At 35.4% G+C, this 288,358-nt stretch overlaps 4 protein-coding genes and 4 non-coding genes across 16 annotated transcripts in view; 4 read left to right on the forward strand and 4 right to left on the reverse strand.

The window, feature by feature from the left end:
- Nucleotides 1-4,646: 4,646 nt before the first annotated feature.
- Nucleotides 4,647-7,306, forward strand: LOC120421333 (protocadherin Fat 4-like). The gene is made up of 3 exons (XM_039584503.2): nucleotides 4,647-4,792; nucleotides 4,849-7,026; nucleotides 7,085-7,306. The coding sequence occupies exons 1-3, from the start codon at nucleotides 4,735-4,737 to the stop codon at nucleotides 7,261-7,263; spliced, it is 2,415 nt and encodes an 804-aa protein (XP_039440437.1). The 5' UTR covers nucleotides 4,647-4,734; the 3' UTR covers nucleotides 7,264-7,306.
- LOC120421332 (uncharacterized) lies at nucleotides 7,274-18,830 on the reverse strand. The gene is made up of 7 exons (XM_039584502.2): nucleotides 18,521-18,830; nucleotides 13,554-13,963; nucleotides 13,311-13,499; nucleotides 9,202-13,216; nucleotides 8,042-9,149; nucleotides 7,629-7,987; nucleotides 7,274-7,572 (listed from the first exon to the last, which is right to left on the reverse strand). The coding sequence occupies exons 1-7, from the start codon at nucleotides 18,627-18,629 to the stop codon at nucleotides 7,352-7,354; spliced, it is 6,411 nt and encodes a 2,136-aa protein (XP_039440436.1). The 5' UTR covers nucleotides 18,630-18,830; the 3' UTR covers nucleotides 7,274-7,351.
- Nucleotides 18,831-26,035: 7,205 nt separating this feature from the next.
- LOC120421337 (protein GDAP2 homolog) lies at nucleotides 26,036-176,635 on the reverse strand. 8 transcript variants are annotated; one of them, XM_039584511.2, is made up of 15 exons: nucleotides 176,096-176,635; nucleotides 110,634-110,712; nucleotides 110,316-110,497; nucleotides 105,929-106,071; nucleotides 105,733-105,865; nucleotides 105,524-105,633; nucleotides 105,216-105,461; nucleotides 94,051-94,175; nucleotides 88,470-88,567; nucleotides 76,071-76,094; nucleotides 37,067-37,222; nucleotides 30,424-30,577; nucleotides 30,221-30,360; nucleotides 26,220-26,418; nucleotides 26,036-26,146 (listed from the first exon to the last, which is right to left on the reverse strand). In XM_039584511.2, the coding sequence occupies exons 2-15, from the start codon at nucleotides 110,706-110,708 to the stop codon at nucleotides 26,090-26,092; spliced, it is 1,842 nt and encodes a 613-aa protein (XP_039440445.1). In that variant the 5' UTR covers nucleotides 110,709-110,712; nucleotides 176,096-176,635; the 3' UTR covers nucleotides 26,036-26,089. The 8 variants fall into 8 exon arrangements, with proteins under 8 accessions (XP_039440445.1, XP_039440444.1, XP_039440446.1 ...); XM_039584510.2 differs by having other exon boundaries at nucleotides 110,316-110,500; XM_039584512.2 differs by lacking the exon at nucleotides 76,071-76,094 and having other exon boundaries at nucleotides 110,316-110,500.
- An 8,191-nt stretch (nucleotides 176,636-184,826) lies between these two features.
- Trnae-cuc (transfer RNA glutamic acid (anticodon CUC)) lies at nucleotides 184,827-184,898 on the forward strand. The gene has a single exon. It is a non-coding gene; the product is annotated as a tRNA-Glu (tRNA).
- A 121-nt stretch (nucleotides 184,899-185,019) lies between these two features.
- On the reverse strand, nucleotides 185,020-185,091 carry Trnae-cuc (transfer RNA glutamic acid (anticodon CUC)). The gene has a single exon. It is a non-coding gene; the product is annotated as a tRNA-Glu (tRNA).
- A 253-nt stretch (nucleotides 185,092-185,344) lies between these two features.
- On the forward strand, nucleotides 185,345-185,416 carry Trnae-cuc (transfer RNA glutamic acid (anticodon CUC)). Its single transcript has one exon. It is a non-coding gene; the product is annotated as a tRNA-Glu (tRNA).
- Nucleotides 185,417-191,276: 5,860 nt separating this feature from the next.
- Trnam-cau (transfer RNA methionine (anticodon CAU)) lies at nucleotides 191,277-191,349 on the forward strand. The gene has a single exon. It is a non-coding gene; the product is annotated as a tRNA-Met (tRNA).
- A 5,047-nt stretch (nucleotides 191,350-196,396) lies between these two features.
- LOC120421328 (terminal nucleotidyltransferase 5C) overlaps nucleotides 196,397-288,358 on the reverse strand; it is a 158,322-nt gene continuing 66,360 nt past the window's right edge. For both annotated transcript variants that reach the window (XM_039584495.2, XM_039584496.2), the window contains one exon: nucleotides 196,397-203,472. In XM_039584495.2, the coding sequence (XP_039440429.1) occupies nucleotides 201,547-203,472 (1,926 nt within the window). In that variant the 3' untranslated portion in view covers nucleotides 196,397-201,546. The remainder of the gene's footprint in view (nucleotides 203,473-288,358) is intronic.

Consider the following 288,358-nt stretch of genomic DNA (forward strand, 5'->3'; position numbering starts at 1 on the left):
AAAAACTAAAAACTAAAAACTAAAAACTAAAAACTAAAAACTAAAAACTAAAAACTAAAAACTAAAGCATAAGCATACCCAAGTAACCACAAGCACTAAATTGAAGTATTAATTCAGTACTAAATCAGCACTGGAATGTTTTGAAGTAGTAAATAAGCTTTGCGAATGCTTCAAAGTACCAAAACTTTGCAGCATTACAACTGGCATTAAATCACCATTTACGACCTTGAAAATGTGCTTCAAAGCATTTGATGTTTATCAACAAAGTAACCCATCGATACGGGAAACATTTCAACCAGGCACGCTCTTATTGACTTTAATCCTTCTCCCGTCATACCGTTCTAGTAAGCGTGCGGGCTAAGGCGCAGTTCCCCCAGTGTGCATCAGTTTCATTTTTGCGTGAACTGGGTTCAATTCCCGCTGATTGATTGAAGTGTTTTTTTTTGTTTTTTTTTTTTACAGCAAAACTGCAGCCCGTAATGAGGTCAAATTTTTCAATACATATTCCCATAGCACAAAGGACATTATCTAAAATTCTCTGGTAAATTGAATGACTTTTCTCACAAGCAAAAAGCTGCTTTCCGGAAGTCTGATACACTTTGTGAAATTTTGCCAACCGTGGACCAAGCACTCCTCGGAAAAAGCAGTTCCCGTTAGCCGTTAGCCAGTGCTTGTCCCTTTTAACCCGTAATTAATTGTACTGCACTTGACTGGCTGGCCGCAATTTGCTGAGTGATAATCGATAATTTCCGTCCAACGAAATCACAACGGAAGCTCGAAACAGCAGAAAGAAAGTCTTATTAATGTTCGATGCATCAACCACATCGATTAAAACTTTCAAAACAAACACCCATTTCAGAATACATCAGTTGGCTGGCGCGCATCCTGGAGATCGACGAGAAAAATGCAAGAATAACATCAAAGTGTCACTTTCACACATGAAACAGGAACAGGAAAAAAAAATAAAGGAGGCCCACCACCAAGTGTGAGTGGAGCAGCTGTTCTTTTTTTTTCCCCAGCCTTGACGTCGATAAAGCAGTTTGTTTTTGTTCGAGCATTCGGCGAAGCATTAAATCGGCATCACTGTGCGCCACTTGAAATATTTCTCAAGGGAAAAGTGCTGATTAAATGTTTTGAAGCATTATTTGCTGGTATTAAATGCCAATATAATGCTGATTTAATGCTGCTATTTAGTGCTTCGCGGTTACTTGGGTAAGCATAGGTGCCCACCCGCAGTTGCTACTCCGTTATTGACCAGGACCTCCAGAAGTTACATCCACGAGCCGTGGAAGATAAGTGGGTGCTATCTTTCCTTGCTTCGCAACTTCTCAAAGGCCCCTATCATGCTGATCAATACCGGCGCCGGCCACGACCAGTGGTAGGGTCACGGGGAAGTGGATGGGAATGTTAGTCCGATACTTGAGTGATAGAGACCGCCCAATCGACTGCTTCTCCGACAAAGTATCACAAGAGTTTTGAGGGGGTTAGTAGATGGGTATGAGGTCAGGATTCACGAGTGGCAGTGATGTGACCATGAGCATTTTGTTTATCGGTTGAAATTTTTTAAATCTTAGGCAGCCGGCTGCGGAAAGATAGATAATTGATTATTTAAAATGGTTTATTTATATCGTACGCGTGCCAGCCGAGCAGTAATGCTATGGGCTGGACTTATCAGTATATTTTTACTGTTTTTACAATTTAGATAACGCGAGCAAATTTCAAAAATAGTAAATGAATGACGCTTTACTCTTCACAAAATCGATAGTTTGATGAGTTAATACTAAAACTGAAAGTTAGAATAACTTTTTACGATCATTTACGACTAAAATTATCGCGAAAAAAACCGGACTGTGCGTCCCAAGAAGCACTGCACTTATGAAGGCATTATTCAATTATTATGACCAATCACCCCATGCACACAAACAGCGACACAAAAGAGACAAAAATTATCGCGAGAAAATAGGACTGCGCGTCCCAAGAAGCACTGCACTTATCAAAAACTAAAAACTAAAAACTAAAAACTAAAAACTAAAAACTAAAAACTAAAAACTAAAAACTAAAAACTAAAAACTAAAAACTAAAAACTAAACACTAAAAACTAAAAACTAAAAACTAAAAACTAAAAACTAAAAACTAAAAACTAAAAACTAAAAACTAAAAACTAAAAACTAAAAACTAAAAACTAAAAACTAAAAACTAAAAACTAAAAACTAAAAACTAAAAACTAAAAACTAAAAACTAAAAACTAAAAACTAAAAACTAAAAACTAAAAACTAAAAACTAAAAACTAAAAACTAAAAACTAAAAACTAAAAACTAAAAACTAAAAACTAAAAACTAAAAACTAAAAACTAAAAACTAAAAACTAAAAACTAAAAACTAAAAACTAAAAACTAAAAACTAAAAACTAAAAACTAAAAACTAAAAACTAAAAAACTAAAAACTAAAAACTAAAAACTAAAAACTAAAAACTAAAAACTAAAAACTAAAAACTAAAAACTAAAAACTAAAAACTAAAAACTAAAAACTAAAAACTAAAAACTAAAAACTAAAAACTAAAAACTAAAAACTAAAAACTAAAAACTAAAAACTAAAAACTAAAAACTAAAAACTAAAAACTAAAAACTAAAAACTAAAAACTAAAAACCAAAAACTAAAAACTAAAAACTAAAAACTAAAAACTAAAAACTAAAAACTAAAAACTAAAAACTAAAAACTAAAAACTAAAAACTAAAAACTAAAAACTAAAAACTAAAAACTAAAAACTAAAAACTAAAAACTAAAAACTAAAAACTAAAAACTAAAAACTAAAAACTAAAAACTAAAAACTAAAAACTAAAAACTAAAAACTAAAAACTAAAAACTAAAAACTAAAAACTAAAAACTAAAAACTAAAAACTAAAAACTAAAAACTAAAAACTAAAAACTAAAAACTAAAAACTAAAAACTAAAAACTAAAAACTAAAAACTAAAAACTAAAAACTAAAAACTAAAAACTAAAAACTAAAAACTAAAAACTAAAAACTAAAAACTAAAAACTAAAAACTAAAAACTAAAAACTAAAAACTAAAAACTAAAAACTAAAAACTAAAAACTAAAAACTAAAAACTAAAAACTAAAAACTAAAAACTAAAAACTAAAAACTAAAAACTAAACACTAAAAACGAAAAACTAAAAACTAAAAACTAAAAACTAAACACTAAAAACTAAAAACTAAACACTAAAAACTAAAAACTAAAAACTAAAAACTAAAAACTAAAAACTAAAAACTAAAAACTAAAAACTAAAAACTAAAAACTAAAAACTAAAAACTAAAAACTAAAAACTAAAAACTAAAAACTAAAAACTAAAAACTAAAAACTAAAAACTAAAAACTAAAAACTAAAAACTAAAAAACTAAAAACTAAAAACTAAAAACTAAAAACTAAAAACTAAAAACTAAAAACTAAAAACTAAAAACTAAAAACTAAAAACTAAAAACTAAAAACTAAAAACTAAAAACTAAAAACTAAAAACTAAAAACTAAAAACTAAAAACTAAAAACTAAAAACTAAAAACTAAAAACTAAAAACTAAAAACTAAAAACTAAAAACTAAAAACTAAAAACTAAAAACTAAAAACTAAAAACTAAAAACTAAAAACTAAAAACTAAAAACTAAAAACTAAAAACTAAAAACTAAAAACTAAAAACTAAAAACTAAAAACTAAAAACTAAAAACTAAAAACTAAAAACTAAAACTAAAAACTAAAAACTAAAAACTAAAAACTAAAAACTAAAAACTAAAAACTAAAAACTAAAAACTAAAAACTAAAAACTAAAAACTAAAAACTAAAAACTAAAAACTAAAAACTAAAAACTAAAAACTAAAAACTAAAAACTAAAAACTAAAAACTAAAAACTAAAAACTAAAAACTAAAAACTAAAAACTAAAATCATTCGTAGGCAAAAGAAGACGATTTTATAACAGTATTTTTCTACAAATATTCACCGCTCAACAACGACCCTAAACCTTGACTGATTTGATTCAAAATTTCGGCGTTGTCGTGCTATCTTGTCGCACGTTGCTTATCGACGTTACGAGAAGAGCCGTGTCAATGTTTGACCTTGAATAAACAAAAATAAGAGCGCGCAATGTAAACAATAACAAACACGTTTTGTTTGGGTGACCATTCTGTTTATAGTTCTGAAGATTGGTTGAGTAAGGTTGCTGGAGTCCCGAGTTATAATTAAAAATGTTTACGGTAGTCGGGCATTTACTTGTGTCAAACGCGTTCTGACTTGAAATCTCTTTGACCAGTTGTCGCTCTTGCAGCAATTTTCAGGCTGTGTCAAGTTAGCACGACAGGATTGAAACTTCTTGCATATGAAGAGCGGCAAGAATACATGGAGGTTTTTATTTAATATCTCAGGATTGCAATTGAATTTTGGGCAAGATTTGTTTATTTGATTTACTCACCAAATTAAGGGATCTTTTCGCAATTCATCCCTTTTATGGTGCAATTGAATAGTTTTGCTTCCCAAAAACTGCGACATACTGCAGCCATTCATGCCGGTGATATCGCTCTTCAAGTACCGAATAACATGCTCCAAGATAAGACTCAAGTGTTTTAGTGTGATCTTTGTTTATCGCAGCACACTTTCACCACTAATCGATCTGTTTTCCATTTAGTATTCAGCCAGATTCGATTCGACTCAGAGGTTTGTTTGGGCAATTTGGTTGAAAGTGACGTAGCTATGAACTATTTGAAACAACTTGTTTTATTCATTGCGATTGCTGCAGCTTCAGCTCAAGGTTTGATCTCTTATCTTTAATAATTTTGAAAATTATTCAGAACAAATTTATTTTAGACTGTCAATCGCCAACGTACAACTTCAGAACGCACTCCAACTTGGACACCAAGCTGGAGCTTGGTATGCAAGAGGGCGTTGAGGTGGGAAGATACGCTGTAACAAACACCAAGTCCGCCACAACCTCCAACGAGTACCTGGAGGTTACCGTAGACAATGACCAGCTTGTGTTCACCGTGAAGAAGCAGTTTGAAGAGTACGAAAAAAACGAGCATGGACTAAAGTTTGCAATGGTCATCCAGTTTAACTGCAATTCGGGAACCATTTCCGGAACGTACTACCAGGATATCATGGAGGTCAACAAGTATACACCGGAGTTCTCGCTTGGCGTGTACGAGGCTACGGTTCCGCTGCCATTGCCGAAAAACTTTGATTTGACTCCCTTTTTGGACGGTTCGAAGGGGATTACGGCGACTGATTATGATCTGTCCAGGAATACGGTTGAGTTCAAGTTGGCTCCAAATGACTACCTGCAGGTTGAATCGCTTCCCGTTGAGGGTAGTGCTAAGCAGTTCAAGGCAGTGCTGAAGTTGAAGGAGCAGATTCTGAAGCTACCCGGTGACATTGAACTGGAGTTGGAGGGAACGGATCAAGGTGATCCTGCTAGAACGGGACGTTCCAGGGTAGTGATCAAACCTGATCTGACAATAGAGTACAACGATCCTCCTGCGTTCAAGAGAACATTCTTCCAGGAGGACTACAACCCTGAGCTGGGGAATTCCTTTGTGGTTGAGCTTGTACCGGGAACGGCTCATGCAGATGTTCGGTACGAACTGGTCGGCGATGATGCACGGTACTTTGCGTTGAGTGTTGTCGCAGATAAGACTGCGGCAACAGTCCGTTTGGAGAAGCAATCACATCCTGCTGGGAAGTACTTTCTGAGTGTTGTCGTACAAGCGAAACGGTCGGAACTGCAAACGGCAGAGTGTGTCATTCTTGTTGACTTGAAAGAGCCGCATGAGTTGGGAACAACAGTTGAGCAGGTTTTAAGTACTTTGCATTTGGAAGAAAGGCGGACTCATGAGGAAGTATTCCCTGCAAAGGTTAGGGATTGCTCCTATGAGATTGTTTCCCAGGTTCCGAACAAATCCGAGAGTATCTTCAGCGTGGATGAGACCACCGGATGGGTAGTATCGTCCAAGTTTGATCGCGAAGATCCTGATCTCTTTGCAGACGTGGAGGAACCTCAGTTCCACATAGTTCTTCAACTGAATTGTGCAAATGATTCTCCTAAAGTCTCTAAAAACTACAGCCTGGATGACATTCCCTACGCAACGGACATCACCCACCTCCGGATTCTAGTGGATGACATCAACGACAATGCACCGGTGTTCCAGCATCCCAAAAACCGCGATCGAGTGTTTGCCTTCCCAGATCCCACCATTGCCGAACGGCTGATGATCAACAGTTTGATGCGCGTATCCGCTACCGACCTGGATGCCGGCTTGAACGCCGAGATTCGATTCCGGCTGGACTCGAACGAGTGCTTCGACATCCACCCCAAAAGCGGCGTCATCTACCCCACGGGGAATTGCTTCGAGGACAGAAATCCGGTGATTTTGACGATCTTTGCTACCGATCGCGATGGCGACGCGGATGGGAACGTTTCCCGGATGATGATTCGAGTGGTGCAAGCTATGATGTATCAGATCATAGTTTTGCATCCTATGAATGTTACGTTGGAGACCCTGGGAGAGTTTGTTCAAATGTTGGAAGCGAAAAGTGGGTTAAGAATTGTCATTTTTGATAACGCGATCATGCGTCGTGAGTTGTACGAGACTCAACCACTGGAAGTTGCCATTACAGTTGCTGCTGTGGCCTTCAACAGTGCTGGAGAACTGATCTCCACAGGAGACTTCATCAATGCTTTGGGAGAAACATCGAGTTTCTACGTGAAGACGCTGAGCGAACTCCTCAATTGCGATCTCTACCCGGAAAGTGCTTGCTCGGTGTATCCGTACATTGTGGTCATGTCGGTGTTCATCGTGCTCTTCGTCGCCTCGTTGGCTTTGGTAGCATACTTCTACTTCAAGCTACGACAATATTCTGTACCTGCCGAATCCCTTCAAACCGAACCTAGTCTCAAGTCCGAGGAGATTCTTGTCGATAATCCGGTGCTAGGGACCTTTTCAACCCCACCAACGGAAAGGAGAGATATTGCTGGGGCAACTGAAGACTGTATGTAAAAGTAATGATTGAGCGTTAGCTAATGCTTATACAAGTTTCTTGCTTTCAGACTCATCGGACAGCATTTCTCGTCGCAACCGTCTAGTTCGAAATCTTTCCGACCTCATGATCATCGACGAAAGTGAGGAAAGTCATAGACGAGATTCAGTTCCGGAAGTTTCCACCAGTCCTCAACGAAGGAAGTCCATCCGATTCAACGAAGAAGTGGAAAGGATTGAAACGCTGTAAAGTTTGTTTTTGTGTATAAAAAAGTGTATTCTCTGTACAACTACCCAACTGTGCATAAATAAATATTTTCCTCGTCCCAAAACCCCCTTCAGAATCGTTCGTTGTAGCTCGAATCGTTGTCTGCGCCGGGATGATGATGCTCCACGACCTCTATTCGCTCGACCAGCTCGTTGAACTTGACGTTTCGGGACTCCGTCGATGGAGGCTCCTCGAGCGTTACCCTCGAGGAGACGGACCCGTACTCGTCCACGCTGTCCAGCTTGGCGTTCAGCGAGTCCGCTAGCGTTGAGAAGCGGGAGTCTTCGGATTCTGGAAGGGAGTTGGTTATGATTGCGAGATTTGGTGGGAAATTGCTGTAAGTTTACCTTGATCGGTGATCCCGGCAATCTGGATTGATATTTTTCGGTCTTGCTGAGGACTGTCGTCGATCTTCTTGGCGCCTAGCGTTGGTGGAGATGGTGGAGGGGAGATGTCAAAGTCATTCTCTAGCTGGACTACGTCGGAGGGGTTCGCCGAGGTGGTGTTCAGTGGTCGTACGAAGCGGATGTACAGGAACACGGCTAGTCCGGCGCTGACCAAAAACAGTGCCCCAAGGACGGAGGCCGCTACTATAAGTCCTACCATGGTTGATTCCTCACTACATTGAGCGCTTTGGGATCCTAAGCAGCCGTTGCTGAAGGTATCCGTGGTGACATCTACTGGTAACGCTGAAGATCGGATGATTCTAAAAGCAAAAAAGATGTTGTAGGTCAGTGGGTTCTATGAGGTATCAACCTACCGTTGAATGGTATCCGAGTCTTGAAGCTCGTTGTTACTGTTGAGCGCGTAAACCACTAGACGACGAACAGAGTCTTCTGTAGACGCTCTAGCCTTTGAATCTCCTTGTGTATCATCCGAAGGAACTATAGCCTGAACCAGCGTTTGAATCCGAATCCTATCAGCGTTATTATTGATCTGATTCAGCAATCCCGCTTCATCCGCCCCTCCCGCTATGCTCATCATAACCATGTTGTCCTCTTCCAATCTATGGACGCTTATTTCCATACTAGAGCTCCTACCATCATCAGCTCCATCGCGATCAGTAGCTCGCACAACGACCGTCACCATCGAACTCGCCTTCATGGCATTCCTCAACGGGTAGATTCGTCCCGACTCCGCATCAATACCAAAGTCCTCATTCTCGCCAACACTGAACCTCACCTTAGCATTCAACCCCTCATCAACGTCCGTAGCCACGACCGTGATCAACTCCGGAAGCAGCATTCCGGCAGCGATCGCCGGAGCCGGGAATCCAAAGTGCAACCCCTGTACCGAAGGATACACAAACCCAGGACTGTTATCATTAACATCCTCCACGATCACGTTCAGCACGGTCACGTCCCGCGCGTAGTTCAGATCACCGGTCTCGATCAGAGATCGCCGCGTCCGAGTCACTTGATCCGGGCAAGCGAGTCGCAGTCGTAGCTGGAACTGCGGCACGAGCATGTCACCGAAGAGCGCGATGTTTTCGCGATCGAACGCCCGAGCCGTCAACCAGTGCGTTGTGGGATCGATCGAGAAGTAACCTTGGTCCAGCAACAGCGGGCTCTCACCGATCAACTCGTACTCGCACTCGCCGAGCTGCGAGGGGAAGATGTTTGGATGGGGGGATTCTTCCTGCAGGGATTGGATGACTAGGGATCGTTCGACGGTTGGGGTTTTAGGCGATCCTGGTTCGGCAGGACATTCAAGATCTTGGGTTACGTCTAGGAGGACGTCAACCGTTGACTGCTTTCCAGCTTGTGAGTTTAAGGCCGTGACTTGAAATTGGTAGTTGATGGGATAGAGAGGTTGTTCAATTCTCAAAATTCCGTCGGTGGAGAAGGATAACCGTTCTTTGAGGTAAGCTGAAAATACATTAGTTAGTATCGTATAAAGAGGTTGTACGACATGTCATACCATCTTCAATGTTTGATTGATGCTTCAAAACGATCGATGGATCCCCCGTTGAAGCCTTGACCACTCCAACCATTCCAGTTTGATCGGATTTCAGGAAGAAACGATAGTTCCCATACGGGAATACGGGGACGTCATTCTGCGGCTGTCCGGTCGAGCAGTCACGACAGTCTGTACATTCCACGATCGGAGGTTTTGGATCAATGCACGTTCCATCGTCTGGTAGTGAAACCAGCAGGAAACAAACGCTGCTAAGTTGATTCGTACTCTTTGCTCGTATAGTGAGATGAAGACTACGTAATCCCTGCAGATCTTCGCTAGTGATTTCCTTAGTCAGTTCGACACTAACTTCTCGCTGGTTCTGTGTGATGCGAAGTAGGTTACTGCTGGACTCGATCACTTCAACCACAACGTCTGCTGAATAGGTAGCATCAGAAACGCGTATTGGTTCCACCAAACTCAGCCGAAGATCAGTTCCGATAGCTCCGTTGTAATTGAGCTTCTCAAACAAAGGCGTTACTTCTGGATCCCGTTTCAAATTCACGACAACATCCGTTTTCACAGTAGAACTTCCAGGATTTGATACTGCTACACTGAAGCGAAGATAGCTCTTATCCTTCAAGTCATCTTCCGTAACTTCTTCCTTCAGTGCGATCTCCACTTCATTTCCGTTGACTTTCGCCTCAAACATCCCATGATCATTATCCACCAAGGTCAACGAAAACCCAGGAAGTAAACTACCTGCTTCAAACTCGATCAGTCCTCCTGCCGGAAACTTTACCTCAGTTGATCCCACCTCCAAACTTCCCTGGAAGTTGGAGCTCGTAAACTTGGGAGCAACAATCACTTCACGTACAATATCCAAAACCACGAATGCAGTCGCCGGATCACTTCCGGGATTCGTTGCCTGTATCCGGAACTTGAAAAATTCTCGATCCTCAATAGAATCCCAAGGGATGCTAACCCCAGCCCTTATCCTAATCACAACCTTCGATTGCTCAATCGCCACATCAAACCACCCGGAATCGCCCTGATCGGCGCCCACCGCGGTGTTCTCCCCGGCGGTTCCCGCCACGAAAGTAACATCTCCGATCTGCACCGCGGTCGAACCTTCCTGGATCGAACCGCTGTAAATCGCCTCCCCAAACACCGGCGTAATGATCTGCTCAACGTGCGCACTGACCAGCACCGTCGCCGAGTCCGCCGCCCCGAACTCGTTGTTCGCCTCGATCTGGAAGCTAAACAGATCGCGACCTTCGATCGCTTCCGCGGTCACCGATTCTTTGAGAGCAACCTTGAATTTGTCCTCCTCGCGGGTTATCTGGAACAGGTCGTGATCGTTTTCGACCACCCGGAAGGTTAGCGTTGCGGTGATCGTGTCCGGCTGCAGAGTGATCACGTCGGTTGCGGCGAACGTAACGTCGCGGCTTGGTTGGAGTGAGCCGCGGTAGAAGGTTTTCGTGAAGCGAGGGGTTGGGATGTCCCGATTTTCGACGTTCAGAATGATCGTGCAGGATGAGGTGGGCGCTGCGGGGTTGGTTGCTTGCAGTGAAAAGGTTAGGTATGGGAGGAAACGGATTTGGTTCCAGTTGGTTGTGGTTCGAAGGGATATCTGGATGTCCTTTTCAGCTGATAGGGATACTTCGAGTAGGTTGGAGTTGGTGCCAGTTAGTGAAAAGGTAGCACCGTCCAGTAAGGTGTTTTGGACGAATTCAATGGTGTCAGCTGAGAAGTCTGCTATAGCGATACCTTCCTTTAGAACTCCAGCGAAAGAGGTCTTCGCGAATACGATCTGAACAGGACGGATTATGTGGACAACTAAAGCAGCGGACGTTGTTGTGCTTCCCGGATTCATCGCTTGCACTACGAAGTTGATCTGTGATTTGTCCTTGAGTTGATCGACGGTGACAGCGTCCTTCAAAACAAATTTTAGACTGCCATCTTCCTGCACTTGATGTTCAACTAAAGCAGCATCCTCTCCAGCAACAGTGTAGAGAACTGCAGCAGTTGCTGTACCAACCTTCAACGCAACAGTCTCACCGAAAATGATGTCTTTCGATCCCTCAGTGATCGTTCCTCCGTAGGAAGCCTGCGTAAACTCCGGAACAACGATCACCTCACGCTCGATATCGACCACGATCGTGGCAAATCCAGATCCAACGCCCGGGTTCTCAACTTCTAGAACAAACTCAAACCTTTCGTACCCCTCGATATCTGCCGGGAGCAACGCTTTCTTCAAAGCCACTGTCAGCTCAAGTCCAGCCAGCTCAACCTCAAACAGATCCGAGTTGTTCAAGTGAACCAGCACCTCCAACCCTTCCGCTTCCGTGCCCGCTACCAATCGAATCGCTTCAAACGGTACCAGCCCAAGGTTCGTCCCGATGGTTGATTTGTACAGCGGTTTCTCAAATTTGGGCAGCTTGACTTCCGCTTTCTGGATAAACACAACCACCGGAACGGTTGCTACCAAGTTCCCTCTGGTGGCTTGCACGTTGAAGCGCAGGTTGTTCCGGTTTGCGACGTCCCCGTCGGGATTCGCAAGGGTGATCTGCAGCTCGTTTGAAGGGAGTTTCGCGATTTTGAAGAATTCGGCGTCGTTGTCAACCAGTGTGAACGCGATCGAATCGTCGTAGGTTTCCGGCGTCAGCTTCAGCTTCAGCTCTTGCAGCACGTTGCTGCTGTCAATGAGGCCTTCGTAGAGGAGTTGCTCAAACTGGGGCGTTGGAATGCGGTTGACCTCGACCAGGATGAAGCAGTGAGCCGTTGGGGACTTTGGATTGGTGGCTTCTACGATGAGGGAGAAGTGCGATTGGTACGGGATTGGTACACCATTTTTGAGAGCTACTGTGAACTCGTTGGGGTTTGCGGTTGCTTTGAGTTCGAATAGATCGTTGGTGTCAACCAACTTTACATCAGTGTCGTCTTTGAAGGTATCTGGGTTTACAGTCACTTTTATCTCTGACAAAGAGTTTGTCATCTCATTCAGTTGACCTTGAAGCAGACTGTTTGCAAACTTTGGAGTAACAATCGTTTGTCGAACGATCTTCACGACAGCTATAGTTTCAGCTACTATTTCTTGCTCGATAGAAGCACTAATCCTTACTAGAAGGTACGATTTTCCAGCCAGTGTTTCCTCGGTAATGTCCTTCGGAGCGAACGTAATCCTGTCTACTTCCTTTGATATCGTGAATAGGCTTGTGTCCCCACCGTAAGTAATGGTGGATTCACGCAGAGATTCAGGAATTGGAACGACTAGAGCATCCAGGACTCCCTCCTCTGTCACAGCTCCCTCGTAGTACAATTGTAAGAATCTTGGAACAATCTCATCCTTTACCACGTCCAATACCACGTAAGCAAGTCCTGCTTGTTCAACCCCAGCGTTCCTAGCTTCAATCACAAAGTGGAAGTAGAGCCTTTCCTTCAGCACTTCTTCTGTCAGAGCCACCGTTACGCTCAAGTGAATCCCGTTGTCTCCGGATGTTGCCGTAAAGTACCGTGCATCTTCGCCACTCAACGCTAGCGCAACTTCTCCTACTACACTCTCCGCCACCAGTTTGATCGCCGTCGGCAGCGTAACCACATAACCCGGACCAACCGCCCCTCCGTAAACCGTTTTCTCAAAAACCGGAACCAACTTAACTTCCGGTTCGATCTCCACCACCACTGCAGTCCGACCATCCGTGTCGGCATTCGTCCTCGATGCGATCACGATCGCGCTAGCGAACTGCTTCGACTCCGGAATCACCACATCAGGACGGAGCGCTAGGGAGGCACCGCTGCGGTCGTCCTTCGGCGTGACCGCGAACCATTGCGCATCGTCACCGCTCAGCTGGAATGTGACGGAGTTGTCGAAGGTGTCCGCCTTTAGGGCGAGCTCGATGGGAGGGAATTGCTCGCCGCGTTTGTAGGTTGCCTTGTACAGGGTGTCCTGGAACTGGGGAGGTTCGGTGTAGATCACTGTGGGATCGCCGGAGAACTTCAGCTTGGCATTGCCGGTTTTGGGAGGGTCGCCTTCGTCCTGGGAGGGAGACACTTGAGTTAATGGAAGATGTTCAAACATTTTTTTAAAAACAGACCTAGACCTCTACTTAAACAATCACAAAAAGTCTTACCGTTCCAGTGATATCAATGGTCAATCCCTCCTCGATTCTTGTCAAGGTAGCCTTCGTCCTCAACCTGGCTATGTACTCTTTCTGTGATGCTGACGCGATTGATTCCACCTCAAAGTACTCGTTTGCTGATAGCGCAAACGTGATTTTATTCTTCGTCAAATCGTAATCGTAAGCAACGACACCCTTTCCCTAAAACAATATCAATAGTCAGTTAAAGTTAACTTCCAATTCAAGTCTCATTACCCCATCGATGTACTGCATCAGATCGAACGCCCTCGGCAACGGAAGCGGAAGCACAATCTCGTACTCTGGAAGACTGAAAGTTGGTGTGTACAGATTCTCCTCCCTGAGAGGGACCTGATACCGGATGTTTCGCGATCCAGTCGTACAGACGAACGCAAACAGGCTGAGCAACGTCTGGCTGGTCTCTTTGGTGGCGTAATCCCGGAACGACTCGGTCGTGCTGATGGTCAGCTTGCCACCGTCGTAAGCGGCCGAAATGTACAGGACGGCGCCATCAAGGGCCGTCACCTGGACACTTTTGACGTTTTGCACTTCGTGGGAGGCAATTTCCTTGGCGATGTCCAGAATGGAAACGCCTCCCACATGGACCACAGTAGCACGGTTGAAGTCAAAAGTCTCGGAGTAGCAATCTGGAATAGTAATTAGCTTAATTAGATGGTGAAATACAAATGAGATATTTCAATAATCTGATAGATTTCTTTATAAGCAACAGCAAATTTTTAAACCCACAATTTTTAAATTTAACAAAAAAAAGATTTCAACATAAAATTCCACTTTTCTTTCTTACTTTCATTAAATCAATAGGCTTTTCCACTGTGCAAAGCATGACTCAAAATTTTAATTTATCTGATTGCACCCCATTGCTTCCCATCATCGTATCAAATTGATTCAATGAACAACGCCATTCGAGTTGTTTTGTGGGCTCCCAAGATAAGGAAGAAATCCGGACCGGCGGCCGCATTCTCTTTCAAGTGCTGCAAAGAACACCACTCGTTGACCAGTGAACAACTCACTCGATGACTGTTTCCCGTCAAGCGGGCTCGATAAGGATCTAATCGAGAATGGTCACTGGAGAGTTTTTGCGCGAAAATTGCTTGTTTTGTGTCATGAAATTGGTTTTTGGGTTTGATGAAGTGTTTGGGAAAGGAATTTATTCAGCAATTTTTGAATTCAAATAAAAAAACGAGATAAAAACAATAAATTGTGCAAAAATAATTTCTCTGATATCATGTTCCAAACAAATTTTTAATAAAAAAAAGATTGATCACTCCCAAAAAGTTATGAAAACTTAAAAAAAAAATTGCATGAAAATCCTGTAAAACTATTAAATCATTTAAAAAAATCAAGCAATTTTTCAACATAATTTCTGACATTAACCTAGAATAAATAAATACCCCTTGGAACTAGCAATTAATGAAGAGAATTTATGTCAAGACGGGCAGCAACCTTACTATTCTAAATTCTTTTGAAACTCAATTTTAAACCTCTATGATCGTATAAAATGTCATTGTGCTCAGAAAAATAAGTACTATCGTTATGTATAATTAAAACAGCATTTAACTAACTAACTAACGGAAGAACCTTTTTTGACAGGTCGTTTTTATGGGATTCCAGTTATTTCATCGAAATAAAGATTTAAAAAAATACATATCGTAAATAGTTCTTTCAATTTAACTTAAGACTTCAGAGCCAATTTAGCATTTGTGCAATTGTTTGACACTTCGGACAACTTTAACTTTTACTGCGGAAAGGCTATAAAATCACTCGAAAAATGAACTTCTTAAAACGAGCTCCTAGACCCACCTTCACGTATGCATATCAACTCAGAATCAAAAACTGAACAAATGTCTGTGTGTGTGTGTGTACCGAAATATGCTCACTCAATTATCCCAGCACTGTAGTGCACTGGCTGAACCAATTTTAATCGTTCTAATCGTGTTGGTCTCATTCGATCTGTCACGGGGTCCCATAAGTCCTTATTAAAAATTATGAAGTTTAGTAAAGTACTTCAAAACTGCTAAAACCATTTTGAAAAAAAAGATCATTTTGAAGAATGATCAAGTTTTTGCTCACGATTTTGTCTTCACCAGAACCATCTTTATATCAGATATTAGGATTTAAGATTCCTCTAGTTTCATCATTCCCTTAAACTCCATACAATTTTGGCAGTTGTCCATACAAAAAGGCTATTGAGCAATTTCAACCCAAAAAAAATATGTTTTATGTACTTTTTTCTCGACCCTCTCCGATTTCAATGAAACTTTTTAGACATGTTATCCTAGGCCTATATAAGCCAGTGAATATGGAGCCAGTTACACTCGATAATGACATTTGAGAAGGGCGTAAGTGTTTTAAATATTTTTGTATTTCGTAATTTAAATATTTCTGTATCTCTAAGCCGTTGCATCGTATCAAAAAGTGGTCAAAGACAAACTTGTAGGAAATTTGACGGGCTTTCCGAAAAAAATACACTGAAAGAAAAAAACACGCCACTTCTATGAGATTTTCCGATTTTTAAGTTTAAAGTCAATTTTGAAAGTGAGCCCACGATTTTTTTTCATTCAAAATTTTTGTGAAAATAGCCTAAGATGTTACAAAAAGACTCACGAAAAATGCAGGATGGAGCAACTCACCTAAAAAAATACAAAAATCATTTACTGAAACTGTTTTTTTTTCAAAAGTGCTCCAAACATCAATGTTTTTGAAAACCGAACACGAGAGTCGATTTTCCAGACAATTTTACATAAAAGTCCTCATATTGACCATTGTCCTAAGTCCAGTCCTTGTGAAGTTACAGCGATTTTACAAATAAGAAAGTTGAAAAATAGGGTTTTTGATGGTTTTTGGCCATTTCTATATGACAGACTTGAATTTTCAGTCTCGAAAATATTTTTACCGGAAAGCTCGTCCAATTTCCCATAAGTTTGTCTTTGACAACATTTCAATTGGATGTATGGGCTTACAGATATAAGCTAATTACATTGCTTATAACTTAAACATAATATTTTTTCAGTGTAGTATATAGTAACCTGGATAGTAAATCATCATAAAAAAACGAGTTATTTTGAAAAGTTGTCAAAGACAAATAAATATTCAAAAATCTATATCTTGAGACCGGAGAACCAGTTTTGAGATTTTTTTTTCTTTTTTAATGTAAAAAAAAATAACCATACAACATTTTACGATGAATTAACTATAGTCCCCTTAGAACGAGCTGTCAAGTAGGAGGCTTTCTGTCAAGAAGGGCAGCGAAGTATTTTTTTGAAATTGGATTAAAAAACCATTTTAAATCCTAAAGCTCTTAAGAAGCACTTCTTGAAAGCTCTTTGAGTGCACTTAATGGTTCTTATCCTAAATCTCTGGGAATGGTCTTATCTGAGATCTGCTGGGAATCTACTATGCGAAATGCCAAACAAGTTTTTTTAAAAGAGGAGCGGATGCATGTCTGGTTGTAGACTTAAGACTTCTCACTGTGCACGATGTCAAATTATGTGAAAAACTTTTAAAATGCAAATTTGTTTTAACAACTAATCATGAAGGGGTTACATACATGTAAATCGACAAAAATATCAAAGGTTGGTATGAGCACAAATTTAAACTTCTTTAAAATCTATTTTCAGGATATTGAAACATACATTTTCATCTGTTAACAAAATAAATTTGAACACATTTGGTTGCATCGTTGCTGACATAAAGCTATTTGAAGTTAGTAGTTTCAAAAATTGGGTGCCACGATATCTCAACACTGGCTTGACCAAATCGGCTCAAAATTTTGTTGAAGACTCGTTAAACCGGTCCTGTGTGCATGACGAAGGCTGATTTTCAAAAACTTAATTTTAAAAAAAGATAAAAATAGTTTTTCATATAAAAAGTACGATAGTTTTTGATTTTTATATTTTTTTTTAAAGCAAAATTTCAAAATCGGGCTTCGTCATGCACACGGGATATGTCTTGGGAGTCTTCAGCCCAAATTGCCAATTTGGTCCATCTCATCTCGAGATATCGTGGCCGTAAATCATCATAGTGTTTAGAGATAAACGTTCACAAAGTTTGACAGTTCGCTTTGCGGGCAAAATTGTGAACTTAAATCATCTCTTACTCATTTTAGTCACGAAATATCTTCATAAAACTTTTTAGTGGATTCAGTGAATTTTCTGTTACATGATTTTTTTGACATGTATGTATCCAAGTTAAGTATAACAAATATAAAAATGTAAAATTAACAGCTATAAAACAACATTTTGTGCAATTTATTTTTCTGGTATGAAAAGTCCGACCGTCTGAAAGTCCGTTCTCGCGATACAGATTATTGATTATTTTAATAACCTATTTGTATAGACAGCTCGTCAGCTGTGTGCTATCTTGTGACAACGATCATTTAGTACTATTCGAGAAAATCGATTGTCAAAGTTTGATGATAAATATTTTCAAAACTATGAATGGTAGAGCCAAACTTTTTGAAGCAATCGGTTCGTATACTATCGCTTAACAAACGCTCCAAGTTTCAACTAATTTGGTTACACCAGTTAAAAATACAGTAAATTATGTAATTAAAAATCTGAAAAGCACGTGTCACAAGTGTGTTTCGAAAGTAAAATTGTACTACGTGTCACAAGTGTGCACAGTATTCCCATACAAACTAAAATAGACATAAATCAAAAGTTTAACCGACTTTATCAGTATATTTTCAAAAACAAAAGATTGCATTGCCTTCAGAAAATGTGTATCAACATAAATTTGTGAAAAACAAGAAATTTTTCCCGCATTTTCCAACAACATGTATGACGTGTCACAAGTGTGCACGATCATTTTGATGATAAATTGGTCTATGTCACAAGTGTGTATTGCGATATCCGGGGAACGGAAGCGAGTTTCCAAAATCGGGTTAAAGCATCTTGTAGTGTTTGTTAATTATAGCGAAACGTCATCATTAACTCATTTTCGACCAAAATGGTCTATGTCACAAGATAGCACACAGCTGACGAGCTGTCAAAATTGTATGGAACTGATGTTGCAAAATGTCTTCTCCGGTACACACAAATTTTCATCCAAATTAAAAAGTGCAAAAATTTAATTTGTAAAAAATTGTTCATTCTTGGGATAATTGCTCATTTACGAGAAATTGAAACAAGTCATTCATGACATTGTATAAAATCACGAATACGGCTCTCAATACAAAAACTTACCTTGCGCGCATGTATAATCCACAGCAAACAACAATAATCCAATCAAAACCATCCATTTTCGTCTGGTTCGCCACATCCGGGTCTGCCCGATAAGATTAAACTTTTGCATTCTGGTGTATCTTACTGTATTTTTTAAACTGCCACTTTCCCGATATCACATTCTCAATCACTGCCGATTATCACAGCCAATAGACTAATTGTCTTCTATTCCACTCAAAAAACAAGGAGTAATTTTCACCCTCCAACGGCTTGAAGGCTTCCGTTCCGTTAAACCGTCCAACTCCCGTGCCACGCAAAGACTAAACTCGAGTGGCAATCAGGCGGACCCAATAGGGTGGAATCGATTACGAATCTCTCGGCTATCAATATCGGAACGTTTGTATTGTTCTGTTTTTAGTGCACCTGCGATAAGAGCTATCTTTGTCCACCACACGCCAACCATTTTTTGTGACGGGCCACCACAGAATCATATTGCAACGTGAAATTTATCGTATTTTTTCTCTAAAGGTGATACATTGTAATTAAATTAATGGTCTTATCAAATATAAAAAAAGATCTCTCAATGATGGTAAATGTTTCCTGGAATGTCTTGGAATCTGAATCGATTTTTTTTCTTCATAAAGTAAAAGTAATTATCGATTTGAGACATTTTGCAGGGAAAAAAAAAGTTTCGGTCTATTTGTGTTGTCAAAGATGTTGGTACCGTAAACTGGGGTCAATCGGGACACATGGGGCGAATTGGGACAGCAGTTTTAACCATGTTGTAGCACAATATTTTGATTTTTCTGGTTGGTTTCGGTTAGAACAGACTCAGGCCAACAAAATGTGTACATCCATTTCCAAATTTAAAAGCTTTAAGTGCTCTAGAAACTGCTGTCCCTATTCAGACTGTAGTCCCGATTCACCCCAGATTACGGTATGTCATAAAATGTAATATCTGTCATGATACAACACAATTTTGGATAGCACTGTTGGCTTGATGAAACATGCTTGTGTCGTTGTCATCCACCCCGTCGAAAATGTTTGTCGTTGAACATAGATTTTGTATTATCGACAAGTTAGGCAATGTTGGCAAAGGGTTCTATATTTTAGAAATCAACAATAAAACAATAAAATTAAATAGTGTCTTTAAACTTCAGAATTCTAGGTGTATCCAAATTTAAGTGATTTTTGAAATTTTGATGTGATGGATTTTTTTCAGAGTATGATTTAAATACAATCCTCGACTATCCGAAGTCTCGAATATTTGATTATCCGTTTGGATTATCCGAATTTTGATAACCCAAAGGTTTTTATGGACTTCGGATAATCGAAACATGAAAACCGAGTTGATTTACGGATGCCACGAAATTTCTAGATTGGATGGACACTACCACAAACAAACTTGCACTTTTTCGTGTTTGACAGTTTGCCAAACTCGCAAACAAGGCAAAATGTATGCAGGCTGACATTTGTACAAACAAATCTAGGCAAACTGTCAAAAAGTGCGAGTTTGTTTGTTTGTTTGCCGTAGTGTAATAGCTCCTTCATGCTGCTAAGTGCCATCGCATTAAGAGAGGATCAAACCGTATTCAGCTGTGAACTAGTCGAAATGGTAACCACTCGATACCGTTCAACTTACTCCAACAAAAGATTGAAGATCTGACAACCCTATCAAAAGTTATAAGTACTTAGTGTTTTCAAGACACTTTTTTGAGGCCTGATCCTAGATATTTTGATAAAAATAAGTGTTATTTATACGCTGTGTAGTGTATTCACTTTATGAATGTGAGGAAGGCACCAACCACTTAAAGGTGGATTAAGTAACGTTTTTACTAACATTTCCTATATTTTAACTAAAAAGAAGTATGCAGTAATTTTTCTAGTATCATAGACTATGCCTCTACGCATTTTTTACCATTCAAATGATAATGGTGTCATTTTATAGCAGAAAATGTGGAAAATAAGCAAAAAATTGAAAAGGTGACTGTAACAACATAAAAAAATTAGATATGCAAAATGTAATGATAGGAGGTGGTAGAATAGGCCAAATACTACCAAAAACAAACATAAACTAAACAAGATAAATGCAAATTAACATACTAAAAATGAAACAGGAAAAACATAAAACAAGAGAAGTTAAGTTTTTCGTATAACAAAAGTTGCTCAAAATGACCTCCTAAATACGGGAAAATAAAAAATTTCGAAAAAAAAATTGGGCTGTAGAGGGTTAAGCAATACAGATATCAAACTACAAGGTTATTGTTACGGAAAATTAAGATCTAAATTTATATCAACTATTCTCGTGGGCTTAAAACACTAAAATGTTGAAATTTCTGCAACCATTATTTACAAAAAAAAAACCGATTTAATCCCACCTGGGGTGAGAAAGAGCCTTTCTTACTAAAGAATATAACAATGGTAGAACTTCTTTCAATTAATAACATCGACTTTGTTTATTTATAACGTCAGCACAAAAGAAAGTCTTATGATGAAAGCAATGAATTATGATGGTATTATGAGTATTATGAATGATATGATTTCCAAAATAAATAAAAAACGCAATTTTCACCAAAAGAATATGTTAAATCGTACAATATGTTTGTACGTTTCTAATCAAACAAGCGATTATGACAAACGCGATCATAGCAAGCTTCCCAACAACGCACACCGCGGTTTTGGTTTTCTAGTTTCGGTACAAGCCCTTTTGTGTGACTGTGTTGGTGTTTTGGTTCATCGTACCAGCGCACCAAGACAAGCAAAACCGAGGTACAAGTGAACCGCGTGTGCCGCACGGTGCAGGGAAGCTAGCCATTCAGCTTCTACGAGAGTGACAGAGTCAGAGATAGCCATTTTTAACAACCGCACCACTACACACTCAATCGCGAGAACCTTAGGAAGAAAGCCATTGGAGTCGCCAGCATTGAACACTTTGAAAACGATACAAACGATGAAAAGCTTAGAAAGCTCCTATTATCCTATCCAATGAACCCTGTTAAATAAACTTACGAAATCACGAAAAAATGAAGTCTACATTTAGGCGGTTTTAGGAGCGCACGGGAAACAAAATGATTGTAGCCGGATGAATGTCCTATGTCACAAAGGTTTTTGCATAAACATTGGACAGTTATGCAAAAACGGACAGGGCAAAAGAAACCGAAAAGCTACGATATCTTACATATTGAAGGAAACATCGGTAAAAACACAAAATATATTTCATTTCATTTCATTTTATTAGGTTGCTTTAACAATTACATTGGTGCAGTTGTTATCCTGAGCTGAGATATGGACTACCTTTCAACAGCTGATTTGTTCAAAATGGGGAGAGAGTTTACTGGTACTAAGGAGAACGAATTAGACAGAGAAGGAAAAAAATTGCAAAAATAACCTTCGAAATAGCTAATAGATGTGGGATAGTTAGAGGAAAGGTCACAAAATATATGCGCCAACATTCTCGCGCCAGTATTCGAAGCTCAACTTGACAACTTGTCGACTTGGCGACAATGCGTCAAAAATCGATGCAGTGTGATTTTTTGTCGATTTTTCCGATTAAAATTCATGCTGAATCGACATATTTATGAAGATGGAAATGACGTCCTGCCTTAAAGTAAAACCTATACCTTTCTTTAGTAAGAAAGGCAAAAAGTAAATCGTTGTAAAAATTGATCGGGATTGCCGATCGATGTCGAATTAGTTTCAGATGCTCACTCATGGTCTGTACTATGAATGTAGCAAGAAATTTCGAATAAAATCAGAAATGAAAAATGTTGGCGAAGGTCACCAGGTGGGCTTTTACCTTTTTTTAGAGATTTTTTTTCTTATGGTAGGTCAGTCAAACGGCTCTAACTCCAGAACCATATTATGAATCTGGATGAAAATTTGGGAGGTTGTAGGGCTCGAAAAATGCAATTTTTGAGATAAATAAAAGATATGAAAATGAAAAAATTTTACCATATTTTCATTTGAAAACTGTGTATTTTGTTGAAAAGTCTGGCCGCATCCGAAAACAGATGGATATTTCGAAATTTGCGCGGCAACTCGCCCAGGTTCAGCACACTAGCTTTCATCTGCATTTAGAAGAATCGAAATCGGATATATGGGAGCTGAGAACGGCGCGACACAAAATTTTGCAAAATTTTACCGCGTACGAACATCACTTGACCTCCACGGAATTTATTTTCTCAAAATTCGAGGGTTGGAGATAGACGAGCTCTGTCTAGGTGAATCGATAGAGCGTCAAAAATCGATGCAGTGTGATTTTTTATCGATTTTTCCGATTAAAATTCATGCTGAATCGACATATTTACGAGGATGGAAATGACGTCCTGCCTTAAAGTAAAACCTATACCTTTCTTTAGTAAGAAAGGCAAAAAACATTGAAAATAGCATAAAAACTATATTGTAAGATTTGTTCAAAATAATAATATTTAAAGTTTGCAAAAAAATATAAGTTCTCAAAAAACTTCAGGACTTCAGATGGCTTTCGGATATTCGGATTTCAACAAACAACACCGCACTTTGCTTCGTTTCAAAAAATGTACCAACAAGTTTTAATGTTTTTTTTCTGTCTGTTTTCATTTTATTTTTGTTTTTTTTTGTTCTGCGCATCGAAATAAATTAAACCTCTATTAAAAACTTAAATACTTTCACATTTTGCCGCTGTGCCTAAGTGTGTGTGTGTGTTATCATGCATTTTTCCTGCCTTGTTTAATTTTCCACTACCTAAATCTTCTTCTTGGCTTGGCATTTCGCTAACGTAATTGTTTAACAATAGTTTACAACGGTGTGTGTGTTTTTGTTTATGAATTGTATTGTTTGCACACCTTCTTTTGCTGGTGTATGCTTTTCCAAGTGTAAAGTTATCTTTTTCTTTGTGTTTTCCCATTTTAGTTGGACTTTAAAGTGTGAATGATTAGTTTTGTATAGTTTTGCTTGATTAAAACAAGTAAAATATGCTTTGCTTACAGTTAACGAATAATCTCCACTAAAAGTTAAAACGAGTCTTTTCAAGATAACACATGTAGATGCTAGTTAATGTTTCTTTTTTCAAGGAGAATTTTCTGCAACTTTGTTATTGTATTGTGTTGAGTAACAAGAAAATATGCATTGAGAAGTTAGAATTTCGGTTCGTTAAAGTTTTGCACGACTTGCGGCACACATCTAGAAAAGTCTTACCCAAAACAGAATCAACTGGCTCCAGAAAGACGAATTGGGCTTTTTGTTTCGCTAGGAGTAGAGTCCCCTGCCTTGTCTTTGGAAAAAGGGGTTCGCTAAAGTACGCTTAAGATGTAGTCATTTAGATATCGAACAACACTCGATTTCAGAACATACCCTAAAGAACAAAACTATAACTATGTGTTTTGTTATACAAGTTCTTTTTTTCTTTGTTGTGTGTGTAACAGAAACAATTATCGCAATTTTTGATTATATTTTTCACTCAACTCTACATAATTCAACGATTCTCCGCATCCCGCTTACCGCACTCTGCACTGCGCCTACAGCTTTAACAACAAACTTACTGAATGGCTTCGTCTAAAAATGGCTTCTTTTCAAGAAATTGCTTCGTAATTTTAGTGATTTTTCTTTTGTTTTGTTTTAAACGGTACACGACTTGCTTGTTTAAAGTTGAATTCTCCGCAAACGTTTGGGCTCCTCCGTTTCGGGGGACTTCATGCTCTCGGCATCGGATTTGTCTAGGACATACTTGTTTTATTTATTTGGTTTCTCATATTTTGTTGTTACTTTTTCTTTTGTTTGTTTCATAAGCGCTGGGAAAGCTGTGAGGGTGGTGTCTGTTTGTTTGTTTTGTTTCTGATTCGACTAGGGTTAAGCTTCTTCTTCTTGTTCTACAAAAAGCCGCATAGCAGCAAAAATATCTATGATTTTCTTCTCTTTGTTTTGCATCTGTTGGTTTTGCTGTGTTTGTATTGAATGTTTTCTGAATATTTCGATTGGGGTTCGTCTTTTGCTCTAAATAACACACTACTCTGACTCGCTTTCAGTTAAAGTTTTTATTTTTGCTGGCTACTTCTTTGTAATACTCGTCTGTTTACCTTCACGAGAGCAAATCTCTACCAAAATGCATTTTTGTATGTTTTCATGATTTAACTGACCATTGGACCGTCAAATACTCGTCAACTGACATTTCCGAAATATCAAGCGAATGACAGTACTGAACTATTTTACATTGATAGACAAATTTACCAGAAGAATGGCAATTGTTGACAGTCAATAGAATGACAATAGTTCACTGTCAACAGAATGACAACAGTTGACTGTCAACAAAATGACAGCATTTGACTGTCAACAGGATGGCAATAGCTGAATGTCAACAGAATGACAATAGCTGACTGTCAATAAGATGTCAATTGCTGACTGTCAACAGAATGACAATTGTTCACTGTCACCAGAATGACGATAGTTCACTGTCAAGATTGACAATAGTTGACTGTCAATAGAATGACAATAGTTCACTGTCAACAGAATGCCAACATTTGACTGTCAACAGAATGAAAATAATTGACTGTCAACAGAATGTCAATAGCTGACTGTCAACAGAATGAAAATAATTGACTGTCAACAGTATGACAATAGTTGACTGTCAATAGAACTAAAATAATTGACTGTCAACAGAAAGATGATAGTTGACTGTCAAAAGAATGACAATAATTGACTGTCAGTCAACAGAATACTTGTTAACTGTCAACTAAGTGACAGTTGAGAACTGTCAGTTGTTGGAAATTTGTGTACTGTCAATCATCAGAATAGTGAAATTGGCTTCTCAGCAGTTGTCTGTCAATTGATTGGTAGTTCAGACTGTCAACGTTTGCCAACATACATTTGTCAACAGGTTGAAAACAAAACATTTCAGATTTGAAATACATTTTCGTAGAATTTCGCCTCAATTTTTCCGTGTTTTTCCACCTCTTACCAACCTGCTTCGCGTTCTAGCAACTAGTACTGTGTTAAATGTTTTGTGTTGTTGTATATATGTACTTGTTTTAACTTGTTTAAGTCTCGATAAAACGTTTGTTTTGTTTAGCTAACTTAACTTCTCCCTCGAACTTCTTCCACCATTCGCGCGCCGACTTTCACTATGTTAATATTTTATACTTACCTTATATATACTCTCCTTGCTCTCTCTTTTTTTTCTCACCTCAGTTTAAATAAGTTTAGACGTGATTTTTTTTTGTTTTCATTTTACTTCTTGCAGTTTGTTATTAGATTAACGATTCTCTTTGTTAGGTTGTGTGTGTTTCTGTTGTTGTTTTTTTTTCTCAACGGTGGAAAGGAAGCAAAAGGTTTTCATCTTGTTTCGTTTAGAACAGTAAAGTTTCATTGTTGTTGTTATTTGTTATAACATTACACACTACGATGAAGAAAGACGTCGAAACGTTTAGAATTTTTTTGCGACGAAGAATGAGTGTAAATTTTTGCAGCTTGATGGAACGAGAGGGTTGAACGTAATGCAATGAACACCTATCACGATCGATTTGGGAGGAGGAAATTTTCCGAGTGTAAACGAATGTATAGGGGAGGAGTGTCGGCTGTTACGGACAGCCCCCGGGGATTGCCAGCTGCGGACTTCCCTTAGGACGCCGGCGACGACGTGTTGGTGACGGGTTGGAAGTAGTGAATGCCGTTCGTCTAAAATAAACAAAAAAAAAAGTGCTTAGTGTTGCACGAAATGTTTCATTCAATAAGAAAAGTGTCTTCTTACCGCCATATCGTACTCGGTGATGTAGGCGGGAATCTCGAGCTGGTCCTTGGCGATGGCCGAGTAAAGATGCTCGACGCCGGGCAGCGAGTGGACCTTCGTCTTGATGGCCGGCGCCATGAACGTCGTGAACCACCAGGTCATCATCTTGGTCCAGAAGGTGGGGTGGACGATGTAGAATGCCTTCAGGTTTTTCTTGTATCTGGAATAGAGTGAGGAAAGAAAAGACAATCATTAAAAAAGATACTTTTTTGCAGAATGTTTTAAATATGAAATATTAGAATAACAATGAGAAATCCCTAAAGTCCAAACAAATCAACACTTCAGCTATTCGATTTGTAGATTTAAGAGATCTAGAAATTTTAAATCCAAGATGGCGGCCAAAATGGCGTCGCATTGAGAAAATGCATTTGCCAATTTTAAGGCAATCAACCATTCAAATTTGTTTAAAATAGGGTCGCAGCATTATAATTCGATTCGATTATCTGAAGTCTTGTACAAAAATTCGAATAATCGAACTTCAGATAGTCGAAACTTTGGAAAATTGAGGCTTTGGATAGTCAAGTCTAGAGAAGAATACAGGAATAAATAGAAGAAAAATGCCCATAATTTAAATTCATTTTTTATTTACAAAAGGTGAAATTGAAAAAACCGATTTATATAGTATAAATTATTTTAATATGTTTAAGAAGGCAGGAAATTAAAACTTTTGAGTCAAACAGCAATATAAACATATTTCACAGAGTAAGGCCATAGTAAATATTTTTCATAGTTTTTTTTAGTGCCAACCAAGCATTAATATTTCAATGGAAGACGGCTCGGCACCGTTCGTCCAATTTTATTGTTAAAAAAGAAACTTTTGCAAATTTTTTCAATTTTTTCGAAAAAAATACAGCTTTCAAAATATATTTGAAAAGGTTGAAAAAATCCATATTTAAGGACTTTACAAACATTAGGCTAGATTTTAATCAGCATTTTCCAAACTATGAGGGAATTTGCTGAACTCTATCTTAAACGCCATTCGTTTGAAAAACATTGGGTCAAATATCGCAACTTTTGATAATTGCAAAATTATGGGTCATTCCAGGTCAACTGGGTACACTTTTGGACTCGACCTTCACCGGTTTGGACCAAACTTGGAGGGAACGTTCATCTATCGATAGTTATCAGAAATCCCATGTTTGGAGCTGATTTTACCATCCCTCAATTTTCGGCACCGCCCTCCTTTTTGGCGATTTTCTAAAAAACTTGTTTGTCTTTTAATCATAACATTGCAACTATCTGAGCAAAAGACTTTCTACAGGTTGCACTTTAAACTTTAACCCTTAAATGCCCCCTAATATTAAATTTTAACGTTTTAAGATTACAAACTCACTGATAAAATGTTTGAATTTGCGCAGCACTCGGAAGTACATGATGTACTTTTCAACAAAAAGGGTGAAATCCCGCATAGTTTGGTTTTTACATGTGAGAAACTTATTTCGGATTTGAATGTATAGGACAGAGTGCTGCGCAAAATCGAACTTTTTGCAGTAAAATCGCTGTTTCTCATCAATAGTTCATTTAAGTTTGAGGTTTACATTAATTATTTTGTAAAATTGTCCGATGAACATGATAGTGATAAAATAAAAAAATAAAAATATAAGGAATTGGTCAAAAGTGAATTTCTACACTTAAAACGTTAAAATATTATGTTAGGGGGCATTTTTGAGGGTTAAAATTTTATTTTTATTGAATTCCTTGAACAATTTTCTATAAAATGCAACCTGTAGAAAGTCTTTTGCTCTAATTGTTGTTTTCTTTGAGGAGGTATTTACATTATTAAAAAATCGTACTTATTTTTTTTTTACTTAAATAAAAAGTTTTGGTTAAAAGACCACATTTCATTGCCAAAATAATGTCTTGGGCAACATTGGTCAACATTTTTTCATAGTCCTAGCGATATTTAGCAAAACAAAAAAATAATGACATATTGGGTTATGGACACATAGAAAAAAATCGAACAAATTATTGATATCCTGAGAGGGGTATAAAAATAATTATTGAATCAACTTTAAATGTTTAACTTTTTATAGAAGTTTTTATACAAAAACTACATTCCATGGCCAAAATAATGACCCTGATAAAATTAATCAAAATTTCACGATTGATCTAGGCATGTTCTACCATGTGTTTAGCAAAATAAAAATAATACCAAATCACTAGAATTTTACTTTTCGTAAAATCTTACATTTTTGAAAACTAATGATTGAAGAACAACTTGTGTAAAATTCATTTTAAATCGTTTTTTTTTTTATTCAAATGTTGAGGCAATGGCATGTTATATAAATTTTATATTTTTTTATTTTTTCACCTGCCCGAGTGGAATTTTTTTTTCTTGACAGATTGTTTGCTATCAATCTATTTATTGTTTAAAAAAAACTAACTACCGAATTACCGTAATTTTAAATTGCTTGCTTAATCACAAAAAATATAAAAAAAATGCTATTTACCTCGAAAAAACATAACTGAAACATTAAAGCAATGATTTATAATATAAAAGAAATATTTAACAAATGATTTTCAAATTCAAAGGGGTCACGAATTTTTGAAATGTTTTTTTTTCCCAAATAAAATAATTACCATTCTAGATTATTGCAGATTCGAAAAGTACTTTAAATTTCCCATAAAATTGCAATTCGAAAAAAAAATAAACTATTTTCGTAACTTATTCGATTAAATAATTAGTTTATGCAATAAGTTGCAAAAAGAAGATTTTTTCAGCACGAGTCGTACAAAATACGACGACTGCTGTAAAAATCAAGTTTTGCAACGAGTTCCATACAACGTTTTTTGCATATCCGAAAAACACCCTTTGAATGAAATTGAAAATCAAAAGTTTACATATTTAGTCAATCCTCCGTTTAACACTGGAACGCCCAACGCATGTCCAACTTACACAGACGTCCAAGCCTCCCAAAAAAGGTGGAACGGTAACTTCAACTCGTTGGTTCTCGGGCATAACTCAACCAATCGGGACGATTCTTGTTTCCAGTGATTTATAAGAATGTCTAGATGATCCTAAAATTTTGCAAAACTTGATTTGAACAAATCTGTAATTTCTGCGACCGAAAACATCGTTCCACCTTTTTTAAAACGACTGCCTCTGCGGAATTTTTGGCAATTTTTTTCTACGCGCGAAAAAAAAAATTTGGAACGATGTTTTTGATCGCAAAAATTACAGATTTGATCAAATTAAGTTTTGCAAAGTTCTAGAATCATCTAGACATCCTAACAAATCACTGGAAAGAAGAATCATCTTGATTGGTTGAGTTATGCCCGAGAACCAGCGAGTTGAAGTTACCGTTCTAACTTTGATGGTGCCTTGGGCGTTGGAATGTTAAATAAAAACAATGTTGAGAAATATTACTTTTAAAAGCAATTCTGAAAAGTTCAACTTTTCAGCATCCATTTCAGTGCTACAAAAGTAGAACTTTTGCATTTGTTTTGAAAAGTGTTTCCATTCGATTCTACTATTTCTGGAGAAAAGTAGGCTGTTTGAAAATGACAGGAAAAGTAAGTATTTTAACGACTGAATTACAATAATACTTTTTTTTTTGAATTTTGAAAACGCCGCCAAATAGGGCTTCCAATTTTACGTAAAAGTCCTTTTACGAATGTTCAAAAAAGGAAGGGGTCGTACCGCCCTCCATCCCGAGATATAAAAAATTGGACCCTGAAATCGTGATCTGGGACTAAAATTACCTCTTTAGGCAAAGTTTCACGCAAATCAAAAAGGGTTCGGGGCAACTGATGTGTGAGTTAGCGGAGAATGACCCAAAATCAAAAGTCGGAGTCGGCATCCGTTCAATTTTAATATTTTTGCATGGGAATTGTTGTTGGATTGAAGTCGGCAAAGTCGGTATTTTTTGGAGAGTTGAATTTGGAGTCGCATCAAAACCTACCCGACTCCGAAGCCTTGCATAATATCTAGAAACAGTAACAACTAAATCTTCTGCACTTACTTGTACGGCAGTATGCTGTACACGTCCTTCAGCCACTGCAGCGAGGGATAGTTGTTGGAGCCGGTGAGGGTGTGGAAATAGGCGATCACGTAGTCTCCCTTCACGATCGGATCGAGCAGGTATATCAGGTAGAGCAGGGCCTAGAAATGCGGGATTGATTTGTTAAATGATAAAATTTAAACAAGAAAATAATGTAGAAGTACCTTCTCCAGATCGATATTATGGGCGGGGAACCATTTGCCACAGAACACGATCACGGGTCGTCCCAGCCGGTCCACGCCACTCTGGTACAGACACCCGATGCCGGACACCTCCGACAGGTCCTCGGTCTTGGCACGACGCAACAGTCGCTCATATCTGGAAGAAAGTGGAAATTGTGGGTGCGATTAGTTTGAGTTGGTCTTGATGGGGGGTTTTCAACTAAGAGGTTTGAGGTTTGACAAGGAGTTTGAGGAAAAGGAAATGATAATTTGATATTTCTATTTGATATAGTGTTGAACCTGTCCGACACTTAAAATTAACGTTATTCATTCCAATCAAAAGTTGTCACGTCACTTTGCAGCACAATTTGTGCTGATTCATCCGGATGTTATTTCGGAAGCCATTCCGCATCAAATTATACAACCACTAAACGACACCCACCCCTCCGTCACTTAAACCTAATCACCACCCACCGAGACGTGAGTTGTGGTGGTGGTCACAGTTCGCAGACCAGAAATGGCTAGATTTTGCTGACAACTTTAAACACTTAAGTTGGGTTGTTGTTGAAGGGCTGGGGTTCCCCCTACCCCACATGTGACACCGGATCGGACCGGACCGGGACAGTTCCCAATATCGGTCACAATGGGTGATTACTGGTTTATGAGGCTGGCGAACAAGTAGAGGTTAGGAATCTTTGAAAATGATTTTTAAATTGCTGCGTAATTGGTCGCTGCATAAATGCAACAGTTTCTGGAACTGAGAGCTGAACTCGCGTTCTGTAAACAATATTTATGTCTTTTAGTTACGGGTGATGTTGATTCCAAGAAAATACCGACAAAAAATTAAATCAAATTTACTTTCGAAAAACAAATGTTTAAAAAGGTACTGAAAGGTTGATGATTGCACGCTCATTCTGATTCACGTTTTCGTTCACGTTGTTATAGATTTCTTATCAGGCACGTGAATAGTGGTGAAGTGATTCATATTATCCCGACCTAAATACATCCGTGTATGAACTGTAACGTGTTCAAGATGTTGCACAATTGATAAACAGTAAAATTGCATCGATAAATTTATTTTGTTGGAAATTGATCATATCCATTTGATCATTTCTGACTTTGCAACCTTGACATTAACGTCCATCGTACGTACGTACTCTTTCTGAAAAATTACCAAAGTAATTTGCCATGTAAATTTCCGAAACGGTTTATGGCCCCCTTCCGGTCATTAGTTTGTACTTTGGTGAAAAGGTTATCGCTGTAAAGTTTCGACCATCTTGCCCCCGCAACCAAGCTGGACAAAGGCGTACCGTAGAATTTATAATGAAGCTAATCTGCCAGTTTCCATACGGAAGGTTTTGCTGATGCCTTTCATTAACTACACTAGCCAGAGATAATCACTCTCCACCCCCAAACAGAACAGTGGCTTCTTGGGAAAGGCCAACATTTCTGCATGCAGATGACGAAGGTCCGATAGTTCCACCCAAAAGGCTTAACCCTTGAAGCAGTAATTTACATTTTTTAGCAAATTCTCACACATGAGCAGCTAATTTAGTTTTACACCCATCAGCGGCAGCCATTGCCACAAGTGTTGTGTTGCTGGGAGGAAACGTTTGAATTTTCCTCACCAGTGGACTTCCGGTGCCCGGAAGGTGTGCCGAGGTACTATCCGGCAAGCGTGGTGGGGGTGTTGTGGTGAGTTATATGGAATCACAGAAAGGAAAAGAAACAGGGTACGTGGAGAGCGACCCTTCCTGGTGCCAGCTCGAATGCATAATTTAGAGGCAACACCGCACTCGGCAATCCACTAAAGTGTAGCGAAAGGACACTGAAATAATTTCACTTTTGTGTAACTTGTTTAATTTCCCATATGTATCAGTTGTAGGACTCATAGATATTTCAAATTAACAACTACATTAGAATATGACATTTCGCTTTACAGCATGGTTGGGGGGGAGGGTACTTTTCCCCTGTAGATTCAGAACTTTATTGTGGTTTGAACACACACCCCATGCTCAAACTCAATCCAATTCAACGAATCATCTCTGCGGTAAACTTTACGCAGTAGGCCTGGCCGGTTTAACGTTTTGTGATTAGTTGCAATGGTACACAACAAATGTTAATAAATGACAAGAAGAGGCTAGGCGTAATCTAACCTAAGGCACTCTCCAGGATCCCTTCGAAAGATTGGCTGCGCTAGGGTTTGATTAGATTAGATTAGATTAGATTAAAAACAAACATGTAGGGAATTGGACGGGCTCTCAAAAAAAATACACTGAAAGGAAAAACACGCCACTTTCTTGAGATTTTTCGATTTTTAAGCTCAATGTCAAATTTTAAGGTTAGTCAAGATTTTTTTTTTAAGTTTGAAACATTTCTGGAGATGCTATAAAAAGACTCACGAAAAATGCAGGATGGTTTGTCTCTTATAAAAAAATATATCATATTTCTTTAAAGTGGTCGTAACGTCAAAATTATGATGAACCGAATTGGGAATCGATTCTCCAGACAATTTTACGTAAAAGGCTCCAATTTCCCATAAGTTTTTCTTTGACCACTTTTCATGTTTTTTGAAAATATTGAAACCTTTAAATAATCTGTTTTTCATTCTATTTTTCAACAGAAATATTAATAGTGAAAACTGACGAATCGGATGGTTTTAGGACCAAATCCATATCCTGCCAAACAAATGAGATATTCGCCTATATAGTGGACCAAAATTACCCAATATTTGGTGAACATTGATTAGTGTGGAGTTGAGTTATAAGCTCTTAAGAAGAAAAACAAATTACAATTGAAATTAGGCCGTTGCTAATATTTTTCGAAGTTTATTTTTTCAGGCGTGAAAAAAATTATCAATTCTTGGATTTTTTAAAACTAATGATTGCAAAACAACTGGGCAGATGTGAAATGCATTTTAATACATTTTTTTAAATTGTTAATACTATGGCTTTAAAAAAAATCGCACCCCCTCGACCCCCTTGCGACCCCTTGGCCAAAGTCATAAACGTTTAAAAATGTTTGCAACGGCTTTTAGGATTTTTAGAAAAAAGTTGTGGTTTGCTTGTTTTCAAATAAATTATCGAAATTTAACAAAACAAATTGGAAGAGCTATTTTGTAGATTTTGGCATCGACTACACAGCAAAAAAAAATGATAATATTACATCTGGGAAGGGGTACATCTTTTATCAAAAAAAGTGTAATTTTACCTCTGAAAATTGAGGTAAAATTACATCATAAAAGAGGTAAACCTTCAAAAATTACATATTTCAAATTTACACAATATTTTACTGTGTAGTTTATATAAATTTAAAACCATCTGTGTAATTCTCGCTGAAAAGTTTCCGGAAACTGATGCAATTTTAAAGCTTTGGTGTCTTCTGAAGTGTTGTTACAAACACTGAATAAAAAATCTAAGAGATATATTTCTTTAAACTTGAGATATTTATGTCTGAAAATCATCACCCTACATCACCCAAACTTAATTCGAAAATTGTCCAACTTATTGGCACAGTTACTTATTTTTACCTAAAGAATCGAGCCAGGGGCTAGATCTCTTAAGATTTTCAAAAAAAACTTTTTATTTTTGTCACCCTAATCTAGATCTGCCCTTAGAGTTGAATCCAAAAGCAAAATATAGATTTTTGGTCGTATTTTGGCTTTCAATGAAATTTATAATTATTTTAGACTGGACACCACATTTGCTACTTACGTGTTCACAAGTTCTGCAAAAGTTCTTGAAGATAGGCAAAGCATGGAAGTCGGGACCACAGTAGAATCAAACACACTTCAAGTTCTCTTCAAAATACAAAATTTTATCCAGCCTCGGTCCAATCTGCTATGCTGTAGCTTTCTTGAAGAGCTATTTTAGAACTCCTTAAGCATTTTGCTGCTTGGTCAATTTTCTCTTGGAAATCATACATTTTCAAATAAAAAACTAGAAATGATAACATAGAAATCCCTCTCAAATGCAACCTCTTGCATGAAATTTGAATTGCGTTATTTGAGTTTCTAAATTTCATCATTTCTGCCTTACCTCTTTTGACCAATAAGGCAAACATACTTTTTCGAAAAAGAAATCCAGAATTGCGAGATAAATTGTTGGTGTTTTTGTCAAAGTGGCTTGAATTGGCATGTCCAACAACTTTAAATTTTCTGAAACATCATAGTCGCAAATCATCAGTATTTTTCAACCAAGCAAAAAGTTGCCTCATCTCATTTGCAACAACTCTGCTGAAGACACCGAAGCTTCAAAAGTTAACCAGCTTTCGGAAAAAAACAATTTCAACTAAATTATTTTTTTATAAAAAAAATATTAAATCTTTGCTTTATTTAATCGAATCTCAATGTGTTGTGGTGTGTTGGAGAGGAAAAAAAAGTAGAATTTCATAATCGCTTTAAACATCCTGTTCTTTACTAATCTATTGGCAGAAAAACACAACTTTTCAAGAAAAAATATTCAAAAACATTTATTGAATTGCGCCCAAATCTAGTTTTTTGTATCGAACCAATCTAATTTTCCGTGTGTTTTTCTTTTCAATGCAAATTCAACTTTAAACTCAAGGTTTTTAAAAAAGGTCCTTTCAGCTATTGTGTTTCATATGTTTATACTGCCCATGTTCGCATAAATGTCCCATATGCAAAAACAGCAAGCTGAGAAAAGCGCATTTAAAGTTTGTCCCACACATAAGGATACGTGTTAAGTTATCGCGAAAAAACTGGATTTCCTCCTAGTTTCTAGAACAAAGTACTGGATGTTATAGGCTTTTCTGAAAGATCACACGATTTTGAACCAAACTGCATCATTAACTCAAAAGCGATGAAAATGCATATGGGACATTTATGCGATCAGGGGCAATATAGGACCTTAAAAAAAACTCTAGAACTGCAATATAAAAATAACTAAATGCATTCAAGTGCGAAATCACATGTTTTGCTTCTTTCCGTGCATCTTTTGGTGTTTTTGCTAGCAAGTTTATCGGAGTAAAATCTTATCCCATGCAAGAATTTGTATTATTCAACCAAGGGTAGCGCCAGGCAAGTTTGACCAAGGTTGCACGTGTGCCCTTGGTTGGGCGAGCACACCACAAGCATTTCCCCGTGGCCAGCTTCCAGCTGTGCCATTGTGGAAAATGTGCTCGCTGGAAGAAATATTGTGCTCTCTTGGTTGTTTTATAATCAGTCATTATTTGACTAAAGTTTTAATTTAATATTTCATGACTTTTTTTTTTGATAAGGTCCTATAAACAAATGTAAACATTGAGCGTATCCCTTTCACACTTTATGTCAAAGTCCATCGGAGTAAGCGGGATACACTCAATGTTTACATTTGTTTATAGGACCTTATCAAAAAAAAGTCAAGATTTGAAGCCTTAAAAAATGATTTACTCGATAAGATTAAATTGAAAATCTCCTTTACAAAAATGCAAATGTTTCAACATTGTATTTAATTAATTAAAAAAGGGATTTTAAAGAGTTCACTCGTTATCCTTTTCCACCCCCATCTTAACGATAATTAAATCTGGCAACACTGCAAAGAAGGGGTCAAGTAACGATGGGTAGAGGTTCCCCAGAATAAAACCCTGTCCAGAGGAATCGTGTTTCATCTTCTTTTGTTGGTTACCTACCCAGGTGCAACCACAGAGAAGTGAGAAGAATCATGATGCTGGTGTAAAGAAAAATAAGGGTCACCAACGAGAGGGTGCTTGCGAGAGAGAGAGAGGATAGTTTTTCTTGTGGAAATTAGAATGGACGTTGTTTGTTTTTATTTTTACATCACACCACCGCCACCCTTGTTACACAAGTGTCATCATGCTGGAACGTGGCTCGGTCACGGTGTTGGGACAAGTGCACTTGCCAGCGAGGAGCTTGGTGTTGTAACTTGCTGACATTATTGATTGCCAACATTAACTACATGAAAAAATACTTTTTTTTATGGTATGACAAATGAGTTGGAACAAATGTCTGTTTGTAGGTTAATACAATCGCAAAGCAGCGATTTTATCTTTATTTCTAATTTTCTTTTTAATTTAAATGAAAATTAATCCTCAGCAAAGTAGAATTGTCTTATTTGTTGCAGAAAGATTTAAAAAAATATAAAATTTTAGTTTCATCCAGAATTTAGAGTGCACCGTCAAAATAAGTGCACTTTTTTCCATGGAACCTCTAAAAATGGGTAAATTTACATTTTTGATGAGTAACTTTACTTATTTCATGTAAATTGAGGTACATCGAAAGAGGGGTGAGAAATTCAAATACACATAATATTTCAACTTTCCAGAAATATTTATTTTTACTGTGCTTGGCACAGACCAGTGACAGAGAGAGCTTAAAATTGTGAAAGTTTAAAGCAATTGTATTTGGTTTGTATTCAGCTTGGGGTTCCAAGTCACGCAATGTAAAATGTGTTATTAAATGAAAAGACAACGTCAAAAAGTGCTGAAAAGTACACAAAAAAGTTCTAAAGTGAATAGAAAATATCGGAAGCTACAATTCCACATGTTGTGTTTTTGACATCAAGAAAAAAAAACAAAAATCAAACCAAATCAGAAAATTCTTCAAAAAAAAACCGAAGTGCAACATCACGACAAAGACTAAAACTCAGAGAAACCGAAGAAGAAAAAAAAAACTCCGGAAAATACTAACAGGTTTTCCTTCTGCCAGTCCGGATCGTCGAGCGAGGAGCTATAGTGCTTCATGAGCTCCACGTACGTGAAGGACCCATCCAGGATGCGGGTCCGCTTGCCGATGTGCGTCGCCAGGACGTGCCCGATCGCGTCCGGACAGTACGTTTCGGTGGTTCTGGAGAAAAAACGTGTGAGAGAAAAGATACACACACCAAAAAGGGAAAAAGGGGGCAATGAGATGAAGAGTTGAGAGAAGAGAGAAGAAGAAGAAGAGAAAAAAGTGGAGAACAAAAAACGGAGAATACCAAGGGTAAAACAGAAGATTCTTCCCAACACATTAATACAAATTTCAAAAATTCTACTACAAATAACATGCTGATCAAATTTCATTCCAAATGATAACAAAAACAGAAAACGCAAATGGTTTTTCATGGCAATCAAACTAAAGCATCAGAACTACAATTAGCCTAACACGTGCATCGGTGTTCTACGTTCTATATATCTACCAAAGAAGGGAGGGAGGGCAGAAGACGGACACGTGTGCTGCAATGAACGCTAACACAAAAATAAACACAACAATCAGATAAAACAAACTGGTCAAGTTCACGAGTTTCACTCGAGTGGTTTCGTTTTGTTCTATTAACTTCGGTTATAGGAACCACTGGTGTGGGTTTAGTATAGATAAGTTTTAATCAACATATTTTATTATTTAAATGTATTTAGTTCTATCAAACTTAAAAATTTACTGTTAAAATATTATAAAATACTGAAAGTTCTATGCTATATAAATTTGAGTTATGAATGTAATATTCTTAATTTAATATTATTACTTGTTTATAACAACATTCAGGTACACCTTTCAAAATTGTTGTTCGTTCGTTTTTTATAGGTTTAATTAAATTTTTTTCCACCTACAAAAAAACGTTTTTTTTTGTATAATTTTTTGCAATTAATTATTCTTAAGAATGTTGCAAATGATGTTCAATGATTTTGTTCTCCCCCCCCCCCTCCCTCCACCGGGAGGAGCCGAAGGATAAAAACTTTGAAATATTTAAGTTAGCAATAAATTTTTAAGTTGAAACATACAAAAACTACCGTTTTTTCTAATTACAACTTATATCATACACAGAAAAAAAAATCATGGTAATATTACATCTCGGTAGGGGTACATCTATTATGTCAGAAAAAATGTGTAATTTTACCACTATTCTGGTGTAATGTCGCGCATCATAAAAGAGGTAATATTCAACCTTCCAAATTTACAAAAAATTTTGCTGTGTATTTTGCAACATAAAACGACGCTTAATTTTTTCGTACATTCTAACTCGCTTCATTTTTTTTCATAATAAGCGATTGGGTATTGAACGACGCAAAATTTCATATAAATTTTTACTGGATTGAATTTTTAAGAAATAAATTTTCAAATTTTTCACAAGATTTCATTCTTTTTGAAAATTATCAGTTTTTAATAATATAAAATTTATGTTGAACCAAATTTCACTAGATATGAGATTTAAAAATAAACCTAGAATTACACAAAATACAGCAGATGTTGCCTGATAATGAGTATCAGGTCTTTGATGTTACAAACAATACAATTTTGAATATTGAATGCGTTGTTTGAATAATAAAAATTAAAAAAAATCCCTTTAAAAAAAATCCAACTTATTTTTAGGAGTTATGAGTTATCGGCAGTTACCGAAAAAACTAATCGCCGATAGATTTATCGTATTTCGATAACAATCACACCAGCTTTACCGCCGGACGATTAAATTATCCACGATAATTATCAAGGGTCCTGATTTTCGGTTTAAAGCTCAGAATTCACTAACTCATCGCCAAACGAATCTTTGCCGAATGGAGGGCGTCGTAACCCTTCGCGAGCGAACACGACTCGCTAGCTGCCAGCGTCTTGGTCAATCGCTTCACACAGCGATACAAATACATATTTCGTGAATTGCTTTGCCTACTCCGTTCGTCGACCCGAGTCAAAAACGAATCAGATAGGAGAGAATCTCACAAAATACCAGCGCTGCACTCTTTTGCCCAAGTAACATTTTTAAACCAACTAGCCACCACCAAGTTTTATTAAGGTTTTATTGTAGCATCTTGATTGCTTAATAGTTTTATTTGGGCATTCACCGCAACCAACAAGCAAGAGCTAATTAATAGGTTCTAACAAGGTTTTATGCCTCGGACAGAAAACCCGGTGAAAATAAAAGCCGACTGGCTTTCAATAAGGTTTTATGAAAGTTTTAATAGAGGCTTGAAAACCAGATGGCAATGCCATGCCAAACGGTTTTATCGCATGCTTTGTTAAAACCAAGGGTGTTGTAGCTGTCAAGTGCCATTAGGCATGCAAAAAGCTCACTTAAAACCATAAGCTCCTAATAGAGCATTTATCGCGGCCAAAAAGCAGTGCATAAATATGGCGCTAAACGCGTGCTCTGATTGAATATGATTGACCGCCATCTTGGCAGAAAAAAATGAAAAATCATAAATTTGATGAAAACACACAATTATGATGAATTTGTGACATCGTTAGCATAGCCACAGAAGTTCAAACATAATTTGAACATTTTTTGCAAAGATTTGCAACACAATATTTTTTAACATTAAAAACTATGATTACAAAATAATGATTTTTGATGAAGCGAGTTGATTTTTTTGGCTCTATCTCCCCTACAATCATCAATAAAATTTTAACCGCAGCTGAATTTGAGCCACCAATTTCGAGAAATAAGGTATGAAATTATTTCAATTACCTCCAACATCTATCAGATCATCATCACCATTTTTGACAACCATCTCCATAATTTCATTTGGCACGACGAAGACTTATTTTTTTGCCAGAATAAAATCTGTTTGTCATAAGACGCATGAAGACGTATGAAATGTCATTTTCCCTAACTCCTAACAAGGTTTTAACAAAGGCTTTATCAAGGCTTTAAGGAGGTTGTTAGGATTTCGTTGTAAAGCCTTGAACTCCTATGTGGGTTTTATAAATAGGCCGTAACAACCTTTTGCGGAGGTCCTTTTGGGTTTTAAGTGAGGTTTATCGGGGTTCTGGGGAGGCTGTTACGACTTGGTGGTTTTAATGTTGGTTTTGGCTGATAGGTTTTATAGCGGTTGTGACAGCTTTGATAAAGCTTAAAATGTTACTTGGGTGGCCTGCACTGTCACATTTTGTCGTAAATAAGAATTTGGCATGGTGGAAATTGCTATCAAATGTGTCTTTGATGTTGTCCTAACAACAACATTTCAAAATATTGTTGATAACATTGATTTTTAGCAATTTCTTAAATGATCAAAGCAACGCCTATCGCAGACTTTTTTAAGTCAGCTTCGAGCGACTTAGCGCAATCACTCTCTTTGAGCCATTCGCTGTACTATCCGATTGGAGTGAGAGGGAGAGCAAAACTCTCTCTTTTTCAGTAGCGATTGGTGTTCAAGAGATAAACGGTCAGAGCAGTTTTGCGTCGCGTTCGATTTGTGCTCTTAGCAATCAGAGCCTTTGATAATTATGTTGGTTAACAACGTCAGTCAAAACTAAATAAATAATTTTAAGTAACAAGGAAATCCACACAAAATCTTCAACAGATTGATTTTCTTCGAGAAGTTCGGTAGCAATTTTCTTTTGCGTGTTTCGCTTCCTCTCTCATTCACGGGCGAAGAAAGTTCGCAAGCGAAAATGATTTTTTGCGATTATTCCATCTCTGGTTCTTTGCTATAATTCAATAATCATCAACAAACACAAATCAAATTGTTCACTCTACTCGAAACTATAGGTGTCCGAAGGCTTGATTGATGAGGCCATTGCAAACCTCTTTTACACCTAAGCTTCCATCCATCCAGGGATTCGTAATGAGCCTAAGGCTCAGCGCCTACTAGCGAATCTACCGAGACAGGACCCAGGGAGACGACCTGGACTGAGCTAACGACCTAACCTCTAGGTTAGACCGGGACTAACATTTACATCCCCGTCTGATAGAAGGCGTGAACAGACAAATCTCGTCTCGAAAAATGCCACCGGGACCTTCTGGGATCGAACCCAGTCCAAATGGGCTATGGTAATAAATTATGGTAATTATTTTAGATTCATGCAACAAAATGTAAAAACAATCTCATTCTGTTAGAAAACAAAAGAAGCTTCACAAAATTCAAAAGCGACTCAGCTCCGATTGAAGCAGAACAAATAACCATCAATTTTAATTAGTACACCTTCCCGGGGGGGCAACACCCAGAACTATTCGCCCAGCTTTTGCATTCGTCAAATTAGCGTAGTGCAAAGTGCTTATTATTGTTTTTATGGCTTTTTATGACTTTTCAGACAGACCGGGAGCTTTCCCACCCCTCACTGGGAAGGAAGGGGGTAATGGGGAGCCATTAAAAGAATCTCCTTTTCCAGGTTGGCGGCAAGTTTTTGCAATTCTTGCTCTCATTCGTTAAACGACACCCCCAGAGCGTTTCGCGAAACGTTTCATTAGTTATGAACGGTCCCCACCTTTTGCTTTTGGGGAGGGATGGGAATGATGAAAAATGACAGTATAAACTTTGGTCTGTGCATATCTAGAAAGGTCTTTGAATAGAAGGAATGCTTCGGATGAATGTTTTGAAAAAAAGGTGTTAAATTTCTGTCATATTTTGAGTTAAAACAGCAATACCAAAATTCTAGAGGAAAAATGATGTTAGCCAATAATTTTAGAATTAATCAAAATAGGGGTCGTTCAAATTCTACGTAGACATTCAAGGGATTGACTTCTGTGCTATGCTGCTTGAATAAAAGTTGAAATTTTTGTGGTCAATTTATTAAGTTTCAAAATTTAAAATTTTGCGTTGCGTAATATTTGAACTACCCCTTACATTATATACGAACAGCTCAAACTTATCCAATCAAAATAAATTTCGTAAAATCGGTCATACCTGCTAGACCGAACAACTCCACTCACCATTATCAAAACACGAACCGCACTTTTACGCTGTTCAGTCACCGGAACAAATGGAAGTGCTAATATAACTGGTTTAGGAAGTGCAAAATAAAAACGAAAACAAAAACAGAGAAACCCAACAACTGTGTGTGTGCTTTTGAATGATTCAACCATCAATCACCTTCAATTCAGTCATCGGTGGTCACGAAATAGTGCATCATTTTTGCTTCACGTGATTGATATTCTGGGCGGTGCAATTTCCTTACGGTTATTGTGATTGTTTGTACTGCAACAATTTCTTGTAAACATTCAGTAGCTCTGTAAAGTTGCACACCGCAAAAGATTTCGATTTTATCACGCGATCGCACCAATGTCTACAAATGTTCAATGTTGAGGACATTGATTGAGGCATCGTCTTCTGCATGCACAACAGATGGAGCGTTCGTGAATTGCCAACTGTCAAACTTTATTTTACTTAAATTTTTGATTTTTGTTTGTATCAAATTTGTGATGATCAATCTTTCCACACCTTTTCTACCAAAATTCTTTGTACGTAATGAGCGAATACGCCACAAAACATCCGTCAACAACAATACTGTTGCAAGTCTATCCTACTCCACAACTGAGTACCCCGGCCGGGTACCTTTGCGAAGCCATTACCATTAGTGGAAGTCACGTCGGTCGGTCCTCCAGAACACGTGGCCTTGACACAAGTGTGTGGCCGAGGCCTGGCCTTGTGCCTTGTGGATTACCCACAGAGAGAAAGCTCGCATGAGGAATGGATCCTTTGCGAAGGGAAGGCAATAACAACGTACGATAAAGGGTGGCCGTTTCAGCTTTTTATAACAGAAAAAATGGAAAAATTGAAGACAAAATTGCAAACTATTAACTTTAATCTTCAATCATTGTACAATGCAGTAAAAAAATCTTTTTTTCCGAGTTTGGACCAAGACACTCTGCGCGACTGCTCATCATAGGAACATCTGTCATTATTTGTTATATCAACCTCCAATTATGCGAAATTGTAACCTCAATTAATGTCTAAAAGAAAAGTAAACCGCAAATTTTAGGTGAATTTGCATATGACCTGAGTTATAATCGACTTTTAGCACATTCAATGAACACATTTAAGAAATATTCAAAAAGAATTTGTACTTAACGGTGCACATCAACCAGAGCTTTTGCACCCAGATTTTTATTACAGTCATTTTAGTATCTTCAAAACTACGGGTACTATCGAAATATTTTTTTATTCATCTCATAAAGTACTGACCACAAAGTAATTTACAACAAAGTTTAACTAATTTTACAATCCCTTTGTTGCAGGATAGGGTCCGTAAGTTTGACAATTTTGGAATAAGACGACAACAACTTCCTTCGTTGCTGTGCACCCTTAAAAGATAACAATTCGAAATGATCGTCCTATTTTTTCACAGGTGCATTATGATCTAAACTGAATTTACCAAAATTTTGTCTAAGAAAGATTAAAGGTTGGACGTTTTGTTGCTAAGCTACAGCGGACAAACAGAAAATTCGAAGTTTTAAAAGTCTCAACCAAAAAGCCCCTCATTTTCTAACGCCAATACCTAAGCTACTGCACCCAAAACTGGGCAGCGCTTGTCCGAGAGAATAATGGCATCGAGTCGAGAGAATAGTGGCACCATTCATGGTCACAGAGAACACAGCTCGAGATTGGCGAGAGAATTATTCTAACGAGGTTCATTTGCAAAAAAAGTTCATCCGTCAAAAAAAAAAAAAAACAAAAGTGTAAACAACGGAAATCGAACCAGAAACCTTTGACATACTAACTCAATGACTTAACTGCCTCGGCCACCACAGCTTGGTAACTAAGGAGTGGTCAGATGTCAATGTATGAGACTTGTTTGGAGATTTATTGTATCAATTAACGAATGAACTCATTTGTTATGGTGGTGTGAGTTGGTAGCATTATTCTCTCGATTTGGCACTGAGCCCTCAATAAATTTTAAGGGAACGATTCTCTCGACTCGGAATTTTGGGTGTAATGGTCCAATTCTCAATTTTAAGTAAAAAAAACATTTGTGAAACTTTCTGATCTATTAAAAAAAAAAAGATTTGGAAATTTTGAAATCAAGACTAACGATTTAAAAGGTCGTTTTATTCAATATTTGACCCTTTTTAGATATCATCTTTAATACCAAAACTTTCAAAATATTTTTATCACAAGCAATCAGAAAATTTCACAAAAATTGTGCAAAATTAACTGTGGCTAAAAAGTTGCGGGTTTTTGTAACCTAAAATATATTGCTTATTGCGAGATAAAATCACGTTTCTCCATCGCTGTGAGTGACAGGACACTATTGCCGCCTTACTACCGCAGTATAAAAATCAGCAAGTTGAACTGAAATTCTGCGTTGATTTGGCTGTCAACCTGGTTTGTTTTGAATATTTTCCAAAAATTCAGCTGAAAACTCAAGGCAACCTTTGACAACGGCCAAAAATTTGTTCTGCGGTTGTCATGCGGCTGTCATGCGACCATTATCTTGCGGTCGTATCACCGCGCGTGAACTCTAATTATTAACGCCCCCAGTAATATCAAAGAATTTAAAAAATGGAATAATACGAATTTTGATATTTTTTTGTTGGTGAGTAAAAGTTTTTTTTATTTTTTTTTACAACTTTGTCTCCAAATCGATCAGAAAATTCCTCCTTTGTATGGAGAGCTGCCAAAATTTCACAAAATTCGAAGAGTGTATCAATGCTGATCCAAAACTGGCAACCCCAGCTACCATTTAACATACCGGAATTACTACAAAAATATCCTGTTGTCATGAAAAATTGCAAAAACTGTCAAAATTATAATGCACCCTTTTTAAATGTTCTTACACAAATTGAAAAAAAAAAATCTAAAAATCATAATTATTTCATAAATTCATAACTTCCGTACCAGATTTTGCATCATTTTAAATACGTATTAAGAATGTCAATGTCTAAAACTAGACAAAATAATTTGGTTATAAACCAGGTCATTTATTCGTAGGAAAGAAGTCATGCTTGTGTTTGCACAGGCTCCTTCTTAGTAGATGTAAACAAAGTGGGATCATTCGAATCTCACGTTACCCATTTTTTCCATCACTTAGATCATAGCCTACAACTTTGCCAAAGACACCAAATCGATCAGAAAATTCCTTTTCAAAATACAAATTTTCGTTTTGTTTGACCAGCCAGAACTTTGTCAAAGTTTCATCCAAATTAATTAAAAAAAAAAAAACAATATGTAGAGGAAATATACCCATTTTAAACCTAATAAGCGGTCGTGTTTGAATGATACTGGATAATCTGGAGTGTGAACATTTCTGTTTATTTTCACATTTATTAAAAGTTTTGCTATTCCTTTTACAAGCATTTAAAACAAATATTTCCCAAATGCATTCTAATTAGTCGAATGCATTATTGGGCCACGCCCATTTTCCTATTTTCAGCTTAGTTCTTTTTTCTTCCAGCGCTCTTTTGGGTCTGCTTAGTGCTGCCAAAATTGATGAAATTCTAAGCGACCTTTCACGAAGAGTAGCATTTATAGAGATTGTTTCCTGGGATCATTGGCTCACTCCAACAGGCGCTGCTGGTGGTGTTGGAGGTCACCCTTTGTTATTTATTTCTCTTCGCTTCTCGCTCGCCTCTCTTCAGCCATCGATTGGAATGGGTCGTCAAATTCAAACGTCAAAAGACTTGGTGCGTTTGTTGTTTTATGGCGTTTGCTAATTATTTACATGTTTCGGGGTAATTTTTCAAGTGAATGACTAACTAATGTTGAAAAGAACATGTTGCCGGTAGTTGGAAGCAATTTCATATCTTAAGCGCTTTGAAAACGTTAGCGCAAATGATCCTTATGAACAAAAGTGCATTAAATTTGATCTTTTTGTCCAGTAAATGGCATAAATTTGCGTGCTTACTTGAGGCGGTGCTGTTGCTGGTATGTTTATAGCCTAAATAGTATTTTTGGAGCTTTAATCGAGCATCAAACTCTTCATAAGATGAAGATAGGTGTTTGATTAGAAAGGGTATATTTCCCCTAAATCCTTCAACAACGCTTTTTTAATGATTGTAAATTTAATCATAAATTTGTTATAATTTGACATTTTTGTGATAAAAACCAAAGGAAAAGCCTGATCCTCAGTTGCGAATCGCAGAATGTTGGATCGGTCACTTTTTCCCCTGTTTACTTTGTTACTTCGATGTCGGACAGGGATCGCATCATCAGATGGTCGATACTCGACTGACATCTGGATCAACTCGATGATTGTTTTCGCAATAGTTTGCGTAAGTTTGATTGTGGATGAGGATGAGAAAAAATTTTTGAACTGTAAAATGCTATTAACGTTAACTCTGAAACACATTAAAGTAAAAGTACTTCAACCACGTGTGCGCATTTTTAACAAGAAAAAAACGCACATTTCCCGCTGATAATAGCACTTCCTGGGCCCTCTAATGATGAGCATTATTGCCAGGACAGGACAGGGGCAAACCCAATCCAACCCGAGCAGGACCCGTGCCATTTTCGTGCCATCGCTACATTAAGGTAATGAAATGACACCTATTAGAGAGAGAGAGCGAGGAAAGGGAAGGCAAAATGTAACAAATAAAAAACAACCAACCCAGGGAGTGGTTTGGGGCAGGTTCTACTCCGGTAAATTTATTGATTCTTGGCCAAGCCCCCCACCTGACCGCGTGAATTTCACCCTCATAAATCTTGCAGAAATGTGCAGTTTCAGCAGAAAGAGGAAAAAGTGTTCACTTTACTTGATTAGTGGGTACGGCGCAACCGGTTTAGCTCGGAGGAGAACTTGGAACCGAGGCGTTTTCAAGATCAAAATTTAATTAGACTGTACGGCGAAGGAGGAGGTCACTCCCCGTTGAAAGAGTGCACCAGATATGGGAAGAAGGTCCAAATGTCGGTCAACGTCGTCGTCCTCCAAGTGTCCAGTGAATAATTTATCGGCCAACTGCCCGAAGGCCTTGTTGCTCACGGACTTTTCAGGACATGACTTGCCATGCCTCTTCGGCAAACAGCAGCGGCAGTGATATAAGAGCTTGAAGACAAACACAAAAAAATATGATCGATCGATGGAAAGCACTTAAAGCGGGAGGTGGTGAGCACACGAGAGAGAGAGAGAGAGAGAGAGAGGGTACAGGACCATGTCCTGTAAAGTGCGCGACGTCTGTCAATTGATGTGACGAAGGATATCCGCGGGAAAGTATCGCTGACTTTTATCCTGTGCTTTGATAAATGGATTTTCGATGTTCGGTGGTTGACTCCGGAGACAGCTGAAATATCATCACGTTAGCTGGTATAGTGCAGAGCTTAACGACTTTGATGACTGGATTTTTATCCCCCATGGGATGAGACCCAAATTTGCCGGACTGTTGGCGGGACTCGTAATTGACAATTAACTTCCCGATTTCCCAGTACGCATCAGAGTGGATTCCCATTTGGAGTATGTCATTTCAAATGGGAAATTCTCACAAAAGTCAGACAATAATGTGTGTCATTTTGTACTAAGTAAAGGAGTAGTTAGTAACACAAACAAATATTTGAAATCTGAAGTTTTTCATGAATGCTTCAAGATTTACCTTGATTCTATTAAAAGGGTTTATTATGTAATTTCAATGTATGTGTAATTTTAATCAATGTAAAAGAACAAATAAGTAAATCTTATCGATGTAATTAAATTATTTAATCTTCTTTTCTTCAACCCTTTCAGGCCTGAATTTTCCAAAAAAATAAATTGTTTTTAGCTAATGATGGGAAATGAATTTTAGGACCAAATGAAAATTATTGGTTAGTTTACTGCCCATCAAGTATTCCGATAAAACGCGTTTTATGTTGGTCGCCAAATCTTCGCCACGGCCATTTCAAAGGGCAATTGGATATTAGCCGTTTGGTTTTTCGCTTCGGCAGCCAGAACTAAACAATATTTTGGTAAAATTTTAGTTTTACGTTGGAACATCCTCTACCACCTGGACCGAAAATCTCGATTTTGCCAAAAGTGGATAATAGCCGTTTATAAAAGATGGGCACTTTAGGAAATTCTATTTTTTGGGTTAATATTATAAAAATGTTCTTTCAGATCAGGCTCTTGCAGAATTAATTTCAAATCGAGTGATATTTATGTCGTTAAGCTCAAAAATAACCCCAAAAATGCGATTTATAAATTTTTAAATCCAAGATGGCGGCTATAATGCCCGTGATGAAATATTAGGAAAATGCATATATTGCGCTAGGATGTAACAAAATTGACTTTTTGGCGGGCATTCAGGGGTTTGTTCCGATGGGCATACTGAGCCCAAATCCCAAATATGAGCTTGATTGGACGTAACAGGAGCTGGCGCTCCGACCTTCAATTTTAAATGGGATTTAACCCGTAAAAAAAGATTTTTTCAAAAATGTCACTTCTTGAGGCATTTTGGCCACCAATGCGTTTACCAAAAACATCACTGGCGTGTAGGCCAGATCCTTGCGCATCTTTTGGTATATATATCATTGAAGTTTGGAGCACCCTGGAGCTCGGTACAGACCTTCAAAGTTTGGCATTTTTTCGAAAAATCGTCCCCGGCAAAAAAAGATATGCGTCGCACCTCGCGACGCCCGAGACGCCATTTGATTTTGCTGTTTTGATGTTTTTGGTAAACGCATTGGTGGCCAAAGTGCCTCAAAAATAGACATTTTTGAAAAAATCTTCTTTTACGGGTTAAATCCCATTTAAAATTGAAGGTCGGAGCGCCAGCTCCTGTTGCGTCCAATCAAGCTCATATTTGGGATTTGGGCTCAGTATGCCCATCGGAACAAACCCCTGAATGCCCGCCAAAAAGTCAATTTTGTTACATCCTAATATTGCGCATTTTGCACTTTACTAAAGTCTTGCGCAATTATTTTCATCACAGTGCCGTTTCATCACATTGATGACGAAAAAACCCGTTGCCAAGGCAGGCTGTTTATGTTTTTATGTTTGTTGCGAAAGTTTCAAAACTAATGGCTCCTCCAGTGCAAAGAGAGTGATTCGGTCCGTGTATTCCCGGAACTGGGAAGATTCAAAGAAGACAATTACGATTGCTTGTTCCGGCTGTGGAAATCGGGTCTTCGGTGCCAGGATGCAGCTTTGTTCGTACCGGGATCTTGGCATACGGCGGTTCTTCGTCTTCTTGCTGGAGGGATGATTGAAAACCATCGGGCGTTGCGCATCCCCAACATCCACTGGTCCGGCCAAGGATTCGGCGCTTCCGAGAGTGGTCCTCTCATGGTGAAAAGCACGGGAATCACGAACCGGATTCACGCTACCCATGCAGATCAATCTGAGATGGACGGGTGCTCGGAGTTTCGCCGTTGAAGAGTTACCCTTCACTACCCTGCAGCTTGTCTTCCAATGCCATTTAGGGCATGTAATATTTTTTTATTAAAATCTCTTAAAAAAATGTTCTTCCAGGTTTTAGCACCAGATGATGCTTAGAATTAGACTGATCATACTGAAAAATATACAGATTTCTTTCGTCCACAAGGCATTGTTTTTTTTTACCCAGAATATTGTTGAATTTAAGGCCAATTCTATACAATTTCATCTACAAAATCTTCATCCAAAATTGACCAGCAATCGTCCGACAAAATCATGGTCTCGAGCCGTGGGAATAATGGTACCGTTTACGGACTCAGTGAACACAGCTCGAAGTGCTCTCGAGCTCATTAGAAAAAAATAACCCGTCAAAAAAACTGAAAAGTTCCAACTACGAGAATCGAGCAAGGAACCTTTAACAGACCATCTCATTGACTTAACTACCTCGGCTACCACAGCTTGGTGACTAGATTTTGGTCAAAAGTCGATGCAATACACTTGTTTAGTGTTGATGGTGTGATGGAAAATCAGTTTGCCAACTGTGATGAAGATTATCCCGCAGCACTCTACTGAGGTGCAAAGTGCGCAAAGTTGACAGTTCTCAGTCCTGCAAAGCAGTGTGATGAAAAAATCTTGGCCTAGCACGATTGACACAAAACTCTAGGAATTGCTGCAAGGATTGTAACAGGAAATCAACCAATCAAAGTTGACTAAAATTCGCGGAACTTAAACTTGATGTTAAAAATGAGAAAATAAAAAGTACGACAAATAAATCTTCAATGTTAGTTATCCGAAGTTCCTAAGAAACCTTGGAATAGTCAAGGTTTCGGATAAACTAGTCTGTTACTGCAGAAGGTTACTGATAAATCCTTTACTTTTATTTTCTTTATTTTTGTGCTGTACATTCGCTAAAGAAATAAGATTTAAAATTTAAAAAAAAAATGTTTTCAAATCAAAATAATTAAGATTTCCAAGACTTGACTTAATCTCAACGAAAATGTTCTAAATCTGAATCTAAAATTAGTTTCAAAGGCACAATAAGATGGCCCGTACATAGCCTCCACCTGTACTTCGCAAAATCTAATCTTTATTTGAAGATTAAATTTTCAAAAATAGGAAACCTATGACTCATAGGTTGTTTTGAAAATTTACTCTAGATTTAAATAAAAAAAGTTATTTTTGTCTATATCATTAGGACCTTGCATAATGAAACAGAAGTTTTTCTCAATAGATCAAGCATTCAGAGATACAAGAACATCATAAAATTAATAAATCTAAAATTTTTGATTGCTTTTGAATGATGATCAGGAAATTTATTTTTTGTTTTTTGTATATTTTTTTTTCTAAGAATACAGAAAAAAACAATAAAATTTTGTTGTAAATAAGATTATTATCAATTAAATTTTCTTATTTTTTTTGTTCAGATAAAAAAATTGAATTTGAAAATGTTGGTTCAAAATAAGTATTCTATTCTTTTCAAAACCGATATAACATCGTCCCCGGGCAGGCGGTAATAACAAAATTCATGCCATTTCAATAACAAATACTGTTAAAATAACAGAAAGTGATATGGAATCTTCTTGAAAAATCTATTTTTGCATAATGGTTTAATAACAGTTTATGTTATCATAACAAAATTTGTTATTGGTCTGATATTGGTTGCAAGCCAAAACAACTTTGGAATAACATTTTTTGTTATGGAAGAATACTGCCAACTGTTATTGGGATGATCGGATTAGTTGTTAAAATAACAAAAAATAATAACAAAGATTTGTTCGAAGAAGAACAAAACATGTTTTTAGTCTGTTATTACAATAACAATCCAATAACAAAAAAATCCTAACGGGGAATAACAAATCTTGTTATAAATCACATAAAATGTTATTGGCCTAGTATTTTCAAATATCAAAAAATGTTATTCCCACGTTATTTCCGTCTGCTCGGGTCAAGCAAATAAAAAAAATGCAACAATTCAAAAAATGTGGTTCATTTGACTTTAAATGTTTTATAAACACTTTCGGAATGAGAAGATAACGCTTATATGTTTTTTTCCCAAACCCTTATAAATATGTCTGTTTTTTAATATTGTCCAATTAACACAATTAACAAACATTAAGTTTAACAATTTTTTTACAATTTTTTTAATTAGTTTTTTAAAGAATTGAGGCCACTGAAAATTATTTTTTAAGTTTTTGGCTTCCACCCTTCAAAGTTTTCCTAAAATATGAAGTGTCAAAAATATTATTGACTAGAATTGAATTTTGTATTGAAAAAAAAAAAAACTATTAAATCGACTATAAACTATAGTTTATATATATATTGACAATACACTGTATACTGCTTCTATATGAATTTTTGATAAAATAAATACTTTCAAATCATCTACAAATTTGGAATTTTTGGGATCCCAGATCGGTAAAAGAAAAAAAATATTTTCATTAATTCATTAAAAAATTTCCATTCATTAATGATAGCATAACTGCATTAAAGTATAATTCATTTTTTGATACCTTTTGCCAAACAAAAATATTTTGGAAATTGCATTGGAAATATCCACGGATGATATTGAAAACCATCCATAAACCACGTGGACACTTTTTTGAAATCTAAGACCCGCCCCCTCCCCCCCTCGTAGACAATTATCATACAAAGCAAGTCCCCCTTAATGTGTCCACGTGGTTTAAAGATGGTCACTTGACATGATGACATGATTTTAAACTCGTTAAAAAAATATTTCTCTTTTCAAAACAAAAATGTTGGGTGAATATTTATAACATTTTTGAAATCATTTATTTGAATTTAAAACACATTTTTATAAGAATAATTTAAGAATCTGTATACAGTAGAGGATATTTAAATATGTTTGGCAAGTTAAGGACTCTGTCATATTTTCATCATATTTGCTGATTTTAACTGCATAATTTTCAAAACTTTTTAAAAGCTTGATCATTTCTCGATTTCTACTAATTCATTCAAGAAGCTGTACTCGATCTTCAAAGTAATTAATTATTAGTAATAAGTATTTGACGAGTCAACATTCAGTGCTCAATGGAAATACATGCTCCTCCTCTACAGCAGATTTGAGCCATTTTTTTCAAATTGAAATGTTATTTTTTTAATTCAAAAATCATGCGCATTGAACTCTTCCAAAGAACAATTACAAAAAGAAAAATCCGGAATCTGTCATCTTTTCAGCACTCAAATGAGTGTAAGAATATACTTTTCAGTACTGTTGTTTTTGACAAAAAATAATAATGTCAAAACGAAATAAAAAATATTTGAAAAATCCTGCAATTCAACTATTATTTCAACAACAACTGGACGTTTGAAGACCATTACAATAACGTTTAAGAGAAAATTTATTCAAGAATCAAATTAACAGCTTCGAGAATAAGTTAACGCTTACTGAGATAAGCTTTACGAGAATTCGTGGAAAGTTTCTCCGTTTCTAAAACCAGCAGGGTCGCTAAAAAATCGTTTCGCGCGATCAATGAGTGAAGATATACACACACAGTAAGCGCCACTGCTCTCAACAAAAACAACGCGTTGCTAGTCCCGCTGTGTAACCAAGAAGGAACTCACACCAAAGCGATCGTTCACAATCATCCACTGGGTGGATCTCACCCGATTCGCGTCGTCAAGGGGTTTGTTTATTTGGGACCGCAACGAATCTTGAATCGCGAGCGGAGAGCGATTTCCAAAAATCGCGACTTGTAACAATCCATGATTGTTACAAGAGACGATTTTGGTGTTTAAGGGCAGGACCACGATTATACAGTTTTATTGAGAATAATTGTATTTAATATTTAATGTTCTCTAGAACGATTAGTTTTAATGTGAACGATTATAATAAATGAATTCAATCGATTACTTATTTCTGGAGTGTGTTAAACTCATTAAAACTGCATGGGCACGTTGGATGCGTTTCCGTTTGTTTTAGCTCAAAGAACGTGTTCGTGTTTGTGTGTTAATGCAGTTGCAGTTGCAGTTAAATTGAAATGCAGTTGCAGTTGCAGTTAAAGGTTGAACAAAGTTGCACAAGCTGTTAACTGCATAAAAATGCGTTATGTGGTGAAGCGCTTTCGACAAGAATTACCTCCCAACAAAAGAGCAACGGGTTTTTTTTTGTACCGTAAACCGGGGTGACTTTGATAGCCGGGGTGACTTTGATAGGTTTGCGATTTTTCCGCAAAATGAAGAACACAATTAAAATACGTACAGAATTGTTCAGAATCATTCTGACCGTGGTAGAAAAGTGTTCAAAGAACCTCAAAAAGAACTTTTCATGAAATTTTGAAAAGTTTAAAAAGTTAGTAAACTAAAATTAAGAAAATGGTGATGAAACTCATTATTTTAAACTTCTCAAAGTGTCATGATTTTCTCAATGAATAAAATAAGTTTGTAAATAATAAATAATAGGTATGTGTTTTTGAAACACAATTAAAAAAAAAACTTCAAATTTATAGGCAATTTCAGTTGAACAAATTTCATGTAAAATGTGAAAACTTGCGATTAGTGCTTCGAATTCAGTATAAAATGCAATATAAATCGATAATTTTATAAACAAAACTAGTTTTTGCAAATTTCAGGCAAAATTCCGACTTTTTAACAAATAAAATTTATATTTATTTTGTTAAAAAGCTTATAAACTTTGTTAACTAAATATAAACATTGATTTTTTTTTCTTAAAAACAATATCAGCAAACTTCAGTAATGGTACATTCAACGTACAAATAAAGTTTAAACATCCTAAATATGATTTAAACAAGAAAAACTCTGACTATCAAAGTCACCCCGGGTTTTTTTATCTAAGAATTTTTAACGTAACTATTTTTCTAATCACTATTGAAAAAACTTTTTTTCCAAAATAGTGCATGGACTTTGTGTGGCCTACCCCAGTACATGTTTTAAAAATAATAATGTTGAGTAAAACCTTACCAGTTGGAAAATATTCCAAAAACAAATTGAAATCCATAATGCTATAACATTTCAGTTTTATTTAACCCTAACCCTGTATTTCTAGTTTTCAAACGATTGGCATTAATGCCAAGTTTCGACTTATTTTAGGGAAATATGAGTATTCCTTCTCAATTACTTCTCTTCGTAAAAAGTAGTTATTGTTTGAAAAACTTTTTTCATTTAGAAATTGCGGGACAAATGTAAGGAATCAGGAAGTAAATGATTCGTTTCATTCTTATAAGATACTGTATACTGTAGGGACCATCGTAGACAATTTCCATACAAATAAAATCTTTTTTGTATGTAGCGGGCGCCAACCCCTCCTAAAGTGTCAACGTGGTTTGTGGATTTGTGGATGGTCCCGAATACAGTATACTGTATTATTACCTCATTCTTGACCAATATACCACAATAGACCATTCACCTGAAAGTCAATCCCCTTAACCCTCTACTGCAATTTTTTTTTTGAAAGAGGTTATTTTGAGCAACTTTTGTTCTACGAAAAACATTACTTCACTTGTTTTATGTTTTTCTTGTTTCCTTTTTTTAGTTTTTTTTAACACTGGAACGCCCAACGCATGCCCAACTTACGCGGACGCCCAAGCCTCCCAGAAAAGGTGGAACGGTAACTTCAACTCGCTGGTTCTCGGGCATTACTCAACCAATCGGGACAATTCTTGTTTCCAGTGATTTGTAAGAATGTCTAGATGAAATTTTGCAGAACTTGATTTGAACAAATCTGTAATTTCTGCGACCGAAAACATCGTTCCACCTTTTTTAAAACGACTGCCTCCGCGGAATTGTTGGCGATTTTTTTTTACATTCGAAAAAAAAAAAGTTGGAACGATGTTTTTGATCGCAAAATATACAGATTTGATCAAATTAAGTTCTGCAAAGTTCTAGAATCATCTAGACATCCTAACAAATCACTGGAAAGAAGAATCATCTTGATTGGTTGAGTTATGCCCGAGAACCATTGAGTTGAAGTTACCGTTCCAACTTTTTTGAAGCCTTGGGCGTTGGAATGTTAATTAGCATTTATCTTGTTTAGTTAATGTTTGTTTTTGATAGTATTTGGCCTATTCAAAAAAAAAACTCTTAAATAATTTGTAAATAAAACCTAAAATACAACTTGAATGTGAGGAAGGCACCAACCACCTTAAGGGTGATTAAGTAACGTTTTTAAATACAATTTTTGAAAAAAAAAATAGTTACAATAATCTGGAAACAATCATAAATATTTTTTTTAAAGTTTAGCGTATTTAGATAATTTGGGTTTATTCTGAAAATCAGTTTTTTTTTTAAATATTTTTATATCTGTTTTAGTACAAAGAGTGATTTTAACTTTGAGTGTAGATTTGCATCAAATGGTCACAACTTTGAACTTCGTATTTTTGATAAATTGATATGTACGATACTGAGAATAGTTTAAATGCCTCTAATTTAACAACAATGTTAGGGTTCAAATATTTGGGAAGGGGATTTTTAAAGATCGTTTTGGAAATCTTTAAAGCAATAAGTTGTTTTTAGTGAAATACATACTGTACCATGCCATGAAATTTGTGAAGAAACTATTAAATAGGGCCATGCAGCTTCAAAGGAGAGGGCTGCACGGACACTTTTTTGATACTCTGTATTTCAAATCACACCACAAATTGTCGTAAAAGAGCCGACTTATATCCGAATATACTGGACTAACTATCCCAAAAGTCGCTGGTTCGAATTAAAGCGCAGGAATTCGGCTTCATCTCCCCGAACCATACTTTCACACTTAGGTGACCCGGGTGTGAAAGTCTGTATCAAAATACAAGATGCTAGCCATTGGTACTATAAGTGGTCATGACCACGAGCCACGAGGCTTGTAGGCTTCCGAAAGGCTAACATGTGCTATAAAATACACCCTGTACACTGAATCCGTTCCTTGGTGCTGTTTAAAAAGTTATCTTTTCTCGCCTTTTTCAAGAATATTGCATAAAAATCGTCAGGTTTTTTTATATGTCCTGTAAACAAGCAAACCAATTTCTTATAGAAGCTTTTAAAAGAAACATTAAAACTCTTGCTAGAATTGCATTGCGTAAGCAAGCAAAAAGAAAACACGTGGCGCGCAAATCACAGTAACCAATGAGGAAATTCGCGCCTACAAGACCACCCCGGCGCTCACTGGGTTCCACCTTCAGTGATTGCTAGGAAAAGCAATCGGTAGCGCTCTCTGTGTGACAGCAAAAGTTGAGTCGCGGGTTGTTACAAGAGACGACTCGAGAGAGTCATGAGGGTTTTCTCTCTCGAGATAAAAAATAAACTTTCAGTCAGAGGTTGTTACGATCGCAGATTGTTACAACCCATGATTGTCGCTGAATCAGCTCTTGTTCGCGCTCCATGCACCCCTGAAAACCAGTTTGGTCGAACGTAACAATTCTCATGTCTGGCGTTTACCGATTTGCGTCAGCGCATTAATGAGCCATCTCATGAGCTAAATGTCACCCACGAAGCGTATTTTAAGAAATGTGATGTGCTAAGCTGTTGATTTGTAATTGCTGTGATGAATTCATTTGACAGACTATTGAAATAATTACAAATTAGATGATTTGAATCTTTTGAGGCACCGTGGTGTAGAGGTAAGCGTGGATGCCTCTCACCCAGTCGGCCTGGGTTCGATCCCAGACGGTCCCGGTGGCATTTTTCGAGACGAGATTTTTCTGATCACGCCTTCCGTCGGAAGGGAAGTAAATATTGGCCCCGGTCTACCCTAGAGGTTAGGTCGTTAGCTCAGTCCAGGTGTAGGAGTCGTCTCCCTGGGTCCTGTCTCGGTGGAGTCGCTGGTAGGCAGTTGGACTAACAATCCAAAGGTCGTCAGTTTGAATCCCGGGGTCGATGGAAGCTAAGGTGTAAAAAGAGGTTTGCAATTGCCTCAACAATCAAGCCTTCGAACACCTAGTTTCGAGTAGGAATCTCGCAATTGAGAACGCCAAGGCAATGCTGTAGAGCGAATAATTTGATTTTTGATTTTGATTTTTGAATCTTTTGAACAACAATAACTTTAATATTTGTTGGTTGGAATCGATCCAATATCCACAAAATTGCATCTTTTAAAAATCAGATTGCAAACATTATTATTTCTACGTGATTTTCGAAGAACCAACCGAGTGCGCCAACAAATGAGGGTTCAAATTATCGATAATTTTCCTTTTTTTTCCCAGCGTCGTCATTTTCCGGAGTCCAACACCACTTTGGGGCAGCATTTGCGAGTATAGACTAAAAATAGCCCAACCGTAATCAATTTTGTCTGGTGGCCCATTTGGCCGGTTGTCCACTTTATACGAGCAGCTCGAGCAGAGGCTAGAACTCGAGCAGAATTCCAAATTTGCCATGCTTTGGGCGGGGGGAGTGTGGGTGGTCCACGAGGGGGAAAAAATGGATTCGATCCACTTGGTTGAGTTACCATCGTTGAGCCAGCTTGTTCTAAGTAGGGAACCTTACGGGAGGTGGAAATTGAACACGAAATTCTTGAAGACATTTCCAATTCAGCTTCCTTCTTCCAAGATCCTCAGCAGAAGCTGCGACGCAATTTCGATCCCCATATCAATTCAATTAGTTGACACTTTTACCGGTTCGATTCGGGCGAAAAACGGCTCTAATGAGTCTGGGCAGGTCCAGATTAGGAGAGGGAGCGCAGATTCCGCAATCGCCAACTAGGGAAAGTTGCTCGCCAAGGGTCTGCCTCTTTGTGTTGATTGCGGTGAGATTGATTGAGCATTCGCCAAGTTTGATTGCGGGGGAAATAAACTTCACACTAATCGGTTCCAAGTAGTGCGTCAATCTAGTAATCGTCGTAAATTTGAGGAAAACATTGGAAAACAGAAACGTGGCGCCCAACTCGAGCGGAACGAATTGCGTTCTAACTAGGTTGTCTGGTTTGAGTCGACAACAGCTCAATCGAGTGGGAAATGTTTTGTTGTTGCCAATATTTGTTCCATATCAAAACAGTTCAAGAGGATCGCCATGAAACACTGTCTGGCAACACTGCCAACAGTTAGACAAAATGAAAATTGATCAAAATATCATGAAATAATCACGAAAAAAATCTTTTCTGTACATATTTTTCGGAAATTTATATTTCTGGCAACACAATTTTATATTAAATTTTATAGAATTTCAATTTCAATTATCCTAAAAACATAACACAAATCTAATTGAAATTTCATGAATTTCAAAGAAAACTTTCTGGCAACACTGCAATCACATAAGAAAACATTTGAAAGTTTCAACAATTTCAACTTTTCCTCAAACCACGTCCACCATCAAATTGTTCAATTTCAGAACTTCAAATATTGCCCGGCAACGACATGAGCCACTTGAGATGAGCTGGACAGAGTTCGGACGAGGAATGCAGCAGCGAAGAAGTGATACTTGTCACTGGCAGCAACAATGGGGCAACACAATCATCATTTCTTGTCCCCACATGGTTGATGTGAGCTGTGAGTGTGTCTGACAAAAATCCGGACGCAATTTGGCAACAACGGACAGTTTTGAATGGGAATGTGACCTTGAATTTACGATTATGATGGGCTTCAAGGGTAGACGTCCCTATTCTTAAGTTAAAAAATAATACTAAAATTACAATTTATTACCGTGAATATTTGACAGAAAATTATACAGAACAAACTCGTGCGCAGAACAAACCACAGTACTTTTCACGTTCTAACAGTGAATTGTAATTTTTTAAACCCTGTCTATCAGTAAATCGCTGAAAAAGTATTCACCTTTCCTCCGCCGTCTCGATGTGAATCTGCTCCTCGGGCAGTTCCGCCGGAATCGTGACCGTGGTGTCGTTCAGATCGATCGATTCCATCGCCACCATTTGTGCCATACTTTAGGGCTATTATTTACTTTCACTTAACACTTAGTTATTGTGCTGCACTTTTGTTTTGCGCTGTATTCTAAACGAAAATCAGGAAAAAAATGAAATTGCTGTTTGCAACACGTGCCACGAAACTGCCTTATCATCACACTGTTTGCCTCATTTAACACACGGTTTCACTTGGTTTTCCTTTCTTCCTTCAAATTTGGTTTTCACCCGCATACACAGACTCTAATCGATTGGTTTCATTTATTCACGTGTGCACCACCCGCCCAGGAAACGTACCGTTACGATCGTAAGCGGGAAAAATCTTGTTTACATATTCGAACACCTTGAATTAACGTGAGCAAACGATAAAGCTTTGTGTGGTTGTTTCAGGTTTCAACACTTTTATAGTGTGTAAGAAATGGTTCATTTTCACAAATGCGCCAATTTATTGATATTGTCTTGTGAAAAGAAAACATTTTCAAACTTTGCTTTATAAGTCTGTGACAAAGTTTTCCGCTTGCACTAATGTGCGTGACAGTCTTCTCAGATGTAATTCTTTGAACAAAAAATAAACTAATGAAAGGTTATGTTATGGTTGATTTGATGTTGGTCCTCCAAACTTCTTTCTGAGCTTAAGTAGAAGTTATCATCGTGTACTCATGAGACTTTGAAACTTTACTATGCTTTGAGCAGGTCATTTCAGCACAGAAAAATGCGTGTCTCAATAACAATATAACAGGGTTTACAAGGGTTTCAACAAAGAACTTTTTTTTTATTTTTTGAGTTAAGCTAAAATATGACTACAAACATGTTCTATAAAGATATATTGGAATCTGTTATCTGTTAGCGGCCAATATTTCCCATATTTTCAAGATTACAATGCATTTTACTATAGGTGGGCAAATAAAGAGCGAACCGCTCTCAAAGCCGGTTCACTGAAAAGAGCGAACGGTCCATGGATCACAAAAAAAAGCCGCGGTTCTTTTTGAAACTACGGTCTTTTGAAAGAACCGTTCCAAGATGTAAATAATTTTAAAAATGTGTCCTATCTTATGCATAATTATTTTTTTTTTTGAATTTACAACAAATTTAAAGTGTTGAAAATATTTTTTTGAGGATTGAAAATAAAATTTCATTTGTTTCAATGCTTATAAATTGATGCCAATTTTGTCAAAACTGTCCCACGGTGTACTTTTCAAGAACTTTAAGAAAATAACGGCAAGTTAAAAATACTATTTACCGACTTTTTGAAAGCTGAATCGACATATTTCGTTGGAGGGGTCTGTTGCAACTTTCTCATCAATATACAATGAAAGACTCTGAATAGCATTTTGTCAATATTTGTACACCACTTAAGAGTATTTGAACCCGTATTTTCAGTTTTCTAGTTTTCTTTAAAATTACTCCAAAAATAATGCTGAATGAATTTCTAAACAAAAAAAACTTTTCACTGCACAACTATTTGTAAAGATCCATTAACACTCAAACGCTCGGGTAGTAATTTGACCCCTATTTTTTTCCTGAAAATCTCATAACTTTTGGTAGAATTGACCAAATTGGATGTTTCCGGTAGCAAAAGATCCAGATTTGTCTATATTTTGAACTGTCAGATGGGGGACAAATATGGTCCACTTCTACCGGAGATATTCCGGATTCCGTTGGGTTACCTCGGCCCTCCTATTTGGGGTTTTGGTCAATAGAACAAAAACCAAAGCACAGAACAATGCCGGAAATTATGGAAAATTCAAGGCATCATTCTAATACATCATCCAGCAAAAATAAGTGACATGGTTGAGTCCTACGGGGCACCGGAACCGGTTCCATTTGGGCACCAATCGACATCAGCTCAGTGAACCGTTTCCGGTTGGAACCTGTTTCGGTGCCCGAAGGTCTTGGCCATGCCATGTATCTATGCAGGATGATGTATTAGAATGATGCCTTGAAGTTTTGCATCATTTCCGGCATTGTTCTGTGCTTTGGTTTTTGTTCTATTGACCAAAACCCCAAATAGGAGGGCCGAGGTACCCCAAAGGAATCCGGAATATCTCTGGTAAATGTGGACCGTATTTGTGCCCCATCTGACAGTTCAAAATATAGACAAATCTGGATCTTTTGCAACCGGAAGCATCAAATTTGGTCAATTCTACCAAAAGTTATGAGATTTTTAAGAAAAAATAGGGGCCAAATGACAACCCGAGCATTTGAGTGTTAAGTGTTATTCGAATATAAATTTGAGCATTTTTAAATGCCTAATTTCACCAAAAAAATTAACTACTAAATAGCCCTGAAGATTATGGAAAAAAAACTCTAACCCGAACAAACTATGACATTTATAGACCTCGATCGATTAGAACAGAATGTAGAAAAAGTTCGCAAATATTTTCTCAAAATAAAATATCAGCATCTGTTTTTTTACGCAATTTTTTAAATTTAATAGCAACCTTCTCCAAAATCCAAGATTTAAGTTTAGGAGCTCTCCATATCTAAAAATTTTACGGTTAAGGTTCAAATATAAATTTTAACTTAGAGATTACCAAGATGTATGGCTTACAATCAAATGTTTTCATTTTAGCTTTTTCAAATAATTCATCCAATGAAAAAAAACAAGCTTTTTCATAAAAAAATTGAAAAAGAGCGAAAGGGCCGTTCAAAAGAGCCACTCTTTTTAATGAGTGAGCGAAGATGAGCGGCTCCTAAAACAGAGCGGTTTTGCCCACCTCTACATTTTACACAAGTACTGTTGTTTTGCCACCAAAATATCCAAACAAAGACGAAATTTTCACGGTACTAAAAAACAACTTTTTCACGGTACTATACATCACAATTTTACTAAATCTAAAAATATTTTTAAATGAGCTCAAACATGCAAAATATAATTATCTACGCAGGGGTTTTCTATGCAGATATGACCTTTTGAAAATATAATCTAAATATCTTTTATTTGACGCCCATTTTCAAAAAATATTTAAGGGTGCACAGCAACCAAAGAAGTTGTTGTCTTCTTTATCCAAAATTGTCAAACTTATGGATTCAATCCTGCAACAAATTGATTGTAAAAAAGTCATACTTTGTTGTAAATTTCTTTGTAGACAGTACATAACGGGATGAATTAAAAAATGTTTCAATAGTTCCCGTAGTTTTGAAGATACTAAAATAAATATAACAAAAATCTTGGTGCAAAAGCTCTGGTTGATAAGATCCTTATTGATCTCAAATATTTTTTTCTTCTTCTAAAACAAAGATGATCAAAGAAAGTGTCTCGATTTAGCTTACGAAATTTTCCAAAAAATGATGTTGATTTATTTTAGAGGGCTAAAAAAGGCATCTTTTGCGCTAGAGTTTAGGACAGTGCAAAATCTGATAATAAAAATAAAAAATGAAATATTCTCAAACTAAATTTTAAAAATCATTTTTAGATGCAAAATCACATTTCTTAATAACCGTTTTGAAGTTATAGGCACATTTTGGTATTTATTCTGAAAAATGTTCAAAATTATGCAATTTAAAAATACTTCAAGATGGAAAAGCACCCTGCAAACAATATTTAAAAAAAAACGCAGATCATTTTATTTTTTTTAATTCATGATTTTGTTAGAGAAACTGATGATTGCTAAGATACAACCTCTTTGAGTTTAAATGTTGTCACTTTGTAGTAATCGTTTTAAGCTTTTTAAAAAGAGTTACATTGGTTCTAAAAAATCAAAATTATTTTTAACATTAAAGGGCAGGATTTTGTTAATTCCTTGGACCGATTATTTAAAACTTTGCCGAAGACACTAAATCGATCAAAAAATCTCTTATCAAGAAACAGATTTTCAAATATTCTCGAACTCATTTTGTAAGACCAGTCCACAAAATTGAATGGAGCCTCGTATGAATAAACTTATGAAACAAAATGACTTCATTTGACAAAGGAAATGCATGGACAGAAATTAAAAAAAATCACGAAAATCTAGATAAATGTTCATATTTAAAAAAAAAACATTATTCTTTGCTTGTTATGCTACAGTACTCTAGACAACGTAATTTTTAGTGAAATAAGCACCAATAAGTAATAATTTGGAAAATCAAGCTGACACATCAATAAAAAAAAGTTGTTTTATAGTTAATATTAATTTTGGGTTTATGTACACGGAGAAAAAAGAGTTCCCAAAATCGTGAACATGCGTTCATGAAAATGGGAACCACGAACAAAGTGTTCAAATTGCATGGTACGTTTTTCAAAAACGTACCATGGGATTTGAACACTTTGTTCGTGGTTCCCATTTTCATGAACGCATGTTCACGATTTTGGGAACTCTTTTTTCTCCGTGTAAAAAAAAAAAATTACGCTGATCATTCAAAAAAGCACACTTAGTAATTACAAAAATTTAAGAAAAAAATTCTCAAGTTTGAGGGATAATTTTTCAAAAATCGGGAACAATCAATATGCCGTCTTGATAGTAATTTACAACAAATTTAAACTGTTTTTACAATCAGATTGTTGCAGGATTCAGTCCGTATGAAGATAACAACTTTTTTGGTTGCTGTGCACCCTTAACGATCAGTTTGCAACTTATTTACGAAGTGCTTGAAATTGTTCATCAAAACATCCTACAAATAATCTAAACTGGAAAAACAATGAAACTTGGTTTTCTTTTAAAGAAAAATGCAAGTTAGTCATCTCAAAATTTTCGGAACTCTCTCAAAATACTTTGGTGGTTATTTGTTAATATCCAGAAAAAAAAGCATCATTTCAGTCGAGACTGCTGTTTTAAGAGACTGGTTTTGGCTATTTTCATGCTATTTTATTTGTAAAGTTGTTTGTATTGCTCAACAAAATTCTGCATTTTAAGATTTCTTCATCAAGTGTAGCAAAACACGCCTCAAATTGTATATTCCATAATTCGATGCCTCTGTGCTCTCTTATGCTAACACACAGGCACAGAAGCATCCAATAGTGGGATGTTATTGTTACAAAAATGTGAGTTTAGCTACAAAAAGCACAGAAAAACACACAAAACAATAATAAAGCCATTATTTTATTGAATTGGTAATGTTTATTCTATAATGCTAATGATTTTAACATTGTAAATATATTATCAAACAAAATTAAAATCTAATTTTCACTATCATGCAAAGAAATCTGCAATATGTGATGCTGAATTTTAGATTCAAAAGATTGCAAAGCCCTGATTCAAAAATTCAAACATGTTTAAAAAGCTTTCTTCAAGAAAACAAGAAAACCATGCAAATGGCAACCCACTCTTTAAAGAGCTCATCATAATTATCAAACATCCAAAAGCCCAAACTCCTCCATAACATCTTGAAAATAATCTCCCGACAACATTTCAATACAGCCTTTTCCACTCCAGCAACTTCAGGTTGGACGCAACATTATTTGCAACTGCCGTGCCGCCATCATTGCCGGCGTGCCCTCCCACAACTCAGGTAGAAGAGGAGCGGCGAAGTCGAAGGAGAGAGCGCCCGTGGAAAAGCTCGGTGGAAAACTCTCACACAAATTGGAAATTATTTTATAAATAGATTTTCGCTTCTCCTCCTGCCGCACTTGGAGGACCCCCAGGAAAACCCCAAATGAGAAAACGAAGAACAAGAAGCACTCTGTTGGCAGCGTCATCGGCATTTTCCTTTCCGTTTTTGTTAAGGTTTTTCGTACACAAAATCACACACAGACACAGCCGCGCACAAAAGTTTTTCCTCTCATCGTCGATTGTTTTCCTTGCTGACTAGAAAATTTCCACGTTTCGTGGCTGGATTAGTTTCCAGAGGGCAATTGATTTTCTTGATTCAATGCATATGAAACACACAGATTTCTAAAGGTCTTCACTGTAAAAGTGTGATTTCATCAGCATTTTCACTAATCAAACCACTTTGCTCACAAATACACTAAAACAGCTGAAATTTGTTGCATTTCTTTAGAAGAACCACAATTCTTCCATCGAAAACAAATCAAATGCACAATTTTCCTCTCAACAAACCTCCAAAAAACGATTTTCAGGTATGTTTCCGAATTGGTCCCGACGGATTGACGTACAGCGAATTTTCCTCCCTCAAAAAGCAAAAACCGAACAAAACTAAAAAAGTCCCGAAAAAACAGCCGCGCGAGAGAGGGAAAAATCCAACCAAACTCTGACAAACTGACTGACTGACGGTCAGTGGCAAAGGCAAAGACACAGCACAGCAAAACGAAACTATTCGAACCGATACTCTGTTGGCTACTGAACGATGGGAGCAAAAACGCGGCCACGAGCTGGGAAAACTGAGCGCTGAGCCGTGAGAAGTGAGAAAGGGCTGTTGCGTCTCTGAGAGCGAAAAAGAGAGAATTTAAGTTGGTGGATTTGTTTTGAAAGAGTATTTATGGTTGAGAGTGGAGAAACTGGACCGGCATTAGGTTGAAACAAGGTGGGTTTAAGATTAGTTTTTATAAGGTTTTTGTTATAACAATTGGAGACTAACTTTTCAAGAGGGCCCAAAACTTTTTTAAACAATTGTGTATCCCTTTCACTCAAATGACAGTTTACATAAGGTGTGAAAGGGACACACTATTGTTTAGTAAAGTTATGTGCCCTAAAGAAATGGCAAGCACGAATTAATAAATTTGTAAACCTCCTCAGTATTTTTTTGAGATTTATAATTTTGAATTTTTTATTCGAATGAAACTTTGTCAATGCATTCCCTGTGGCAAGAGAAGCCAATTTTGCAGGCTGGTTATACAAAATGGGCAACTGTATATTCAAAGTTCTGTATCCACATGGAAAGGATTCCCTGATCGATTTGGTGTCTTTTTATTTGATTTTAATGACCAAAAGTTAAATTCCCAAAAATGCATTTTTTTTTAATTTTGGATTTTTTTATATGTTTTGGAGAACTTACAAAGCATCTTCTGGGATAGAGTATAGAATGGTGCTAAATATGGTACCAAAGATAAACATTTTTGAAGATATGATGAATTTTGAAAATATCAAAAATATTGTCAAACTTTTTTTTTTGTAAACCATTTGAAATACAAAAGCAAATTTTCAACCAAAAGCGACTTTACAGTTGTTTTAAAAAAGTGTACCGTTTTCCATTTACAAGCATTTTATGTGATTTTTTTTAAATATATTTTTTTTGCTATTTAAAAATTAGATAAAAATTCCTACATTTTTTTTCATTATTGGACTTTGTTTATCGGACTGCTAGTTACTGAGATATAGCCTCAGCCTCAGCCTCATATTAAAATGTCAAACTTAAATGTCTTTAGCCCTTTCAAATCGTTGATGTATATTTAAAAAAAAAATACATTATTTTTATTGAAAAAAGCACATATGTTAAATTTTCAAATTATTTAAAAAAAATCTTATTTGAAAAAAATAATTAGCTTGTACTTAATCTTCACGAAGTATTTCAAATTGCCAAAAAAAAGAACATTTTTTCAACATTTCAACAAAATTACTAAACATGCCTTAAACTTGAAACCGATGAACTTTATCAAAAAAAGTGCCAACTTGGTCAATATGGATTTTGAAATTTTGATTAAAATATTTAAGTTTTTTTTAAAGAACCATATTTTAAATAAATTATAGGGTATATGACCCTATTTTGGACCTAGTACCTATTTTGGACCTATTTTTAAGAATCGAAGTAGTTCAGGCTTTTAAAGTACGAATTCACTGAATCCAACCAACAGAAAGTGTAGGCAGGATCGTTTTGTATCTTACCTCTCCCAAAAATGTTAACATTTTTGATTATTTCCGCTTTTTCAGCCACTTTTTCCAACGCCATTCGAACTTCCTTTCATTTTCCTAGCACATCGATTAGGTCCAAAAATTCCGGCCTCGTTGCTTATCAGATTTGGCTCGCGACACCATGATAATTTTTTCTGTTTTGCACTGACACCAAGCAATTTCGTCCGGTTTCCGAGCAATGTAACTGTTGTTTATTTAATTCTTTCTTGTTTTCCGTCACTAAACCATTGAAATAACTATTCTATTATCGAAAATAACTCATTTCAAAATATCTTTTCAAATCAGCCGCGTTGGATCTGTTTTTGGAGCTACTTTGCCGTCGGTTCAAGGCTATCACCAACACATGCATAACAAGGTGTTGCCAGTTTTGTTTATCAATTTATTTCGATATTTCATTGAAATTGATTGAAATTTTTTAATTTAATATTTTGAATTGAATTTCTTTACTGTAATTATTTGAATGAAATCTAAGCTTTAAAAAGCAAATGATTGACAGAAACAATGAAAATATGTTTTTTAAACGAAAAAAATGCAAATTGATGCTAGAGATTTGGATGATTGTTAGGACCGATTGCAAAGTATCCCAAAATTTAAACTGATGTTGATTTATTTTTGTCTTAGCATCATTATCACCAATTTAGCCGCATACATTTTTAATTTTTGCTTAAAAAAATGCAAACTGGCTACCCTGTTGGAATTGAAAGGGAAACGATTGAAAAACCTAAAGGGTCTAGTTCATTAAATCGTCAGCTGTCACCGTGACAGGAGCTGTCAACATCGCTTACGAGTGGTTTTTGAAAATGTCGTATGAATTAAATTTAAAAAAAATCTTGAGTTAGTTTTAAAAAGATCCTAAGCGCTAGTTGTAAACAAATCAATTTTTCGATTAGTTCTCGATCAATTGGCGAATTATAAATAAAAAATGCTTTGAATTATCATCTGCACGTCTTTTAAATGCTCTTTACTGGAAAACAAACAAAATTTGGTTTGGTTCGGAAAAAAATCAAATAAGTGTCGGAGATCGTGATGGCTTTTACGACGTATTGCAAACAAATCAGAGAAATATACATATGGACAATATATTTTTTGTAAGTTTTAACTGATTTTTGCATATTTATCTATATATAATTTTTAAAAATACAGGTATAACTTATTTTTTCACAATTGGCAGCGTTGGTTTATAATAAATTACACTTTTAAATTTTACCGTGTCAATCATGTTAGAAACACAATTAAACCAGCTGGAAAAATAAAAATCTTCGAAAAAAAAATTAGCATAAGAGGTTAATGCGATGTTAACATTATGAATTTTATGATTTGAGACATATAGCCGGGGTGACTTTGATAGGTTTGATATTTTTCCGCAAAATGAAGAGTACAAATTGAATACGTACGGAGTGGCATGGAATCATACTGACCGTGGTAGAGAAGTGCTCAAAGTACCTCATGAAGAACTTTTCATGAAATTTTGAAAAGTTTAAAAAGTTAGTTAACTATAACTAAGAAAATGTTGATAAATAGCATTATTTTCATCTTCTCAACGTGTCATGATTTTTTCAATGAACATGATTTTTAATCGTAAAATGGAATGCATTTTCGGATTCTTCGGACAATCTTCTACTAGGAAAAGGTAAAATAAGTTATATAAATATTATTAAATATTATTTGTTTTTGAAACATAATTTAAAAAAATCTCATAATTTAAAGGCATTTCCAGTAAAACAAATTTCATATAAAATGTGAAAACTTTTGATTCATTCTTTAAATTCAGTTATACATGTAATATAAATCCATAATTTAATAAACAAAACTAGTTTCAACGAATTTCAGGCAAAGTTCTGAATTTTTAACAATATTTCCTAAAATTTATATGTATTATGTTAAAAAGCTTATAAACATAGTTAACTAAGTATTGACATAAATGATTTTCTTAAAAATTATATCAGCAACCTAAGTGATGGTAAGTTCGAAGTAAAAATAATGTTTGAAAACCTCAAATCTGCATTTAACAAGACAAACTATGACTATCAAAGGCACCCTTGAATACCATACCTTGATTTTTTTCAAATATTACATTGTTTTTAAAGTGCAACATGTAGTTAAACTTTTTGTCAAGCAACTGTAAAGTTTAACATGACAGATGAGAAAGTTTCACACCAAGTTACAAGCTGTAATCTCCCTTTAAAATTTCTTGATTGTTTAATAATATTTGAACATAAGCTCTGCGTAAAATTTAGAACCTTTTTTCATTGTAACTTGTTATGTATCTGTGTCATTCATTTAATTTTAAGATAAGGTGTTTTTATTGCGAGTAATAACGGGTTGTCTTTTATGTTCTAATGCTTGAACAATTAGGTCGTAAGAATATGCAAATTGTAAATAGGACAGAGACCTGCTAAAGATGCGTGAGTTTCCATTCAATATGATTAAAACACGTTTTCAAATTCAAATCCATTGTTTCATCATAATTATTTAATTTCTGAAATAAATATTTTCCAAATTATAATCGTGGATAGGCCCTTTGGTTTATCAAACCGAGTTTTTGTAAGTGTGCGTGTTGCCGCCGCACGCCGCAATTCGAGTTGTCCAAATTTCAACCAATCAGAGTGTGGGTCCAAAATAGGTTCAGCGATGTCTCCAAAATACATTCAATAAGTCCAAAAAGCATCCAAAAAATGTTTTACTTGAAATGCTTATTACAATGGAATGGTTAAATTATTTTAAATTTTCAATAGTACACTTTGTTAAGCATAAATTAAGGCACAAAACAATCCTGGAACGAGCCAAATTAGTTAGACCGTTCCTGAGAACTATGCGAAATATGTTGACGCTTTGCATAGTAGGTCCAAAATAGGGCCATATACCCTATCTCCACAATCTTAAACTATAGCCGAAAAGATGACATATATAAATAAAAAAAAAATCGTATTCAAAATACTTTTTGCAATGTATTCGAAATGCAAAAGCTAATGTGACAGATTTTTCACTTCATGTTCATTTGAACAACTTTTTGATGAAAATTGACGAAATTGGAAATAAAAAAAAATACTTTTTCTTAAAGAGAATCTAAATGTAAATCAATTAAAGGACCTGAATTCTACAAATTTTTGACTTAATTGATATCCTCCCTCCCTTTTACCATTGAGAATTGTTAGATTTTTGTCTGCCAGATTTTTCCAGATTTTTGATCGATACTTTGTCAGATTTTTCTAATTTTGACCTGGTAACTCTGCATGGAAGTACTTATATAATTCGAACATTTTTTTTTTGTTTGGCGATTAGGGTGCTATTATCCAAAGTAAAGCGGTCCAAAAAAATGCGTTTTTCGTCAATGTTCGCAAATACCACATTTTAGAGCGCCACGTTTCAAAAGAAAGATTATTAGTTGTGATTTTAACGAACACTATGTTGAGGTCCGAAAAACCTCATATCTGAAAGTATTTTTTCCTGATTCCTTGTAATATTTTTCCTATTACATCCAAAAACTGCGAATATCCATTAACAGGGTGCTGAGGTTTTGATTTTTTTTTAAATAAGACGAATACTGGAAAAAAACTACTTTTTTCACAAAAAACTGCGATAACTATAAAATTCAAGCGATGACCTATACTTTTTTGAGTACCAAAAGTTGCAATTCCCAAAAATTGAGCGCCCAAAAATGTGTAGGTCATCGCTTAAATTTTAAAGTAATCGTAGTTTTTTAAAAGTAGTATTTTCCCGTTTTTCGTAATTTTCTGTTTTCGCGCGCGGCACGTCGAAAAACCTCAGAACCCTGTTAATGGATATAGTTTTTGGATATATTAGTTAAAATATTACAAGGAATCAGGAAAAAATATTTTCAGACTTGAGCTCTTTAATCCCTAAAACTTCAAATCAGGAAATTAAATTTTCATAGGACGTTTTCAAATATTCAACAAGTTTTTTTCGGACCTCAAAATATGTTTCCTTAAAAACCCAACTAATAATCTTTCTTTTGAAATGTGTCGCTCTGAAAATGGTTCAGCCGTTCCGGAGATATGAACTTTTGAAAAAAGTGGTTTCGTGAAAATCGACGAAAATCGCAATTTTTCGTACCACCCAATTTCGGATAGGAGTACCCTAATCGCCAAACAAAAAATACTGTATTTTTTAAATTTGAGCCAAATCGGAGCACTTTTGATTTGGATCCTTCCTGTTTAACGTGTAATGGCTGAATATAATTTTCTATTCAAAATAAAAATATTTAATTTATTTCAACACCAAATATTCCATTTTTTTTCCCATTTTCCGACAACATGAAAATTTAACAACCCAATTGGTGATGCAACAATTGCTCTCAAGAGACATCCCACAGACTCTCAAATCGATCGAGCTCTCACTTTCTCTCAGTTTTCCATCTTCTCCTCTCTCTCCACTCTCCCACCTTCCACCAATCTCACCTGGCGCGGCTCCATAGCCCAGGCCATCTTCATTCACAAGCTCCACCGTTCCGTGTCGTGCCACACAAGAGTTATGCTTTCCATTGTTGCTTCTCACCGCATAAATTATGGGGCCAACCATTCGTTTTTTTTGTGTGTGTATCCTAATGTTCGATTCCATCGTCGGTTTCTCTCCAACCTCCCCTTTTTTGTGGTGACCTTTTCCGATGGAAAACTCCTAGCTTCTTCGGATTAAAGTGAGCTTAAAGGAAATGCAAAGTAGCTTTCTGAGGTTCAGTGGAGAAAATAAGAGAAAAAAAACCTATCAGCATGACTTGAATGACTAACTGACTGACTGACTGATGACGTCAACGTAAAAGGACATACGCACGAAGCGTGGCTGGTCACTAGGGCGTCCAATTTTCCCGGGTTTTGAAATTCCCGGGAAACGGGAAAAATATTTTTGAAATCCCGGGAATTCCCGGGATCCCGGGAAATTTTTGAAGCAGTCATAAAATGTATGTTTTCATAATATTTGATATGTTTTCAAGCTCAATAATAATAAATGGTGACAATCTACACTTCAATCTAAAAAAGGACGACAATTTTTAAATAACTTAAAAGAAATTAAAATTGTTTTTTTTATTTAAAAAAAAGTTCAAATTTAAATTTTCAATGTCATTCAAATTAAATAAGTGTTTTATAAATAAATTTCTTCTATATATTTTAATATATGCCACAACTAGAAAAGCTAGATAAATTTCTTTGAAAATATCTACAAAAACGAGAAGCGACAACAAAACAAGAGTTTTTTTTTGAAAAAAAGGTCCTATAAGCTATTGTCCTTCATATTTAAAAAAAACAGTCAATGCAAAATTTTAGATAACTTTTGAATGTTTTATTTTATATAAAACATATTTTAATAATTCTCTTTAAGTTACTACCGTCAACTAGGGAAAATCAGGAATACAGGCTGAAAAGGTACAGGAGATTTCAGAGCAATACATTTGGAAATCGGTGTACTAAATTTTTTTTTCTGTTCCTGTTTTAACCTTATTTCGTTACTTGCCCCAAAATCCGGAGTTTGATGAAAAATAATTTAAGATGATAATTTTCAATTTTAATATCATAAATATAAATATGATAAATAGTCTTCAAAATTACGTAAAATTAAATAGAAAATATATATTGCGCCAGGCATTTTGCGGATCTATGACTAAATTATAATCAATTTTCCCTTATCAGTCAAATGAAAGCTGATATATGCCGAATACAAATTTTAATGCTTTAAAGTTCGTATCGATTACTATGTATTTTACTGTTCATCTATTTCTACAACAAAATTTGAATTTTCAGACCAAAATTTGATTTTTTTTCAATTTCGGGAATTCCCGGGACAAATTATGAAAATTCCCGGGATTCGGGAATTCCCGGTTTTGGAAAAATCCCGGGATTTTTGTCCCGGGAATTCCCGGGATGGACGCACTACTGGTCACACTGGGCGCCTGCTGACTTTGGACCTGGGGAGAAGGAGCCAGGCACGGGCAAAAGGACGCGTGTCGGGCTGATGTCATCCTTCCATGTGCCAATGATGTGGCATGGTGAGATATCAAGGATATGCGACGAGACGACGCTGTTGCGATAGTCGTAGCGTTTTGTGAGGAAAAGTTTTCACTCTTTTTTTTTAAATTCAGGTAATGTTGAAGACATAACTTTTGTCATTTTCAGATTGAATTATATGAATTAAAAAAGAAGCACTATAAAATGAAGTTTTCAAATGTTGGCTGGAAATTTGAACTTTAAAATTGAATACTCATTCCATCCAATTTTATGATTTCTACTGTTTAAACAAATATTTCAAAACTATTGATAGAAATTTGGTTGCTCACCTCCTACTATTATGACATTTCAGTTAAAAATCATTTTAAGATCTGAGCAATTCTCTACGAAATAGGCCGATTTCGACCATTTGTGGGGGCCATCCCTATGACTAAAGAAGCAATTTTGTGTAATTGGTTCAACCAGCAAAAGTTTGTTATCAGTGAAAAATTTACAGTTTTTAGATAAAAAAAGTGACCATTTCTGAAAATATTTTTTTCAGAAAATCTACTATAAAATTGTCTAAGAGATATTGAAAATTGGACCTCTGGTGCTGAGATATAGCGGCGTAAAGAAAAAGAAATAGGAAAATTGAAGTTTTTAAAGTTTAACCCAAACAACCCTCCATTTTCTTACTCAAAAAATCTTTAAAATAAAAAACTCATTTTGAGAAATTGAGTTTTTGTAATAAAAAATTAATTTAAAAAACGGCAAGATATTTTTCCGTGTACCTATTTTTTGGAACCTCCTTCCTTCAAAAGTTGAAAATTTTCAAATATTTACGCACCTTTTTTATATGGACAGCTGCCAAAATTGTATGGAGACTTGTATGGGTGAGCCAATGACACAAATTTGCTTCTTTGGTCATAGAGAATGTCCCCACAAAGTTTTATCCAAATCAAGAATTAAAAATATAACCCATTTTGGGTTTTGGTAGAGAATTTCTCATCTGTAATTGAACGTCAAGGTGTTGCTAATCCATCATAAGGTGCACGATGGAATTACATATTGATCTCCAAAGAGCAAACTCTTAACTATCAAACCAAATATTCACAATATTTCAGAGATAACTTTTGTTAATTTGCGTTTATTTTGCATTTAACCACGGTTCATTAAATCTTCACCACAAGTTTTTTTAAATGCGCTTGAGGTCTTTTTTTCTTGATTTTCAACCTGACACGCTCCATGCATAACTGCATAACTTTCTTGTTTAAAGCATTTCATGATATTTTTTGCAATATTTTTTTAAACTGGGCTCAAAATTTGGAATTTTAATTTTTAAATTGACCTTAAAGCTATTTCATAAGGGCATTCCAAATTTAATGAAAACATGTTTCATTTGCAAATTTGGTAAATAAAAATTTCAAGCCTTTTTAATTTTTTTAAACAAAAAATATCACAAAATGTTTTGTATATTATCACCTTTCACTACTTTAAAGAAAATAGCCAATGAATTTATGTGTTTTTTTTTTTGTTCAGGTTGTCACAGTCCGAAATTCAGAATTTGTGAATTGCCCATTTTATTCTCAAATTTTTGAAAAAAAAAGATAAACAATACAAATCTTAAGAGGTTGCAATCGATTGTAAAATGTTGATTATTTTGATTTTTGGTTCATATATGACCCAAAATGGTTAAAGACACCTAAAGAAAGGGTTGTTTAAAAATATTATGCTTGTTTGATTTTTAAATAAGATTCTAGGCTTTTTTACCACCCCAAGGAATAAATGTAACAAACAAACAAAATGTGTTCATTATAAAATCATTAAACTTTATAAAGTAAAACATTTTTTTCTAATTTTATTTCTTTCATGCCTTAAGTTTATCCTTTTTGTTGGGACCATCCATAAACCACGTAGACACTTTAGGGGGGGGGGGGGTATGGCGATTGTCCACGCTCCATACAAAAATGTTTTTTTTTGTATGGACAATTGTCCACGAGGGGGGGGGGGGGGGGGTTGAGATTTCCAAAAAAAGTGTCCACGTGGTTTGTGGATGGTCCCGTTATGAAATACTCGATAAAATGTAAAAGAGTCATGCCATAAAATTTATCAAAACTATTGTTAAGCCAATGTTAGCGAGTAAATGTATTAGCGAATCTGAATAAGTTGAAATAAATATCAAAGAATGAGGGAAAAACTAATGATATCATAAATAAAAATTAATTACTCGAAAAGGGTAACATGCAGTTGCGAAAACCTTAATAAATCTCACAAACTTAAACTTCTAAGAAAACTCAAACTACGGAATAATATAAAGCAAAAACAGCTGCGTATAAATCACCTCAAAAGCCAAAAACTTGTCGAAAAAGGGAGAACGAACAAAACAAATTCATTTGCTTAAAAATAAGCAAACACTCTGCTCTGTTATTCAAGACTTGGAGAAAAAAGGGACTCTCGAAGCAAAATAAAACAGGCCACCTTTCGGATTTGATTGGCCGACCAACTCTCTATTAGAAAGTCAAAGCCAGCCGATCCATCACAGTAAAAAAAGTGTAAATTTACTTCTTTTCGTGTAGTTTTACCATAATGTTGAAAAAGTACACAAAAATCGTAAATTTATATACTTTTTGAACCAAAATTATACTTTTTTCTGCACAATATCAAAAAACACAATTTGTATTTTTTTTTTCATAATAATAGAGCAAAAAACTAACATCAAAAAGAGGTAAATTCACACTTTAAAATTTTACACCTTCCCAATTAACACTTTTATTACAGTGTAAAAAGGTGATGGGGGGTAAGCACAGGGTGGGTTAATAATTCAAAGTATTCAAATTTTGGGGAAAACTTTAACTGCCTGCGGGGTCATTTTCGGGATTCTGTGTTTGATTTTATGTTTCTGTTGAATTGGGCAGAGGTTTGAGGTGGAAATTCTGGAAGAAAAATCGAAACAATCTGTGGGCATGCAAGTTTGATCGGCCAAGCAGGGGAAAGTTGCGGGGGTTATTTTCATGAGAGTTTTATGAGCAGAAAGGAGGATTTGACTTTCTAAGTTATGCTGTGTGGATTTGAGGTTGGTAACTTTTGGAATGCGAATGGAAAAAAAACAAACTTAAGTCTAAACTACTGCATTTTGTTGGAAAGAATCAACTGAACTATTCTACTGAGCAAAAATTAATGAAAGAGAGGAAAAATTTGGAAAACTACTCAGGAAAAAAAAGATGAAAATAAGAAAAAGAATTGATTCGGCTCCGGGTACTCACTCGCAATCCACCAGTAATGGTGAACTAAACGGGATTAGAAAATTGGGAAAATTTTGATTAGTGTTTTACTAGAGTTTTGAGAAAATTTCGAAACTTTGATAAATTTTACAATCTAACTAATCTACAGCTCGCAGTTACTAAATCTCTAGCGTGACTCTCGCGTCCACCTGGAACCGGTACTTCGCTAATTACATCGGCTATTTCCCCCCGCTAAAGCCAACATCTAAGCTCGCCCTAATCCACCGAATCAAGCCAAAGTTTGACGCAGCGATTAAGGTCTTAATCAGTGTTCAAACAGATGCTGATAGTACGAGCGAGGCTTTATTACTTTATCATCGCCGGTGCTGAGATGAAACTCTGACAAGATGAAGATCGCGTGATAACATTGCTTTTGTTTGACGTTGTGGGGGGACGGTGGGTTGCAATGATTGGGCTGCTGGTTTATGATGCCCCACTGCGGGTGTAATTTGGTTGTGACTTGATAATGGTCCGTAGGTTGGTGACGAATTGTTTGGGTTGTTGTTAATTTCAAGCATTTGCGCAACAATCAACGCAGTCTGTATGATTCAGGTTAATTGGAGTGAAAAACGGGATTATTTCAAAACAAGTGTTAAAAAACATCAATATTTGTTTTGAGATGTTTTGAACACTGAATGGAAATTGCCTTTGTACTAATTACCCTTTGTTTAAAGGTTGAGGATAGATCAATTGAATGTTAAGGTCATACGCATAGAAATTTCAATTCAAACAAATCACGCCATTTACATGTCTAAATCAGTTTTGTTTTAATTGGTAATAATTGAATTGGAGGTGCAGTTATTGTTATCACTGCAACCTTAAAGCATGCTTGTACTGCAATCATAAAGCATCTTTATTAACAAGAATCGAATAAAACAGTAAATGGCTTCTCGTATTTCGCAATAAAACTCATTTTTTTTGTTAGGTACTTGTCAGTTAAACAAACAGTAACTTGATGCCGACCTAATCGATTTTTTTCATTTTTCCCCTGTTTAAGAGGTCATTTTGAACTACTTTTGGTCTGTTATTGTTTGACTTTTTTCTTGTTTGATTTTTGGTTTTTATATTTGCATTTATCTAATTTAGTAAATGTTCGTTTCCGATAGTTTTTCGCTTATTTTACCACGTCTTATCATTTGCCCTACGTATTGCCTTTTTTAATTGTTTTTTTTCGTTGTAGTTTTTCACGACCGTTACAATTATTTTAGGTTACGTTTCGGCTTTCGGTCACTTGGTAAAATCAAACACCAGTTTGCTTTCTTCTCCGACGTTTCGGTTCATATAGAACCTTTTTCAAGTTGTTTTTTTTCATATTTTATAGAAACTTTTTCAATTTTTTGCTTGTTTTTCACATTTTCTACTATTAGCAATTCCCCACAAAACCTGCATGATTCGAAAAAAATAGTTCCCCGATCGGGCTCAAAATTTGGCTGAGGCTTCCTTGGCTGAAATAATTTAATACGATTTTTTTTGTTTGGCCATTAGGGTGACCTACACCGTATTAGGGTTGTCCAAAAAATGGTAATTTTCGTCAATTTTCGTCGATTTCGTCGAAACAGAAATTTCTGCACCCAAAAATAGGTCATCATTCATCGCTCAAATATTAAAATTATTACAGTTTTTGTAAAAAAAAGTTAGTTTTCCCAATTTCATCATTTTCTCGTTTTTTTGCGCGCGGCGCGTCGAAAAACCCAGTTTTTTTGTTCAAAAAATCTTATTTCGAACTCCTGAAATTGTAACCTTATCATTTCTCGCTTTCTTTTTCAAAAAGTCATATGTACATAGGAAACCCAGGACGCATTGGTTGTTTTGAAAATGTAATCTAGATTTGATATGTTATGTAAAATTTCCCGAGGGATCCAATAAAAATATTTTCAATTTTTTTTTTAACAACCTTTTCAAATGTTAGGCTAGATTTTCGAAACCCAAACAATTTTTTCTTTAAAGCCTATCCTTTCATTTGCGTCCAAGGCAGCTAAAATAGGTTAAAATGGCGCAGAGTTATGAGATTTTGGAATATGTGGTTTTTGCGAAAATCGACGAAAAATGCAATTTTTTGAACCACCCTAACACGGCGTCAGGGTTGCTAAAATATCAAAATATCATCTCTCAGCAACTAATCATGCCTCAAATACAACTGCTCTTCTCTCCTCATTGAAACTCTCAGCGCCGAACATAGCCGAACACGCCCAAGTAACCACAAGCACTAAATTGAAGTATTTATTCAGTACTAAATCAGCACTCGAATGTTTTGAAGTAGTAAATAAGCTTTGCGAATGCCTCAAAGTACCAAGACTTTGCAGCATTACAACTGGCATTTAATCACCATTTACGACCTTGAAAATGTGCTTCAAAGCATTTGATGTTTATCAACAAAGTAACCCATCCATACGGGAAACATTTCAGCCAGGCACGCTTTTATTGACTTTTATCCTTCTCCCGTTATACCGTTCCAATAAGCGTGCAGGCTAAGGCGCATTTCCCCCAGTATGCAATAGTTTTATTTTTGCGTGAACTGGGTTCAATTCCCGCTGACTGAAGTGTTTTTTTGTTTATTTTTTTGTGGAAAACTGCAGCCTGTAATTAAACCAAATTTTTCAAAACATATGCCCATAGCACAAAGGACATTATCAAAAGTTCTCTGGTAAATTGAATGACTTTTCTCGCAAGCAAAAAGCTGCTTTCTGGAAGTCTGATACACTTTGTGAAATTTTGCCAACCGTGGACCAAGCACTCTTCGGAAAAACAGTTTACGTTAGCCGTTAGCCATTACTTGTCCCTATTAACCCCAAGCCTTCTGTAATTGATTGTACTGTACTTGACTGGATGGCCGCAATTTGCTGAGTGACTCGTCAATAATTTTCGTCCAACAAAATGACAACGGGTTTTTCTCATGAACCAGAAACTCGAAACAGCAGAAAGAAAGTCTTCCTTAATGTTCGATGCATCAACCACATCGATTAAAACTTTCAAAACAAACACTCAATTCCGAATACATCAGTTGGCTGGCGCGCATCCTGGAGATCGACGAGAAAAATGCAAGAATAACATCAAAGTGTCACACTCACACATGGAACGCAACAGGAGAAAAAAAACAAAGGAGGCCCACCACCAAGTGTGTGGAGCAGCTAGCTGTCCTTTTTTCCCCCCAGCCTTGACGTCGATAAAGCAGTTTTTTTTTGTTCGAGCTTTCGGTGAGGCATTAAATCGGCATCACTGTGCGCCACTTGAAATATTTCTCAAGGGAAAAGTGCTGATTTAATGTTTTGAAGCATTATTTGCTGGTATTAAATGCCAATATAATGCTGATTTAATGCCGCTATTTAGTGCCTCGCGGTTACTTGGGCGTTTTCGTGTTTACCCACTCGCGATTGACATTTTCCTTTTCTCTCTCATTCCCGCTTCCACGATCATCCTACCGCAACAGTGTTAAGCCACAAAAGCCGCCACAAAACCAATTTTGCAAACGCAGTTTAACGCGACGTCATGTGTGGTCGGCTCCTAATCGCCATCTCGCGTTCTTTCATTGCAGTTTTCGGAGAGATTGAGAGACTGCGCGGAGAGAGCGCATAGTCGAGGAAAAGGGGAGGAGTGATAGAGAGAGAATGACATCGCTGGGAATCACGAGACACAAGAAGAGATCTCACAAGCTATAGTGACGGCCGCTATACACTCGGATATTTTTGGTGCAGAGATAATCACCCGACGGCCAAACAAAAAAAAAGTCTAATTATTTCGACCAAGGAACCCCAAAAAAACATTAAGTCTTATCAGAGAACATATTTTTCGAATCATGCCGTTTTCGTGGGGAATTGCTGCTATAGAATAATAACATTATTATTTCAATTGTAGCAAAAAGCGTAGAGTCAGAGCCTGATAAATTAAAAAAAAATACTGCAATCTTATTTTTTTATAAAAAAAAAATTGAAAATCTTAATAAAATGGCATTTTCAAAAACATTCAAATAGTCACATAAAACAAGTTAAGCTTGTTGTACCACAACAATTTCTTTAATTTTAAGAGTTTTTCTTTCCAACACCCAAAGTTAAAGAACGAAGGAATAGTCCTCACGAAAAGAAACGCGAGGAAAGTGCTATTTTGCGAGAGTATAGTCCTCTCGCGTGTTCATTCGTTCATTGGAACAGTTCATCCTATTGGGTGGCTTATATGGACAAATGACCACAACTTAGTCACCGAACCATGGTGGCCCATACGGCAAAGGCACGGTTCAATATGCCGAAGGTCTTGGGTTCGAGTCTCGGTACCGGTACTTTTTTTTTGATAGATGAACATTTTTTGAAGATGAACCCATGAGTAAAGTACTCTCGGTAATTTCGGGATTTATTCTCTCAGTTCGCACACAGTACCATTTTACTACCGAATCGTGCTCTTTATTCTCTCGTATGCCGATGCCCAGTTCTGGGTGAATGCTTTTTTAAGATCAAAATTGATTTTCATAATTTTAACGTCCTACGTAAGAATTAAAATATCGTTTTGCAAATCTAGCCATTAAAAATAGATTTTGCAACAGATCATGCAAAATTGTTAATTTGTTTTTTTCGGCATCATGATCACTTCAATCAATCTCAATTCTCAAAAATGTTACACCCAAAGTTAAAGAACGAGGGGAAAGTCCTCCCGAAAAGAAACGTGAGGAAAGTACTATTTTGCGTGAGTAAAGACCTCTCGCGTGTTCATTCGTTCATTGACGAGTTCATCCTATTGAGTGGCTTATATGGACAAATGACCACCACTTAGTCACTGAACCATGGTGGCCTATACGGCAAAGGCACGATTCAATAAGCCGAAGGTTTTGGGTTCGAATGTCGGTACCGGTACTTTTTTTTGATAGATGAACTTATTTGGAAAATGAACCCATGAGTAAAGTACTCACGGAAATTTCGGGATTTATCCTCTCCGTCCGCACACAGTACCGTTTTACTACCGAATCGTGCTCTTTATCCTCTCGTATGCCGATGCCCAGTTCTGGGTGTAAAGATTGTTTATTTTAGTTTTACAAAAAATGCGAAAGACAATGCGTAAAAATTCAGAAAAAGAGATAAATTAAAATTCTATTAATTTATATTAAAACTTGAACTGAAAAGTCTATAATAATTAGATTCAAATGGCACATAATTCTGTTATTTTAATATTTTTGAGCTACTTTTGACTTTGCAACTTTAATATTTGAAGAAAGTATTAATGAATAATTGAAACTTACTTTAATCGATGTTCATTATTAAACTCTCTAGTCTTTTTATTTCGTTAAATACTAAATGTTATGTTTATTTCAAAAGTATCACGTAATAATATTTTTTTCAATATGAATTAAGTTTTGGTAAAAAAAAATAATAAGTTTTCAAACAAATTGTTTGAATTTCACTATGATTATAATTATTTGTTTTGAAAAAAATATTTTAAAAATGGGTTTGGTTTAATAAAATTAAACCGTGAAATCTTTATTTTTAAGTTTATGTCCCTCGAATCTGACCAAATCGTGGGGGGGGGGGAGGGCAAAAAAGTTAAAAAAAAATGAAATTACAGGCCACGGTTTCAACATTTGAATGAAAAAAGTGTTTCAAAATAGATTATACACCTGTAAAGTTGTTTGACAATCATAAGTTTCCAATTTTTTTTAAGTATTGACGAAAATTTTATTTTCGTCAGGAAAACACACTTTTTTGCGGTGCTAAACATTGCAATTTCATAAAAGTTCAAAATATTTTTAAACGAGCCCAAATAAGCTAAATATGATTATCAATGCAAAAAAGGCATTTTAGATTGTTTTGAGTTATTTAGACTGCTTTTTCCATTGGAATTTTCCAGTTTTATGATCAAATATGTTTTTGTCCCCCCAATTTTGAAGAAGGGGGCGCATAAGCTTTGAAAAATATTTGCAACGGCCTAAGATATTTAAATAGATTCATTTTGTATTATGGGCAGATCTTTTTTTTTTTTTTTTTTGAAGCATTCAGAACTCACCTTGAACACTTCTGGTGGCAATTTATTTCATGAAAGTGTCAACATGGCTTTTTTTAAGACAACCCCCTCTATTGTCACGATAACTCTAGAGTAAACAGACTTCAATAACGTCATAATGACGTTCAATTCTTTCTTGAACTCAGGTAGATATGTACATCAATCTAAAATTACCTGAAGGGACTTGTTTGAACCAGGACTTCTTTTTTATCAGGAAAACTACATAAAGTGACCAATCGTCGACACGCCTTCACCTCATGACGTCACCAATCGCTCTGTGTGCATGTGTGTGTGTGTGTGCTTCCTTTCCGGTAATGAACGTAATCCGATCCTTTTCTGCTTCCATCAAGCAGGCTCGGAAAACGTATACGTCAAAACACTCAATCAATCCTTTTTCCGTGAGCCTTTCCACAGGGGGAAAAGGATACCGCCCCCAGGATGTACTTAGAATGGCTTTTCCAATGTAGGTGTAATGTATTTGGTGCTTAATTTTGTTTCCAAAACATTTATGTTTTGTTCGAGATTTGGAAACATTACTATACTTGAATTTCTTTTAACAAATAGTAAGACGAAACCGTATCGTTGAACCTTTCCTCGATTTCAAACGTCATTGAAAAACTTCACCTTGATCCAATTCACGTGGAGCCTCGTGCTATAAAAAGTAACCGCAAAGAGCGCTCTATCAATAGCCGGTTCAAGTTAATAATTGAGCGTTTTACCCACAAAAATAACGCCATTGTTAATCACTGGAAGTTTACCAGTAACACGCAATTGAATCGGTCTCGAAGTCGGGGAAAGCCCTCTGACGTCATCGAAGACCTGCACCATTGTGCGTGGAGACGTTCTAATGATCGTCTAATAACCGGTTGAGGCGGTGATGGGTGGTGGACATCCCTATTAAAAAGTCGTTCAACTCGGTTAAAACGTAGAAAGATGGTAATAACCTGGTCACGTGGGACCTTGATTGTTCTTTTTTTTTCTTATCGGGAACACGAAGATTGCTGCTGGGCTTGACCTTACTTTATTGCGTTATTTTTCTGCTTTTGAAAGACGTTATTCAAAGTTTTAAGGTTAGACAAAGAAAAAACTCACAAACTCTAAATTTGACTTGATATTGTTTCAGGAGTAATTAACTCCCACAAAAGGAAAACAAAGTGGCACTGACCTTACAATTTACAAGCCTTGACATAAACCTTCTCGACAAAAAAAATCCCGTGTACAAACACGAGTAATTCGTGATGATAATATGGGTGGAAGTGGATGAAAAAATAACTCAAAAGCAGTTCACCTTGCGAGACATAATCATCAGCGCTTCTGCACAAAATAAGAAAAAGTGAAACATAATAAATCAACGAAGGGAGAGAGAGCAGGGCGTCATCTTGCACGGACAATGGGAAGTGCATGCAAGCAAGCCCATGAATCATATTACACGGCGAATGTGTTTCGTGATACGAAGCAAGGTGTGTGTGTGTGTGTTTGCGGTATCAACTGTCAGGGAATGGATACACACTGGACTGGACAGGTTTATGCGCACTTGAGGAGAACATAATCGGATTGTGGCCAGAGAGATGGTTCAGCGTCCGAAATTGATGAAATTAAATTTAGATGATAATAATTGTAACGCATTCTTTATTACTTTTAAAGATATGCATATTTGAATAAATAATAAAAATAAAAATTATTACAATAATGTATCGTTGCAGGTTAGAACAACGTAGGGCCTCATCCTTACTGTAGGGCAACTCGACTCGATTGTTTAAATTTCAATTGTTGTATGAAATTGTCTGATTCGGAAAAAAATAAGTATTTTTTCTTCAACAAGTACCGTAAACCGGGGTGACATTGATAGCCGGAGTGACTTTGAAAGGTGTTAGAGAAGTGTTCAAAGTACTTCAAGAAGAAGTTTTCATACAATTTTGAAATGTTTAAAAAGTTACTGTACTGTAATTAAGAAAATGTTAATCAATAGCATTATTTTAATATTTTCAAAGTGTCATGATTTTCTCGATGAAAATGATTTCGAATAGGAAAACGGTATGCATTTTCGGATTCTTTGGAAAATTTCTAGAAGAAGGTAAAATAAGTTTGGAAATAATAAATATCATTTATTTTTGAAACACAATTAAAAAAAACTCTCCAAGTTTATGTCATTTTCAGTAGAATCAATTTTATATAAAATGTGAAAACTTTTGATTCGTGCTTCGATATGAATCGATAATTTTATCAACAAAACTAGTTTGGACGATTTTTTAGAAAAATTCTGACTTTTTAACAATTTTACCTATATATTATACGTTGTTTGTTTTCAGGCTTATAAACTGAGTAAACTTAATAAAAACATTGATTTTTTTTTTCTTAAAAACTATACCAGCAACCTTAGTGATGCTAAATTTGAGGTAAAAATTAAATTTGAACACTTTAAATCTGACTTAAACAAGAAAAACTATGACAACCGTCTCCGTGGCTTAATGGTTACGGCTTCTGTCTCCCAAGCAGAAGGTTCAGGGATCAAATCCCGGTCGGTACCTTTGAAATTTGGAATCAGGAATTTGAATATGAATAAAAACTAAAATGAATCAGGTGGGATTCGAACTCACACCTTTGGATTGGTGGTGGTCTGAGACGCTAAGCAGTCGGCCATCAGAAGGTTTACACTCTAGCAGTGAATTGATCCGTAGTGTTGAAACATGTTATTCTCTCCTTCTCATATTATTAAATACGCGCTGATCCCTGATTTGCCTGAGGGGATTGGAAGTCTAAATATAGATCGAGTTTCCTTCAGATGCTTGCTTCTATGTTTAGGCGGGGCCGAACAATGCCCAGCGACCTCGGAATTGGACCGCAAGGAGCTCTGTCATTCTGAAATGGGTCGTTGGAAGCAGCGCGAGGGCTGTCACCACCTAATACCCGGGACTGAGATAAGCTGTATCAGCATTCGGCATATACACAGTCTGATACAAATTATACTTTCCCATAATTTCGCTACCGGTTAGCGGGTATTGGATTGGACCACACACACACACACTTAAACAAGAAAAACTATGACTATCAAAGTCACCCCGGAATAAAAAAAAAATACATTTATTATTTTTTAACAAAATTTAAAAAAAAAACTTTTTTGCAAAAAAAACGTCCATGGACCTAGTGTGGCATACCCCAGTTTATGTTTAAAAAATAATAATGTTGAGAGAAACCTTAACAGTTGTAAAATATTTCGAAAATAAATTATAATCCTATCAAAGTTACCCCGGTTTACGGTACGTCAAGAACTCTTTGTATTCTAAAGTTATTTCGAGTCAATTCCACCCAACATTCTAGAACATTGCATATTTGTTTAACCCACACGCTGACAAAATACAGGCCTAGAATCAAGTCTCCCTACTCTCCTTTATACTAAAAGAACAAAGGACATATGTTTATTAAATATTTTTGATATTATCAGAGGAGTCATGAATAAATATTTAAAAAAAACTTGTGTGAGTTATTTTGATAAAAATCAATTTATCTTTCAAACATTTCCTCAGGTAAATATGTATACAGATATATATATTTCATTTTTTTCATCAGATTTTTCAATTTCATTATATTTTAAGAGCTGTTTATGTTTGCAAAATCGCTAAAACTAAGAAAAAATATTTAAATAAGTTTTACCGAGCTGGTAAGCGTTTGGATGAATGCAGAAATTATTTATTTTCAATTTCCAACAATTTCAAATAACCTTTAAGAAGTTGTGCATGTTTCAAAGTGCACAGTAACTTTTAGAAAATAATTTAAAAAAATACATTTTTGGAAAAATAGGTGATTGATCAAATGTTAATTTTAAATGGATCTGCTCTAGCATTTTCTGCTTGTTTTTTCAATGTATTTCTACCACTTCAATCCAGCTTTCCATTTACTATCGAAAGCCTTCAAAATTCTGACAAAACGTAATTTTCATCGATTTTTTTAAACTCTTACATTTGCGTTACTAAACTGTATTTTTTTGGAAAATGCAATTATATGAAAAATTAAATGTTCTTTCATAATCCGAAATAACCCATTTTAAAATTTCGTGTCTTTTGTAACTTTGCAGGGTTATTTTTTAGAGTGTAACAATGTTATACAAAGTAGTAGAGCTGACAACTAACAAAACAATCCAAGAGGTTTGCTTGTAATGGTGATGGTTACAAGCAAATCCCTTATGTTTTTACATTGCAATTTAGGTATTTTTTTCATAACAACTGTGTAAAACATAGTTACACTCTGAAAAGAAATCCTGCAAAATAACAAAAACATCCAAATAAAAAATAAAAAAATATATTTTTGAAATGGGAAATTACCCTTCTTGGTTGTTGCAGATCCTAAATGTACATTAAATTTCCCATCTAATTACATGTTCAAAAAAATCAGAAGAGTTACAAAAAAAAGCAGAGTTTCTAAATCCAATTTTGTGTTTTTTTTCGGTAAAAATACGTTTAATCCAAATTTTGATTTTTTTTATTTCGAATTCGACATCATTTCAGGATACAAATCATCATCCATCAATTATCAATTTAACGGTCAATTTGAATGATCAGAAACATTTTACACATTTTACCCAGTGCTCACGTCTACAACTAGATGGCACTAGTAGCAATGATTGATTAATTTTTGATTAATTTTTACGTCTGTTTGTTTGTGACTTTATTATGAATTTCGAGTACACAATAAAATTTTGTGTAAAATTTGGAAGGTGTAAAATTTTAAGGTATATTATTACTATAAAAGTGGCAAAACACTAAAATAGTGTTAAATTCACACATTCTTGGAGGTAAAATTACACATTTTTTCAGACTTAAAAGATGTACCCAATCCCAAATGTAATGTTACCATGATTTTTTTTGCTGTGCTGCAAAGTATTGAAAAAAAGATTGTTTTATCGAATGTTGAAAAAGGTGAGGCGTCGAACCACCCTTACGTTACGAAATATCGGAAATGAACCAAAATTAACACATAAGACAAATTGGTACGAAAGTCGAATTGGAGTCAGGACAAAATTTTCCGGTTTCGCCTGAATTAACAGAGTTAGTCCCGCAAAAACAAAACTTCAATCATATAAGAGCAAATGAAACATTTCCTGCCATCATCACCACTCATCTGCGTCCTTGGCAGTGTAATTAAATAAATCGATCCGCGCGAGAAAAGCTCCAGTAGCAGCTACTGTCGACCACATCATAATGCATACATCTGTCATCTATGAGCTCGTATACTTTTGTACAAACAGCCCGACCAGGACATCATCCGGTACTGAGGGGGCATCCTTAAACCACGTGGTCACTTTCAAATGGGCTTGTCTCAATTGTAATAAAATTACAGGAAAATTTCACTAAGTTTTGCCAAATTTTGAGCTACGTAGTTTGTGGACAGCCCCCAAGTGGAGCCCTTTCCAAAAAGGACCGAACAACTTCTCTCTCTATACACTAGAATAGACTATGTGTGTGTGAATGATGTGCAATTGTACTAAACGTCGAGAGCACTTCAGTGCACACACATCATATCGGAGTACACCGGGTAGTTGTCTTTTGTTTGCCATTTTTGGTTTTGTGAGGCTTATGCTGTTATGTTGACCTAATTAAGTCATGAGAACCGGCGGTCGATAAAGTTTGCCGAAGAGGAAGTGTCCCAACGAGGCTTCTCTTTTAATATCAGAAATGAGTATTGCTATGTCAGCGTGCAAACTTTTGTACTGTAAGTTTTGACAGTTACATTCATACCAATTTCAGGCGGAAACATAAAAATAGATTTTTTGTAACAAATTCCTTCAATATTCCTGTTATCAACACGAATTCACACATTCTGACTCACTTTCACTGGTCAGAGCAAACCTAACCTCCAAAGCATGATTCAATCACTTAAGTGACAGGCGATAATTGCAAATAACTCGTTCCCAGAGGAAGCCGCCATGCCGGTTTTGTTTACATGGCGGGGCATAAGAGACTATGGACTAGTAAGTTGGTGGGCTTCTACCGTGGAACAAAAACAGAACATAACTGGTTTTACGCAGGTATAAAGTGTAAACCAAAACAGGGAAGTAGGTAAGTTACAAAGTGGGATTCTGGCTGCGCGTACTAATCTAAATAAATGGCTATGGGTAAAAGGGAGTAATGCGTAATGTAGGCATAACTTGGGTACAACCGGTACTTGGTCGACTGACAGCAGTCTATAGTAAACAAGACTAATTGGAAGGTTCTGGGATTGGGTTTGCTGCTCAAATGTATGCAAAACTTACTTAATGCGGGAAGTATAATGTTGCGTAGCTTTCGCTTTTTGTCTAGCAAAAAGCAATACTCTACGCAGAAGTATATGTTTCAAAAAAAACAAAATCAAAACAAAAAGGGTTCTATCGGATTGAGGTAGAAAAACAGTAAAAGATCCTCCACTTACCTTTCTTGGTGTTCTATTCCTTCCAGACCATCGTCCACGACGCTCTCGTACACCATTCGGGGTCGATCGCCCAACAATCGCTGGCGGTCGAGATCGCCCTGGGGATAGCAAAAAAGTTGATTTTAGACTAAATGTTTTGCTGATAATATCTAAAGATATGATTGCTTTGAAAACGTTTGTAGATTTGACCTAACCTAAGCTACGCTGAGAAAAAAAGCAAGGGACATTTGTTCACAAATAAATTGAATATTTTTTGCTTTTCAACGATTCCAAGTCAAAACACAGAATAAAGATCAAAAGTACTCCGATTTGGCTCAAATTTGGCATGGGAGTTTTGGGCCCAAATAATTAAAACAGATTTTTTTTTGTTTTGCGATTAGTGTTATCAAAAAAAATTATTTTTAACGATTTTTCAAAAAAACACATTTAAGAAACATCATATCTCCGGGATGGCTCAACAAATTTTAGCTCGCCAACCAATTCTAGCTCGCCGCCTTTTAATGAAAAATTCACTTAAAGATCAAATTGAAACTTTGTTTTCTGATTTGAAGGTCTCGGGACAAAAGAGCTCAAAGCTGAAAATAAGTTTCTATGATTTTTTAGGATGTTATAAGTAACATATCCAATCCTTATCCATTAACAGGATTCTGAGATCCCGAGCAGACGGAAATAACGTGTGAATAACATTTTTTGATATTTGAAAATACTAGGCCAATACCATTTTATGTTATTTATAACAAGTTTTGTTATTCGCCGTTATGATTTTTTTGTTATTGGATTGTTATTGTAATAACAAGCTAATAACATGTTTAGTTATTCTTCGAACAAATCTTTGTTATTATTTCTTGTTATTTTAACAACTAATCCGATCATCCCAATAACATTTGGAGGTATTCTTCCATAACAAAAAATGTTATTCCCAAGTTGTTTTGGCTTTCAACCAATATCAGACCAATAACAAATTTTGTTATGATAACATAAACTGTTATAAAACTCTTATGCAATAATGGATTTGGCAAGAATATTTCATAACACTCTTTGTTATTTTAACAATATTTGTTATTGAAATGGCATGAATTTTGTTATTACCGTCTTCCCGGGATACGATCTTTTGAAAAAAAGAATATCAAAACTTTTTTAATTAAACAAAGTGACATATTTCTCCTCCATCACGATGAGTTCCCACTGGGAACTTCCCAGTGCATTTTGCTGGAGACGCATGGTGCTTTCTGAATGTTGAATCGTTTAACTGTTGCAGAGCAAGAGAAATATAAAAAATATATGATTAACTGCTATTTGGGTCTAAATGGAACTTATAGAGCGAGTGGGGAAGGCTCGGTTGCAATTTTTTGAACATGGGACAATTATACGTAGAACGGCCTATGATATTGGCATGAATCGCAAAAAAAAAAACTAACTGAAAACGTTAATTCATCCATTCAAAATCGTATGTAGGATGTTTTTACTAAGTAGTCTTAATTAACAAGCCTTTTAGCCATACATCCTAACCAAAAATCATTATTTTCTGAGTTCAATATCCCACTTTTCATAAGATTTTTCGAGTTCAGGTAGGGGAGAGTGGGGAGACTTGATCCCCGGGGAGACTTGATCCCAAGCCTGTATCTCGTCAGCATGTGGGTAAAACAATTAGCTTTGTTCTAGAAAGTTGTGCGAAATTGACTAAAACTCATTGTAGAAAACAAAGAAAAAAATTTGAAATTGTTTAGATTGAGTTACACACATATTTCTAAAAAGTGCTGCAAAAAACTTCCAAGATATCTTTTTTCTTTGTTTTGATAAGTATAGAAAACACTCAAAAATTATTCAAAAAAATATTTTTTATACATGAATTGTTTGATAAACTTATCAACTCTAAAACCCTTACGCACTTGATGTTAAATTTATCGTCATACTATTTTTACAATCAATTGTTTAAAAAAGTGCGTTTAGGGAGACTTGATCCCTGCATTAATACAATCACTGGAATCAGACTCAAGATTAAATAATTTGGCTGGGTTTTCGTACATAGTTTCCTTTAGTATAGTTGTACATAACTAACTGCAGTTTGAACCATTTTTCAAAAGTTTTGTAAACAAAAATTACCAGCTTTTGTAAACATGCTCAAATTTGGTCTAAAAAAGAAAATTTTAAGTATTTAAATATTTTACATGCTAAACTTGTTATATTTTGAACACAAACGTACAGGTTTAATGTGAAATTGCTGTATCTTATATAAAATTAAAAGTTTGGATGATTAAGAAACATTTTGCTTAAGATTTCTTCAAAATGTTGAAAGGGGGATCAAATTACCCCCAACATTTTGAAAATGCCGGTTTAAAATATTTTTTTAAAACGCTTGGCATTATTCGAAGAGTTTATCTGATGAAATACCTTTATCAGCCAAACATAGTTGAATGTTTAAGCTTTCAATTCATGCAAAAAGATCATAGTTTTGTGAGAAATTGACAGAGTTATGTGCGATACAAAAAAAGGGGATCAAGTCTCCCCACTCTCCCCTACTACAACCATAAAAATTGTTATATGGGTTGAACTGAAAAATTCGTATGAAAAGTGGGATATTGAACTCAGAAAATCATGATTTTTGGTTAGGGTGTAAACGCTGATTCGGCTCAGTCTGGTGTTTTATACTTGATCTGCTCAAGTAAACGTCCAATCGAGCTCAAATTATAACGGAATGCGATTATTCAAATTAGACAAACACTACTGACTTTTTTTTCTGTGCAAGGTTAAGAGAAAAACAATTAAGCCTCCACCATTTTTTAAAGGAACAACAATTCCCCTCGAAGACAGAAAAAATCAAATAATATGTTGTCCGATATATTTAAAATAAAATATAATTCTAGAATAACTGCGTTGTTGACCATATTCCCCGGAACCGGATCTGGGTTGGCCAGTGGCTACCAAAGTATTCTAGAAGACCAGTTTTGAGTTGGTGCTGCAAAATCATGTATTTTAAAAACCATAATTTTAGATTCACAACGAGAAAGTTCTATTTCCACTTCCACAGGTTCAAAATTTCAATGTTTTTCACATTTACTTTCTTTGAAAACTTTTTTTTACGAAACTTCTACTCTTACTATTTCTTAACATTCCAACTCCTAAGGCTCAGAAAAAGTTGGAATGGTAATTTCAACTCGCTGGTTCTCGGGCATAGCTAAACCAATCGGGACGATTCTTTTTTCCAGTGATTTGTAAGGATGTCAAGATGATCCTAGAACTTTGCAGAACTCGATTTGATCAAAACTGTTATATTTGAGACCGAAAACATCGTTCCGCCTTTTTTTTTGCGCATGTAAAAAAATCGCTCAAAATTCCGCGGAGGCAGCGCGTTATAAAAGGTGGAACGATGTTTTCGGTCTCAAATATTACAGATTTGATCAAATCGAGTTCTGCAAAGTTCTAGGATCATCTTGACATCCTTACAAATCACTGGAAAAAAGAATCGTCCCGATTGGTTCAGCTATGCCCGAGAACCATCGAGTTGAAATTACCGTTCCAACTTTTTTGGGAGGTTTGGGCGTCCGTGTAAGTTGGACGTGTTTTGGGCGATCCAGTGTTAAGAAAAGTTCACATGTAAATGTTTGTTTAACTTGGTTTACTACTTTAGCTGAAATGCATTTAAAATTGAGTTTCTGTTCAATGATTCTTTCTAATCTCTGCAATTTATTTTATTTAGTGTTGTACAATTTTAATTTAATTTGAAAATTTCATTTCTCCTATGAAAATTATTAAACTTATATAACTTTTTTTCAAGCAATTGACATTGAGTTCTTTTGATTATGCTAAATATTTTTAGGTAACGTCAACTGGGGCGAATCGGGAAACATGCACTATTTTGATGCCTGTTCTATCTAGAGGTGGGCAAAACAAGAGCGAGCCGCTCAAAAAACTGGAGCATCAAAAAGAGCTAACAAACCATGGCTCACAAAAAAGAGCCACGGTTCTTTCTGTTACTCCGATATTTTGAAAGACTCGTTTGCACACCGTTCCAAGATGGTATGATTTTCGAACTTGTGTCTACTTTTAAGATTTTAAAAATAATTCATTGAATTTCCAACAAATTGCAGCATTTAATTTGTTTGAGCATTGAAAATTTCAATCTTTATAAACTAATGCCAAATTTGTTATAATAATCCCACGGTGTACTTTTTCAAGCTATTTCCATGGGCTATTTCCCGACATATTTTGTGGGAGGTCTATTGCAACATTCTCATCAATGCCAATATTTGAACACCACCACGTAAAGTTTTCAATTTCAGTTTCTTAGTTTTCTTTGAAATTACACCAAATGTGAATGATTTTTTGAACAACATTTTGAAAAAATAAATAAATCCTGTTGGCCGATTAAACTTAAGAATTTATAAATTTTTTATGTTTAATCGTAATGTAGAAAAGAGTTCGTAGAGTATTTTCTCAAAATAAAATATCATCTTTTGTTTAATTTTAGCAGAAATAAACGCAATTTCGTAAAACAATAGCAATTTTCTCCAAATTCCAAGATGTAAGTTTAGATGGGACAGAAAATACCTATATTCAAGCTAATCTTCCCGTCGATAGTATTTTTTAAATATAAAAGTCTAATAAAAAAAAACGATAATGAACGGCTCCTAAAAAAGAGCGGTTTTGCCCACCTCTAGTTCTATCTACTACTAATCAAAAATATCAAAATATTGTGCAGCAACAAGGCCCCAATTCGTCTCATGTCTCCCGTTTCGCCGATTAAACGTTCGTTGATTAAACAACCTTTTCATTTTAGACCTATTTTGAATTTGCTTTTATCTTTGTTCACGGTGTGTTTTGTTGAACGAACTGAAGATAAAAAATAATAATTACCTTTCACATGATGGACATTACCAACTCAGATAGTTTTTATGATGGTACTATTTTGTTAAAACATAAAAATTACGTTAAATTTTGACGATTTTCATCGAAATTATTTTAAACCAATCATTTAAAAAAAACGCTGCAAAACTTTTTCATTAAATGTCAAATATTAATCGAACTAGTTAATTTATGGATATCAGCATGAATGCGCCGATTCTCAGCGACTTTTCTATAGAAATATTCTATAAAATCGGGGGAAAAAACTGGAAAACCCAGAGTTGCTCTACACACCCCGACGAAATATTTTGGTTTACCCCGTAAAGTGTCGGGATAGAGCCCTTCTTTCATGGTGCCAAATATCACACCTAATGATTTTTATCTTATTGTACTCGGAAAAATACACCGTGTGTTAAGAAGAATATTTAAGAGTTTTTTGTACGACACTTTTAAAGTGTACGTTTTAAAATTATTTAGCATTTAGTATTTTCAACAACCGAATGCTCAAGCCTCCAAGTTAGTAGCTTCAACTCGCTGATACTCGGTCAACTCGGGACATTGGTTAGTATTTTGTACGGATCTCCTAATGTGCCTAAAACTTTGCAGAACTTGATTTGATCAATCCTATAATTTTAACTCGTTCCAAATTTTTTTGCGCGTTGAAAATTCTTATGTGTACCTAAAAATAAAAATTATTAAGCAAGCAGTAAATCCCACAAAACCACACAATCTCTCTCACCTGCATATGCGTAAACGAGTGCGTTCCTCCGCCCAGGTGGGACGCCAGGCTCAGATTGATGTTGTTGTACTCCACGTCGGAACCCATCTCCAAATCGTGTGGACTAGTGTCGGAATCGTCGTCAGCTGAAAGTGTAACAACAAACAGAACAATGAGAATTCAATACCAGAACGAGATCAGTGTTTGAGTATGTGTGTGAGAGAGAGATACAAATTAAGTAGCCTACACGAGAATTCAAACGAATCGTTTATCATGATCTTCGAAATCACTTTCACTCAGAGAAGATCAACCGCCCTTCTGGGCGTTCAACTGCTGCTAATCCGAACTCGGCCCCTCAAAAAGATAAATCACTGTCAGAGCAAACAGATGAGCAGCATTTTTGTCTGTGATGAGCTTTGTTGGCTTTGGCAAACTGTGATAAGAGAATTGCACTTTCTGGCCAGCATCCGGCTGAGATTGTTGAGGATCGCGCGCGTAGACACTTGATATATCTCGGCCACTCTCGGTTACTGAACAGCAGACAAAAACAAACTGAAGCGCTGAAGCGGCCGAGAACTTGTACTAGTCGTCATATCCAAGTACGATAAGCTGCCAAATGAGAGAGCCATTTCAACTGGATTGAGAGCGCAAGAGAAAGAGAGTGACTATCGCACGCACCCCATCGACAGCTGATACGATCAGTCGCTTAAAGAAATCGATCAGAGAGATAACACCAAAGTCGATCGCAAGTTCAAAGTACTAGTCGCACGTGACAAATCGAAAAACCGTTTCATCAACCAGCAACAATTCCGGCATTTTGTCAAACCCGGTGACCCGAAGCGATTATTTCAAGTTCATCTTTCAGAACGCGCGATGTCAACGGAATGCTAACTAAGCCACCCAGGAGGGATGTCACATTACGCTACCATCTGGAGTGACACCTATGCCGATGCAACAGGTGGTTTCTAGAGATGGTTGCATGATGGCAGGCGCAACAAAGAAGTGTTAAGAAAGGTTGCGTTGCTGGGAAACATGTTGCGTGACATAATGTGTTTGTAGCAGACACACTTTGTAGAAAAAATATGATCAACATGAAATTATAAAGTTTAATTTTTTTTCAAAGAACATTCCATTTAAAAAATGCAAATCAGTAATTTTCGATGAACTGAAAAAATAAATTTTAAATTAAATTTTAAGATGCAAAATCTATTAGAGTTTCAATTGAGCGTTTTCAAGATGTAATGAAGAATTTAGGAAAATAAATAATTTATTTTTTTACCTTGGCTACACTTTTAATGCGATGGTTTGGGAAAATGTAGTTTAACATGCATCTTGCCCATTTTACTGGATCGAACAGGTCAATTCTTCCCCGGGCTCAAAGAACCGGTCACAGTAGGTCAGAATTGATTGTTTGACTATTTGGACACTGGCAGTAGCCTACTTAGTTCCAGTGACCAATTATATACTGTCTGATCTTGGGAGATCTTAAAACGTCGTATCATGTCAAAAGTGACATTTTTCGTCGATATTTGGCCATAGAGCAATTCCAGCTCAAATCAGGAATTTTTCTGATACTTTTGTACCCGACCCTCTCCGATTTCAATGAAACTTTCTAGACATGTTATCCTAGGCCTATATAAGCCATTTTTGTGTATATGGAGCACATTGCACTCAAAAATAACATTTGAGAAGGGCGTAAGTTATTTAAATATTTTTAAATATTTTGTAATCAAAAAATTACTGTATCTCGAAGCCGTTGCATCGTATCAGGAAGTGTTCGAAGACAAACTTGTAGGAAATTGGACGGGCTTTCTGAAAAAAATACACTGATATAAAAATGCAAGCCACTTCCATGAGATTTTATGATTTTTAAGTTTGAAAATTAAATTTTAGTGTGATTTTTTCGTTAAGTTTTTTTGAGGAAATAGCTTAAAATGTTACAAAAAGACCCACGAAAAATGCAGGATGGTATGTCTTTCCTAAAAAATACAAAAATCATTTACTAAAACAGTTTTTTTTAGAAAAGTGGTCTAAACTTCAAAATTTTCAAAAACCGATTCCCCAGACAATTTTACATAAAAGTCTAAATATTGACCATTATCCTATGTCCAATCCTTGTGAAGATACAGCGGTTTAAAAAATTAAAGCGTTGAAAAAATAGGATTTTTGATGGTTTTTTGCAATTTCAAAATGACAGACTCGATTTTTCAGTCTCGAAATTATTTTTACCGAAAAGCTCGTCCAATTTCCCATTAGTTTGTCTTTTACAGCATTTGAGTTGAATGTATGGGCTTACAGATATATGTTTAATAACATTGATAATAACTGAAAACAGAATATTTTTTTCAGTGTGGTCGAAACCTGGATTGTAAATAAGCTTACGTTAATATTAACCCTCTACAACCCAACCCCGCCTTTAGACGGGCTTCAATTTAAAAAATCGCCAAAAATCTATTTTTCAACCAATTTTTGTTCTTTAAAAAGCATTAGAAAGAAGAACTTTTAAAATTTTAGAAAATTTATGGGTTGGAAGTTTTACTTGTTTTATGTGACTTAGCCAATGTTTTTAAAAATGTAATTTTTTAGGGGTCAATTTTGGCTGTGTTTTTTACTAACATTTCCTATATTTTAAGTAAAAAGAAGTATGCAGTAATTTTTCTAGTGTCCCAGACTATGCCTCTACGCATTTTTTTACAACTCAAATGATAATGGTGCCATTTTATAGCAGAAAGTGTGAAAAACAAGCAAAAAATGAAAAAAGTGACTGTAAAAACATGAAACAATTAGATAGGCAAAATGTAATGATAGGAGGTGAAAGAATAGGCCACAAACTACCAACAATAAACATGAACTAAACAAGATAAATGCAAATTAAAATACTAAAAATGAAACAAGAAAAACATAAAATGAGAGAAGTAAAGTTTTTCGTAGAACAAAAGTTGCTCAAAATGACCTCCTAAAAACGGGAAAAATAAAAAATTTCGAAAAAAAAATTGGGCAGTAGAGGGTTAATCCACCTTTAGGTGGTTCGTGCCTTCCTCTCATTTATAGTGATTCCAACCCCCCTAAAGTGTCCACATGTTTATGGATCTCCCCTTACGTTCGCAGCACCTAAGAGGTCCTTTTAAAAATAAGTGATGAGTAAAAAAACAGACTACCTACAGACCTTTTGTCAAGATTGTACAGACACGGCCTTTGAGGAAAATGGCATCCCTCTACACGGCTTTTTCGTGGCGAACAGACCCGACCAGTTGAGGTTATGTGAATTCAGACCATTTTTTAAACTGCTTGTAATTTAAGATAGGTTAGTCAGATCTTGAAAATTCTTACTCCACCTAAAAGGTCTTCTCATATGCTTTTTAAAAATAAATAACATGTGAGGGTTTCATGAAAAAAACACCCTTTTTACCATAATTTTAATTTATTATGAAAAAGTTTTTTTAACATAACTTTTTAAATACATGACAAAACTGCATGAATTCAAATAGCAACTTAGGGAACGTTAAGACGGATTAAAACCATTCCGGCCAAAATCGGTTGAGCCTGTGACGAGATATTCCAGTGACATTGATTTGGTACACATGTCTACATACAGCCAAACACACAGACATTTGCTCAGCTGGTGATTCTGAGTCGATATGTACAAATGAAGGTAGGTCTGGGAGGTCTAACTAAAAAGTTCATTTTCCGAGTGATTTTATAGCCTTTCCTCTGTAAGGTGAGGAAGGCAAAAATTCTTTTGTGCAAAGTCCATAAGAGAAAAGATGATGACGTTTGTTATACTTAACAAACACTACAAGATGCTTTAACCCGATTTTGGAAACTCGCTTCCGTTTCCCGGATATCGCAATACACACTTGTGACATAGACCAATTTATCATCAAAATGATCGTGCACACTTGTGACACGTCATACATGTTGTTGGAAAATGAAAAAAAAAACTTCTTGTTTTTCACAAATTTATGTTGATACACATTTTCTGAAGGCAATGCAATCTTTTGTTTTTGAAAATATACTGATTAAGTCGGTTAAACTATTGATTTAAGTCAATTTTAGTTTGTATGGAAATTCTTTGCACACCTGTGACACGTAGTACAATTTTACTTTCGAAACACAATTGTGACACGTGCTTTTCAGATTTTTGATTACATAATTTACTGTATCTTTTAACTGGTGTAACCAAATTAGTTGAAACTTGGAGCGTTTGTTAAGCGATAGTATACGAACCGATTGCTTCAAAAAGTTTGGCTCTACCATTCATAGTTTTGAAAATATTTATCATCAAACTTTAAACATCGATTTTCTCAAAAAGTACTAAACGGTCGTTGTCACAAGATAGCACACAGCTGACGAGCTCTCAAAGTCATTCACAAAATGGTTCCTCGAGTTTAATTATTAACATCACAATTATCTTGTCTTTATTACTATATGCTAAACTTAAACTGCTATAAAAAATAAAATCTAACACAATTAACAGCATCAAAGATTATTGAGATTACGTATGGAAAATTTGATCACTCATATCAGTCATTACAATTTGTTTAAAATATTGACCTTTCTTATTTTGCACCACATGCTCCATTGTCAATTCAAAAGCTCTATTCACTGAAACACTTGAGTCATCGAACAAAACGTAAACAAAATCAAAACAATTTCACAAAGACTTCCCTTTGATCACACAAGCCACCACGAACTTGCCGCGAGGTTCTGGGCTGATAAATGGACGTCGCGCGCGAGCTTCAACTGTGCGAACCTCTGCGAACTAACCTTCGTGGCGTTGATGCCCAAACTGATAAATCGGCAGATAAGAAACTCAAACTCTCTCTTTCTGTGCATATCACAGTGACTAAGTGCAAACCACTAGTTGATGGTACGTTACTATTTCAACTGTAACTGTTGTTACAGTTCTTTGCGCTTCTTTTCGTGACACAAAGGGGATATTCTTTATAGTGGTTGTGGGACTGATAATGGGATTCCATTAGCAGGTGAAGGGTTGAATTTGAAAACTAATTTTAAATTAAGAATAACTGATAAGTTAAAAACTTAAACCTTTATAATTTTAGAAGAAAAACAATACATTTATTGTTAATATCAAGAAATCAGAATCAATATCCGAAAACGGATCTGCTATGAATTCACCCCTGATCATAGGGAACTAGTAAATATAATCGATCAATTTATCAAACGTACATACGAAAAGATAAATCAAACGTAAATAGGATGCGATATGCGTGCACTAGCTAGACCCAAATTTTTGGACTTTCGTTAAGGATAAACATTGTCAGAATTGTCAGTTCCCCACAATATTAATTTTCTTATGTATTTTCAACAAAAATTTAAAAAAGTAGAATTAGAATGCAAAAATCTTTAAATGGTTTCCTGATTTTTAAACATCGTGTTTAATAGACCCTCCAAAAAATAAAAAAGGTAGCAGTCAAGTCGACAAATATAATCTCGGGCTGAAATCCAACAATTCGAACTAATATTCACTTATTGAAACGTAGGAAGAGCAAACACCATAGAACTAAATATTAACCAAACGTCAGATAATTACCCGCGTCCTATCGCCCACCTCCTAATCAACCCGGATCCGTCGTTACCCAAAACAAACCGGAACTTACGCTTAAGGCACAGGTCGTAAAACTCGCTCTCTGTGTCACGTTCTGTCATAATTTGCAGCCACGATAAGTAAACTCACTCCACTCCAAAGATAACAAGCAACACACGACGGAGGCCCAATTTCGTCCACTCTTCGTTTGCATAAACCTCAAACAACTAAGGCCGCCCCTCGAGCTAACCTAGACCCCGACCGCTGGATAACGGAAAATTTTCAACAAAACTGACAGTTAAATCAATTGCATCGGATTGCATGCCGGTTGCTCATAACTGAGCATGCAAAATTGCTTATTAAATCAATATCGTGAAGTATTTAGCAAAGACTCGATCCCAATTTGACATAATGGGATTGCATACTTTTAGGTGTCTCACACAAAATTTACTCTTCAAGTTAGGCAGCAGACACTACCAAACTGTTGAAAAAAAAAATACGCCCTTTTGAAAACTGAGGGACCATCCTTGTCTCAAGGTTGGATTTATTTTGGGGGGCGCGTGGCACGCTTGTTTGTTTGTTATTGTTTTGGAAAGGCTCGCGTGACGCAGCATGACGCGCAGCAATCGTTTTCCTCCAATTTCAAATGAGACTAGAATTGATGTCAAACAAAAGGTGCCATCAATCATGTTTACGGGTGCCGTTATGTTGTTATGGTCTCTTGGCGTATTTTTTTAAAAACGTTCCTTGTTATTTATGAAATTACATTAATTTCTAAAATTAAAAAAATTAATCCTAATTTTCTAAATTTTGTAGCAAAAAATATTTCAAAATGCAGCTATCCCTAGTAACATTTTTAAACTAACAGGTTTTATCATGGTTCTGGAAACCCTCATACGGCCTAAATAGGCTTTTATGGCCTACTTAAAACCTAAAATGTTACTAGGGATGCTACTGAGCAATTCTCCAAAATTCTCGAAGGACAACCGATTATATTCTGTAATTTTTGATTTTCCATAATTTGCGTCATGCATTGTTTCTCCATACAAGTTTCCATACAAAATTTACAGCTGTCCAAACAAAAATGCTACCTTAATATTCTATAATCTGTATCTTGAGAACGGAATTTCTGATAAATTTGGTAGCTTCGACAAAGTTGTAGGAACATGTTACGACAATTTGCGAGAAATGGGCTTACTTTTTGAAATAAATCTACCCATATTTAAAGTTTACACTTTCACACAAAAACACGATTTTCGCAAAGACATTTTTGTTTTATGTTTGTATACGTTCAAGAGGATAAAAAATGACCCAGCAATGGAAAAATATGCTGCCAATTTTTGTTTAAAAATCGTCGCCATCGTGCTAACTTGTCGTACGTGCATTTTGGGCCAAATTTAGGTAAGAACGCCATTTTGTGCAGCTCAAAATGCCTCACCTTTTGATCTTCACAGATCCCCAAAATTCGATTTCAATCCTGAGGTATTCAACGAAATCCGAAAAAAAACTCCGTGAATTTTTGTCACTTAACATGTGAAAGTAGTTTCAATCTTGTCGTGCTATCTTGTCACTCCCTGTAAATTTATGTAAGTGCGACAACGGGCCAGAGGGATTTCAGGTCAGAACGCGTTTGACGCACGTACAAGTTAGACTACCGTAAACATTTCTAATCATAACTCGGGACTCCAGCATCCAACTTCAACCAAACTTCGGAACAATGCACAGAATGGTCAGCCAAACAAAACGTGTTTGTTATTGTTTACATTGTGTGGTCTAGTTTTTGTTTATTCAAGGTCAAACATTAAAACGCGTTTTCTCGGAACCTCGAAATGGCGGATGCGACAAGATAGCACGACAGCGTCGAAATGATATTTTTGAAAAACTTATTCAAAAACGTAAAAAAAATCTTTTCGCTTTTAGACGCAAAATTTAATTTGAAGTTAATAATATTTTTTAAATAAAAAAGAAATTTGTGTGAAAAACTTTGGTTATAATTCAAATTTTGCCTAACTTTCAGATTGTGCTATTTGAGTGAGAAACAAAAAAAAAACGTTATGCCTGTTTCTGTTTTCTTTCTTTGGCAACTCGAGATCCAAACTTCAGAGTTTGTTTAGCAAACTTGTAGCATTTTTTTTGAAACTTTTCGAAAAAAATCAGACTTGGGCAAAATTTTCGAAATAAACGAACTTTATGTGGATTTTTAATAAATCTGCCTTTGTATAAAAAAATGAACGTTATTTAGTTTTCAACCGTTATTTTAAATTTTCTGGTACTCCCTTTTTTTAATAACACATCTGTCATTTTTTAAGTTGGTGTCAGTAAACGTTTCAGTTCTGTCAATGTATGATAGTTTTAGGTTCCCTGCTGGGTGCTGAAAAGACAGAATGCGTAACGTGATTTTCGAAAGCTCCCCACTGCTCCCCACTAATACAGCTGCACTACAGCTGTAAACATAACCAAAGTAAAAGGCTATGTTCAAGCTCAAGCGTGACATATTTTTTGCTGCTGAAGTGAATTGTTTTGATACATTTTGGATCTGCTAATATTAAAGTTTTCGCTGAAAAATTAAGTGCTTCGCGCTTTTGTTCTTACTAGACTAAACGATGGGAGGCCAAAAGAGGCTTTTTTTGTTTTCCATGTGATGACAAAACAAAATTAATTATAGATCGATCACAATACTTGCCACTTCTTGGTAGCATTTTGCAAACAGTAAATTGGTTCCGCTTTGACAGTTCTAAATTGAGGCCGCTTTGCGAACCACTATTCTGCACCCAGGTTCCCTGAATATTCTCTAATCGACAGAATTGAATTTTAGTGAATTCCCGACCAATAAATAAAATTGTAAATTTCGGGTAAAATTGTATGGGGAAACGCATGGTACTTGAGACGATTCCGTAGCATTTATACAAGCAGTTTACAATTGTATTTATTGGTAGGAAATTCAATAAAATTTAGTTATGTCGATAAAAGCGTGACGAAACTGAAGCTTTTACTGACATCAACTTCAAAAATGTCGAGTTGTGTAATTGGCAATATTATCAACAATGTTTTGCCCTTGCTAAGTCATAGCTCACATGTTGTGTTTTATCCTCTTACAAATAAATATAAAAAAAATATATGTCGGAAATTATGTTTGTTACGACAGCTGTCAAAAATGTATGGAAACCAGCGATAGGAGAATCTTCATCAAAAGAAAATTTTCGGACGTTCATCAAGGGAAAAAAATCCAAAGAGAACATGTCTCTCTTCTCTCGAACACGAAAGATTTGCAAAAAGAACCTCAAAAAAATTATCATCTGGATTATCCGGCGGAAAATTAATTTCACTACTACACTTATAGATGTAACCTCACACGTCAAACCTTTACCTGTGACTTATCGTAGATGCACAATGTTTGAACAATGAGATTCACAAAACAATCTTCGACTGATTGATTTTCTTTGAAAACATCGGGAGTGATTATATTTTGTGTGTTTCGTCTCCTCTCTCTTTCGCGGATGAAGATTTGAAAGCGACAAAGAAACTTTTGAGATTTTTTCATCCCTGCAGGGCCTTGAAAAAAACTGGAAGGACATAGGGACGGCCTTAAAAAGTTTTTGGCAAATAAAAAACACAAAACACAACATTAAAAAAAAACTGAGATCTGCGAGAGCGGCTCTACTGCGAAAAAAAATACAATATATCTATTAACTCATGAAATATTGGGCCAACGTCGGCACTTGGGCGTTTGATTACATTCTCTAAAGCGTTTTCAACCCAAATCAAGCAATAATTGCGCAAAACAATTCGTTATAATAGTGAGAATTTGAAAACTTGACAGAATTAGGACCGTGTCCTAAACCTGCTAAACGTACGAGAATTTCCTTTTTTCCCTAAAATTTTAAATTTCTAAAATAAACGTTACTTAATCCACTTTAAGGTGGTTGGTGTCTTATTCACATTAATATTGTTTACCTCCAAATGTTCTCTAAATTTAACCTCATATCGTCGCTGTCGTTCTAACTTGTCAACCAAACCACAACTAACTTGTCGCATGTGCAGTTTGGGCCAAATTGAGTTAAGAACGCCATTTTGTGTAGCTCACAATGCCTCATATTTTGACCATCACAGATCCCCATAATTCAATTTCAATCCTGAGATATTCAATAAAAAACCGAAAAAACTCCGTGAATTTTTGTCACTTTTCATATGAAAGAAGTTTCAATCTTGTCGTGCTATCTTGACACACCCTGAAAATTAATGTATGTGCGACAACTGGCCAAAGGAATTTCAGGTCAGAATGCGTTTGACACCGTAAACATTTGTAATAATAACTCGGGACTTCGGAACCAAATTCAACCAAACTTCAGGACAATGCACAGAACGTTCAGCCAAACAAAACGTGTTAGTTATTGTTTACATTGCGTGCTCTCGCTTTTGATTATTCAAGGTCAAATATTTAAGCGCGTTTTTCTCGGAACGTCGAAAAGTGACGTGCGTTAAAAAGGTCTTTCTATTACCTTTATTAAAAATTTATAATGTAAAGGCATTCTTGCCAAAACCACCCTTTTGCAATCTTCCAGACTTAAGCCAAAATCATTCTTTTACCATGACTTTTGGAGTACTTTACTAAACTTCATAGTTTTTAGTGGCGACTTATGTAACCCCAAGACGAAACAGAGACAGAGACAGAAACGGTCATCCAGTGCCGAGAAAATCGAGTGATAATTTTCGGTGCACACTTCTACATTCCTACACACTAGGGTGGTCCAAATCCGGGCTTTCTCTGGGCTACCCCCTGAAATTATAGATTGACCCATCACTAGGCTAAATTCCAAATTTGAGCTTATTCTGATCACGGGAACCCCTCCCTCTCATCGCTTGAAGTTTGTATAGGAACACACTGTAACTGGAAACAAGCATAACATTGCTTTAAACGTAAATGCCAACCAGAACAAGCTGAGTGCCGTTAAGAAGAGCTCTTAGTGCCGATGCATGTCTGGTTTTTACCTGTGGAGGGCGCAATAGGCGTCCATTCTTTATTAATTCTCAGAGGTAGAACCTTCATTAAATATTGAACAACTTTCCCGTAGACACCATATTTTTAGGATTTTTTGCTTAAAAGATATTAGCTTCCGAAACGGACCGTTTTTGCGCAGACGGCTCTAAGGGGCTACCTAGAAACAATTATTTTTAAATGCACGTGCCTGCGCGCTTGCCCTGCCTGCCTGCCTGGCAGTGCGCCTGTTATGTTGCCCCTTTGAGCTGGCTCCGCAAAAAAGGTCCTTTTTGGAAGCTAATAACTTTTTAGCAAAAAATCCCTAAAATATGGTGTCTACGGGAAAGTTGTTCAAAATTTTATGAAGGTTCTACATCTTAAAATTAATAAAGATCGGATGACTACTGCCCCTCCACAGGTAAAAAACTGAAACAGTTGCTTTTCTTAATACATTTTGACGATTTTTCCCATACAAACTTCAAGCGATTAGAGGGAGGTGTTCCCGTGGTCAGAATGACCTCAACTCAGGAATTTAGCCTAGTGATGGGTCAATCTTTGATTTCAGGGGGCAGCAGCTCGTGGCAGCTGGATTTGGACCACCCTTATGTCTTTTGTGTGTCAAAGTGCCATCAATAAGGCATCCATCTCATTTCCACCTACCTTCGATCATGACGGCGTGCTGTGGGTTGTGAATGATGCGGATCTGGCGATCGGCTAGCTGCGGTTCACCATACGCCCCGCCGACGTCCTTCGGCAGCTGCCACAGGGCACTTTGTTCCTCGAGCGGGTCGCGGGGGAAGTACAACGGCGCTAGTACCTCGTAGATGCCGCCGCGCTGCTCATTCGGGTCAAGGCAAACTATCACAATCTCGGCACGGTATTGCTCCAGAAAACGACGGATTGTTCCTAAAACGAGAAATTGTGGTAAGTTCTAACATTGCGAGCATTGAAGTAACTGATGTTCATACTTAGCGCTATGTGTGCAGCAGTGTCTGGTGGGAAATTTCTCTGCACTGAGCTAATATCACATAAAGCAATGGTTCTTAATCCTAGCTCCTTCGCTTTGTACAAAACGTTTCTGAAATAAAAAAAAGTCTTAGTTGTTAAACTGAAGCGTTTTCACAAATAATGAGAAAATGAGCCTAAAAGCCTAATAGTTAAGCCGAAATCAACTCACCGATAACAGGAATGTAGCGTACTCTCGGACGCGGTATGATACTTCTCGCTGTAGATAGGACCAACGGTGTGGATGATGTACTTAGCAGGTAGAAAGAACCCTGGTGTTACGCAAACTTCACCGGTTTTGCATCCTAAAATGACAAAGATTTGTTTTAAATTTATAATTTAAATAAAGTAACTTGTGTAGTACTCACTTCCGACGTCATGCACCACGGCAGAGGTGAGGGCGGTCCCGGCGCGGCCAAAAATCTTCTTCGAAACTCGATTCTTCTCGGTCAGTGTCTCATCGGTGGTATTGGTAATGGCGTCGACGGCCAGCAGCGAAATGTCACCTTCCCTGTAGGCGCGAGGCAATGCAATGAACGAAGGAAAATGGATTAGAGCCGAAAATGGAAAAACAAACAACATTTGAAAGGCTTCCCCTCCCAGGAATGTTGAAAAGGAGGGATGATATCCAATTATAGGCATATTTTGGAAATTGTGACATAAGTTGCACACTTTCTTTTTTGTGTAACTAAATATAATTTGCAAGGAATGCCCATTTTAACCCAAGTCCCCACTGTAGACAGCAATAAGTCACTTCTTCTGAGTACCAGCTCACCAGTGCCAAGTGGACACAATCTCGGTTTGGTCTGGTACCTTCGCGCGACTAAACATGCACCGGTTCAAGTGATAAGTTCTCGATAAAAACAAGCCAACCGTCAGACAACGCTGTGACGCAAAACTGTAGTTGCTCTGGCACGCGCAAGTCCGACATGCTAATGGTTCAATGTGCGTCAATGGCTTAAGAATGGTGTTACGAATGCAATTTCTGATCTACCGTTACAATTGGTGATCATACTTTTACTTTCATCTCGATGAGATCTTTGTTGAAGCTTATTTGTGTTGAAAACAAGCTTATTTTGTCATCACAACTTTATACAGGTCACTCATTTGGCCTTTACAACATCGATAATGAGCAACATTTATTTTCCTCCTGAAAGGTGTGCTGCACTTTAGTGCATAATATACACGCGACACCCTCTCTCTCGCTCGCACACTTGCGTTGATAATCGATAATTCAACTTTTACCCGTGCTCACGTGCAGTGTAAAGATTTAGTGGTTAAAAGATATAGTTATAAATAATCAATAAACATGGGACAGCAATCCATGCCAGATTCGGTTTATAAAAATATATCTTCTAGCCTGAAACACATCTGGAAAATGGCTAGGCAGAGTTGGAAATTAATTATCAGTTTGAAATATTGTTTTTTGGGAGTTGAAGTTACAAATGTTTCATTTTTCAAATGTTGATGAGTAAGAATATCAAAGCAAGTTGAAGGCAAATTGCATTTTTCAATAGACTGCAATCTATGAGTTCACGAAGCAATATAAATCTGCACGACTGTTTTTAATCTTTGGTCACAAATTATAAAAAAATACCATATTCAAAATGCATTAACTTGACAAATTTATAAAGAACAACTTTGCTATGAAATTTTAACACATCTGAAGCATTTTTGACAACTAGGACTATTTTGGAAATTCTGAGACAACATATAAATATCTTTTTCGTGTTTGCTAGTTTGCCAAACTCACAAACTTGTTTGAGGAAAACTCGCAAACAAAGCATAATGGAAGCATGTTGAGTTGCTGACGTTTCTGCTCTGTCAAAAGTGCGAGTTTGTTTGATAATTTGACATAGTCTAATACCTCCTTAACTTTTTTTGCAGTTTTGCATAAAAGTTACCTTTTGTCTCGGAATTTGAAAAATAGTTTCAGCTGTCAAAATGCTTTGTCAAATCGTCGCCATCGTGCTAACTTGTCGTACGTGCATTTTGGGCCAAATTGAGTTAAGAACGCCATTTTGTGCAGCTCACAATGCCTCATCTTTTGACCTTCACAGATCCCCGAAATTCGATTTCAATCCTGAGATATTCAATGAAAACCAAAAAAGCTCCGAAAATTTTTGTCACTCTACATATAAAAGAAGTTTCAATCCTGTCGTGCTATCTTGTCACTCTCTGAAAATTGATGTAAGTGCGACAAAGGGCAAAGGGATTTCAGGTCAGGATGCGTTTGACGCACGTACAAGTTAGACTACCGTAAACATTTTTAATTATAACTCGGGACTCCAGCAACCAACTTCAACCAAACTTCGGGACAATGCACAGAATGGTCAGCCAAACAAAACGTGTTTGTTATTGTTTACATTGCGTGCTTTCGTTTTTGTTTATTCAAGGTCAAACATTGAAACGCGTTTTTCTCGGAACGTCAAAATGGCGGGTGCGACATGATAGCACGACGACGTCGAAATGTCAAATTGCCCTTTTCTCGAGTTGTTCAATACATGCAAATTTTAGGAAAGCCCGCTAAGTCATAACTTATTCTGATTCTTCTCACAATTCAAATTTCAATAAAACACTTAAACAAAATAACTAATACCGTAAACCGGGGTGACATTGATAGGATTTCAATTTTTTTATGGAACATTTTCCAACTAGTAAGGTTTTTCTCAAGATAATTATTTTTAAAACATGTGCTGGGGTAGGCCACACAAAGTTCATGTACTATTTTTGAAAAAAAGTATTTTCAACAGTGTTTATTAAAATTCTTACGTTTAAAATTTTTAGTCATAATGCCGGGGTGACATTGATAGTCATAGTTTTTTTTTTTGTAAAAATCGGGTTTAATGTGTTCAAACTTGAATAAAAAATAAATATCGCCAAATGTACCATCACTAAGGTTGCTTATATAGTTTTTAAGAAAAAAAATCAATGTTTGCATTTAGTCAACTAAGTTTATAAGCTTTTTAACGCAATACATACAAATTTCAGGTAAAATTGTTGAAAAGTCAGAATTTTGCCCACAATTCGATAAAACTAGTTTTGTTTATAAAATTGTTGGCGGGTGACATTGCATGTTATAAGTTAAGGAAAAGCGTGACAAAGGAGGAGAGGGGGGGGGGGGGGTAATTATTGGCTGATTTATCATGACGTACTTTATGGATGAAGCCCAATTATAATTTGTTTGTGATATCAAATCTAGTTTAAATTTTCAAAACAATCTATTAGTTTCCTATGCAGATAAGACATATTGAAAATTTAATCTAGAAATAATACTACCTTATAAGTACACAGAAAAACTTGGTGGTAATATAACTTCAGTGAATGTTGACAGATTTTGTGTCCAAAAATATGTACATGTTGTTTATGTTGAATTTCTTTAAAAAGAGATAATATTCAACAAACCAAATTCTCAACATTCCAAATTTATTTTTTTTGCCGTGTCAAAAAAAATTTATTGGACCTTTTCAAAAATAAACTTTTTATTGTTGCAAAAAAAAAAACAGTTTTCCTCGTTAATCTGGATTATTATTCACATTATGCTAGAGCAGTGTAAACTCTTTTTAAACACTTATGAATAATTATTTATTGATTTTTTTTTTTGCTTTCTCAGTCAAATAAACAAAGTTCAAACGATTTGTTGTTTGAAAATGCCCGAGCCGAAACGGCGAACATTTTCAAACAACAAATCGTTTGAACTTTGTTTATTTGACTGAGAAAGCAAAAAAAAACAACAAATTCTGCATACCAGTCGAAAACAAACAAACGAATGAAAAATTATCTGAGACTTAGGACAGTAAATATTAGTATTGCTTGAAATTTTGATTTTGATTAAACTTTGTGTGAACTTTTTCAAAGTCAAATGACGACATTTTGCGTCATTAGTTCATCCAAACAATATTTGCAGCTGTCAATACAAAAAGCTTTTAATATATTTAAATATCTGTACCTTGAGAATGGATTTTCTGAGCAATTTGATACCTTCGGAAAAGTTTTAAGTATTGCTTAGTATCTGTGTCCCGCCCGTGTGGATCAATCGGACCGCGCACTGGGTTCACAATCCAGAGGTCGCCGGTTCGAATCCCGCGGTGGGCGCTCTAAAATTCTTTGTGTAAATATGGGTATTCGGCGCCGTCGCTCCGTGCCATACTTTCATACACTTAGGAGCCCAGGGCGGCGAAGTTCTTGTAGATAAAAAGGAAGACACTAGTGGTTGGTACTAGCAATGGTGGCCGACAGCTATAAAGTCAACTTCGTTTTTAGTATCTCTTAGAAATATGTATTCTACACTTTTATTTTTGAAACAATTTTGTTCGATTTGATTTTACACCAAATATTATAATTGCTCAAAAATACTAGACAATTTTGTATTTGACAGTGCTGCTAATTTTCAAAAAATAAATATTTTCGTATACTTTTATTTTTTTTAAATATATTTTTAGATCGAAATGTACTTAAAAATTGCGTTTTTCAGAGAAGTAGAAGTCTAACCAACTGAAAACAATCTAAAATGCATTTTTCTGAATTGATAATCATATTTAGCATGATTGGGCTTGTTTAAAAATGTTTAGAATTTTTATGAAATTCCAATAAACAGCACCGCAAAAAAAATATTTTTCGCAAAAAATATTTTTTTTGTCAATACTTAGATATTTTGGAAACTAATGATGGTAAAATAACTGGACTTTTTTCATTAAAATCTTGAAACCATGGCTCGCAATTTAAATTTTTTAACTTTTAAAATCCCAAACTCACCAGATTACGATCCGCTGGTTGATCTGGTCATCCCACGGGAAGGGGCTCGCGTCGTGGCGTGGCCCTTCGGCGCCGCACTGGATGTGGCTGTGGTAGTCGGCTGTTCGGGGACGGCTGGTGGCACTGCTACTGCTGCTGTCCTCCTTGCTGCCCCACGGCGTCAGCTGCTCTACGGCTACGTACTGCTACCGGAAAAAAAGGTGAGGTTATGTGGTTGGGAATGTTAGTATTGCGATTGTTTTGGTGGTTTAAACAAGTTTGAAAGAGCGTTAGCTATAAATGTTTTTTTTGTTTGGGGAACTAGCAAGTTCAAGTTACTTGTGTCAGTGGCTTAGTGATTCCTCCTAGTGACGGTTCGATACTCTCATTGTAGATGTCAGACACTAGTCTCATCGCTCTGTTGTTGATATTGTTGATGATGTTGATGAGTGTGAGTCGTGTTTGAGGTTCGCATTGTGAAGCAGAGAAAGAAATAGACGAGGAAATACGGATGTCATTGAATGTTTAATTTTATTATTTGACGGTATTCCCGCGCGATGTCTCACTGGAAGTACGCAAAAACTTGCGATCTTTGCCATTGATGATCACCTCGTGATTACCGCAATCGTGGATGACGAGCTAACCACTACTACTAATGCTACTGTATTATTTATGAAAGTGCTTAAAGTGGTGGTTTTCTTGTTGCGGCTTAGAAGATAAACAGTTCGTATAAATATTAACACTACTTGCAATGGATTCTCCAAGGCACTGATAGGTCCCGAACCGAATAAGAATCCCATTTGTCCAACTGATTGCCTCTCTCGGATGCTTCCAATGCAAGTATTTGGTGAAGGTGCTAACAGGTTTGTAGATAAGCGTGCATTTCTCTGTTGGATCAACAGTAGTTGGATTTTTACTAGATAATAACACTAATAACCGGAAAAGTAAACTGGAGAAATCTGACTAATTTAATGTTAGCTAACTTGTTGATTGAATACTGTCAAAATAATTGCCTTAAAAACTACAAAGTGTACTTTTCCCAGAGAACTCCTCAACCAGTATGTGCTGTTACTACGAGGCAGGCAATCTCAGTCCGGAATGCAAAATCCCATGGGTGACCTCCCTCATCTGACGTTCATTTGCTGTAGTCCACAACTGCCCCACAACAATATTTCATATTGATGGGATTCACGCGAGTCCGGATTAATACCGGTTCTTGGGAGATGCTGCTTAGAAATGCAAATTGCGGTTATCGCCGGGCCGTAACGCGTTGCATAATTACTCAAGTGTGTGTGTGCAGCGTGAATCGCAAGGTGACAGAAATGTTTATGCATGGGCTTCGAGAGGAGCAGCCCTTTGATGTTGAGAAGCTGGTAAAAGTGGTTTTATTAAGTATGTTTGTAGAATATCTTTAAGAGAATAATTATAAATCAACTAAAAATATAATTTGGCCAATTTTAGTCAACCTTTTGTTCTTATAACTCAATGCCGGCACCCACACTCTAATTAAGCAGAAATTAAGTGACAGTAGCAGAACGACTCGAAACTGTGCCAGGGCAAAGTCACAAAGAACACCGCAAGATCACAAAGAGTACAACCACAGCCTCTTACTACCAGAAGCTACAAAAACAGCCGTCGTCAGTGTTGAGTCTGCAGACTGACTGACTGGCAAATTACATGCCATGCGAAGTTGGTTGGAGTTGTGCTCTCCCGTCACAAGTAAATTTACATCTCAGTAAATTTTAAAACCAACATGAAACTTTTGTCAAGATGTCACGTCGCCAACGAGCTGGGTAATTCCCTTTCAGTCAGTTGAGTTGCCGCTTTTTCTTAACTTCATTTCCGACCTCCTGGCAAATTTGCAGTGCTGTAAAACATAAGTTTATTGCATCGCGTACACCGACTGACTGTGACTGTGCTGTGGTCACCACATTCCAGTCCAGCCGTGGCACGTGGTTGAGATTTGGAGACGCAAATTCAACAGTTGGAATCTTTACTTATTCAATATCTCGGAGTGTTTCCCCACCTCGCCATCGGGGGGCCATACAGATTTAACCTGTTGCCAAGTTTCAAGATTTTTGTTTTGATTCCACCTAATTAAATATGCAGAACACGATGACACCATCCAGCTTTATACGAGAGCTTCATTTGGGCCAGGCACCGTGTGTGAGAGGTAAGTGACACACACATTGCACACACGATCGTCGTGTCATTTGTAAGTCGTTCCCAAGAGGAGATAGTTGTCTTAAATGGCGGAACAAGTATGAATCCGATATGGCACAGAAGCAACAGTTGGACCTGTACGTATTATTGGTTTGAATAAATTAAACCTGTAACCTACCAACGCCATTTTTTCAATTTTACTTCTCTAATTTTACGTTTTTGTTTGTTATTTATTAAATTTTGATATTCATTTATCTTGTTTGGTATTTGTTTTTCATTAGTTGTTTCAGGCCATCTCGAATTATTTCTTTTTGCATATTTGATGTTTTTCATAATTATTCAGGACGTTTTAAAAGTATTTTTCACATTTTAACACATTTTTCATTCGATAGGTTAGTTCCCTCAAATCATATTGAAAGCCTAATGCTAAACTCGAGAGAACAATACCACCAACTCTCATAATCAAAAACAATTCGTTCATCCGTATGCAGAAACGATAAATCTCAAGCAAGCAGCGATGGAAGAATCATCATCAAAAGAAAATCTTTTGACGCTCGAACGAAACGCTCATCAAGAGAAAAACTCGAAAGGGACGTTGGCTCTCTTCTCTCGCGTACGAAAGTTCGGCAATAGGAATCTCTAAAAACATTATCTTAATTATTCGGCGGAACATCTATGTCACTACTACACCCAAAACTGGGCAGCGTCCGAGAGAATAATGGCCTCGAGTCGAGAGAATAGTGGTACAACTCGAGATGGGCGAGAGAATTATTCCCTCGAGGTTCATTTGCAAAAAAAAGTTCATCCGTCAAAACAAAAAAACCAAAAGTGTCAACTACAGGAATCGAACCTTTGATAAACTAACCCAAAGACTTGACTGTCTCGGCTACCACAGCTTGGTTACCAAGGAGTGGTCAGAGTTCGATGTATGACACTTGTTTGGAGATTTATTGTATCAACTAACGTATATGCACATTTGCTATTTTGGTGTGAGTGGGTAGCATAATTCTTTCGATTTTGGCACTGAGCCCTCAATAAATTTTGAGGGAACGATTCTCCTGACTCTGAATTTTGGGTGTATACTTGCAATTGTACACGACGAAAAACGACCTGTCACTTATTTTAGATGGGCAATGTGTGTAAAAATAACGAAATAAATAAATTTAACAGGAAATTTTCCGAAAATTTCAGCCGATTGATTTCTTTCAAGAAGTTCGGGAGCGATTTTCTTTTTCGTGTTTCACCTCCTCTCCCCTTCTGTCTTAGGCGAGGTTGAGAGGATAAGTCTTAGAGAATTTTGAGTGCACAACATTTTTTTTAATAAATTTAGTTCTTAAGGTATTTTCTTGTTATACAAAAATAAAATCTCCCGATAGAAAAATATTAGTGAACATTAAATAAGTTGAAAGCATTTTTAATACGTTTTCTGAGAACATGTTTAAACATGTTTGGACAATTTCTAATTTTTATAGGAAAGTACCACACATTTATACCTAAAACAAATCTATTTCAAACTTAAGCCGATGCAAATATTTTTAAAAGTTTATGTACCTTGCCTTGCATCACTTTTTTTATGTACATACCTTGCCTCTGGCGAAACTCAAGGGAATAGGTGGGATTATTTAAATAACAAGCGATTGTTTCTACATTTCCATGAAATTTTTTTCAATATAAACAGCTACAGTTGTTTTACAATCATTAGTTTATTAAAATCTTATTTTCGACGAATTTTTTTTATTATTTTTTTTTTTGCGAAATTTGTTATGAGAAATATTTCCAAGAATGAGCATTTATTTTTTCAGAAATTGCATTTTAATATTTTTATGATTTCGATGATACTTTGAGACGGCTTCAGCGTTAGTTACGATATTTATGAATGTACCCCAGACCAATTTAGAACAAAATTCTGGCGAATGGGACAGTGATGCCAATGTTTCAAACAAAATCATGATTTATAAAAATGTGGAAAAAAGTCAAAAACGAGGTTTTCTCTACAATAAAAAATAGCGTGGCATTGAATTTCAGCCATTGTCAAATTGTAATAATTTTAATCTGCTAAAAAGCTGTGTTAAATAAGCTATTCACCGTTTTAAATTCTATTTTAAAATGGTTTAAGTAATTGCACATATTTTGTTTGAACTTTTTTTTCGCTATCTGATTTTATTGGGTTAAGTTTGAAAAAAGAAAAATCAGAAATGCCAGATTTGCAAATATTCTTCCATCCATATCTTACAGTGCAGCGGTTCAGGTCGGAAAATTTATTTTCCAAAAAATTGTGGAATTTGTTAGCCTTGTTGTTTTCATAAGAGTTGTTGCAAATGGGAAGGGGCAACTTTTGGATTGGTTGAAAATTAAGGTGGTTCACGATTAGGGTGGTTTTAAAAATCTAACTTTTCCGGAATATTTTTGGTTTTTTTTTGTTTTCTAAAATAGTTGTTGGGCTTGCCAATCCAAGCAACTTTGTCAAAGACACCAAAATTTTATTTCGCAATCTACGCCTTCTACGACACCTTCTATCGAGTCTGAACATTACCTAAACTGACTTCTACAGTAAATTTCATAACAACCTATGAGTCATGGGTTTCCATGCAGATAGGACCTTTTGAAAATTTAATCTAGACATGAAGTGATTTTTTTAATTTCAAAAAAGATTTTTGTTCAAATGCAAATGTGTTGTTCTTTTCTATTAAAAAAACATAAACTTTTCCATTACATGTTTGCATGTTTATAAATAGTCCCACTAACGTTTATCAGCTAATAGTGCCTCATTTTTATCATCTTTCGACCATCACACACTAACAAACCAGCCCCAATTACTGCAGTGCAACCGACTCTCTACCCAACTCAATTTCTGTTGTTCCACTGATATTATTCGATAACAACATGTCACAGCGATTAGTAATCAAAACACACAGCGCCGACGACGAGCCGCACCATAAATCTGGAGCAACATTTGAAAGGGGCGGTACGACATTGCTCTTACGGCCTTTCGTCCCATTTAAACGCGTGTAATGAAAGGCCGTAAGAGCAATGTCGTACCGCCCCTTTCAAATGTTGCTCCAGAAATAAGCCATGTGGGTTAGGGCAATGATACTCCTCCGGCTCCAGTCCGCGAATGCTTGGCTCTAGTTATGTTTGTGACAGCCGAGCTGGAAGTGAGCTGGGCCTCTTTCATAGTGGTTGTAGAATCAAACGGGCCCGATCAAAGTCGAAAACAAAGAAGAAGCTCCGTCATGTTTAGGGTGTGTTCTCACCGGTGGAATACTACCCGTTGCGTTGTTGTAGTAGTAATTGAACTCTGCATTACTAATGCATGAGAAGAGAGTCCGTCATCAGAACCGTGATTGCGTACAGCTGATTCACGATGCGTGTTCCAGCAATCTTCAGCTATCAGTCAAACAAACTGACAAGTCATGAGTTTGCATGCACAAGACACACTAGGAAGACACTAGCCAACACTGGATAACTTAAACAATCAAACTTATCAGTATTAATTACTTTTTCTACTACTCCACCAGTATAGCTCCGGATTCTCCGGAAGTCAACACTAGTTCAAGCACCTCGCACAAAGCTTTACAGTCACGCACGGTTGAACCCACGACGACGACGACCTACGCGAAACCGGGGGATCTACGGGCAAAACCTGAACCGGAATATCCCACAGAGAAGAGACTTCGACTGCAGGTGACGGAATTAAGCACCCGCGACCGTAAGACACAAAAGTACCAAAATACGACGCAGCAAAAAAACGCGATCCAGCCGCGAACCGACGACGTCAACGATGTACTGGCGATTGGTTCATTGGTTGGGGGGGCTTCGCTGACACAATACCAGTGGGTTGAGTCGGTGGAGCTCGGCTCTCCTTCTCTCGTGCACGCGCTCTCCACAAAATGATTGCAGTTAGTCAGCGGCTGTCAGTGGACTCATGCCGCCACCAATATATCGAGAATAGGTCAGCGATACAGCGAGGCGATCTCGTGTAGGAAGTTGTACTGATGTGAGTTAGGGATGGTCACATATAAAAATGAGATCCGAGTTGGATTCAAACCGACGTGTTGAGGATCAACCATCGCTCACTGTACAATTTGCGCTAAAATGGTTTCGAAATAATCAATTTTTTCTAACGGTTTCTACCCTTGATCAACCCTATCCAACAATCATCAACTTGTGACTCAACCTGTGCAGAAACAAACTTATACAAAGACACCGATCTACCGGCGTTCAATACAAACAATCATACAATCCAAAAACTTCGGTTTCGTCAGGTTGTGTTTACAGATAAGTCAGTTTGCCGTACGATCATCGTCAGCTGAGACAAACCCCGCGATGAATGAGCAAAATGTGCTTGTGTGCGTCGCTCGTTGCGATGATCAGCAAAGAATCGCAAAACCGCGTTGCTTCAAGTAGTGTGGGAGAATTGGCAAAGATTGCACTGCGCGGTGCCCGAATAGTGTAAAATGACAAATACAATAAATTCCTTGGCAATTTTGTAAGGTTTTATAGATACAAAGTTATAAGTAAGTAAAAAAAAAGTATTTCTTTGAAAATTTACAAAGGCAGTGCCAACAATAGAGGGATGTTCCAATCTGCACCAAACTTGGAATTTCCATTAACTATCGATAGACAAACTTTAAGTACATAAAGTCCTCAACCCCAGATTTTCTTAAAATTTAAGAGTTCTCGTTTCCAATGCTTTTTGAAGTTTCAGAATTAGTTTATTATTTGTTAATGTTTAGATCGAAACTCGTTTTCATAGAGGCGGAATAATGTTTTATTTAAATATTTTTGTGGAAGCAGAACTTAACATACTTTTAAAGTTACTTTGAGTTGCCAAAGCAAATATCAATTGCTAATTACTTGTTTGGTGATAGAGAAAATAACAATACAGTTTCATCATAAAATTAAATGAAAGCATAAAATTACCCAATCACAGGGGCGCCGACTAGTCCAAAATGTTGGGGGGGCACGGTTGTTTTTGGAAGTGGCGATTAGATGTTAAAGTTTCTTGTGTATCACGAATTTTAATAATTTTATTACGATGTGATACGATTTTTTTCATCCGGAATCCATTTTTAAAAAGATAATTTATCAAAACAAGATTGAGAATGTTAATTGGGGGGAATTTTTTATATGTTTGGAAGGCGAATTCCTTCTCATTGGCATATTCTCACTTATTATCTAGAAGTAACAGTCAATAATAAAAATAAATAATTTAAACTTCAGAAATTTAAAAATACAAATACTCATTTTAAAAACATTCATTTTTCAAATCTGCAACTTAGAAAAAAAATAACAGATACACAAAATTCAATGCTTCAAAATTAAAAAAAAAACGGTATAAAAATTCCAGGGTTAAAAAAACTCATGGCTTGAAAATGATAAGAAATCAAAAGCAGAAATTCAGAAATTTAAGCAATCAGAAATTTAGAAATAACAATAAAATTCAATGTTTTAAAAAAATCGAAAATTTCAAAATTATGATACATCAATTAATTTTTTAAGAATTTAAGAATTTAAGAATTTAAGAATTTAAGAATTTAAGAATTTAAGAATTTAAGAATTTAAGAATTTAAGAATTTAAGAATTTAAGAATTTAAGAATTTAAGAATTTAAGAATTTAAGAATTTAAGAATTTAAGAATTTAAGAATTTAAGAATTTAAGAATTTAAGAATTTAAGAATTTAAGAATTTAAGAATTTAAGAATTTAAGAATTTAAGAATTTAAGAATTTAAGAATTTAAGAATTTAAGAATTTAAGAATTTAAGAATTTAAGAATTTAAGAATTTAAGAATTTAAGAATTTAAGAATTTAAGAATTTAAGAATTTAAGAATTTAAGAATTTAAGAATTTAAGAATTTAAGAATTTAAGAATTCAAGAATTTAAGAATTTAAGAATTTAAGAATTTAAGAATTTAAGAATTTAAGAATTTAAGAATTTAAGAATTTAAGAATTTAAGAATTTAAGAATTTAAGAATTTAAGAATTTAAGAATTTAAGAATTTAAGAATTTAAGAATTTAAGAATTTAAGAATTTAAGAATTTAAGAATTTAAGAATTTAAGAATTTAAGAATTTAAGAATTTAAGAATACGATCAAAAACGTTGTAAAATAGATTCCCATTACTCTATAATGCTGATTTCCTGAAAATTTTCTTTTTTTAGTATTATTTTCTACTCCCTGATCTTTTGGCATATTTTTTGAGGGTGCAGTTAAAATTTCTATAGCCTTTTTATTTTTTTAAATCGATCATAAATTGCAAAAGGCGATACACTTGTGTTTTTTTTAGATTTTAATGTGGAATTGTCTCAGATTATGTTTAAATTTGTCGGTTTCTCAGTAAAGCGGTGCGCTAGTTTTCAAACATTTACTTTTTTTGAATCAATTGTATTTTTCGGCTAAAATTGGTACAGAACGGTTAACGGTTAACAAATGTATTTGAAATCTTTTCAAATCCTTTCTAAAATTACCCAAAAAATTATCGAATTTATCAGCATTTTTGTAAATTTAATGCAGTCAACAAATGACCATTTTGAAAAGTGTTTCAGTTTATACTCGCTAAATCCTGATCTACAATGGCAAATCGCAGAATGCTGCGGTTGAAAACTTGATGATTGTTTTCGTAAGAGTTTGCTTAAGTTTGATTGTAGATGAGGTGCTATGGAAAAAGTACATTGATTTTGTTTTTGGAACAACTTGCACAGATAGAAATATTATTAGCAAATCCGTAAAATCTATGTTGACGACATCTCTCAAATCATATACCGCTGTGCTCTTGTACTACACAGAAAAAAAATGTGAATTTACTCGACACGGAAAAAATGAATCACATGTAAACTCAGTTGATGTAAACTTGAGATTCGACGTAAACGGTTAAATCACACGTAAAATCATGTTCTTACGTATAATTTGTTGCAAATTTACATCAAATTGAATTTAAATTTAAATGTTTAATGACGTGCAAAAGTGTTACATCATAAATGATGTAACATTCGGAAATATTTTTTTGTGTGTAAGCTTACTGATTTTCCTAGAGAGCACAGTGGTATAGATAAAACGTTGTCGATTTAGAAAAAAAAGCATCTAAATCCAGAAAATTGTAAACAATTTTGTTCAAAAAATTTCAGCGATTTCGAAAACAACAAATGTTTTTGAACTATTTTGCGGATTCGCTTACAAGAATTCTATCAGTGTGTACAAACAATGTTCCATTTAAGTTTTAGATATTATTTTCAATTATTTCTGTGATTTTTTTTTATAACTGAAATAAGAATATTTTTCTTCCAAAATTTCTGGGGGGGCACAATGTATGGGCTGCCCCCCCAGCCAAATTTTAGGGGGGGCAAAAAGTGCCGTGCCCCCCCAGAGTCGGCGCCCCTGCCCAATCATAAAAAATACCTAATGAATCGTAAACCGGACTTTGATTGATAGGTTTAATTTTTTTCTGGAACCATATTAAGCTTGGTAGATAAGTGTTCAAAGTTCCTTAAGAATCAGTTTTCAAAAAACTTTGAAAAGTTTGGAAAGTTAGTTAAATATAATCAGGAAAATTCTCAAAGTAATGTTTTTCTCAACAAAAATGAGTTCAAATAGAAAACTTTACTTAATCCACCTTCGGGTGGTTGGTGCCTTCCTCACATTCATAAGGTGAATACACTACACAGCCTCAAAAAAGTGTATAAATAACACTTATTTTTATCAAAATATCTGAGATCCGGCCTAAAAAAAACTGTATTAAAAACATTAAAGTAATTATAACTTTTGATAGGGTTGTCAGATTTTCAATCCTTTGGACTCTCTGGAAAGATCTCTTGATTACCCATCCAACGATAGGTCGGATGGTAGATTCGGACAGCGTTTTCATAAAATATGCGAGATCCGGCCTCTAAAAAGTGTATAAATAACACTTAAGTGGTTATAACTCTTGACAGGTTCATCAGATCTTCAACGTTTTGGGCTCGTTGAAAGGTTTTTTCAATACCCTTTAAAAATGTATAGCATGACGAGTTTTCTTACAAAAACCACCCTTTTTACAATCTTTCGAAGTTTAACTAAAATCGTTTTTTAAGCATAACTTTTAAACTTAAACTTCATAATATTAACTAGGGTCTTTAAAAACCCCAAGACGGATCGAATGAGACCAATACGGTCCAAATCGGTACAGCCAGTCCGGAGATAGTCGTGTGCACATTTTTCGGTGCACGGACTTACAGACATACACACGCACAGACATTTGTTCAGAATTTGATTCTGAGTCGATAGGTATACGTGAAGGTAGGTCTACGAGGTCGAATAAAGAAGTTCACTTTTCGAGTAATTTTATAGCCTTTCCTCATTGAGGTGAGGAAGGCAAAAAGCACTGCATCATCGTATGTGTTGGACAATTTTACACAAAGAACAGTTTAAATTAGTTTTCAAGTAATAAGTTTTAATTGTTATAAAATCCGAATTCAAAAATATTAGGGCGTCCAATTTTCCCGGGTTTTGAATTTCCCGGGAAACGGGAAAAATAATTTTGGAATCCCGGGAATTCCCGGGATCCCGGGAAATTTATGAAGCAGTCATAAAATCTATGTTTTCATTATATTTGTTATGGTTTTCTAGCTTAAATCATAGAATAAGCACAAAACTGTTAATTGATGATAAGCTACACTTCAATCTGAACAAGGATAGCAGTCTTTAGATAGTTTAAAACATATTAAAAAAGTTCTTTGATGTGCTTTGGAATTTAAATTAACCACAATTTTTAATATAATTCTTTTATTTATTTATTTATTTATTCATATAACATGAGCTTAAACAATTTCATTGAAACTGTCTAAAATTACAGCATACTATGTAACACATTGGATAAGTTCACAATTTTATGTTTTATATTTAAAACATATTTTAAATATTATCTTTAAGTCACTACCGACAACTTGGAATAATCGGGACTGCATTCTGAATAGATACAGGAGATTTTAAAGCAATAGATTTGGAAATCGGTGTACCAATTGTTTTTTCTGTTCCTGTTGTAACCGAAATCAATCAAAACAATCAGAACATCATTAAAAAAAATTGCTTGAACAGCTTCGTTATATTTGCCCTGATTTGCTCCAGATGCCGGTTTTTGATGAAAAGTTAAATAATTTAAAGCATTTTGCGGATCTGTAAGCAAAAATTTTTAACAATTTTCCCCAATAAGCCAAATTAATGCTGATATATGCCGAATACAGATTTTAATGCTTTAAAATTCATATAAATTACTAAGTATTCAACTGTTGATCTATTTCCACAACCAAATCTGAATTTCTAGACCAAAATTTGATATGTTGTAAATTTCGGGAATTCCCGGGACAAAATATTAAAAATCCCGGGATTCGGGAATTCCCGGTTTTGGAAAAATCCCGGGATTTTTGTCCCGGGAATTCCCGGGATGGACACACTAAAAAATATCTTCATTTTTATAGGCATTTTGAGTACATCAAGTTGCATAGTAAATTTGGATTTTTTTTAAATTTATGCTACAAAATTGGTTTTAGTGACAAAATTTTTATTATGCAAAAACTTATTTCTAATGATCAAATTTGGAAGTTTTTTACTGAACCTAAAATGAATAAACATTCGATAAACAAATTATTAGTCTAAGTTGCAATCATTCATCAAACAAAGATTTCTCGCTTACTTTTTCAAAAGTTCTTATGTACCTATGAAATCCATGGCGCATTGGATGTTTTGTAATAGTACTCTAGATTTATTTGTGAATTTTTCAAATGAATCATTCAAACTAACCTTACTAATAATCTATTTGTCGTAATAAATTGAATATGCCCTAGGGTGACAAGAAAAATTTAAAATTTTGTAAAATCTGAAGTGATTCCCCCTGCCTGGATTCTTTAGGTAATGATAAATAACTGTGCAAATTTTAAGCCAAATCGGTTAAGGTTAAGAGGTCGCTATAGATTGATGAAGATTATATGAGAAAAATCGCGAAAATGTATGGGAAAACATCACTTCAGGATTTTGGCAGCAAGTGACCTTTTCCCAAATAGTTTTTTTTTTTTCAATTGTGTTTCAAAATTGTTATTATGAAACCGGGGTGACATTAAAAGTCACTGTTTTTCTTACAAATTTAGGCTAATAGTGGGCATATTTGGATATCAATAAAAAAAATCGACATCAGGGATACCCTCTGATTCGATTCTTTAAGCAAAAATAAGTATCTGTGCAAATTTGGGATATAGGAAGTATATGAGAAAATACTTTTTACTAAAAAAATCACCAAAAATCAGGATCATCTCGGATCGTTTCGCACCCTTGGACAAAGTTGTAGGAAATAAAATTTCCTACAAGAATCTTACACTTGGACATTTTTGGCCGAGACCCACGCCATCTGGCAGAAAAATACTAAAACGATGTTTTTCTGCATAATTTTTTGCGATTTTCCCCATATAAACTTCAGCGATAAAAAGCGACCCCTTAACCTTTCCGATTTGGCTCAAAATTTGCACAGATACTTATTTTTGCCTAAGAAATCGAACCAGAGGGTGTCCCTGATGTCGATTTTTTTTATTGTCATCCTTATATGCCCACTATTAGCCTAAAATTTGTAAGAAAAACGGTGAGGTCACCACGGTTTCATAATACCAATTTTGAAACACAATTGAAAAAAAACTATTTGGGAAAAACGTACATGGATTGTGTGGCCTACCGCAGAACATGTTTAAAAATATAAATCTTGAGACAAGTCCTATCGTTCGAATAATATTTGAGAAATAAATTGGAATTTTATTAATGTCATACAGGTTTACGGTAATTTGGCAAAAAATATAATTCATCACTTCTGGCCAAATAACTATTTTTAACTTTGTTATTTTGTAGTTAAGACGTTACCTTATCAAACTTTAGGTAGTTGGTGCCTTCTTTCATTTAATTAAAAAGATTTGTTTTTCAAAGTTCCTACCTTTTAATGTGTCTCTTTTGAAATTTTAGAATTACAAATTAGTCAAATATTTAGTTTTAGTCATTTTGTAATAATATGTTTGCTGTTAAGTCTGTGATACTGAATTCTTAGAGGATAAAATCTAAAATCTGATAAGCCTCCCTCCTCTAAAATTGCTCTTCGTGCCCGCAAACAACAATCACCGTCATGAGCGCCCAACAATCAGCTGCAAGTGGCAAAAGCATCAACATCAGCCCTAAAATACTCAAAGTGGCCAGCATGCTGGAAATAATGGGTCTACAATGCGCGCTTGCACAACGGGACGTGAGACACGTGGTGGTGCAGCTCAGTTCATTACCGGGATGATTGTTCAATGTTCACGGTTCGGGCACCGCCGGAAACCGGACGGCGGTTGTGCTGGGTGGACCTCAACCGGAAGCAGACCACACGTGGGAAACATGAGTTGCGCTTTCGCCCTTTGGCGGCCAAATTGGACACGTGTTGGGCTGCTTATTTTTTTGAGGTTATGTTTAATCAATGTGAACTCACTGAACTGAACTGGACTTTTTTTTTTAATTTGAGTTTCAACTGGTTTGAACATCTACAGATCATAACTATAGGGTGAAGTATCTTCCCAGATAAGTGCTAATCATTTGATTACCAAGTTAGAAACAAAGCTCTCTCGGGAGACCAAGTTGGCTAATTAGCAGCTTAAGCACGAGACTTTCACAAGCCGCATAAGACTGGAAATGTGGGTTTGAACTTTGGGCGGTTCATCCATGTGGATGATATTGCCGTTAAAGGAAGTGGTTAAGTTGGGTGCTATAATTAGGATCACCCCGATGATGACGCAGATACACCTATTCCCATGCGGGCCTTTGAAGCTTTTTCAAGGGCACCCGGCAAGAGCAGTGCTATTTTCGGGCAGAAATTTAGAAATATTAACGCTCATCACACCGGAATGTGCGTGTTGTTAATGGTTCTTCGATGACGTTTTCAATTCCGATGCTCGAAATGCGTTGTGCTGGTAAAAATAAACAGGAAGCACGCACATATCTTTCAGTGAAGAACCGCAAGCACAAAATTCTTTATTTATATTGTCTATACAATCCAAACTCGATTATCCGAAGGCCTTGGCAAAATTTCACTTCGGATAATCGAATCACGAAAAAAATATTTTTTTCGTTGTCTTATTTTTGATTGCTTAGCTTAAGTATGACCCCTAAACTACTCTATAGTGATTAGGAATTTTCAAATCCAAGATGGCGGCCAAAATGACGATGATGAAATATTGAAAAAAAAAATCAGTTTTTAATTTTACAGGCAATCAACCATTCCAATTAGTCTAAAATGGGGTCACAGAACTCGAATTAGATGTTTAAAGTAAGAAAATAAAAAAAAAAACGAAAAAAAAATGTTTTGTTCGTGATTCGATTATTCGAAGTCAAACCTTCGGATAATCGAAACTTCGGAAAATCGAGGCTTCGGATAATCGAGTCTGGACTGTATTGTTTTGAACTTTGGGCGCCCTGTAAACTGTTCCGAATATGAGGGATGACAGTTCTCTGAGATTTCGGTCATTCGATTTTTTTTGTATTTTTTAATCCGACTGAAACTTTTTTGGTGCCTTCGGTATGCCCAAAGAAGCAATTTTGCATCATTAGTTTGTCCATATAATTTTCCATACAAATTTGGCAGCTGTCCATACAAAAATGATGCATGAAAATTCAAAAATCTGTATCTTTTGAAGGAATTTTTTTATCGATTTGGTGTCTTCAGCAAAGTTGTAGGTATGGATACGGACTATACTGGAAAAAAATGATACACGGTAAAACAAATTTGGTGATTTTTTATTTAACTTTTTGTCACTTAAACTTGATTTGCACTCCTCCGTGTACGCACGAGTGCAAGCAGCAGTCAAGTGCTCAGTGCTCCATCGTTTTTTCGAAATTTTACGCCGTATTTACCGGGATTAGCCGCGAGTTTGCTCCTGCAGCATGCCAAGGGCCGGCCGTGGCCGTGGCAGTTCGAGTGCGGCCTCGAAAAACCCGCGAAGTTCGTCTACCGGCCGTGTGCAAAAAGGTAAACAACCCAACGCCGCGTCGTCCGCCATCGCGCCGGGGAGTGTGTGCGCCAAAGGATTCGACCCCAAGTTATTACACGCTAACTACCGCGTCCAGGATCGCAGCCCTATTAGGCTCCGTTCAGCTACTTCCGGCAATCCGTCGACCGATGGCGCTTCAACATCCGCCAACATTCCCACCAGTAACAAGTTCGCGAGACTGAGTGACGAGGAAAGCAACAACAACAACACCGACGGTAGCACTACCGACGACGACGACGACGACGGTCGTACACGGAAGAAAGTGATTTCGCCAAAAAAAGTAATTACTCCAAAGGAACGACGACCACCACCAATTTTCGTTTTGGACACGTTGGCGGACGATGTTGACGAGCAGCTGGAAGGCCTCGTGTACTGCCTCAAAATAGGTAAATCGTCAGTGCAAGTGTTCACGTTTGACCAAAAGAACTTCGACCTGGTTGTGGAGAAATTGAAGCGTAAAAACTTCAAATTCTACACATTCGACCCCGTGCAGAAGACCGCTGTTAAGATCGTCTTGCAGGGGTACCAAGACCGCCCGACCTCCGTCCTCAAGGAGCACCTCTCGGGTGTCGGAATAACGCCGCGAGACATAAAAGTCCTCTCGCGGAAGACAACAGTCACAGGTACACACACACTGTACCTGTTGTACTTCGATCGCGGCACCGTCAAACTTCAAGACCTGCGGCGGACTAAGGCGTTGGACGGGTTTTGGGTAAACTGGCGGTTCTACTCAAAGAACCCGTCGGACGCAGCACAATGCCACCGTTGCCAGAAATTCGGCCACGGCTCGCGGAACTGCAACCTCCCGCCCCGCTGTGTGAAGTGCGGTGAAACACACCTCTCTGAGGCGTGTGCACTGCCGTGCAAGGCGGACCTGGGGGACAAGGCAGAGCAAACCAAGGCGCGCATAAAGTGTGCGAACTGCGGCGGTAACCATACCGGTAATTACCGCGGATGCGTCGCGCGGAAGTCCTACCTCGAGGAGCAGGAAAAGAGGAAGAAGAAAGCAGCAGCGTCCCATCCTCCTCAGCGAAGTACGAGCGCAGCCGTTCCTGCAGCTGGCCAGCGTATGGTTCCAGCGGACAACCCAGCGTTCCCTCCTGGATGGGGGCGGTCGTTTGCGAGCGTGGTCGCTGCCGGTAGCGGCGATGCGACCCAGCAAGGAGTCACCGCGGAAGATCTCTTCACCCTGCCGGAGTTCTTTGCTCTCGCGGGGGAGATGATGACGCGGTTTCGGACCTGCCGTAACAAGGCGGAGCAATTTCTGGCCCTCGGGGAGCTGATGATCAAGCACATCTATAAAGGATAAAAAATTGTGATGTAGTTTTAAGCTTTCTCTATTTCTATCCCCTTTCCCTTGCAATTTTAGTAAGTTTTTTTTTCTTATCTTTTTCTTACTTTCGGTAACCCCTTAACTACAAGCAACAATTGTTCCAAAATGGATTATGATGTAACACACAGCTGAAAGGAACTCCAAAACTCTGTTATGTATTTCAAAAGAACTTATTGTATATTGATAATTCACCAATAAAACCGAATTGAAATTGAAAACTTGATTTGCAAAAAAACACTATTTTTTTTTTCATTTTCTGATATGTTTAAGGAGACATCAAATGCCATCTTTTCAGAAATTTCCAGGTTGTGCAAAAAATCATTGACCGAGTTATAAATTTTTTAATCAATACTGATTTTTTCAAAAAATTGAAATATTGGTCGCAAAAAAATTTCAACTTCATTTTTCGATGTAAAATTGAATTTGCAATCAAAAAGTACTTTAGTGAAATTTTAATAAAGTGCACCGTTTTCAAGTTAAATTCATTTTCAGGTGACTTTTTTGAAAATAGTCGCAGTTTTTCATTTTTTTTTAAACTAGTGCACATGTTTGCCCACTTTTGAAAAAAATATTTTTGAAAAGCTGAGAAAATTCTCTATATTTTGCTTTTATTAATTTTGTTAATACGACCCTTAGTTGCTGAGATATTGCCATGCAAAGGTTTAAAAACATGAAAATTGATGTTTTCCAAGTCTCACCCAAACAACCCACCATTTTCTAATGTCAATATCTCAGCAACTATTGATCCGATTTTCAATGTAAAAATATGAAACATACGTGAAATTTTCCGATTTTTTCGAAAACAATATTTTCAAAAAATTTAAACCAAGAATAACATTTCAAAAGGGTGTAATATTGAATGTTTGGCCCTTTTGAAATGTTATTCTTGATTTAAAAACTTGAAAAATATTTGTTTTGGAAAGATCGGAAAATTTCAGGAATGTTTTCTACTTTTTGATTGCAAATTTGATTTTACATCGAAAAATGATGTTGAAATTTTTTGCGATCAATATTTAGATTTTTTGAAAAAAACATATAAAAAAATCAAAAAATTAAAATGGTGTTTTCTAGCAAATCAAGTTTTAGTGACAAAAAGTTAAATAAAAAATCACCATTTTTTTACCGTGTATCGTTTTTTTCCAATGTAGTCCGTATCCATACCTACAACTTTGCTTTCGATAAAAAAATTCTTTCAAAAGATACAGATTTTTGAATTTTCACATATCATTTTTGTATGGACAGCTGCCAAATTTGTATGGAAAATTATATGGACAAACTAATGATGCAAAATGGCTTCTTTGGGCATACCGAAGGCTCCAAAAAAGTTTCAGCCGGATTGAAAAATACAAAAATTACAATTGAAGAATGAAGACCGTTTTCGTAGAGAATTGCTCACATGTTGAAAATTTAAGTCTTGTTTATCTCCAAGCTTTTGAACTGCTTTGCATGTTTTGTAACCGGAGGCGGTCGGTCGGATCGCATTGGCGTAATTAAACGAATGGCTTAAGCGCCACTCCCAGAGGGAGACCATTCATCATGTGCTGCTTTGCCCAGCTATGAGACCCTGCCACAGGGCGGGTGTATCCTTGATGCCAAAATTTGCGATTGAGAACGATCCGACTCATCCAAGAACTCGGCGGTTAGCCGAGGCGCTACAAACGGAAGAAAAAGATCGCAAACTAAAAAAAATACCTCAGATCTAGAAAACAAAAGATTGTACTTGCCCCGTTCTTATCATCACAGGTAGAAAATCTTCCCAATCAAATTTCCCCAGAACGCTTCAGAAGCCAGAATGGCGGAACCAAACATAAAAACTACCGCGAAAGTCGTGAAAAGATATCCCAGAAAACATCAGAAAAAACTACAAACTTACTCTAGAAACTCAAAAAAAAAACGTATATTCAGGTTCACATAATTCAGCACTACAATTTATTGTTTACAAAAAAATACTTCGGCCTACGAGATTCGATCCAGAGATCTTCTGCATGCTAGACTACCACGGTACCTCGGTACCACTCGAGTTTTCCTGTCTCTCTACCTGTTCATTTGCAGTGCACTGCTTGGCTAGTAGTGTGCGTTGGCTTGGGGGGCGAAATTCATTCGGGGATCGCTATAATATAATTCACTGGGGGGTTTTGCGATCACGCAACATAATATGGGGGTGGCTTATGTTGCCCACTGGGTTGGCGGGAAAAGGGTTGGCCAACGATCGATCATGCGCATGTCGGGGGAAAAAGTTCGTACTTACACTACCATGGTTTTACGTGTGTTGGTTGGCGATCCGGCGATCAGGTGGTGGCGCGCTTACAGCTTCGGCTACGGCGAGATGGTTCCGCCGGCGGCTAACAGCAGACGGGTTGGCACTATCGGCGTGCGTTCGGCATCACTTCCGGTGTGCGGGGGCGCACAGGTGTGCAGCTAGGATGCTGCGATGATAGCGTCGGTTGCGACGACGGCGCGGATGCGCGCGGGAACTTGGCGGTGTACCTAGGCCTCCACGAGGCCGTTCCGGTCCGGTCGGTTGGTGGTCGAGGGTTCGACCGCGGCGTGTGTTGACGGACGCCGCCCAGCTCGTGTGTTGACGGACGAGCTGCTTGGGGGTTCACCCCGGAACTTTGACCCCTTGATGGAGTCCAGAAGCGCTGGGTTGTCGGTTGGAGTGGTCGCTCTGCTACGGATGATGCCGGTTGCCACCTGTGCCGAGAAGATCGCCCAACCAATTCCCCAAAAATTAGCCAACGCACTAGGTAACCACGATTGACTACGTTACCTGGAGTTTCAGGGTTTCAATCTGGTTCGCCACTACCCTACTCCTAACTCTACCTAGCCGCGAGCTCTAGAAATAAAATTGCAGGATTAACCTCTGCCACTGAAACACTTCCACGACTTTAAACTAACTTCCTAGAAAACGATTCCAAAACGGTCCTTCGACCACTCCTGCTTCCTCCACGATCAGGGTAAAAGTGACCGAGTCGAAGTCCTAGAACCCTCAGTAGAGGTGCAATTAGAACAACTTCGGTTCTCTAGAACTCGAGCAACATTACAATTGCAATAATTGCGCGAGTTTAGCCGAAGCATCTCTTAAGAATTTGCAATCTCTGACTGCCGAACTGGAGTGCATCGACCTCCCGTTCGAGTCAAAAAAGTGCTCTTGTCGCAAACTTTAGCATCTGAAGATTCTTCCTTCTTGTGCGGATCTCATAACAGGTCAAGGCAAAGTATTTTGAAAGTCTCCCATAAGGGGTGGCGCTCAACCCATGACATAAGGGAGCGTTCTTTTATTACGTAACGCAAAAAATCGGATTTTAAGACCCCCTCCCCCCCCCTCGTAACAAAATTTCCATACAAATTTTAAAAATTTTGTAAGGAGCGTAACACGGCCTCCGACCCCCCCTCCCCCCTAACTGCGTTACGTAATAAAAGAACGCTCCCTAATTAGGTCGAGGCGTAGCGCGAGAAGATAAGCCAACCATAATTATGGCACGCTAAAATATTGGCGAATTCATCTTTTCTGTCTGCCGTTCTTACGGCAGAGGGTTGTACTGATGGTACTGCTACAGTTTGATTAGCATATACTTAGAAATCGACTTCCACTACACGATATATTAAGTTATAAGCCATAAAGTGAAACATAAAGAGAAGATAAATGCAATAAAAAAGATATCACCATTTTTGTGTTGGTGTGCATTACACAGTCCAACAAGATTTTGTCTCTGAGACGAGTATATGTGTTCCTAGTTGAATTTTGCCTGCTGAATCCGAATCCGGATCCAGAAGTGCTCCAAATGGTCCCAATTTTGAGATACACCCGTTTGAAATGTTAGTTTAGGCCAAAACTAGCTACTTTGTCGATTATTTTACAAAAGAACTATTGAATAAACAACTAAACCAATACATGTATCTTATAGTTCACGTTTTTCCCTTTCTGAAACACCCCTGGTTTTTAAAATTTGATTGTTTCTACGCATATTTAACATAAAAAAATAGGTCAAATTTTGTTTTGTATGAAATTTCGTTTTTTTCCAAAAATAACTGCCTTTTCAAAAATTCATAACTCGGCGGCAGATTTTTGACCATACTTCTCTATGGCTCAAATTTTTTTTTGGGGATTTGAGTTATTGTAAAAAAATGTTAATAAAGAATTCGGCAATTTTTTTTCCGTGTACCTTTTTTTCTCAATAGACCTCATCAATACCTACAACTTTGCCAAAGACGCCAAATTGATCAGAAAATTCACTCAAAAGTGCCAGCTGTTTAAATTTTTACGTACCATATTTGTATGGACAGCTGCCAAAATTGTATGGAGACTTGTATGGGTGAACCAATGGCACAAAATAGCTTTTTTGGTCATAGGGAAGGCCCCCACAAAGTTTGAGCCAAATCAAAAAACATAACAAATAAAAATGGTCGATATCGGCCGATTTCAAAGAGAATTGCTCATAAAATAGATTTTATTTTGAAAAAATCTATTTTTACTCAAAAACTTGACCTTTTCGAAAAAATCTAATGATGGGAATGGATTTAGCGGACAAAAATACATTAAAAATGATCAATTAGAATGACGAGATATCGACATTTAGTCATCTCTGAGTCATACTTTAGCATAAAATAGATTTTTTTTTTGAAAAATCATCGAAAATTCAATTTTTACTCAAAAACCTGACCTTTTTGAAAAAATCTAATGATGGGAATGGATTCAGCAGACAAAATTACATGAAATATGATCAATTAGATTACCGAGACAAACTTATTTAACGTTCTGCAAAGCATTTTTGATTTTTATTATTGATATCCCAGCATAATTTGACTTGCATGCAAGTTGGAAAAACTTGAATGAGAACCAACTGAAAATATAATTTTAAAATGGCTAGAAATATGCGTAGAAACAATCAAATTTTAAAAACCAGGGTGTTTCAGAAAGGGAAAAACGTGAACTATAAGATACATGTATTAGTTGTTTATTCAATAGTTCTTTTGTAAAATAGTCGACAAATTAGCTAATTTTGGCCTAAACTAACATTTCAAACGGGTGTATCTCAAAATTGAGACCATTTGGAGCAATTCTGGACCCGGAATCGGATTCAGCAGGCAAAATTCTACTAGGAACACATATACTCGTCTCAGAGACAAGAAACATTTGATTTTTTGTTGAACTGTGTTATAAGGTGCATCGCTTTCAAGTTCTAGGCAGTTTTTTAAATTTAATAAATATTTTATGAAGAAAAAGCATCACCCCATTAAAAATCGAGAAGCCTAAACCTTTTAAGTTTAATTTTTTTGTTAAAAAAGAGTTTTCTCAGCGTCACCGAAATAGTCGTCATTTTTCAACTTGTCAATACAATGTCTTGGAAAATATTGGTTCAATTTTCAGAATCAAAAATATAAATTTTGCGAAATTTTCTGCTCATTTTTAAACAAATAATTTTGATTTTTCGTCGGTCTTATAATGATTACTGAAAATAAAAATTTGAAAAAAATCAGATTTGTGTTTTTGTGTGTGTAAATCGTCATATAAAAAATCGAAAATTTTAAAATATGTATTACCAAACCAAGAACGAGCCGTTGAATGATTTTCTTAACAAAATTTAAAAAAAAAACTGAAAAGATAAATTAATGAACCACTTGAGTACAAATTTGATTACCTATTTCAAAATGCATAAAATGGAAATTTTGGCTGAAAAACTACTAAGAATACATATCCGAACTCCTCTTGCCCGAATAAACTTTGGCATTTCGATGACTCTGTGCTCACTTGTTGCTCTCTTAATTTGCTTGTATTAGTTAGCATGAGCGAGCACAGAGGCATCGAATCATAGACTTTTTAGATGAAATCAGAATGTAGAAAAGAGTTGGCAGAATATTTTCTCAATATTAAATACCACAATTTGTTTAATTTAAGCAGAAATAAACGCAATTCTGTAAAATTAATAGCAGTTTTCTTTAAAATCCTAGATTGAAGTTTGGGTGCTCTCCCCATTCAATTATTCTAACGTTTATACCTATCATGGTTCTCAAGTAAATCTTCCGCGTTTCGCTTTTTTTCATTAATGTTTAAAAGTCTAATAAAAAAAACATGTTAAATCACACATTTCATTAAAATTGACTTAACAACAAAATTTTGATAAGAGCGAAAGAGTCCATCAAAAGAGCGAAAGAGCCGTTCAAAAGAGCGGGTCTTTTTAAAGAGCGAGCGAAAATAAGCTGCTCCTAAAAACGACCGGGTTTGCCCACCTCTAATATAGGAAATTCAAAATTTTGTAATAAAAAGTAAAATTATAGTTGTTTCACGCACCTTTTTCTGAAAAGTTCTAATCATTTTCTAATTTATTTTCTAGATACAGGTGTTCAAATATGGACATGCCCATTTTTTATTACAGGCCCCCGAAATATTATGGCTTTTTGTATGGAAAATCTAAAGATTCAGAATTACTTCGTTTGACATAGGGATTGCATGGACAATGATTCATCCTAATAATATAATTTTTCCATTTTCTTCCAATTTCATTTTTTTTTTAAATATACTTCGTAAATTCTTTGAACTGTTACGTGAAGTTATTAACATACTTAAAAAAAATAAATTAAAACTTAATTTTAACTTTATAGACAGAAATCTTTCATAACTTGTCGATGTGCAAGTAACAATCTCTCAATCAGCCAATTTGAACACGTCAACTCGATACATGGCAGTTTGATTCATTCTCTTCAGACAACCAAGTGGATTGGATATACTGAGGAAATCCATCGGAAGCAAAACATGTCAATTTGATTAACAGCAACAATTCTAGGAATCCAGAGAGAAAGCCCTTCAATCCCTGCCACAAGTTGCACTGCGTGTACTTAATGACAAGAAGGGGCAGCCCTTTATTGGCTTGCTTTTCAAACTACTATTTGTAGATTGGAATGGGGGCAAAGTCCTTGTCCTTTTGCCTTCAGCTATAATTGAGTGAATACAACGGAGAAATGCATGCAATTGTCTATATTTGATTGTTTTCTTTAAAATGGATTGCCGAAGATGATTGTCAATTTTGAATTTAAATTTTCATTTTTTAGTTTTTTTTTTCAAACCTTGTTTGATAGTTTATACTTCTATATTAACAATCATTCTAATAGAGAAACTACTGCATCAAATATTGGTAATTTTACCCTAAAATACACTTCGAAGCTCAACCATTCATGGACAAGACGGCTAAATGAGCATCGATTCCTTACCACTGACCATGGTTTGCTGTCCTTTTGGTGCAAGAAATTACCGACTGCCTGGAAAGGGACACAATGTGTGGGCAAGTCACAATTGGTCCGGTCAATCGGAAGGATTCTCGTGAAATTACTGCAGTGCATTTTCCACGACAGTTGCATTATTCAGTATCGTTACGAGGGAGCTGAATAAGTTGGCAGTAATTTAAGCTTATTAGAATATTGGCTCTATTTTAGGTTACAAGTTTTATGTTCAAATTTCAAGAAATTCATGGTAAATTGCAAACGGTGATATTAAGTAGCTACACCAAACCAGCGGTCGCATGATTGTGATACATGGCGGCATGAAAGTATATCAGAATCTGCATGAAATCTGTCCTGATGCATTTTTTGCGATATAGGGGAATGACATGTTTGCCCGTTACCAACAATTATCGACATTACCGACGGCTGATTGATTGTATTGCAGAAAAAAATCTTAAAAGAACGAGGATTAAACCATCATCTTCTAGGTTGCTGATCCGACACGCTACCACCGCGCCATGGACGCTTGCTGAATTGTGAGTGACAGAGCGCGAACATATTCTTCTCTCTGGAGTGTGGCTCGGGGACGGGCCAGCATTATATGTGTTGGTGAGAACTGTAGATCGCTGACATGTTTACACGCGGGCAAAATTGAGCTATGAGCTCGCTGCAAAAACTGTTATAAAATTTAACATTTTCTGTAGCAAATCCACTGTTGAGCTATATATTTCCTTTGGGTGTACTTAAGAAGGGTTTTGTGCGATAATCTACGCAGCTAGTAGTGCAGTAAACTTTCCAAGAATTTTGAACTGAAAAATGTTTTTTTCCTTGGAATAATTGCAAAATTCGTTTTTAGAAAGTAGTGCACGTTGCCTTCTAAATAGTGAAAAATCTACTTTTGAAAAGGGTGTCAACTAATGGGGTGCGTTACAACGTGATTCAATTTTGAGGCCAATTCGCAGTTACTTACTGATAGTTTACGCCCCGATAGGCAATGTTGCGTTCGTTCAAAATCGAATGACTGCTTTTTAACATTAGCAGAGACATATTTTTTTTTCTGTGGATGCCAATTAAGGTGATTTTTTTCCGGATGAAATTTGCCAATTGGAGTGGAATTTCTTGGGTATGAATATTTTTTTCTGTTAGGAAGATTTAAAAGCAATTAAAGATCAGAATGATTTGAAATTGTTGATGATTACTAATGTTACTAATTTTAATCGATTTATGTGTAGTAGTGTCATCATTTATGTATTAAAAAATATCCATGACTAGGTTTGATCATGGGTGGCTTCATGCTACTCAAGTGGTTCTCGAAATTTCGACCTGTGAAACAATTCTCTTACAACTTTAATCTTCCAGCCATTGTAATCCCAAAACATAATCAACCAAAACCAATTTCGGCAACACGAGTCACAATTTCCCTGCCACGGGAAACCCCTTGGCAGCCGCCAATCTTTTATTGGAAAATCGTAAACTTTTTTACGACGACCTTCTCCGGCTGCAAAAAAAAACCTCTCAGCACGTCTTCAACATAAAATCGGTTCTACGTGCCCTGGTCAGCTCTCGGCAGCATCGATTGTTGACCGTGTTTCGAACCCCCGCCCACACCTCTTGGGATTGGATCGAGCCCGAAAAAAGGGACCTCCTCGCCACGCTGACATCTGTTTCCGGTGCCGGCAGCCAGCATGCAAATTAATTTCAACTCAATTTCTGGCCTCGCCAAATGTGCCGTATGTGACATGTGTGCCAAATCCCTGGCTCGCACGAAATTTTCCGAGGGGGTTGTCCAAGCTAGGATGATGCTACGGAAAGAAGTGATGAGATTCTGGAAAAGTGAGGTTTGGGCTGCTGCATAAAAGAAGGGGTAAGGCACCACCCACAAATGATGGAGCATTTTTTCCAGGATTTTAGACACCTTCCTCGTTCACCCTCGTAGCAATTTTACAAAGTTCTCTTTAATAGTCTAGTGGATTGTCTTTCATAACCTTAACAAGTCAAGTAAACTCTCCTTTTTAGTTTCGAAAAACATGTTTGAAGATATTTGCAGTTGTGTAAGAGCCCAGCAAAAGTTCGCCATAACCCTAACAATTTTTTTCTACGACCATGGCCACTTGATTTCGTGCCAAATTGACCCGATGAATATCGGTGTCAGCGCGGCGGCCGGTGGCATAGCCCGGACGATTATAAATCACCGTCCGGAAAGCTTTTCGTCTACCCACCCAAAAACGAGAGAAAGAGCAAAATCAACGTGAGGCTCGTCGCAAGCTTAATTATTTATATTTATGGGAATCGTGAGAGGATGTGCCGATGCAGTTTGACCTGCATGTGAAATCTATGAGGCTGCTTTTTGGAAACTAATTGATGAACCATTAAAGTAGAAATGAAAAATAATTTCATAGCAAGAAGTTTCCTAATTTTGGTAAAAAAAGCTTGTAAAGAAAATCTAATAAAAAAAGCTTAAAAATCGCCATAAAATGCTGCAAATTGTCGAAAAACCCCCTTCGTCACGAGAAATCGAAAAGAAGACCTTGGATTTGTGATCATAGGCCAAAATCACCCCTTAAGACAAAGTTTCGCGAAAATTTAAAAGGGGTTGGGCCAACAGCTGTAAAACGCATCCGGTAATGTTGACAGGATTTGTTTTAAAAAAAAATGACAAATATTAGGTCTAAAAATGTGTAAATTTTCAATCATACTTATTGCAGATGAATTGAGGTAAAATTACATAGAAGAAGAGGCAATACAAAACATTAGTTTTATTACTTTTCCACAATCATTTATTTCTTTGTGGATGATTTGTTGAAAGTACGTTTTAAACAAACATCCACTCTTCAATGCTTACATAAATTTAGCTTCATGTATCGACAAAAGTTGCAAAATTCCATAATCTTGCCAACGGAATTTGCAAGAGGCACACACTAAAAAAACATGCAAGTTTATTACATTCAGAAATAAATAGATAGTTATTCGATGTTATACCGCTTTCTAACTTGTATTAAGGTAATTTTTTTTGTACTGTGCACAGCCTTGAATCGCCGAAAAGGGGCTCCCGTTACGCCCAACTCATTGTGAGGAACGGCGCTCCTGGCAGTCCAACCAATCCACCAACCGCTTTCAAAACGTGGAAAATTTGGCTGGCATCTTCTTCAGAGCAGATGGTAAAAAGGTTATTGATAGTGAGAACAAGTTGACAAAAAGACGGTTAAAAACAAATATTTTCTGAAATCAAATATTTTAATAAAGGAACATGTTTGAAAAGACAATAAAAATTTCAAATTTTAAAAAAATAAAAGCTATGAATTTAAATTTGAAAAATCCGTTTTCAGTAATAGCAAAAATGCAAGAAAAAATGTTTTTGAAAAATCATGTGAATGGTTTTTTTTACCATAAATATCATGATGAATTTCCGTTGACATTTCGATATATTTTTTTGTTTCCCTTACAAAAAAACTCATGCAATTTTTTTTTTTGGGAACATTTTTTGAAAACTGTAACTTGTCAGTTCATGGGAAATATCTTTTTATAAATTTTAAATTTTCATTTTTAAATTTGCAGGGTTATTTTCAAGAGTGTTCAAATTTCCTAGAAAAATTGATGAAAACAGTTTCAAAAATATTGATGTGTTAACATAATGCGTTTGCTTGTAACCATCAGGAGTTAGCGCGATTCTTAAAAAAAGTTATCTATATAACAAAAAAAAACATTTTCTATTTTCTACATCAATTTAGATTTTAATGACCTCATTTTAATAAAATTTTAGTGGTTTACCAAATTCATTTTTCGATATTTCATGTGAGCCATTTTGGCAGCTAAAATGAGCTAAAATTGTCCCCAAAAATGGTTTAAAGTGACTATAAATTTTTAAACCGGAGATGGTGGCCAGAATGACGGTGAATAAATGTTGAAATAATGCATTTGGTCAAGTATCAAGAGTTGAGCAAATCGGGAAACAACTTTTGTTAAAAAAAATAATAAGCTGCTTTTTTCGGGGGACATCTAGAATATTTGGAAACGAACCTGATTTTAAATAAATGTGAATCGGAGATTTTTTTTAACTTTCATGAATGCATGAAAATAAACATTTCTTTGTATGTCACTATTGTAAAATTGACTCAAAACACGAATTTAATCAAATTACCACCAGAAAGTAAGAAATTATCACCAGAAAATTAGATTTTAAGGGGTCTTTACACTCAAAAAATTCACTATAAAAAGTGTAAATTTATATGTAAAAACTACCTCATCCAAGGAGTTCTTAGTCTTAAATGGTAGTCCCAGATATCCCCTACAAGCTCCAGTTGATATCTGAATGGAACACTTTTTTATTTGAGTTTGAACATTGTACTACTTTTAACTAAAATGCCAATAACTCTTTGTCCAATTGGGATGTTTTGATGCATTTTCAAAGCCCTTTCAGATGATGTTTGAAATTTAATTGCAGTTGGCCTTAGTTGTAGCCTTTTTGAGACTTTTGATATTTTGCAACCTTTAAACTTTGTGTCCCGATTTCCCCCACTTCCCATTGACCAAGAGTGCTCAGATTGGGACCAGATGCTAGTTATATATATCCAAACAACCTAGACAGATCGGTGAGGTCCACGCAAGATGGGTATGCTCTGCTCATGAACTCGCTCTAAAAAATGTTTGTAACTATGACAAATTTCAATTATAAATCTCAAAATTCGAAATGCACCTAAAAGGGAGATATTGGCACTTTAAAGTATAAATAGCAACGTTTGTAAGCGCAATTAAAAAGTATTCCATCTAGATATCATCTCAATTCGACCTTGAATGTGTAGGAGACATACATCTGGGACTACTATCTGAGACTAAGAATGGTTTGGGCAAGGCTTACAATAAATAGAGGCTTTTTCTATAAGTTAATTTTTCAGGTGAAAATATTTGCTTGTAGGATAAGGGATCACATTTTGTGGAAATAATTTTATCAAATTCGAGTTTCTTAGCCAATTTCACATTAGAATTTTTTTTTATTTTCGTGCATTTATTAAACCCAACAAAATGAAGGTCCCTGGTGACACCTAGTTTGTTTTGGGAACAAACCTGATTTTGAATAAATGTGAATCGGAGCTATTTTTAAATACCATTTTGTTAAGGGTATAAATATAGATTTTAATGAAAAGGCTGTTGTATTTCTTATGGACCTATTTAAAAAAAAACTCTAGAAATGGAAAAAAAAACAGTAGTTTATGCAATAAAGTGCAAAAAGTAGTTTTTTCAGCAGAGTGAGTCGTACATTTATCGTACGCACTACGTGGGGCAAAGGTATTTTTCGCTTATTTTATGTGTAAAACTAATTTTTCATCTAGTTTTCAAAAGGGTTCGTTTTGTACCCCAAATATAGATAATTTTATGGTACACTGAGTTACTTGAACAAAGTTTATATAACTTAAGTTTAATTTTAAGGGTTAATAACAATTCTATTTTTGCATAAGTTTTATTTTTTGATTCGATTATGGCAGAAATACTATTTTTCAATAATTTTGAATCAATACTATCAGAAATAAAAGTTTTTTTTTCCTAATCAAAATGCATGGAAATTTTTTTGCGTACCTTCGCCCCAAAAATTTCTTTTAGGGAAAACAGATGGTAATAAATCAATAATTCTTCGATGATTAGAAAGGTAACTGGCTAGGCTAAACACTTGTTAAATGGTTTCAAAGATTTCGTAAACCTGAAGTTTTGTAAGCCTTATTTAAATATTAGATCAAATTGGTAAAAAAGTGATTTTTCTTAATAACTTACTCAAACGTCATTTTTTTTTTCACTTTATTTAGCGTTTAACGTGTAACAACAAGTCGAAAACCCGAATATGAGCTTTTTAGGTAAAAATTAAGTATCAATTAAAAAGACCGGTGCGTACTATTGCCCCGTACTACTCTATCTGTCTTACCCGAAACCAGTTAAAAATATACGAATATTGTGCAGATGACTATCACCTAATTTTTCGATTAATTTGACAATTCGAGAAAAAAGAGAATGATGTAACAATATAACACAGGCCTGCCCAACGTCCGGCCCGCGGGCCGGATCCGGCCCGTGAAGCCATTTCATCCGGCCCGCGACGGCTTTTCGAAATAGTTCTATGACCGGCCTGTTCATGAAATATTAATTAAATAAATTGATTGTCTGAATAAAAAAAATAACCTGGAAACCAAATTTAACATACACTCAAAAAAAATAGTTCGCGTAAACGTGAACAGCGTTCATGCTAACGGGAACCAGGAAGAAAACTGTTCACTTTCATGGTGCAATGCACTATAAAAGTTGAACAGTTTTCTTCCTGGTTCCCGGTGGCATGAACGCTGTTCACGTTTACGCGAACTCATTTTTTTGAGTGTATTATAAAAACATTCTTCATGTTTTATAGTTTCTATATTGATATTTGTAGCGTGGTCTTTATTAACTGTCAATGTGTGTTTATGTATAAGGTGTGGTAAGTTATTGTGTATCAGTGTATGTGTATATAAATGTTGATTGCTTACGTCACAATATTCTTAAACTGAAAAATGGTGCAAGAAAACAAAATTATCCATTTCGTAAAATTGTGAAATTTATGAAAAAGCTTGGATTGTTTTCTAAAAATGTACAAAAAGACACTAAATTTAGCTTTCTTTCATTTTTAACTGTCTTTACTTCAAACAGAAGCTTTTTTTCTTTTTTTTAAATAAATAGGTAAGCAAAAACTAATGTATTTTTCCAGAACAACTTTTCAGTGATAAAGTGTTCTTTTAAAGCTTAAAAAAGCAAATTATTCATACTGAAAAAAGATCGCTACAAATATTTTAAAAATAATCAAAAATGTCTCAAAATGAGTCAAGAAATTATGGAGCAAAAATATATATTTTGAAAAACTTTCGATTTTGAAAAATAACGAATTAAAAAACGAAATAACGAATGATTAAATATATATTTTTTACACTTTTTAAATTTTGTGTGTGTTTACAACCATTTTTAAATATTTAAATAAAGGTGCACAACAACGTTAAAAGTTTTTTTTGTAAAGGATATTCGAATCCAAATTTCGTTTGAATAAATTTTATCATCTCTCATAAATTGTTTTCTATTGTAGTGTTGAGGAAATCAAACTCAAAAAATGCAACGAGCTTTGAAATTTGTTTGTTTTTTTCATGCAAAAATTATATCAATTCGTCAATCGTCAAAAACAATAACTATACAATTTTAAACAAACAAAAATTAGAATAAGTCAAATAAACACATTTTTTTTGTTTTTCATTCTTAAATTCAAGATATATGAATCTTATTTGCAACACTACTTCTTTTATTTACCTACTTAGAAAGAACCCAATCATTAAAAAAAAAGAAAAAAATGTGTTTACTTTATCAACTTTTATCAATTATTAGTTCCGGCCCACCACTGCTTCAGAAAAATCAGATCTGGCCCGCAGGGCCAAAAGGTTGGGCACCCCTGATATAACATTTTACTCTCAATAAAACACATTGTGTTAAATACCGTCATCAGGGGCGATATTGAGTCATTCAAAAATGCTGAAATTTGTATGACTAAACCTCACCCCCCAAACCCAATGTCACCCTTGATGACGGCAGTGAAAACCCTATTCACTGTACAATTTCAAAAACAACCCCGCATCCTACTATCCCACGGGGGAAGAGAAAGAGAAAGCATCTTGCTTCCTATCATCCCCAAAGCAAACCCCAAACATCCCTCCCGCTAGGGAGAACCTGATGTAATAGGTCTTGTCCTAAATTCATCACATTGTTACAAATCCAACCCCCTCCCACTCCTTCTTCCCACCCAAATTGTGGGTGGGGGTTGCGGCCTCGCCAAGCTCAGAAGTGGTAAGTGGTATATCATTCCACTCACACACAGTTACACTCAGTTGCAGTTTGAATGCTTAATTGGAGTTTTGTTAAAATGTAGATGATTTTCGTGAACAAAGTTTATGTAATAGATAATTGAATAATTTTACAAAAAATAATAAAAGTTTGGTAAAAGACAACTTTTGACATTTTATGTTAAAAGGCAAATAGTTTTGACAGTTATTTTTTTAATATTTGTTGAAAAAATTACATATTAATTTGGCTTTTCTGACAATACTGAGTGTACCACACACACGTAAGGGAACCACGTACGGGAAAACCGCAGAGAGTTTAACCAAATTGGGTCATCGGGATGAGTTTGAACCAAGGGTTGAAGAGGGTGGATGGCGGTTGGATTGTTTTTCCCTCCGTCCCTCTGGGGAGGGTGGTTTTGATGGTTACTGGACTGGGAGTTGAGTGGTGGTAAAGTAGGGATTTTTCCTTGGTTCCTCTATTTTTATACGAGTTTGTTTGTCTGTGGCCAGATTGGGATTCTATTTTGGCGCCACAATGCCACACATCAGAAACTCAACGAGAACAGCTGGGCTGGAAGGTTGTGGTTCTAGTTATGAGGCTTGATATTTGCACACAGAAAAATAATGAATCTGCTAATTCACTGTTCAACAACAGAAGTGAATGTCCTTTTCAACTTGCATGTAAGTTAAAAATTTATGAAAAACAACAGATCAGTCAAAAACATTAATAAATTTCATCAAAATTCCTGAATTTTTATGTTTTTCAGTGTGCTTAACGACTAGCGTGTGTCCTTTTGAAGATTTATGTAAAAAATACCAGAGAAATGTACCTTTTGAAGTTTTTGCGGTTGATTCTATGAATTTCAGTGCCCAAAATTACGGTACCCTTAAATAAAGCACAAGTTGTTTCATTTCCAATACATGTGAGTTGATTTAAATTCAAATATAATAAACATTTTAAAAATATTTCACAACAAAATATTCAACTCAACTGGACTGGAACCCCAAATTCCCACAACCTTCTTTATTGCAAAAGTTCCTCCCCCTAGAGTATTGATTTTCCCCTTCGCTCGAAACCCTCAACAGAGAGACATAAATCACCTGCCAAAAAAATTGTACCGGCCGCAACAAAATATCAACAAATTCATGTTCCTGCGCCAACTCATAAAAATTGCCACCCACATCACCCCCTCTTCCGCACCTCTCTAATCAAACACCAATGCAAAGGGGGGCTCGCCGGCAGCCGCCTTTCGTCCTTAACATTTTGCCAGACGTCCTTGCGTGTTCAACTTCAATGTGAAGCAATTATTTAGATTAGGCAGCAAAAAAAAAAAAAACACACACCGAGTGTTCACGGTTGATGGCTGCTTTGTGGCAGGGTTGCGGGCACGAGTGCCCTTCGAAAGTCACTTTCACTCAAATTTACTGTGAATGGGTTTTTAGAACTCTTTTTTAGGGATGTTTTCCTTTATGCTGCCTTGAGTTAAAATTATTAAGAGAACTGGGCTTTTTTCTCTGATTTATGAAAGTAAAAACGCATAGTGTTCAAAAGATTATTTTGAAACAGTTTTGTCATAAATCACCTTAAGGAGCTATTAGACTATGGCAAACAAAAGAACAAACTCGCATAATTTGTGTTTGAAAGTTTGCCAAACTTGTTTGTTGCAAACTCGCGAACAAAGCCAAATGTATGCAGGCTGACGTTTCTGAAAATAAATGAAACAATCCAAAATGCATAAATTAATAGATTTTTTTAATCCTATTTACTTTCTAAAAATACAAAAACTCACAGAAATGAATAAAAGTCATCATTTACATAATCCAAAAAAACTGCTTATTTTTGAAAGAATTCATTATCGTCATCAGGGGTGACATTGGGTCTGGGGTGAGATTGGGTCATGCACAAATTTGTCTCAACGACCTTCGGCAAAACGTTCCAGTTGCCGAAATGTCCATTTAACGAAACAACTTTAGGCAAAACATGATTTAAACATATGACAGCAATACATTTTTCAACCAACTTAATTTTATTTAAAATAGCTTTCAAGTTATTCAAAGAAACGTTAAACTTTTCAGAAATAATCAGGCTGTTGCTTTGAATTATGGAGAGGCAAAATGTCACTATCCAGGTTTCAATCGGGCTGTCAAATCAGGGTTCCAACCGACCAACAAGACCTTGCAAGCATATGGTCGGAATGAATTTAAAATATTAAAAAAAGGAATTATTAACAAAAAAAGTCAGATAAATGAATATGAATTTATTTAAATTGAATCAAACTATAAAACATGATTGGAAACTTGTTTTTTTTTTAAATCGCAATTTTTCAAATTGTTTCTGACCTTATTCTTGCATGGTCTTGTTGCCAAACTCGTACACTGAAGCTGCCATTACACTATCACAAACAAACAAACAAACTAGACAAGGCACAAACCAAAAACGCTTCACAAACAAACAAACAGTTTGTTTGCCCATTACACTACAGCAAACATTTTTGGCAAACTTTTTGGGGAAATGTTTGGGCAAGCTTACACGCTAATTTTTGATAATCATGTATTTTATAAAAAAAAAAGTTATTTCTTTAAGCATATTAGCATTTTTCTGAAATTTCGGTCATTCGATAATTTTTTGTTCGATTTTTTAATTTAAATCAAGACCAATATTTCAAAAGGCCCAAACATTCAATATTACGCCCTTTTGAATTTTAAAATTGATTTACAAAATTTTAAAATATTGTTTTCGAAAAGATCGGAAATATTGTTTTCATTTAAAATCGGACCATTAGTTGCTGAAGCATCGACATTAGAAAATGATGGGTTGCTAATTGGGTGAGATTCAGAAAACATCAATTTTCCTGTTTTTAAACCTTTGCAAGGCAATATCTCAGCAACTGAGGGTCATATCAATAAAGTTCAAATAAGCAAAATAAAGAGAATTTTCTCTCTTCAAAAATATTTTTTCCAAAAATAGACAAACATGGGCACACAATTAAAAAAATAAATAACTGTGACTATTTTCAAAAAAGTTACCTAAAAATGGCTATAACTTTAAAACTGGGCACTTTATCAAAATTTCAGTACAGTTCTTTTTGGTTGCATTCGATTTTACATCGCAAAATAAAGTTGAAAAATGTTTGCGACCAATATTTCGATTTTTTGAAGAAATCAGTATTGAATCAAAAAATCATAACTCGCTCAGAGATTTTTTGCCCGAATTTTCTGAAAACTTGGCATTTGATGTCCCCTAAAACATAACAGAAAATTCAAAAAATTAAAAATAGTGTTTTTTGCAATTCAAGTTTAAGTGACAAAAAGTGAAATTAGAAATCATCATTTTTTACAGTGTAGTGGTGTCAAGCTGGCCGTGCGGGTTGGGGCGCGGACTTAGTAAGCTAGATATAACTATCGCCAGTTTGATATTTTTCTGGGATCACAGATATTTTTTCCTAGCGTCTGCCAGATGTAAATTTACACATTATTAGAGGTAAAATTAACCACATAAAAGATGTAATTTTAACAAGATTTATGTTACTGTGTTGTCAAATAATTTGTTCAAAGTCAAATAATAATTAACGTTTGGATAACCCACACATTCTTTTTAAGGAGCACTATTTATTCATTATCCTAAACCTACACTTTCATTTGTAACCATAATAGTTACTTCTACCGGTCCGATTAATATTTTCTCCAGAAAACACGGCTCTAAAATATTTAATGAAACAAATCAGGCCTGCTCAACCTTTTTGGCTCAATTTACACATTTTTGATCGAAAAAATAACAATTTTTCATTTTTTAATAATTTTTTGATGAAATCGGTTCACAGATGACCAGTGAACATAACTTTTCCAAAACTTTGGAAAAATATTTATACAAGTCGTTTTTATCTACATTTTACGTCAAAAATCAATCCGGCCCGCGGCTCGGACCAATTTTCACTTAAGACTTACATAAAAACGACTTGGAAAAACATTTTTTCAAACTTTTGTCAAATTTATGTTCACTGGTCATCTGAGCACCGATCCCTTCAAATAGACCATGAAAAAATGGGCAAATGTAATTTTGACGCTCAAAAATGTGAAAACTGAGCCTAAAAGGTTTGGGCAGGTCTGAAATAAACAAAATTTTATTTAAGAGCAACCAAAAATTTACAGTGTAAAAGTTTGAAAAAACAGTTTGTTTGCCTGCAAACTTGTTTGCCAAACTCGCAAACTGTTTGTTAACAAACTTTTCCACAAACAATATGGCGGAGCAGGCAAACTGTCAAACGCCAAAAAGGTGCGTGTCTTGTCTAGTTTGTTTGTGTGTTTGTGATAGTGTAATGGCTTCTTGATTAGACAGCTCGTTTGGAACCTTGAGAGTAAATTTCGTCTTTTCATATCTAGTTGGTGACTTTGGCAATTTTTAAAATAATGTTTTTGGGCCTAAAACTTCGTGAAAAAAACTAAACAATGTGAATGTAAATAAAATACTACAAATAGTAGAAAAATATCAAACATCAAGCGATTTCTAGATTTTTTGTAGAGCAAAAGTTGCTGAAAATTACCTCCTGAAGAATATTTTCTTTGGGTAGAGTGAAAAATTAAACATTACAAGTTTATCTTTTAAGTTTTGGTTGAAATTGTGACATAAAAAATAGTTTTAGTTGATTTCTTAACGTACAAAACTACACACAGACGTGAATCTATAAAAAAATGACAATTTAACGCTTATTTTCATAAAATCTGTTAGATCATCAATTCAATCACTTGAGAAATTTGGTTTTTCAATACATGAAGAATCTTTACAACTTAACCCCATTAACCCCTTTTTGAAGTACATCCGCCTCCGCAAAACCGCTGATCGCACACACACACGGACGCCAGTTTAAAACAGCATCTAGAGGCTGTACTTTGCGCGAAAAAAATACACCCAATGAGGATGCTGATGATGATGGCAATGTGTCCTCATTCGAAAAAGGGTTTGAAAAAACTGCACGAGTTGGCACTTTCGCCTTGCCATGACTTCAGGGAGGTTGACAAGTGGCGCGATAATACATGCAAAAATATGATAAGCGAAAGACTACTTCAAACAAGCGCAGACTAAACTGTAATAACTGCTGACAGCGAAAACGCTGAAGCTCCTCTGCTGCTGCTGATGATGAGGCTGATGTGCCACGGCTCAAGTTCGAGTAACTTTGAGGGAGAGCGGTTTAAGTTGTTTTTTTTTCACAGAAAAACAGAAAAATTGTCACTTTGATCAAACCTTTATTTTAAGGTTACAAAATTTATGATAACCAATGCTCAAAACAAAGCCATCAGTTCAAGAATCCGATGAACTTGTGTTGAAATCTTATTAAATAATTCACAACACCGTACAGTCACATTCTTGTAAAGAAAGGAACTTTTCAGGGAAATCATTTTCTCCAACCTTTCTCTCCAAATCGACCCAGTTCCGGTAATTACTTGTCACATGTTGGGAAACTGCCGTTGGAAGTGCAGCACACACCGGTGTGCTGCTACTTCTACCTAGTACTATCAGCCCTCGGTACCATTTCACGGTCGTCGTCGTCATTACCGTGTCGTGGTAATTTGTGACAAGGAAAATTTATTCCCCACCACCCACCGGTAACGGAACCCATTAGCTGGTTAAGGTCCTTGTCTTGGAATGGTTTGGTGACCTTTGCTTTTTTCTGGGGAAAATTATTGTGGAAATTTAATTAGTTTTGAAGATGAATGATTCAGTTCTCCCACAAATATTATATTTTAAATTTTCAAGAAAATAATGAACATTTAACACCACAAATTTCAGCAAACAGTGTTAAATCAAAATTTTCATAGTTTGAAAAATGGGATAGTCAAACCTAGAAAAAGTCACGACAGGTGAGAAAATTGTCGCGTTCCACCAGAGCTCAAAACTTCCAGACGGCTGCGATGCAATTAGTGGGTTCAACCGAGCAGCGCCTCGGAACTAACCTTTCCTAGATTTGTTGGAGGTTATGAAATGCTTGTTGCTAGTTTGGTCGGGTGATGGGCCAAAAAAGTGAGCAAGTGGGATGACATTGTGCTGGGGGAAAGTCAAAAACTATTGATCAAACTCTGGCTCCAGGTATGCTAGGCTGAGTGCTAAAGGTGAAATTGGATGAATTATGAGTTTGAGGCTGGGAAAAGGAGCATCATAAATTTTGAAAATCGATTATGTTTTGTGAGATATTCATGGACTTGAGATGTCCACTTTTAACCTAATTTCTGACCTTCAATGAAATCTTGATAACCGTGTTTCAAGTCTTTGAGATGAGAGTTTTATTTTATTTTTACAATTGAAATTGTTTGTATTGTTTTCAATATAGGCAGTTCTAAAAAAGCCGTTGTCGTTTGTGTTAGAAAATTTTTGTTCAAGCCATGAATTAGGAAAATTATCGAATTATCGAATTTATCGATTAAAATTGCATTTTGTTTGTTTTGCAAATTGCATTTGCAATTTTTTTTAACCGAAAATGCATAAAAATCTAGAGATTATAGTGAGCTTACCTTCTCCTAGTGGAAAATTGTCCAAAGAATCCGAAAATGCATTCCGTGTTTCGATGCAAAATCTTGTTCGTTGAGAAAACTATGACAATTTGAGAAGAATAAAATAATGCTTTTATTCACTATAGGACCTTATAAAAAAAACTCCATATTTCACTATAGGACCTTATCAAAAAAACAAAAAACTCAATATTTTCTTAATTATAGTTAAGGGACCATCATAAATCACGTAGGCCCTTTTTTAAAATCTCAGAACCCCCCGCTACCCTTGTGGACAATTCCCCCCCCCCCCCCCCCAAAGTGTCCACGTGGTTTATGGATAATGATTGGTCCCTAACTAACTTTTTAAACTACCTTTTTAAAAGTTCTCCTTAAGCTACTTTGAACACTTCCCTCCCACAAAAAAAAAGCAAAGCAATCCACTCTAACGACCTAATTTCTAGGCGTCTGAAGGTTATGTGTGGTGTGACCTCTTTTACGCAAATGGACCGACGTTTTACTTCACCATCCGTTTGAATGCCAGGCCAGGAGGATAACGCTGCAATCGAACCCGCGCTTCACAGCAACATAGGGATCGGCAGCCGAAGCCGCTAACCACCGCGCCACAAGGCCCTCCTTCTCTACCACGGTCAATATGATTCCATACCATTCCGTACGTATATAATTTGTACTCTTCATTTTGCGAAAAAAATCTCACCCCGTTTTACGGTACATTAAAAAAAAAACGTTTCGATTGCAAATTCAATTCAATTCAAAATCAAAAATTAAAAAAAAATATTTTGAGAGGTTAACTATAAGTAAAAAAAAGTTAAATAAAAAACCGGAAATTATTTTTTCCGTGTACAGTGTACACTAGAGTGCCCAGAAAAAATGACCCCCTGCTCCACAAGCGGAAAACGGTTTTTTGGGATATTTTAAGCATCTGTGCAAATTTTGAGCGTAACCCATTGATACCCGAGCCTGAAGTTGGTGAAAAAAATGTTTTTCATACAAAAACGACATTTTTAAATCGCTAATAACTTTTCAGGATCGAGTTTTACAGCTATGGTATGTTCTACAAAGTTGTAGAGCATTAAATTTTCAATGAGAATCTCACTTTTGGGAATATTTGGATAGAAATAGCGCTCCGTGCAGACCAAACAGTAAGGAAATTGTTTTTTTCATACATTTTTTCGATTTTTCTCATACAAACTTCACCCCGAGTATCAATAAGTAAATGTTGACCGATTTTGCTCATATTTGGCTCATAATAGCTGCCCAGAATTCTGGGCACCCTAGTGTACACTCTTGTAGCAATTTTATAACAAAACCATTCAATTTTCAAACAAGAAAAAAGAAATGCTTAAAACTATTCAAATTATTTTGATTATTTTTTTAACTTTGTTATTCAAACCAATAGTTTCTGAGATATCGATATTTGAAATTATAATGCAGTTTGGTTGGCACTCAAAACACTTAGTTTTATTGAGTTAATGAATCTCAGTATTGAAAGACGAATCTTCAATGTTACTATGACGAATTTGTTGGAATCAAGCAAGCTGTGGAGTTAGAGAACCTAATCGTAGTTAACCTAATTGTTAAAGCTTTTCAAATAAATCATTCTTCTTACAACCTCCAACTTGAACAGTCACCTGATTCCACAACTCTAACAGGATTAACATAAAATTTATTAGAAATGATTATTCTTTGGTGAAAATGGGTTATCATGATTTTTTAAATAGAAAAATCTAAATAAATTTTCACAAAATTGAACCTCAAGTGGCTTTAAATCAGAAACTGAACGCACGGATAGAAATCCTGAAAGCAAATCCGGTAACACTGTAATGTTGAATTCGACAACATTTTTCTCGATTTCGCTGCAAATGTTTTCAAAATCGATAACATTGTTGTTCAAAATCGAGAAAAATGTTGACGATTTTGGAAACATTCCCATGTTGTCGAATTCAACAACACAGTGTTACCGGATTTGCTTACAGGATTTCTATTCGTGCACAATATATATTTTTTTTGTTAAGTACTTCGAAAACTTTTCGAATGATGTCATAAGAGGTGTTACTTGAAGTTTGATTTCTAATTCCAAAAAATCATAACTCGGCGGTAAATTTTTGCCCATACTTGAAACGAAGTTGACTGCAGTGGTCCAGATCGCAAAATTAAGTGGAAAACGGATTTTCCGAAAAATGGTGAAATTTTGGAGCTTTGGTGCCTTGAGAAGAGTTGTTGTAAATAAAAAGGGGCAACTTTTGGCTTGGTTGAAAATAAGGGTGGTTCACGATTAGGGTGATTTTGAAAATCTAACTTTTCAGGACTATTTTTGGGATTTTTTTTGTCTTCTAGTTGTTGGGCTTGCCAATCCAAGCAATTTTGTCGAAGACACTAAAATTTTATCTCGTAATTTACGCCTTCTACGACCAAATTTATAGAAAGCATCTGAGCAAACCTTCAAAAATCAGTTTTTTGAATGTGCCAATTCAGGGTTTCAATGTGCTTTAAATGCCAAAAATATTGACCAAATAAGGTCTGCAATCCATTAAATGGGAGAGGAGATGATGAAACTGGAGCGTTTATTGGCATCAACTTCCAAAATGTCAAGTACCACCGAAGGTTTAGTTTATTGAAGGAAAAAACATTTAAAACCATATTCATTATTTCTTCATAAAATAAATTGTTCTTTTTGCTGTAAGAGCTTGTTGGATTAAAGTTTGATGAATTCTTCTACTTGCTTACAACAAATCATGCCCAGAAATTCAATCAAAATGCATTTCTATGCAGTGTACATATTTTTCCACCCCAATTTCCCCTTCATCATCCCAGCTCTATTCACTTCAAAGGAGTCGGGAGTTGTTATTGGAAGCTGTGACACACCCACACCCTATCCTTCTAAACAGAAAGCTCGGTCACCACCCACACCCACACACTAAACTATTGAGGCTAGAGATCTGGCGAATGAATGGCACAAAAAAGACAGAAAGGCAATGGAAAACCAGGTCATGTTTGATCATATGCTGTTTTTACCCGTCGAAATGGGGTGCCACGATAAAGCTTTTTAACTGTTGGTTTTATTTTTTCCAGCTTAAACTTTTTTTTCATTGAAATTTCTCAAATGTTATCAAAGTTTCCTTTTCTCTGCAGTTTCAACGTTGATTTTTACTGCAAATTCTGCAAAAAAATAAAAATGTTGTATCACAATTCAAGAATTTAAATTTTATTTAAAAAGTAAAAACATTAAGTTCAAATCACTAAAGAACACCCCACCTTCACCTGACAAAACTTTCCACTCCCGTGTGGTGCCGTGTAGGAGTACGAAAAAGTGGTTGAATGCCAAAAAAAAGGACTCAATACAGTGAAAGGAAATGAGATGCCGAAAGCTCGAGAGCAAGCGCTCACCGGCGGATTATTATCGTGTATCAAGTCAGTGTCTTGCGAACCTTCGAGGTGAACGGACACTAGAGCTGCGGTATTTTTTACTACCTAAGCTCAGAGTTATTTAAAAAAAAATTCACAGTCTTTTTAAAGACTACCTGAGTTATTTTCCCAAATTCTAAACAGTCTTTTCAAGACTAACCCCACCTGAAATTTTGTTGTATTTTACAAACGAAGCCATCTTTTTAAGAGAACTTTGCTTGCAAAATGCGTCAAAACAAAGGTAAACGCAAATCTTCTGAAGATTTGGTCGTTACGTCGGTGAAGCGTTTGAACGCTAAACCGGCTAACGGAAACAGAAAAAGAAAACAGCCTCATCCGAGGTCTGATTCTGATTCTGAAAGTGAGGTCAATCCTCCAATTCCATTGGCAAACAGTTTCGGTGTTTTATCCGAAACTGTTGACAAGGATCCTTCTCCTTGTACTGAGCCTTCTGCCGTCGAGAAACGAGTAAAGGCTCCGCCAATTGTAGTGACTTCCGTCTCCGATTTGGCCAGCTTTCGAACGCAACTGAAGAATTGCAAGGAAACTTGCAATTTGAAGGTTTCGTTCCAGCTTGGTCGAAGAGGAGAATGTCGCTTGTTGACGGAATCTTTACAAGATCACCAAACTTTTGTTGGTTATTTGAAAAACCACAAACACAATTTTTACACGTATGAGACCAAGAATGCTCGTCCATTCAAGGCGGTCCTGAAAGGTCTCTCCAACGACTTGTCGGTGGATGAGATCAAAAACGAACTTAAGGTGTTACTTGGCTTTGCCCCATCCCAAGTAATACCAATGAAGAAAAAATCAAACGGGAATATTTCTCGCTTTGGTTTGACTTCACAATTTTATCTGATTCATTTCAATAGAAATGAAATCAACAATTTGAAACTTTTGGACAAATTTCAGTTTTTGTTCAATGTACGGGTAAAGTGGGAGCATTTTAAGAAACATGGCGGTAATGGCCAGAATCTGACCCAGTGCCGGCGTTGCCAGGCATTCGGTCACGGTACTGATCATTGCGCCATGGTTCCAAAATGCATGGTTTGCGGGGATTCTTCTCACGACAAGGACAATTGTCCCGTGAATGAAGTCACCCAATTTAAATGTGCAAATTGTGGTGGAAATCACAAATCAAATTTCTGGGATTGCCCCATCAGAAAAAAGGTTTTGGATTCTCGTGCTAAGCATCAGCCGAAATCCAAACCGAAATTTTCTCAAAGTCAGGTTGTACCTGCATCTTTAAATCAAACGTTCGTGCTGTCTCACTCGAACAATGCTAGAAATACCCCTACCGTGGAAAAGTTAGGTAACAGCAATGGCATTTCATATGCCAACGTCGTTTCGGGTTCGGGTTCATCCACGAATTTTAAATCCTCTACCAATTTTCAAATTGGGCAGGTACCTCAAATTTCATTTGAAAATTTTTCTGCTGGCAACGCTTTGGGATCTTCTGATCTCGGCGATGTTACGTTTGAAAAAATGACTTTTTTGCAAAACTCACTGTTTGGTTTGATTCAAACAATGAGTAATGCTACATCCATGATGGAAGCTATCCAGATTGGATTAAAATTTGCGAATGATGTTGTTCTTACCCTGAAGTTTAATCATGGATCTAAGTAATTCCATCAATATTATGAATTTTAATGCTCGCTCTTTAAAAGCGAAAGAAAATGAATTTTTCAACTTTTTACGAGTTCATAACGTGCATGTTGCTGTTATAACCGAAACATTTTTAAAAACTGGCACTTATTTGAAAAGTGATCCAGATTATAAAGTTATAACCAATAACAGAATGAATCGAAATGGCGGTGGAGTTGCAATAGTTATCCACCGTAGTATGACTTATAGCACTTTACGTGACTTTAAGTTAAAAGTTATTGAAAGTTTGGGCATTGAACTTGAAACTTCTTTTGGGAAAATTATGATTGCAGCTGCATATTTACCATTCCAATGCACTGGGGAAAATAAAAATTATTTCAAAGGGGATTTGAATAAACTTACTCGGCATAGATCTCGATTTTTGATCATCGGTGATTTTAATGCCAAACACCAATCTTGGAATAATTCAAAAGTAAATTCCAATGGTAAAATTCTATTCAGAGATTGCACTTCTGGTCTTTATTCGGTTTTATACCCGAATGGGCCAACTTGCTTTTCTTCTGTTAGAAATCCATCAACAATTGATTTGGTTTTGACAAATCAAAGTCAGTATTGTGGTCCTTTAGTGACTCATGCTGATTTTGATTCTGATCACCTTCCAGTAACTTTTTCACTTTCTCATGAAGCAGTTACCAGACCCAATAGTTCTGTGTTTAATTACCACAAAGCTAATTGGGACAGGTATCAGCATCATATTGAGAACAATTTAAATCATGATTTTGTTTTAGAAACCAAAGCTGATATTGATTCAGCCTTGGAATCTTTAACTAATGCAATTTTGGATGCTAGGAATATTGCTATTCCTAAAGTCCAAGTCAAATTTGATTCTCCCATTATTGATGACGATCTTCAGCTTCTGATTCGTCTGAAAAATGTTCGCCGAAGACAGTATCAACGTTCTCGTGATCCTGCACTGAAGCGAATTCAAAAAGATTTGCAAAAGGTTATTGACCACAGATTCACTCTCCTGCGAAATGAAAAGTTCGCAAGAGATGTCGAACAAATTAAACCTTATTCCAAACCTTTTTGGAAACTTTCAAAGGTTCTTAAGAAACCTCAAAAACCAATCCCTTCTTTAAAAGATGGTGATAATATTCTATTAACTAATGGGGAGAAAGCTCAAAAACTTGCTCAGCAGTTTGAGAGTGCTCATAATTTCAACTTAAATGTTCTGAGTCCTATTGAAAATCAAATTTCAATAGAATTTCAGAATATTGTTGAACAACAGTTTTCATCAGATGATGTTTTTAATACGGATCTGAATGAAATAAAATCTATTATCAAAAAAATTAAAAATATGAAAGCCCCTGGTGAGGACGGCATTTTTTACATTTTAATTAAAAAACTACCTGAAGCAACTTTAAGTAGCTTGGTCAAAATTTGCAACAAATGTTTTGATTTGGCATATTTTCCCAGTAGTTGGAAAAATGCCAAAGTAGTTCCGATTTTAAAACCGGATAAAAATCCTGCTGAAGCCTCAAGCTATCGGCCCATTAGTTTGCTTTCATCTATTAGTAAATTATTCGAAAGAATAATTCTTAATAGAATGATGACGCACATTAATGAAAATTCAATATTCGCTGATGAGCAGTTTGGATTTCGCCTTGGGCATTCAACTACTCATCAGTTGTTGAGAGTTTCAAATTTGATTCGAAGCAACAAATCTGAGGGCTATTCTACTGGCGCTGCTCTTCTAGACATAGAAAAAGCATTTGACAGTGTTTGGCATAAAGGTTTGATTGCAAAATTGAAAAGGTTTAATTTTCCGATTTACATCGTGAAAATTATTCAAAATTATTTGACGGATCGTACTCTGCAGGTATGTTATCAGAACAGCAAATCTGATCAACTACCTGTACGTGCTGGCGTCCCTCAAGGAAGCATTTTGGGTCCAATTTTATACAATATTTTTACTTCTGACTTGCCTGATTTGCCCCCAGGATGTCAGAAATCACTTTTTGCTGATGATACAAGCATCTCCGCCAAAGGTAGAAGCCTTCGTGTCATCACAAGAAGATTACAAAAAAGCTTGGATATTTTCAATTCTTATTTGAAAGAATGGAAAATTACTCCAAATGCTGCAAAAACTCAACTTATTATTTTCCCTCACAAACCAAGGGCTGATTTTCTTAAACCAAAAAGTCATCACATTATAAAGATGAATGAGGTAAATTTTAAGTGGGAGGATCAAGTGAAATATCTTGGACTTGCTTTTGACAAAAACCTTACTTACAAGGATCACATTGAAAGTATCCAGGTTAAATGTAACAAATATATTAAATGTTTGTATCCACTTATAAACAGGAATTCTAGACTTTGTCTCAAGAATAAACTGTTAATTTATAAACAAATTTTCAGACCTGCCATGCTTTATGCTGTGCCGATCTGGACAAGCTGTTGCTTAACCAGGAAGAAAAAACTTCAGAGGATTCAGAACAAAATTCTGAAAATGATTCTGAAACTTCCTCCCTGGTTCAGCACCAGTGAACTTCATCAATTAGCCGAAGTTGACACTTTGGATGTTATGTCCAATAAGATAATTGATGCATTTCGACAAAAATCATTGCAGTCTTCAGCTGCATTGATCCGCTCTTTATATAGTTTATAAGTTAGTTTTAAGGTATCCCTTTTCCCTATTGTACATGTAGGACCTCCTACATTTGAAATCACTGAATAGCGAAAGCTACAATATTTCATGAATAAATGAAAGTTGCTAGTATTTAAAATTGAGGTGAAAAGTCATCGATTGTGATTGGACACTCAATAATATTTTAACTGAATGAATGTACATGGAAGAGAAAATCTAAATAAATATAAATTAAAAAAAAAAAAAAAATCGTGTATCAAGTCATTTAAAATTCATAGATGATTACGGTATGTGCTCTTTCTCTCTTCCTCTGTTTGTGTGGTGGATTTGCACAGGTGGAAAATGTGGACATTTTTGATTGAATATGCTCAAAAGTTTTCAATACCTTTGTTGTGAAATTGAGCGTTGAAATGTATTGCCGGCACTTGCCTACTTTACGGCGCTCGACATTTTTCCCACAGTGTCAAGGTTGCATACGTGTAGGCGTACAGTTTATCTTCCTCCGTACACGCTGCCATCTGGTGGGGAGCATTACTGGATATGTCTCTCAAAAGCTGCTGGAAATGGTCTTCGGGGTAGGAGTTTTTTTTTTCTTTTTCAGAGAGCCACTGCTGCGACACATTCGACTTGGCCAGACTGCTTGGAACCGCTCATTGAGCTTCGCTGAAAGATCTACCCCCGAAAAAGCATAATGACGATAACGACCACTGGAAGTGGTGGAAAAGTGACCTGCTTTTCGAGAAAAGTCGGAAGCTGTGCGGTTCTTTTTTTCGCATTCAAGTGCACTTTATCTTCGAGCTTTTGAATTTTGTCGGAGTCCTAAAGCAAAGCGTAGCTATTATGCAAAAATGGTTGCAATCAGCGCAAAAGGTAAAACAAATTCAGACAATCCTGAAATGTTCTACTTAGATTTAGCTCCAAATCCACGATTCGGTTGTCCTTCTGCTAAAGCTGGTTCCACCGATCCATTCAACCCTATCTTTCACAGGGAAAACAAACGAAAACACGACCATATGTGGCTACCCCACTCCAAAAAAAAAAATGGAAATATGCAGATTCACGAAGAAGGTCGCGTTGACTTGTGTGTTAAAAATAAATTCACTCAGGAGGACACAGAACCTCGGGAGGACACACATTCGTCCTGCCCGGTTTCGAATTTCGTTACGATGGTTCTGATGTTCCGGAAAGGGAGTTAGTCAGCCAGTAGTAGTACAAAGCAATATGCTGCCGGCCTTATCAAATTGCATACACAGCTGTCGATGGATTTGTTTTTCGCTCGAATAAGCTCTTGCTCGCTTTGGGATTTCAATCGAAACCGGAGTCAAATTTAGATATTGGTGTATTTTTGTTTGAACATTCGGGAAGGGAACCAGCTGAGATTGAACAGCTTTATTAAACTTTTATTGCGGCCGGGAACCGTGGTGTAGGGGTGAGCGTGGTTGCCTCTCACCAAGTCTGCCTGGTCACGCCTTCCATCAGACGGGGAAGTAAATGTTGGCCCCGGTATAACCTAGAGGTTAGGTCGATAGCTCAGTCCAGCTGTAGGAGTCGTCTCCCTGGGTCCTGTCTCGGTGGAGTCGCTGGTAGGCAGTTGGACTAACAATCCAAAGATCGTCAGTTCGAATCCCGGGGTGGATGGAAGCTTAGGTGTAAAAAGAGGTTTGCAATTAGTTTCGAGTAGGAATCTCGCAATCGAGAACGCCAAGACAATGCTTTAGAGCGAATAATTTGTTTTTTTTTTTATGGTGAAAATGCTGATACCTACAATGGATTCAATTTGAATTCAAGTCTTGATTAGAATGTAAATATTCCGTTCCCATTATTTATACATCCATGACATATATTGTTTTACGGTTAGATCACATTTTTTTATCAAATTAACTTGATTAATTCCGGGTTGGTACGAAATTTCAACGAAAAATCTATTCTATCGTTACAAACACTCCCAAAACGGTGTTATACCCACTCCAAAATGTTTATTTAGCAATTCTATCGTACTATATTGACATTTAGTAGAATTTAAAAGCTTGCAAAATTAAGTTTAGATAAGTTTTCTATAGAATTTCCAGAGTTATATAAACTTTTACACTAAGTAGTTAGTAAACTTTATACTCAATCCCAATCATTTTATTAATCAGTCAAGGATTCCTATTTGGAGTTGGGAGACTGGATTCATGGTGATTTGTCAACAAATAACTTTATTTATGTAAATTTTTCGAAAGGTGTACAAACTTTTTTTGCACCTTTTTCGATTTTTGTAATAGTATTTGTTATATAACTTTTTAAAGAAATCATCTTTCAACATTAATTTGTTTAGATGTTTCTTCACAATATGTGCATTGTGCCCAAAGGGTGTAAATTTTTTTTTTACATACTGTATACTACTTTTTTAATAATTTTATTTTTGTACTCCAAATTTTCTCCTGCTAGCATTTTGAAAGGTTATAATTTTGGCTGAAGCCCAAGGCACGAAGAATGATATCACTTGACATACTTATTTAATAACAGAACTGATTTACGAACTTTGAAGAGATTGGGACATTTCCACTAGAAAACAGATATAATAAAAAAAAACTTTGAAACGTGTACAGCATTTAACCTCACAACTTTTGTTCGAGGTTCATTCATTTTGAGGTTTTTTTTTTTGGGAAAAATTACTTTTTGTGTTTTTTATTATTCTTGTTTAATTTTTAATAATATAATTTGCAATAATCTCGTTTAGCTTATGTAGTAAGTTCATGACGCCCCCCTCCAAAATTGTTCCGAAAAAACAGGAACAAAATTTTTTTTCCGAAAAACTTCAAAATTTTCATCAAAATAGAGGTCTAATTAACTGAAAACACTCTAACATGCATTTTTCTGCATTGATTATAATATTTAGCATGTTTGGGCTTGTTTAAAAATGTTTTGAATTTCTATGAAATTCCAATGTACAGCACCGCAAAAAAAATATTTTTCTCAAAAAATAAAATTTTCCTCAATACTTGGATATTTTGGAAACCAATGGTGGCAAAACAACTTGACAGGTGTATAATGCATTTTAAAACACTTTTTTTTATTAAAATGTTGAAACCATAGCTCGTAATTTCAATTGCTATACTTTTATATTTTTTTGACCCCCCTCCCCCCCTCGACTTTGGTCAGAGTCGAGGGACAAAAACTTCAAACAATATTTGCAACGGCCTTACCGTAATTTTTTGCTGCTTGTTTTTTCTTACATTTTTCACTATAGAATGATTTCACATGTTAAAAATGCATGATAAAAATACTGCTAATGAAAAAGCTAGTCAAAGTAAAAAAATGTTTAGCATTTGCAAAATCACATAAAAATTCTAACTATCAAACCTTATGTTAAAATAATATCAGAGCAGTTCTCTAGGATTTCGATCATTCGATTTTTTTTTTTGTATTTTTTAGTCCGACTGAAACTTTTTTGGTGCCTTCGGTATGCCCAAAGAAGCCATTTTGCATCATTAGTTTGTCCATATAATTTTCCATACAAATTTGGCAGCTGTCCATACAAAAATGATGTATGAAAATTCAAAAATCTGTATCTTTTGAAGGAATTTTTTGATCGATTTGGTGTCTTCGACAAAGTTGTAGGTATGGATACGGACTACACTGGAAAAAAAGTAATACACGGTTAAAAAATTTTAGTGATTTTTTTATTTAACTTTTTATCACTAAAACTTGATTTACAAAAAAACACTATTTTTATTTTTTTTATTTTTTATATGTTTTAGAGGACATAAAATGCCAACTTTTCAGAAATTTCCAGGTTGTGCAAAAAATCATTGACCGAGTTATGAATTTTTTAATCAATACTGATTTTTTCAAAAAATCGAAATTTTGGTCGTAAAAGTTGGGTGTTTTGGGTGAGACTTAGAAAACATCAATTTTCCTGTTTTTAAACCTTTGCATTGCAATATCTCAGCAACTAAAGGTCGTATCAACAAAGTCCAAAGAAGCAGATAGAGAGAATTTTCTCAGCTCTTCAAAAATATTTTTTTCAAAACTGGGCAAACATGTGCACTAATTTTAAAAAATGAAAAATTGCGACTATTTTCAAAAAAACACTCAAATATGGCTATAACTTGAAAACGGTGCACTTTATCAAAATTTCACTTAAGTACTTTTTGATTGCAAATTTGATTTTACATCGAAAAATGAAGTTAACAAATTTTTACGACCAAAATTTAGATTTTTTGAAAAAATCAGTATTGATTAAAAAATTCATAACTCGGTCAATGATTTTTTGCACAACCTGGAAATTTCTGAAAAGTTGGCATTTTATGTCCTCTAAAACATATGAAAAATAAAAAAAAATAAAAATAGTGTTTTTTTGTAAATCAAGTTTTAGTGATAAAAAGTTAAATAAAAAAATCACTAAAAATTTTTAACCGTGTATTATTTTTTTCCAGTGTAGTCCGTATCCATACCTGCAACTTTGCCGAAGACACCAAATCGATCAAAAAATTCCTTCAAAAGATACAGATTTTTGAATTTTCATACATCATTTTTGTATGGACATCTGCCAAATTTGTATGGAAAATTATATGGACAAACTAATGATGCAAAATGGCTTCTTTGGGCATACCGAAGGCACCAAAAAAGTTTCAGTCGGATTAAAAAATACAAAAATTAAAATTGAAGAAAAAAGACCGATTTCGTAGAGAATTGTTCATCAGAGTTTTGGACAATTGTATTTGATGCTCAAAAATTTATTGAAGATTGATTTTTGCTGAAATTTAAGAACGAGGCCTGTCTAGAGGTGGTATATAGTTTTTTTTTTGCAATTCCGGCGTGAAACTACTTACTTTTCCTGTCATTCTTGAACGACGAAATAGCCTACTTTTCTGTACCAAAAATAACATAATCGAATATCAACACTTTTCAAAATAAATGCTGAAAAGTTCTACTTTTCAGCACTGAAATGGGTGCTGAAAAGTTGAACTTTTCAGCACTTGTTTCGAAAAGTAACACTTTTCAACATTTTTTTGATTTAAACGATTTATTGACAAAATACATGAAAATTCGACTTAAAATTTCACTCAATGAGTGTTTTTCGAAATTGCAAAAAATGTTGTAAGGAACTCGTTGCAAAACTTAATTTTTTCAGCACTCGTCGTATTTATCCAACTCGGTGAACCTCGTTGGATAAATGTACGACTCGTGCTGAAAAAATCCTCTTTTTGCAACTTGTTGCATAAACTACTATTTTCATCGCCTGAATCGAAAGACCACAATTGTTTGTTTTGTTTGTGATTTGGAATTGCAAAAAAAAATAACTATGCAACTGGTAGCATTTTGTTGCATAAACTACTATTTTGTCGAATTTGGCTCTGTCCCTAATTTGAGTGAATTTTATTTTCAGTAACATTTACAAATCAAGGTTGAAATTGGAGACCAAATTATTTTAAAAATGTACATTACTGTTCGATAAGATGTAGAACACAAAACCGATAGAATTAGTAAAAAAAGGTGATTCAGATTTATTTCCAAAATTTCCATACAAACTTGATTCAAGTTCTGAGGAAGGAGCGAAACCACGTGGTATATTTTTTTTGCGTTTCTTTTGTTTAATTTGTGGTCCATTTTGCAAGCAGTTGGTTGTCATTGTGCTGATTGAAACTGATTTCCTTTAATTCTGTGGAAAAAGCGAAACCAAGTGGCTTTTTTAATCTAAATTAAGTGTTTTGTGATTTTGGAAGCCCTTTCTATATCATCGTTGACCGGGAGGCAAGGTGTCGTGTTAATTGTGTATTTATTTTCGAATGATGTGTAAAATTTTCACGGTGAAAAAGTCATTTCTATATAATCGTTGAAAGACACGCTGACTTTTCAGGATCGTCGAGTCGTTTCCAACGAGTTCAAAACATTGAAGATCTAGTAACCCTGTCTCGAGTGATGACCACTTAAGTGAAATTTGTGTACTTTTTTATTCCGGATCTAAAAAAATAGATGAAATTTGTGTCTAAACCCATCATATCACCCATTGTTGGTAAAGAGTGAGGAATAAAGTTAGTATTTTCGAATTTTCGCAGTGGCCAAAATCATCCCCTTGGGACAACAATTTATAAACATTGAAGAGGGGTCAGGGCTACTTTTTCCGATTTCTTGATAGTTAAATTAATTGTTCAAAAAATGTAATTTATCTTGATTATCGTTCCACCATTATTTTAATAAATAACTCACAATTACTGCATTTAAAATGCCATGCTATTATGCTTCAATTTTTTCTCCCTTTCCTCTAACGTTCAAAGTGGCATTCAATGTAGGCAGTGAAAGCTTCCTCAAGCCACCACCCCCTCATTCAGTGCCCTCAGAGCGATGCAACCGGTTGATTGTGTTCAGAAGTTCGTTCAGAAACAGCACACAATCAAAGTGACAGGCAATTTAATGATGGCAGCAGCATGTTCCATAACCCTAACTTATTGATTTTTTAAGGTTGACCCCTATCAGATGAAAAATGTGACAATTCATGAAATATAATAACTTTCGAGAAGCACGTGCTGTTGAGGATGTTAACAAATAAAATCAAATATTTTCAATTGCTTAACTGAAAAAATTGTATTCAAAAACATACATGATTTTTTTTACTATAAAATAACAGAACTTCGCAAAATCTAACAGATTCATGAAACGCACAAAACAATATAGAATTCTAAAATCCCACTTTACTAAATCTACCAATATATTGGCGTTTAACCTTTCGCCACTCCATTTAAAATAACCCTTGCAGAAAATTGCGTATGAAACGGCTTCGGGATACGATCACACGTTATTGACCACCACCGTGAGATAGGTTTCACAGATGAAAAAAAAAGATTTACAATTGAACAGCAAATTCTTGAAATGCTTAAAATGGTTTAAAAAATGTTCATTTTATTTTCCACTAACATTCCAGTAACAATTCAAAAAAGATTTTTTTTCCGTGCATAACCCACCTTAAAAGGCCCTTATCAGTGTAAAATGTCCGTTCCTGGCGTACTAAGCCCAATCGAAAGGAGCCGTTAAAAGTGTGTGCGTGTTCGGCCCACATCAAGGATGCGAACATTTCGCATGTGAAGTCCAGTTGAAGGACCTTGGTGGCGGAGGCGGCTTAGGGTCAGGACGGACGGTATTATTGGCCTCATTTCAATAAGGCAATAAAAAAAGGTTTCTTGCCGTCGGTAGGGATATACGCTTTGTGAACAAATTATGCGTAAATTTGTAAGAACTTTGTGCTGGTGAACCCTGGTATGGCCGGCAAGTTCACCACGTGTCCTTGAGTTCAAAGAGGGCCTGGTGCTTGTGACGAACTGGCGGAGGTCATGAATTGCTTTGGGATTTATTTTTTTATTTTTGAAGGAATGTGAATGAATCATCTTGATTTTACAGCGATTCTAAGTCATGCCGCAAGATCAAGATATCAAGTATCAAGTATGATGGGAGTTCCATGACCAAAATAATTACATCCCTATTTTATTATTATTATTTGTTTGGGCTGGTACGAATATTTTTAAAAGTTTTTATTCATTAACATTCATTCATAATTCTGATATGTAATTTATTGACAAATAATATCGGACCGTAAAACGGGGTGACTTTGATAGCCGGGGTGACTTTGATAGGTTTGAGATTTTTCCGCAAAATGAAGAGTACAATTTAAATACGTACGGAATGGTTTAGAATCATACTGACCGTGGTAGAGAAGTGTTCAAAGTACCTCAAAAAGAACTATTCATAAAATTTTGATAAGTTTAAAAAGTTAGTTGACTATAGTTAAGAAAATGTTGATGAAAGTCATTATTTTAAAATTCTCAAAGTGTCATGATTTTCTCAATGAACATGATTTTGAATCGGAAAACGAAATGCATTTTCGGATTCTTTGGACAATTTTTCACTAGGACAAGGTTAAATAAGTTTGTAAATAATAAATAATATGTGTTTTTGAAACACAATTTAAAAAAAAATCTCCAAATTTAAAGGCAATTTCTGTTGAACTAATTTCATGTCAAATGTGAAAACTTGTGATTCGTGCTTCGAATTCTGTATAAAATGCAATATATATTGATAATTTCATAAACAAAACTAGTTTTAACAAATTTCAGGCAAATTCCGACTTTTTAACAATTTTACCTAAAATTTATATGTATTTTGTTAAAAGGCTTATAAACTTAGTTAACTGAATATAAACATTGCTTTTTTTCTTAAAAACTTTATCAGCTACTTTAGTGATGGTACATTTAATGTACAAATAAAGTTTGAACACCTATAATCTGATTTTCACAAGAAAAACTATGACTATCAAAGTCTACCCGGAATTTAAACTATGAATTTTTAACGTAACTATTTTTCTAAACACTATTGAAAAAACTTTTTTTCCAAAATAGTGCATGGACTTTGTGTAGCCTACCCCAGTACATGTTTTAAAAATAATAATCTTGAGAAAAACCTTACCTGTTGGAAAATGTACCAAAAATAAATGGAAAACCTATCAAAGTCACCCCGGTTTACGGTATGTCATACATCACCATGCTTCTCCATCAAAATGAGTTCTCAGTTCGTTTTGCTGGAGACGCATGGTGCTTTATGTTCAATTAATGTACTAAATAGGCTGAAGATTTTTGCAAAATGAAAAATACGAATTAAATACACGAAAAGATATGTAGGCAGTTTTCAAGAATTATTTTTCAAGTATTTTTTGAAAAGATTTAAAAGTTGAAAGTTATCTTATAAACACATTCATGAATAGGATTGTTAAAATTCTCTGATAGTGTCATGTTGTTCTCAAAGAAAATAAGTTTTAATCGGAAAATGGACTGCATCATCGGATTCTTTGAATAATTCTACACAAAACACAGCTAAAATTAGTTTCTAGATTACAATTTTTAATTGTTATCTAAACAGACTTCAAAAATACCTTGTCATTTATATACCTTCTCATTTTATAAAAAAAATATTGTTGTGAGTCAACATACTTTAACAAAATAAATGGAACCCTGGTAAATAGGGGAGTAACATGTAATTCCATCGAACACCTAATGTTGGCATATGAACATTTTAACGTTCAACTACACGCAAAAAAAGTCAATTCTCGAAATTGTGAATCAAGTTCATGAATTTGAGAACCACGAAGGAATATATTCACGTTTATAGTGCAAATGCACCATACACATGAATAAATTCCTTCGTGGTTCTCAATTCACAACACAATTCACGATAACGGGAATTGATTTATTTCTGTGTACGGCTTCTTAAAAGTGTTTTCAACTCAAACCGTCTCGAATAGCTAAGTAGAAAGTGAGGAAGCAGGCTTCTCTGAAAAGCATTGTCAAAGAAATTGTTTAAATGGTAAAAATCTGCGAATTTGATATAAACAGGACCGAATCCTTAACCCCTATTGCATTATTCTTTCTGTGTGAGACCCTCACATTAGTGCAAGTTATAAAAAAAAATCTCACCGAAGTGTGTGTTATAACGATCACTCTAATTGATGTAACAAAGTACGCAACGGGTTTAGTGTAACAGAAAAAAATAAATAAAAAATCAAAAATAAAAACAACTCCCACGTCGACTTTCTCACATTTTTTGTCCCCTCTTGTTCTCTGTTGATAACACAAGGATGCCATTACATCACACTCACACAAATAAGCTGACAAACATTCCCAAAAGAGAAAAGCTCCCCAAACATGTCCTCTCCCATTTTCTCGCTTTAAAGTCTCTCTCGCAGAGTCCTTTCAAGCTTGAGCACATGGTCCACCCGTCGTGCAGTGTGTGTGTTGTCGATCACTTCACCACACTAGGTACTCCACGCGTTTGTGTGGGTGTTATGGGAGGAATGCTGGCACCCACCCAGTCGCAGACGGTGCACAGTGGGTTTGCAAGTGGTAAAAAATAATGCTGTTTTTACTGTCTTTTGAAATTCTGTGAAAGAGCAAATTTTGTCCAAAACTGACTATTTATTTTATTTGGTCTATCCTGTTCAGGTGGCAATTTGAGCAACTTTTTTATGGCAGAATATTTTTATTTATCTAAAGATCGTAGGTTCGAATCCCGAGGAGAATGGAAGCTTAGGTGTAAAAAGAGGTTTGCAATTGCCTCATCAATCAAGCCTTCGGACACCAAAGAAGGAATTCGAGTAGGAATCTTGCAATCGAGAACGCCAAGGCAATGCTGTAGAGCGAACAATTTATTTATTTATTTTACTTATCTTGTATATGTTATTCTTCATTTAGTTTTAACATTTTTGTATGCATTTATCTTATCAAGGTGATGTTTTCATTGATAGTTTTAAGTCTATTCTACAAAATTCAATCATTTATATCTACATTATTTGCTGTCTTTTCCGGTCTTTTTTAAATCGTTCAGTGTTTGTTCCATTTGTTATATGAATTTAAACTACTAGCTTTTAAGTTGTAACAAAATGTTTCCAAAACTAATCTGAGACAATAAAAACAATGAATACTTATTTTGACATAAAAAAGAAAAAAAATCAATCGATTTATTTTAGATTGCTTATTTTATTCAATTCCATGATGTCTTCGGTATTCTTTGTTCATCTTAAAGTACATTATAAAGGTGTAAATTTTTGCTCAGGATACCCCTTAGATCCCACTTTTTGGGTGATAAATTCATCAAATTCGAGTGGCTGAGCCAATTCAACATGCTTTAATAAGTTTATTTTTTATTCATTCATACACTTTATTAAATTATTAATAAAAATTAAAGCCTTTTTTTAAAAAAAGCTCTTTTCTGAGAAATATTACTTAAAAAAAATGTAAAAATGTAAACCTGATGAATATTCATCATAAACTGATGAGTATTCATCATTTCCTAAAGTTATATTACACATTTTTTTGAAACAAAATCTGTCACCATTTCCTGGTGAATATTACCATCATTTTTTTCTGTGTTGTTTAAAATCAAATTAAATTATAATTGTGTCAACAAATTGATTTTAACTGATCTGTGGACCCAAATTTCAAATCTGTAATAAGATTCAAAATACTCTATTTGATTGAAAATGCAGGATTAATCGTTATTCAATTTATTTGGTGTTTACATACAACCGATAGCTCAGCGAACATTGGCATGCGCGTAGATTGACATATCTTTCAATTCCATGATGTTTGATATGTCGGATGATAGGGTTTCTCTTATATTCCGAAAGTGTCCCCAAGGGGCCACCGATAACCGATTCCAGGTTGGCCAGGAAGGCTCAGAGAAAAACGGCTTTACCAATGATGGATATATCTTTCGATTTCATGAAGTTTGATATGCAACATGATGGGTTTTCAACAAAAAAAAATCAAGTTGGCCGTTCATCGGTTACCCGGGAACCGGTTCCAGGTTACCCGGAAGTGGGCACTAATACTCCAGAGTGGTTCTGGCAATCGTGTATTGTGTTTTAAGTAAGTTTATGTATCAATTTCAACTATCATGAGAGAATTGGTATCACATATACGTGAAAAACAGTAAAACATGAACTTTTCGGATGTTCCGGATTTCCGGAACCGGTAGGTCACCTAGCCCTGATATTAATATTTGTGGTCTAAGTACAGGTAAATACCTGCCGAATGCTGTAGCAGTACCATCAGTACAACCCTCTGCCGCAAGAACGGCAGACAGAAAAGATGAATTCGCCAATATTTTAGCGAGCCATAATTATGGTTGGCTTATCTTCTCGCGCTACGCCTCGACCTAATAGGGGGATGGCGTCGCTATTTTTAGACCACATTTTCCACTTTTTCTCATCGAAACCGACTACTTCATCGACTTCATTTTGCTGGGCGAGATAGGACGCCGTCTATTTTTAGACGATGACTCAGCACTTTTCCACTCTTGCGCTTTAAAAAACCAGATGGCAGCACGATGTAATGCCACGTCCCTATTATGTCATGGGTTGAGCGCCACCCCTTATGGGAGACTTTCAAAATACTTTGCCTTGACCTGTTATGAGATCCGCACAAGAAGGAAGAATCTTCAGATGCTAAAGTTTGCGACAAAAGCACTTTTTTGACTCGAACGGGAGGTCGATGCACTCCAGTTCGGCAGTCAGAGATTGCAAATTCTTAAGAGATGCTTCGGCTAAACTCGCACAATAATTGCAATTGTAATGTTGCTCGAGTTCTAGAGAACCGAAGTTGTTCTAATTGCACCTCTACTGAGGGTTCTAGGACTTCGACTCGGTCACTTTTACCCTGATCGTGCAGGAAGCAGGAGTGGTCGAAGGACCGTTTGGAATCGTTTTTTGGAAGTTAGTTTAAAGTCGTGGAAGTGTCTCAGTGGCAGAGGTTAATTCTGCAATTTTATTTTAGATCTCGCGGCTAGTGGTAGAATTAGGAGTAGGGTAGTGGCGAACCAGATTAAAACCCTGAAACTCCAGGTAACGTAGTCAATCTAGGTTACCGAAGTGCGTTGGCTAATTTTTGGGGAATTGGTTGGGCGATCTTCTCGGCACAGGTGGCAACCGGCATCATCCGCAGCAGAGCGGCCACTCCAACCGACAACCCAGCGCTTTTGGACTCCACCAAGGGGTCGAAGTTCCGGGGTGAACCCCCAAGCAGCTCGTCCGTCAACTCAAGAGCTGGGCGGCGTCCGTCAACACACGCCGCGGTCGAACCCTCGACCACCAACCGACCGAACCGGAACGGCCTCGTGGAGCCCTACACGGAAAAGAGTTCTATCCAAAATTTAACAATTCAAATTAGCTGGCTTCAAATTGGTGAAACAGTGATTTTTTTGGTTGAATCAGCTAAAATTACAGTTAAATTTACCAACCTGGGATTGGTGAAATAGCTAACCCTGATTGCTGATTTGCTTTCCAATACTGACAGCCCAAATCAAAATGACAGGAGAGGTTTTACCAAAAATAATGGTGTTTCAGCACAATTTTGCGTAATTTTACCGAAAAATTAGCTGGAACCGGCAGCATGGATTTTTTGACAGGTCATCAGTTCGCGTAGTTTTTTGATGGTTATGTGTGCTGTTTGAGTGCAAGTGCAAGTGCAAAAGGTGATAGAATGTGTTGTGTGAGTGAATAAATCAAAAGCCTGGAAGGTTTTCTGCGGATCGACACCTGAAGGTAAGTTTCAGTAGATAAGGTGAGAAGTTTTTTTGTGTTGAGGGAAAGTGGTTAGAAGTTGAGCCTCTCGTTATTGTTTGCATGATGCGTAGGTAAAAACATGTACTTAACATAAAGTGGGAGCATCCCTAAACCACGTGAACACTTTGGCAGGGGAAAGGGGAGGCTGGCGATTGTCCACAGTATACTTTTTTGTATGGACATCTGTCCACCTGGAGGGGCGGCGGGTACAGAATGTCTAGACATAGATTGGCCAATGTTTGACAGCTCCGAACAAATAGGGTACCTAATGCCTTTTAAGCACATCCATAAATATTGTTAAATATTAATAGAAATGAAGTTAAATTAAGTTCAATTAAGTGAATTAAGTGCAATTAAGTGAAATTAAGTTTAATCAATTTAAGTTTAGTTAAAATAAGTTACATTTGGTAAAATTTAAATAAAAATGTAGAATTCAGTTAAAATCAGTTAAATTGATAAAATTTAGTTAAAATTAGTTAAATTTAGTTGAAATTAGTAAAATTTCGTTAAAATTGATTAAATTTAGTTTAAATTAGTAAAATAAAGTAAAATTTAGATAAGTTTAAATAAATTTTGTTGAATAAGATGAATTAAAAAAAAAATAGTTAAATTAAGCAAAATTTAGTTAAATTCAGATACATTCAGTTGAAATTAGTTATTTTTTGAGAGATTTAGTTGAATTTGCCCAAATTTGGTTAAATTAAGTTGTGTTAAGTTAAATTTAGTAAAATTTAAAAAAAAATAAGCAAAATTAAGTAAAATTAAGCAAAATGAAGTAAAATTAAGCAAAATTAAGTAAAATTAAGCAAAATTAAATAAAATTAAGCTTAATTAAGTAAAACTATGTAAAATTCTCCTGTCTCGTCAGAGGCGCTGGAGCAGAAATCCCACGTTAGAGGAAGGCCATGCCCCGGGGGGCGTAGTGCCAATAGTTTAGTTTATGTAAAATTAAGTAAAATAAAGTAAATTTATGTAAAATTCAGTAAAATAAAGTTAAATTAAGTAAAATTGAGTTGAAATTATGTTAAATTCAGTTAATATATGTCAAATTAATTTCAATCAAGTTTAATTAAGTAAAATTAAATTAAATCAGTTAAATTGAGCTTAATTTAGTTGAAAATGGTTATATTTAGAAAAATGTAGCTGAATTTAGGTAAATGTAGTAGAATATAGGTAAATGTAAGTACATTTATTCAAATGTTATTACATTTGGTAGAATTTAGTTAAATTTAATGTTATTTGGTAAAATTCAGTTAAATTGAGTTTAATTAAGTTAAGTTAACTTTAATTAAGTTAAAATAAGTTTAATTAAGTTGAATTAGGTTAAACTAAGTTAAATTCAATTAAATTAAGTTAACTTTAATTAAGCTAAAATAAGTTTGATTAAGATAAATTAAATTAAGTTAAATTTAGTTTCATTAAGTAATATTAAGCTAAATTGAGTTAAATTGAGTTAAATTGAGTTAAATTAAGTTAAATTTAGTAAAATTGAGTTAAATTAAGTTAAATTATGTTGAATTAAGTTAAATTTAGTTAAATTAAGCTAAATTAAGTTAAATTAAGTTAAATAAAGTTAATTAAAGTTAAATAAAGTTAAATAAAGTTAAATAAAGTTAAATAAAGGCAAATAAAGGCAAATAAAGTTAAATAAAGTTAAATTAAGTTAAATAAAGTTGAATCAAGTTAAATTAAGTTAAGTTAAGTTTAATTAAGTTAAATTAAGTTAAATTATGTTAAATTAAGTTAAATTAAGTTAAATTAAGTTAAATTAAGTTAAATTAAGTTAAATTAAGTTAAATTAAGTTAAGTTAAGTTAAATAAAGTTAAATTATGTTAAAATATGTTAAATTAAGTTAAATTTAGTTAAATTAAGTTAAATTAAGTTGGATAAAGTAAAGTTATTTTGTTTAAGTGAAAGTAATTTGATGTTATATTTAAACTTTGTTAAATGCAAAACATAGTTTAAATTTAACATGAATTTACTATAATTTAACCAAAATAACTTTTTGTAAGTTTTTTTTTTGTATTTTTGTATTTTTGTATTTTTGTATTTTTGTATTTTTGTATTTTTGTATTTTTGTATTTTTGTATTTTTGTATTTTTGTATTTTTGTATTTTTGTATTTTTGTATTTTTGTATTTTTGTATTTTTGTATTTTTGTATTTTTGTATTTTTGTATTTTTGTATTTTTGTATTTTGTATTTTTGTATTTTTGTATTTTTGTATTTTTTTGTATTTTTTGGTATTTTTTGGTATTTTTGTATTTTTTGGTATTTTTTTGTATTTTTGTATTTTTGTATTTTTGTATTTTTGTATTTTTGTATTTTTGTATTTTTGTATTTTTGTATTTTTGTATTTTTGTATTTTTGTATTTTTGTATTTTTGTATTTTTGTATTTTTGTATTTTTGTATTTTTGTATTTTTGTATTTTTGTATTTTTGTATTTTTGTATTTTTGTATTTTTGTATTTTTGTATTTTTGTATTTTTGTATTTTTGTATTTTTGTATTTTTGTATTTTTGTATTTTTGTATTTTTGTATTTTTGTATTTTTGTATTTTTGTATTTTTGTATTTTTGTATTTTTGTATTTTTGTATTTTTGTATTTTGTATTTTTGTATTTTTGTATTTTTGTATTTTTGTATTTTTGTATTTTTGTATTTTTGTATTTTTGTATTTTTGTATTTTTGTATTTTTGTATTTTTGTATTTTTGTATTTTTGTATTTTTGTATTTTTGTATTTTTGTATTTTTGTATTTTTGTATTTTTGTATTTTTGTATTTTTGTATTTTTGTATTTTTGTATTTTTGTATTTTTGTATTTTTGTATTTTTGTATTTTTGTATTTTTGTATTTTTGTATTTTTGTATTTTTGTATTTTTGTATTTTTGTATTTTTGTATTTTTGTATTTTTGTATTTTTGTATTTTTGTATTTTTGTATTTTTGTATTTTTGTATTTTTGTATTTTTGTATTTTTGTATTTTTGTATTTTTGTATTTTTGTATTTTTGTATTTTTGTATTTTTGTATTTTTGTATTTTTGTATTTTTGTATTTTTGTTTTTTTGTATTTTTGTATTTTTGTTTTTTTTTGTATTTTTGTATTTTTGTATTTTTGTATTTTTGTATTTTTGTATTTTTGTATTTTTGTATTTTTGTATTTTTGTATTTTTGTATTTTTGTATTTTTGTATTTTTGTATTTTTGTATTTTTGTATTTTTGTATTTTTGTATTTTTGTATTTTTGTATTACAGTATTTCATTTTTTTTTATTTGTCAATAGAATATCGCAACATATTTTTGTATTTTTGTATTTTTGTATTTTTGTATTTTTGTATTTTTGTATTTTTGTATTTTTGTATTTTTGTATTTTTGTATTTTTGTATTTTTGTATTTTTGTATTTTTGTATTTTTGTATTTTTGTATTTTTGTATTTTTGTATTTTTGTATTTTTGTATTTTTGTATTTTTGTATTTTTGTATTTTTGTATTTTTGTATTTTTGTATTTTTGTATTTTTGTATTTTTGTATTTTTGTATTTTTGTATTTTTGTATTTTTGTATTTTTGTATTTTTGTATTTTTGTATTTTTGTATTTTTGTATTTTTGTATTTTTGTATTTTTGTATTTTTGTTTTTTTGTATTTTTGTATTTTTGTTTTTTTTTGTATTTTTGTATTTTTGTATTTTTGTATTTTTGTATTTTTGTATTTTTGTATTTTTGTATTTTTGTATTTTTGTATTTTTGTATTTTTGTATTTTTGTATTTTTGTATTTTTGTATTTTTGTATTTTTGTATTTTTGTATTTTTGTATTTTTGTATTTTTGTATTTTTGTATTTTTGTATTTTTGTATTACAGTATTTCATTTTTTTTTATTTGTCAATAGAATATCGCAACAAAGCCGTACAATTAGAATGATCAACTATAACATAGTTTAAAAGCCTGGAAACTATTGAAACATCCAAAAAACTTGCTGGTCTACCAAAAAACGTACCAAGAATAGCGGAAAATCATGCTACACCAGCAAAAGTATTTTTGAAAATAAAAAACAACTTTACAGGCAGCAAGGGATTTTTAAAAATGATTTCGAAATTACCAGTTAAAACAGTCGAAAAATTAGCTGGACTTTACGAAAAACGAAGCAAGAACAAAAAAAAACGAGCTAAATCAGCCAAAAGGCTGGGTGAATAATGCGTGCTTTGCAGGCAGCAACGGAGGCTTTTGAAAGAAAACTTGTAGAAATAGTGGAAAAATGAGCTATTCCAACCAAAACACCTACCAAGAATAGTGGCAAAGTTAGCTAAACTAGCTAAAGAGATGTGTGAAAATACCTGGCTTCGCAGCATTCAATGGAAAATTTTGAGAATGATTCCAAAAAAACTAGTTGAAACAGCCTAAAAACTCGCTGGGCTAACTATAAAACTTCCTAGAATACCATAAAATCTAGCTAAAATAGCTAACAGACCTTCTCAAAACATACAGCTTTTGAGACTGACAGCATTTTTCCAGCTTGTAAATTAGTAAAATTTACTAAAAATTTAGCTAGATTTATCATTTTTAGGACCTGGATCCAGCTGTCAAATCCAGGACTTTTTTTTAGGATTTCCAGCTAAAAAAAATCGTGGTTGAAAAAACAACCATTTTTTTTAGGGTTTTTAACCGAAATTTAGTAAGATTCACGATAAACCTTCTTTCCGTGTAGGAACACCGCCAAGTTCCCGCGCGCATCCGCGCCGTCGTCGCAACCGACGCTACCATCGCAGCCTCCTAGCTGCACACCTGTGCGCCCCCGCACACCGGAAGTGATGCTGAGCACCCGTCGTTAGTGCCAACCCGTCTGCTGTTAGCCGCCGGCGGAACCATCTCGCCGTAGCCGAAGCTGTAAGCACCACCACCTGCTCGCCGGATCGCCAACCAACACACATTTCCATGGTCGTGTAAGTACGAACTTTTTCTCCCGACATGCGCATGATCGATCGTTGGCCAACACTTTTTCCGCCAACCCAGTGGGCAGTGAATTATAGCGATCACCCGAATGAATTTCGCCCCCCAAGCCAACGCACACTACTAGCCAGGCAGTGCACTGCCGTCAGGTAGAGAGACAGGAATTCTCTTGTGGTACCGAGGTACCGTGGTAGACTAGCATGCAGAATCCCTGGATCGAATCTCGTAGGGCCCGAAGTATTTTTTTGTAAACAATAAATTGTAGCTACTGAATTATGCGAACCTGAATATACGTTTTTTTGAGTTTCTGGAGTAATTTTGTGGTTTTTTCTAATGTTTTCTGAGGCATCTTTTCACGACTTTCGCGGTAGTTTTCTGTTTGGTTCCGCCATTCTGGCTTCTGAAGCGTTCTGGGGAAATTTGATTGGGGAGATTTTCTACCTGTGAGATAAGAACGGGGCAAGTACAATCTTTTGTTTTCTAGATCTGAAGTATTTTTTTTTAGTTTGCGATCTTTTTCTTCCGTTTGTAGCGCCTCGGCTAACCGCCGAGTTCTCGGATGAGTCGGATCGTTCTCAATCGCAAATTTTGGCATCAAGGATACACCCGCCCTGTGGCAGGGTCTCATAGCTGGGCAAAGCAGCACATGATGAATGGTCTCCCTTTGGGAGTGGCGCTTAAGCCATTTGTTTAATTACGCCAATGCGATCCGACCGACCGCCTCCGGTTACAATGCAACCCGAAGGATCCTGATTGGTTGAAAATTGCCGGAGATACAGGTCGTCAAAGTTGGGGTCTCAAAAAGGGCTTTTTACGGTTGTAGCCGATTCCCGGTGGCCACAGTGACCAAATCCGGTTTTCCAGGTCGGTTTCGGAGAGGGGGCGTTCTAAGCTTTCATTTGTGACCAAAAGAACCGGAATCGGCCAAAAACTGGATTTTTGAAGATTTTTTTAAAATTTTGGGTCGAAGAACCCCAATACCTTTAAAGTAACTTTTGTTATGGACGCTCCCCTAGGGGTCGTCCGAGGTTTATTTGTTTTGTGAAATGTGTTTTTATACTATAAATTTAATGTCAGAAAATTTTAGACACCAATGCTATGCTATGCTATGCTATGCTATAAATTTAATGTCAGAAAATTTCAAGGCTCTAGCATGTATGTAGCGAAAGTTATGGCAAATTTTATTTTCAAAAAGGCCGAAAAGGACCCCAATACCGTAGGAAGGTTGAATTGTTTGCAATATTTTTTTCCCTCTGATTAACCCCCTGACATCCAAATCAATTAGTACGCCAATTAAGTTTGAATTCTTGATGGTCAGTACTTGTTACAACATAACTTTGTTTTGATAAAAAAAAAAACAATTCACCTCTGTTCGAAACTCTGACCATTTTTTTTTAATCCTGCCCACTGTGCTCAATGAAGAGCGAGAAAATCTAATGGGTTTGCTCCTTTTTTACAAGATTACAACGTTTTTTTGTGCAATGTTTTCCCTCTCTCACATTGTCCCTTTTCTCTCGCAGTCTTTCTCTTTCTCACCCTCCCTCAGGTTGGCCAAAAGTTACGTTAGATGGAAAATTTAATCAGAAAATGGAACTTTAAAGTCTCTTTTTAAAATACTGTTATCACATTCAATAAGTAGCGCTGCATTTCCCGAATTTGTTTGCTAGAATTATTGAAATTTAAATTGTCGTGGCCTACCTCGATCCTTAAGGCCTACTGTTCCATTTGCTCGAGAACGATTTCGTAATACAAACCAAAACCATGGCCATCCAAAAAATCCTTTGCGAGATGACGATTTCGCGTACCGCGAGTTTGTGGAAAATCCTTGGGAAAATTACAGCCCTCTTTTCCAACGGGGAAAAGCACTCACACAAACGCACTGTTTGATAATTTAATTAGAGATTTTTGCTTGCCCACAAAAAGGCACTCTTTTTGCAGCTACGCAACTTTTTTTTCCAGAAGGAATCTCGATTCACCACTTTGAGCACTTTCCTTTATCAGTGAAAATGAGCTGAAAAACTATGGCTGAAATTTGCTTACTTTGACGAGTAGAAAATCGCGTTTTTCCGGACACTGGAGGGTGGAAAAACACGCACGCACTTTGCACTAAACTTGTAACACGCAGAAAAAAAACAAGAAGAGTTTTTCCTCTTGGAACTTTTCTTTCAAACGGGATCTGCTGCTGCTGCCCACATCAACGGAAAATTCAGCGCGACATTAACGGCGATAAAAAGTTGGAAAATCTGTTTTCCACTCTTGGCAGCAAACTCGTACGCGAACGAACACACACACTTTGTTTCGCACACACATACACTCACTAACGAGTAGTCCAAAGATGAAAGGAAAACTCAAGAAAAAGGAAAAACGACCACTTTTTGCACGAGCACTGCTAGCTTCTTCGCCTTCTTCTTGGTTTAATACTCCTTTAAGCTTTGAAACTTTTCTTCAACAAAAAAGCTTCTTCTTCTTCTTCCAGTGTGTGTATGTTCTGGTCAACAAATGGACACACAGCTTTTCGGTCGAGGAGGAGAAAAATCGTATTATTCAAGCTGAAGCAACTGAACCACTCTGCTGTCACCCACTCACTGGCCGGAGAAGATGAGGCTGGAAAAGTTATACCACACAGGCTACACAGGACTCGACCGTGAAAAAAGGGAATATCGCTCTCCCTCGAGAAATTACTCTCGAATTCTCTCAAAAGAGCGAACGTTACGAATACTATTGAAAGCATTGATAAGCTTGATGTGGGTGGTGGTGGTGGTGAGCCAATGTTGGGCGAAAAGCTTCGCTGATGTTGACGGTGTAAGTCCGGCGAAGCGATGCGGTGCAACCGGGGAGCTTTTTAGTGCAGGGAGCTTTCGGGTGGATTAAGCGAAAAGCTCGTGACGGAATCAAAAAGGGCCAAATTAAATTTAAATTTGTACCGTTTAGGAAACTAATTTGTAAAAATTGAACACTAAAAACTAAAAACTAAAAACTAAAAACTAAAAACTAAAAACTAAAAACTAAAACCTAAAAACTAAAAACTAAAAACTAAAACCTAAAAACTAAAAACTAAAAACTAAAAACTAAAAACTAAAAACTAAAAACTAAAAACTAAAAACTAAAAACTAAAAACTTAAAACTAAAAACTAAAAACTAAAAACTAAAAACTAAAAACTAAAAACTAAAAACTAAAAACTAAAAACTAAAAACTAAAAACTAAAAACTAAAAACTAAAAACTAAAAACTAAAAACTAAAAACTAAAAACTAAAAACTAAAAACTAAAAACTAAAAACTAAAAACTAAAAACTAAAAACTAAAAACTAAAAACTAAAAACTAAAAACTAAAAACTAAAAACTAAAAACTAAAAACTAAAAACTAAAAACTAAAAACTAAAAACTAAAAACTAAAAACTAAAAACTAAAAACTAAAAACTAAAAACTAAAAACTAAAAACTAAAAACTAAAAACTAAAAACTAAAAACTAAAAAACTAATACTAAAAACTAAAAACTAAAACTAAAACTAAAACTAAAAACTAAAAACTAAAAACTAAAAACTAAAAACTAAAAACTAAAAACTAAAAACTAAAAACTAAAAACTAAAAACTAAAAACTAAAAACTAAAAACTAAAAAACTAAAAACTAAAAACTAAAAACTAAAAACTAAAAACTAAAAACTAAAAACTAAAAACTAAAAACTAAAAACTAAAAACTAAAAACTAAAAACTAAAAACTAAAAACTAAAAACTAAAAACTAAAAACTAAAAACTAAAAACTAAAAACTAAAAACTAAAAACTAAAAAAAACTAAAAACTAAAAACTAAAAACTAAAAACTAAAAACTAAAAACTAAAAACTAAAAACTAAAAACTAAAAACTAAAAACTAAAAACTAAAAACTAAAAACTAAAAACTAAAAACTAAAAACTAAAAACTAAAAACTAAAAACTAAAAACTAAAAACTAAAAACTAAAAACTAAAAACTAAAAACTAAAAACTAAAAACTAAAAACTAAAAACTAAAAACTAAAAACTAAAAACTAAAAACTAAAAACTAAAAACTAAAAACTAAAAAATAAAAACTAAAAACTAAAAACTAAAAACTAAAAACTAAAAACTAAAAACTAAAAACTAAAAACTAAAAACTAAAAACTAAAAACTAAAAACTAAAAACTAAAAAATAAAAACTAAAAACTAAAAACTAAAAACTAAAAACTAAAAACTAAAAACTAAAAACTAAAAACTAAAAACTAAAAACTAAAAACTAAAAACTAAAAACTAAAAACTAAAAACTAAAAACTAAAAACTAAAAACTAAAAACTAAAAACTAAAAACTAAAAACTAAAAACTAAAAACTAAAAACTAAAAACTAAAAACTAAAAACTAAAAACTAAAAACTAAAAACTAAAAACTAAAAACTAAAAACTAAAAACTAAAAACTAAAAACTAAAAACTAAAAACTAAAAACTAAAAACTAAAAACTAAAAACTAAAAACTAAAAACTAAAAACTAAAAACTAAAAACTCAAAACTAAAAACTAAAAACTAAAAACTAAAAACTAAAAACTAAAAACTAAAAACTAAAAACTAAAAACTAAAAACTAAAAACTAAAAACTAAAAACTAAAAACTAAAAACTAAAAACTAAAAACTAAAAACTAAAAACTAAAAACTAAAAACTAAAAACTAAAAACTAAAAACTAAAAACTAAAAACTAAAAGACAAAAAGACAAAAAGACAAAAAGACAAAAAGACAAAAAGACAAAAAGACAAAAAGACAAAAAGACAAAAAGACAAAAAGACAAAAAGACAAAAAGACAAAAAGACAAAAAGACAAAAAGACAAAAAGACAAAAAGACAAAAAGACAAAAAGACAAAAAGACAAAAAGACAAAAAGACAAAAAGACAAAAAGACAAAAAGACAAAAAGACAAAAAGACAAAAAGACAAAAAGACAAAAAGACAAAAAGACAAAAAGACAAAAAGACAAAAAGACAAAAAGACAAAAAGACAAAAAGACAAAAAGACAAAAAGACAAAAAGACAAAAAGACAAAAAGACAAAAAGACAAAAACGACAAAAACGACAAAAACGACAAAAACGACAAAAACGACAAAAACGACAAAAACGACAAAAACGACAAAAACGACAAAAAAAACAAAACCCCTGATCGAAATACAACAACACTACACCACTTTAAAGACGTCCACGTGAACACCTTTTCTTGGAAAACTCTCTGTTCAGAACAGCTGACCCAGAAAGTTAAAAATCCTCCCCGAATCTTCGTTAATTTCAAGTGACGTGTAAATTTCGGGCCTCGGCAATTATGATTATTTATTACGGTTCCCGGGTCGGGCGGACGGCACTTTTCAGCACCAAACCCGGGACGGCACCCCGATCCTCCGTGACCTTTTCGGGGTGTGTCTCCACAAAACGGCCTTCACTTTGGCTTCTGTCGTCCGGCAGGTTACCTTTCTCTTTGGCCAAAGGGGAACGCTGTACCTTCGTGGTTGCTTTTTTTGTGTTCAATACTCTTTGCCAGTACCTTTAATCGAATCATTTCGGTCCGGAGTTTGTTCTGCTTTTATTTTACCTTAACTTTTGCACCGTTATCTTTCGACTCAACTCCCAACATCTTTACAAGTACGGTGTGGTTAAGACTACGTGAAAGGTTGCAGAACTTGCCCTTTTTTGAAAGTTCTTTGGGTATTCGAACGCGTTGACCCCGTTTTGCAGGACAGGTTCTTTTGTTTGAATTTTACATGATTGCCAGCCACGATACGAATGGAACCCGCTTGCTGATTTTTTTTTTGCAGATATGCAATAAGGAAGTGAGACGAAGAGCTGTGAACTGGCAACGCTTTGGTGCACAACAAGAAAAAATAAATAATCAGAAGTGAAAGGTCTTCTGATCGACACCGAAGCCCTATGCTGATCGGTTTGACAAGTTTTGGAGAAAAGAAGGTTTTTGTTCTGGTTTGAACAGATGATAATGGGCACAGCTGATTGCTCCACTTAAGTTAACCGTTACTTTAACCGCGTCATATCTTATTACATTTTAAACGTTTTCCTTCAATTTGGGACAGTTAAAATCATCATTATGAAATTCAACAACCAGTTTTTTTAAGTTAAAAGCTTTTTAAAGACTTTTATAGACTGAGTTCACGGATTCAAAAAGAACAGTAAATTGAACCAAATCAAAATAAGTTCATTCTTTTTAGTATTCTTCAAATACATTCTCAAAACATTGCGCAATGGTGCCAACAAGTTAAGAAAATATATTCTTTCCCTTTGAATTTCGGGATTATTTGGTATATTTGCAAACTTTCCGGGAAACGGGAAATATTTTTTTGAATTTTCCGTGACGGGTCTTTTGTGAGCATATTACTCAATTTTAAAAGATGATAAGTATTACTGCAAATTTGGTGGGACCAAGGTAACATCGGATGTAAAAGCGCCGCTTCTGACATCCACTTGCAGAGCCTTTGACAAATGTTAAAAAGTATTTGGCTGATCAAGCTGGGATTACTACATGTTTCAGCATGTAATATTACATGTCATTTCGTAAAATGTTACAATATTTATTTACACCCGTGCCTTCTACATTGAATCTACATGTAGCTGATTTTGTTTTATATTTTTATAAGTTCTGGTAAAACCATCAAAGAGCAACAAAATTGGTACAGGAATTTCCAAATTTGAAACCAAAAATTGATGCATTTGGACCAAAATTTATGTAGTCTTTAGCTGCAATTGTTTACTTTTTCCATAGTTTTTGAGTAAGTTCCACACAGCTAAAAAAGTAGTAATCCAGCTGCGTGTAAAAAGCCTGGGTGTAAAATAAATATTGCATTGTTTTGTACAATTTTATGTGATTTTACACCCTGAAATATGTAGCACATAGGGAGATGGCGTCGCTATTTTTAGACCACGTTTTCCACTTTTGCTCATCGAAACCGACTGCTTTATCGACTTCATTTTGCTGGGCGAGATAGGACGCTGTCTATTTTTAGACGATGACTCAGCACTTTTACACTCAGCGACAGCGTCCTATCTCGCCCAGCAAAATGAAGTCGATAAAGTAGTCGGTTTCGATGAGAAAAAGTGGAAAACGTGCCTAAAAATAGCGACGCCATCCCCCTATGGGAAACCTACTTGACCGAAATGTCAAGCTCATATATGCGTTTATCCTAACATCTTTTCATCGGTCTGATGGCCGAATGGGCTAAGGCGCCAGTCCCTTCTGTTGGTGCTGGGTTTGAATCCCGTCGGTTGCAACTTTTTTTTGTGATTGCGAAAATTGTACATGCAGTGTGTAATATTAAGTGTTTATTTTAACGAAGGTGATGTGCATGCTTTTGCATGCGATTTTACCATCGGATTTTTTGCTGTGCATGCATTTTTACACTTGTAGAATCTTTTGCATTATACTCTCAAACGTTTCCAAAAATCTACATCTACTTGAGCAGGTGGAAATGGCTGGAAAAGTTCAAGTTTTTTTTTATTGTCAGAAGGTCAGAACTTATTATTAAAACACCCTGATTAGCTGTTATACAGCAATTCCCCACGAATTCGATTTTTTGAAGATAAAAACTGGCTTTTTCGACGCGCCACGCACATAAATGGGAAAATGACGAAAACGGGGAAAAATCGACTTATATACATGTTAGGGTACCAAATTTTTTTTAATTAAAATACGCAACTTTTGGTACCCTTACATGTATAGGTCATCGCTGAAATTTTCAAGTTATTGCCGTTTTAGTGAAAAAAAGTCAATTTTTTCTCGTTTTCGTCATTTTCCCATTTTTTGCGCGTGGCGCGTCGAAAAACCCAGTTTTTATTTTCAAAAAATCGTATCGAAAACATAACTTTACCACTTTTTGATATATAATGTGAAATTTTCCGAGGAATCCGATAAAAATATTTTCAGACATAGGCTCTTTGGTCCCGAGACCTTCAAAACAGCATTTTATGTTTTCATACGACCTTTTCAAATGTTAAGCTAGATTTTTGAAACTTCTTACTATTTTTCCTAAATAGCCAAACTAATCACCTTTCTTTTGCGTCTAAGGCAGCTAAAATCGGATGAAATGGCGCGGAGATATGATTTTTTGAAAATAGTGGTTTGCGAAAATCGACGAAAATTACCACATTTCGGACCACCCTAACACGGCGTAGGTCACCCTAATGGCCAAACGAAAAAATACGGGTCTAATTATTTCGGCCAAAGAACCCCCAGAAAAATGTTGAGCCCGATTCGAGAACTTTTTTTTCGAACCGTGCTGTTTTCGTGGGGAATTGCAGTATAATAACACAAAATAATAACAGAGATTTGTTCGAAAAATATTACAAGAAAATTCAATAACAGAGAAAATGTACCCGATACAGTCATCCCACATATTCGGAACACTTTTGTGATAATTTGTCAATAGCATGCCAAATGCAGCTTTTCTCTCGACCCTACTATTTTTAGGACCTTTATTTGGACATTTTCTTGCTATTTCACTAGTAAAAGTAGTACTTTTTGAACAAAAAACTTCATTTCAAGACTATTTTATCCTGAGCAGCAAAACACTGCCTCCAAATTGTCTGTTCCATGTTTGTTGGATATTTTTGTGCCTCCCACAATTGTGGAACAGCTGAATTTAACTGATATTTTCACAAAAAAAAAAAGTTATCAGACCATGGATAAAACATCACTAAGCTTGAGTTTCACTGGTTGCAGTGTGTGAAGTCATTATTATGTTAAAAATATGTACTCCAGGAAAATAAAAAAAAATTCAAAAAGCTTCAAACATTCAATGGCAATTCACGTGCATTCAAGATGAAATCAACTAAAATGCATTGGATCTTTTGAATTTTGGAAAAAAAATCGCTAACTTTTTTTGTTTTTGTCAAATTTTAAAGTTTTTGAAAACGAATGATTACAAAACAACTGAACTAGTATTAAAACTTTTTGCAATACACTTTTTTTCATTCAAATGTTGATGTTAAATTTTTTTGCCCTAACATTTTTCACATTTTTTGAATTTATCACTTTCAAAGACCACATTTCATGGCCAAAATAATGCCCCTTATGAGATTGGTCAAAATTTTCCCATCGTTCTAGCTATATTAATCAAAATAAAAAATAATAACAAATTTGGTTATGAATGTTGATTGTTTTTTTTTTTATATTTGCATATCACATGAATAACGCGATCAATGATTGAATGATTTTCCATATTTCATACCTTGAGTTGTTATTGTCTTACTCTCTCATCCCGAGCAGGGGTAAATAACACGGGAATACCAAATTTTGGTATTACTTGGGCAAATAACAGGGACCAAAATGTACCCTTGGTTGCCCAGTAATAGATGGCCAAATACCATGAAATCATTCCAAAGTCTTGTATGTGAAAGGGCACAACAATACCAAACCATGTTATTCCAAGGGTAAAATAATACCTCAAAATAAAACCATTTCAATACAAAGTTGAGGTCTTCTGGATTTTTGCACATTGCTTGAATACCAAAACTTGGTATTGCCATGGTTTAATTTTCAGGTATTCCCGCGCACTTGGATAATCAGATTTTGGTATTTCTGTGGTCTTCCTCATACATGATTTCGGTATGATTTCATGGTATTTTACCATCTATTACTGGGCAACCAAGAGCACATTTTGGTCGCTGGTATTTGCACAAGAAATACCAAAATTTGGTATTTTCATACCATTTTTAGTGCAACAGTTGCAGTTAGTGAAAAAACGGAAATGATCCATATGCAACAGCCAAATCTACTCAAGTCTCTGGGTTTCAAGTCATTTTAGCGCAAAATTAATTATCTCTTCAAAATTTATAAAAAAATCCCCATAGTTTCAGAGGAATTTGATGAAACCTTTCAATACCAAAATAATACAAAAATGTGCCATCCTGACTTAGAAAATTTTCCACAATTTCAAGTCATTTCTTTAGGGGGTATATCAAAAATGTTTAAATTTAAGTTTGAAATTTCCGGTTTTCAATGAAAGCATTCGCTTTGGGATATCTTAATTTTGATAAAATACTGTAATACCAAAATAATACCAAAATGTGGTGTTCGACCATTGACAAATTCTGCAATTTTGCAATATCAAAACAATACCTTAAATTTGCATTTTGCTCTTGCATAATCTTTAAGACAAATTTTAAAGGGTCCAGGAATACCAACATTTGGTATTGCATGATCTGTTATAAGATTTTTTCAATTAGAATTTTTAGACTAAGTGTTGAGGATATTATTATTTTTTCTTCGCGTTACAGATGATCATAATTTTCTAATAACAAAATTAGATTTTTTAACATATCAACTATTTTTTTAAGATGACCTTCGTTTTGTTATTCCCACCTGCCCGGGTGCACTGACAAATTATTCGTAAAATCTAGTTTAAATTGAAAATGCATCAACTTCTGAACTTCTGAACAAGAACATGTTGAGGAAAAAACATCAAGCCAACGGTGACAAGACCATCACCAGTGCTGTGGCCTGAGAACAACGACGAGTTTCACTAGAAAAGGGGTGAACGTTCGCCAGAATGGATTTTCTTGCTTCTTAAATTTTCATGAGAGTTTTCCTAGGGCTGAACGCTGAATGTAGTATAGAGACGTGTAGGTGGGATGTTTAAAGCCCCGCCAGGGTGTGCTCGATTTTGCTTGAGTAAACTTTTTTTTATTACCTTCAATTAATTTATTTAAACATAAGAGAAGGCTTACCAAATTTAGTGCTGAAGAATTAATCGTTTATTTCAGATAGACTTCTCCACTTCGTCGGCACAGTCCCATATTGTCTAGTGGTTAGGATATCCGGCTCTCACCCGGAAGGCCCGGGTTCGATTCCCGGTATGGGAAACCTTTTTGTCGATAATGCAGGTGGAGAGAATAAGACATTTTGTCAAGGTTTTATGTGCGCACGCAAATTAAACAAGGTCAGCCAATACAATTACAGAATTACTACGATCGATAAAAAAGTTTCCCATACCGGGAATCGAACCCGGGCCTTCCGGGTGAGAGCCGGATATCCTAACCACTAGACAATATGGGACATAGGTTGGCAAGTGTTAGAAACTGTGCTCCGCAATAATTTGTTATTTGATATAAATTGCTTGATATTTTTTAACGCTTACAGCTAAAAAAATGAAAATTGAATGGAAACATACCAGCCAAATTTTAAAATAAAGACAAACAGTTTAAAGCGGTAAAAATTGTTCATTTTTCAATCCAATGTTTGAATACATATTTATTTATTTAAAAATAAAACGCAATGCAGTTTTGCGACCACTTGTAAAATGAGAACATCCCATATTGTCTAGTGGTTAGGATATCCGGCTCTCACCCGGAAGGCCCGGGTTCGATTCCCGGTATGGGAAAACTTTTTAACGGTAATGTTGTAGCTAACTAATGCAACGTGACTATTAGCTCTTAGAATTGAAGTATATTTTTCTACGAAGTGTGACATTATCGATCATGCAAAAGGTTAACCATACCGGGAATCGAACCCAGACCTTCCGGGGGAAAAAAATCATGGAAATATTACATCTGGGAAGGGGTACATCTTTTATGTCAGAAAAATGGTGTAATTTTACCTCTGAAAATGTCTAATTTTACCACTTTTCTGGTGTAATGTCACTTTTTCAGTCTAAATTGAGGTAAATTACATCATAAAAGAGGTAATATTCAACCATCCAAAATTACAGCTTCCAAATTTACCTTATTTTTTTCTGTGTATATAAAATCATTCCAAATTCTGATCATCGATTGAACAATGTATCATTCACATCAATTCTATTCACAACATTTCATCACAAAACATAATCTATGTGGCCTCCCTTTGTTATGTCATTATACAAATTAGCGAGCAAACCGTGCCGGCAGGTGCTTCTTTTATTGCGATTGAAATAAGAGGCTTTTCACCTTTCCACGTGGGAGCACGGTTGACGGCGCGTTTAATTTTCCCGAAACAATGTAGCGAGAATCAATAAGTCCTCTCACGCAAACACTTTTGAAAACCGGCAGCATTCGTCATTTACGTCTAGTCTCTGGTGGTGCTCATTTTGTTAATATCACTCTAGAATTTTGCATATTTAATTCAAGCTTTTACCTCTTTCGTGATCCACCTACAGCTTACACAGAGAAAAATAAATTCAAATTGCAACTTAATGTTATTTTCAACATTTCATTGTATTTTTAACAGACAAATTCGTTGTTCAAAAATATTTCGACAGATTAAAATAATAAATTTAACTTTTTTATCAGTGAAAATTCACGAAACGGTTGGATTAGCACCAAAAGTGTCTTCTTCTCTCTGCTCTAAACAGACGCTTTTGTTTAGAATGATTATGTTACCGGTGTGGGTTAGTCGATGGGGAGGTTGAATATTTTAAAAGTTTAAAGGCTTTTAGGTTGCTTTTCGCGCAGGCAACACAACAATGAATGTGACAACTGACAACAACCATCCAGGCAAATTCATTCACACAATCCGCCGCCAGTGCGCCGTCGTGGTCGTGTGCGCGAATTCAATTTGTTTATAATGGACCGAGAATTTTTCTCTACACAGTGGTGTGGTGATAAGTAGGACCTGCTGTTGTGTAACGAATTGGTCAGGAATCAGGAATATTTCTATAGTTCTACTTAAAAAAAATCAAAAACCGTTCTAAAGGTATTTGTTTCCCCAAACAAATTTACATTACATTACAAAAAAAAATCAAAAAATCAAGAAGAAAAAAAATATCAATTTAAGGCTGACATTTTAAGAAAACCAATATAAAACATTCAACGCTTTTGAAATGCAATTCTTAATTCATAATTGGCACAATATAAATCAATTTTTAAACGACTCAGCAAAAAAACTCAAACTCTTTTGTGGTACATATTTGTTTACAATATTTGTTGACCAAATGTGAAATTTTTTGATAAGTAAAAAAAAACATTTTTTATTTCCTTACATTTTATTTTTGAAGGTTTTTGAACTGACAGAAACTAAAATTTTTTAAAAATGTATCACAAAAAAAAAAGTTCTGTAAAATATTTTTTTTACCTTTATTTATGAGATTGCAGTCTCTTAAACATGAGGAATTAATTAAAAAGGAGTTTTCTGAAATCAAATTTCACATTGTTTGCTCATGTAAGCAATTCTCCACCAAACCTGGCAATGGATTTTACTTGTATTTTTCGATTTTGACCAAACTTTTCTAATATCTATAACTCAGCAACTAATGGTTCGATTTTCAATGTTAAAATATGAAAATATTTTTTTCGAAAACAATATTTTGATTTTTTGTTAATCAAGACTAACATTTCAAAACGGCGTAATATTGAATGTTTGCCCGTTTGCATACCATTTAAATAACAAATACTATTAAAATAACAAATAATTTTATGGATTCTTCTTGAAAAATCCATTGTTGCATAATAGTTAAGCAACAGTTTATGTTATCATAACAAAATTTGTTATTGATCTGATATTGGTTGAAAACAAAAACAACTTGTGAATAACATTTTTTGTTATGGAATAATAACTCCAACTGTTATTGGGATGATCGGATTAGTTGTTAAAATAACAAAAAATAATACAAAGATTTGTTCGAAGAATAACAAAAAATGTTATTAGTCTATTATTACAATAACAATCCAATAACAAAAAAGTCGTAACGACAAATAACAAATCTTGTTATAAATAACATAAAATGTTATTGGCTTAGTATTTTCAAATATCAAAAAAATTTATTCCCAGGTTATTTCCGTCTGCTCGGGTGGGCCTTATGAAATGTCAGAAAAAATCAATGCGGAAACTTTCACCAATATTTGATATTTTAACATTGAAAATCGAACCATAAGTTGCTGAGATATCGATTTTAGAAATTGGAGGGTTGTTTGAGTGAGCCTTAAAAAATCAATTTTCCTGTTTCTTTTTCTTCTATCCGATGTATCTCAGCAACCAGAGGTCCAATCTTCTATGTCTTTTAGACAATTTTATAACAAATTTTCTGAAAAATTTTCAAAATATTTTCAGGAATGAACAATCATGGATACTATTTTAAAAAATCAAAAAACTGGAATTTATGGGACAAAATTTAACATTGAATGGCTATGTTTTGAAAACGGTTCATTATATCAAAAAATTTTAAAAGAGTACTTTTCGATTGCAAATTCGATTTTAAATAAAAATGAGGTCAAAAAATTTAAGTACAAGATTTATTTTTTTAACATAAATCACTGTTTGATAAAAATATAACTCGTTGGCAAAATTTTGGTACATTCTTCTGAATGGCTTAAAAGATGCGGAATTTTGCCTCCTAAAACATATAAAAAAAACTCAAAAATTAAAACATATGGATTTTGGGAAATTGAATTTTTGTTGGGAAAAGTTAATTTCAAAAATCACAAAAAAAAATCCGTGTACCTATTTTTTCTGAATAGTCCTCATCAATACCTACAACTTTGCCGAAGACACCAATCAATCAAAAAAATCCTTGAAAAGTTACAGATTTTCGAATATTTACGTACCATTTTTGTATGAACATCTGCAACTGTATGGAGATTTGTATGGGTGAACCAATGACACAAAATGGCTCCTTTGGTGATAGGGAAGTCCCCCACAAAGTTTGAGCCAAATAAAAAAATACAAAAAATAAAAATTTCGTTGAGAGTTGCTTCGTAGAGAATTTATTTAAATATATTTCTGTTAGTCTTCAAAAAAAGTTGAAATTCATTTTTCAAATGAGATTTAATGTGACTTTTCACATTCTTTCAAAATGAGTAGTTTAAGAAAATATGCAAAATGAAAGAATTTCCTCTAGCTTTGGGATTGTTTCGATCATGAGCAGTTTCTAATTTTTTGATTAATTTTTTGTAACTTAACAGACACATTTGTTGTTCAAAAATATTTCGACAGATTTAAATAATTTATTTTTTCGGTGAAAATTCACGAAGCGGTTAAATATGACCAAGTAATGTAAATTGGTTGATAGAATGCTTTGAGAATATGTGAACTGTCGAGAGTGAACAAAAATCTTTTAGGAGTGAAATTTAATTTTCTATAATTTTTAAAGTCAATGTTTTGACATTTGAGTATTGAGGTTAGTTGAAAATTGAAGGGGAGAATGAAGTTCTTGAAAATTAGCCATGGGAGAAATGAATTGAAATAGGTTGAGAGCCACTTATAAGGCCGATGCAAATATTTTTCAAAGTTTTTGTCCCTCGGCTCCGGTCGAGGTCGAGGGGGGCAAAAATATAAAAAATATAATTATTGAAATAACAAGCCATAGTTTGAGCATTTGCAAGGAAAAGGTATTTTAAAATGCATTTTACACTAGTTCAGTTGTTTTGCAATCATTAGTTCTCAAAAAAAATAAAATTTAACGGAATCAATTTTTTTTGCAAAAAAAATAAAAACCTTTTACGATAATAAATTTCGAAAATTTTAAAAATTCAAAAGATTTTCAAATCAACACAAACATGCTCAACATGATTCTAAACGCAGGGGAATGAATTTTAAATTGATTTAAATTTACATTGATTTTTCGGGCCAATTCTGAAAGGGGGGGGGGGAAACTTTAAATAAAATTTGTAACAGCCTAACATTGAAACGAAAAATGATTTTTTTATTCAAAAAATGCGAAACTATTAAAACGAAAAATTATCGAGTAAGTTTTCAAAAGATCCAATCCGCCAGTTGCAAACAAAGCCTATCGGTTATCGAACAATTCAAGAATTGTCACACACAAGAATGATTTGAATTGTTCATCTGCACATCCTTTGAATGCGCTTTACTGAAAAACAAAGAAAATTCGATTTGTTTCAGAGAAAAAATCAAATAAGTGTCGCAGGTTGCAATGGCTGTTACGACGTATTGCAAACTAACAAGAGAATTGAAGCATACTTTTGGATCGAAAATTTAATTTTTCATCAAAATATTATGAAAATTGCTTAGTGCTTTTCTATTATAATTATATTTACTTATTAAATATTATTACACTCAACCCCCGGTGGATGGCCACTTTTTCGTTTGACACTTTTTTTGTTTGTACGCCGTTGGTTTGACAAAGTCAAACTAAAAAGTGACGAACTGTCACTTTTCACACAGGACTCGCACATACTATCAAACAAAACGTTTGGTAGGAAGTGTGAGCTCTGTGTAGAGAGGGTGTCAAACTAAAAAGTGACCCCGTTCGTTTGACAACAGTTAGTCAAAGCGATTAAAAACCTTGAGCTCACTGTACTTTAATCTACTTTTCACACCCACCCATTATTTTCGGTAAGTCCACAAGCTGGCTGCAATGATTTTTTGTTCTTGTGCTCTCAAACGAGGAAATTCTCGCCGGCAAAATGTTTTACGGCGGGGGTCGCCCCCAAAGTTCAAGTTCACTGTTTTATTTGCAAATTCACAGAAGGTATAGCAGCAGCGCAGCCTCTGTATTGTGTCATCCCTCCGCGCCGCCGTCAAGCTTAATTCTGGTGCTTTTGTGCAGAGGTCACCGACACATCCATTTGGAAAATTGCCCTGCTGGAAACTGTTCACTTGGCTGATTGTTTTAGAGATTAAATTTTGAAACGTTGATGATTTTTATTTTCTCCTTACTTTTATTTTTATTATGACATAATTTAAAGCACGGATCCGATCGCACTAATATCGATTTTCTTTTAATTCAATTATGTGACTTGATTGTCCTCCATCACTGGTCGATATCCAGTACTGACACTGCAAATAGAAACATTGAAGGAACAACACACGTGTCTCTGGCAAATCGATGAAAAGTGTGACCCAAGTCGAGCACGTGACTTGCCTTAGTTTGGTTGATTTGACGTCAATGATTTAAAAATATGGTTTTAAGAAACTTTTTCTGAAAAGAAACAAAATCTAAATCTATACAAAGTACTACCTTAAAGCGAAGAAAACGATAAATACACAAATCGACACCATTCTCAATACAATGCTCTTAATTTGTAACTCAATGGAGTCCCCCACACGCAGTTCGAAGCATGCTTTTATAGAGAGCAAGTCAAGTAATTTTATATTTTCGTTGCGTTTTGTGTTTTGCGTAGTGCGCGATGCGCATTTTGTTGTTTATTTTCGAATCACCTCAAACGTGTTCTATGAATTTATCAGGTCTTCTTTCCTCGGTTCCTGAAGCCCTGGGTCGGCCATTCGCTGGTTGAATTATTTATATTTTCTGTTTACGCTCCGTTTTCTGGTGATTTCAGAAGACGGGGTTTAGAAGAATAACAAGAGCCTCGATAGCGCAGTCGGTAGCGCGTAAGTCTCATAATCTTAAGGTCGTGAGTTCGATCCTCACTCGGGGCAGTTAACTTTTTGCATGCAAGGAGCTTGCTTACTACGGGTTCGCGTTACATTGTTTATTTTTCTGAGTACAATGACCCTTTGTACGATCACAAAGAGTTTAAAATGGATTTATAAATCAATTTTGAAAAACTAACCTCGCGGTCCTTCTTGACAGAAAAGCTCCTACTTGACAGCTCGTTCCAAGGGGACCATAGTTGATCTATCGAAAAAATGTTGTCTTGTCAAATTTTATTTTTTTGCATTAAAATGAAAAAAGTGTTCAGAAATGGTTTTGATCGTGTTTTTAACCGTTGTAGATAAAAATTGACATAGGGCCTTAGTACCCAATTGGCTTTGTGGCGTATACGTCATTTCTCCATAAACGGCAGTAAAGCTTTCCCTTCGGAAGTCGCGTGTGTCCAAAATACACGTACGCGACTGCTGGTGGGTGCAGCATACGACTGTTAAAGAACTATTTCTGAATCATTTTTCTTAACACAACAATAATTTATTTCATAAATTTGATTCAGAGGGATCAGGACAACTATTCTCAAAAAACCGTCAGCAGAACTGCAACCCATGACATGACAATGGGTTTGGGAGTTGACATTTGGGTCATAAAAATTTTAAGTAATTTATATGGTTTAATCGCACCTTTGCTGACGGTATAAACAAATATTAGAACGTGAAAACATTATTCTATTTGAAGGCGAGGCTAAATGTTGATAAGTAAGTTGACTGATCAAACAAGATGTTCAACATCAGTTTAATAAGCATTCTGGAAGAATTCTTAAATCGATAAAGCTTTCACTTGACATTTTTAATGAAAGATGAACTTTAACAAATTTGGAGTTTTTAAGGTCCAATAAACAAATCGATGCCCGTGTGCTCTCTTCAACTTAGCTTGCTGGCACACCTTATGTAAAAAATTTAAACTTTTGGTCAATTTTTGTAGGTAAGTGTTATTAATTTCGTTCAGGCAAACACTGAATATAATTTGCTGATTTTTATGATAAAGTATTGTTCATAAAGGGTGAAAAAATTAAGACTTTAAAAAAGTTAAAAAACGATTTGATAAAATTAACCTGAAAAACTAGAACTTGTACAAGAAACCTTCTTTTTACGCGAAGGCGTTACGCTTTGTATTTTGTCGATTTCTTGGAAACTGCGCAATATTTTTGCAATCTTTTTAATGCGTTTTGACTTGTGCAGATTTACAAATAGCTTTTTGAAGCTAGAAGCTTCGCGATATTTTGGATACGGCCTAAGGCAAAGTTCTGTGTCAAAATGATGTAAATTTTTCTTGATCTTGATATGAAATTTAGTAAAAAATCTTTTATCAAAAATCATAAGGCATCATGTCTCTTGACTGTAGCAAAAGTCGTGAAAGAGGGACGAGGCCAGTTAAAAATTATTTAAATATTAACCGCCTACTTTTTTTGATTTTTTTTTATTTTTCCCATTGTTTTGAGCAACTTTTGTTCTACGAAAAACTTGACTTCTGTTGTTTTATGATTGCTTTATTTTAGTATTTTGATTTGCATTTATCTTGATGAGTTAATGTTTGTTTTTGGTTGTACTTGGCTTATTCTACCACCTCATATCTTTACATTTTGCCTTTCTAATTTTGTAATGTTTTTATAGTAACTTTTTCAATTTTTTGCTTGTTTTCACATTTCCGCTATATAATGGCACCATTATCATTTAAATTGTAAAAAATGCGTAGAAGCATAGTCTACAGGACACTACACAAATTATCGCATAATTCTTTTTAGTTAACATAAAGGAAATGATAGTAAAAACACAGCCAAAGTTGACCCCAGAAAAACAAAAATTTTAACATTCGCAAAGTCACATAAAACAAGTCACACTTCCAACCTTGGATTTTTTTTTAATTTTTCGAGTTCTTCTTTCTAATGCTTTTTAAAGATCAAAAATTGGTTGAAAAATAGATTCATTGCAAATTTTTAAATAACAATTGAACATACCAATGAAAAAAAATAGTAATATGCTTTATACACTAGTACAGATGATTAAGAGGCAGTTTTTATAAATATTGCTCGGTTTGTTCTACAGGTCGTATCGAGATGCTCCGATTTGGATGAAACTTTCAGCGTTTGTTTGGCTATACATGAGATGAACTCATGCCAAATATGAGCCCTCTACGACAAAGGGAAATGGGGTAAAACGGACTAAAAAAAATACTGCTCCAATACATCTAACTAACGTGAAATCCAAGAATTCTAGTGGAGGTGTTAGAGGAATGGAGATTTTATCTAAACATTTTTTTAGATATTCTTAATACTGGGTAAGTGTTGGAGTCGGAGTCGGAGTCAACAATTTGTTAAAAGCTGGAGTCGGAGTCGGAGTTGGAGTCGGCTAGAGTTGGCAGGCCGAAGTCGGAGTTGGAGTCGGAGTCGTATGAAGCAGAAAGCCGGAGCCGGAGTCGGAGTCGGAGTCGACTTAACTCAGAAAGCCGGAGTCGGAGTCGGAGTCGGAGTCGGAGTCGGAGTCGGAGTCGTCTAAAACATGACCCGACTCCGCAGCCCTGGAGTCAAGCATCAACTCAATGTTTAAAAAAAGTGCACGACCAAAATTGTTTATAATTCTATGAGTTATGAAACTACAAACATGGGTAAAAGAGGGAAAATTTATCATTTACTGATCATATTGAAATAACACAGTCAAGGCTATCCAATCAAATCGAAAATGCTTCAAAAACATGATGACATCTGATAAATATCTTGAACCAACACATAAATTAATTGAAAAAAAACATTATGCGGTTTAAAAAAATAGATATTTGCATTAATACAAAAACTGAACAATAAAAAAAATATATTGAATTTAAGATAACTCCGACTCCGGGTTTATCAGAAATTTTCGACTCCGGCTCCGACTCTGACTCCAGCTTAAAAAAAATAGCCAACTCCGACTCCGACTCCAGCTATTCGAGTTTTGACGACTCCGACTCCGACTCCAGGTCCCCAAAAAGACCCGACTCCACCGACTCCGGCTCCGACTCTGACTCCACAGCCCTGGTAAAATGTTTGTTATATAAAAATCGAAAAACTATGAGAAAAACTGCGATTGGCCAAAAAGTTGAAACCGTAGGCTTATAGTCCATGAAATTCCCTAACTTTTGACCTATAGAAGCATGGGTGTTGAAGGCTATTGCAAAAAGATATAAAGGCTTTAAAAAAAAATATTTTTAACAGTAATTTGCAAAAGCTATGAGAAAAAGTCAAACCAATCCTGGAAGTATATGACACATTTTGAAGGACTTCAAAAGACCTTTCGAATGCAACTAAGAGAGTTTAAATTTACGGAAATGTGAGCAAATTCAAGATTTTTTAGGTTTTTTGGACCTCAAAAACTTCAAAGCCCGTTTTACCCCACTTCCCTTTGTCGTAGAGGGCTCATATTTGGCATGAGTTCATCTCATCTAATCTAATCTAATCTAATCGAACACAAGCGCAGCCAGTCCGAAGAAAGCATCCGGGAAGAACTTATGGTTAGATTACGGCTCAAGTTCCTTCTTGTCATTACTAATGATTGCAGTACTTTCGAGAACCCCCGAAGTGTATTACATTACTTGCGTTGCATTAACCGCAAGAGACAGATTCTATGAATGGAACCCACATTTCATGGAATCATCAGGGGAAGAAGAAGAAGTGAGGACATACCGTACCAACCACTTCGAGTTATTTATAGAATATGGTGTGTGGTGTGTAGGGGAATCGTTGGGGAAGGGAATGTTGTATTATATAGTAAATGACCTTGTGACATTAATTCACCACTACGGATTAATTCACTCAAGGGGTGTCAACCCCTCGGCGGTCAAATGGCTAGAGAGCATCTGACTACCAATCCTAAGGTGTGAGTTCGAATCCCACCTGATTCCGTTCGTTTTTTGTTCATCTTCAAAGTTCAATTATAGTCGATAAATTTCAAGGAGACCCGGTCGGGAATCGAAATTGAACCTTCCGCTTATGAGGCGGGAGCCGTAGCCATTAAGCCACGGCCCGGTCTTTGGCATGAGTTCATCTCATGTATAGATAAACAAACGCTGAAAGTTTCATTCAAATCGGAGCACCTCGATACGACCTGTTACACATTGGTGAAAAACTCGCTCCTAACAATGATAATTTGGGAAAAAATCGAAGTTTAAAAATAATCTTCGGAAAAAAACTCTGCTGTTCATCGAAATTAATGTAATTGTCAAAATAAACATTGTTTAATAAGTCTAATTACTTCTTTTACTTTTGATTTATCGGGCCAATATTGTATGGACGGGGATGGAGGGATGATAAAAACAACAGTCTCTATTCAGACTGTAGTCCTGATCCACCCTAGTTGACGGTACAAACAACTTTTTCGAAGACACTAATTCGATCAAAAATTAAGATTTTAGGTACAGATTTTCGAATATTTGATATACTTTTGTGAGGATTAGCTTCAAAATTTGGATGAAGACTTGTGTGGACAAATCAACCAAGCTAAATGGCTTATTTGATCATAAGGAAAAAAAACAACAAAAGAGGCCGATTTTGCAAAGAGCTACTGCACAACTTCAAGATTTTACTTTGAAATCATTAAATATCATAGAGCGAAACGGTTATCAAGCAGGGACTTTCGGAACAGACAAATTTGCGACAAAACCACCAGCGTTTGATTTTATGATTTTTATTTGTAATCATTCAGCAAAAAATCTTTATTATTCACTTTATTTCACATATCGTAAATTAAGTTACTCATTACATGACACATTCTTTCATTCATATTTTTTTCATAAACTTACATTTTTTTTGCATACGAACACATCTTTTGATTCCCATCATATTTCAGTGGTAATTTTAGGTGATTCTCTCTCTCTATTTCTCTCTTTCTCTCGTATTGTGTGTGCTGTGTTGCCTTATCCTGCTTCTTCCTCTTTCTCTGTTAACAGTCTTCGCAAAACTTTCACAAACTCAACAAACAAAATTCCGTCCTCTCGCGCCGCAACGCCACAACACAACAGCCAACAACTCGCCCGACAGATCTGTCAAAAGATGTGTCCCTCGATATATTTTTTTTGTTTTTTCTTTTTAATTGTGTATAAGATTTATTTATTTTTTGTTTGATTTCTCTTCTCTTTTCCTTGGGTTTTTTTGATCCAACTCACTGATATACACGGTAGTTTAGAGAGTAATACACGGTGTATGTTTTTCTTTTGTTTTGTTTATTTACTTATGTTCATACTTTTTTTTCTGTAATGTTGCTCACTTCAAGCTATGGATTATCTTTTAATGGTACCGATAAAACCTGTTGCTTCTTTTGTCACGTTATCTGTTTGTAAGTGTGTGTGTGTGTAATAGATAATGAATCTGCTGATTGAGGACGCTTCCGGTAATATAATTCTTGTTTTTTTTGTTTGTTTGTATAACACAGAAATTTGCTTTATCGACATTCATTTCTTTAAGTTGCTTTTTTTTTGTTGGTTTTCTTTTTGTGTGTTTCCTTTATAATTTATATTTGACAGTCATAGGGTTGAATGTAGTAAAAGTTTCGTTTGTTTTATTCTTTCTTTCTTCGTATGTTTTGTATATCGATTACAGGTTATGCTTGTTGTGTGATTTTCTTCTCATTGCAATTAAATAGATAGCTTTGAACGACAAATTGATTGGTTTCGTTTTGTTTTTTGATGGTTTTCTCTCTCTCTCTCTCTCTCTCTCTCTCTCTTTCGTACAAAATCTTAAGTCATTAGGAATGCAAAACTGTTTTGTTGGTTTGTGTGTGCAATGATCGTTGAAATCTTCCGCGAACGCTGTCATTGAAGGGAACGAATCGAAATTAACGAAAAAACAAAATGGCGGCTGACAGTCACACAAGATGGCGGTGGCGTCGCAGTCGTGCCCAACCATGGGGTCGAATTAAGGGGCCAGTGAGTCAGTATTGGGTTGAGCTTGAACCAAAACAAAATGGGGGGGTTGGGGAGAATCCTCTCGTCTCTTGGAGTTCTTGTGAATTCGATCTAAAAGAAGGCAGAGAGAGAGGCTGCGACCGACGGTGTGTGACGTCTGGCTGTCAAATCTTATCGACCAAGTTCAAAACAAGGGTTCGAGGATCGGCTTCGGCTCGGGGTCGTTTTGGGGGACGTTTCGAAGAGTTTTTCTTTTTTGGTTAGGAATTTTGCTTGTCGAAGGTTCGACGGGGGAAGTTTTGAAAAGTCAGAGAGCGTTCGAAATACAAAAGTAAAAAACAAAACTGCTATTTTTTTCTTGGCTTTTCTTTATTCTAGACACAAACCAACTAGCATTTAAAACTTTTTTTGAGTGTTTTCCTCCTCTACAGGTTTAGTTTTCAACAGTTTCATATCGGTAAGAAGCTTGTATGTTTAAATGATTAAAATCTATTAATCAGCATGTGGATCATAACTTATTTAAATGTTCATTTTAAAACTATAGTAAATCATGTGTGTGTGTGTTTTATGTTGCATAATCATGTCGTTCATATATTTTCATTTATTTTATTAAATCAACGCTTTTCACTTCTTCCGCAACTAGAATGAATTGAACTTTATTAAATTATAGTTACAATAAATCAAAAAAATGATTTTTATAGTAGGATTTTCACATTTTTCGGTTTTTATTTCGTTTTCGTATTTTCTAATCACAGAGAATGTAATCATCTACATGCTAATATGCATCTATTTCTTAGTTTTCTCCTCTTGTTTTCATCAGCTTCTTCTTCTTTTTCTCACTTTACTAGACATAATTTAAAACTCTCTTCTTCCTTTCCATATTTTTTGCTTTCGCTTCTTGAGTTCCGTTTCCGTCGATGCTTCTCCTCTCCCTTTGAAGGATTCTCCCTGCGCAATCACACTCACTCTCTCTCTCTCTCAACTCGTCTCCATCTCTCACTTTTAGATTAGCTTAAGTTCGATCCTTCGGCCCTTACCAGCTATCAGTGAATAGTTTTAACTTGTTTTTTTTGTTTGTTTACTTTCTGTGCCAACAACAGCTTAAGTGTATGTGTGTGTGGGGGGGTGTGTGTGTGTCTCTCTCTCAGTAACTGGTCACTGTTCTGGCAAGCGCGGCACACCAGCGTTGCCAGACGGCTGCAGCAGTGCTGCCGGATAAAGTTTTTTACAGTGTTTAACTCTTCGTCTCAGTTTTTTAATCATTTCTTTATTTGTTTGTATTTCTTCCTAAACAAGACGGCATTCAGTTTCCGAACAGATTGGACAGTCTTCTTAAACTCTTTTTCTTTTATTTTTATTTAGTTTACACGTTTTATTTTGTCTGCTAATACATGCTTTAGACTTTTTGTTTTTTTGTTTCATTTACAAAACGAAGGTGTGAAACCAGGAAAGGGGAAATCTTCTACGTGACTAAAGTAAAATTTAGACAACTTTTCGTGTTCTCTCAAACAACTCAAGGGTAGGGGAGAAACGGTGAGAGGAGAGGGAAGGGGGAGACTAACACAGCCATTTTAATTCAACATTTTCACACTCTCTTCTAATAATTCTCATGCTCTGCCCACCTTAATTGGTGAAAACGTGGGCAGATATCTGTTCAGAACCGCCTAAATACTCTGCAGAGGAAGAAGGAAACTTGTTTAATTATTTTTTTTCTCAGTTTGCGCCACCGTTAAAACATTCTGCTTGATTGGTCGATGAGGCAAACGATCAAACGACGACCGTGCTGCTAGTATTACTGATTTTCAGTGTCTTTGCTTGTTTTTAATTCGAATTGAATGGTGCTAGGATCAAAATAAATTACTTTTTAAAACTTTCGTTTACAATACAGACAAGAAAAAAACATAATTATTATAGGTCAAAGCAGGCTTGCGTAAAAAAATTGTAACTAGACACAATTTTGACAGTTTCCAGGGCGGGTGTCGAACAAGGGCCAACTTTCAAATATTAGTTTTTCAGTAAATTAATAAGTTTTTTAGCAGCATACTGCTAAATTCACCTGAATTTCATGTTTATTTTTTTTTTATACAGAGAACGCTTTTTGTTTCGTCGATTTCTCCTAAACCATACAATATTTTTGCAAGCTTCAAAAAACGTTTTGTAGATCTGAACAAAACCTACAATTTGCTTTTAAAAAATTGCAAAAATGTTGTATGGTCGAGAGAGAAATCGACGCAACAAAACGCGTAACGCTGTAAAAAGAGGTTTCTCTGTATTAATACTTTTCAAAAACTTAAATATTTTATTTATAAAAATCTTAAAATTTTTAAGTATAAATTCTAAAAACCAAATAATGCTAAAGATGTTATTTTACAGTGGAACTTGTTTTGAAGCGATGCGTTACGTTTTTTTCTAATTTGTACAATTCTCTGGGACGATTCAACATTTTTGCAATCTTTTAAAAACAATTTGTAGATTTTGTTCAGATCTGAAAAACGCTCTTCGAAGCTTGCAAAAATATTGTATGGTTTAAGAAAAATCTACGTAACAAAAATCGTAACGCCACCGCGTAAAAAGAGGTTTCTTTGCATTTCATTAAATTAGAGGCAAATTTTGTATAAATTCTCACAAATCAAATCTCAAAAAAAAGAATTTTTTAAAATAAAAAAATACATTCAAAATTTTATTTAAAAATACAAATTTCACAAAATTTTATGATCTTTGTGCAATTTTCATTGAATTAATTAATGACTTTTTAATGACAAAAAATGTTCTGATTTAAGCACAAATCATATAAATTTTCATAAAATACAGTTTTGTGTTGAACATGTTCTACTTTTAACATTTGGCAGAGAATGCAAAGCTTTGCTTTAATTTTTAAATCATTTTTTTTGTACAAATACGTAATAAGTTCTCAAAAACTTCTATTATTAAAAGTACTATTGATGATTTTGTAAAATGAACATAAATTTTCAAAAAAAATCTTTGACTCAAATTAATAATTAAAATGTTCAAATTGAAAGCATTCCTTTTTCTAAATTTGCTATATGAGCCTAAAAAGCTTTTTTTTAATTGATTTTTAACAAAAAAAATCACACAGGAATTATTCTCCAAGTATTAATTCAAAAACATAAAAATCATCTTTATTTGGTTTGGGTGTTAAATTTGGTGTTAAAAGATATAAATCATTCACAGATTAAAACAAAATCTTATAACTTTTGGTCAAAAATTGTGGACCTTACAAAAATTATTGCGAATATTGACGTTTCGACAGACCAAGTTGTCTTCTTCAGGGTTTCAAACACAGAATTATCAGTTTAAAAAAAAACTTCGATGAAGCTCTCAAGTTTTGCTCCGATCTCAAAATTTCAAATCTCATCACACTACGGCCTGCTACGATATCAAAAAAAATATTTTCTTTTCTCACCGAAAAACCCAGCAACAATGGCGTCCACAAGGAAAAATGAGGGGAGGGGCAAAAATGTCAAGTCTTGCTTTGTTATTCGTCTAAAACTTTGCTCGTTTTTTATGTTGTATGAACACCTAGTTAAAAATTGCTTTGATGCCCCGTTTTCTTCCTCACTCTCTCACGCACACACACGCAGCAGTAACTCTTGGTGCGTGTTATCACAAAATATCTCGTTTGAATTTCTTGTTTCACAGACACACAGACACTGATAAAAACACATCGGCGCGTGAATGTTCTATCTACAACAGATTTAAGTGTGTTGCTTTAGTTGTTTGTACACTATTTACACGTGTGGTTGCTAGCTCAACCTAAGGAGGTTTTAGACTATGACAAAAAAAAACTCGCACTTTTTCGTGTTTGACAATTCTGCTGACGTTTCTGCAAACAAACAAAGCAGGCAAGCTGTCAAACTGGTACAAAGTGCGAGTTTATTTGTCGTAGTCCAATACCTCCTTAAGTGACTGCGGATCAAAGAGAAGGGTGGGGGAGGGGGTCACACTGGGAATTAAATCAAACGTAAACGCCACCTCGCTGTTGCTGGGTTGAAATTTTTCGAACTCATAAAGATTCTTTGGCAAGAGAGAGGGCGGGGGGTCCTAAATTTCGCTGTGCAGATTGTACTTTTTGATTGGGGGGTTACCTTCCGGCGACACACATCTCACAACAGGTACCGAGGGTGGTGGCAGAGGGGAAGGCAGAAGGAAGGAGACTTGTCCTAGCGATCTCATCTATTCGACACTAAAATGTTTGTAAAACGACTGTTTGCTTCTTCCGCGGCGGCAGCTTGGTCGTCGATCGATCCAACTAGCAGGGTGGTGGTGGCGGCGTTGGTGTTGATGCCGTCAGCTGATCACGTCGTGAGCCACGTCGTGTTGCAGGTGCAGAGCGTGGTTGGGACGATCGGCGCGTAGTAGATTCCGTTCGCGTACAACAGGCCGGCCGGTTGCGGTGCCAGGGAGATGTGGGTTTGCTGGGGTTGTTGGGGATGCTGCTGGGGATGTTGCTGGGGGTGAGGGTGTGGGTGGGGGTGTTGCAGCTGCAGGGTTTGCGTCTGGGGTGAGGCTTGCTGAGCGTGGTGGTGGTGGTGGATTACGGTCTGCTGCACTGGTGAGTGTGGCTGAGGTTGTAAGCTGAGCTGGGAGAGCTGAGTTTGGAGCGGCTGGAGTTGGTGCAGAGTGGTGGTGGTGTGCTGCTGCTGCTGATGATGCTGGTGCTGCTGGTGGTGGTGGGGCATCGCGCTCGTGGTCGTGATGATCGTGGCGGCGCCGTTCTGTTGCTGTTCACGGTACAGGACCTGCATGGCGAGCGTTTCGATCAGCATCAGCGTCTGGCGGCGCTCGTGGCCCATCAGACAGACCGTACTCTGCTCGACGACATCGTATAAATGCATCAGGTACTGGTACTGCAGATGTTCCTCGACCTCGCCCCAGAAGTGGTTCCTCAGGTAGCTCTCGAGCTTGATCCGCTGCTGCTCAATGTCCGGGAAGTCGATGAAGAACCGCGAGCACATGTAACGCTCCAGGGTTTTTATCCGCTGCTGGTCGACCGGGGCGTAGTTCCTCACCATCAAGTTGCAATACTTGAGCAGTCCACCGCCACGGATCTCCTCCGGTTGCCGCGTCGAGATCAGTTTCTTCTGCAGATGGTACAGCGCTTCCTGGAAATCCCCGTAAACCGACTCACCCACAACGGTCGGGTAAAAATTCTCCGTAATCATCGGCTTCTCGGTGCAGTCCCAGAACAGCAGCAGCGAGTCGAGCATGATCTGGAACGAGTCCACGCTGAACTCAAACTGCCGACGCATCGTGTCGACAAACTTCAGCTCGACGTTCTTGTGCCCCGGCGAATTACCCAGCGAGATCAGACTCCAGCGATCACCATCATTATTGTTGTTCACCTTCACCATCTTGCCAACGTACGCCTCCTTCAGCGAGCACTGCGTTATCCGCCGCCTCACCACACCCTCCGGCAGCAGATCCAACAGCGACGACAACACCGCCGACTTGACCCGGTCAAAGTGACGGTTCGAGCTGAACTCCACCGCAAAAATCAAATCCAAATCATTGTACGGCTGCGCCTCCGACGCCAGCACGTGACTAGCAGCCCCTCCATTCAACCGGATGTCCTTCACGATCATCCCGGCCCCGCCCGACCCAATGTCCGCCTCCAGCTTCTCCCGCACAATGTTAACCAAATCCCTCAACCGAACCTCCAGCGTCGGGAAGTTTCCCCTCCCGTGGATCGCCACCGGCTCGTTCATCACCTCGTCCAGCTTGCGGACCTGCTCGAACGACAGCACCGCCAACCGCTGCGCCGAATTGTCCAAGTTCTCGTACGAAGATCCATTTTCCGACCCGGCCGACGAAAGCCCCGAAGAGGTCGAAGCCGCCGACGAAACGGCCGACGAAGACGACGAAGACCCCGAAGAATACGACGACGATGAGCAACTCGCTAGCGAGCTGTTCGAGCGTGGCGACGGCGGCGGCGACACAAACCCGGCATCCGATTGAGCGTAGCTATGCGTCGTGTACGTCACTTTGCTGTTGTGGTGGTGCTGCTGCTGCTTGTGTTGGTGATGAAACTGCTGCTTGTTGCTGTGGTATTGTTGATGTGGCTGCAAGTGATGCTGCTGCTGCTGCGGTTGTTGCTGGTAGGAGCCATTGTGTTGATGCTGGTAGCTGGAGTCCTGCTGCTGCTGCTGCTGCTGCTGACTTTGCACATGATAGCCGTCCATGATCCTCGCGTTGTACGAGTCAGGAACTTTCAAAGTTCCGCACTGGAAAAAAGAGAAGAAAAGAAAAAGACGTGAGAAAAGTTGTTTAACCAACTCGCAAGAAAAATGAGAAGATGAAACACGCCCACCTTGCGAGAGCGGTTGTGGTTTTGCGGTTTCTGTTTTTTTTTTTTTTTTTTTTGTGCGCTCTTGTATTTATGTTTTGTGTTATTAATACCCGCCAAGGTCGGTCGCGGTTCGCGTCGCAAACTTATTTAGATTTGCGGAAATCTTTTTTTTTGCGCGTTCACTGTTGCTATGACGCAATGGTGATAGGACGTTGAAAGCATGGAATGAATTTGAAATTTTATCATCTTGGAATCGATATTAACTCAAACTAACTACCACGGCAGCCTTCCCGAGTACATCCAGCAGCACGTGCAGCGAGGACAACTGGAACGAGCGCGCTGTTTCATCATCCCCAGACACACTACTTCCAGGGGGAAAAGTGTACTGGTGTACGGAGCCACTTGCTGGAACGGATTGCCGATCGAGGCAAAGACAAAAACAACCCTATTTTCGTTTAAAAGCTGTGTTAAACAACTAGTTTAAGCCTTCCGCATCTAACTTGGATTTTTAGCTTTATTTGGAACCATTTGGTTGGTTTATTTATCTCCGTTTTCTATCTTAAAGTTACCTCCTTAACCTGATAAAAAGTTGTAAACTAACAGGCTCTCGTCACAAATAAACAATCAATTACAATTACTAACTTATAACTAGTATATCGTCTAAAATAACGAATTTCTGAATTAAAAATTCTAGCAGATCGTAATATAGGAGAAATTCTCATATGTTTGAATAGGAGCCTCGAGTCGATTTAGGCTTGAACTCGGTATATGGGTAATTCTCTACGAACTCACACAAAATCGGGAAAAGTTGCCCCGACCCCTCTTCGATTTGCGTGAAACTTTGTCCTAAGGGGTAACTTTTCTCCGAGGTCCGTTTTTTTGATATCTCGTGACGGAGGGGCAGTACGACCCCTTTCATTTTTGAACATGCAAAAAAAGACGTGTTTTTCAATAATTTGCAGCCTGAAACGGTGATGACATAGAAAATTGGTGTCAAAGACACTTTTATCTAAAATTGTACGCCCGATTTGATGGCGTACACAGAATTCCGAAAAAACGTATTTTTCATCGAAAAAAAAAAAAACACTCAAAAAGTTTTAAAAATTCTGCCATTTCCATTACTCAACTTTAAAAAATTAGAACATGTCCTTTAAGGGAAATTTAATGTACTTTTCGAATCTACATTGACCTAGCAGGGTCATTTTTTCATTTAGAACAATTTTTTTCATTTTTAAATTTCGTGTTTTTTCTAACTTTGCTGGGTAATTACAAAAATTTTGATATACAAACATAAGGGGTTTGCTTAAAAACATCACGAGTTATCGCGATTTTACGAAAAATAAGTTTTGAAAACGTTGGTCGTCGTTGATCATGGCCATTCATGGTCACCCGCGACAGACACGGACGACGAAACAAAGAGAAACGCAAAAAGTAACTTTTTAAAAACTTTTTTTTTTCGTAAAATCGCGATAACTTGTGATGGTTACAAGCAAACCCCTCATGTTTATATAAAAAAAATTGTAATTGTCTGCTCTACAACTTTGTGGAACATTGTTACGCTCTAAAAAAATAACCCTGCAAAGTTAAAAAAAAACGAAATTTTAAAATGAAAAATTTTGTTCTAAATGAAAAATTTTGTTCTAAATGAAAAAAATGACCCTGCTGGGTCAATGTAGATTCAAAAAGTACATTAAATTTCCCTTAAGGGGTTACATACATGTAGACAATTTCAAAATTTCATATTACAGAAAATTCACTAAATTCACTGAAAAGATGATTTTCAATCACTCCTGAAAGTTACATGAAGATATTTCGTGACTGAACTGAGTAAGAGACGATTCAAGTTCACAACTTTGCCATGCGCAAAGCGAATTATCAAACTTTGTGAATGTTTTCTCTAAACACCGAGATGATTTACGGGTGTCACGATATCTCGAGATGGGATGGACCAAATTGGCTGAAATTTGGGATGAAGACTCCCAAGACATATATATCTGTGCATGACGCAGCTCGATTTTGAAATTACGATTTTTTGAAAAATACAAAAATCAAAAACTGACGATTTTTTATATGAAAAACATACAAATATTTTTATCTTTTCTTTAAATTAAGTTTTTCAAAATCGGCTTTCGTCATGCACACAGGACCAGCTTAACGAGTCTTCACTAAAATTTTGAGCCGATTTGGTCAAGGCAGTGTTAAGATATCGTGGCACCCGTTTTTTGAAACTGCAAACATCAAATTGCTATATCTCGGTAATGATGCAACCAAATGTCTTCAAATTTGTTTTAATAATAGATGAAAATGTATATTTTAATGCCCTGAAAACAGATTTTAAACAAAATTAAGTGTGTGCTCACACCAACCTCTGACTTTTTTATTGATCTACATGTGTGTAACCCCTTAAACGGATCGATACAATCAAAGCCGCAACCAGTTATTAGTTATTAGAATATTTGATCAAATTTAAGTTCAATTTCGGTACAAAACATGAAAAAAAGTATTTCATAAAATAATTGTTGATTCACATCGTTGTAAACGTGCCATCGTATCGCATGTACGTTTTGGGCTAGATTGAGCTAGAATGCTCCATGGACCTCCATGAATCCCCAAAAGTCGATTTCATTCCTTAATAATTCGACAAAACCGACAACTCTTCATAAGAAAGTAATTGCGATCTAATTGTACAATCTTGTCACATCCGGCAGGTGCAACAATTGGCCAAATGGAATTTAATCTGAGGACGTTTTGTCATATGTAAATGCCCAACTACTGTACATAATTATGATTATTACTCGGGAATCCGGCAACCAACTACAACCAAATTTTGGGACAATGCACATAATGAGTCAACCAAACAAGACATGTTTGTTTATTCATGATTTCATGAATATTTTTCATGAATTCATGAAGTTTAGTCATTCCTTCATGAAAAACATTCATTAAATCATGAATAGTTAAATTCATGAATCCAGGAATAACATTAATGAATGTTCGTAAATAATAAAGCCATTAATAAATGTTTTCTTCCAGATTTCATAAGTTAATTTCACGTAACTTAACTTTAACGTAACTGCCCGAATCCTGCCAGAACGGTGGAACATTTCTGCTAGAATGCTGTAAGAATATCTAGCTCGGTAAGAACTCTGCAAGAATCCTGCTAGAACGTTGTGACTGGAATCAATCAAGTTTAATCGTTTGATGTGATTTTGAAGCAACAATTTAAAGGAAGGCAAGACTGACAAAACCAGAAACCAAATCAAATATAACATTTCCAGAATCAAAAATGATGTTGATTTCAATTCAATACAAATCTGTTTTTTTTTGTCGCAATTTTTAGTCATATTTGACGACACGGATAGAAATCCTGTAAGCAAATCCGGTAACTCTATGATGTCGAATTTATAAACATTGAATAATACAATTATTGTTTCCAAAATCGTCAAAAAAAATCCGATTTCCCTGTATTTTTTTTTTTTTTCAAAATCGACAATATTGTCTCCAAAATCAAAAATATTTTGAAGATTTTGGAAGCAATTCAAATCAAATCAAATTATTCGCTCTACAGCATTGCCTTGGCGTTCTCGATTGCGAGATTCCTACTCGAAACTAGGTGTTCGAAGGCTTGATTGTTGAGGCAATTGCAAACCTCTTTTTACACCTTAGCTTCCATCCACCCCGGGATTCGAACTGACGACCTTTGGATTGTTAGTCCAACTGCCTACCAGCGACTCCACCGAGGCAGGACCCAGGGAGACGACTCCTACACCTGGACTGAGCTAACGACCTAACCTTTTTAGGTTAGTCCGGGGCCAACATTTACTTCCCGTCCGACGGAAGGCGTGATCAGACAAATGTCGTCTCGAAAAATGCCACCGGGACCGTCTGGGATCGAACCCAGGCCGACTGAGTGAGAGGCAATCACGCTTACCCCTACACCACGGTCCCGGCAATTAAATGTTTCAAAATTCGACAACATAGAAATACCGGATTTACTTTCAGGATTGGTATCCGTGTAGTCAAAGGATGACTAAAAATTGCGACAAAAATCCAGTTAGGTATTAGTAAATGTTAAAATATCTTGTTCCTTTTTTTGATTGAGAGTATATTTTCAAAACAACCTATGTCCAATGGGTTTCCTATGCAGATAAGACCTTTTGAAAATTTTATCGAGATTCATGCATTTCAGCATGTTACCAAAAATAAAAATGTTTTCATCTTTTGGATGAAAAAAGTTTTTTTAAATGCATTATGCACCAGCTCTGTTGTGTTGCAATCATTAGTTTCCAAAATTTCTAAATACTGACAAAAAATTTAAATTTGTTCAGATGATTTTTTTTCTGAAAGTTTACACAAAAATATTTTTAGAGGGCCCAGGGCAAATATTGTTTTCAACGCAGAAATATGCTTTGTTGATTGTTTTGAGATTATGAGACTTAAAATTTGATTAAGTTTTTTAAGTTTTTTGAAAAAAAAAATCGTGCTCTGATTTTTTGGACCTTTTGAAGAGCGACATAAACTTTGAAAAATATTTAAAACGTCTTAAAGATTACAAAAAAAAAACTTACTCCTTGAAGATTTGGGTTCTGAAATTAAACTTAAATTTGTGATATTATTGTTCACAACGATAAAGTTTTTTTTCTGAGTGCAATGCCCTTTGTACGATCGCAATGGATTTAAAATGGATTATTAAATCAATTTCAAAAAAATAACTTCGCGGCCCTTTTTGACAGAAAGGTCCTACTTGACAGCTTGTTCCAAGGGGACCAAAGTTGATCCATCTAATAAATGTTGTGTTGTCAATTAATTTTTTTTTTGCATTGAAATGCAAAAAAAATTATCAGATATCGTTTTTAATCGTGTTTTTAACCGTCGTATATAAAAATTTGCAAAGGGCTATTGCACAATTTAACCCATCACTTAAATGATTAACCCATTAATTAACCCATCACTAAAATGATTATTTTAAGAAACATCATGTAGGCAAAAAAACAACTATGTACTCCAAAACTGAAACAACCAACACGATAACACGCCGTCACATCGACCCACTTTTTCCACCCTTCTTATCGCTTAACCAGGTGTTACCATAAAATGAAACGGACGTCATTTCCTTTGCTCGATTATTATTATCGCACAGCTACAAGCTTTATTTTTAACGCCACCACCTCGCACTAATCCATAACCGAAGGACACACGTGTGTAGTACGGCGTGTCATAGATAAACCTCACGTGATCACCGCCAACGGGCTCGCCAAGTTCGAGTTCAAGTTCGACCAGAACCAGTTTTTTTTTTGTTGATCGATTAAGGCTCGCCAAATTAAAGCGAAACCCCTCTCTGCGGCTAGTTAACAAGAAATTTGAATAAAGGTTGCACGCGTGTAAAAAAAGTGGACTCCAATCAATTCACCTGCTATCAATCACGATTGAGTGGGGCACGGTGGGAAAAAAATTTGTTCAAATTGTGCATTTTGACGTCGAAACTATGATCAGATCAGATTCAGATTTTTTACCGTGTCCAGTGTTCACCGAGTGACAGGTCCTGGTGCAAATCGTTGAACTTGAAATACCTGACCACGGTGGTTCCACGCCCTCCCGTGGCGAGTCATGTCATGCTCCTGAGAAGTTGCACAATCGATGACGGCCAATGTCACGCCCGGACCACTTGTTGTTGTTGTTACGTAAATAAAACTGGGTCTCAAATTACACTACTTGCTGGGTAGCGTGTGCACACGATGGTGGCGAGGGAGTGTCCCCGGTCGAAGGAAACCCGACGGCCTTGATTGTCAACTTCCAATCGGTGCTCTTTACTCTTTACTCTTTACTCTTCAACCAGGACCAAGCCAAGTGATTTGGAAAACGGGAAGTGTTGATGCTCTACTTCTTAAAGCGGATAAGGGAAAATCTCCAAGGTATCTCCAAATAAGTTTCGCCAGGAGTTGGACGGTTTTTGGAAAGGTAAGTTCTAGAATACGCTCTTAGCAAGCGTTACGACCAGGGTAATTCTCTACCAACTCACACGAAATCGGGAAAAGTTGCCCCGACCCCTCTTCGATTTGCGTGAAACTTTGTCCTAAGGGGTAACTTTTGTCCCTGATCACGAATCCGAGGTCCGTTTTTTGATATCTCGTGACGGAGGGGCGGTACGACCCCTTCCATTTTTGAACATGCGAAAAAAGAGGTGTTTTTCAATAATTTGCAGCCTGAAACGATGATGAGATAGAAATTTGGTGTCAAACGGACTTTTATGTAAAATTAGACGCCCGATTTGATGGCGTACTCAGAATTCCGAAAAAACGTATTTGTCATCGAAAAAAACACTTAAAAAAGTTTCAAAAATTCTCCCATTTTCCGTAACTCGACTGTAAAATTTTTTGGAACATGTCATTTTATGGGAAATTTAATATTCTTTTCGAGTCTACATTGACCCAGAAGAGTCATTTTTTCATTTAAAACAAAATTTTTCATTTTAAAATTTCGTGTTTTTTTTCTAACTTTGCAGGGTTATTTTTTAGAGTGTAACAATGCTCAACAAAATTTCAAAACTTTTTTTCGTAAAATCGCGATAACTCGTGATGTTTATAAGCAAACCCCTTATGTCTATATATCAAAATTTTTATAATTGTCTGCTCTACAACTTTGTAGAACATTGTTACACTCTAAAAAATAACCCTGCAAAGTTAGAAAAAAACACGAAATTTTAAAATGAAAAAATTTGTTCTAAATGAAAAAATTACCCTTCTGGGTCAATGTAGATTCGAAAAGCACATTAAATTTCCCATAAAATGCCATGTTCCAAATTTTTTTACAGTCGAGTAACGGAAAATGGGAGGATTTTTTAAACTTTTTTTCGATGAAAATACGTTTTTTCGGAATTCTGAGTACGCCATCAAATCGGGCGTCTAATTTTACATAAAAGTCCCTTTGACACCAAATTTCTATCTCATCACCGTTTCAGGCTGCAAATTATTGAAAAACATTTCTTTTTTCGCATGTTCAAAAATAGAAGGGGCGTACCGCCCCTCCGTCACGAGATATCAAAAAACGGACCTCGGATTCGTGATCAGGGACAAAAATTACCCCTTAGGACAAAGTTTCACGCAAATCGAAGAGGGGTCGGGACAACTGCTGTGTGAGTTGGCGGAGAATTACCCACCAATGTTTTTATGCACACAGACAGTTCAGCTGTCAAATTTTATCATCCTCTAATTAACGTTAACCTAGAAAAGGTCTCAATTAAACCCTTTCAACGTTCAATTTCCGTAATGACCAGCAGAAGCAAAGTGGCACATTTTCTTTCGATCTTTTTTTATCCCGACAAGTAACTCGATTAGTTGAGGAACCCCGTCGCCAAAACGGAAAGTAATTAAATCAACCTTTAGCCCGCATACCAATTGGCCTAGTTGGCTGCAAAAAACAGTCAGCAAATTTTGTTCTGCTGCCAACTTTATTTTTTCACGCTGAATCATGATGAAACATAAACGTCCTTTTGGGAACTTCCGAAAAATTGCGTTTCAAATCAACGATTACTTCAGAGGGCTTTCGATTCGGCCCAAAAGATCGGCAAAGGCCGTTCCGGTTGTCCGTACTGCGTGCGTGAACCAATTTGAAGGGGCTTCCATTTCCGAATCTGCGCTTGAAGGGCATCCCTCAATGCACGATAGTCAGAGTCAAAAGGAATTCTTTCGTTGCGTGCTTTGGCCACATGGTCGGTTGGAGGTCTTCCAATCGATTCCGGCAGACGGAATTGCCCAAGGCAGGTTAAATAATTACTTCTGCTTTTCGTTAGACGATGTCTCGACCGCATAAATCTCGACCCAGAATTAACCCAGCCGGACCAATTCGTCTCTAGTTCTATAGGTGGATTGGATTAACCGTAGGCAATTTATGGGCTACTTCGGTGTTGCCACCGGTGGTGCTCTATAAAACTGATTTATACTCACGCGAATATGAATACATTAATCAGCGGGAAACCTGCACACGTGAAGGTAGTCCACCTACGTTAAGCAGGTTGGGTTGGAGGTGCACGCCAAGACATTGACATTGTCCCCGATGTTGTAGGTTGACCGAGGCGCAGCAGGAGACTTTGAGAGGCGCCGTTTATTGAATTTTTAATTAAATTGTGACGGGGATTAGATCAGTTTTCTACTTGGATTGGTACAAGGTCCTTGAATGAAGGCTGACCAACTTTTCACTTTTTCCACTCTTATAATAACTTTAGACTATAAAATTTCTAGAACCATTAAAAAAATACGGCGTAACTGCAGAATCACTGAATAATTCTAGAATTACACGAATTACTAGGAAATTTCAGATTTAATAAAGCAATTGCAAATTTTAATTAAAGTTAAAAAAAAAATTCTGAAGATCAGAAGCAAAAAAAAATAAAAAAAAACAAATTCGAAGCATAAAAAAATCTGAAATTCACAAATCAAGGACAACATGAGAAAATTATGACATTATGACAGTTTGAACTTCTGGCTAATTCTCAAGCTTCAGGTAAAAGACCTAATAAAAACATTTTTTTGAAAGAAAAAGCTTCAGGTAAAATAGTCACCTGTTGTCTCGGAATTTGCGAAATTGTTCCAGCTGTCAAAATACTTATGGGCCCTTCTCAAATGTTGCTCCAAATTTAATAAAATACAATTTAAACACAATAGAAATTCAAAAACTTTAAATTTAAAAAAAAATAATATCATAATTCTGAACTCAAAACATCCAAAATATTAAAAAAATCTAAAATCAACAAAATTTTGCTGAAATCAAAGGTTTTTCAAAAGGTCAATAGGTTTTTTTTTGCTTTTTTGGTGTTTTTGAAACCGTCTAGAGGACTTCAAAAACACCTTAAAAGCTATTTTTTATAAAACTTTAAAAATAACTTCAAAAATCTAATGATCATAACTTTTGATATTTGAAATTAAAAAATTAAACAAATAATAATTAAAAAAAACATTGAAAAAAATTTAAAATTAAAAACAAAAATTCACGAAAATATAAAATATAAAAATTCTAGATTCAAAAATTCCAAACTTTACAATTTCTAAACATAAAAAGTATTTTTTTAAATTTTAAAATTATTTTTTTTTTCTAAATAATGAAAATTTAAAGCAACAAAAATTACAAATTCAAAACTTTAAAATTTCATGATTCCAAAAATGTAAAACTAAAAAAATTTTGAATTTCAAAACTTCAAGATATAAATAATTCAAGATTTATAAATTAAAAATTTCAATTATTTAAAAAAAAATAAATAAAAAAATAACATAAAAATTCATAAAAAGATTCTGTACGATTCAATTCAAACAGTCATATGCAAAAATACAAACATTCTTAACAGCTGAATTTAGATTTCCAACTTTTTGACCAACTGTAAAAGTGTGAAATGCCTTTTTCACTTTTACTTAGGAAAAAAAACTTCAAATATTTAAAAATCATAAATTTAGATATTTAAAATTCAAGAATAAAACAAAACTAAAATTAAAAAAAAACTTTAAAAATACAAAAAACAAGATTTGAAAAATTCAAAATTTTACCATTTCTAAAAAAAAAAATCTTATCTTGTCTAAAAAATTTAAGTTAGCATAAATAGAAATAAAATCATTCAAAACTGTGCTAATTTAAAAACTCTATAAATTTAAGATTTAAAAAATTTAAAATATCAAAAATTAAAAATTTTGACTTAAAAAATTAAACATAAAAATTTAAAAAAAATAAACATGACAATTAAAAGCAAATAAAGCGTGAAAATTCAAAAAAATAAACATACAAATTAAAAAAAAATCTAATATTCTGAAAATTCAATAGTATTTCAAAAATTCTTGGGCTTAAAAATACAAAAATTCTTAACTGTTGAATTTGGATTTCCAAATTGTAGATCAATTAGGAAGTGTGAAATGCCTTTTTCACTTTCACTTAGGAAAAAAAACTTCAAAAATTCGAAAATCACAAAATTTAGATATTTAAGATTCAAAAATAGAACAAATAATTATTTAAAAAATTAAAATAAAAAAATTAAGGATCAAAAAATATCGAAAAATCTAGAAAAATCGAAATATCGAAAAATCTAAATTTTTTTTTTCTAGGTTTGGAGAAATCAAAACATCACAATTTCAAAATTTAAAAAAAAATCGAATTCAAAACCACGGCCGGGACCGTGGTGTAGGGGTAAGCGTGGTTGCCTCTCACACAGCCGGCCTGGGTTTGATCTCAGAAGGTCCCGGTGGCAAATTTTGAGACGAGATTTGTCTGATCACGCCTTCCGTCGGACAGGGAAGTAAATGTTGGCCCCGGACTAACCTAAAAAGGTTAGGTCGTTAGCTCAGTCCAGGTGTAGGAGTCGTCTCCCTGGGTCCTTCCTCAGTGAAGTCGCTGGTAGGCAGTTGGACTAACAATCCAAAGGTCGTCAGTTCAAATCCCGGGGTGGATGGATGCTTAGGTGTAAAAAGAGGTTTGCAATTGCCTCAACAATCAAGCCTTCAGACACCTAGTTTCGAGTAGGAATCTCGTAATCGAGAACGCCAAGGCAAAGCTGTAGAGCGAATAATTTGATTTGATTTTAAAAAAAATTGTATTAAAAAATTAAAATTTAAAAAAAATCTAAAATTCAGAAAATTTTATAGCTTTGAATTCAAAAATTCTTAGGCTTAAAAATGCATAAATTCTCAACAATTGATTTAGGATTTCCAACTTTTTGACCAACTGGAAAAGTTAGAAATGTCTTTTTCACTTTAACTTAGGAAAGATGCATCTATTTTGCATCTTCCAGTTTCATTTGACCAAATGTTATCCTTTTAAAAGAGTGAGAATGGGGTTTTATACGATTGGCATCTGAGGCCTAACGTCGCCAAATTTTAGGAAAATTTTGGTTAACAATTTGGAAACATTTTTAGAGTATTTTGTTAAGGTCCAATAAGCAAAAATGTGTATATTTTGCATTTTGGGGTTTCATCAAAAATAGCTAAAAAGCATGAATAATATTTTGTTTATTGGACATTATAAAAAAAACTATACATTTCAACGTAAAAAATCTTCGATTTAATTTGAATTGTTTTTGTTATTTAGAAATAACAAAAATGTATCATTTTTTACCCTTAGTCACCCTCGCCGACGGTTGATGATCTGGCAACTTTGTAATTCGTTATTGTTGGACAAAAATACTAAATAAGTATGAGGATCAAACTGAGAAATTAATGAAAAAAAGTTGGAGAAAGGCCTCAACAACCTCCACATGAATGAAGAATAGTATTTCGAAATTTAAAATTTGAGTTTGAAAAAAAATGTAACAAGAGAATTTAATTTCATTTCACATAAACCAGCAATAATTCATCATATTTTGATCAGCGTCCTGTCAATCATCGCCAACAAGCTATCATTTTCTCGATAACCTTCTCGCGCGCAACAATCAAACAGCAAGCGAATTCGCAGTCTGCACCTGCACCACCTTGCTGTGAAGTCTGAGACATGACCAATTGACATCACCGACAAGGTGGTTATTTTTGACATTTGTCCAAACTCGAAGAAGGTAACACCTCTTCGCAGATCACTTTGTTTCGGCGCTTTCGGCACCAAATATTTATAATCACATGATGACTGACTGACTGACATTAGTCGTCGTAGTTGGCCACGCATCATTAATCTCCCCTATGGTAGTCGATATTACCCCGTAGAACAACATTCACCGCGCTCTGCGACAAGGTCGTCAGATGACCACTTTGGATTTGACATTTAACCGCCACCGCCGATGTCCTTGAAGATTAGAAGCCCCCTTTCACTACGGCGTGACCTCTGATAGTTTGACAAGTTTTGATTCATTCTACGGTTAGCAGAACCCGAAGACTGTTCGAACGCATCGCCACAGATGAAGTTCCGCACGTTTCACCTTCAGCGGAGACTCAACGCAGTAGGCTGGCTGCTCACACGAAAACGGCGAACAAGAAGTGTTACCAACTGCGTCGTATTTGGGCTAAAAATAAACCAAGGAACTGTGGCGACGGGGTTGCTACGTTTTTTTTTTTCGCACCAACTTGGGGCAAATGTAAATAGCACGGCCTGCCTCGTCAATACAGGAAGCAGCCTAATTATATCAATTACCGAGTTGTTGCTTACTGGCTCAATTTCTTCGGAACCGACGTTGTACTCCACTTTTGCTCTAGTGGCTCTTCTGTGCAGCGTGTTCTGGGTATAGTTCCCGCAAGTTGCCGCCGCCGACGGTAGTCCCGTGTGTGTGTGCGGTTTCGTGGAAGTGGATTGATCCACTTCTCCAGCGAATAATAGGGGAGCGCTGATGGCAAGAATGCACACAACCACACGGAATCGATTCGGTTCGAAGTCGAGTCGGTCTCTGAGGTTACACAATCCGGCGACGATGACTTCTGCAACAAACAGTAGCTTGCAAAATGTTAACTCTCCAGATTTGTTTAAATTTTCGTATTTTTTGAATTTAGGTTAAACCTTGACATTTTTCGATTTAAATGAAAAACACATTAATAGCTTCAGAAGAACTTTAAACTTGCACCCTTGGCTTGGTAGTGTGAGACTCGAAGCGTCTGATACGGTATGTCCACGCATCCTCCCTCTCCCTGTTGATTCTGTGAAATGTGGGTCTGTTCACAGAGTTATTCTCCACGTTTAGTGCTACGCATTTAGGAGTTCTTCCAAGATCTACAATTACTAAGATGGCAAATATTGCAATTTCATAGCGAACAGCAAGCTATGGCGGCACATGATTGCCAAGAATTGATCGCCGAAGCCACAAGCCTACCTCGATGCAGAAAGCTGATAGTACTCGGCGATGCATCTCTTCCTGAATGATTGTGTTCTGTCCGCGGCGCGGTAGATACTTATCTCGCATAAATCGATAGTCTTCCACGCCGGAGCATCAATTTCAACCGAACCGCCTTCACAACCAATCGATCAATCAATATCTGCTCAAACGAGGGGTGAGGGGGGAGGTGAAGACTCGCCAGTCATGGGATGATGGATCTAATCAATTTTCAAGCCTAATCGTGCCCGGCTGATTCCTAACTCCTTTGAGCAAACAAGACTCGCGACGGTGGAGGTTGAGCAATTGTTGCGGTGCGGTGAGTTGCCAACTTGTTGATTAACTCTGATGCATCGCCGCATTGTCGGCGAACGCGGATTCAACGAAATGTTGACGGCGATTGGCCATGTTTGGGGGCTTCCCCGTTTGGAGAAACTTAGAGATGGACGGGCGTGGAGTTTGTCAACTTGAGAAATTTAATAATCAAAATTCACGGTAGATCAAACTTGAAAATCCATTAATTTCGAAGCAGATTCTACAAACTACGAAAACTCGTTACCAAATTTCCCACCTCACCAAGCACGAAACTATAGTTTGCTCAGGGTGCAAAAATATCCTCATAAATCCACATCCCGCCCGGGGAGGGGCAAACTTTTTCAGGAAGGTGCTTAAACTTTTCTTTTATCGTGCACACCGACAGCAACACCCGGCCCACTGGTGGTGGAGGAAAACTCTATACTAAAACACGAAACATACTTTTCCACCCAGCCCTTCCCACTTGAACCAACAACAGTGTTCTTTGTCGGGTGGATGCCACGTGCATAAATTCGTCGGCGCCACCGGCGGCGGTGGGCATTGACGGAGAAATAAATCGATATAAAACCAGGAAAGTTGGTGCACAGCTCCTGGGTGGTAGCTGATCCGGATAGTGTTAATTAAACCGATAAACTTTCGTGAGAATTTCTTTTTTTGCAGTTTGTATTAATTTTTTTAGATATATTAATTTTGTTTCGGTTTATGTTTAAATGGTCCAATAGAAAACACAGCATTTCCCTACAGAAAGCTTATGTTTAGGCCGTTGCAAATATAAATATAAGGAAATAGAAGTCTAACCAACTGAAAACTATTAGAAATGCATTTTCCTGCGTTTAAAATCATATTTAGCATGTCTGGGATCAATCAAAAATATTTATCAATTTTTGTGGAATTCCAATGTACAGCACCGCAAGAAGTTTTTATTTCGGCGAAAAAAAATCTCTTCAATAATTGGATATTTTGAAAACTAATGATTGCAAAACAACTGGTCAGGTATAAAATGCACTTTAAAACCCTTTTTTCATGGAAATGTTGAGACCATGGCTTGTTATTAATTTTTTTACCTTGGTTTTTCAAATCTTATGAAGATAAAAAAAAGAGTAATATTTTACTCGAATAATGAAATTCAACGAAATTCATCTTTCTTTTTTGTAAGATTTCATGATTAAAAAGATACCTGAAAGTAACGTAAATCTCAATTGATATAATTATTCTCATAAAAAAATACCCCTCTTTGGTAAAACAACCACAATGAAAATTTCTGGGGAATTATCCATTCTAGTAAATCAAATTCTGGGGAATGGAATAAAACCTTTTTATTTTTATGTGTCAGTTTTCCAGACCTTAGTTTGAATAACACATATTTGCTATCCTTTCACATTTCTGAATTAAGCCATTTCCAGACTCCACTTCAATTGTAATATCAAAATTATTGTGTTGTATTAATAAATTTGGTCAAAAATTGTCAAAAATGTATGATATTATTCTCAAAACCATACTAAAAGCGGTCATTAAAAATTGTGAGAAACTTTTCGATTGCAAATGGCCAAAAAGTCGTATAAATATGAAAATCGAAAAATACAGATTCAGGGAAATTGATGTAAACTAAAAGGTAGATAAATAAAAGGGTTTTTTTTTTCATTATAGATTGTTACTGTTGAGCAATTCTCTGAGATTTCGGTCATTCGATTTTTCTGAATTTTTTAATCAGGCTGAAACTTTTTTGGTGCCTTCGGTATGCCCAAAGAAGCCATTTTGCATCATTAGATTGTCCATATAATTTTCCATTCAAATTTGGCAGCTGTCCATACAAAAATGATATGTGAAAATTCAAAAATCTGTATCTTTTGAAGGAATTTTTTGATCGATTTGGTGTCTTTGGCAAAGTTGTAGGTATGGATATGGACTACACTGAAAAAAAATGATACACGGTAAAATTTTTTTGGTGATTTTTAATTTCACTTTTTGTCACTAAAACTTGATTTGCAAAAAAACACTATTTTTATTTTTTTTTATTTTTTGATATGTTTTAGAGGACATTAATTGCCAACTTTGTAAGAAATTTCCAGAAAGGGCAAAAAATCTTTGACCGAGTTATGATTTTTTGAATCAATACAATTTTTTTCAAAAAATCGAAATATTGGTCGCAAAATTTTTTCAATTTCATTTTTCGATGTAAAATTGAATTTGCAATCAAAAAGTACTTCAGTGAAATTTTGATAAAGTGCACCGTTTTCAAGTTATAGCCATTTTTATGTAACTTTTTTCAAATAGTCGCAGTTATTGATTTTTTAAAAATAGTGCCCATGTTTGCCCACTTTTGAAAAAAATATTTTTGAAAAGCTGAGAAAATTCTCTATATTTTGCTTTTTCGGACTTTGTTGATACGACCCTTAGTTGCTGAGATATTGCCATGCAAAGGTTTAAAAACAAGAAAATTGATGTTTTCTAAGTCTCACCCAAACAACCCACCATTTTCTAATGTCGATATCTCAGCAACTAATGGTCCGATTAACAATGTTAAAATATGAAACAATCGTGAAATTTTCCGATCTTTTCGATAAAAATATTTTCAAAATTTTTAAATCAAGACTACCTTATCAAAAGGGCGTAATATTGAATGTTTTGTCTTTTTAAAATGTTAGTCTTGATTAAAAAATTTTGAAAATATTTTTTTCAAAAAGATCGGAAAATTTCACGAATGTTTCATATTTTATTATTGTAAATCGGACCATTAGTTGCTGAGATATCGACATTAGAAAATGGTGGGTTGTTTTGGTGAGACTTCGAAAACATCAATTTTCCTGTTTTTAAACCTTTGCATGGCAATATCGCAGCAACTAAGGGTCGTATCAACAAAATCCCAATAAGCAAAATATAGAGAATTTTGTCAGCTTTTCAAAAATATTTTTTTCAAATGTGGGCAAACATGGGCACTAGTTTTAAAAAATCAATAACTGCGACTATTTTGAAAAACAGTTACATAAAAATGGCTTTTATTTGAAAACGGTGCACTTTATCACAATTTCACTAAAGTACTTTTTGATTGCAAATTCAATTTTACATCGAAAAATGAAATTGAAAAAAAATTGCGACCGATACTTCGATTTTTTGAAAAAAAATTGTATTGATTCTGGAAATTTCTGAAAAGTTGGCATTTGATGTCATCTAAAACATATAAAAAATAGTGTTTTTTTGCAAATCAAGTTTTAGTGACAAAAAGTGAAATTAAAAATCACCAAAAAAAATTTTACCGTGTATCATTTTTTTTTCAGTGCAATCAATCCATACCTAAAACTAAAAAATAAACCAATAAAAATAATCGTTGAAAAGATAATCTCGATAAATCTTTTATGAATCTTTTTATTGCTTATTAATTTTCAAGTAAGAAACCAAAGTTGCATCTCTTTCATGTATCCGTGAACCATGCTAATATACAGTCTCTTAAAAAATATATAAAATAGCCAATAGGCGCAAGGCATTTTGCGAATCTATAAACAAAAATTTTAACAATTTTCCTTTATAAGTTAAATGTCGACAAGCTGATTGAAGTAATACTTCAAAAGCTGTTGAAAGATAAATTACAACGTAAATAAATATTATTTCATCTGGATTATTCAAGTCCTCTGCAATGTTTTGTAAACTTTAGTCAGTGAGAAATTTTCCAACTAAACTGCTGCAAAATCAAAACACACACATCAAAACATCAGCAAGTTTCTATCTTATCAACTGCACTGCGGGAAGACGTTAACCTCGTGCTACAAAACACGTGAACGCCCTCGTGACTTGTCGTGGATTCCCCCGGCAAACAAGCTAGCCACACTTTGCTGGAGGACTTGAAGTTTATTTTTATTTTGTTCTAAAATCTTCTGAAACTGACAGATTTGGCAGTAATGGGTTTCACCATGGCGTGAATTTTTAATAAGCTCATTAACTTGAATACTTTTCCCTGCAGTCAGGCGAAACACCTTTCCAAATTCTTGAGCTCTTTTCACTTCCGTTGATGTTCTTCCAACTTGGACTGTTTAATTATAAATTCAGGCAAGACAAACCTGGGCTGAGAATTGCTACCAAATTAATGCTAATATTTTCGCCCAATTTTTGAACTTCTTTCGGACGTTCTAAACTTGACCTTCAAAACGGATTCGTTACATAATAAATAAGCTTTTAATTACGCTAGACTAAACCCCGTTTCATCAAGTTCTCGCTCCCAGTTCCAAGAAGCAACCTGTTTACTACGGCCACAACGTGAAACGTTGCCACCTTTTGCTCCCTTACTTTGCTCTCACGTGACCTTTTGCGATTCTTAGCCACAACTACTGCGTCTACCGTGGAGCGAGACCTCCTGAACCGGATACTCGAGTCCTTGAACATATTGGCGCTAATAACCACCATTGCCAGTTCTTTCCCAGCACAAGTTCGGGGTTCTCGTGCAAACTTGCCACATCAATCTGTCGTGAGATGTTGTGAGACGCGTGAAATTGTTGTTATTAATGGCGCACAAACACACAAATAAACTGCTACATCCAAGTTCTTCTTCTGAGCGAACCGAGTCGAGTGATGAATGAGGTTGAATCACTCACTGGGCCGGATTTGATGACTTGCTGTGTGTGTTTGTGTGCAACAAAACTGCCTTTTGATTAGCTGCGTTGTTTGAGTTCATATTTTCCGCGTGACCACGGTTAGCGTCAACAGATGGTTGGAGTTCTGGGAAGCGGGGAGCTGACAGCTGAGTCGTTGTGATCAGTTGTCGCATGTGGTTTTTATACCCATAGCAAACAGTGATGAACAACCACAGGTCCTGATTGCTCAAAATCCTTTTCTTTATTTGCGAGCACAAATCGTTCGCGACGCAAATCTGCTTTGATGAATTCCTACCATTTTTCACGAGCACACTATTCGCAACTGAATACTCTCTCTTCTGCGCTTCTTCTCATTCTGAACGATTGGCTCAAAGAGGCCGATTTCGCTGCCGCTCAAAGCTGAGTCATAATATTCTGCGATCGGCTTTGTTTTAATAATTGATTCAATTGCTTTAAAATAATGCTTTCAAACACATTTTATAAAAAATGTTGTACACACAACATCAAAACTAACAAAAACTAACATCTTGCTAATCTCAAATTGGTAGTGCATGTATGAAGCGATCGACCCAATCGCTGACAGTGGTGAATCATGGATGCTCACGATTGATTGCAGCCGAATGAATGAAGCGATTTGATCATAAATGAGTGAGTTTTTCTGGTGAATAAACCAAAAATAGGAACCTTTGCTCTCAAGGACTCTTGTTGTATTTTTATAGAACTAGATAGTCTTAAATGTTAAGATGAAGCTCATATCAGAAGGATCAACGATTTTTTTTTAAATTACGATAACTTTCTCAAATTCAGTTTTTTTTTTTCAAAAATCATCTAAAAATCAGCCAAATGAATTTTGGCCGTCTTTTCCATAGCAAAGTTAAGGGGTTACATACGTGTAAATCGTCAAAAATGTCAGAGGTTGGTATGAATACACATTTATTTTTTTTTAATCTTTTTGCTGGGCATCAAAATATACACTTTCATATATTAACAAAATAAATATGAAGACATTTCGATGTACCTTTGCCGAGATATAACTATTTTAAGTTAGCAGTTTCAAAAAACGGGTGCCACGATATCTCAACACTGCTTTGACCAAATCGGCTCAAAATTTTGGTGAAGACTCGTTAAACCAGTCCTAAGTGCATGACGAAGGCCGTTTTTCTTAATTAAACTTAATTTAGAAAAAAAGATAAAAATATTTTTATGTTTTTCATACCAGAAATCATCAGTTTTTGATTTTTGTATTTTTTTAACAAGCAAAATTTCAAAATCGGCCTTCGTCATGCACACGGAATATGTCTTAAGAGCCTTCAGAAAAATTTTGAGCCAATTTGGTCCATCCCATCTCGAGATATCGTGGCACCCGTAAATCAACTCGGTGTTTAGAGAAAAACGTTCACAAAGTTTGACAGTTCGCTTTGCGCATTGCAAAATAGTGAATTAATTCGTCTATTACTCAATTCAGTCACGAAATATCTTCATGAAGCTTTCAGGAGTGATTGAAAATCGTCTTTTTAGTGAATTTAGTGAATTTTCTGAAATATGAAATTTTGTGATTTTCTACATGTATGTAACCCCTTAATGGAATTAGGTTTAAAACATATCCAAAATTTAGTTTATTTTCAAAATTGTTTTTTTTAGCGTAACTCTTATTTTTGTTTCCTCTCAAATTTTTCCCAAAATTAAGGAAATAATAAAAAGATTTTAAGAATGGTTGTTTCCATTTGAAAAATAAATAAATTGTATGCTAGCAATTCAGAATACATGGTTGAATAGGGTTTTTTTTTTTTTTTTGAAAATGTTGATCCGATCCGTTTTCAAGATACTGGATTTTATAATAGCATTTCGTGTGGACAGTTGCCAAAATTTTAATTTTGCATCAAACTAAAATGCCAAATAATCTCATTCTAGATGAAGATAATTTTCTGTGCATGTTCTGAGTAAGACGTTCATAAAGAATAATTATTCATCGAGAGCTGGATGATCCACTATTATCCTTTTGATTTGAAATATTAGTATGGAAACTTTCCACAAGTTTAATGGAGTTTAAATTATATTCGACCATAAACTGACAAAAATTTATAACAAAAAGGTTTTTTTCACACTAGATTTTATTGCTTTTTAAATGTGTTTTTTTATATGTTTCTAAATTTCGTGGAAGAATATTTGACAAATGTATTCTGCAGAGAAAAAATACTCTGGTATTTGCAAAAATCCTAAAAAAATTAAATAACTTTTTGTTTAACTGCTTCTTTGTGACTTATAAATTCAGTTTTTTTTTATTCCTTTCTTTACAAGAGGCATTTATTCGTTTTCTGTTCTTAAGCTAGCAACTTTCCCCGAGCTTTTGTTTTTGGGAAATTATTTTTTATTTGTCGCGTTAATAACCTTTAGTAATTTTTTTTTTGCTCGTAGCTAAACAATAAATTCCAGCTTATGTTTTTTAATTAATACTATTTATTGTTATCAGTCCATTTCACTCAAAAGCCCAATAATGCTGTTTTGCATTTTTCTTCCTTTTTTTTTGTTGGGTTAAAGAAAACAACAGTTTACAATTTTGATAAATAATATTTTCAGAAGCGAAAAGGTAAGATATTGTTAACATTAAGAAAAGTTCGTAGAAAGTTCTTCCAATATTTCACTTTTAATTTTCAAAACTAGTTTAGAAAAAGTGAAAATAAAGATTATTTGAACTTTTTACTAATTATCTAATATTGACTATTAATATTTTTAGTTTCTGATGACTTTTTGCTTGAATTGAATTTCGCTAAAAATTGATTTAAGAAAAACCATCTGCTGCCTTAATTTAATTTCTTCTGAATTCACTCATATAAACCAAAACCATACTGTTGACGTTGATCGCTTCGCTATTCGCTAATTTACTAACGATCTAACATCAGACCAAATAATCTTTTTTCAAATTTTTGTTCCCAATTAAAAGTCATAATTTCATCGTTGAACAAACTTGTACAGTCTAGTGAAAACTACAAACATTTTTCAATATGGGTAATTCTCCGCCAACTCACACAGCAGTTGCCCCGATCCCTCTTCGATTTGCGTGAAACTTTGTCCTAAGGGGTAACTTTTGTCCCTGATCACGAATCCGAGGTCCGTTTTTTGATATCTCGTGACGGAGGGGCGGTACGACCCCTTCCATTTTTGAACATGCGAAAAAAGAGGTGTTTTTCAATAATTTGCAGCCTGAAACGGTGATGAGATAGAAATTTGGTGTCAAAGCGACTTTTATGTAAAATTAGAAGCCCGATTTGATGGCGTACTCAGAATTCCGAAAAAACGTATTTTTCATCGAAAAAAACACTAAAAAAGTTTTAAAAATTCTCCCATTTTCAGTTACTCGACTGTAAAAAAATTTGCAACATGTCATTTTATGGGAAATTGAATGTACTTTTCGAATCTACATTGACCCAGAAGGGTCATTTTTTCATTTAGAACAAAATTTTTCATTTTAAAATTTCGTGTTTTTTCTAACTTTGCAGGGTTATTTTTTAGAGTGTAACAATGTTCTGCAAAGTTGTAGAGCAGACAATTACAAAAAATTTGATATACAGACATAAGGGGTTTGCTTATAAACATCACGAGTTATCGCGATTTTACTAAAAAAAGTTTTGAAAAAGTTGGTCGTCATCGATCATGGCCGTTGATTGTCACCCGCGACGGACACGGACGGCAAAACAAAGAGAAACGCAAAAAGTAACTTTTTCAAAACTTTTTTTCGTAAAATCGCGATAACTCGTGATGTTTATAAGCAAACCCCTTATGTCTGTATATCAAATTTTTTGTAATTGTCTGCTCTACAACTTTGCAGAACATTGTTACACTCTAAAAAATAACCCTGCAAAGTTAGAAAAAACACGAAATTTTAAAATGAAAAATTTTGTTCTAAATGAAAAAATGACCCTTCTGGGTCAATGTAGATTCGAAAAGTACATTAAATTTCCCACATAATGACAAGTTCTAAATTTTTTTACAGTCAAGTAACGGAAAATGGGAGAATTTTTAAAACTTTTTTAGTGTTTTTTCGATGAAAAATACGTTTTTTCGGAATTCTGAGTACGCCATCAAATCGGGCGTCTAATTTTAAATAAAAGTCCCTTTGACACCAAATCTCTATCTCATCACCGTTTCAGGCTGCAAATTATTGAAAAACACCTCTTTTTTCGCATGTTCAAAAATGGAAGGGGTCGAACTGCCTCCGTCACGAGATATCAAAAAACGGACCTCGGATTCGTGATCAGGGACAAAAGTTACCCCTTAGGACAAAGTTTCACGCAAATCAAAGAGGGGTCGGGGCAACTTTTCCCGATTTCGTGTGAGTTGGTAGAGAATTACCCATATTCAATTACCAATATTCAATCAAATTGGGGATTTTTGATGAACAAAAGCAAAATTTTAAACAGCATCCTTATGAATTCGTTTAAGTAGAGTTGAACCAATGCAAATTTTATTTAAAAAAAATGCTTTAAATTTAAATTTTCACTTAATAAACTTGCAAATTTATTGTTAACTTTTAGTTATTATTTTTAAAGGAAATAATCGTTTTTTAAACTTTTTTCAAATTTTGAATTCTGGGACCACAGACTTAAAAAAATTAGGGGTAAAAAATATGTCCATCATTTCATTTTTTTTTGCAAATTTAGCTGTAACGTATAACGTTTAAAGTTTTTGCGATATTTTGCTTACAATTTTAAAGATTACCCGGGCAGACGGTAATAACAAAATTAATAATATTTCAATAACAAATCCTGTTAAAATAACAAAAAGTGTTATTATTTTATCCTGAAGTTCAACTTCAAGAAGAAAAAATAATAACAGTTTCTGATAAAATAACAAAATTTGGTATTGAAGTGATATTATATTGAAAATATTTAATAACACGCTAATAAGAGGAAATGTTATACATTTCAAAAACTCTCCTAATAACAAAATTTGTTATTCGTTCGGTATACTGACTTAGAAATAAAATTACCATAAATCGCACAGATGGAAAAGTTTCTAAGTGTCCATAACACAATCTGTTATTATTTTTTCTTTTGTTAAATATGTTTAGATCTTTGGGATAATTTTGACCAATTTCGTCGGGGTCATTATTTTGGTCATGAAATGGGGTCCTTAAGCTAAAATTATTCAAAAAGTTGAAATTTTTAAAGTTGATTTTTTTAATTATTTGATATACCCCCTAAAGGAATTTGCTAAAATTGGCTAGAACTATGGGATAATTTTGACCAATTTCGTCGGGGTCATTATTTTGGCCATGAAATGGGGTCCTTAAGCTAAAATTATTCTAAAAAGTTGAAATTTTGAAAGTTGATTTTTTAATTATTTGATATACCCCCTAAGGGACTTTGCTAAAATTGGCTAGAACTATGGGATAAGTTTGACCAATTTCGTCGGGGTCATTATTTTGGTCATGAAATGGGGTCCTTAAGCTAAAATTATTCTAAAAAGTTGAAATTTTGAAAGTTGTTTTTTTTAATTATTTGATATACCCCCTACAGGACTTTGTTTAAAATGGTTAGAACTATGGGATAATTTTGACCAATTTCGTTGGGGTCATTATTTTGGCCATGAAATGGGGTCCTTAAGCTAAAATTATTCTAAAAAGTTGAAATTTTGAAAGTTGATTTTTTAATTATTTGATATACCCCCTACAGGACTTTGTTTAAAATGGTTAGAACTATGGGATAATTTTGACCAATTTCGTTGGGGTCATTATTTTGGCCATGAAATGGGGTCCTTAAGCTAAAATTATTCTACAAAGTTGAAATTTTGAAAGTTGATTTTTTTAATTATTTGATATACCCCCTACAGGACTTTGTTTAAAATGGTTAGAACTATGGGATAATTTTGACCAATATCGTTGGGGTCATTATTTTGGCCATGAAATGGGGTCCTTAAGCTAAAATTATTCTACAAAGTTGAAATTTTGAAAGTTGATTTTTTTAATTATTTGATATACCCCCTACAGGACTTTGTTTAAAATGGTTAGAACTATGGGATAATTTTGACCAATTTCGTTGGGGTCATTATTTTGGCCATGAAATGGGGTCCTTAAGCTAAAATTATTCTAAAAAGTTGAAATTTTGAAAGTTGATTTTTTTAATTATTTGATAGACCCCCTACAGGACTTTGTTTAAAATGGTTAGAACTATGGGATAATTTTGACCAATTTCGTTGGGGTCATTATTTTGGTCATGAAATGGGGTCCTTAAGCTAAAATTATTCTAAAAAGTTGAAATTTTGAAAGTTGATTTTTTTAATTATTTGATAGACCCCCTAAGGGATTTTACTAAAATTGGCTTGAACTATGAAATAATTTTGACCAATTTCATCGGGGTCATTTATTTCTCCATGAAATGGGGCTAAAATTAATCCGATTAAATTAACTGTTGAGAGTTAATTTTTATTTAATTTAGTGATATTCCCTAACGGAATTGATTTATTTATTGAGAATTTTTGAAATGTGAATAACAAAAACTGTTATTATTTTCACAGAGCCAGGAAGTCGGAGCTGACGTTAAAGTTCGAGCTGGAGTGAGACCTCGGAGACTGCAACGGATTCAGCAAATTTTCAGCAACTTTTACTTGGAGTCGGAATCTGTGAAGTCGGGTATTTTTGGAGAGCTGAAGTCGTTGTTGACGTCATATCCTGCATCCAGAGTCGGAGTTGTCTTCAAAGTATGGATTCAAAGTCGCTTGGAGGTACCCGACTCTGCAGCCCTGACTAGTACAGAGGAGTTATGGCAACTGCAGGTTTATTTGCAAATTACAAATAAACCAAAACAATAACTTTTTTTGTTATGGAGACATACCAGTTCAATAACATTTTTTGTTATTATGCTGCTCCACCTCTCCGCACAAAATAACTAATCTTGTTATTCCTTCATGATTCCTTCTGTGTTATTGATTTGTTATTGCAATAACAACATAATAACAGTTTAAGTTATTCTTCGAACAAATCTTTGTTATTGATTTTTGTTATTTTAACAACTAATCCGATCATCCCAATAACATATTTCGATCTTCTCACAATATCAAAAACTGACCTTCCCAAGTTATTTCCGTCTGCTCGGGTAGACTTGAAATTTGTTTTTGTCTTTTTTTTTTGTTGATGGAGGCTGGATATATCAAGCTATGGGTTTTTGCTGTGAACTGCTTGAAATGATAATAACGGCACAGAAAATACCCGTCTTCTTCCAAAAACGGTTTCCTAACTCAAGTTCGACCACCATACTTTTAATCAGTTATGCAACGTCTCCGAACGTGACACTTAAAAGCAGCAACTGGTAATCTCTAATCAGCACGTTGCCTTCTGTTACGCAAGCTATGAAGTAACACTAGAAGTGAATTCTTAGTTCTAATTCTAGGCCTTAGAACCCGCTACATTTTTTCATGCTCCAAAAACTTGTACAACTCTCATTTCTACGTTTCGCCGACCTTCAATCAGTGGCAGGAAAAAAGCACAAAAATGCCCCGCAAAGAACACAAATCTGTACCCCATTCCCAGCAGAGGGCGGAGCAACCAACCCCCCCGTTTAATGATGGTCATTGGAGTCGTCTCATGAAACCCCGAGCCAAAACAGTAAAAAACAGAGAGAAAAAATAATAATGTTCCCATTATTTCATTACCCGGTTTTCTGGGTGCATAATTGCAACACCAGAAGCCCGGAGAGCGATTCGCGTGCAGTTGATGCATGCTTTCCGATTGGACCCCCACGAGAGAGCGAGACCCTACTGGCCCCGTTTTTCCCACTTCTTGGGACCACAAGGTACTCCTGGGAGAAGTCGTAATGACGATCGGGGTGGCTCAATCGGATCTTGAGAATAACAGTTATTTTGAGTAAAAGATCGTAAAATTTGCGCGCACAATAAAAAGACTGCTAATTTCTTTGACCTCTCCCTTCATTAACCCTCAAAGGCCGCGAGAAGATGTGTGTGGTTGACGTCAAACCCATCGAGATTGCATCCCGTGGTCAAGGTGAATCATACCTGGTTGAGAGGGTTAGAAAAAACTAACATTCAAACCTGCGTTTGACGTACGAAATCGAAGATTCACGTAATTTGATTGATTGGCCCTCGTTGGTGGGGATCGGACATAAGTTGAGGTTAAATTACCTGGAAGAGAAGAGAGAGAAAAATGATATTAGTTTCACGTGTTAATAAATTTAGATTTTATGAGACTCATGAACTATTATTGAGTCACCTTGCTGGGGGCATATTTGTTGATTTATAGAAGAAAGCTCGGTTTTGTTGTGGATATTCTGAACACTGAGTCATCACCGGGTTGACAGATTGACTAACGGTTAAAAAAAATAAAGATTTGTGGTAGGAACTAGAATTACGGTGCTTGAAACTATTGAAGTAAATACATCAAAGTATGCTTCACATAAACCAAGTTAAATATACAAATTTTAAATATTTATGATTTCTGATCAATTACCAAAAATACCACTCATTTCATAAATGGTTCGAAAATTACAATAACAATTAAAAAAATTTGAAATGTTAAAGAGTTTTTATTCTTATTTGATTTTTCTTTTATTCTTTTCACTGAAATTTTAGGTCTATTATTACGTTTCATTTGGTAAATTAAATCGAATCAGATTTTTGTTTTTGCACATCTTATTTATATTTTTTAACCTACTTCTTATTACAAGTCTTTAACCAGTTCTAAACAAAACAAAAATGCAACAGAGAATTTTCACAGAGGTCCAAATCGCAAAATAAAGTGCAAATTGGATTTTCCGAAAAATGGTCCAGTTTGGGAGTTGTTGCAAATGGGAAGGGGTAATTTGCTGATTTTTTTGAGATTTTTTTCTCCTCTAGAAATTTATTTAACATGCCAATACAAACAAGTTTTTCGAAGACTAAAACGATCAATTTTATCAAGAGCACTAGGGCAAACTCTAAAAAACTGTTTTTAACCATGCAATTTCCAGTCAACTTTAAAAAAGTCATTTTCTTTTTGAGCTTTAAGAAACAAATATTTTCGCTATCAAAAAAAAATTGAACTTACCATGTTAAGGCAAAAAAGACGCAATTTCAAAACTCAAATATCTTTAAAATAAACAAGCTGAATTGCATTATTCAGGATGTACTTGAAAAGAGAAATCCAACACTACAAACGCTGAAAAACCACAGAGGTAATATCTTCATTTGAAAATGTATAATTTTCGTGGAAAGAGTCAATACGGTCGTATTAACCCTAACGAGGTTTAATGTTTTTCAATATAATTTTGCCCAATGAATCTTAATAATTACTTTGATATCAAGCCTGTTATTCGGTAATGAATTATTTTTTTGTAGTTAATGGAAATTAGAGTAATTGAAAATAAATAATGAGTAGTTGAACTAATTTTATAATTTGAAAATTGTACTTGCTAAACGACTATTTTGAATTTTTGTTAGTAATCAGAGTTCTGGAAGAAAGATAAAGATAAATGACTTGACGTTTTATTCAATATATTAGCATTAAAAGCATTACAAGATTTTCAATTATGTATCCGACTGCTTTAATCCAATGACAATGCTAAATAAAAAAGTTTGATTGAAAAAAACAGAAAGCTTCAAAATTTCCTAAAAATAGAAGTGCAATCTGCTAAATTTAACTAAAAATTTATACGTTTTCCAAAAATCTCTTGTATCAGTGTTATGATTTAAAAAATGTTCTATTGGTTCAAAAAACGAATATAATGTCAAACAAATTTGAATAATTAACTTTAGATTTATTCAATAAAAAATATTTAGAAAAAATAGCCGTTTTTAAACTAGGCCGTTGCAAATATTTTTTTATGTTCAAATTTGATTCGAAAAAATTGGGGCCAATTTTTTCCAAAAATCTTCAAAATTTCAATAGAATGTGGCAAAAACAAGCATCCCTGCACCGTGCGGTACACGCGGTTCACTTGTACCTCGGGTTTGCTTTGCGCCTGCTTTGTTCGGTTTACACCCGTACCCAACTCACACGAACCGAGGGTATTTTGGTTCATCGTACCAGCGCACCACGACACTCTCGGTTCGCCGCGTCGGTTTTGTGTCTGGCACTCACCCATGGCATGAACCCGGTGTATGAGCCAAGGTGCTTCACTCGGTGCGAGCCGAGGTAAGTGCCGTGGTACGCGCTGGCGGTACAAAACGGGTTCAATACCACGGCGCGTACCACGGCACGCTGGGTTCATGCCATGGGTGAGTGCCAGACACAAAACCGATGGGGCGAGCCGAGAGTGTCGTGGTGCGCTGGTACGATGTACCAAGATACCAATACACAAATGGGTTCAGGCACGTACCGAAGCTAGAAAACCAAACCCGCGGTGTGCGTTGGCACTGGCGCATGGGAAGCTTGGGCAAAAACCTTTAAAAAAAATAAGGAATTTTACTGCATTTATATTCAATTTGAGCATGATTGATTTTATTTTTGATTTTATTTTGATACAGAACCAGTTAAGAAATTTTAATTTTTTTGTGAGATTTCGTTTTAAATTAAGAGTGTTTTTTGCGATTTTTTTCGTAAAAACTTTGTTTTAAAAAATCTAATGACAATGGCATAATGCTGTAGACAACAGTCTTTTCATTGAAATGTTTAATCCATGGCAAGTATTTCAAATCTTTTTGTCCCCTTTAAGTTTAAATTTAGAAAAATACGTAAATTTTTCCTCATTTCTCAACTTACTATTTATGAGAAACTATCAATTCGATTTTCAATGTTTAAAACACTTGAAAATTTCTGCTCTTTTTAACAACAATATAAGACGAAATTCACTTAATCCATATTTGTAAAACAAAATTAAAATAGCACAATTTAAAACTTTGAACAAAGGTAAATTCTTTTAGTTCTTCTTTTGATTGTCAATGTATTTTTAATTTACAGTCTAATTTTTTAAAAGAGCTATCAGATTTGCAATTGAAAAAACATTATAAAACTTCGTTTAGAGCTATTAAGAGATTTAGATTCATTTAATATTAATCTACATTTTGATCTAAGTGATGAGTAATTAAGTAATTCAAGAAATTATTCATTTTGACCCAGAAATTTGAGCAATTTATTAGCAGACTGGCAAGTAATAAATGCTTCTGGAAACCCTTTGTTGCTATGTAATATCCAAGGAAACAGAAAATTTTCAAAAATATCATTTGCCAAACGAAATATTTTTTTAAATATATAAAAAAAAACATGTTTATGTTCTTTGGTCTTTGTAACTATAGGCATTATTTACGAAATCATAAACTGTCTCATTTGAATTTTGACAAAAATGAATCGAAAACGAAACTTTATTACCAAAGAAGTGTTGAATTTTATTTCACTCTGGAAATAAGGCAATTTTTAGCAATGATAAGTTTTAAAATACGAAGTTTTAACACGAATAGTTTGTTTTATGGAAATTAAAAATATGTTTTTCCAAATGTATTCGATTCAATGCAAAATTGCGGACCGTCGTTCAAATAATACTCCAATATTTTAAAATTGGCAATAATATTCAAGAAATAAAAAACTATTTAGTAAACTGTTTGTTATTGGTTTCACTTCATTGCACTTGAATCAAATTCGACATGAATATTTGCATCTGCCATCAGAAATATTCCGGTGAACCTAGTTAGACTGCCAGAATGACAAAATTCCAAAAGGATACAAGAAATTCTCGCTGGATAGCCTCGAAACCAAAATTATAAATGTTTTTGCTGATAGTACATATCAGTAATTTTAATTTATCAAAAATTTAACCGTCATAAAAATTATTGATGTAAGTCGATCTGAGAATTTTTGAACAATTTTAAATTTTAAGATATTTTAATAATTTTAAAATCAAACAAGATTTGAAACTATTCAAATATTTTATCATTTTCCTAAATTTTCACATCAAAACAATTGTTGATGTGTCGCACTCCGACTTGCTGCACTCAATCCACTGCAATGCACTGTTTGTTGATGTTCATCATACTGATTTTACTCAACGACAGCAAACGCAAACATTCTCACCAGAAACACGTGTGCGCCACCTCCGCACACCTCGGTTGTGTGATGTGTTGAGGTTTGTGTCAATTCCAGCAGGTGAGCAAACACTGCTGCGTCCAGAGTGCAACACTTTGTATCCAAGAGAGGGAAATGGTTAGCTGTTTGATTTGGTTTGCATATTTTTAAGGATTATTGTTGAAAAATCACAATAGATTCATCAGTTTTCTATTTAAAGAAATTGGACTATTCATATTCAACCAATACAAATGACGTACAAATGAGTGTTGTGTTTGTGTACCTTACCGACAGCAAACGTTATAACCGTCTAAACATGTGCAAACATTGAGCAAGCCCAATCATAGAGGTGAATAAAAACGTGAGGCTAATTACAGCAACGATTATTTCCCATTATAACCGTGAATGGGCTCTGTCCGGCTCTGTGCAGTGCAGTTTATGAAGCACTTTGCGCTGCATTTACAAGCATGTTGAGGAACCTGCATGAAAGGGGTTCCACTTAGAATGTTTTAAAAATAATCGATTTACAGAAGAAATTCTGTTAAAAATATAACAAATATTGAAAAATCATCAGACAAAATAAGAGTGTCAAAACCATCAATTCCTAGAATTATCTCAAGTTCTGGAATTCCCAACCGTTTCTTCGCCGTTTTCGGTTACCGGTCAACAAACAGAGCACCGTAAAATCCCACACTTGAGATTCGATGACCGGCACAAATATCGCACTTTCCAAGAATCGGTTCCAGCAAACACCCTCACACAAAAAAAAACATCAAATGGCAATTAACTACGCAAATACTTTAGCGTGTCTCGCCGTGTTCAGGTGACTTATCAGAAAACGGTTCAAGCTTGTCTTAAATCCCCGACAGTAAAAAAAAACACCATCCGTCAAAACAATAAACACTCTCGGGTGTGAAGGGGGGAGGGCTTCGCACGAGGAAATGGAGGGTCGTTAAACGATTTCCCCTTATCTCTAACACACGGTAGAGCTAATCTTACCCCACCTGGAGAAAACGGGTGTCTACACAGAAAAAAAATTATGGTAATATTCATCAGGAAATGGTGACAGATTTTGTGGCAAAATAAATGATAAATTTTACCTTAGAAAATTATGAATTTTCATCAGTTTCTGATGAATATTCATCAGGTTCACATTTTTAAACATTTTTTGAGTAATATTACTCAAAAAATGAGTAATATTCAACCAACCAAATTTTCAACATTCCAAAATTCAACTTTTTTTTGCTGTGTAGTCGGACTGTCGTGACTAAACATGAATAAACAAGAGTGAACCTTAAGTTACACGATTTTCAACATTGAAAATTGAAAAATATGCTGAAAAATACCAATTTTATAAATATTTTAAAAAGAGGTGAAATAACTGTTCTTTTATTTAAAACAAAACAAAAATTTAAACAAGACTTAAAAAATCACATAAATTTACGAATTTACGATACAAAAATTAAACAGAATGGCAAAAAGAGTTTCACATAAAAAATGTCATTACAGACCACCTTCTCAAGCCAAGGGTTAACCCCCCCTTAAGATGTGCTGTAATCGATGTCGTCATCAGCTCATCACTGTCTGAGAATGTGAGCGCGCGCGCGAGAGCGAAAAATCCAAGCGCGAGTGGTTCGATAAGAGGGCAAAAATCGTTGTTGAAGACCGACACCGGTCGTTTGTTCCGGGTTTAATCCTTTTGCTGTTTTTCAGCTGTGCAATGAGCAATGAGAAACGGAAACAACAAATGGCCCTAAAACAATTGGGACTGACAGCTCCTAACCTGTCTCTGTTGTTGCTAGAGCAAATTGGATTAAAGTTTGGACGAGTAACGGAATACCTGGGTTTGAAATGAAATTGTTGCAAAACCAATGTTATGTCAACAAAGGGAAACCGGACAGTTTACAATTTAGCAAATTCAAACCTAATCGAAATAAAGTTTTAAATTGATTTAATTTCATAAAATAACAACTGAAAGAATATTTAATTAAACTTTGTTGTTTGTTGGAAACATTAATTATTTGTCGTTTTTTACATTCAAATAAGGGCAAAACTTCGAAAATTTCAAATAAAATCAAATGAGCAAAATGATTTTACTAAGAATCAGTGTTGTAAGTGAGTGATAGAAAAAATATCATTTGATGATTCCTACAAAAAAACATCAGAAGGTAAGCAACTGTCAATATAAGCTCTCTTCATGTATCTCGTGATTCGTGATCGTGATCGTGAGCCAGCCAGAGCATTCTTTTTCTATCGCTCTTTCTCTTTTCCTCGTAATCGTACTCAGTCACCAGAGGTTCTTTTGTTTTTTTTTTCTAAAAAAAACCATAGTGAAAGAACGCGAGGGGGAGATGAGAATTCGGGCATGCTAATGGAGTACCCGACGTGATTGGTAATGGGTCATTCCAGGTCAACTGAGTACACTTTTGGACTCGACCTTCACCGATTTGGACCAAACTTGGAGGGAACGTTCATCTATCGATAGTTAACAGAAATCCCAAGTTTGGTGCTGATTGGACCATCCCTCTATTTTTGGCACCGCCCTCTTTTTTGGCGATTTTCTAAAAAACTTTTTTTTCTTTTAATCATAACTTTGCAACTATTTGAGCAAAAGACTTTCTACAGGTTGCATTTTATAGAAAATTGTCCAAGGAATTCGATAAAAATAAAATTTTAACCCTTAAATGCCCACTAATATTATATTTTAACGTTTTAATTATAAAAGTTCAGTTTTGACTAACTGCTTATATTTTTATTTGTTTTATTTTATCACCATCGTGTTCCCCGGACAATTTTACATAATAATCAATGTAGACCTCAAACTAAAATGAACTATTGGCGAGATACAGCGATTTTACTGAAAAAAGTTTGATTTTGCGCTGCACTCTGTCCTATGAATTCAAATCCGAAATAAGTTTCTCACATGTAAAAACCGAATTATGCGAAATTCATTCCTGTTTGTTGAAAAGTACACTATGAACTTCCGAGTGCTGCGCAAAATCAAACCTTTTTCAGTAAAATCGCTGTATCTCGTCAATAGTTCATTTTAGTTTGAAGTCAACATTGATTATTATGTAAAATTGTCCGGGGAACACGATAGTGATAAAATAAAACAAATAAAATTATATCAATTGGTCAAAACTGAATTTTTATAATTAAAACGTCAAAATATAATATTAGTGGGCATTTAAGAAAGTCGTTTGCTCAAATAGTTGCAAAGTTATGATTAAAAGAAAAAAAAGTTTTTTAGAAAATCGCCAAAAAAGAGGGCGGTGCCAAAAATAGAGGGATGGTCCAATCAGCACCAAACTTGGGATTTCTGTTAACTATCGATAGATAAACGTTCCCTCCAAGTTTGGTCCAAATCGGTGAAGGTCGAGTCCAAAAGTGTACTCAGTTGACCTGGAATGACCCTAATGTATTTATTATGGAGCGAACTTTTAAACTGCCATTCATATTGGGTTGAATTACTCGCTGAGAACTGAAAATTTGATTTTTTTACAACCCTGCCTGGAATTGAAAGTTTCATTTATCCTTTTTTACTTTTTTGTAGCAAAATTTGAAACATTTTTGAACAATGAGTAAACTTTCAGGAAGATACGATTTTTATTAAAGAATAGAACAATTGAATCACATGTAAATGTTGATCTATTTAATGAAAGTTCAAGGTAAACGAAATAAATCTCTAACAAAATCTGCATTTTTTTTTGTAGAACAAGTTTATTCTATTTAATACCTGATATCTCACACAGCATTTGCCCCGATCCTCTTAGATTTCCATGAAACTTTGCTCTAATTGGTAAAAAAATCCATTTTCGATGTCTCGTGACTGTGAGGTGGTACGACCCCTTAAATTTTTACTGGATTTAAACTAAGACACGTTTTAGGTGATTTGTCGTTTGAAACCGTGAAGGGATAGAAGTTTGGTATCAATGGAACTTTTGTGTAGAATTGGAACTCAAATTTCCGAATAAAGGCAATTTTTATCACAAAAATTTAAACTGTTTTCAAACTCGCTGCCATTTTCCGTAACTAAGCTGTTAAAAATCAAAAGATATTTCGTTTATGGGAAATTTTATGTACTTTTCGATTCTTCAATAATGTTCCACAAAGTTATAGAGCAGGAAAAAAAACAAAATTCAGGTGTATAAACATTAGGGGCACGCATGTATTCTTTTTGATTTATCTGAATTTTACGATTTCTGTTTTATAATTTTTGAAATTTTAACCCCTAAAATTCTATCGTGCTCTAAAAAGTTTTTTTTTAAGTTCTGCAAATTTTGCAAAAGAATGACCTGAATTTTACGTCCAAAAATAGAAAAATGTGACGTTTCACAATCATTTGTATTTTCCCCTTGATTTGTTTAAAAAAAAACTAAGGGGTGGGGGGGGGTTGTTTGTGAAGGGGACAAAAGATGAAATCTTGCTTACAGTTTTAAAAGATTTTATCATCAGCTTAGAAAACACATGACGCATCAGACCATTTGAAAAAGGAGTTCAGAAATAATATTTGCATTGGCCCGTATTAAGCTGAAGTAAAAATCTTGTTTGATACTTAATTACCAAATTTGATTCGGTTTTAATAAAAAATGTACAGTTCAAAACTTAAAACTAATTATTGCCACTTTCAGAAAAGAATTTCAATTTGAATAAATCTTCGGCAGCATTTTTTGTAAAACCCATGTTTTTCAAGAATTTTGACTTTCTAGACAACGTTCAATTCATTCTATCTCAGTTAAAAAAAATGAAGGTAATATTACTTCTGGAAATGATGACAGATTTTGTGTAAAAAAGAATTCGTAATTTTATATCAGGAACTACTGGTGAAATTTTCATCAGTTTCCGTAAAGTAAACAATTAAATTTTTTGAGAGTTTTTTTTACTGATTAAAAAATTCGTTAAAAAAATTACAAATTGAGTTGTTAAGCGATGGTAATCATATTTTTTAAATGTATAATTCCAAATAAATTATCAAGAGAGGATTGAACTTCTATAGAAAAAGAACAAAACTCAACAATTCCACTTGCTTCAACTGATACGAAGCCGCCTTTAACATCTTCATCATCATTATAGCATCGTTCATAAGAATTAACACACCACTCACAACAGTTATAATGCGTTACCCAATTTCCATTCAGAAGGCAAATTTGTACGCAAATGAGCTTTTTCACCAAACGATCGCCGACAAGTGCATCGGTGCGTAAGTAAACACAAAAAAGCCGCCATGTGTGAATGTGTGTGCCATTTGCATAAAACTGTGCCACGCAAACGGTTCGAACAAAACAAGAAAAAAATGTGAACAAAACGCAGAGTAGAGGATAAACAATGGTTCGCCGCACGCCAAGATCATGGGGCACGCGTTGAGGTTAGGGTCAAGGTTGCCCATGTGTGTGCGAAAAAGTATTTTAATATGTTTGCTAGTGTTCAACTTCTATTTTTAGGCGCTAAAACCACAAATCGAATGGAACGCGTTTGAAAAAAAAGAAGCTGAAATTTGATACAAAAATAACTCGCTTTTAAAGCTTAAGGCGACATCAAAAGAGTTTCGGATTTCACGACCGCGCGCTCGCATGACAGCATCCAGCAGAAAAGACGACGACGACGACTGTCAAGGTCACTGAAATCGAAAACTGGTTGTTGTTTACTAGAGTGCCCGCAAGCACATTCACTTTTTTTCCAGAGCAAAAAAAAAGCAGAAAACTGCTCTCGATTTGCCCATGAAAACAAGTTGGCTTTAAGCGCGCGCGACGCACACACACTTACAAAAGTATTTTATAATGGCTTTCGGAGCAAAGTGGGTAAAACTGGATCATTGGATCTTCGAAACGGAAGGCAGGTATTCAGAAGGGGTGGACACATCAGGGATGGAATGTGGATAATTGGTTTTGGTCGTTGAGAGGTTGAGAGCAGGAGTATTTCTGTTATGGGTCCACTTATTCAGCATTTCGTGTAAAGGTCAAGCCGAGCTTGGGGCAAGGTTTGATTTTAATTCCTTTGTTTAATTGGAATATGGACCACCTTTACTACAGCACAAAGGAAATTCAAGGACAAAAAATAAGGAGTTTTTCAGTTCGATAAATTCAAGCCAGTCTGTATTATTGAAATCAAGTTTTACCTTAAAACCTTAAAAAAATAAACTTTTGAATATATTCAAACAATTTGGACTTATTTCTACTGTGATGTGTTATTTAAATCCAAACGTAGATTGCTGAAAATTAAGGTTCGATTATCAAAATCTAATTTTGCAATCCTTTGTTACTCATTTCTTAAAACAAATCTAGCCATTGTCACCAAGAACATTTCACTACACGCAAAAAAAATGAGTTCACGTAAACGTGTACTGTACAGAGTTCATGCCAACGAGAACCAGGAAGAAACTGTTCAACTTTTATGGTGCAAAATTCAAAATTGCACCATGAAAATTGAATAGTTTTTTCCTGGTTCTCGCTGGCATGAACTCTGTTCACATTTACGCGAACTCATTTTTTTTAAGTGTACTGAAAATGCCAAAAAATATTTTAATTAAATTTTCAGTACTGGACCATCACACCAAACATCAGGATTTTTTTATTCGCTCATAATGAATCGCCAAATTACGGCAGGTATTTCAATTCAATTTAATTTGAAACAGAAATTAATGACATTTTTAGAACGGATCTTCTGATCGATTTGGTTTCTACAGCAAAGTTGTAGGTATTGCTAAGAACTTTTCAGAAAAAAAAATTTTCAGTTTAAAAATAATTACCCATTTATTTTAATTGGACTTTGCACACAAAAAAAATAATTGTGCAAAATAACCTTTTTTAAAAATTCTCATAAACCAATAAGCTTGCTAATCTAGTTATCTACCCAAGTTACATTTTTTCCAGGAGTTCTACAAGAGCTCTTCAAGATAGCTACAGCATAGCAGATTGGACCGCGGTAGGATAAAATTCTCTTCAAAACTTCTTCAGAAGTTTGGAAGAGTACTTGAAGAGAGTTTTATCCTACCGCGGTCCAAACTGCTATGCTGTAGCTATCTTGAAGAGCTCTTGTAGAACTCCTGGAAAAAATGTTACTTGGGTAAGAGAGCACAGAGGCATTGATTCGAGCTATGGCATAATTTGGGCAAAATTTATTTGGAAATGTTGCCAATTTATCTAAAAATTCATGTACATTCCTAATTTGATTAAAATCTAAAAATAAAGCAAAAAACTACTGTTTCAACGTTTTTTTTCATATGATTATTTAGAAAAATTGGCAACACTGCCAACTGAATTTTGATCAACTTGTGCTCAACTCAAAGATGGCATTTTTGTTATCTAAATAAATAAGGTTATCTGCCAAAAAAATTGTAAATTTATTATGAGCAATATAGAAAGTAGAGCCTTAAAGTATAAAAGTTTTAACCCTTTACAACCGAACCCAACCTTTAGGCGGGCTTCGATTTAAAAAATCGCCAAAAATCCATCTTTCAAATAATTTTTGGTCTTTAAAAAAGCATTAGAAAGAAGAACTCCTATTTTTTTTTGAATATTTAAGGCTTGGAAGTTTGACTTGTTTATGTGACTTTGCCATTTAAAAAAATATATATTTTTTAGGGGTCAACTTTGGCTGTGTTTTTTACTAGCATTTCCTATATTTTAAGTAAAAAGAAGTATGCAGTAATTTTTGTAGTGTCCCAGACTATGCCTTTACGTATTTTTCTACAATTTAAATGATATTGGGGACACTTTATAGCAGAAAATGTGAAAAACAAGCAAAAAATCGAAAAAGTGACTGTAAAAACACGAAATATTAGGTAGAATAGAATGAACTAAACAAGATAAATGCAAATTAAAATAGTTACTTAAAATGAAACAAAAAAAAACATAAAACAAGACAAGTAAAGTTTTTCATTTAACAAATGTTGCTCAAAATGACCTTCTGTACACGGGATGAATCAAAATTTTCGAAAAAAAAATGTACAGTAGAGGGTTCTAGAAGGTATCATTGGTAATAAATAAAACTTGAATTATTTCATAAATTGAAATAAAACCTGCAAAAAATATAACAGATCAACAAACTAAATAGAAAGAACTTTTCACTAAACGATTTGAATATAAGCTCTTCATTTAATTTTTTTTACATAATACGCTATAAATTTTAATAAAAAAGGTAAGCATCCAGTTTTTTACCTTTTTCTTCTAAAAAATATAGCGCATAAATTCTATGAATACATAAAACAGTATCAATACATAATTTTTCGATTTAGATAAATTCTCTAAACAGTAAAAAAAAGTACCATTTTGGAAAGTTGAAAGTGTTCCATGGTTGAATAATACCGTCTTTCTATGTAATATTACCCTAATTTATCTGAAGTAAATTGAATAATTCGGATGATTCCAAAAAATGTGTAACTATAAGTATTGAAACAAAAAAGATTTATATTTTACTACATATCAATAAATGTAACCTACTTTGTCAGACATTATTTTTTTCTGTCTGAAAATGGAATTATTAAATATATACTTGCCATTACGTGCCAAAAACACAATTTTCTTTTTTTTTAAACATCGAAATAATGTTGTCCTGATTTTGTTTTTGCAACAAGTTGCATGAACCTATATTTTTAACCCTTGATTTTTCAATAACATTTTAAATTAAAAAACGTAACTTAACCCACCATTTGGGTGGTTGGTGCCTTCCTCACATTCTCATCATTTCCTCTTAACACATAAATAACACTTAAGGGTGCACAGCAACGAAGGAAGTTGTTGTCTTCTTATTCCAAAATTGTCAAACTTACGGACCCAATCCTGCAACAACGGGATTGTAAAATTAGTCAAACTTTGTTGTAAATTACTTTGTGGACAGTACTTTAGGGGATGAATAAAAAAATATTTCAATAGTACCCGTAATTTTGAAGATACTAAAATTTCTGTAATGAAAATCTGGGTACAAAAGCTGTAGTTGAAGTGCACCGTGAAGTGCTTATAACTTTTAATAAGGTTGTCAGATCTTCAATGTTTTGTACCTGTTGGAAAAATCTTTTGATTATCAATCCAAGAATGGGACGCATGATGAATCCAGACAACTTTTTCATCAAAATATCTGAGATCCGGCTTATAAAAAGTGTTTAAAAAACACTTAAGTGCTTATAACTTTAAAAAGGGTTTTCAGATCTTCAATGTTTTGGGCTCGTTAGAAAGGTCTTTTAAATACCTTTCTGTATAACATGACAGTCTTACAATAAACACTCTTTTTACAATCTTCCGAACTTTAATCAAAATCGGACTTTGTACTTATGAATTACTTAACTAAACTTCATAATTTTCAATAGGGACATATGGAGCCCCAAGACGAATCGAATGAGGCGGTTAAAATTGGTTCAGCCAGTGCTTAGATAATCGAGTGCATATTTTTCTATGCCCAGACCAACATCCCAACACACACACACACACTGACATTTGCTCAGAATTTTATTCTAAGTCGATATGTATGCGTGGAGGTGAGTTAAATTAAGAATTAAATTTTTCAGCTGATTTTATAGTCTTTCCTCAGTAAGGTGAGAAAGACAAAAAAATTACAATAATTTGTTTATATTGAAATAATGAAGTTATATTTTTATAAACAAGTAAAATTGAATTTTAATTAAGAACCGGTTTCGGTTGTTAATTTCACTTTAATTTAACTCGTTTTGTCTACAAGAAATAGAAAAAACCCTACTCAAACCTCCGTTTGATGTCCGACAAAGAACCGCAATCGGTTTCACGCGTGTATTCACTTGTATTGTTTTTCGAGAACACGCTTTGTTCTTGCCACCGCCGGACATTGAAATCTTTTTAAGAGATTGTGTGTATGTGTTTGGAAAACCCCGCACAATCAAAGTTGCGTTGCGGTGCGTCTCACTGGTTTCTGTTTTGCTTGTTTTTTTTTTCTCTCTGTCCGTTTTTCAATCGCCACACGTTGAGAGACAAAGCACGACTCGGAAAACGTGGTTTTGTGGTCATTTGCTTGAGTGGCAACAACAAACGGATAGTTGGTTTGGGGATAAATTGCAAACAAATGTTTAAAATTGGACGCAATTGTATTGCTCTCTTAGTGCAACTACTATTTCAGCAAATAATATTCAAATTTCTTATTTATTTCATATTTCTGTCAAAAGTCAACAATAATATTTTTTTGCAAAAGTTTAAAAAAGCAAAAAATATCAGATCTGTCAGGGGACAACAACGTCACAGAGCGTTGGACAAACGCCACAAGAAACGCCAATCAGCGCGCGCAAATGTTAGTGAACGTTGTTTTTTTAACACATTTTATACGTTTACCATAAACACTCAATACCGGATGTTTTTTTGTTTGTTTGTCTATGCGGTTAGACCATTTTGACGCTTAGTTTATTGGTTAGGTTTTTGCACCACTTTGGATGTTTTCTGGGGGTTGTTTAGTGTCGAAGTCGGTTTTGAAACGGCACCTATACAACCATACTAAACAAGCAAATTGCTAATTATTTTATTGTGTGAGGAGTAGTTTCGTTGAAGTGTTATGTTGTGAAAAATTATAATTCAAGCTAAAATTTTGTTATTAGTCTCTGTTGAAAGAAAAAAAAGTTATTGTCCAATTTTGATCCTTTTAAAAACTACCTATCAATGAAAACGACTTATTTTGGGTGTTTTTACTTGTTACCATAATCTACTCAACAATAATTGTCTAGGGCTTTTGCGTGCTTGATTAATTACATGATAGTTACTGTAAACATCCTGCATATTTTCGTGTAAGCAATTTTGGAAGCTATCAATCAACTGTCCATGTAGAAGCAATTTCTCTTGTACATTTTCACACCTTCGCACATCCTTGCGCCTCAGATCATTATATAATTCAACAGATACCAGGTTTAATATTTGCTCAAAAATATCAATAATAAACGATAGGGTGAAAAGTCCCCCTTTCACATCAAGCCTGCCGGTTGAATCCAGTTTTTGTGTGACTCATTCGCGCAGACTGAAAACAAAAATAAGTCTACCAAGTTATATTTACATATTGTGCAATTATCACTTTTGCTGATAATGAAATTGTCACACAAACGCAAATGTGACAAATCAATCCGCCTTTTAGCTGGTTACATGAAGTGGCCCCACTGTTTGGTGGGAATCCCACAAGACATTTTTCGCTTAACTTGATCCGCGTACCACATCAAGAATGTCAGTCGCAACCTTGAACCCTGCTAGTCGCCTGTTTATTCCAGCAACGATTTTACATGAAATGCCATGTAATCCTGTCCTGGCAATTAAAACTTTGTTCGCGTTGCGCGTTCCGGGTGTGCCGTATTATTCTCAACTTGCGTATCCGGTTCGAATCGTCTGACATTTAGACTTAATTAATAAGCCACAGTTCTTATTGCCAAGCTTGCCACGCTAAAAAACAAGACGACGACCACTTACGACGCGTAATGACCGCGAGAAGTGTTGCCAACTCCCACCCGCTGGTTTATTGCACAGCAATAAATTGTTGAAAAATGTTGGAAAACCCCTTAAAAAATTGTGTATTTTTCTTGATGAAAATTTCAAGGAAAAATAAAAAATGTAACTGTTCAGCAAACTTCATGTAAGATTACATAAAAAATAAGGTAGAATATAATTGAAAGTTTGACGTATCCAAATTTCATCATTTCCAACTGTGCCAACGATACAATCTCTTTATACAAAAGAAGTTTACAAGATCGAGATCATTATCACGTGGTGGGTTCTTTATGGTCCAAGTGCGTGGAATATCGCGGGGTGGCTCCACAGGTGCGTTTAAAGTCGGAAATTTTACAACCGCGTCCGACAGTTCTACAGAACTCCGGTTCTGATTAGCACCGCAGATTGATCGGGACAGGTCTGGTCACACCGGCGTTCATTAAGGGGGGTGAATTATTATGACGGGCTGTAAAGGTTGTCAAAGAACTCTTGGTATGCTATGGGTGGGGGGCAATAAAAGTCAGTCTGCGAGCCGAGTCGAGCTACGGTTTGATTAATATCCTATTATGAGATTGCTAGCTGATTTGGTGTTAAGTGTTGAGTTAAGGGTGCGATGCTATAAAAGAGATTGATACATGTGATTAACTTAAAGAGCTAAAATTAGATTTTGAATTCGGTTGTCATGCAAAATTATGGTCAATTGCTTTGAAGACAATGTTATAAACATTAAAACGATCCTTCAATCAAGACACTCTCATTCTACTAGAAATTTCCATCGTCAATCCCGAGAATTTTACCATCGATTTTCCTTCCAACACAAAGGTAAACACTGCGTGACGTCACAATCCTTCGTACCAACGATCCAGAAAGGAATTTTAATTTGTGTCCCTTCTACCCCCAACGCCGGTCACATTCCCTGGATCCAACAAATCTACGTCAACGCTGCTTCGGCTCCTGTAGGGTTTCCCGCTGGAACTCGCGTGGCCAGAATGGGCCACCGTGACTCCACAGAACAATAAAGAACATTCTTCAGCGGTTCACGTGACAAATGCTCTATTGGTTGGGTTGGCTCGGTAAGGGTCCAAAACGTGACCATCGTGCTAACCTGCCACGCTGCGCCTACTTTGACAGACTCGCGAGCTTTGCGGGAATCATTTTCTATCTAGGGAGGGTTGAAATCTGAATTTTGTATGACGTGTGGCAATAATGCACGCAGAATTAGTTGTTACTCACACCTGCCCGGCAGCTGGCCAGTCGGCAGCTGCACGAGGTGTGATTCGCCGTGGTCCATTTATCTGGCCGTGATTTATTGGCACTTTTGCGGACGGTCGGACCGAACGTGACTTGGGAAAAGAATCGTGGTGAAGACAATTTTGGGAACGACGACAATGTTTCGCGCGATTGGCGAATCGCGTTGCATGCAAAACAGGGCCACCACAGCACTGCTACTGCTCCGTATATTACATGATACAAACAGCTTCGCGGTAACATCCACGTTTTGGCTCCGGAGATATCGGACTAGACCTACTGTCGTTGCAGCTCTCCAACTATGGGGATCCAAGAAGTGCACGCGGCACAACGGCAAGTTACCTAACCTAACCAGCTGGTGAGGAGACCATTTTATAGCAACATTGTTGCCAATTGAATGGTCGTGCCGCTGGCAGATTGCAAGCTCCTGGCAAAATCCTAACCTTACCTTTTCGTCGTGCCGTCGTAAGACAGATAAACCTGAGGAGTCTACAACAGTCGGTAATCGGTTGTCTTCACCAGAAGGTGCGCTTCTTTTCTTGATCAAACTAGAAGATGATGATTCAATCAAGTCCCCCCTTTGGCGCAGCGTAATTGCGACCAAAAACCTACTATTGCGAACAATAAAACTATTTACGCCCGTGTGCGCCGCGGCCGTTGAAGGCTACTGACCTCATTTTTTTTGTCGTTCAAAATGTCTTTTCGTCTCTTTGTTTTTCGCTGCAGGTTGAAGGTGTCACAATTGTTCAAAATCAAGCACTGTGCCCAGCCCGCGAATTGGTTGGTTGGTTTAGTTCTTGGGTAAGTTTGACGAAAGTTGTGGCCGTTGCGTTGCGGCGCCGTAACCGTTGGTTCTGATGATGGCCTGAGTTTTTTGGTTTTACATAAACATGTAGGGGGAGTTTTATCCAAGTTGGTTGGTTTTTGGTTTTTCTCCAAAGTTTGTACGGAAAATTAGTGCGGTTCGGTTTCTCGTATGCAATTTTTTGATTGTATGCAACAGCAACGAACCACCCTAATTCTCCATACAAAGTTTGGAGAAATGTCATTCGATCCTGTCTAAATATTTTTGAAAAAAAAAAAAAACAAAGTGCACTCCAAAGTTCATGCTTCCCCTCGAGTTGAGCCTGCACAATCATTTTTGTATGTCTGTGTTATCATTCTAGTATTTTTATAAACAAATATTTATCCGATCGAGCCTAATATCAATCAATAAATCTCGTATTTGATTGCAATTTGCCGTAACAACCATCACGACCTCCGGCACTTTTATGATCTTTTCTCTAAAGCAATTCGAATTTCCACTTTTCCAGATAATTAACAGATGCAGATGAGCAATCTAAACCAATTATGAAGTGAATAATTCGTAAATTAATCGAGATCCGATCGAAAAATGGCTTTGTTTACTAATGGCATTTGAAGCAAATTGCATTAGCGAAAGCTAATTCGAGTAAAATTTAATCTTTATATTTGCAAAGAAATTAGTTGATGTGTGTCTGCCACCAAGAAATACAAATAATGACATCACTCAAAATTCTTATTTAAACATGTTTTGGACATTATTTTATTAGTAAGGATGTTGTAAATATTTTTCAATGTTGATGTTGATTGATATCCATAAAAAGCGAAATATATAGATGTTTACAGAATTACAGGTTTTAAGTGTATTATTTTCATATTCTGACTTCAAAAATACGGTACCAAATGACGCAAACTTTTGTGATTCTATACGTAGAAAACTGTGTTTAAGCTTTTTTGATTTAGAATATGTACGATAATATTCTATCGCGGAAATGAAAATTAAGTGAAACTGAAATTTTAGTTTTTCAGAAAAACGTGTTTTTTATGCTAACCCCGTACCCGAAACGAAACTATTGGCACTACGCCCCCCGGGGCATGGCCTTCCTCTAACGTGGGATTTCTGCTCCAGCGCCTCTGACGAGACAGGAGAAACCGGGACCGACGTTTTACTTCACCATCCGATAGAAGCTCAGTGGATAAGGCGGGAATCGAACCCGCGTCTCATAGCATCATCGGGATCGGCAGCCGAAGCCGCTACCCCTGCGCCACGAGACCCACCCACCCCGTACCCATATTGCAAATTATAAAAAAATCAGTATTTCCAGAAACGAACAGTATTTTTTGATTATTTGAGTATTTGACACTCAAAACTGTAATGAAATGAAAATTCATTTAAAAAAATACGCGTTAATCCAGCATTTAACAAGTATTAAAAAAAAAATGTAAAAAATAAGTGAAAACATCTTATTACTTTTTCAATTCTAACAGTTATGCCGCTATCAGAAATGTGCCAAGTTGCCAAGTATCAGTGAAATGAACATATTTCGTCTTTTCTGATCTGTGTTACCGGAATTCAAAATTTGCTAAACAAAAAAAAGCCTAAATTTGATTTATGTTTGCATTAATGCATAAATAAACGTAATGCCATATATTCGAAACAGTAAACAACCGATTCAATAAGGTTTATTTTTTTTAAATTTGAAACATGAAATTAAATTTGCATTGGTTTAATCGCCTAAAACAATATTAAACTGCTTTAACGCTTATAATTAATTATCTAATTTTTTTTATAACAAAATATCTTTCTCAGAGTATCTAATTTTCATTTCTATATGCTCCGCTCAAGAAAAATACAATTCTTCAATAAAGTTTATTTGTGTATTTGTTTATTTGTTTTTTATACCTAATGTCTGTTTTTTCCAAATCTTTACCTATTTTCCGAACTGTGGTCCCAAAATTTAAAATTGGTAAAATGCTTCAAAGAACCTTGTTTGACTTAAAAAATTGTTAAAATTCAATTGTATTTTTTTTAATAAAAACATATTTTTTTAGTAGCTTGTAGCAAGGGTCAATCATTCGCGGACACAAATCTAATGCGGAGAAAAACTGCTCTGACCGTTTCCTATCGTTTGTCACTTCCACACCATTCGCTACCGAATACTCTCTCTTTGCTCTCCCTCTCACTCCATTCGGGTTACTAGTACGAGTGGCTCAGAGAGGCGATCGGCTTTGTTTTGATCATCATCAATCAATCAAACTGCACATTAAAGACACAAAAAACAAACAAAAAAACAAACCATCCACATTCACGACCCCCAGGTCTTTTGTGGTCTCTATTCTCTAACATTAAAGACACATTTGACTATAATTTCCATCTTGCCAAATACAAACTGTGGTTGAGCAGGTGAAAAGAGCGCCGTGCTGGTATTTTATTAGATTCTCTCCTCTCTGAACATAGGCACGGAGGAGTAGGCAAAGAAATTCACAAAGCATTCGTATCGCTGTGTGAAGCGATCGGCCAAGGCGCTGGCAGCTAGCTGGTCATGTTCACTCGCGAATGGATGCGCGCTCCGGTCGGCAAAGATTCGTTCGGCGATGAGTGAGCGATTTCTGATCTTTGAGCCGAAAATCAGTACCCTTGGCTGGTAGTACAAAATGGGCATGTAAATTTTGAAAAATCTGTATCTTAAATAGAGATTTCCTGTTCGATTTGGTGTCTTTGACAAAGTTATAGATGATTAGGACTTGTCAAAGAAAATAGGTACAAAAATATATACAAATTAATACGGAAAAATCCTTGACACATTCCAGCGTTGCAACGTCACGAATTTTTTCGTAATATGTCTCGTATGATATCTTATTGCAGATTCGGATTAGAAATTAAATTTTCTACATGTAGTGACTATGGAAAACTAAAATGTGTTTTCAAACTTTTTATTTACCAAATCGATTACTCCGTGACGTTGCAACGGAGTGAGAAATTGCGAATTGTTGATGGTGTCTTACAAATAAATAACTCATGTTTTAGTTATAACAAATATTTGTCATTGTTTATCCAGCAGGAGTTGATGACTGGCCCGATAAAAAGAAGAATAAATATTTAAAATGTTCGACCTATCAGCCAAAACGTGTCAATTTTGTCGCTGGAGAATGTTATTAAGGTTATTTTTATTTGACTTTTCCTCGCTAGAAGTTTAATTCCAAAAATGATTTTTTTTTTATTTTCAATTTTCTCCTTGTTTTAGGGATATTTAAAAGCATCTTTGACGATGAAGCTCAGGATGGCGAAAAAATGAGGTGTTTGGAGAAAATATTGTCAAACATAATTTCAAACATCATTTCTAGATGCAAAATCAAATTTGCAATCAATAATAATTCTACATTATTTTTTTTAATAAGGTGAAATATTTTGAAAGAGTTTAGTTTTTTGCACTTTATGAATTTGTTGATCGGACTCTGGGTGCTGAAATCCAGTCTCCTAAAGTTTTCAACTCGTGATATTTCGGAAATTTTTCACTGCTGAAAATAAAACAAAAACAAATTTGCCCTTTTCAATAAAAATAATTTTGAAATTTTAAAATCAAGAGTAACTATTTAAAAAGGCCTAAAACACTTGTTAGGATATTTAAAAAAATACAAAATTTCCAGAGAATTGATTAATAAGATTTCAAAGATTGAGAAATGATTGAAGACTTTTTCAATGTTGATTCAATATTGATACTTAATAAATATGCAATAAGGATCTGGAAGCAGAAAAATGGGCTGGCTAGTGAAAAAGTTTTGGCAACCTTTAATGAGTAAATGATTTCCCTTTAAAGATTATGTAAGGTATTTTCCAAGTTATCTAAATCATTCAGAGTCAAGTTATGTTGTTTCTGAACGTTTTGAGATCTGATCGATTACCCTCAACCCATTCGACCGACCACAGCAGGAACATCTTCATCCATAACTCATAACCGCCTCGTTCCATCACTCAACTCGATATTACCCTGTCCCCGATTATGCAAGCTCAAAATTTCCTCTCAAGTCTCTCCTCTTTCTCTGTTGTTACATATCGAGTTGATTGTTTCGTTGCCAGCAGTCGCAGTCGCAGTCGTGGAGCGCGTTTTTTTCTTCCTCCACTCAAATTGGCGTAATTTTACGTTTCTTATTGGTCCGAGAGTGCGCTCGCTGCTTGATATTTCCATAAAGAATTTGTCGAAGAAAGGAAAGGTCGGATTTTTTGCTTTCTAAGAAAATTGGAACCTTTCGGGGGTGAAAGTGACCGGTAGGGGTGCCCAAATCAGCGGGGGAGAAGCTTCAATTTCGGGCACCCCGGCGCGGAGTCTCCAAATTCGCAGCAGCTGGATAATTGCAACGAACTAATTGTCGAATTACGCCTCGACAGAGAGTTCGTCGGTATCAACTTGAGTGGCGCCCCAAGAGTTGCAGATTAGCTCGCAATTAAAGGAGTGATTTGCGGGGGCGCCCCGATAATTGGAGAGTTTTGATTGAGGGGGGGTCACTTTCAGGCCACAATTAAGTGCGAATTAGTCGAGCTGGAGGTGTAATTCAGTTTGAGCAATTATTTCATTTTTTCCCGCAGTGAAAGTGACCATCTGGCACAGTCAGTGCCCGAGGAGGGGGGGGGGGCGTAGATATCAAGTCCCCCTCTTAAGTAGACAGAGAATTGTAGTGTTTAATTGTACCGACCCATAAAAACAAACCGAGTTTGCACAGGCCAATTGAGGAAACCCATTCTTGGAAACGAGCGAGCGCAACTCGCAGTATGTACACACGAAATTCAGATCAACAAACACATAAATCTTTCGCCGGTTCTTCCAGACAAACAAGCACTTTGGAGGCACGTGAGCCGCCACAAGTGAGGAAGCAGCCAACTGATAAGCATGAAAACGGGCAGATTAGTTGTGGTGGTAGGGTGGATGTTGAAATGTTTAGCAGCACCAATCGCGCGTAAAGTGCGCAAATTGTGATGGCAACCTCACAGCAAGCTATCGTGGCTTTAAAGTATAACTACAGTCAACCGTACCGTCGAACAGTCCTCAAACTTAACAGTTGAGCAAAACAAAATAGTACTCACAACTCGCAACAGCACAAATCGCGTGCAAAATGCGCCAACTGCGATGGCAACCTCACAGCGAACAAACGTGACTGTAAGTGTTACCATTATGTCTACAGTAGAGTCGAACAGTTTTCAAACCTTGTAAAGGTCGATTAAAATGACGCCAAGCAGCACAAGTCGTGAGTGAAGTGCGCAAACTGCGGTGGCAACCACAACGCGAAATATCGCGGCTGTTTTGATGTTTTTTTTTTATCAATGTTTTAGCCAAGTTATCAAACTTGTTTGCATTCCAAAAATCTAAAAGCCACTTCGCAACCTACCCTACCACCAACCCAGCAGGGAGCAAAGCTAATAAACACATCGAATCGCAAAATGGAAAAAACGAGAGAACCGGAGCTGGGTCGTGATACGGTACTGAACAGCTGATAAAATAAGCTATCGCGCTGGGCTGGTTTTGCCGAGTCAGTCTGCTTGGTAACAGCTGATTGAACTTGAAATCGTGCGAACTTGCCGGCGCACACACCCTTCGTCGTGATTGTGTGTGCGGCGTTATGGATGGGTTGCGCAATGTGTGTTCTGAAGCGCGGTGTAACGTTGTGCAATGAAGCTGTGAACAACGTTCTGGGTTGTCAAGTTTTTAATATCGCATAAGGGAGAACACGACGAGGGAAAACGGTTAAACCTAAGTTTTCAAGACTGTAATTTGTACGATAAATGATTTTATGACGGTAAAATTGAATTACACAGGAAAATTGTTGAAGGTTGAAAATATGGTAGGTTGAATATTACCTATTTTTGAGTAATATTACATAAAAAAATGTTAACCTGATGAAAATTCACCAGTTTCTGATGCAATATTACTCTTTGTTTTTGACACAAAATCTGTCTTAATTCCGTGATGAATATTACCATTTTTTTCTGTGTACATTAGTGCGACGGTAAGATTGTATAAACCGGTGAGACGGTAAGATTATAAGACAGTGAGACGGTAAGATTTCAACTCTGTAAGACCCTGAGACGGTAAACTTGTTTGGAAAATCTGTCAAACCTGCACGGAACAAAATCCGGTCGGTGAATTCGGAAAAATATTGCGATGAATCCGTAAACAATGCTCGTTTCCGAATTCATCGAGAATGTTTCCAATATTGGAAGAATTGTTTTCGATATTGAAAAATAATGTTTCCAAAATCGCAAACATCATGTTTGCGGTCCTTTTGTCTGTGCTGCCTGCCGCAGCCAATGCGTTACGCTGTCAGATTCAGCTGTTTGCGCACGGCTAGCAAAATATAAACAAACGAGGAAAAACCGTCGTGAAGGTGCCACATTTCTGCGGGGCTAATATTTTGGCCAAAAATTGATCAAGAATTGGTGAGTAATATTAGTTTATATAGGTATATTGAAATTATACCTCACTTTTTTTCTTACAGAAACAAAAGTTTCAGCTAAACCGGCAATGCAGCGGGACGGACAATCGGTCTAAGAATGATCGATTCCTGCGCTGCAAACTTATGGCAGTTGGGAGTTGAAGCCACATTTCAGCCAAGTACACGAACCAGTCAGCTGAAGCGGATTATCGTCCGGTTCCGGCAAGGGCACCTGCACCTGCGTTTCCCAAGTTTGGCATTTGCTACACAACCGGCGGTGAGTTTATAACCTCAACAACGCGAAGTCGATGCGGTTTGGGTCGCGCTCCAGTTGTGTGCGTGTGTGTGCGGTGTTAACCCGGAATTTCTGATGGTTTTTGGCATGCGATGCGTTTGTCCTGCTGCCTCCGCTCTCGATTTTGGTTTCACTTGTCGGATCCAGATTGGGATCGTACTCAGGCGCGTCTCCGGTGTGTCTCGGCGTGCGTCTGGAAGCTCGTGCGTTTTCTGCAACTGGCGGTGTTCAAGATCGCCCTGCTCGACGTTTTGTACCAGGCGCGGCTACACTCTTGGGGCTGGGTTGGACAAGTTGTCAATCGATGTATGTGTTCGGGATTCGCGGTGTGCCGAGCTTTTCCGTCTGGCCTAGTGCCTTTTACGTGATCATCCTCTTTTCGTGCGCTTTAGAAGATCCTTCCGATACAACTCTGCGAGCGAGGTGATGGTCGACCGGATCCGGTGTGAACGGCTCTTTTCTGGGTTGCTCGTCTTGTAGAATTTACGGTTCACGTGTTGCACACGTGTCGGAGATGCGATCCGCACTCGTTGGGTGTTTGCAGGCATCTGTAAACTACATTTGGTAGGGAGTACGATTTGAATTAGATCGATTAGTAAGTTCTGGTTTTACCTACCTGCTAGAAAAATTGCCCAATAGTATAAGTTTTATTACACTGACGTACAAAAATGACTGTGCAGACTCAACTCGAGGGGAGGTATGAAGTTGGGTTCCCAGGAAACGCGTGCACTGTGAAAAGTCACGAAGTCGTAAAGTTTTAAAGTCTACGAGTCTAAAAATCGTACACTCTAAAAGTTAAAAGTCATAAAGCATAAAAGTCTGAAAGTTTAAAGTCTAAAAGTATAAAAGTCTTAAAATTTAAAAGTCCAAAAGTCTAAATGTCTAAGTGTCTGTAAGTCAAAAAGTCTTAAATCGTAAAATTGTTAAGTCATAAAGTCGTAAAGTCACAAAGTCGTAAAGTCTAAGAGTCTAAAAGTTGTAAAATCACAAAACCGTTAAGTTGTATAAAAGTCTAAAAGCCTGAAATTCGTTACTCGTAAAGTCGCAAAATCATAAAATCAAAATGTTTTAAAGTCGAAAAGCCGTTACGTATAAAAGTCTAAAAGTCTAAAAGTCTAAAAGTCTAAAAGTCTAAAAGTCTAAAAGTCTAAAAGTCTAAAAGTCTAAAAGTCTAAAAGTCTAAAAGTCTAAAAGTCTAAAAGTCTAAAAGTCTAAAAGTCTAAAAGTCTAAAAGTCTAAAAGTCTAAAAGTCTAAAAGTCTAAAAGTCTAAAAGTCTAAAAGTCTAAAAGTCTAAAAATCTAAAAGTCTAAAAGTCTAAAAGTCTAAAGGTCTAAAAGTCTAAAAGCCTTAAAATCTAAAAGTTCGAAAGTCTAAAAGTCCAAAAGTTCAAAAGTCAAAAAGTCAAAAAGTCCAAAAGTCCAAAAGTCTAAAAGTCTAAAAGTCTAAAAGTCTAAAAGTCTAAAAGTCTTAAAGTCTTAAAGTCTTAAAGTCTTAAAGTCTAAAAGTCTAAAAGTCTAAAAGTCTAAAAGTCTAAAAGTCTAAAAGTCTAAAAGTCTAAAAGTCTTAAAGTCTAAAAGTCCAAAAGTCTGAAAGTCTAAAAGTCTAATTAAGTCTAATTTTAGAATTTTAGAATTTTAGAATTTTAGAATTTTAGAATTTTAGAATTTTAGAATTTTAGAATTTTAGAATTTTAGAATTTTAGAATTTTAGAATTTTAGAATTTTAGAATTTTAGAATTTTAGAATTTTAGAATTTTAGAATTTTAGAATTTTAGAATTTTTGAATTTTTGAATTTTTGAATTTTAGAATTTTAGAATTTTAGAATTTTTGAATTTTTGAATTTTTGAATTTTTGAATTTTTGAATTTTTGAATTTTTGAATTTTTGAATTTTTGAATTTTTGAATTTTTGAATTTTTGAATTTTTGAATTTTAGAATTTTAGAATTTTAGAATTTTAGAATTTTAGAATTTTAGAATTTTAGAATTTTAGAATTTTAGAATTTTAGAATTTTAGAATTTTAGAATTTTTGAATTTTTGAATTTTTGAATTTTTGAATTTTTGAATTTTTGAATTTTTGAATTTTTGAATTTTTGAATTTTAGAATTTTAGAATTTTAGAATTTTTGAATTTTTGAATTTTTGAATTTTTGAATTTTTGAATTTTTGAATTTTTGAATTTTTGAATTTTTGAATTTTTGAATTTTTGAATTTTTGAATTTTTGAATTTTTGAATTTTTGAATTTTTGAATTTTTGAATTTTTGAATTTTTGAATTTTTGAATTTTTGAATTTTTGAATTTTTGAATTTTTGAATTTTTGAATTTTTGAATTTTTGAATTTTTGAATTTTTGAATTTTTGAATTTTTGAATTTTTGAATTTTTGAATTTTTGAATTTTTGAATTTTTGAATTTTTGAATTTTTGAATTTTTGAATTTTTGAATTTTTGAATTTTTGAATTTTTGAATTTTTGAATTTTTGAATTTTTGAATTTTTGAATTTTTGAATTTGAGAATTTTAGAATTTTAGAATTTTAGAATTTTAGAATTTTAGAATTTTAGAATTTTAGAATTTTAGAATTTTAGAATTTTAGAATTTTAGAATTTTAGAATTTTAGAATTTTAGAATTTTAGAATTTTAGAATTTTAGAATTTTAGAATTTTAGAATTTTAGAATTTTAGAATTTTAGAATTTTAGAATTTTAGAATTTTAGAATTTTAGAATTTTAGAATTTTAGAATTTTAGAATTTTAGAATTTTAGAATTTTAGAATTTTAGAATTTTAGAATTTTAGAATTTTAGAATTTTAGAATTTTAGAATTTTAGAATTTTAGAATTTTAGAATTTTAGAATTTTAGAATTTTAGAATTTTAGAATTTTAGAATTTTAGAATTTTAGAATTTTAGAATTTTAGAATTTTAGAATTTTAGAATTTTAGAATTTTAGAATTTTAGAATTTTAGAATTTTAGAATTTTAGAATTTTAGAATTTTAGAATTTTAGAATTTTAGAATTTTAGAATTTTAGAATTTTAGAATTTTAGAATTTTAAAATCTTTGAATTTTTGAATTTTTAAATTTTTGAATTTTTGAATTTTTGAATTTTTAAATTTTTGAATTTTTGAATTTTTGAATTTTTGAATTTTTGAATTTTTGAATTTTTGAATTTTTGAATTTTTGAATTTTTGAATTTTTGAATTTTTGAATTTTTGAATTTTTGAATTTTTGAATTTTTGAATTTTTGAATTTTTGAATTTTTGAATTTTTGAATTTTTGAATTTTTGAATTTTTGAATTTTTGAATTTTTGAATTTTTGAATTTTTGAATTTTTGAATTTTTGAATTTTTGAATTTTTGAATTTTTGAATTTTTGAATTTTTGAATTTTTGAATTTTTGAATTTTTGAATTTTTGAATTTTTGAATTTTTGAATTTTTGAATTTTTGAATTTTTGAATTTTTGAATTTTTGAATTTTTGAATTTTTGAATTTTTGAATTTTTGAATTTTTGAATTTTTGAATTTTTGAATTTTTAAATTTTTGAATTTTTGAATTTTTGAATTTTTGAATTTTTGAATTTTTGAGATTTTGAATTTTTGAATTTTTAAATTTTTAAATTTTTAAATTTTTGAATTTTTGAATTTTAGAAGTTTTTTTTTAGTTTTTGAACTTTTGATTTTTTTTTATAATTTTCTGGAGTCATGTGACAATAATTGAAATTTAATTTTGTGTTCTCTTTTGCAGTCTATGCCTCGTGATTGCAGCTTGATTTCGGCAATCTGATTCTATTGCTGACGGAGATTCTGCTCGCCAGCAGGTTTTCCAAAGCGGGGATTCGTTCCAGGCAGACGGTTTCCTAGCGCTCAAGTCGAGGTTAAGTTCGGATTCGGAATGGCGCCTTCGTTTTTCTCGTGTGTCATGAACCTGAGTCGGCACTAGAACCTTTCCCGAAGGCACGAAGAGGAAAAGAGCATCAACCTCCGGAACGAGGAGAACTTCCGGCGGTACGCGAATCCGCTCAAGGGAAGTGATCGCCGCCCCGAACACGCTGCACCGGTCCGTGTGGCTCCGCCGCCGACGTCACCGAGTACGTGAAGGATCTGGACAAGGCGAAGGCTGCCAACCAGAACCCGCATACTCTGCTGCGTAAGACGCAAAACGCCGAGATCATCCGTCGACATCCGCGGCGCGATCACGGTGCCAGCCTCAAAGACTTTCGCAAGTGGAGCATCAACAAGTGTACGGCGGCAACGCCTCCTGCTACTGCTCGCACCGGAACTCACCGGCGACGGCGCCCAGCAATACCCAGCTGCACCACGGCCATCGAGGCCGGTTTGTTCTGTCAGATGAAACGAATCGACTCGTTCGAACCGTCGCCAGTCAGTGGCGCCTGGTCTGTGTTTTTACCAGGTTTCAAAATGCCACAGCTATCGGTTACGCAATTTCGTTGATTTGGTTTTGAAATGAATAAATAAATCTTAAAACTAAATAAAAACCTCTTCTTCTTCTTATTTCCATCCAAATATCGAGCAGCAACGGTCAATTCAAAAAGGTAAATATTGAAGTGGCTGCGTGCTGTGTGCTTTTGCCGGGGTATGCGTTACTGCGTTACGTTTGCGAAATCGGGGAAACTGGTTTGCGATATCGGAAGCAATGCTTCCTGCTGACAAGTGCAAACCGAGATTTGCGATTTTTAGAGCAAATCGGAAGCAAAGTTTGCAATTCCGCAAACCGGATTTTGTTCCGTGTGAAAATATAATTTCAATTTCATTATGACTTTTCATAGAAAAACGTCTGAAATTGTACTCTTTTCTTTGCGGTTCTCAAATTCGTGAACACTTGTTCACGTTTTTGTGAACTGACATTTGTCAGGTTAAGCCGGTGAGACAGTTAAATTGTAAGACTGTGTGACGCTGAGAAGATATGATTGTAAGATGATGCAATTGTAAGACAGTGAGAAGGTGAGAAGATGGTTAAATTGTAAGACAGTGAGACGATAAATTTGTTAGACTATGAGACTGTAAGACTCCAAGAACTGTCTTGCCGATGAGACTGTAAGACGGTGAGAAGGTAAGATTGTAAGATAGTAAGAGAATAGCACAGTGAGACGCTAAGACTGTAAGACTGTTCAACGGTGATACAGTAAAATAGCAACACAGTGAGACGGTCAGATTGTTCGACGGTGAGAAGGTATGATTTACAATCAGACGTTGAAATTGTAAGTCAGTGAGACGGTATGCTGGTAAAACGATGGGAAGGTAATGTTGGTAGACAGTAATGTTGCTTGACGGTGAGATTGTAAGATAGTGAGACGGCAAAATAGAGTAGCTGTGAGACGGTTAGATTGCAAGCCTGTGAGACCGTCAGATTGTGAGACGGTAAGACGGTGAGAAGGTAAGAATGTGAGACGGTAAGGTTTTAAGGCAATGTGACGGTAATATTGTAGAACTATACAACATTGAAAAGGTGAAATTATAAGACAATACACAATAAAAATGTGAAGATATTGAGTTTTTGAGTAAAATTGAATGACAGTGAGATGGTAATTTAGATTGATCGACGGTGGGACGGTAAGATTACAAGACAATGTGACGGTGAGAAGGTAATATTATGAGATCGTAAAGTTTAAAGACAGTGAGACGATCAGATTGTAAGACGGTGAGAAGGTAAAATTGTGAGACGGTCAGATTGTAAGACGGTGAGAGGGTAAGATTGTGAAACGGTGAGATTGTAAGACAGTGAGATGGTAAGATGTAAGATTGTCGACGGTAGGTTTGAGATTACAAGACAGTGAGACGATCAAACAAGAGCCAAAAGACAGTAAAAAAGTTAGACAAGACGGTGAGACGGTAAGTTTGTACGACGGTTAGACGGTAAGATTGCAGGACAGCGAGGCGTTTAGATTTTAAAACGATGAGAAGGTAATATTTTAAGATGGTGTGTTTTTAAGACAGTGCACGGAGAAAAAAGAGTTCCCAAAATCGTGAACAAGCGTCCATGAAGATGGGAACCTCGAACAAAGTGTTCAAATCCTATGGTACGATTTTGAAAAACGTACCATGAAATTTGAACACTTTGTTCGTGGTTCTCATTTTCATGAACGCTTGTTCACGATTTTGGGAACTCTTTTTTCTCCGTGTGAGGCGGTCAAATTGCAAGACGGTGAGAAGGGAAGATTGTAAGACGATGAGATTGTAACATCGTGTGACGGTTAGATCGTACGATGCTGAGACGGTAACATTAAAAGACAAAGAGACGATTAAATTCTACGACGTAAGTAGATTCGATTGTAAGACGGTAAGGTTTTGAGACAGTGAGACGGTCAGATTGTAGGACGGTGAAAAATTAAGGTTGAATGTCGGCGAAATTGAGATACAGTTAGATTCAAAGACAGTGAGACGGTAAGATTGTACGATGGTGAAACGGTAAAATTAAAAAGCCAGAGAGACGATTAATTTGTACGACGTAAAAAGATAAGATTGTAAGAAAGTAATGTTTTAAGACAGTGAGACGGTCAGATTGAAGGACGATGGGAAAGTCAGGTTAAATGTTGGTGAAATTGAGAGACGGTTAGATTAAAAAACAGTGAGACGGTAAGATTGGAATACTGTTCGATGATGAGACGGTTAGACTTTACGATATTATAGTAATCAGGCACTAAGACTGTTAGCTTGTAAGACAATTAAATTGAATGACTGTAAAACGATGAGACGGTAAGATTAGACGACATGCAGTCAGACGGGTGGTAACATTTCGAGATTGTGAGACGGTAAGTTTGTGGAAGGCAACATTTGAAACCTGCTCCCTTCGACTGGTTACAATGAAGGCAAGCGCTAGTCTCCGCCGTTTCAAAACGCGCTTCCAGGTGCGAAAACACGCTGCTGAAATTCACAACCCCGGCGAGGGCGCCAAACTGGCCGTCGGAGTAATGCACGCGGAAAAAACAATCGATGAATGAATACCTGGTACGCGTGTTCAGCGGGGCCGTACCGTTTTTTTCTGTCTTTTCCAAGGGAAGTTGGTGCGCTAAAAAAGTACACACCATCCGTCTACGCAACCCTCCCTTCACTCACAGGTTTCACTTCTTGTATGACCATCCATTGTGTGGCGGCCGGTGGAGGTCACTTTTCCTACGGAAAATAATAGCTTGGTGCCGCCAAACGAGTGGAAACGAAATTGAGCGCAGCGGTACCTATTTTGGACCTAGTCGCCAACATTCAAATCGAAAGAAAACTCACGTCAAACACGAAATAGAACGAAAATAAATCCACTAGGTCGAAACAAGGTACATCACCCCCCTTTCACGCTGCAACACAGTGCAACGCTGACACAACACCTCGTTCCATTAGTGCGGCAGCCGGGTGGCGATCGAGAATTTGATGAAATAGAATTAAAAGTGCATCAATTTTGGGCACTTTGCGGGATTGCTTTTTTTTTCGATGGCCGCGCGCTAACCTTGATATTGACCGTTGCACCGGTCAATTGGTCTCTGTCATTACCCTCCACTTCAAGGGGAGTGGGTAGTGTTTTTAACCTTTCGCGCACATGGATGGAGGAAACTCTCACTCGAGTGAGATGGTTTCGATTTCACCCTTCTTTGATCGGGTGCCGTCGTGGAATTAAGCTTACTTTGAAAACGACGCTAATGAGTAGGTGAACGATTTTTCTTCTCAGGAAGGGGTTTTTATTTCAATTGCTTGAGCTTTCAAAGAAAGCAAATAGGGCGAAAATAGGTACAAACTGTGAATTTTGATATTCTTCTAATCGTTGGATTAAAAAAATATAAAATATCAGCATCAATTTTCAATAACATCATAATAAATCTCAAACAAATCAAAGGTAAATCCCCAGGTATTACAGCACGTGATTCCCCCAAAGATAACATTGTCTTAGGTAAGGTTAACCCCAGCAGATTGAACCCCTTTCGACACACCCACCTTTCACTTTGTACTACAATGGCTAACAAGCTTGATTTCCTGTAATAAAAAAAGCAGCGTCAGATCAGATTTCGCTGCGATAAGTCATTTACGTCAGCCGCCCACGCAAAAACCCAAACTCTTTGCCACTTGTGGTTTGCCCCTGGTACAGACAACACCTGTCTCAAGTGAATTATTGTAACACCTGTTTGCCGTTTCATTGTCAAGTTTTTTATCTTACGATAATCGTGAAAAGGTTTTTTTTTACAAAAAAAAGTCTAAGAATATTTTTTTATCTTTTATTGAGTTTTTTTAAACGTAGATAAGACTGCGATATCACATTCATGTTGAAAACCACATAAAGAATGCCAGGAACTTAATTAACTATTCAACAAAAAAAAATTTCTTGCGCCATGCGGCCAACGACTGCGACAACGACGCCACGCAGTCTCTTGCAGAATATTTGTCTCTGACAACAGCTGACAGCCGCGTTCCATGCACAGCTTACGAGAAAGGTACGATTTTGTCAACCGGTAATTTCATTTGATGATCATGATTTAACTTAGATGAAAAAACTGGTTATTCAATTCACCTGTTGACAGTTTAGGCCTTTCTTGTATTTAATATTATTTTTGTCCAAAAAGAAAAGTTTTTTTTTATTTAGTTACGGAAAATGGGAGAATTTTTAAAACTTTTTTAGGGTTTTTTTCGATGAAAAATACGTTTTTTCGGAATTCTGAGTACGCCATCAAATCGGGCGTCTAATTTTACATAAAAGTCCCTTTGACACCAAATTTCTATCTCATCACCGTTTCTGGCTGCAAATTATTGAAAAACACCTCTTTTTTCGCATGTTCAAAAATGGAAGGGGTCGTACCGCCCCTCCGTCACGAGATATCAAAAAACGGACCTCGGATTCGTGATCAGGGACAAAAGTTACCCCTTAGGACAAAGTTTCACGCAAATCGAAGAGGGGTCGGGGCAACTGCTGTGTGAGTTGGCGGAGAATTACCCAATTATCATTTTCAATTGAAAATAAGCAATATCTACCTTGCAAAGTTCAAATAAATTTAAATTGATTTTCTGTATAACCTGGCAGTGTACCCAGATCATCATATGTTGTGACTCTTTAATAGAATGTCAAATGAAAATATGACATATCCTGACAGTGTTGCCAAAAAATCTTAGTAGTAAAAAAAGCTCATGGAGTCATTTCACCTACAAAACTTGAATTAAAATAGTTCTGGAAATTTCAATTAAGTATCAATTTACGTTTCCAGTGTTGCCATACTATTTTGTGACTTATCGAAATGATTTTTCAAATCCCCAACAAGCAATTTTCAAAAAACATATTCTCAAAAATTTTGCTACACAGCATTGAAAAGTTCAGAAAATTTTACAAAAAAAATTGATTGATCCTAACAGTGATGCCATCATGAAAAAAATATTATTCGAATTTTTTTTTAACCTTTGTAAAAAACGTATTAAGAAATGAATGTAATCAATATTTGCTTAATCTGACCTTAATTTTCAATTCAGTTTAAATGATAGCAGTTTAGTTTCACTGTTGTCAGATCAGCAAAATGTGTGATTTATCGAAAACATTATTCAAACCCGTATAAAACGGTGTGTACAATATCTTTCAAGCACACAAATCAGAAATACGCTGCATTTTTTTCACTCTAGTTTCGACATTACTGACAGTATTTCCAGATCATCAAAACATTATTTGAAGAAATTGTTTTTAAAAACCCTTCCCATGGTAAAAAGTCCTGGAAGACATTTTAACATTTTGTTCACAAATATGTTACAGATTTATTTGCAATTTTCACTTGATATTTAAAATTTCTTGACGGTGTTGCCAGAATTTTAAATATATTTAAAAATATGAATTTAAAAACCTATAAACTAGCCCGAAAGTCATTTTATCAATATTTACCAAATCTAACAGTGCATTGTTATGGAATTATAATTAGGTTTAAATTTTCCCAGTTATTTTCCAGTGTGGCCGGATCATTAAATTGTGTCAATTATCTTAAAGCCGTATCAAACGATAAAAAAATATATTTTAAATGTATATACATTTGACCACTTTTTTAAGCATAAATTTTATTCAGGAAAAAAATCACTGAAGTCTCAATATATTCTGACAGTAATTCCAAATCATCAAAACATGATTTACAGAAAATGAAAACTGTTCCAATGATGATTTAAAGGTCCCGGAAGACTTTTTTTTTCCAAATCCAACCTAGAATTATTTTAAAATTTTCATTTGAGATGTAATATTTCCTGACAGTGATGCCAAATCTTCAAAATCTATAAATTATCGCAAGGTTTTTCAAATATCGACTAAAATGTGGTTTAAAAACTCATTCTAGATCATTAAGAATAAACAAACCCTTTTGAAAAAAAAAAAACAATCCTTCAAAAACTCTATCTCAAGAACAACCTTTAAGTATTTTTTTGTTCATAGTAATTTTTTCACTAATTTAAATTGCAACCAAGAACTGCAATATCGGCTCATAACTGTACCCCACCAAGCCCGTTTCTTCGTTTCTTGGGGCCTGCGTGACTCACGCTCGCCGCCGCAAAATTCCGACTGCCAGACTGTTGCGCAGAGTACATCCTCGCTGCCGAGACTTGGCTGGAAAACCCATTAAATCTTTCCATCATTTGCTTCATTAATTCCGAAAAAGGGTGGAACGCGGCTGCTGGCTTGTGCCTCAGACCGGGGGGCAGGTTTTATTAACTAAACGGTGACCCTCTTCTTCTTGTTCAAAGTCTCGGCGAAACTATGGTCAAAGACTGCAAAACGGTTGTGTGTCACTTTTATTAGATTTTGTTAGAGTTGATGGATTTGAGCTGTGGAAGACGAGTCACCGTTACCGAAGCATTCAACTAGCAAAAAAAAAACAAATCGAAAGTGCCATGACCGGGATTCGAACCCACGCCATGCAGAATTACCTTTTTAGACCTGTGACATAATAATTTTGACGATTGTCACTCTCTTCAGCCAAATTGCTCAACAAAATGACATATTTTGAGGTAATTTGAATACGTCATTGTCAACAAAGATTTCTAGAGCAAAGCTTAAGACGCTTAGCCCTTTTTCTTGAACGAGAGTTCCGTCTCAAAATCCCATCTATGCCACTTACTTCGGTATGGTCACGTCCCTCAAAAGCGTTTACTGAATGAAAACCGGCTCCTTTCTCTTAGTCAACAACGGCTTACGTAAGCCCAGCTTTGCAGAGCTTCGAGATCAGCTGTTCAATGTTTACCTTTTGCTTACAAAGTTGTTTTGAACAGCATTGAGTTGTTGCCATCACCAAAAAAGTATTCCTGTCTAGAGGTTTTGAGACGTCACGCGGTGAGACGGTAAGCTCGCTGGCCAGTCGGTGTTCAACAGATAAGACCCCGCTATCACGCTCACAAAGAATGAGTCAGAACCGGCGATCAGCTGCGAATGCAACCTGTTGCACCCTCTTGTGCAACGCCACCTTGTTGGCTGCATTCTTTGCGGGGCCAAACTTAATTGATTCGACTTGGATTCGACGACCATCACGCAACGAGGCAACGACCGCGCAAAAGTGAAGAAACGATCGGTCGGATCAAAACACAACACACACACACAGGCGAAAACGTGAGCTGGAGGCTGAACTGACACCCCAAGAAATTTGCTTTAATTTCGGGGTTTGATTCGCAGGATGTCGGTGTGACCAAACTACGCTAATGGATCTTAATGGAAATCACCTACCCTCGAAGGGTGTTGGGATTTAGAGGCTGGTGTTAACTGATCGTGATTATCAGTTGCGGTGGAAAGTTTTTTGCTAACACTTGATTGTGAATCAGTTTTCAATTTTGAGCCTAGGAATTATGAACATTCATAACAATAATGTGTTTTCTTTACTATTTCTTCTTTGCAAATAACACAATTTTTTCAAAAAAAAATCGCAACATGATCAAAAATTTGTTTGCATTTTCGGTAAATTATTTAAAAACATTTCATTTCTTTTGGAAATAGATTTTCAGCGACAAAATGTAATTTTAAGATCAGAAAAAAAGGCATATTTATTTTTTGGTGTGGTCTTTATCTTCATCGAAGACACCAAGACAATTAAAAATAGTAGTTTATGCAACAAGTTGCAAAAAGAAGATTTTTTCAGCACGAGTCGTACATTTATCCAACGAGGTTCACCGAGTTGGATAAATACGAAGAGTGTTGAAAAAATCAAGTTTTGCTACGAGTTCCATACAACATTTTTTGCAAATCCGAAAAAACACCCATTGAGTTATATTTTAAGTCAAATTTTCATGTATTTTGTCAATAAATCGTTTAAAACAAAAAAATGTTGAAAAGTGTTACTTTTCGAAACAAGTGCTAAAAAGTTCAACTTTTTAGCACCCATTTCAGTGCTGAAAAGTAGAACTTTTCAGCATTTATTTTGAAAAGTGTTGCTATTCGATTCTGTTATTTTTGGTACAGAAAAGTAGGCTATTTCGTCGTTCAAGAATGACAGGAAAAGTAAGTAGTTTCACGACAGAATTGCAAAAAATCCTTTAAAAGACGTGGAATTTGAAAAAATGGATTTTGTAAAGAAATCGAGATACATTATTAGGCTTGTACAAATTTTATTTAAAGTTTTTGTCCGTCGGCTTTGTCGGGTGGAGCAGCAAGAACAAATCATCACCTTATTTATTTATTTATTTTTTTTTAAATTTTTGTTAACAATATTGTAAAATATCAGTGAATTTTCTGATCTGCGTTGCAAAATTAAAATTTTCAAAAAAAAAAACAAATCCAGAAATTAAGCAATGTGTTCATTGCAGAATAGTTATTATAGTTATTTATAGTTATTTGAAAAAGTTTTTCAATAAACATATATTTTTTTGACAAATTTATCAATAATAGAGAAATTTTAAAAAGGGGTAAAAACCATAAATTCTATTTGTTGGCTTTATCAGACTACTTAGAGCTACACAGCAAAAAAAGTTGAATTTTGAAATGTTGAAAATTTGGTTGGTTGAATATTATCTCTTTTTTGAGCACACAGTAATTTTTTTTGTGAATTTGGAAGCTGTAATTTTGGAAGGTTTAATATTACCACTTTTATGATGTAATTTTACTTCAATTTAGACTGAAAAAGTGACATTACACCAGAAAGTGGTAACATAACACCTTTTTTCTGACATAAAAGATGTTCTCCTTCCTAGATATTACCATAATTTTTTTTACTGTGCAATATTACTCAAAAAATGTGTAAAAATGTAAATTCCTGATGTAATATTACACATTTTTTTGATACAAAATCTGTCACCATTTGTTGATGAATATTACCATATTTTTTTAGTGTGTAAACTTTTAAAATTACTGCTCACAAAAACATTCACAAGTTTTTATATCATATTCATCATAGTCATCAAGTTTTATAAACAGTTTGTTTTTCCATGGAAATAGAAAATGAGAGAATATTTTTTTAAATCAAAAATTGCTAAAATTGCAAAAAAAATAATTCAGCCATGGTTTTGGGAACCATCGACACGTTTTATCAAAGGATTTACACTAAAATTAGACTGTTTATACAATATTTTTTGTCAAGATAAGGTCAGAATGTGCAAAATTTGGAAGCAGAAAGTACCAAAACAAAGGGTAACAACTTTCTTAAAAATAATTGATTGTAATAAATGTTTGTTTCTTCAAGCATTTACACATTTTTTGCTTTAACAATTATTCATTTGGACAATGTTGTCAGTTTTAATAATTTAATTTTCTTTACTGAAGAAGTGATGCTGATTTTTCCAATTCAAGTATTTTTGAACATTTCGGAAACATCAAGTTTAGTGAAAATCTCTGGTTTAAAATTGATAAAAATGAATAAATAAACAACAAATAAATATTTTATCTGGCATTTATAATTTTGATAAAAAGGGGATGTAGAACACTCAACTTAATAAACCTTAAAAGTAGTTTTTGAGTGTTTCGAAAACGAGTTGAAACAAACTTTTGTTATAAATGTGTATAATATGTTTTAAGACATTTTGGTCTAAAAATAAGAATTATTCGTTTCACAATTTTTATAGTCAATATAAATTTTTCAACATTATAGCAGTTTAGTCACTAAATTATACTTTGAAGTGCACAAAATTCACATATTTTTAGTAAATTTTCCTGAGATCCTAGACCCAAAATCAACTACAGACATAGCAAGTATAGACTTTTCTTTATAAAGAACTAATTCGTGCTAAGTTTTTGGTCCTTGTGACTAAATATCAAATAATTGAATGATTTCAAGTTTTTATAGTTCTCTAGGGAAATTTACAGAATTTTTGAAAGTATTGTAGATAAACATCCGATTAACTGCAACTCTAAAATGCCCAAAAATGGTTAAGTTTGTTACACTTTTTTCATGTTTTATAGCCTTCACTTTTTGGGCTCTTACAAATTTTTAAAAAAATTTATCCCTCTACTGCCCAAATTTTTATGTTGTTTTTTTTTTTTTTTATTTTTCCCGTTTTCAGGAGGTCATTTTGAGCAACTTTGGTTCTACGACAAACTTGACTTCTCTTGTTTTATGCTTTTCTTGTTTTATTTTTAGTATTTAAAATTACATTTATCTTGTTTAGTTAATGTTTGTTTTTGATAGTATTTGGCCTATTCTACCCCCTCCTATCATTACATTTTGCCAATCAAATTTTTCACGTTTTTACAGTCACTTTTTCCATTTTTTGCTTGTTTTTTTCAATCATATTTCTGGCATCATTATAATTTAAATAGTAAAAAAAATGCGTAGAGGCATAGTCTGGGACACTGCAAACATTACTGCATACTTCTTTTTACTAAAAATATGGGAAATGATAGTAAAAACACAGCCCAGGTTTGTCCCTAAAAAATGACATTTGAAAAAAAAACATTGGCAAAGTCACATAAAACATGTCAAATTCTAACCTTAAAATTTTCTAAAATTTAAAGAGTTCTTCCTTCCAATGTTTTTTAAAGATCAAAAATTGGTTGAAAATTAGATTTTGGCGAATTTTGAGATCGTATCCCGTCTAGAGGCGAGGTTGTGTTGCAGAGGGTTATTTTTTTAAATTCTTTGAAAATTGATATTGAATACTCGAGATCCTTTTGAAAATTGATTATTACTATAATATTTGTTTAAGTTTTTGAGTTTTATGTTTTTTTTTGTGTTTCTCTAGATAAGTTCAAAAACATTATATTTACTGTTACAGAGAGCGAGTTGTGGCGCTATAACCACGGCAAATAGTGTCCAGGGCATTCGTGGAAATACAATGTCCCATCCCAGAGGGTCCCGGAGTACCAAACCTTCTTAGCATGGTGCTCCCAACGAATACAACCAAATCACGGAGCGAATGGTGGTGTGTCCCCAGGTCCCCACGCTTCTTCCTCCGCTGTCGATTCAAAATTGTGTTGTTGTTCGAACACTCTGTGCTCAAACTCAACCCAATTACGAGTCATCTCTGCGATACGGCTTTACGCAGTAGGCCTGGCCGCTTTAACGCTTGTGATGTTTCAATGCATTCTAATGCAATGGTGCACTACAAATATTAATAAATGACAAGAAGAGTGCTAGGTGTCATCTAACCTAAAGCACTCTCCAGGATCCCTTCGAAAGATTGGCTGCGCTAGGGTCTGATTAGATTAGATTAGATTAGATTAGAAAACATTATATTTTTGTTGTTTTGCTCAAATTTTTATTTAATCTTTGAAATAAGAAAACTCTGAAACCTGTATCAGAACATTCGAGATTTGTGTAACTTTTTTTATTCAGTTGATTTAAAGTTCATATCAATTGCATCCAATAATGATCAAGCCATCAAGCCACAAAAAAAACGTCAAAGCTCAGCAAAACACGATTCACACGCCCGCACAGTGAAAGAGAAACTCACACTTTTGACACACTTTCGGTAGTACAAGCTCCAACCGATTCAGTTTTAAAAGCGCCCCACCGTGGGTACCCTTAATTTGTTCAATACCGCATTACCACACTTTTTTTTCTTTTTTTTTTTTTGAAGCCGCTCATTCCGTTCCGCCGTTCCACCAATAAGTCAACATAATCTCACTTTTCATTTTCCTCCTCAAAACAAAATCAACGCACTAAACCAACGCAGTAACTAGCCGGAGCAGTGGCAGTGTTGCCAGATCCAGATCGGTAATGATGCAGTGGGTGGCGAAATTTTTCGCTGTTCATTGGCGATGTTTTAGCGCAACTTGATTTGAGCGCTTGTGTTGTTGTTTTGCGCCGCCGCTTTTGATGCGGATAATTTTTGAATCGCTGCGCGATATGGCTCATTTAATGAATGACTGCACCTGTTAATTCGTGGCTCTCAAGTGTTGCCAAACGGCGATAATCGCTTTGTGTTTTAGCGCAATTGACGAATTGACCAACTTGTGTTGAAGGGGGCTTTTTCATCATCAATCGAATTTCCAATCTGCCGATTATGACCGAGTTTGCGCGAATTGCGGCTTGTCCAATTAGTGACGTTTGGCAGCACTGCACTGTTTGAAGTTTAGTCACAAGGGTATTTGCATAATCGATTACAATTATCGCTAACCGACGCCATTACCACCAGGGGTACGGAAGATTAGTCTAATTCTTACCGTTGCTGGAGCGTTACAAGTCGCGCGCGCGATAACCTCCAGCTGTCAAAGAGTGCGGCAGCAGTGATGCCAACCAAATGGCGCAAAAAAAAACAGAGCAAAAAGGTTGAACGGCACAAAATTACCACACTAATTAAGGCTGATTATCACAATTAATGCGCCGCTGTCTGTTTAGGAAGAGGAGGAAGAAGAATGAGAGGTACCGTCAGTGGGGGTGACTATGGGTCAAAAAACGATACATCTCTCGTAATTTCTTAATAACAAAAACAATTTAAACAACATCGAAAATCTTTCAACGTAGATTTGTTCTTAGATAGTTTACTGACATTTTCCCAAAATATGGTGGATTTTGATGAACACTACTTTAAATGCCAATAGTTTGAAAATTGACCCAATCTCACCCCTTAGAGGGGGTGACATTAGGTCAAATGAAACTAAAATGATGCTCAAATACAACGATATGGTAAAAACAAGTCATCCAACAGTGTTTCTTGTTCGAGGGAATCGTATTGACATGCTACAATGTTTGAAGTGGAGATTTTCAAACATTTGGGTAGTTTTCGAGCAATTCTAACAAAAGTATTAGAAAAATGATTTTTCGAGAGGTCATTTTTGGCCAAAAACGTACCTCAACTTTAGACAGCTGCCAAAATAACAGGATTTGTTCTAGGAACGAGATTTTTTCAGCGAAGTCATCTTAAGATGTCCCCTACACAACCCTTTTAACAGAATTCAGTTTCAATGAGAAGAACCTGAGAAATAGTAAAATCCGTAAAAAATCACTTTGACCCAATCTCACCCCCCAGACCCAATGTCACCCCCACTGACGGTAGGTCACCGAGCAATGTGACAGATCGAGGAACACGATGGACACATTGTTGTTGGTCGGGAGCGGACGGAATGGCTAAATGTTAAGTGGGCACTACTTACGCTGGTGGAACCGTAATGGATCGTTATGCATGTTTTTGAACGATCTGGGAAAAAACGCAGCAGCAGCACTTGACCGCAATTGTGGATGGCACAGATTGTTAGGGAAACCCCGAAAGGTCGGGCGAGCGTAACAAAATTGCAATAAAAATAAGTGCTGTTACGGTTTGCGTGAACGTTAAAAGCCAGCTTGATAAAATTATATAAGTTTGTTGACATCAGTGCTTAAATTGCACGCTGAAAATCATGAAAACCATTGAATTAGTTAATAAGGGAACTTGGCAAAAATATCAGGAATTTTTCCGTCCTCACTGAGGAAGGCTGGAAAACATCTCGAAATATTAACTTCTAGAATAAAGCTTCTGACTAAATGTCAGTGTGTTTGTGGATGGACGAAGCCATTTTTTGTCACTCAAATATCTCGGAATTGACTGGGCGAAATTTGTCCGGGTTTGTTCCATTCGATCCGGTTTGGAGTCCCATAAGTCCATTTGGAAAGTTGTAAAATTTGGCAAAGTCTTTTAAAAGTTCTACAAAAAAAAAATATTTTGGAGAACCAATTTATGATGACAAAATAGTATTGTTTAACTGTCTCTTACTCACGATCATTGTACCGACAAGTTGGCAACTTTGAGTCAGGGTTGAGTATTTACCTGGAAGAAAAAGAAGGAAAAAGTGATTAGAAAATGTAGGGTTACAAATGATTTTTTTACTATGATGATGTTATCTGTTTTAATAATAACTGAGTGATGTAAGTGACAAATCGAGAGGAACACCGAACCCAAACTCCTCTGCAATTCAGTGATGAATTCGAAAAATCAAAATTTTTGAAATAAAGAGATTGGATGATTCGAATATTCGAAGATTTTGATAATTCGAAGAATTATGGACATGGGGAGGGGGGCGGGTTTGAGAGTCCCAAAAATGTGTGCACGTTAGGGTGCCCAGAATATGGGACTTTTTTTCAAAACCTCGCCCTTCAAGCTGAATATTGTTCCTTGACCTATTTTAGGAATCTGGGCCAAATATAAGCAAAATCGGTCATCATTTACCTATTGATACTCGGAGGTGAAGTTTGTATGGGAAAAATCGAAAAAATGTTTGGAAAACTCAAGTTTCTTACGGTTTGGTCTGCACGGTGCGCTATTTCCATCCAAATATTCCCAAAAGTGAGATTATTATTGAAATGCTCTACAACTTTGTACAACATACCGAAGCTGTAAAACTCGATCCCGAAAAGTTATAAGCGATTTAAAAAAGTCATTTTTGTATGAAAAACGTGTTTTTCGCCAACATTGTGCTCGGGTATCAATGGGTTAATCTCATCCAATTTTGCTCAAAGTTTACACTGATGCTTAAAATAACCTTGAAAACCGTTTTCCGCTTGTGGAGCAGGAGGTCATTTTTTCTGGGAACCCTATCGTCCACACTCCATACAAAAAAGTTTTGTTTTGTAAAGACATGGGGCGGGTTTAAGAGTTCCAAAATAGTGTGCACGTGGATTGTAGATAGTCCCAAATCGAAGTTAATAATATCAAAGTAATCAATGATCGAATTAGAAATTTCGAAGTTTCGAAAATCCGAAGAGCCGAAGATTCGAAGATTCGAAGGTTTGAAGAATCGAAGATCTGAAGATTCGAAGATCCGAAAATCCAATGATTCGATGGTTCGAAGTTCCGAAGTTTCGCAGTTTCGAAGTTTTGAAGATTCGATAATTTGAAGAATCGAGGCATCGAAGATTAGCAGATTTGAAGATTCGAATATTTAAAGATTCGCAGTTCCGAAGATTCGAAGATTCAGAGATTCAAAGTTTCAAAGCTTCGAAAATTCGAAGATTCGAACTTTCGAAGATTCAAAGATTCTAAGAACCGAAGATCCAAAGACTCGAAGTTATTTCGAAGATCCGAAGATTGGAAGATTTGAAGATCCGAAAATCAAAAGATCGTTGGTTCGAAGTTCCGAAGATGCCATGTTTTGAAGATCCGAAGATTAGCAGTTTCAAAGATTCAAAGATTCAAAGATTCAAAGATTCAAAGATTCAAAGATTCAAAGATTCAAAGATTTAAAGATTCAAAGATTCAAAGATTCAAAGATTCAAAGATTCAAAGATTCAAAGATTCAAAGATTCAAAGATTCAAAGATTCAAAGATTCAAAGATTCAAAGATTCAAAGATTCAAAGATTCAAAGATTCAAAGATTCAAAGATTCAAAGATTCAAAGATTCAAAGATTCAAAGATTCAAAGATTCAAAGATTCAAAGATTCAAAGATTCAAAGATTCAAAGATTCAAAGATTCAAAGATTCAAAGATTCAAAGATTCAAAGATTCAAAGATTCAAAGATTCAAAGATTCAAAGATTCAAAGATTCAAAGATTCAAAGATTCAAAGATTCAAAGATTCAAAGATTCAAAGATTCAAAGATTCAAAGATTCAAAGATTCAAAGATTCAAAGATTCAAAGATTCAAAGATTCAAAGATTCAAAGATTCAAAGATTCAAAGATTCAAAGATTCAAAGATTCAAAGATTGAAAGATTGAAAGATTGAAAGATTCAAAGATTCAAAGATTCAAAGATTCAAAGATTCAAAGATTCAAAGATTCAAAGATTCAAAGATTCAAAGATTCAAAGATTCAAAGATTCAAAGATTCAAAGATTCAAAGATTCAAAGATTCAAAGATTCAAAGATTCAAAGATTCAAAGATTCAAAGATTCAAAGATTCAAAGATTCAAAGATTCAAAGATTCAAAGATTCAAAGATTCAGAGATTCAAAGATTCAAAGATTCAAAGATTCAAAGATTTGAAGTTCCGAAGGCTCAAAGATTTGTTGGTTCGTAGTTCCGAAGATTCAATGGCTCGAAGATTTGAAGAATTGAAACATCGAAGATTCGGAGATTCAAACCTCCAAAAATTCAAAGGTTCTAAGAATCGAAGATCAAAAGACTCGAAGTTATTTCGATGATCCGAAGATTCGAACTGCCGAAGTTTTGAAGATTTGAATATTAGAAGATTCGAAAATAGTTCGATGGTTTCCTGACACAGAAAGGTGCACTCACACTAATGCAAACCAAGCTGACGCATACCTACACACAAAAAAAATATTCCCGATTGTTACATCATTTATGATGTAACACTTTTGCACGTCATTAAACATTTAAATTTAAATGCAATTTGATGTAAAGTTGCAACAAATTATACGTAAAAACATGATTTTACGTGTGATTCAACCGTTTATGTCGAATCTCAAGTTTACATCAACTGAGTTTACATGTAATTCATTTTCTCCGTGTCGAGTAAATTCACATATTTTTTCTGTTTACGATTTACAGCCTTGGCTTTGTATGTTAAAGCATCGATTTCAGCAGACATCCATTTGCAGCGCCTCCGTAAAAATTGTCCGAAGATTTGACCGCTATGGGTGTATGGGTGTAGCAACTTAATCTATTTTTTTTTCAAAATCACAAATTTGAGATCTTTTTCGCTCAGTCAGAGTTTTAAATATTAATTACCTTCTTCAATTCTTAATTAGGGTAATGACTTCTGAAATTTCATCGAAAAAAAAACTTTCAGTTTTGGTTTTTGAGATTTTTGAGATTGATTTTCATGAGATTCTTTAATTAACGATTATACAAAATCAAACTCGACCAAACGCACACATTTGCACAGCAAAACAAGTGTCAATGTGATGTGCGATGCAGTTAACGTTGCAGAAGTTATACGCAACTGTGAATATCACCTGTTGTGATGACTCGCGAAAGTAACCATTTCAAGGCCTTGCAACAACAACAAAAACAGAGCTCATCACAAATTTGCGATTTATAACCTCTTTTGTGCTTTGTCACGAACGCGATACAATATGATAAATTAGTTCCATGGAAAAGCAGAACAAATCGTGCTAGTGCAATCACATTCTTGCAGATGTTTGTACACACGATCAACTGAAGTTGCTGACGAATTTGAATTAACAGCGACAAACTGTCACATTTTGCTCGTCATCACGCACACTATCAAACAAAACCAAAACAAACTTTTGGAGGTGTTTGTAGAAGCAGGGCATTTACAGAACCAACTCTGCTAGGGTGGCAGCTATTGTCACTGTCAAGCTGTTTTGGTTTTACTGTATCCAAAACAAACAAACACAAATCTGAAAGTTAGCGAGGGAGCATCCATAAACGATTGTCCACGCTCCATATATTTTTTTTTTGTATGGACAATTTCCATATGGTCTAGAATTTCAAAAAAGTGTTCACTTTGCTCATGGATGGCCCCTGGAGTGTTAGGACTATAGCCAAATTGAATTAAACTTTTTGAAACAACTGCTGTTGAGTGGAAAACATGTGTCTTTTCGCTACCAAACGAGCAAAATATTTGTTGTTTCGAAATTGATCCAAACGTGCAAACATTTGAACAACTTGCCAGCTCGGTACAAATGTGTACATTTGACAGTTGTTTTCGAATCCAATTAAATATTCTCGAAACACATTTTCAAACTTGAGTGTTTGCCGAGTAAACAAAAACAAGCGATGAACTGCCAGATAAACATACAGAGACAATTTTAAATGCACTGCCAACTCAAAACGCATCAAGTAGAGCGAAATGCCACCTAGCGAAAGCCAAAAATATCCTCCCCACTTAAATATTGTCGAGTCGCTACTTTCTTTCACGACAACAATCGCACGTAAACGTAACCACGAAAAAATGCACAGAGCAAAAACAGATAACATTTTTAAAAATAGACAGTCTGGCTACTCTTGGCCCGCGTCCTCGCATGTGTTTTTGCTGATAATCACCAACTAGCACGCTACCGCAACTGCAACGTCTGTCAGATTCAGCACTTTTTTATAGCAAGCGCCATTATGGCTAGCGCGAACTGTCACCGTGCTTCCCACCAGCACCACAACAAACTCTCAGGTGTTGCAGCCATAAAGTTTGCTCGTGACACACCCGGTAGTGGTGGCGCCCAGGGTCACACCCAAATGTCACGCAATTCGCGGAATTGCCGCTATTAAAAACTCGTCGCCGCCACTTTTTCTGTTGTCATTCAAATTTATGCCAATTTGGTTGCGATTATTTAATGGAATCGCGTTTTTTCGACTGTCAGAGTTGCGAAACAGGAAAGCAAGCGTTACGGTTTGTTTTGATTTGAACTCGGAACTCGGGACGGGATTCCGCGGAGCCCAAATGTCAAGGTTAGGTTGGGGTTTTTTTCTTATGCGCGCTCGCCATAATGGCGGCTGCCATAAAAAACGTTTGACAGCTGCGTCACACACCAGTTGCGTTCGCGTGAGAGTCTTTTTTGTGCGTCTCTCTCGCGCGACACGATTTGATAGCCGGTTTGAGTGCTTGAGGCTGCTGCTAACGAAAGTGAAATTGAGATAACCTCTCATCTCGTTGGAGTTGATTTCCAGCAATCTTCTCCTCAACAGCTGCTGCTGAGGAAGTTGTATCGATTGTTTCTCACCGTCTTCGTCGTCGTCTTGTTCGGCATGGCGCCTCTAGGCGCACTCGTTGTTGCCATGGGCTGATGACCTACCGGAGTGACTCTTCTCTTTTGGTCGATAGCTTCTCCTTGGAGACGTTGCGTTGGGAAGTTGGTCGTCGGTGGTACAACATATGTCCGGCTGGGTTTGACCTAGTTTTTCAGGGGGCTTTTCTTCGCGCAGAAGAGCGTCACTAAGGCGCGTCGTTAGTGCGTCGCGGGTGTGCCATCTTGACAGATTTACTTTGTAAACAATGTCAAAAAATGTCCAAGGGCTACTATAACTTCTTACAAAAAAGACAATAACTAAAGCTAGACTAAACCAATCAAGCTCAAATGTTGGCAAAAGATGCGTAAGCATGTTGGCTACAGGTTGTCGGATTGATTTTTCGAAAAATTCAATCGTTTTCGAGAAATTCTTATTTTACTGAAAATCTTTTAAAACAACTCCTTAGCCCTTAACACTTTGTTCTACAAATTATATCATCATTAAAATCTCTGGAAAAGTAGGATTTTTAGTCAAAACTTAACCAAAACTATCTTCAAAATGACAATTGAAAACAGATGAGACAACAAGTCACAACAACGCCAAGCGGGCACTGCCCAGAAGTGAAAAATATCATTGATTTTCGGGGTCGCGCGTCTTTTATGGGAAAGTCCGCGAGCATTGTTTGTCCGCGCAATTCTGGGGCTTTTCCGACGAGGGAAATTTTAAAATTTGAGGCGCCAATAAACAACGCTTGGCGCGGGTTTATCCGCTTGGCGCGAATCGATTAGGGAAGTGAGAGCGGGGTTGTAAATAAAGGCAAGTAGCTTATCGGGGTTGAAGGCGCGCGCGCGCTGATTTTTGTTTTTGACGCTCTGAAACGGTGAGCTTTTATGGCACCGCGCAATCGCTTCTAGGCGTTTCGGTTAATCAATCAATGTTTTCTTTAAGGGGAAACAAGCTGCGTTTTGGGGGTTTCACGAAGAATTGGGGTTTTGCGATGAATGAGTCTTGTTTTTGATTACAATGGGTAATATAGATTAAAGCATTTTTTCCAATTTGCTACAGAGCAATTCCCCACGAAATCGGCCGATATCATGAGATTTTTTTGAATATTTTTTTAATTGACAGAAAGCTTGAGGAGAGCTCCATGCAATGTTGGCAGAATTGTAAATACCGTAAACTGGGGTGACTTTGATAGCCCGGGGTGACTTTGATAGGTTTTTAAAATGCCCGTCAAATAAATATCTAAACATTTTTGAGAATTTTGAGTATGTAAGCATTAAGAGATAACTTATTATCGAACATATATGCAAAAATGAGACTGTTACATTGGATGTATTAAAATCAGTGGCCAAATCAAATTTCTATCAATGTTACCCCGGGCTATCAAAGTCACCCCAGTTTACTGTATTCGAAAATCTGTATCTTCGGGTAAATTTTACGGATCGATTTAATGTCTTCGTTGTAGGTTTAGGTTAGGGCTCTTCAGAAAAAATAGCCAAGCTCTTAAAAAATCAATTTTAAAATTAAGTTTTAATAACTAGAAGTTAAAGTTAAGCAACATTGGCCCTTTGCTATTTCTTCTTTATATTAATGACTTAGGGAAATTACAGTTATGCGGTACTCCTAGGTTATTTGCCGACGACACAGCTCTATTTTATCCAAATAAAAATATTAACACAATAATTGAATCAATTGAGGCTGATCTGGGAGTGCTCAAAAATTTCTTTGATGCTAATCTTTTGTCGTTGAACCTTAGTAAAACCAAGTACATGATATTTCATTCAATTCGTAAAGTCATAACGGAACACGAACATCCAAGACTAGGGAATCAAGAAATTGAAAAAGTTAATTGCTTTAAATATTTGGGAATACACTTAGACCCGACACTTTCCTGGGCATACCAAGTTAATCACGTTGAAAAGAAATTGGCCCCTTTATGTGGCATGCTTTGGCGAGTGCGAAATTTTGTTCCTCGGCATGTTCTATTAAAATTTTATTTTGCGTATTTTTATTCCCACCTGAATCACCTTGTGTCAACTTGGGGCTATGCCTCCAGTACTTCTTTAAAGAAAATTCGTACACTCCAAAATCGCTGTCTCAAAACAATTTTTTACAAACCATTACTGTACCCAACTTTACAACTGTATTCCGAATTATCTCATACAATACTTCCTTTGAATTACCTAAGGGATTACCAAACATTAGTATTTGTGCACAATCTTCTAAATAATCCTGTAATGCACCATAACATAACCTTACCAAGTGCACCACATTTTCATTCAACTAGACAAAATGACCACCTGCGACGTGAGCAAGCTTCAACCAACCTTGGTCAAAGACGCATATCTTTCATTGGTCCTACTAAATACAACACACTTCCCCTTGATTTAAAACAAACCACTAGCACCTCCATTTTTAAAATCAGATTAAAACAGCATTTAAAACATAAGTTACACGATCTGTTCCAATTAGGGATGCGGGTTTTGGCCGGATATATCCGTTATCCGGATATCCGGATATCCGAATCCGGATAGATGAACCGGATAATATCCGGATCCACGGATATCCGGATAATTATCCGTAATTATCCGCTGTCCGGATATTTTTTCATCTAAATAAGAAAAATACTGGAAAAACTAGCTGCCGGGGCAGGGGGTGCTGGATTTAGACAAATTATAAAGATAAAATTTAAATTGATTGACATATCAACCCAAAAACTGATTTCCTTTGACAGCTTTTCCATTTAACTCGTTTTCAATTGTTGTAAGCTAATTTACTATTATGAGTCTGGCAGCACTGTGCATGAGTTACACTCTTTTGGTCACTTACATTGGCCACGCATGATTGAAATTTTTTTATATGAAATGTAACAAAAATCCACGGAGTTTTTTAGGTTTTTATTGAATATCTCAAGATTGAAATCGAATTTTGGGGATCGGTGAAGTTCAAACGGTGACGTATTGTGAGCTGCACAAAAATGCACATACGACAAGAATGCACGTACGACAAGATGGCACGACAACTTCGAAATATTGGACTTCTCCCGGTGCTGTTATACAAAAACAACACACGCGTATGTCCTTCGGGCACAGACCCAGACATTTTGTTGGCTCGCAATAATCGAAATCGTTGCAAATAAAAGGTAATTTAATTAAAAAAAAATTCCTCGGATCTGGTTCCGTAACCCGGAACATCGCAATTTCTTTTAATATGGTCAAAGATGGTCTCCAGGAGTCAATTTTTATTTGATCGGAAAGTACACATTTCTTTCAATCCGGCCCAGGGATGCCACATGGTATATGTGGTAATGTCTGTAAAAGTCTGTGTATGTCTGTGCATTTATCTGGAAATCAAATATTAAAATTATTACAGTCATAGAAATACATCAGAAATAGCATTTCTTAGCATTTGAAGATTAACGAAATAAGTTTCGTTAAACATGATTACAAAAAAATAATTTATTGAAGTTTTTCAAAAGTCTGTGCATCTCAAAAATTGTCTAACACAAGCTCAAATATCTGTGAAACACAGACAAATCTGTGCATCTGTTATCCTTGATCCGGCCTTCCTGGCGTTGGTTCCAATTGGCCATTAGTAGGACAACATAGCCGGTAGAAATAAAACATGTCATGCGACGTATCAAACTTCATGGAATTGAATGAGGAGTTCTATAAAGTTGATTGGACCATAATTTAGCAGTAACAGGTCAAAAATAAATTGATCCGAAAAAGTCTTCTATGACCACGTATATAATGGATTCGTGATTAGGGACCAAAATTACCTCTTTTCTCAAAAGTTATATGTATTTTGATATCATACACTAAGTCTCAATATCACGCCCATATCAAATGTTATTCTCTTGTGCAAGTGGCTCCATATTCACAAAACAGGCTTATATACAAAGCAAACAAAAGTAATTCTGCATATAGGCATTTAAATTTAATTTTACACAAGAAACTCGTGAAATTTTAACCAGTTTTTGATGAATTTAAAAAGAGGTAAATAGAGATAATGACCAACCATCAAAATTTTCAATCTTCCATAGTTGATTTGTTTACTGTATCCTGGCTTAGCTTAGGATAACATATCTACAAAGTTTCATTGATTTCGGAGAGGGTTGAGTATGAAAATTCCTGAAAAAATCCTGATTTGGGCGGAAATTGCATTCTTTTGTGCAAAAAATGTCAATGGTGTGCAAAAATCTCCACAACTACCAAATTTTGTTGAAAATATCCGGATAGTACGGATAGTGCGGATAATTATCCGGATATCCGGTGATCCGGATAACGGATATCCGCACGGATCATTATCCGGATATTCGGATATCCGGATATGCGGATAACCGCATCCCTAGTTCCAATAGAATACACTTAACACCGAATACATAAAATAGGTTATATTTCTTGTTATTTGTCGAGCTATTTTCATTTATTTTAGTTTTGTGGATCCCTTAAAAGGAAAACTTTTTTCCACTGGGATTTCACCATAGTATTAGCAGTAGTTAATCTTCATTGCACACCAATATTAGCATTTCTTTGTAAAACAATGTTCTCAGCATAAATTTAGTTTGTCCTTTACATTAACTTTCGTTAGCTGAGCATTTAAGGAGACCACTACCAGGGGGCTCAATTATGAGCTTTTTGGTGTGTGGGTGTGATAGAGAGTCCTTAAAAAAAAAAAATCCTATATTCCTAATGTTATATTTTTCAAATTTATTAAAATATTAAAGGGATGGAAGGGAAGATTTCTGAAAAAATGTTTTCAAAATGCTGAGAAAATTTCTGACTATTATTTTACTTTTTTGACTATTGACAGGCTATTGACAGTTTGCCTGCTTTGTCAGTTTGCCTGCATTTGTTTGCAGAAACGACAGCCTGCATAATTTTTTCCTAGTTTGCGAGTTTGCCACAAACAAATTTGCGAGTTTGGCAGACTGTCAAACACGAAAAAGTGCGGGCTTGTTTGTTTATTTGTCACAGTCTAATACCTTCTTGAGAAACATTGAAGACTGGTTCCAAAAAAGTGAAATTTCAAAAAAAAATATAATTTCTGTTAATGCCAAAGTTACTATATCAAAATATTGCTCAATTTCTCAATACCAATTATCCGATTTTTAATATGATAAAATAAATCATTGGTGAAATTGTCTGCTCTTTGAATTTAAAAAAAAAAACATATTTGAGCAATTCCCCCCAAATTCCAGGAATGGATTTCATTTGTATTTTTTTTTAATTGACAAGCATTTTTTTTATTTAAATTTATTATGTCCTTTTTGGTACTGAGAACACTGGCTAAAACTTGATGGAGGCCTTTCCTAAGACCAACAAAAATGGTACGTAAATATTCGAAAACCTGTATCTGTCGGAGGTATTTTCAGATCGATAAGGTGTCTTCGGCAAAGTTGAAGGTATGAATGAGGACTATTTGCATACTTCCATGTTTAAAGTGATAAAAATAATGTTTTAGGAAAAATATAAATCTGACTTAAAAATTTTGAAGCTATTAGTTATTAATGTAAAATCAAATTTGCAATCGAAAACTTCTCTTCTGAAAATATTAAAAATGGCACCGATTCCGGGATAAAGTTCCGGGACAGAAAGTTTAATGATAACAAAAAATGTCAGCAAACGGTTTGTGAAGAATAAATCAGTGAATCAAACATGACTAGTTCCTTGGAATAGATTGTTTTATTAATTTCTGGGAGGTTTTGAATTCTTTCCACATGACCATGAAAGGGCTACGGGGAAGATTTTCAAAAGCAACTCACAAGAACACCCAAAACTGGGCACCGCTCGTCCGAGAGAATAATGGCCTCGAGTCGACAGAATAGTGATACCATTCATGGACACAGAGAACACAGCTCGAGATGGGCGAGAGGATTATTCTTTCGAGGTTCATTTGCAAAAAAAAGTTCATTCGTAAAAAAAAAAACAAAGGTGTCGTCTACGGGAATCGAACCAGAGACCTTTGACAGACTAACCCAATGACTTAACGGATCTGGTACATTTCAACGAATGTCGTTTCGCCGAAGGTCGTTTCGCCGAATTTTTTTAGGTACTGTTTGGGGGTCATCCAAAAATCACGTAGACGCTGAGGGGGTTGTGTGGGGGTTGTTTTTTTGTTAAGATTTCGACATTGTATAAATGGTTGAGAGATGGTCTCTTATGCTATTTAATAGAAAGTGTTTTTAATTTCATGTATTTTAAAAATGCTCTTTTTTAGTTTTTTGTTGTTGTTGTTTTTTACTGCTTAATGCTTAGTAAGAAAGAATTACATCCATAGTTACACCAAGTTTAAAAAAGACAAGATTACTGTAGGGGCAAACACTTTTAGAATAGTTTTGTTAGACTTTTTTTTTGTTTAAAAAACTGCTGCATAAATTCACAGACAATATTCAAAATTATTTGTTTGAAAAAGAGTGAAACAAAAAAAATATTTTTTAAAACAGTGGATAATTTTTCCACAGACATGTACATTGAAGTCAGATTTTTTAAAGAACTGCTCATGTTTTAAAGAAATTCAAAAACATGTTCAAGAAAGTTAACTTCGCTTCAAAAACCATCAAAAGAACTCCTCTTTTTTAAAAGAATGTGGAAGCACAACATTATTAATTTTAAAAGAGTACACAGAAAAAAAAGTTTAATTTTGGAATGTTGAAAATTTGGTAGGTTGAATATTACCTCTTTTTTTGAGTAATATTACATAAAAAATGTGTAAAAATGTGAATTTGATGAATATTCATCAAAATCTGATGAAAATTCATCATTTTCTGGGGTAAAATTAATCATTTTTTTTGCCACAAAATCTGTCACCATTTCCTGATGAATATTACCATCATTTTTTTTTTCTGTGTAGACAATTTCCAGAAACTTTTTTATTGAAGTCATAAAATTTCGAATTAAATACTATGATAAGAACTGCTCATGTTTTAAAGAATGGAAAAACACAAACAAAAATGTTTAAAAAGATAAAGATGTCTCAAAGAATTGATGTTTTTCCAAACATGTTCTGATCTAGACTGACAACTACACTTAAAACCATCAAAAGAACTGCTCTTTTTTTAAAAGTATGTTAAAACACAAAAAAAAAACAATATTGATTTTAAAAGAATAGACAATTTTCAGAAACTTTTTCAAGTCATTCAATTTTGCATTAAAATATTTATATTTTTTTTCATTTTTTTCCTTTTCGGCGAAACGTCCCATTCGGCGAAACGACATTCGGCGAAATGACCTTCGGCGAAATGACCCTCGGCGAAACCACATTCGGCGAAATGTCCCCCACCCGACTTAACTGCCTCGGCCACCACAGCTTGGTGATTAAGGAGTGGTCAGATGTCGATCTATGACACACACAGATTTATTGTATCAATTAACGAATGAACACTTTTGTTAAGATGGTGCGAGTTGGTAGCATTATTCTTTCGATTTTGGCTTTGAGCTCTCAATAAATTTTGAGGGAACGGTTCTATCGAGTCTAAATTTTGGGTGTAGCTAACAGAATCGAACGCTACAGGAAGTGTCCAAATCCGTTCAGCCATTTCCGAGAAAACGAAGTGACATTTTTTGGACAATTTTCAAGTGATTTTGATAGCATTTCTCGGAGATGAAGCCAAAAATCGTTGCACGTTTGACAGTTCTCTTTGTGCGTGGCTAATTTCGTTCCTATATCTTACTGTAATTTCTTGATGGCAAAATATTTGTTGTTATGAATAGAATAAATCCAAACAATAAAGAAAACAACATAAAGTGAAATGCGGAAAACACCAATGCAAAAATTCTGGAATGTCACACACTCACTCACATGGCACCCACCCTCCCTAAAGGGATTGGCCAACCAGCGTCCGGCCGAACCAGAATGGCGATAATTCCGCCGCGAGGCACGTGGCGGCGCCAGCCATGCCTCCCACGTGCCGCGCGACATTGACTGCCGCCGTAGAATTCTAACGCACAGAGTTTCTCGGAGGCCACAACTTGGCGGTTGACTGACGATGGGCTTCTTGGGCTCCGCTTGTCAAGAATTCCATTGTTCTTTGTCGTACTCGTTGTTGTTGTTGCGGTGGTTGGAGGCCGTCCTAATTGACATGTGCATACATTTATGTGTGCTGCCTTAAGAAACACGTTGGGACACGATTCTCGACAAATTAATGTGCGAACTTCAAGCAAGCAAAAAAGTGATCGCAAAAATTCCTTTCCGCTGCTCGGGTGGCTTAAGAAGCAGGAGGTGGGGGTGGCTGTGGCTTTTCCAGCTGGTGAACGGCTGTGCAGGGGTAGTTAAGAACCCATTACCGAGCTCAAAGAGGCGCATTAATAGCGGTTAACCTTGGAGCCTTCCGACGACGACGTTCTGGTACGTGACGGTGAGTGTCGAAGGTTCTGCCGAAGCGCACAGCTCCAAGAGTGATCGTGATCGAGAGTTGCGAGTTCTGCAGCAGGCACGATCACGCAAAGCAACTGCAGTTGCTGGTAAGTGGCTGCAAAGTGCATCAAAGGCCTAAAGGCCACCAGCAGCAAGTGAGGCAGCGAAACGAGCGAAAAAATCAACAAACTGCAACGACCACGAAACTTTCAAGATCTTGCAAAAGCCAAGCGCTTCCAAAGTGACCTTCGTGCGTACATTAACCATCGGAAAACCGGGGAAGGTTAACCTTGGGAGTGGGTACGAGCCAACAGCGACCAACGCGAAACCGAGAATCGAAAAGTCATCATGGTTCATGGAATTATTTTGACGAAAATGGTCGTGTTCAGATTTTCCGGGAATGTTTCATGATTGTTAAAACGGTGGCCTTCGTGGAAAACGTTTTGGTAAACCTTGAACGACAATTGGGGGTGGAGTGATACGAAGAAACGTATAACAGTGATTTCATACTTTTTTCGTAAATTAATGCTAAGCCATTTCTCAAAAATGAGCGATTAGAGAAAATCTTCTGGCAACATTTTGTTTATTCGAAAAATAATGTGAATGCGGCCTTCGAAATTTGTATAACAATTTTCTGTTGAAAGTACTCAAATACAAATATTTATCGTCCACTTTCAAATCGATCGATTTAATTAACTAGAAAACATGTCAACCACCCCCACCATCGAAAATAGCTCGAAATTTTGACTCACCCTGAACCCCGCGCCATGATGTAAAGGCATCGCGTGCTTGTTTTTGACCATCACAGAGTTAAGTGTCCTACACCACACCGATATCGCGCTCGCAATTCCGCCATCGCACAAAATGTGCAACTAATTGATGGTTGGAAGTGATTTCGGCAAAATTTCATCAATCGACTGCGAAATCGACATCGTTTAATTAGTTAATTGTCATTGATGATGAACATCAATGCTTCGAACTTTGCAGTTTTAGTCAAATAAAGAATTGTTAGACATTCTGAAAACTTACTCTAGCAGTGATGTTTGCCAAAAGGAATGCGTGTTGTTTATCAATCGACAAGTTTCGGTTGTTGTCTTGAATTCGTCTGTTCGTCTATCACCAACAGTTTTTTTTTGTGTACTACATGGCACGACACTTTTGGTACATTGATGTCGTATTTTTATCTTTCTTAATTAACTCGATAACACATAATAATTATTTACACAATTCTTCGAACAACTCTGTTAACCAGGCTTCGTCAGAATGCAAATTATTCAATTATATTCGATGAACTTTACAGCAAAGCTTCTACGAACTCTGCGTTAAACATCGCCGTTCACAATTCAATATTCATCGATTCACTTCAAATAATCGTCATTTCCAGCAAACCTCGCTGTCAACCCGATTGAAAATATTTAATTAGTTCCATACGAATTAAACACGGCATTTCCCGCCAGGTTCCCAAAAGTGTGAACCCCGATTCGACCTCCGCAAGGTCGTTTGCTCTGTCAATCAAAATTCAAATATACACGCCACCCTCGCCAACGCGGGAAACTTTATCATTTGATCCAACAGTAGACTTTTCCCCGAACACATCGTTACATTGATTGATTCCTTTGAATGCAGACAGTATTAAATGGCGTTATGAAGCAAAGTAGCCAAATTTATATAAATGGAATGTGTTGAAAATTTTGACACATTTTACAGACACATTTCAGGGGAAGGTAGGGAATGCCCGAAATATTGTTAAATTGGTTTATTGACAGTTGAAATATTCACCTTACATTTGTAACCCATAAACACTGAAGAGGTGTCACGGAGATAACAGTTAAACTATTTGATTCTGTTTGAAAAAAGTGATGAACTCGGTGAATCTCGTTGGATAAGTTTACGACTCGTGCTGAGAAAATCTTCTTTCTGCAACAATATTTTGTCATACTGAGCATTTCTCCACCAAAATCGCAAATTGATATTTTGTCATTGGTTCTCCTATACAAGTCTCCATACAATTTTGGCAGCTGTTCACACAAAAATAGTAAATAAATATTCGAAAATCTGTAACATTTAAGGTAATTTTCTGATCGATTTGGTGTCTTCGACAATGTTGAAAGTACACTGAAACCCCGGTATTCACTCAGACGTTACGCTTTGTATTTCGTTGATTTGAGAAAATTTTTACCACCATGTGTTCAAATGTGATTTTTTACATAGAGATTTCCGTCCAACTTTTTTTTTTTGACTAAAAATCAAATTTGCAACCGAAAAGTACTCAACAGATTTTTGATAAAGTGCACCGTTTTCGAGTAACAGCCACTTAAAATGTAATTTCAGCTAAAAATTCCCATTTTTTTCCAAAATAGTGTCCACACGGCGTTTTTGGAACAACATATACCTCATCGGAGATTTACACGTAGAAAGTTGTGTTTTACCGGCCTGAATCAGAATCTATAAATCGATAGCGGTGTGCTCTCTTATACTAACTGACATTTTGGTAGTTGCGAGAAAATCGATTTTTAAACTTTGAATTATTGTTTCTGGAAAACTATTCGACAAACAATTGTTCTAACAATTTTAAAGTATGCAGCTGACATTACTTAAAGACATTGTGAAATATAAAAACTTTTGAAATGCTAGAAAAATTTTGGCAGAGAAAATACGAAAAAAAAATCATGCTTGCAATTGGCACAAGTGTGTTTTGGGAGGTAATTTGTATGAGTTAGCACAAACGTGCACAGGGCTTTGGTACAAAAGCGTGCAAAGTAAATTTATTGTTAAAATAGTTCAAATTAGTTGTTTCAATGTTATTTTTTCACGAGTTGGTTAATTTAAGCGTAAGAAAAACATTTTATATCAAAACTTTTCTCAAACACTTATTTTAGTTTGAATTTGGTAGGAAAATTAACCTTTTGGAAAAATTAGCATTTAAACCAAAATTTTTGTATGAAAAAAATAGTGAAGTTATATTTTTTATGAATATAATTGTAAAACCATCCATAATACATCAACTATGACGAATACTAGGTTGATGTATTCCTAAAAACATAAGAAAATGATGTTGTAAAAACTTTTAGCTAGTTTATTTTATTTCAATTATATCATACGACCTTTCAAAAACGAATGGTATCCAAGGCACAAACCGTTATTTAGATTTATGGTGAATTGCAGTTGGAACAAGTGTGTCTCATGCAATGGAATCGATGAATGTATTGAATAGAACAAATGTGCCTCAAACAAATTAAATACGTAATATTTTTAAGTATGGACGACCCATACAGTTGTGCCAAGTGTGCACAACGACTTGAAGAATGTTTCAAATTGGACTTTTGAGTTTGGCTAAGTAGGTAATGGGTTGGGGAAAAATGTTGTTACGTCGTTTTTTTTCATGGACGACCCATACAGTTGTGCTAAGAGTGCACAACGACTTGAAGAATGTTAAAATTTGCCTTTTAGGTTGGGCTAAGTGGGTAATGGGTTGGGGAAAAATGTTGTTACGTCGTTTTTTTTTTTGCATGGATGACCCCTGCAGTTGAGCTAGGAGTGCACAACGACTTGAAAAATATTAAATTTGACTTTTGGGTTGGGTTCAGTGGGTAATGGGTTGGGGAAAAATGTTGTTACGTCGTTTTTTTTGCATGGACGACCCCTGCAGTTGAGCTATGAGTGCACAATGACTTGAAGAATGTTAAAATTTGCCTTATAGGTTGGGCTAAG

This window comes from Culex pipiens, chromosome 3, assembly GCF_016801865.2.
Source record: "Culex pipiens pallens isolate TS chromosome 3, TS_CPP_V2, whole genome shotgun sequence".
Lineage (NCBI taxonomy): Eukaryota > Metazoa > Arthropoda > Insecta > Diptera > Culicidae > Culex > Culex pipiens.

Excerpts from the sequence above, each read along its gene's own strand:
- LOC120421333 (XM_039584503.2), top strand. The coding sequence starts at position 4,735 with ATGAACTATTTGAAACAACTTGTTTTATTCATTGCGATTGCTGCAGCT. Across the intron at positions 4,793-4,848 it reads TGCTGCAGCTTCAGCTCAAG|ACTGTCAATCGCCAACGTAC; the intron begins GTTTGATCTCTT and ends AATTTATTTTAG. Across the intron at positions 7,027-7,084 it reads TGCTGGGGCAACTGAAGACT|ACTCATCGGACAGCATTTCT; the intron begins GTATGTAAAAGT and ends TCTTGCTTTCAG.
- LOC120421332 (XM_039584502.2), bottom strand. The coding sequence starts at position 18,629 with ATGCAAAAGTTTAATCTTATCGGGCAGACCCGGATGTGGCGAACCAGA. Across the intron at positions 13,217-13,310 it reads CCATTGATATCACTGGAACG|GACGAAGGCGACCCTCCCAA; the intron begins GTAAGACTTTTT and ends TCTCCCTCCCAG. Across the intron at positions 7,573-7,628 it reads TGCCGGGATCACCGATCAAG|AATCCGAAGACTCCCGCTTC; the intron begins GTAAACTTACAG and ends ACTCCCTTCCAG.
- LOC120421337 (XM_039584510.2), bottom strand. The coding sequence starts at position 110,708 with ATGAGACTAGTGTCTGACATCTACAATGAGAGTATCGAACCGTCACTA. Across the intron at positions 30,578-37,066 it reads GACTGGCAGAAGGAAAACCT|ATATGAGCGACTGTTGCGTC; the intron begins GTTAGTATTTTC and ends ACTTTCTTCCAG. Across the intron at positions 26,419-30,220 it reads TACAGCATACTGCCGTACAA|ATACAAGAAAAACCTGAAGG; the intron begins GTAAGTGCAGAA and ends ACTCTATTCCAG.